Here is a 288358-nt window from a genome sequence, read left to right as displayed (position 1 = left end):
AATGATTGTCTGCTGTTGCTTTCACAGAGGGAGGGAGGGTTGACTGACAACATTTACCCATAACCACCCGTGACAAATTTTTGGCCCCATCAGGCATTGGGAGCTCAGCCCAGAATTCCAATGGGCAGCGGGGACTGCGGGAACTGTGGGATAGCTACCCACAGTGCACTGCTCGGAATGTTGATGCTTGCCACGGAACTGTGGACACACACTGCAAAATTAATGTGCTTAGTGTGGACGCATGCACTCGACCTTATACAATCTGTTCCCAAAAATTGACTTCTGTAAAATCGGAGTACTTTTGTAGTGTAGACATGGTCTAAGATACATTGGAGCTAAGGATTCTATCCCTCAGCCCTGTGCCTGTTATGTACATGAATATGCAGAATATTTTCTGAGTTTGTGCTAAGTAATCTCCAGGATTTGGCTGTACATTACATGCATTAACTTAAACTGCCCAAACTTAACATGTTAGGAAGCTTCACAAAAATAAACTGGAATGACTTTTAGCCACCAGAATCTTCCATAGTCTGGACCTGATGCATATTTATCACACTGTACCTTTTCTAACATGTGCTGCAGAGAGTCCTTATCCTAGAAAATGAGTTATCCTTATATAGTACACTGACCCTAGCTAGAAACAACATAATGGCTAGAAAAATTTTGTCAATAAGATTTCTTAAGAGAATTTTTTCCCTGTGCTTGAGTAATTAAGCACAAACCAGGGAAAATAAGAGATTTACAAACCGTCCGTTCCTTCTTCCTCATTTTTTGTGTATCTAGTATAACCACGAGCCTCTGAGTGGAGCCTCCTTCCCCTCTCGTTTCAAAAAGGCCATAATAAAAGATCCTTAGAAGGGAAACAAAAATGATTAGGGGCATGGAGCTGGAGAAGGGGGCTCGGGAGAGGTTAAAAAGACTAGGACTATACAGTTTGGAAAGGAGAAGTGTAAAATGAGATGTGGGGCCCAACCCTGCTCCCACTGAAGTCAAAGGAAGCAGAATTGGGCTAATGAAAAAGGTAAACAGTATAAATAATGAATGATACTGAGAAGGATAGACAGGTTCCCCTTTGTACATTTTCTGTAACACAAGAGCAATAGAATACTTGAGGAAATAAAAAGCAAGATTTAAAATGTATAATTAGAATTTTTTAAAACAAAATGTACAATTAACCTTTGGAATTTACTATTGCAGGATGTTATTGAGGCAAACAGAATAGTAAGATTTTAAAAATGTAGTATAATATAAATAAGAGTAGCATTTAGAGTTACTCTAGCTAAAATTACGAAGACTAATAATCCTCATGTTTCAAGGAAGAAGTTGGTCACCAACTGGGGTCATGTAGAAATTTCCAACAATTTTAATACTAACTGCATACATAAAGGTAATATGCAGGCTTTATACTTTCCTCTGATGTATCTGGCCTTGGCCAGTGCTAATGATAGTACACTAAACAAGATGGATCAATTTGCCAGATCATGTAAAACAATTCTCAGTGATTGTAATGACCTTGATCCTGCAAGACCTTGCGCAGTGCACAGCAAAGTTAATGAGCTCCAGTACAACTGTGACTAGAGGGTATGGATTGACCCAGGTAAATTGAAGTGCTAGTCATACTGCATTACAATACATGGTAGTAAGTCTTGAATCCCTGCTGTCTTATTCACAGGCATATGGGGGGCTGGGTGGGATGGAGAATGAATGTCTGAGGAGACATAACTTTAGATAGCATACTCATCATGCCAACAAAGAATCATCTAGCTCTACTTTCACTTCTTTGGACTTACTTCTTGCTACTAGGCAGGAGTATCATGGGGCCAGATCCTCAAAGGTATTTATGCACACAGGTGCTGACTCGTGGGTTCGCCAGCTCCCTCCCTCCCCCCTAGCACCACCCAGCCCCACTAATCAACTGCTCCGACTTCTTCTCAGTGCCTCCTGCCTGCTGCGATCAGCTGTTCCATAGCGTGCAGGAGGTGCTGGGGGTGGGGAAGGACCAGGGACTGGGCATGCTCGTGGAGGGGGCAGACCTGGTCAGGAAGGGGTGGAGCAGGGTGGAGCAGGGGTGGGGGCTTTGGAGAAGGGGGGGGTCTGGGTGGAGCAGGGCAGGAAGAGGCGGGGCGGGGCTGAGGGCTTGAGGGAAGGGGTAGGGTGGGGGCAGAGCTGGGGGTTGAGCTATCCCCGAGGCCTGGAGGAAGCCGGTGCCTGTGTTTAGGCATGTAAGTGGGTGGCATGCCCCTGTAACCCCTTTGGGGTTTAGAGATCATGGCCCCTTTAAATCTTTTTCCTGGGGTGGGGGTGAGGGAAGTGTGGTTGGGGAATTTCCACACAACCTGTGGGGGGAGAGCAGAGAGAGAGGGGAGTGTGAGAGGGTGTGTAGCAAGCAGGCCCTCACAGAGTGAAGCAGCCGAGATCCTGCCCGAAGCCTGGGAGGGACAGAGTGGCCGACCGGGGACACCCCAGGACAGCAGTCAGGAGGAGCACTGTGCCAGGGAGGAATTACCCAAGAAGGAGAAGCCAGAGCTGGACACAGTATCACTGCTGCCCAGAGCTGCATGGGATCGTGAGTACTGGGATTTGTGACTTTGCATTGGGAATAAGGAGGGAGGCTGTTAGCTGGTTAATTGGGGAAAGCAGTGGAAGAGGGCACTGGAGGGGTTTGTTGGGGAAAGTTTACTGGTGCTGAAGACGACCGGGAATGCCCAAGACACACCACTGGACTCGAACTTTGCCCAGAGCTCTTGAACTCTGTGTGCAGACATTGCTTGGTATCTGCCCTTTCAGACTGTGGTACCACTGGGCCTGTGGGGCCTTGAGTTGAATGCAACCCTGTTTTACAGCTCCCCTAATATTTTCCCCTGTTGTTTTTCTCCTCTCATCCCTCTGTAAATAAATATTTTCCTTTCCTGTATTCATTGTATTCTTCTGGTGTGTGTGTGTGTGTGTGTTCGCCAGAGCCTCGCGAACCAGCTGAGCGGCAGCGAACCAGCTGAGCAGCAGGGACAGCAGAGCAGCTCACAGCAGGAGTTTGCCTGGGAGTTCGCCTGGAGTGAGCCCAGTGAGGCTTACATCTTGCAAACGTCTCTGAGGAAGCTCATAGTAGGTAGGTGATATGGAAGGGGGGTGTTCAGCTGTTGTGACCTGCACTGGATGTGCCATGTTTGTCTTTCTTCCACAGGACAGAAGCGACTTTGTCTGTACAAAGTGCAAGCTGGTCTCCATATTGGAAGAGAAGATTGAAGGTCTGGAGCAACAGATAACGACCCTGCGTTGTATACGAGAAACTGAGGATTTTCTGGACAAAACTCAGGATAGGCTTCTAGGGGCACAAAGCTCTAAAGATATAGAGCAGGTTGCACAGAGGAGCCAAGAGGCCAGTGAAGAAGCTTGGCAACATGTGACCTCCAGAAGAGGTAAGCGGAATGTCCGGGTTCCAGTAACACAGACACAGGTAACTAACCGCTTTCATGTTCTCTCCACAGGTACCATTGCGGAGAGTGGACCAGATGATATGTCTGGGGGGAGAAAGCAGAAGGAGACTCCGCTGGTTGGAAGGCATGAGATGCAATGTCCTGAGGTTGGGGGTTCCACGACCACCACTCCCAAGAAGAGAAGGAGGGTGGTGGTGGTCGGGGACTCTCTCCTCCGGGGGACTGAGTCATCTATCTGCCGCCCTGACCGGGAAAACCGAGAAGTCTGCTGCTTGCCAGGGGCTAAGATTCGCGATGTGACGGAGAGACTGCCGAGACTCATCAAGCCCTCGGATCGCTACCCCTTCCTGCTTCTCCACGTGGGCACCAATGATACTGCCAAGAATGACCTTGAGCGGATCACTGCGGACTACGTGGCTCTGGGAAGAAGGATAAAGGAGTTGGAGGCGCAAGTGGTGTTCTCGTCCATCCTCCCCGTGGAAGGAAAAGGCCTGGGTAGGGACCGTCGAATCGTGGAAGTCAACGAATGGCTACGCAGGTGGTGTCGGAGAGAAGGCTTTGGATTCTTTGACCATGGGATGGTGTTCCATGAAGGAGGAGTGCTGGGCAGAGACGGGCTCCATCTTACGAAGAGAGGGAAGAGCATCTTTGCCAGCAGGCTGGCTAACCTAGTGAGGAGGGCTTTAAACTAGGTTCACCGGGGGAAGGAGACCAAAGCCCTGAGGTAAGTGGGAAAGCGGGATACTGGGAGGAAGCACAGGCAGGAATGTCTGTGAGGGGAGGGCTCCTGCCTCATACTGGGAATGAGGGGCGATCAACAGGTTATCTCAAGTGCTTATATACAAATGCACAAAGCCTTGGAAACAAGCAGGGAGAACTGGAGATCCTGGTGATGTCAAGGAACTATGACGTGATTGGAATAACAGAGACTTGGTGGGATAACTCACATGACTGGAGTACAGTCATGGATGGTTATAAACTGTTCAGGAAGGACAGGCAGGGCAGAAAAGGTGGGGGAGTAGCACTGTATGTAAGGGAGCAGTATGACTGCTCAGAGCTCCGGTACGAAACTGTGGAAAAACCTGAGTGTCTCTGGATTAAGTTTAGAAGTGTGTGCAACAAGAGTGATGTAGTGGTGGGAGTCTGCTATAGACCACCGGACCAGGGGGATGAGGTGGATGAGGCTTTCTTCCGGCAACTCACGGAAGCTACTAGATCGCATGCCCTGATTCTCATGGGTGACTTTAATTTTCCTGATATCTGCTGGGAGAGCAATACAGCGGTGCATAGACAATCCAGGAAGTTTTTGGAAAGCGTAGGGGACAATTTCCTGGCGCAAGTGCTAGGGGAGCCAACTAGGGGGGGCGCTTTTCTTAACCTGCTGCTCACAAACCGGGTAGAATTAGTGGGGGAAGCAAAAGTGGATGGGAATCTGGGAGGCAGTGACCATGAGTTGGTTGAGTTCAGGATCCTGACGCAGGGAAGAAAGGTAAGCAGCAGGATACGGACCCTGGACTTCAGGAAAGCAGACTTCGACTCCCTCAGGGAACAGATGGCCAGGATCCCCTGGGGGACTAACATGAAGGGGAAGGGAGTCCAGGAGAGTTGGCTGTATTTCAAGGAATCCCTGTTGAGGTTACAGGGACAAACCATCCCGATGAGTCGAAAGAATAGTAAATATGGCAGGCGACCAGCTTGGCTTAATGGTGAAATCCTAGCGGATCTTAAACATAAAAAAGAAGCTTACAAGAAGTGGAAGGTTGGACATATGACCAGGGAAGAGTATAAAAATATTGCTCGGGCATGTAGGAAAGATATCAGGAGGGCCAAATCGCACCTGGAGCTGCAGCTAGCAAGAGATGTCAAGAGTAACAAGAAGGGTTTCTTCAGGTATGTTGGCAACAAGAAGAAAGCCAAGGAAAGTGTGGGCCCCTTACTGAATGAGGGAGGCAACCTAGTGACAGAGGATGTGGAAAAAGCTAATGTACTCAATGCTTTTTTTGCCTCTGTTTTCACTAACAAGGTCAGCTCCCAGACTGCTGCGCTGGGCATCACAGAATGGGGAAGAGATGGCCAGCCCTCTGTGGAGATAGAGGTGGTTAGGGACTATTTAGAAAAGCTGGACGTGCACAAGTCCATGGGGCCGGACGAGTTGCATCCGAGAGTGCTAAAGGAATTGGCGGATGTGATTGCAGAGCCCTTGGCCATTATCTTTGAAAACTCGTGGCGAACGGGGGAAGTCCCGGATGACTGGAAAAAGGCTAATGTAGTGCCAATCTTTAAAAAAGGGAAGAAGGAGGATCCTGGGAACTACAGGCCAGTCAGCCTCACCTCAGTCCCTGGAAAAATCATGGAGCAGGTCCTCAAAGAATCAATCCTGAAGCACTTACATGAGAGGAAAGTGATCAGGAACAGTCAGCATGGATTCACCAAGGGAAGGTCATGCCTGACTAATCTAATTGCCTTTTATGATGAGATTACTGGTTCTGTGGATGAAGGGAAAGCAGTGGATGTATTGTTTCTTGACTTTAGCAAAGCTTTTGACACGGTCTCCCACAGTATTCTTGTCAGCAAGTTAAGGAAGTATGGGCTGGATGAATGCACTATAAGGTGGGTAGAAAGCTGGCTAGATTGTTGGGCTCAACGGGTAGTGATAAATGGCTCCATGTCTAGTTGGCAGCCGGTGTCAAGTGGAGTGCCCCAGGGGTCGGTCCTGGGGCCGGTTTTGTTCAATATCTTCATAAATGATCTGGAGGATGGTGTGGATTGCACTCTTAGCAAATTTGCGGATGATACTAAACTGGGAGGAGTGGTAGATACGCTGGAGGGGAGGGATAGGATACAGAAGGACCTAGACAAATTGGAGGATTGGGCCAAAAGAAATCTGATGAGGTTCAATAAGGATAAGTGCAGGGTCCTGCACTTAGGATGGAAGAATCCAATGCACCGCTACAGACTAGGGACCGAATGGCTAGGCAGCAGTTCTGCGGAAAAGGACCTAGGGGTGACAGTGGACGAGAAGCTGGATATGAGTCAGCAGTGTGCCCTTGTTGCCAAGAAGGCCAATGGCATTTTGGGATGTATAAGTAGGGGCATAGCGAGCAGATCGAGGGACGTGATCGTTCCCCTCTATTCGACACTGGTGAGGCCTCATCTGGAGTACTGTGTCCAGTTTTGGACCCCACACTACAAGAAGGATGTGGATAAATTGGAGAGAGTCCAGCGAAGGGCAACAAAAATGATTAGGGGTCTAGAGCACATGACTTATGAGGAGAGGCTGAGGGAGCTGGGATTGTTTAGTCTGCAGAAGAGAAGAATGAGGGGGGATTTGATAGCTGCTTTCAACTACCTGAAAGGGGGTTCCAAAGAGGATGGCTCTAGTCTGTTCTCAATGGTAGCAGATGACAGAACGAGGAGTAATGGTCTCAAGTTGCAATGGGGGAGGTTTAGATTGGATATTAGGAAAAACTTTTTCACTAAGAGGGTGGTGAAACACTGGAATGCGTTACCTAGGGAGGTGGTAGAATCTCCTTCCTTAGAGGTTTTTAAGGTCAGGCTTGACAAAGCTCTGGCTGGGATGATTTAACTGGGAATTGGTCCTGCTTCGAGCAGGGGGTTGGACTAGATGACCTTCTGGGGTCCCTTCCAACCCTGATATTCTATGATTCTATGATTCTATGTTCACCCTGGGGGGGTTGGAACAGGTGCCCCAGGGGTAGAAGGGACTTTTCCTGCTGCATTCCTGCACGCGCCTTCTCTTGGCCACAGCTGCCTGCAGAACAGACTCCATCTTGCCCATGAGGGTGCTAAAGTTACACCGTTTTAAAGGCCAGAGGCCTGGGGTAAGCCAGCCCTGTTCACTAAGTAGATGAGTATGGAACAGGTGTTCCCTATAAAAAGCTCAAGAAAAAGGGGGGACGGCTTGAGAGAGAGGTTGCAGAGATCAGAGAGGTCTGTAAGACCCCCTGGAAATAGGGAGACTGGCCAGAAGCTAGAAGACCTAGGTAGTGGGAGGGGAGACTCGGAAGAAAGAGGAAGGCCCAGGGAGTACTCCTGTGGCTACACGAGGGGCAGGGAGGTGGAACTAACCCAGGAGGGATGTGGGCCTTTTATCAAGCCCAGGTTGTGTGGAAATTGTTTTTAATATTGCATTAGGACAGGCAATAAGCCTGAGAGCCCTCCAGTCTGAAGGATAATTGAGACTGATGAAGAGCCTAAACATCTGGGTTACCGTATGGAACTTTATTTTGTGATTTGAGTTGCCCTTATTAATAAACGACCCTGTGACATGAGTGTTGTTATTATTCAAGTATTCTTGACAGGCAACTGTTAGCTCACTCTTGGTTTCAAAGTTATTAAATTTTGATCATGGTGAACACATTGCCTGTTTTGTTTCATAATGACATTAAGTTATTGGTTTTTAGACTTAATGCTAACCTCTATTTCCATCTTCTCTTAATGCCATTCAATCATGTCCAATTTGTCCTTCTACATTTGTAATCTGGCAGTTAATGGTACGATTTTGCTTTCATCAAAAGTATGTGTTGGTTATAACAGATTTTTGGTGTACACTTTCCTGACATTGATTGAGAGAGCTAAATTTCATGGCTAATTTGTAGGCCGAGGCCTTGTCTACGCACACAAAGCACACAGGCTTAATTACAGATGGGTTTTAAATTGATTTAGTTAAACCAGTGCAAACCCCCACGTGAACACACTTAAATCTGTTTACAACTGGATCACCAAGAGTTAGTTTAATTTGATGATTTTTGGTATAGAGTATTGTAAACTGTATAGAAACCATTTGTAAGGGTTTTGCCTCTATGCCTTATTCTTGTCCTTCAACAAATTTAGTGCTGTTGTTAACCATGGTTTCTCATGGTTTCTCGAAGGTCCTGTATAGGATCAATCATCCATTGATTTAAGTCAGAAAAATCTGAACACATTTTAAGTGTTTATAGATGATTCTTCTAAAAAATCGGTGCTGCTGTGAAGACACACAGCAACCTCACTCCAAGGTAAGTGGTTTTAACACTTATATTTAACAGCATTATAATAGCATTTGGACACTTTGGGGTATCCATTAATACAGCCTCAGTTAATTGAAAGCTCTTGACTTTGTGAGTTACAATGAATGTAGAGCCAAATCCTCATGCTAGCAGCATCCAGCCTGAATAGTTGAGCAGTGTGTTGGAAAGATGGGAGGAATCCTCCTTCAGGGTGCTTTGGAGAGGCTATTTTAGGCTATTAGTAAAGCCCCTTTGCATGCTCCGCTTAGGTGGGGAATAGAACCAGAAGATCTGTGAAAAAGTGATTCCTCTGCCTCACTCCTTTCATTATCCATCTTTGGTGGACTCTTACCCCACCCCTATATGGTGCCATGCAGGTTGTCACCATGGAGCAGGGGCTCTGTGCTGCAGAGGTTGCATGCAAATCTGTATGGATCTGCCAGAAACTAACACCATCTTGTACAGTGGAACCACACTGGTGCTGCTGCTAAGAGGCCCTTCATATCTATGGAGGCACTGGAAGGATTTGCCACCTAGTGCTTGTTTTGATATATGCAAGCCGGTAAATTTTCATTCTCTTCCACTGGACTCTCACACTGCCAGGTCTCAAATGACATCTCCACTTGATGCCAGAAGGCTCAGAGATGCTGACTGCCATTAAAACTTCATTTTCAAATACATGGTAAAATGTACTCAGGATGATAGTATTTCTTGATGTTTTGAACTTTCGGATTACTGGACTAAGAGGAATAGGTGGCAATTTCTACTAGTATGTTTATATGTAACCCACACACCTTCTGGGTGTGGTGTTCTGTCCCGTCTAGTGGCACCAAGACCACTTAGAAAGAGTGAGAGTTAAATGAGTCTGCTCTACAGCCTTAGCTAGTAGCCAGTTGGCTTTTAGCTCATGCGATAGAGGCTCATGCACTAAGCTCCAGAAGTCCCCGGTTTGATCCTGCCTGCAGACGACTGCGGTCTATTGGCATTACATATAATTAACTGGATTCTTTAAAAACTATCCAGATTCAAAGTAGAGGGTTTTTATAGTTTTTTGTTCAAGTAATAGAGCTCTCCTCAGACTCCATCTGTTTAACATCAATGTAACTCCATGACTTCAATGGGAGATACTTTATCATAGTTCACATAAAAGCTGCATGAACCTACAAACTTGAAACCTGACATATTTAAAGAATCCATTTCACTAGCATAATTTAAATGGGCATAGGAGTCTGTAATCAGCAGTGACATAGAATGCCAAATATAATCTAAAACAGTGGTCTCCAACCTTTTTATGTCCAAAATCACTTTTTGAATCTACGGCAACTAAGCATTCACCCCGCCCCTTTCTCCAAGGCCCAGCCCCTTTCTCAAAGCCACGCCCCTCTCACTCCATTCCCCCCCCCCCGTCGCTTGTTGTCCCCCACCCTCACTCACTTTCACTGTGCTGGGGCAGGGGGTTGGGGTTCAGGAGGGGGTGCGAGCTCTGGGCTGGGGCTGAGGGGTTCACAGTGTGAGAGGGGGCTCTGGGCTGAGCCTGGGGCAGGTGGTTGGGGTGCGGGGTGTGTGTACAGGGTGCAGGCTCTAGGAGAGAGTTTGGGTGCGGGAGGGAACTCCAGGCTGGGGCAGAGTATTGAGGTGCAGGAGGGGGTATGGGGTGCTGGCTCTGGGAGGGGGCTTAGAGTTGGGGGTTGGGGTGCGGCCTCCAACCGGGCAGCACTTACCTCCAGTGACTCCCAGTCGGCGGTGGGTGCAGCGAGGCTAAGGCAGGTTCCCTGCCTACCCTGGCCCCACACCACTCCCAGAAGGGGCCAACGCGCCCCTGCAGCCCCTGGGGTGGGGAGGGCGGGGTACACATGGCTCCATGCACTGCCCCTCTCTGCAAGCACTGCCCCTGCAGCTCTCCCGGTCAATGGGAGCTGCAGGGTGGTGCTTCCAGGCAGAAGCAGCGCATGGAGGGAGACCCACCCCTGTCCTTTCTCCCCTCCCCACCAGGGCTGCAGTGGCCACTTCTGGGAATGCTGTGGGGCCAAGGTAGCCTTAGTGGCAGCCACACTGTGCTGCTGCCGGAGATCGCGGTCAACTGGGAGATCCTCTAGGATCGACCAGTCAATTGCGATTGACCGGTTGGTGATCACTGATCTAAAACATAGGGAAGTTGTGTTTCAAACTATTTCCTCATGAGAGACTTTAAGTTCAAGCAACATAAAATTTCTGTTCACTTGCTTGAAATATTAATATGGTGGAACCCTCTTATAATGAATCCAGACAGCTTTATTCTAACTGGAGATTCACTATGGTTTATACACTGCAATAGACAATGTTGGCCTTTAATTCTACTTCACTACAAGATGAGATTTATTGTATCTGAGTTTACTGTAAGCAGATATAAACAATATGAATATTGAGTGGACCATTCCACTTTTACTATACAACTCACTGCAAAACTCCAAAGAATCCTCCACTAGATGGTGAAGCCAACTTTATGGATGGGGGATGAAATCTTGGCCCTGTTCAAGTCAATTGCAAAACACCCATTGTCTTCATTGGGGCAGGATTTCACTCGCAGTGCACTGCTGGAGTGGCACAAAGCAGCTGTGATAGGGCCAAAGAGTTGGTCCAAAGAGTCTAAGTTACCAGTGGAAGTAGTTTTGAGAAGTACTCAAATCTCAGGAAAGTTCCTAGTTCCCCAAGAAAGACCAGGGATCTGCAGAAGGACCCCTGTAGACAAGTTCTCTTCACTTATGCAGAAGGACCCCTGTAGACAAGTTCTCTTCACTTATCTTAGTACAACAAAGCATAACTGGAAGAAGATTACATCCCTCAGTGATCAAAACCAGTACAAAGTTGCTGGCAGAGGCTATCCACTCACACCTGAATTACTCTTTCTGGACAGCCTGATAGTACTGTATCCTAGAAGTTTCATCTTCTGGCTGTTTGTTCTGTTGTGCCAGCAGCTCTAGTTTTTCTTTTTTTCTGCACTGGGTCTGAACTCCCCTTGGACATGTTAACAAATAACAGCTAACTGGATATTAGATTTTGGTGCTATTACAGCTAGTTTACTTATGCTGGTTCAAAGCATGGTATTCTGCATCATTCCACATGGTGGCTTCATTGACTATAAAATAATTGAAAAGAGTCAGGAAACCCATTTTCTTAGAATCTCTCCACCCCCCCCCCAACCCGTCTCCTCCTCTCTCACCCCCTTCCACTTATGGAAGGACTGTCTAACCCAGATGTGCACTTTGCAGAATTTAAAGCTGTTTACTTGAAAGCTAGGGGTTTTTTGCTTTTGTTTTTTAAAGAAAGCCAACATATTAAATGGTTTCAGAGTACTTTAAAGTGCTTATGGGAAGTTAAAATTGTTACGAGAAGCTGGTAATGCTGATTTTACTATCAAAGGCTCAGAAGAGATCCTTATTTGCTTTCCAGGCATACACCTACATTCAGGCAAAATGGTATTCATTATGCTATTGTAGGTGAGCTTACTGAACATATTTCTTGAAAGTGTGTGAGAAATTAACCCTATGATGTTAACTCCTTATTCTACTTTAAATTGTAAGAACTATGGGGCCTGGACCTTCTCTCCCTATGTGTTTGCACAATGCTTAACACAATGGGTCCCCCACAATATAAATAACAAGAATGTAGGTGCTTAAAAAGCAAAGAAGGGCTCACTGCCTGGTGCCATAGCCTTAGCATGTTATGTGACTGACTCATCATCTCTGGAGAAAAATCAGGATAGATGAATTTTGCAGATTATATTTACATTAAAAAGGTTATTAATTCTACATATTGCTCCTTATTTATGCCAAAATAGACATGACTGTGAATGGATGCCCTAAACTATTTAATGTCAACATTAATAGCATTACAATACTGTCACGCTCAATCCCTTGGGTGGCTGCATTTGCGTGGTTGGTTGAATGATCCTGATAAATTTTCAAATTACCTTTCAGGGTTTTTGTGAGGTTTAGGCCCAGATTTTATCAGGCCTCGTGTGGTTGTGCAAGTGGGTGGAGAGGGTGCAAGGATCCTTTCCACTCAAGTAGCTGTCATGCAGAGTCCAGCCACAGTTGCAGTCTCTTAGGTTGTCCTGGGCAAAAGGATAGCTCCCGGTTAGTACAGGTAGCCACCAAAAAAGGGGTAAGAAGATGAGGGCCATAACACTGTTTCCTATCTCCACATCAGTCACTTAAGTTGGTTGGGTTTGGAAGGGAATGCACACTGCACCTACTTAAGGGAACCTTGGTTTTACTACCCCTTAGAGCTCTCGATAGGGTACAGCACCTCTGCACTACCCTAAAGGAAGCTGGCACTTTAAAAGCACAACTGAGCCCTTAGTTAATTTGTGTTTGTAAATCTGTGAATGAAAAACATTGTACATGTGCAAAGTACTCTTGCATATGAATGCACAAGTGCTTGTGGAGAACTATTTTAAATATGGACTATTTGCTGTTCATGTGAAAACAGGGGATCTCTCCCACTTGCATTATCAAGTATAAAATGGCAGTTATGTAAATCAGAACTGGCTAGTGGCCTGGGTCAACTGTAACTTAAGCAAACGATTATTTTGGCAATTTGTTTGTATTCTTTAAGGAGAATTTTAAAGGTGGAGATAAAGAAAGCAAAGAGGAAATTTAATGAACAAATAGTCAAAAATATAATCAGTAATAAGAAATTATGTGTGTACATCAGAAGTAGGAAACCTATATTAGAATCATAGGAGTCCTTTAGATAACCAGGATAGGATGTAAAGGTAGTAATCAAAGAGGCTGTCAAGGTTCCTTCCCCACTCTGAACTCTGGGGTACAGATGTGGGGACTTGCATGAAAGACCCCCTAAGCATATTTTTACCAGCTTAGGTTAAAAACTTCCCCAAGGTACAAACTTTGCCTTGTCCTTGAACCCTATGCTGCTACCACCAAGCATGTTAAACAAAGAACAGGGAAAGAGCCCACTTGGAAACGTCTTCCCCCAAAATATCCCCCCAAGCCCTACACCCCCTTTCCTGGGGAAGGCTTGATAAAAATCCTCACCAGTTTGTACAGGTGAACACAGACCCAAACACTTGGATCTTAAGAACAATGAAAAATCAATCAGGTTCTTAAAAGAAGAATTTTAATTAAAGAAATGGTAAAAGAATCACCGCTGTAAAATCAGGATGGTAATTACCTTACAGGGTAATCAGATTCAAAACATAGAGAATCCCTCTCGGCAAAACCTTAAGTTACAAAAAGACACAAAAATAGGAATATATATTCCATCCAGCTCAGTTTATTTTACCAGCCATTAAACAAAAGGAAATCTAACGCATTACTAGCTAAATTATTTACTAACTAACAGAAGTTCTGACACTGCGTTCCTGATCTGTTCCTGGCAAAAGCATCACACAGACAGATGAACTCTTTGTTCCCCCCCCCCCCCCCCCGTCCCGATTTGAAAGTATCTTGTCTCCTCATTGGTCATTTTGGTCAGGTGCCAGCGAGGTTATCTTAGCTTCTTAACCCTTTACAGGTGAAAGGGTTTTGCCTCTGGCCAGGAGGGATTTTATAGCACTGTATACAGAAAGGTGGTTACCCTTCCCTTTATTTTTATGACAGAGGCCAACCTGGTTGCAGAGGGACAAGTTTCACTGCACTTGTCTTCATAGCAGTAAATATGGAGATATTTTGCTTGGTATCTGTTTCCAAAGAAGTGAATTTTCTTTTTGGAGTGTATATGGCATTTTAAGGAAACTCCTTTTGAACATTAACTACTATCTGAACCCAGGAAGAAGTTTTTCTCATGCTAGTGGAGTGTGATTAGGTTAAAAAAATCACAATGGGATTATAGCCCATGACCTGGTGTGGAGTGTGCAGGTGCACCCAGAAGTATGGTGCTGCACTGGCAATCTACTTACATTCCACTTACAAGTCATTTTTTTTTCTCTGACATCTCTGAAACCTCAGAATTGTTATAACAGTCTGTCACTCCCACAAGAAGAATATTTTAATGCTATTGTATAAGCACAGGACACACAGATGAGTAAGGGTAAACATGTGGGTTTTTAAAAAATCTTATATGGGGAAGGATCTAATAAAACAGCAGGAAAAATTGTTTATTTTTGACTAAACAAAGATATTATTGTTATATATATACAGCATTCTCTCTCCGGTAAATAATTCAGTAATGCTAGGAATCCTCAGAAAAGTCATAGATTAAAATAATAAAATAATAATAATAATAATTAATTAATAATTTTCTAGCCCCAGTGGAAAATGTAGATTTAGGGAGTTCTAGATTTTATTCCAGAAATCGTTAGCATGAGTCTTCCCAGTTTCTGTCAGAGTCAGCATTTAGACTAATTAGAACTGAAAGCCCCTTGAAGTGGATTTGGCAGCCATAAGAGGCTGTAGACTATGGTGAGTAGGCTACGTGCAATTGGTTCATAAATATTCTGTGTAAACTAAAATCTGGAGATGCATATACTGACAAGAGCAACCAATCCATGACCCAAATCTTTATAATCAGTCTAGTCTTAAAAAAGCCCTCTAACAATACCTTCTATAAATAGCAAATATAACAATTCTTAAAACAAACAACTCCCCCCACACCCTAGCCCCCTAACAATACAGAGTAAAAGAATACCAAGATAAGTATTACAGTGATCAGTTTAAATCTTAAGAAGTTGTAAATGTATGCCATTTTTGAAGGGAATTTTTACAAAATGTTTTTTTCTGTGAAATATACTAAAATATAGTAGCAATTACCTAACGGTACTCTACAAAATAATGCAGAAGGCCAATTTTTCAAGTTGTCTGTAAAATTGCATCTGCAATTTTGCATGTACAAGTTTTTGCCCATGCCTTCTTAGGTTTAACTTTGGGAGATGAGATTTGTGCATGTGAAAATTAGGTAGCAAAAATTGTTAGGCTGAAGTTATAGTTCAAAATGTATATCTACTGAACACACCCAAAAACTGCATTAAAATGGTACCATAAATAAATGCATAATGCATGCCACATAAAGGGGTTGCACAGACAACCTTAATTCTGGCATTTTCTATCTTTTAATTACTTGACTTTGCAACCTTAATGTTGTTTTAATGCAGTTGTCTGTGAGTAATTTCCTAGTTTAAACACTCTTGGTGGAACTGTTGCGCTGTGGAAACCTCTTTGGAATATGGAGGTCCAGAATTATGGATCTACCCTTGGTCTGCTACTGCCCATTGTTAGGATATAGATATTCAGGCCTGTCTGCAAAGGCCTGTACTTTAAGAATTTAGGGGTATTCTTATCACTTGGCTAGTTCTAGAGGTATAAAAGAAAGAATCAAAATCACTGTCTGCTGGTGTAAGGGCCTTCTCTTACTGTGACAGTTTGAGGCCCTGTTCTTAGGCTAAGGCCTTTGGCTAAGCAGCAGAGGCAGCCATAAGCTGGGAAGTGACCGGTCACATCCTCACATTCCAAACTAGTCACATTGAAATAAGGTGCTATTGGGCTGTCAGGCACTATCAGGACAGGATTGTATTCCTATCACCTCCAGAGAAAGGGAAGTGCCTAGAAAATGTAAAAGGAAACAGCATCCTGTCTGGCAAGAACTCACTTATCAATACTGGGATGTGAAATCCTCACTTCTGTATTGTTTTGTCATTATAGTTCCCACTTTGCTATTGTTTGTCTGTATAATCTCTGTCTGGTTCTGTGATTGTTCCTGTCTGCTGTATAATTAATTTTGCTGGGTGTAAGCTAATTAAGGTGGTGGGATATAATTGGTTACATAATCATGTTACAATATGTTAGGATTGGTTAGTTAAATTTCAGGAAAATGATTGGTTAAGGTATAGCTAAGCAGAACTCAAGTTTTACTATATAATCTGTAGTCAATGAGGAAGTGAGTGGGCATGGGTGGGGGAAATGGGAACAGGGAATGGGGGTGCAGAAATTGGAATCATGTTTTGCTAAAGAGGGGAAATGGGAACTGGGAATAGGGGTAAGGAAATTGGAATAATGTTTGGCTAAGGGCAGGAATGGGAACAGGCACACAGGTGTAAGGCTCTGTGGTGTCAGAGCTGGGAAGGGGGACACTAAGGAAGGAAACTGGAATCATGCTTGCTGGAAGTTCACCCCAATAAACATCGAATTGTTTGCACCTTTGGACTTCGGGTATTGTTGCTCTCTGTTCATGCGAGAAGGACCAAGGAAGTAAGTGGGTGAAGGAATAAGCCCCCTAACACCCATCCTTCATTTTCATGAGTGCTAGAGTCATTCTCAAATAGATCTTAAAATTGTGGTGCTACTGAATTAAGTATTTCTTCTAAATGATAGTTTTGTACCTGGATGTTATGTTACATCGCACTCATTCAATTCCTTTACATACAACCTGCTTCTGTACATCTTAGACTAGCTCTAAGTCTAAAATATTTGCTATTATTTCTTTTTTCCAATAATGCTGCATCTTTACTCTACTCTGAACAGCATTTCTGTTTTCCTAGAGCACTGGCATAAATCCATGGCCAAAGGAAACTGTAGAATTCCTTGTGGTCAGTGGCACAGCCAATAGCAGCAGAAACTTGATGCTCATCGTTAGGAATACACTAAAAAAACCCCAAACGATTAGTTTAGTCTCCTGCTTCACATTTTATTGTATGGTTTTTTGAGGGGAATGTCACTCTTTTGACCTATAGGAGGAATGCTTGGTGGTTATTAAAGTGATGAAAGATTGTTCAAGCAAAAACAATATGAAACAACTGTGAAGTCCGTTTTTGGTCAGCTTCACTTTTTTTTCTTTTTCATTGGTCTGCTGGAAAATTCCCAGGACTCCTGACATGTTTGTGGGCAGTCTGGAATTTCCTTTTAGTTTTTGCTTTTTAGATCACCTATCCAGCAAATAGGATAGGTGCCCTCTTGTGAATGACAATAAACATTTGTGTAATGTATATTGCAGGAAATCACTTGAAGTTCTTACAATATAAACACTTAATAAAAATATAAAGGTACAGTGTACTAATTTATACCAGGGTGCAAGGAAAGTTACCTTTGCTTCAGCATTGATTTACAGACAATCTAAACACAGGATTTTCCCATGTGGATTTAACCCTCACGTTGGAAAAAATTAAAAACTCTGTATATGGTGCTTTATATACAATACTTGTAAAGAACTGACATTTAAACACTTCCTCCTCCCCTCCACCTGAATTATGTGGCTTACAAGATAAATTGATGTATTTTTACCTTTGATGTTTTAAAGCTGTTCAAGGTTGTAAATGAAAGGGTTTGTGGGTCCCAGTTCAGTCCCCAGATTGTAGAGCCCATATCACAAGACAATTTCACATATAGCTCCTTCTTCAGAATAAGGCTTTAACTAGTGTTTTATTTTTGTCAAGAGATGCCAAAATTAAAATACCACCAACAGAATGATTGATTTGGACACCTGGTTCGGGATCAAACCTTTTGCAGGGCTTTTGCAGACAAAATTTATTATGGGCAACTGTGCTGTAACTTTTTATTTGATCAAAGAGACCAACATTTCACCTTTCAATAAGAACAATTATTTGCTCAAATTCCTGAAAGGAGTTTGTTTCTCCTAGTGTTATTTGTTTGTTGCTTTCATGAGAACCAAATTCATACATTTCTTTTTAAGGTGAATCTTACAGTGCTATTTGCACCATGCTTTTGTATTCTTTCAAGTTTCAAAAGAGCTTGTCACTAAACTAAGTAGAAGTATAGTTTAAATCGTGAAAAAAATATAATTATTTGTTTGCTTTAAAGAACTGGTTTTAATGGCACTTTAATGGACATTTTACAGACTGAGCTTCTTTAAACTGGGCTGATAATATGTGGAGGACATCTTTTGAAAGGGAACTCATAGGTAAGAAGTAATGACCAGAATACTAAATGTATATGTCTATGTATGTGCAGTGCTAAGCTGTTGAGAAAATCAGAACATTGGTTATTGTTTGTGGAACTTTAAATCTCCTTTATGATGAAAAGCAACAAGGAGCCCAAAATTTTAGAGAGCTTTTCCTTACTCTGTTATAAAAATGGACCCATTAAGTTTCACATTCTGGCTTCATTCACATTCTGGCTTATGAGCTGCATATTTAATAGTGGAATGAGGAAATAGCTGCTGTGACGGTTCAGGGGTGACCCGTACCTGTGATCTCTTCCCCCAGTTTCTCTGTGGGCACTCTTTCCAATGACAGGTCTGAACCTGTACTCTGTCTGGCATCAAACCCTGTGGTTCACTGGATCACCGGGCTACAATGCCTCCTACCCCCATCATCTTGCCATGGTTACAAGGCAAGCAGTGCCTTGGACCCACTGTGCAGTCCCTTTTGAGTTCACCCCCCTGAGATGTCAAGTTTCACTACTTCCCCTCTCTCTGGATGGAAGTCTGCAGTTCTGCCGTGGTTAGAGTTGATTCTAGGGTAACAGCTCACCTGTTTCCACCTGTGTTAATGTAACAGGTTTAGTTACAATTGTTACCTCCAAGACACTCTGCTCTGGTGCCTGTGACCAGCGGCTGATTAAAGTAACTCAAAATAACTTCTTCCAAAGACTTATCTGTTTGCCAAAGACTCCCAGCAAGCAGGGTTAAACCTACAATAGACTGCCACATGCTTGGGACTTGTTTGCAGTTCATCACCTCTCTCAAGAGGAGCTCTGTTGGGCACATCCTGCAGTGCTCCTACCTTTGTTCCACAGCTCTGCTGAATTCTTTGCTGATTAGTGTCCCTCCCAGAGAAGCTGCTCCCAGCTCTCCCACTCCTTTTCCTCTAGGTTGGGGGTTTTAACAGCTTAAATCATCATAAACCATATACTACTCACATATAAAGGAAAACTGTGCTTCCCTGTTCTACTAGAATTCTTTGAGCATGTCAACAAGTCAATAACAGAGAATTGGTTGATATATATTTGGAATTCCAAAAAATCTTTGATGGAGCACCTCACAAAAGATTATATTGTCAACTAAAATCATTGGGTTAGAGGTAGGGTTCTGTCATGGATCAGAAACTGCTTATGAGAGAGAAAGAAAAGAGTGGATATTATTGGTCTCTTTTTCAAGTGGCAAAAAGGGGGGTTGTCATTGTTCCAGGGCTAGTTACACCTCTCTTACCTTTCTCTTTTGATTAGGCGATTCCATAATTGTCCACTACTTAATTTCCTGTATCTTCCTCTAAGCCTCTAGTATTGTCAGAGGCACAATACTGGATTGCCTGCTCTGGTTGCCTGATCAGACAGGGCAGCTTTCACACTACCTCTATATAAGTATCATTAAAAAGCATTACTTTGCTTTCTATTTTGTTTTATCCTTTGTCAGCCACTTTTCATTATACTATAATTGTCTGCATCTTATAACCTGGGATGTTTACTGTAATAGCACTTAGCCACTGTGTTTTTTCTCCCTGCCTTTGTGAATAGTCAAGACTTTTGATTATAGTACAGAAAGGATGTACTCAGCCACCTAACTTGATGTGCTGAATGCGATGAAGGGTTTTTTTAAAATCCAGGGGCATTAAAAATATATTCACTTTGGCAATGGGTCAGTAAACTCACAGTTGCACCTGCAGTTCATGCCACTTTTATCTTTAATAGCAAGTCTTGGCCTATGGAGACCACACGTCTCAGCATGCAGTGCTCCATTTTGATACAAGTGTCTTTTATTATTTAGATACCACTCAGCATTAGATTTCAGTTTTCAAAGCACAAGCAACTAGTCTATTCATTTTCATTAAACAATTTGCAGATGATCACAAATTAAAAAATAACTGTCAATAAATTGAGATACCCTAAATGTCAATAGCATAAAAAGTTTAGAACAGTAACACTCTGGCTAGTAGTTCTGAATTACAATAAAAATCAGTACTAAAATACATTTTTTGAAATGAGTTTTTATTATGAAACGTGTACACCAATAATATACGAAATAATAGGAATAATATACAACAAGTACAGGGAATCATTTTTACAGGTTTTTTGTGAAGGTTTTACCGAAAGACAGGTAGTGATTTTTACTTCTCTTGACTGCCAGAGTGTTTCTAGTTTTCTCTCCTTTTTCTTTCTCCTCAGTCTTCCTCCTTTATTACTTCTCTCAGTTATGCCCCCTCCCCCTTCTCTTTTCATGGAACTCCATGGCTGCACTGGCCAAGAGGCCACACTTTGGCTACTCCTTCTATAACTTGGTCTATTGCTTGTGCAAAACAAAAAGCAAACATATGATAGAATCAGATGAACAATGCATGAATATAACATGGGCTATCTGAAGAGCTAATTCTTGATGGAACAGCATGTCTATAATGCTGTTCCTTTTGTCATTTTTTGACATTTGCAAAAATCCCTAAGGAAGTTATATTTGTGCAAGACAGAAATCAAAACAGTGCTAAATATGACTGCTACCAGTTTTGAAAAGAAGTCATGAAAGCTGTTGTTAAACTTGGCCAATTTGTAACATGCTGATTCACTTAGGATTTCATTTTGATTTCATGTGTCTAAATAGTTTGTATTAATAATACAAGTCAATAGAAGGTTTGTTTTGCCTATTTAAATGTTGGATAATCCAATGGATGTTTTGTATTACAAATAAACCTCCAGTAACTCAGCTCAGAAATGTTAAATACAGGTTTTAAGGCTAAAATTATAGCAAGGAACCTGAAATGCTCTATGATATAAAGTATTTTCCAAACAAGAAATGACTGGTCAAAATGACCAAAGAGGACAATTCAGCTTTCAGTTAGATTCTTACTAAAATTCTAGGAAATATAACTGTCCAACTACGGCCTTTTGTTGTAAACACAATTATACTATAATCAGCTGTGGTCCTATAAATCCTTTTCATTTTGAGGTGTACTGTGAAATAACAAACACTGCTGTTAACGACTTAACAAGCGTCTCTGCCAAACCCATAGAGGAAAAGAGAATAAACACTGGGAAAGAATCAACATTCTGTTCCCATTCAATTCATCTAACACTGATACTTTACATAATTTTATGCGGCTATTAGTATTTCCATTCATTTAAAAATCTTAGTGGGAATACTGTGTTGTGACAAACTCCCCACCTGCTGCTACCACCTCCTCCTCCTCCTCCTGCAGTTGCCACTTCCTTAACTTGTGACTACATGTAGTCATACCTCCCCAGTGGCCAGTCCAACTAATGGTAGCCCAAGGGTTTCCTTGACTCCTGGCTGCAGACATCCCTAGCCCATTCTGGTGGCCATTCCTCCTGTCCAATAATCACCCCATCATTACTTCTTCCTTGAGGGTGGCTCACCAGCTTGGTTGCCTCTGTGATCCTTAGTGGTAATGTACCCTCTTCCATTCACTGAAGTATGCCAAGAGTCCTCACTGATTCTAAGTTATGGGCAATGCTTTTCTGGTGGTTTTGCTGGGTCACAGTAGCTGATACTCCATTTCAACTCCTCACACAGTTTTCTGTAATTTTAGCTCTCTGCCAAGTCATAAAGGACTGGAATAAAGTGACTGTAATGGGATCTACAAAACACAGGCAGGAAGGGGTTTTGTTATGTTGCTGTCCTTTTAAAAGCAGTGAACCCTTCTTGCTCTGCCACTTCATTATGACCTTCATGAAAGGTCAGAGGGCTTTTTCTTCTTTTGTGCCCCTATTTTCCTCTCTCACAGGGACAAATGCATTCTCTCAGGGGTGCAGGAACAATTTTTATACTGTGGGTGCTGACAGCCATTGAACCAAATGTAAACCCTGTACATGATGGAAACACTTTAAGGCAAGGGGTGTGGCAGCACCTCTAGTTCCAGCACCTGTGTTCTCTCCTGGCAGCTTTCCCCTTAGGTGGGTGGGGGAAAGATGTCCCCCATCCCCTTGATAGTTTATTTTATGAAGGGTTCTTATTCACATGAAGGAGGGTTTCTGCTTCCCCTTTGATTCTCACAGGAAAGGAAAGTTTTCTTCTACTGCTGCTTCTAATTCAGCCAAGGGAACTATTTGTTCTTTGTGTAAGGTTGTTATGTGGATTTTGTATGGGAAACCAGTATTTGACCTGACATAAAGGCTAAAGGATGGAATAGAATTCTGTATAGTGTGTGTAAATCTCTTCTGATAAAATACAATCATTTAATATACTTGTAGATAATAGGCATTCTATTATGTAAATAGAGAAATATGTACTGGGATCTGTATTCATTACAGTATGCACTGTTCATCAGCTGACTGATAATTTATTGAAAAAAATACATAGGGAGCAAAACAGAACATTTGTTTAAAACTGAGTAAATGTCTACTGTCTGTACACATTAGAATATACATAAACACATTTGGACATAATTAAATTGTAAAATTTAATTTTAGAGAGATTTTCCAAATCACTCAGCATTGGCTTAACTCTGCTCCTATTTAAGATAATCATGGACTTCAGAGAGCAGAAATAGGTCAACACTGAGTACTTTGGAAAATGTTAGAAACTCTGAGCATGAATTTGTTTTTATATATAAATAGTTTGAGAGGTTTTTATAATAAAACAAATCATAAGGGCAGGATTTTCAAAAGTGCTACATATCATTTTTATATCTTTGGAAAATGATCTAGTTTGGAAATTTCTGAGGGAGAAATATTATAATGTTCTCTGTTTAGGTTTACAATATCTGCCTCTTGAAATGTTCTGAAGTAAAACAGACCTCATCTCCTAGCTTATCAACATGATACAGAGAATCCTAAGAAATTATATATTTAGTGACATTTTTATAGGTGATAATATTTTTAATTTAAATTAATAGATGAGGTATCATTTTGTTATTCACTAAAAACTCCTCATATGGTATCAAAACATCCTTTTGTGAGCACAGAGTTCTCACTTTCCACAGAGACATGAGTCACTCTAGCCTACTTCAATAGTAAACAAGAAGAAATTGTTCTAAAAGCATGTAAGCCTTCCTGCTACTGTTCATTTTAACATTTATGTAGGACAGGGTGGAGCAACTACAGAATGTTAACTATCAAGTCTTCTCAATTGCTAGACTTTCATCTTATTTTTGTATTGTTTTCCCATCCATGAATTTACATATCCATAAAATAAATTCATATTTTACAAGAAATTGTATTTCAAATGTTGGATTTTTTTTTTTGTTCAAAACTAATTTATTCCTGTCATGTCTGTCTGTCTTCAGGGAAATCAAGAATAACTATAAGAGGCACAGGATACCTCAGTCTGTAATTTCTGATTTAAGGCAAAATTATCAAAGATTTCTTTTAGAACATGTAAATTAAGCTGTGGATAGACTTTGACTTTGGAAAGTTATTTGTTTAGATTAGACTAAGTAAATAATAGAATTAAATGACTAGCAAGTTTGCAGTTTCTAGGATCTGCATAGAAATGCAAGGCTCCTCTGTTGAGCAACTCTAAGCATATGTATGCTAAAACCCTGTCTAATGATGCAGAAAGAAAAGGAGTACTTGTGGCACCTTAGAGACTAACCAATTTATTTGAGCATAAGCTTTCGTGAGCTACAGCTCACTTCATCGGATTCATTCAGTGGAAAATACAGTGAGGAGATTTATATGCACACAGAACACGAAAAAATGGGTGTTATCATACACACTGTAAGGAGAGTAATCACTTAAGATGAGCTATTACCAGCAGGAGAGCGGGGGGGGGGGGGGGAAGAAAACGTTTTGTAGTGATAATCAAGGTGAGTCATTTCCAGCAGTTAACAAGAACGTCTGAGGAACAGTTGGGGGCGGGGGGGGGGATAAACATGGGGAAATAGTTTTACTTTGTGTAATGACTCATCCACTCCCAGTCTCTATTCAAGCCTGAGTTAATTGTATCCAGTTTGCAAATTAATTCCAATTCAGCAGTCTCTCGTTGGAGTCGGTTTTTGAAGACTTTTTGTTGTAATATTGCGACTTTTAGGTCAGAGATCGAGTGACCAGAGAGATTGAAGTGTTCTCCGACTGGTTTATGAATGTTATAATTCTTGACATCTGATTTGTGTCCATTTATTCTTTTACGTAGAGACTGTCCAGTTTGACCAATGTACATGGCAGAGGGGCATTCCTGGCACATGGTGGCATAGATCACATTGGTAGATGTGCAGGTTAACGAGCCTCTGATAGTGTGGCTGATGTGATTAGGCCCTATGATGGTGTCCCCTGAATAGATATGTGGACACAGTTGGCAACGGGCTTTGTTGCAAGGATAGGTTCCTGGGTTAGTGATTCTGTGGTGTGGTGTGTGGTTGCTGGTGATCCTTGATGATGCGTTGGAGAGGTTTTAGTTGGGGGCTGAAGGTGATGGCTAGTGGCGTTCTGTTATTTTCTTTGTTGGGCCTGTCCTGTAGTAGGTAACTTCTGGGTACTCTTCTGGCTCTGTCAATCTGTTTCTTCACTTCAGCAGGTGGGTATTGTAGTTGTAAGAATGCTTGATAGAGATCTTGTAGGTGTTTGTCTCTGTCTGAGGGGTTGGAGCAAATGCGGTTGTATCATAGAGCTTGTTTGTAGACAATGGATTGTGTGGTGTGGTCTGGGTGAAAGCTGGAGGCATGTAGGTAGGAATAGCGGTCAGTAGGTTTCCGGTATAGGGTGGTGTTTGTGTGACCATCGCTTATTAGCACCGTAGTGTCCAGGAAGTGGATCTCTTGTGTGGACTGGTCCAGGCTGAGGTTGATGGTGGGATGGAAATTGTTGAAATCATGGTGGAATTCCTCAAGGGCTTCTTTTCCATGGGTCCAGATGTTGAAGATGTCATCAATGTAGCGCAAGTAGAGTAGGGGCATTAGGGGACGAGAGCTGAGGAAGCATTGTTCTAAGTCAGCCATAAAAATGTTGGCATACTGTGGGGTGATGCGGGTACCCATAGCAGTGCCGCTGATTTGAAGTATACATTGTCCTCAAATGTGAAATAGTTATGGGTGAGGACAAAGTCACAAAGTTCAGCCACCAGGTTTGCCGTGACATTATCGGGGATACTGTTCCTGACGGCTTGTAGTCCATCTTTGTGTGGAATGTTGGTGTAGAGGGCTTCTACATCCATAGTGGCCAGGATGGTGTTTTCAGGAAGATCACCAATGGATTGTAGTTTCTTCAGGAAGTCAGTGGTGTCTCGAAGATAGCTGGAAAAACTTCTCCAACACATCATCAAGGATCTACAACCTATCCTGAAGGACGACCCATCACTCTCACAAGTCTTGGGAGACAGGCCAGTCCTTGCCTACAGACAACCCCCCAACCTGAAGCAAATACTCACCAGCAACCACACACCACACCACAGAACCACTAACCCAGGAACCTATCCTTGCAACAAAGCCCGTTGCCAACTGTGTCCACATATCTATTCAGGGGACACCATCATAGGGCCTAATCACATCAGCCACACTATCAGAGGCTCGTTAACCTGCACATCTACCAATGTGATCTATGCCATCATGTGCCAGGAATGCCCCTCTGCCATGTACATTGGTCAAACTGGACAGTCTCTACGTAAAAGAATAAATGGACACAAATCAGATGTCAAGAATTATAACATTCATAAACCAGTCGGAGAACACTTCAATCTCTCTGGTCACTCGATCTCTGACCTAAAAGTCGCAATATTACAACAAAAAGTCTTCAAAAACCGACTCCAACGAGAGACTGCTGAATTGGAATTAATTTGCAAACTGGATACAATTAACTCAGGCTTGAATAGAGACTGGGAGTGGATGAGTCATTACACAAAGTAAAACTATTTCCCCATGTTTATTCCCCCCCCCCCAACTGTTTCTCAGACGTTCTTGTTAACTGCTGGAAATGGCCCACCTTGATTATCACTACAAAAGGTTTTCTTCCCCTCCCGCCCCCCTGCTCTCCTGCTGGTAATAGCTCATCTTAAGTGATTACTCTCCTTACAGTGTGTATGATAACACCCATTTTTTCATGTTCTGTGTGCATATAAATCTCCTCACTGTATTTTCCACTGAATGCATCCAATGAAGTGAGCTGTAGCTCACGAAACCTTATGCTCAAATAAATTGGTTAGTCTCTAAGGTGCCACAAGTACTCCTTTTCTTCTTGCAAATACAGACTAACACGGCTGCTACTCTGAAACTTGTAATGATGCAGAGTTACTACTGTTGAGTTGCAGTAGCAGAAGCATCTTGTTAACATCAACCAAGATATGATGGGTTGGAGTGTATTTCTCTGAAGGAGTTAGAGTCTGGAATAGAGGACACCTGCAGGGAATATTCTAGGGAAAGTTTGGAGAGAAAGTTTAGGCTGAGATTTGTTGGATTATCTGAGTCATCAATAAATCAAACTCCAGGAAAGGTATAAGTTTGGACAAAATACAGTGTGTGTATATGTAAGTGTTCAGAGCTGGATAGGAGCTACAACTGCTCGTAATGACTTTACTTTGATAGGAATTGCCATACTAGAACATCTAATCCATTTTGTCAAGTAGTCTGCATCTGACAGTAGTCTACAATGGGGGCTTCATAGAAAAACTAGACAAGTGTAAAGGTGATACAATTACACCTATTTCTGTCCGTTTTTAGCTAGGTAGAGAAGAGTTCCATTTGAGATTTAGAGTCTGATTCTGCAATTCCTTTAAGTAAAGGTTTGTGGATTGGCCCACAAATTGCAAGGATTTCTGTGGTCACTAATAAGGAGTTTCAAAAAGATTTCAGGACAGTAATGTCAATAGGGTTCAATAGATTTAACTGATGGCAGAATTTGGCCCATATGCTCAAACATACTTTTTTTTTTCACCTGAGAATGCAAACCAGTCCTCAGTTAATTGTACTTTTAATTAGTATTTTTCTACTGAAAATTCTAGGCATGTCCTCCATGCCTTATCTTTTAAAAAGTTAAAGCCTGGCTATATATAACCTATAAACTATGTTGGAATAAACATAAATTTTAGTGCCAAATGCTTAATAAAAATTCTGCATACAATATCAAGAACCTAAAGATTTTATCTATCCTATTACCTATCTGAACATTCTGCGTGCCAAATTCTTCTCTCAGTATCTTCAGTATAAATCCTAAATAACTCCATTTTTGCCCCCAAATGCAAAGGACCATCTATATATGGACTTTCCTCCCAACCTTGTGAAAGAGAGACTTGGCAGTGCATGGCACTTTCCCTTTGGATCCCACCAAAGCCTCTGTGGTCCAGTATCCATAGTGGGTGGGCCAAGGATAGCCTGAGGGTGGATGTACATTATTCTCATTCTCCTGTGGAGAATCTCCAACAATAAAATAAAACTCCATCTTGTATAATCTTTTCTGGAGAATCTCACCCTAGGGATCCCAGGAGCAGCTGTGGTCAGGAGGTAGCCCTTCTAGGAAGCCAGTGGTTGCTGCCAGGATCTGAGCCAGATGTGATGTGGGTGAAGATTTCTCCCCCAAAGCCTCCTTCCACTATGCAACTCATGGGAGGAAGTGTTCTGGGCCACAGACTTCATGGAGTTATTCTGGATTTTCATTGGCGTCGTTGAATGCAGAATTTGGCCCTGCCACTGTTGTCCTAGCCACTTATTGACTAAGAAGAATAGTTATAGTAAGAATGATAACAGAATTAGATCTGTGAAAATAACTGATCTTTTGATTTGCTGGCAATTCAGAAAAATTGAGAAAAGTTCATATAGGCTCAACCTGAAACTAATTTTTTTCTAAATTTTTGGTGACTCAAAAGTTGGAGAAAATTGTTTTGGGTTGAACAAAATGTTTTGTTTGATTTGGGGTATTTTAAACTGTTTTACTAATAAAAGCAAAGGAAATTTGGAAACAAAGGGCTAGATTAACAAAGGGATTTAGGCACCATTCACAAAACCAAAGAGGAGGTGGGTGCCCCACCTTGGAGCTAATAGCCCAGTGGCTAAATAAACATTAGGCAAGGACTGGAGCCCAGGTGTTCCCCACCGCCAGGTGAATTCCGTAACCACCAGGCTACAATGTCATTCTTACTCTTCCCTCCTCTCTCTGGCTCAATGATTATTGATTTATACAAAGTGGAGCAGCTTCCACAGGGGTGATTAAGACCCACTCCTAAATACCAAGTAGCCTGATGACTAGGGCAGCCAGCTAGAGAGGTAGACCTTGGTTCACATCGCTGCTTCAGGGGGACCTGTATCTCCCCCATTCCAGGTGAGTGCCTTAAGCACTGGACTACTCAGTTTAAGGAGGGGAACCACCCTGTTTAGTGAATGGTGCCTAAATCCCCTAGTGAATATAGCCCAAAAAATTGAAACATTTTATTTTGGAAATATCAAAATGAAGCATTTTAATACTGCTGTTTTTTTTTTACTTTTTTCAACCATGAAAAGAGTTTTGTCTGAAAAAATTCTCACAGCTATAAAAAAGAAAAAAGTTAGATCACCATTTGTTTTAAGCCACAATGTTAGATTTTTGTCATGATAAACATGCTGTTGTGTTTATAGGTTAGGTAATAAGGACCTCCCTCAAATTCAGGGCTCAATCCTTCTTCCATTGAAGTCTATAGCAAAATTTCCATTGCCTTCAGTGGTGGAGGATCAGGCCATCAGTTAGGGAATTAGTAATTTAGGGACTGTTAGATGTGGATAATTTGTAGGATACTATGGATAGTGGTGAATATGTTAGTTCCCGTATTTCTTATTTTAAGCTTAGTTTTCACAACAGATTATATAGCCATAAATCTAAACTTCAACTTGAATACCTGTTCATCAAAAGAATCCAAACAATTGACTAATTATTTCAGGAAGCAGCTGACTTCTACTTAATTCTCAGGTTTTTCATGGCATGTTCTTGACCTAGTCATTGGTGATATCTGTCCCCTTCTCCTATTCTTCCCAAGGAGCTGCAGGGCATAAATAGTAGCTGGTCCATTTCCCACCCCTTTTCACAGATTCCTCCCTCTATGCTTGTTAAATAAATATTGGATCATTCAATTTACAGTGAAAAGTACCTAACTTCTTTTTAAAGTGACACAGTGTGAGGAAAATATTTTAGCTTTTCTTTCAGTGGGTACAACTGCTTTTGCCTGGAAATGTTTAATTTCATGGCCTCTGATTATCATACAGATATTAATGTATGTAATTGTACAGCTAGAGCTAGTTCTATAATAATGTAATTTACTAACATAGCACCTTTTATCCAAAGATCGCAGTGAGATCTTTCTAAACATTAGGTCTCAGAACACTCTGAAAGTTAGGTAAGTGTTATTATAATACCCTATTTCCCCCAAGGAAATTAGAGGACACCTCATCACTTGAAATAGGACTAGAGAGGACAAAGCACTAACAAATATTATTTAGGGAACAATCTTGCATTTGCAGACATAGAATGAGATAACCAAGAGCCAAATCCGGCTCATTTATTGTGATTACTCATGGGAATAAGGAGAGCAGATTTGGCCCTTAACTAGTCTTTTCCATCTCTATTTTCTTTGCTTTTTATATGGCTAAATTGAGGCACAGAGTGGTGGTAAATGCTTTGGCTGACTCCCAGTCCACTGCTCTAACAACATTTCCTCTACATTTCTTTGGAATTCTTCTCTTCATAGAAGAGCTTTACAAAAATCTGTGTCTGACACTTATGCATAAACCATCAAACAGGGAAAATATTTTGTATCTTAGAAATAACTGATACATGGGAATGCTGTGCCTTAGGAAGCAGTAAATGCAACTCTTTACCTCTGCTTTAGAATTTATGACTGCGAATATCTGAAACTGAGGTATTTTTATAGTGTGCCTTTCATTGTTATTGCTACTAAACTGAAAAAGGCAATTTTAAAAAAGTAGGCTGTCACAATTAACTGCATATTTTTGAAGTTTGGTCCCAAGACAGACCACAGTATTGATTAATGTTAAATTAAGAGAAAAGTTATGCATTGGCCGACAATCAAAGTGAAGGATTAACACACTGCTCTTTCAACAGCTTTTAGTTAGAACTAGTTTTATAATGTGTTAATTGGATAAAAGCTCAGTTTTTTGATAGGCTGATGAAAGTTCACTTTTAGCACAATAGTTATATCCAGGGCATTTCTCAAGTATTGGACTTAATGGCTGGTTTACAAGCTAGTGGCCTGAGGTGAAGCAGAGATGTTATTGCTTGTTATGATGGTTGGTCATAAACCATCTACTGAGGGAAGGATATTGAGATTTTTTTCTCCATTAACTGTCCTGAATATGAGAAATTTATATTTCATATAGTATGAGTTAGGGAACTTGTAATTCTTTATAAAGACTTTTAATGGAATTTGGACTCTCTGCCTTATAGGATTCTGTTCAGCCAGCACCCTGTCCCAGAATCTCTCTCTAGGCTTCTCCAAGGGCCATGCTGTGTTTCCAAGCTGCTGCTTGGCTTGCTTTCCTTGCCTCTGAGTCTATCCTCCTGCTGGTCTTTTCTATACACATGAACGTACACCTGCTCCAATGAGTACCCATCCACAGGGTGCTTGTTTTTGGAGCAATCTCTATTATGCTTTATTTGTTGGGGGAGGGGCCTTTAACTGTCTCATACGGCTGTCTTATGTGAAGAGCACACCCACACCCTAACATTTCAATGAGCTTTTAACCAACCCATAAGCCATTTAGGGTGGGGAATGGGTCTTTAAGGCATGTGTACACTGTAATTAAAAAACCCGTGGCTGCCCCATGTCAACTGACTGGGGCTCCGGCTAATGGGCTGTTTAATTGTGATGTAGATGGTTGGGCTTGGGCTGGAGCCTGGGCTTTATGACCCTGCGAGGTGGGAGGGTCCCAGAGCTTGGCTGCAGCCTGAGCCTGAACATCTACACCACAATTAAACAGCCCCTTAGCCTGAGTCAGCTGACACAGACCAGTGATGGGTTTTTAATTGCACTGTAGACATACCCTATGTGTCTAAAGTTGGGAGTCAGGCAATCTGTTTTTGTAGGGAGGGTCCAGCTAGTCTTTGTTGGGGGAGAGAAGAGAAGCTGATGTCTGTGTGTAAATTCATGCCCAGAGTTGAGTAAGATGGTTGGTGTCTCAAACCGGAGACTCAGGAAGTCAACTTCTAGCAGGGATCTTTCACTGTGTGATTTAGCATTGGTATGTGAAACACAGAAGAAATCCCTTTCCTTTGTGACTTTCTAGTGCCTACTAATCCTTCCCGTGGTAAGGCTGCCTTTCTATTAGAATTTTTTCCCAGCATGCCTTTCCAGTGGACTCACCTTTTAAGATAACACAGTCTCATACATCCTTTCCTTCTAATATCTTACTGGGTCTGGGAAGGTAGAGAGAACCATCCACTATCAATTTCTCCACAAAATATGCTAGATACCTGTATTTTGTCTGAAGTGTTGTTTCTCATGTGAGAATCTAAATCATGTGAGGCACTATGCTGAAGTAAGTGGTGAAGACTAGTACATGCAAAAGGTATGGCTAGCTTTTCATTTTGCACATTGCATATTTGCATAGGTTCTCTTCTCTCTTTCCAAAATCTGAAAGTGCTATTTATATCTCTTTTAAAAATCCTGGTGTGGAGGGATGGGCATTATTCCAGCAGCCCCCATAACCATCTCTAAACACAATCTCCAGTAACATCAGAGGTGGATGAAGATGACAGAAAAAAGAATCAGTAAAAGTTCAGGGTCTCCATAGACTATTTTTGCCTTTGGATTTGGGGGTGGAGGGGACTGTCACTCTTCCTGTAACAGAAATCTTGAATGTATATTTGCCTGGTCGGAGAACTTCTTCTATAGTTACTTGCATCCATTAATAGACAAGAATGTGAGGGGAAATGGTTCATGTGGGTGTTTAACTCAGATTTTCTTATCCCGTAAAAATCTCAGACCTGAATTTCATTTCTAGAAGTGATGCCTGGCTTGCTGTGGGGCTCTGTGCTAGACAAATTAGATTTGCTGTTGATGAATTACTGGAATTGCCACCCTAGTTATATAACTTCTCTGCTTCCAGCTGGAGCCAAGTACAGATTGTATGTATCATAGCTGATCTGCAGAACCAGTAGGGGCTGAAACAGCTGACGCTGGTCATCATTAGCACCAGAACTTTGAAAGAGGAACACAGTTGATTTATTACCCAACTAGGGTAAGGAAGGTGCATTATTCCTTGTATAAAAGCAACACATATTAACAAACTGAGTTCCTTTCTAGGAACAACAGTGAACATTGCAACCCTTCAAAATGTGCATTATCCCTACATCCACGTAATTCACTTTGCTTTATCAGGACACATTAATTAAACAGAGTTTCAGCTTATTTTATAGTATAACTAAAATATTTCAAGTGCAGTTTTACCATATCTTGCTTCTCACCCCTTAAGCATATTTTCTACTCGTTTCATGGGCTTTTGTTGCCCTCTTGGAAGGACAATATGAGAATCTGTTCAAAAACACTTCATCAACACTTCAGTATAGATTTTAGCACAACAGAGCTTTGTGGCTTGGACTTCTCTCTCCCATCAACTACCTCTTGTCCAGCTGAGTCAAACTGTCTTACTAAAGAGCTCTCCAAATAGGTACCCTTACTAATATCAGTTTGTGTACCAATTTCTGTAAACTACATTTAGAGGCTTGAACGTGCACCATTAATCACAGAAAAAATGATTTGGCTCATAAAATTGATGAGGTGTAATAATAGTTCTGTTTTCTTAGCCACTGTGATATTTTCCAAGTTCTCAATTTCCCTGATGACAGAGTTGAATTTATTAGGATTATCGCCTTTTTCCATGTATGAGTCTGAGAGAATGGAAGATATCAGAGTATGATTCCAATGAGAACTAGAGTCCAATCAGACCTAGACTAACACTTTTCCTTCTCTGTTAAGTGTAACCTTGTTTAATATGAAGATTATTGAAAATTTACAGTTTTCCATTGAAGTTGCTTGATAGGTGTAGAATTTATAGTAGCTCTGAACTGATTTAACTGGCTTAACAACTGACAATCATGGTCACAAGTTCATAAAAGAACATGTACAGAAGTCACAGCTATGCAAGAGTGACCCACTTCTTAATCAGAGACACAAGTGGGTGAGCACTGAACAACAATACTCTGTAGTACTGATTTCTAATTGCTTCCTGGGGCAATTGTTTCTTGCTTCTATTTGCTGAGTTTATAATTTGGTTCCCTAAAATGGCTGGTAACAATCTGTTTGCAGTAATTAGCTTTAACCAGTGCTGGATTAAGATTACACAGGTTTTGGATCCAATCCAAACAACAAATCAAAGGGTTGACCCCCTTACCAAAGTGCTTATAGCTGGATAATAGGACCTCTTGGCCCTCTCATCCACGGTGGCTTCCCCTTCACTGATAATTGGTTCTCAACTTTATGGGTGCATGGGCCCCCTCCTGACTGAGGTCATGGAGCCCTGTGTCCTGTCTTGATTGGCCCTTTTACAAGTTAAACATCCTACACACCATGATCATATGCAGAGCCAAATTGCCCCATTATTGCATGGTTGGCCCGAAATGTATTGTAACCTTTTCTTGAGGTATAGACAGCAGACAGAATGACTAGTTCAATGAGTCTAGGGATCCCTTGCAAAAGTAAAGGGAATTGTATGGCTCAAGCACCCACTCAGGGCTGTGCTCCCTTTCCCATCTTTAGGAAATTGAACTCTAACCTCCCTCATCACCTTTCCTGCTGTTTCTTCCCCCTTGCAAGCATATGGGATTCCTCAGTAATATGAAACCATCACAACCCTTTATTTGGGAAAACACAGCAAAAATATGGATTAGCAAGCCCCAAATGGTGTATGTAGGGTATGGACCACCCCACTGTCTCAGTGAACTGCCCCACTGGTTAAGGGCCATTAAATCAACCCTCACCCACCCAAACTTTGCTCATGAATCCAGTTAGATCCAGTGATGGTCAAGTGGGTGCTAGGAGGTGGCTGTTCCTACATTTCTACTTCAGTCTATTCAGTGCAGCAGCACCACATTCTGTTCCACTCCACTCTGCTGCCTTCAGTATAGTCTGTTTTTATTAATTTTAAATGAAGTCTGTGGGCCAAAGGTATTAATGTAATCCATTTACTGTATAACATTAAACAGTGCTAAACAATATTCAGTGTGTCGTATACAGAAACCTCAGCCTGCTGGAAAACACACCATTAAACATACTTTTAACCTTTTATTAAAAACCAAAAAGGAAGAAAAAAAAACAGTTAAAGCATTTTAAATGTAAAGTATTAAATGAGACTTTCATTTTAACAACATCTCTTGTTCCCTTTAGCCGGAGAGAGTTTATAAAAGACAAACCCCATAATTTAACAGTATTTTAGATGGTATCAAAGATGGTAATAACTGGCCTTTTAGGGAAAAGAGAAGGTAGTTGAGACAGGTTGGAGCTATTGTTGTTGCTGTTATTAAAGTCCATTCCTTTTTCATCCCTGGTGATGTTCAGAATTCAGCTGGACCTAATAAAGATGGTGATGCCATTTGGGTCCCTCTCTCTAGTCTGGTCTGGTCAGGATATCTCTCATAATCAATGATGACAAAGGCCTGGGGTCCCAGGAGATGATGAGGGTGGCAGCCATGATGGAGAAGCTTGCTCCAGTACCCTATTTTTCTTCCGAAAGTCTCTTTCTTTAAGGACCTACAAAGGGAGTGGTAGCTGGAATGACCCATCCCCTCATTATTTGGTCCACCAATTAGGCCTAGTTTCCAATACCAATTTTTGTTCACTGATTTCTGGTTCCCAACTTTTATTGTTTATCCTACATGATCCTAACACAGTGCTTAAATTATATAAATAGGCCTTTTTGTTTGAACTAATTCAGTCTTTCTGTCTCCCTTTCCATAACTTTTCACACCAATATTTGTTGTTTGTAGGTTATTGTGACATCTGATGAATTTATGCAGTTGAACTTACAACTGGGGTAAATTTGTATGCCCAATTATCATGACAGATCCCACAAACAAGTTTGCTCTACTGCTAGTCTGTCACCTGACCAGTTCTGTAGCGTCCACTCCTCACAGGGTTCTAATTTTCTGACTAGGAAACCCAATGCACAATAGGACCAAAGACAGAGACTCTGCTCTCAAATAGAGTCTTTCAACTCTCTCTGTAGTTCCTTGAGTTTTGGGCTCTGTATCTGGAGTTCATTGTCTTTAGCCCGCTTTTTCCCAGGCTATAACTCTCACAATTCCTTCTCCCTTACAGCAATACACTTATATGACTCATTTTAATAAAAATTTCCCAAAACAGAAAACAACCAAACTCAATGCAACAGAAAATACTGGTCAAAAATGCACTGGGGTAAAATTATACTATGCAAATTAAGCTTTCTAGAACGCTTCCTCTTTCTTCTGTAGAGGGAAGTAGAGAGTTCCATCTAGAGCCTTCCTGTCATAGTGGTAAGAGGAGAGTTCCACCCCTCTAAGTTTGCTAGCTCTAGTGCATACTGTATTATTAACTCAGTATTATTGAGATCCAAGTTGTGTTTGCAGTCTTGGCCATTTGAAATGCCAGCCTTTGACTTGTAACAATGTTTTGATAACGGAGTGTTTTTTGATAATTTCCTAAATTCTAAAAAATTCTGAATTGAATATTACTGGGACCTTGGAATTAGCTATAATTTGCCATGGGTGAAATCCCTGCATAGAATAGTTTTAAGAAAATTTGAGACTTTGTAAATATATCTCTGCTGGATGTCCATGATATACAACATGGAGTTTTTCTGGAAGAGCCATGATGAAATGAAGCATTAATTCAATATTTACATTATGATGCCATTATTATTACTTATGATGATACTAATTATCTACTGTGTATACCATGCTCTGTGTGTGTTCGAAACACATACTCCCCAACTATTTTTAAACATGCTAATACTCTGATTTGATTGGCTTCTTGTCAAAATAGGAAGCTCCACCAAAGTGCTAACAGATCTTGGCAAAGCTGGTTATGCAGTTGTGACAAGAATATAATTTATATCTGTACTGTTTTGTGCCATAAGCCATGCTGCAGCTGCATTGCATTGCATTGTAAAAAGACTCTGCTTTTTAAGTCTAATCCATGTTGTATATTCACCTGACTAACTGGCTTATTGAATAAGGATTTTCTTGTATCAACACAGTTTTAGACAGACTATCTATTGAAGTCAGATGTTAATCTTTTTTTCTGGATAAAAATATTAGAAAATTAAAAAACGACATCTGTCATGAGTGGTGACTCTAGGAACTTAACAATGATAACGTACTGAATAGAACTTACTTTTCACTTCCCCTGGGCTGTGGTTAAAATATTCTGCATTATCAGGTAGAGTTTTTACATTTTTTAATCCTGTAACTGAGAATACATCCTGTATCAGACACATTTAGATTATACTGCATTTGTTTTGTGGAGGCCCTGCTCTGTGTAAAAGACTATGTTAGGAAGAAAGTAATCAGAGAACACCTAAACATAATGCACCAGACTCATGATAGAGTGTCACATAATGTTTATTTCTAGAGATGCCTGGAGGACAACAATTCTGGTTTGGGGCAGCTTTTGAGGTTTAAAAAAATCTTTTAGTTCTGTATTGAAACAAACACAAACATGTTAGAATGTTTTTGTGAAAATGGAATTGTGTTGAAATGTCAGTTTTTCAGATTGAAACTTGAACTTTTCAATTCAGGGAGAGGTAGGAGGGCATGTGTGTCAAAATGTCAGTTTTTGGATCAAAACCTGAGCTTTTGGATTTGGGAAGTGTGTTTTGGGGGCTGGGAATAGAGCACTGGTCTGGGTATTGGGGGAAGCCAGGTTCAAATCCCTGCTGTGCCTGATTCAGATCAGAGATTTTCATCTCAGATTACTCTGCATTAGACAGTGTCGGTAGGGACTTAAACCTAGCTCTCCTACATTCTGAGCAAGTGCCCTAACCACCAGGCTGAGAGAGTCTTGCAGCAAAACTGATACATCTCTATGAAATGTTTTGCTTTGGCAAAGTTATATTTACTTGAAAATGTTCCGACCAGCTCTAGTTAATTCTTTGATTAGATTTGTTTTTGTCTGATAATGGTTTTAGCGTTGCTGTATAGAGTAATCAGTTGCTTATCAAGGAAGTCTCTATGCAAAGTTTATTGTGATACTCAAAGAGAAGATACCCTTAAGGACCACCTGGAAGCTAGTTCAGAACAATAGTATTATTCAGAAGGAAAATAATGCACCAGTTCATTAATTTACCTAGCTTTTTGCTTACTTTCAAGTGCAAGTCAAGGTGCTGAGTTCAATCTATAAAGCTCTATGGTAAAGCGTTTGGAACTATATCCTGCCATGGAGCCAACATGGTGGTAGGGGTTCAGAGCAGTACTTGAGTTAACTGTACCTAGATTCAGTTGTCTGGGACTGGTAGAGGGGGTTCTTAATGGATGATGCTTGACTTGGGAATTCACTTCCACAACCTGTCTGTTAGAACAAGGGTTTGTTGATCTGTGGGTCACATTGCAAAGCCCATCTCTCTTCACAAGCTTTCACCTGAGGTTGTTGTGAGTAGGTTGTTGTCAGTTTGTCATAGGCTTTTCTTTTTTTTCATATAAGCATATTATGTTTTTCATTTATGTACATGTGTTGATGTGTCGGTGGGCACAAATCAAATTTAATTTAAAAATAATCTGGAAAAAATGTTTTCAAAGCTCTTTTAAATTCATATAACTCTTGTTTATGATATTTGCAATTATGTAATACCTTTTTATTTGAGGATTTTATAGCCCTTTACAATTTGAGTTCTCACAATACCTCTATCATGCAGATAAGTATTTATTAATTCTTTTAAAGATGAGTGAACTGAGACACAGTAAGATTTAACTATTTTGCCAGTGTCACACAGGAAGTCAATAGAAGGGATAAGAATTAAATCAAGGAGTCCTGAGTACGTACTAACCCCTGCTGTAAACAGTAGACCACAATCTCTCTTTGTGTCAAACTTGATATATATGATCATAATCTGCTATTTCAACCACCAAACCCCTCCCCCGCCAAAAAACAACCAAAAATATCTTTAAATACAGATTATGTTTGAAAAGTACAGTGTTCAGGTAATCTGGAAATTTGTCATAGGAAAATATTTTCCTAAATTACCTTGCCATTTTTGCTGACATAATGCACTTTACGATATTTTTAATGTTTTTAACCATCTGTACATTTGCTAACAGTTGGTAACCCAAATTCCAATTCCCCCTCAAAAATAACTCTTTCTCCTGAGTAAATGCTCCTTAATGATATTCAGGCTAATACACTTCCCAGATATTTTCTGTTAATGAAGCAAAAATTGATCTTTCAAAAAAATCCCAAACACTCTAATATCTTGGTTTGCCAAGCAAATGCTAAGACATGGAGAGTTTCTGCTACCATTAAGAGTTTACTACAGTCAGTTGCACTCAATAAATAACATTTTTATCTATAATCATCCTGAGCAGAATACTAGAGGATGCCATAAAATAATTTAATAAGTGTATCAAGCGTTTCAGTCTTATTTTCCTCAATTCATCTGCTCTCAGAAATGGAATTCTAAAGATGCAGTAAACATTTTAAAGAGTAAATCTATTTTTTAAAGATCACTGTTGAATTAACATCTGAGGGGATTGTGAAGTGCCTGCAAACAGCACTTACAGAGATCACTTGCAGTTACTAGAAATTTAGCATGTTATATTTGCCAGCTGTGGATTTCACTGAAACTGTTTGCTCTGCTTTATACAAATGAATAGCTTTGTATGTACCTATTAAGGCCAATATTGCCAACCCCAAATATTAAAAAAAAATCATGAGTCAGACTCACCAAAAATCATGAGATTGTGTAAAAAGAATAGATTTGGTGTTCTTTTTATTTGCCTTCTGCTTTTTGAGCCTTTAGGGTGCACTGGGCTCACATTTGGAAGTTTTCCTGCAGCCATGAGGGCTAGAAACTTACTTTTTATTTAAGAACAAAGGTTGAAATAATGACATATCCATTTGACTCTCGGAGCTGGGGCTTAAAGGAAAACAATAATTCTCATAAAACTCATGACAAAATCAGGAGAGTTGGCAACACTGTTAAGGCTTTGTTGTTGGCCCCAGTGATGTCAATGAGAGTTCTACAAGCTGGCGAATGGCATGAAATGGGCATACTTTTTCAGAGGAGAAGTTTTATTTCATGCCATGAAAGAGTCAAAAGACAGGCATGCTTGGTAGCATGAAAAGACTTCTATATGAAGAGAGATTAAAAAGGTTAGGGCTGTTAAAGAGAAGATATTAAATGAAAGGTATAGAACAGGTAAACTGGGCTCTTCATAATCACCCATTATTATAATGAAAGAACAAAGGGGATGAAACTAATGAAACAATGAAAACTAATAGGCAGCTAATTTAAAATTCATAACAGTAATTGCCTTTTTACACAATGTACAATTAATCTTATTGCCCCAGGATATCATGGAGGTCAAGGGATTATTAGAATTCAATAAAATATTCAACATTTTCAAAGATAACTAAGAGTATCCACTCTTACAGAAGATAGGGAAAAATTGTAATGAATATAAATCCTCATGGTTCAGACAATAAAGGAACTTCATTCTATTTCTACAATCCCATATACCCACATTTTTATCTTTGTTATGTTGTTCTCAGCATGAAACTTGTAAGGGAATCCACAACTTGGGTCAAATTTGCCCAAATGTTTGTTGCAGTACGCAAACATTTCAGCAAGCTTTGACTGAGTTTTGGATGAGCCTGTACCAAATTTAGAGCAAGTTTGTACTGGTTGGTAGCTTTGAGAGTATACCTTGTATGTGAAATAGAATTTTTGAATGGTTACAAGTTGAAACCAGTCAAAAGTCCCCAAGTTTGGACAGAACTTTGCTTTGAATTTTTGCGTTTATTTAAACTTCAAAATGAAATGCAGAGATGTGAGTCTAAGCCAGAAAGTAAGATTAATAAAAACTGGCCCAATTTGACTTTTGTTTTTATAAAAGAATGGATGGTCCTAGGTTTCTGCACTTCTCTAACAAATATTTTAATGGGAGGCGTGAATTATTTATTGTGCTTCATTTTAGGTAAGTATGAGTCCCATGGTCACAACAGTAATGTGCAGAGGAAGCGAATAGCTCTTGTTGCTGGTGTAAGTACTCTGGGAGTCATTGCTCCATAAACTCAATATAAGAAAAATCTTTAATAAATTGTTGAAGGCTGATGCAGTATAGTCACTTCTTGAATAAGGCAGCTTAGTTATTTCCTTTTGTAAACAATTAATTGATCACATAGAAAACTAATGGCTTACAGCAACAAACAAACAAACAAGGCAAGCAAGTTCCATTACATTACAGGAGTATATTATACAGAACTGAAATACTTTGTGTCCACTTCTACCATTGGTTTAAAGTCACTTAACTAATTAGAAAGCAAAATTAACAGACTGACACTGGAGGCTTTTAGAGCCCAATTCATCTCAGAGAGAACCCTTATGCATCTAGTTCATAAGGTGTATAATGTGTTGAAAGTGTACATTCAGAAGTGTTTGCATTTGGGCAGATACAGTAGGCCTGTTAGCAAACTCGGATGTGGCCAGTTTTACCATATTTTGTGTATTCTGGCTACAGCTGAGCTAAAATCTCTAGGCAGTGTCAGTAAACATTAGCAAGTAGTAGAGTCATTGGCATTCACAGTGGCATGCACCAGGAAGGATTAGGAACTGCCAGTTTTATTTCAGACTTGACAAATAACTGCCTAAATTCAAAGTTTAACAGTAATAGGTGACATTTGGCAAAAATATATAGTCTGGGGCTAGGAATTTGCAAGCTTCCAGAGTTAACTATTGTAGCATTTCCAGATGTTACTAAAGACCTAAACATATGTTGTATGCATTATTGTTGTAGCTGTTTTGGTCCCAGGATATTAGAGAGACAAAGTGGGTGAGGTCATATCTTGCACTGGACCAACAGAAGATACTACCTCACATACCTTATCTCTCTAAACCCACCTAGTCTCTCTAAACATATGTTGGTACGTAAGTCTGTGTTTCTGGTTTGGTCTCATCTCTGCTCTTGACTGGTCCTGAAGATGTTTCACGGGATTTTTCGTAATATATTTTCTATTGCCCTCCTTTATAAACTTCATTATAAAAAATGAAGAGGCCTATAGTGCTGACACTTTTAAAAAAATGTATTTGTACTCTTTTGAATAGCGTTAATCTGTTTCCTTTGATCAGTAGTTGGTTATTCTTGAGATTAATCTTGTAATACAAGTGAGACAAACCACTGTAAGTATCTCCAATGTAGAATGCCAATGACTGAGGTAGTGCTTAAAGCACTGAGAAAGGTTATCCTCTGTAGATTAATGACTGTTCTCTATGTAGTTAAAAATAGAGTGGTGGTAACTGAGATCTGAGCGGATGGATCAAGAGCTTTGTAAACAGTCAGGAAGTCGTTCCCCTCATGGTGAGTATTTAAGTTTTGTATCATGGTGACTGAAAGTTTTTACTTTCAGTCAGTTGATGGTTCAATTTTTCTATACTGCCATAGTTGAGAATATTATAATTTATTTATATTACCATAGTGCCTAGGTATCCTAGTCATGAATATGTGAATAGGATCTCTCTTAGTATTAGCAAGAGGGAGTTACTGGACAAGATATTTCTCACGAGGGATCCTTGATTTAGGAACTTGCTCCTTGCTTTGTTAGAGCGCAGATTTGTTGACCTTCTGGACATGCTGCAAAGCCCATCTTTCCCTCTCCCCCCGCCTGGCTTTTAGGGAGGGAATGGGTCTGAGGGGTTTAGTATGATTTACGTTAGTTTATTTTATTATGGGCTGAGCAGTCCCTTCTATTACACTGTTAAATTATTATTGGATGTGTATCCTAATTTATAGGATGGGCACCCAGAACACAGGATGAATAACTAAAGAGTTTTATGAATCAAATCAAACTACAAATGATTTTTTTTGTTCTTGATACATAGTGGACATGTTGTACGGTACAGTCTGTGTATAAATGAGTAACATTCCCTTCTAGTGCCAAGAAGTAAGTGAGAGGATATGGACCCTAATGCTACTACTGCAAGCAAAGGCAGTTTTCCTTCAGTTTAGTGGTGAAGGCCTGTGTTTTTGACTCAAAAGGGTCAGAGTTCTAGTCCTAGCTCTCAACATCCATGTGTTTGTGTGAAACTGTGTTTACATAATCTTTTGTCTGCAGTGCACAGACTCATTACAAATTGTTCACATCACAACTGGCATGATCTGGAACCCTTATTGAAGGTCTCAGCCAAGAAGCCAAAGAATGAATGGCTATAGGGAAATAAACTAGAAGTAGTTGTTCCATCCATATCAGATAAGAGGCATGTTAGCAGATTATGATGGAGAAACCTGCATTTCTATTGCCTGTACTGTATTTGCACTGTGGGCAGATATAACATTTCAGTTGCTAAGATGGTCAAAGTAATATCTTTTATGACACCTAATTCATTTAAAATATATTTAGAACAGAGGTACTCAACAACAAATATTTATTGGGAGAGGTCAGGGAGTAAAATTGTAAAGTAAGATTTACTGATATTTACTATATTTTAACTATGTCTCTAAAAGAGTTGGTTGTACTTTTTTTTTCATGGGTTGGAAGAAAGAAGACATCATTAATTCACAGAATAATGGTTTTCTGAGATCAGTGCTCTCCAAGATAATCGAATGGATAAACTACTATGCAAGAAGTTGATTCTCATGTTTGTAATACAAAATGCTTAAAATAGTGAGTGACTCAGGTGGTCAAACAATTCTTGATGAGGTCTGCTGAAAATGAAAGAAGTAAAACAAGCAAGCTTCCCTAAGTCTTTTGATCTTTGACAAGTTTTACTGTGAGGAATTTTTGCTTGAAATTATTAGGCAATGCAAAGAAGTCAGACTTTCATTAGTGCCTTGCATTTGCACTCATAAATATTTACACTGTTGAGGATTCCGACTGAGGAGTAGGAGATACCCTGTAGTGTGCCAATAATTGTAATAAATTCTAGCCATGGATGTTTACCAATCTGGATTTCTAACTTTAAATTGCCTGTTGGACAGTCTGAAACACTCTGCTGCCTAACATAGAGAACCTAGCCTATTTTCGTTCTACTTGTAAATAACAGCACTAAAATTATTCTGGTGTGTTGCCTGACCTCATCCCTTTTACATGGACCATGTTGCATGGAACAGTCTACATTTTAGTCAAGAATGTATTCCATATCTAAGAGGCTGGATCCTATTTATTTTATATAAAGTAATGCTGCATTTGAATGTTGTGATTTTCAGAGGCCTTGACTTGGCTTCTATGTACAATTTTGTGCCCATAAGATTTTGAGGATGCATATATTTGGGTTTGTGTGTGAACATTACACTTGCCCACACAAATTGGTGGCTAACCAACAGTTTGTACATGCAAATGCTGTAACTGCATGCAGATCCATTTTTTTCCTTGGGCAAAAACTTGGAAACACAAAATTGCAGCTATAATTTTAGGTGCTGTTTAGTAAATGTGCCCCTCATTACTAGGGCCAGTTCATCCCCTTCCATGGTGAAACCCTTTGGCTCCACCCTTGGTCTACCCAGTGTGACTGGGTGAGGCCAGATGGCTACAGGAGAGTGGTTCTATTGGGTTCTGGGGAGGTGGGCGGGCAGAAGCCCGCCCACGGGCTAAAGGACCCTCCCCAGCCTATGGGGAGGATCCACTGAGCCTGGGACTCAAATAATTATGGGGGATAACAGAAAAAAAAAACAAGGACAGGTGTGAAGGTCAAAGGGTCAAAAACAGGGAACCGTAAGGGGACACCGAGCAGAGAACCCCGGACAGCGCCCACTGCTCCTTGAAGGTGTCAAGGGAGACAGTGGATGCCACCCAGAGGAACTCTGCCTGGATGCGTGAATGGAGGGAGGATCGGAAATAGTCCCCACAGTCGCAGGGAACCCCCTCAGCCAACCTTCCTTCCCTGGTGTTATAGATGGCCTGTTTGGCCATCGCCAGGAGGAGGTTAATGAGGAGGTCCCGTGACTTTGTGGGGCAGAGATAGGGTGTGTGTATATGAGAAGGTGGGGGGAGAAGTGCAGCCAAAAATGCAGCAGTAGGTCTGGGAGGAGGTGGGAAAGGGGCTGCAACCTGGAACACTCAAGGTAAATGTGTGGCAGGGTGTCCCTCACGCCACAAAAGGGACAGGCATCGGGGACAGGGGGAACCATGCCAGGTACACACCCATGCTCGCAGCTCTGTGAAGGAGTTGCCAACCAATCTTCCCAACAGGCCATGGGACCAAGGTGGAATATAGGCTGGCCACCAGGGTTCCTCACCCTCACAGGACACCTGGGGCCAATCAAGGGCCTGCCAGAACCTGTTAAGAGCCTCCTCTCCAGACAGATAGGGGTGCGCGATAGGAGCCGTGGGAGGAAGGTGAGCTACTGGCGAGCTGGGCAGTGCAGACGCTGACAAGCACCAGGAGAGATACCACACAGCTAAAGAGGCAAAGGGTGGAAGAATCCCTGCCCAATGGGATGGATGGCCCTTCCGGGTCCCAGAGGTCTGAGGGAAGAGACCCCGCCACAGGGTAGAGACTGAACCTAGTGTCTGGTCTGCTACCACCATGCCTGGAGGGGCTACCAGAGACTAAGAGGCTCCCTTTCCCTCCCCTCATCAAGGAGGCTGGGAGGAACCCTGCTGTGGCAACCTGTGAACAGCAAGCCTGGAGCGTGGGGCAAATTCTGAGGGGAAAGAGGAATACCCCAGCCTACTGCTAAACGGAAGCACGGAACCCATCGAGGCGGAAAAGAAGCTCTGTTACACCAGTCTCCATCCCATTTCCAACACAGTCCCACAACTTTCAAGGGGAGGAGAGGGAAAAGATTGGGGCCATATTTATGTTCTATATCTGTCCATTGTGTTTTATATAAAGTAAGGAGTCTGGAATATAGCTTAATCCTGTTGGAATGTCTTATCAAGTCTTACCCATTTGATATGGAACCTGATCAGGGGACATAATTGCTGATTTTTTTTTTAACTGGAGTTACTCAGGGACAGCTTTATCAAACAAATTAGAAGTGAAAGGCTGAGTGTTGGGATTAGCTGGGATAATAAATCCTCCAAAAATGCAGTGCATTAAACTGTATTTTATCCTTTTGATTTACAACTCTATAGTCTGATTCTGTCATTTATGTCTCTTAATTTCCACCTCCAATCCGTCTTTGAAGCCCAGAATTTATTTTCTAACTATGATAATTTCTAAATCTTTTTCTTTTTTCTTTATCTATTGTTAGACTCATCTAAAGTTCTCAGCATGAATCTGCCCATTTTAATTATAGGAAGTAGTTATAAATTGTAGGCATATTTTAATGTATGGACAGCTGGTGCACATTTGCATAGAGGCTGGTCTTTCAAAGATGGTAGGAAGTGGATTTGGATTTCAGGCATCTGTTATTTGAGAAAATGGATGGAAGAATAGGTGACTGATATGTTGAGTAAACATATTATTACTCTAAGTATACACTTCCCTTCTTTCTGAGATTGGGAGAGTCCGTTGTTTGGTTGGGTTTCATGATGCTTCCTTTCTCTCTTTAGCCTATATGCTGGTAACTGTAACTTATATTTTCAAGTGTGTGGACTGTATAAAGCTAAAAGAGTAGACTCTTAATAAATCTTGCCATGCTACCTGTGATGATTTGGGGAACCTGTCTGTAGAGTTTATGAATTTTGTGTGAGATTATGAAATTTCTGTATGTATTTACCAAGCTGCAAACTCCATTTTGAAGGTGCAGACTTTTTTCTTCTCTTGACCTTTCACCTCCAAGTTAGACTGAAATTCCTACAGAGTTAGTAGCAAAGGTCTAACATAGACGGTTGTTAAATCTTGATGATCCTCTATTCAAAAAGGAAGCACTCTCAACAAAAGGTTGGTTACTATCCTAGAGAACTGGGTTGGCAGGGGAGAGGTCATCTGGCAACTTTTGAAGTCACCTAGTAGGACTCTGTGGTCATCTGTTGAGGCTGATCAGGAAATCACCTGACTGAAGGACTGAAAGGTTATAAAAGGGTGGAAGCTGCTCTATTTGGTATCTCTTTGGCAATTTTGTACCAGTTTAAGATGAGGGGAGATGCTGCAGTAGCCCAATGAATTGGGGACCCTGTCTACCTCTCAGAACACAGATGGTCCCCAAGGATTGCCAAAGGTAAGCTGGAAGGGGAAAATGCATGTACGGCACAGCTTGAGGGTGCCAGAATTGCTATACAATGGCATCCCAGTGCTTCTTTTGTGAGGGAAGTGGTGAGATTTGCTGAGCTGAAGGAAGCATTGGGACATGCTGAGCCTAGGGGGCTTGTGGGGGGGCTCAGCTCAGAACTGGCCAAGGGGTGGGGTGGGCTCTGCCCTTCATTGCACCACTGTCCCTTCCTTGCCTATGGTCAGTGGTACAGGCACCCACTTCTTCCTTTCAAGATAGGGCGGAGGAGAAGTGCTTTGTCACTACAAAGATTGAAGGTGCTGACAAGAATACAGTGACCTCTTCCCCCTTTTGCTGCCCATGAGCAAGTCAACCAGGACTGGTATCAGCAGAGCTTCAACAGAGAAGGAAGTTCTGGCACACCTTTTTTTTAGGACTCAAGCACTGATACAGTATTTATCATTTTCTTTTCCAATTCCATTGGACATTCCCAAAAGGGTTGTAATGAAAAATCACAGCTGGGGCAAATGCACATTTTGCTTAAGGAAGAAATTTCATTATTTTTTGCCACAAATAAGGCTGTTTGTTGCGGAAAGGGATTTTCCCCTGCAATAAAGTGGACTTTGCTTATAAAGCCAAATCCTGCAACCTGCTGAGCACCTGCAATTCCTCTGAATGCCAATAAAAATGAAACTCTAGTTATAGAGTAAACTAAAGACCCAGTCCTCCACCTGCCCAATGTGTCTTCTCTTTCCCAGGAAGACTGTGAAAATTAGATTGAATGGGCAGTTACAGATCAGATAAACTCCTTTTACTATAATACAATAACTATGCCATTCAAAGATACTGGATTTCTGCAGTTCACTTTGCAGATTCCTTTATTTATTTTATTGTTACCTTGAATAAAATATAAAGGTAATAGAACCTCCACAAACTATCTGAGGTAAACCTACAAAGCGGGGATTACTGCAGAAATGCCGTTTTTAACTTACTTAACTCAAGAACTACACATTCATAGAGTTTGGACACCCCTCTTGGGTTCTGATTTATTTAGGAAAATAGAGAGACAAGGGGTGAGATATACCAATTTATTGGTTAGTCTCTAAGGTGCCACAAGTACTCCTTTTCTTTTTGTGAATACAGACTAACACGGCTGTTACTCTGAAAGGAGTGAGATAGTATCTTTTATTGGACCAACTTCTGTTGGTGAAAGGCTCACGCTTTTGAGCTGCACAGAGCTCTTCTTCAGGTCTTAAATTTAGAAAATGTCATTCCAAAATAACACCACATGGACACTTTCTCTCTCCCTCCCCTGCTTGCTTCTGGAGTTCCTTCCATCAGGAGCTGTTGCAGACCCTGGTTCCCTATGCCAGAAGGGATTCCTATGCATTCCTTTTATTCAGGATGGAGTCTTATGAGCCACAACATCCCACTGGGGTCAGCAGTAATTAACCTGTGGGATTCTAACACCTACAGGATGGGTCATTAAAAGACTCCTGCTATCCCTTTTATGGGAACAAAGAGATGGATTCTTATGAGATTAACAGAGTGTTTTAGGTTGCAAGTTGCTTTGAGGGGTGATGTAATACTTGTATTCTCCAGTGCAGCCACTTAATAGCCTTTCCAATAAATCCAGACTTGACTCTATTTGCTCCCGTGACTATGGATACTGACTGCAACCACCTTGTATCCTGAGCAGAAATACTTATTTAAGGGAAGGACAAAATCAATCCATTTTGTTCATGCAAAGCTTGAATGGTAAACTTATAACCATGGAAACTCAGCTTCCATTTTGTGACTTATGTATTAAAAATATAGTTTATTTTAACCATGTAAATGGTGTTACCTTACGACTATCTATTTTGAGCTTTGCTACAAGTTATTAGCTAGTAAGAATATTATTTTACCTTCTAAAGGATCTATTTTAAATTATAAATGAAATCCAGCAATTAAAACCCAGAAATGACCTTAAATTCATAATACAGTATAATAGTTTTCATAGACAATGTTCAGTTAGGGGAAAATAAAATTATACTAGAACTTGAGAATATAACTTTAGAGGAAAGAGTCAAGGAACTAAGTGTGTTTAGACCCTAAATGCCCTTAAAACTATACACAGTTCGAATGTGAATCCATTTGCATGCACAAAATCTGCATTTTGCTCATGAAAATTGGTAGGTAGTCCTGTAGTTAGCAGATATGATGCTTGTGCAAATATTTGCACATGTTTAATTTCAGAGGTTGTTTTAAAAATTTGTCCCATAAGGGCTAATGGTGTGGACAAGTGTATAGAATGTATAGTCATTCCAACTCAATAGAGGAGGTTGAGCTATCTGATGAGGATGATGCGTATAGCAATATCATTGATGATTCTATGATAGAGTTCTCTGATTTCGGATTTAAAAAAAATTTGCAAAATTAATTTACAGATCTAAGATTTTAAAGTGAGCAAAAGTTTGTAGAATGGAAACAAACGTGCTACTGTAGTACTCAGCATTGTGGAAATATGATATAGCTTCTGATGGCATGGGGTTCTTTGCTATAATTATTGTATGCTAAAAAGAAAGCCTGAAGTTCTTGAAATTCAGTTAAGCTAGGTTTCAAAATTAATTTAGGCCCTCCCTTGTTATGAAGCCTTTAATTGGACTTTTTTAAGCAAAACGTCAGTTTTACCAAATTGTACCAGCAGTTGTTTTCAACTTTTCAGCAGAGAAACAACTGAGTCCAAAAATAGTAGATGCAAGTTGCATAGTCATAGATTTTAAGACCAGAAGGGACCACCAAATTATCTAGTCTACCCTTCTGTATAACACAGGCCATAAAATTTCAACCAGCTACCCCATGTACTGAGCCCAATAACTTGTTTAAGGATAAAGCAGGTCTTCCAGAAAGTCAGCCAGTCTTGACCTGAAGACATCAAGAGATGCAGAAAACAGCATTTCATTTGGTAGTTTGTTCCAATGGTAAATCATCCTCACTGTTAAACATTTGGACCATATTTTTAATTGGAATTTGTCTAGTTTTACTTTCTACCTGTAGATTTTTGTTATGCCCAATGCTATGCAACTGACCACTTTGAATACTATGGAGAATTAGGATGGAGGTAAACTTATTGTACTTTAATTTTATTTTCCTGTTTCTCTGAATGCAGCAGTCCCCAGGATCCTGTGGTGGGGGTATCGATCCTGTCCTTGAACTAGTAGTGAAAGTGTCAACTTCAGCCATGAGAACAGCTGCAGCTGTTGGTTCCAACAGTTAGGAATAAAAGGCAGGAGGTGCCTTATAGAAGGAGTGAATTGTCATCTTTCTAGGCAAGTCCTAGGTCCAATGTATGGGACTGGTATTGGTCCCCTGTTCAGTGGGAACTCTGGAGCTGAGAGAGCTCTGGGGCCTGAAGCGCTAAGGAAGGGATCAGTTGGATTTAAGCAGACCTGACTCAAGGGTAACTGGGGACCCGTGGAGAGGGGATGAATGGCTGTGGGAAAATAGAAAAGACTTTGTTTTGTTAGACTTTTTATTTACCTCTGGAAAGGTGAGGGGGCAGATTCTATCATTTGGCCAGAGGGCTAAACTGCTTAGAAGCACTAGAAATGGCCCAACCAAAAGCAGGACACTGATGTTTCTGGAGCCAAACAAGGGGAGGCTGAGGGTATGGAGCACCCGGTACCAAACTGACTGTGTCCCATTTCCCAATGGTAGAGGCAACACTGTCCTGGCGTACTACACCCCAGTTATTTTCCTCATATCTCAGGAAAATAGGACTGAGCCAGTCCTGAAGGAATAGCCTAATGGTTAAAACCATCTGGGTTTTGCTGAAGCAAGTTCTTGTAGCCATGTGTTCTGTCATAGTTTTCCTCATTCTTCCTCCACAACTCCCTCAGTTTGTCTGTTACACTCATTTCTTGCATCTTGTCTTAATTTAGTCTGGAAACTCTTCAGGAACTCTCTTGTGTGTTTGCAGAGTACCCACTCCAGCGCTCTCCCTGTCTGGGATCTCTGGATGCTATTGTAATATCAATAATAATAGACAGTTGGAGTGTGGAAGATAAATGTCAACATCCACGTATATCTAAATTAAATCTGGAATTTTATATGTATCAAACTTAAGGGGAAACTGAAAAGCAATAATATGGAACAAAAAATAGACTTCCTACTTACGGGAACATTACCACATAAAGGATAGAGAGAATTTCCTGAAATAAAAGAGAAACCTCAGGGCATTTTAATAATAATCAAAACACTCAGACATAGTGCAATAACCATAGAAAAATACTTCATAACTTAGGAATATTTATATAAGAAATACACATAGATATACACAAAGATGAAACCAGTACCAGAAAACAAGATGATCAGGCCACTAATGGCAAAATGGGCCCATTTTTGAGTGGAAGTGGCTTTACATGCGACATGTGAAAATAGCAATTTCATCAAAATTCATGGCAATGCAAATCACAAGAGGCAAAAAAGTATCCAAAATGAAATAGCAAAAAGTAACCTGTTCACCATTCTCTCACAGCTCTATCCAGCAAAACCTCACACATCTTCAGTTACTGCAGTATATTTATATATCCATATACTTACAAGGTAATTTAAATTGCAAGGACTTCAGGACAGGGATTGTCTTTTACTCTGTGTTTGTACAAGGCATAGTACAATTGGCTCATGATCTCAGCTGAGGCCTCTCAGTGTTACTGTAATACAAATCATAAAGGTTGAGATTTCCCACAATCTAATATAAATATTGTTTAAAAATTACTTAAAACTTTCTGTATTTCTCATTCTTTGCCCTTAAATAAATACATTTTCAGGCAAACCAGATATGATACCTCTGGTCCTGATCTTCAATTGCCACTTATAGGTCTTGAATCATTCCTATGCTAGTGCAGGGACTGAATGGGACAACATTATGTATTGCCCCTACCTTATGCCCCTACCTCTGATCTGAGAGCTGCTGGTGCCATTGCAGCTCACGAAACAGATAAGGGCAGCCTGGAGGGCCCCAGCCTGCACCTGATTGGTATGGGCTTTGCAGCCACTGGGAGCCAGGGTGTAAGAGTGCTTCAGCCACACCCCTCGGGAATGCACTCTATGTTAAGGCTCTTGTAGGAGTGCCACACAATGAGTTCTTCAGCAGGGGTATTTCCCAATGTGAGGAGGCAGGGTGTGTGGTACAAATGGTGCTGCATGGCATCTGTGAATTGAGCCCCAAATCTTCTCGTTGAGTTGGACCCTTAGAGTTCCCACTGAGAGCTGCTGAAGCTCAGGACCTCTTGGGGTCGGTCCTTTGGGACTTCATATTTAATTGATAGGGAAATTATTATGGATTACAACTAAAGAACAGAACACAGCTCTGCCTTCTTTTGTTATTCCTTTTGTTGCCTGCATTGATTTTTGAACCTTTTGAATGAGGCATTTGAACCTTACACCTAAAATGTATGTGTGCATTCCATCTCCTTTTCAGAAGTACTCTAACGTTTATTCATGATGGTACATCTAAAGAATTATAGTTTCAAATGGGAAATAAGCAACAGAAGCAAAATCAATGATCTTATGAAACAACAATCCTGCTTTCATTCCAAGGTACAAAAAACTGAAGATCCCAAGGAAGAGAAATACAGAAAATATGGTGTTATAAGAAATAGTTTTGAGTAGAACGTTTTCAAAATTTTCAACAAGTGCTCATCTGCTTTTTTATAGTGATCCAACGAGGGACAGCTGGAGGCATTTAAGGATACATATAAAATGTCTCTTAAAATATAATTAAAAACATCATGTTTTGACAACCTTTTATTTGGACAAATAGAAGAAGATTTTTTTTGAAAGTTCTAATTCCTGAAACAGATCCAGCTCTCCTTTTCTTTGTAAGTGTGAGTCCTGTCAGTTCTTTCCCTACCCCAGAAATTAAACACAGAATAACTCTTAACAGCTTTGTCTTCTCTTAGTTTTCCCTGAAAAAGATGTATGTTTGCCATCTGCTTCCTTATATTCTAAATTGTTTATCCATCAGAGTAAAATACTTAAACTCTCTTCTGTGACATTGGGTAGGTGACATTTCAAGTAAAACAGTGTGTCTGATCTCCTGGAAAGTATTATACTGATTCTTTTCTGGTGTGATGAGATAAATAGTAAACCAGGGCTCTTGCCACTCACTGTCATTAAAAATCATTTTCACTTTTCACAAGTTTCTTAACCAAATTATAACTCTTGCAATTATAAAAGGAGTCCTTGTGGCACCTTAGAGGCTAACAAATTTATTTGAGCATAAGCTTTCGTGAGCTATAGCTCCTTCATCAGATGCATTCAGTGGAAAATACAGTGGGGAGATTTATATACACAGAGAACATGAAGCAATGGGTGTTACCATTCACACTGTAATGAGACGTTTGAGAGTAGCAGCTGTGTTAGTCTATATCCACAAAAAGAAAAGGATACAGACTAACACAGCTGCTACTCTGAAATCTTGCAATTATATTATGCTTGTCAATAATTCTCTCTGTAGTTTCAATTGTATCTCATTCTAAAACAAAATATCTTATGTATGGTTGCTCTTATAGAATGTTTGCTGTTTCACTCCTTAGAATGGCTGCATTTCATTGGTGAGTGATTCGTATCAGAACAGACAACTTAACAACACTCAAGTAAAATGATTTGGGATCGTTCAAGATGAAAGATATTTTATAAATTGTGTTAGAGTTATAAGACAAGACACTAATTACGAGTACCTGAAGATATGATTTCAAGGATGTCTTTCTGCCATAAACAAATATTTGGGTGAAATAAAGAGTTTTAACTTCATATGGTGCCTTTGATGATACCAAAGAATTTACAAGCTATAATATAGGCAGTTCATATGCCGGCAAAATGTCCTTTGACTTTAAGAATATTTTGCCTGTGGGTACTTCAGGATTGACTGAATAGGATCAAATTAATCTCAGGTACAATTCTATTGGTTTCTTTAATTAGCAATGTTTAAATACATATGTTGGGCATACAGACCATTTTTAGATCCAGACAAGGTTACATTGCAGTGCAGTATTGTCTTGGATGATCCTGGAAATTTACATTATGATTGCAAATTCACTGTATTGGGTGGATCTTGTTCCAACTGGACTTGGTGCATATATCTATTTTAATCTTATAATCCTATGAAAAGCATAATTTTTAACTGGATATGGAACTTGCAATTTGCTAGAGTTTTCTTTATGGGGGATTGGAAAAAAGTTAGAATTGAGAATTTAAGTTAACCTATTTACTTATTTTTCCACATTGGCTGGCAAGTTTAAATATGATCTTGGAGATTCCAAGTCATATGCTGATTTAAAACAAATCAGGAGCAACAGCAACAACAGTGAAACAAACAAAATAAAAAGCTAACAAATTTGGCAGCATCCAAATTTGCAAGAATCTTTCTGGAGTTTCAGGGCTTGGTATTAAATATTAGTAATGTCCTGCATTTGTATAGTACCTTCCCCCCCAGAGAGCTTCATAAAATTAGGAGCATGAGACCTATTGTCAACACATGGCAGAAATGTTATAAAAGGACTAGAAGCAGCACTCCCACCAAATATGGCAGCCCTTCACAAACTGAATGCACAAAAAGCCCCCAGACCATAAAATATAATTAGAAAACAGATTAGTGTCATTCACTGAAGGATAGTGTGAATACATGGATCTTCTCTTACAAAAAGCAGGCAGATTTTATATATTTGATCCTTTGTTGCACCAGATTCCGAGGGAGCTCACACCGTACAATAAAGTACACAATGATCTCTTCTAAATCTATTTTTTCTTGATGTGTTTAATCTTTGCTTACCACTGAATACAGTTAGACTACTGTCTGAAATATAGACAAGCAATGTAAAGTTTTGAAAAGACCAGAGCCAAGCAAGTTGGAATGCAGTAATAAACATATTCAATAGAACAAAAATGAGCTTGAGTTTAAGATCCAAGGAATTCCCAAGCCACTAACTGAACTCTGTGTGCATATGTGCATGGGACAAGTCCACCTAAACACTGTTGTGGACTTATGTAAGACTGGAATTTTTCCATTATGAATCTTGTCTGGTATCTCCACCTTGAGTCACATGTGAAAATGGGCAGGTCTTAACTGTGTACACCTCTTTCTAGGAGATCCTAGAACATTCACAGAACATTTTAGCTAAAAAATTATTTAAGTTTAGACAGCTGTGTGGGGATGTTTTCTGGCTCTTCCTTAGAAAGCAATAAAAATAAGAGGAGTTCCCTATAAATTATTAGTATATACAGTTAAATATCAGGGCTGTAGCAATAAAAAGAAGGGTAAGGGAGTAGAATGTTTTTTAGTATTGTGAGCAGCAATACATAAATAATAAAATCTCCAGGGTGAACATGGAAACAACTTTATTACAGCTCCAAATCTCACTCAACAATAGTTCACACACAGCCTTGGACATTCGAAGCTGTTTTTCAGAGCGGGGCTATTGGACTGGAATTCTAAGTTAGGAATTATCCTCAAGAAATGTCATTGGCTCTTCAGCTTCCACATTAACAGCCACTAAAGATGATCAGAAGGGATCTTGCTTTAATCAATGTCTTTATTGTAATCATGCTACCTCTAACGTTCACTGCACACTGGCAAAATTCAGAGCCATAGTTTTCCATCAGTGCAGCTCTACTGGAAGCAGCAAAGGTGGAAGCTTTAGAGAAAGCATGGCACAAAGTTAGCTGGCATGGTGTGCCCTAGCTAGACAGCAGTGTCCACTGCAGTTGCCACCACTGTAGAATTGCATATTTAATTTTTCCTGGTGAAAACAAAGCCTAATAGAGCAGTACCTCTCTGCTATTGCACTGTAGTGTCAGACCTACATTGGTGGTGAAGTCCTAGTGTAGGAAGTGACTGGGGGGCAAAAATTGCACCAAGTGAGCCACTACAAATACATGTTTAAGGAAGCTATTTTGGCACATTATCATGGTAGGCACATCACATACTATGGCAGTGCAAAAATAATTCCCCACAGGGCACAGCCAGAATATTTGTACTCTGACCTGGAGGAAGCACTTCTGAATTCATTCAGTCCTTGGCCTACCTGCTGTGGCTGCCAACCAGTTTGCTGATTGTACCAATTGTGGTGGTTGTTTTTGTGACATTTTGCACATTGTGCAATAATTTGTTTGCATTATTATTTGAATATGTGATCACATACCTTTCTAATGTTCTTATCACTGTAGAATCTGGGAACTCTCAGACAAATTTATCTACTGTCAGGGTTACCTCCTAATGGAAACATGGCTTTCCACCCAGGCAATCATCTCCTAGATAGTCTTTGATTAGAAAGTTCTTATGCCAAGTGAAGTTGAAGGATACTTGTCTTTAGGAGAATGCCTCTGTGAATGGGTGAGACTTACACCATGCCCTGAAGGTCTCTTTTTCAGAAGAGAATATTTTAAAGGAAGTGCATCAGAATTATGTTTATCACAAAAAGCACGGCAGGAAAATCACTGCTTTTGTATAAAAATACTTTGATAATGACTTATGTTTTCATACAATATTTTAAACTCTGGACTTCTAAGAATGTACTGGGTTGAGGAAGGGAGAATTTAATAGTATGTTTTTAGGTAATAGAAAGCTAAGAAATATGATCTAGTAAGTTAGCAAAACACAAATGGTGACAAAACTAAAAATAGTACCGGCAATGTGCTGCCCATATGGATTTCATTAGCACAAAGCCTTTCAAACACACCTTTTTGGAAGGGAGTTGCAGGGCTAGTCATTTTCCAGCATGTGCCCTTTTGCTTAGAGAGACCACAAAGAAGTCAAAAATTTCCTTCATGGCAGCCATTCAGCCGATTTGTCATCCTTTGTACGGTGTTGAAAGTGGTGTTATATCTAACCTGCATTGCTCTGGTTTGGTGTTACATTTTTTAACTTGAAAGCTAAACTTTTCAATAAATTGTCTCCAGTCTGATTACTTTAGCAGTGCTTATTTTGTGAAGCTGGCATCTTGATGCCTATTCTGAACTCCAGTTGGTAGCAATTTAACTTTGCTTAAGTCTGAAACTACCATTAATGGGAAATATAAAGCTGCCTCCCCTGCATTTTTGCTAATATTAAAGTTGTCTTTATCTGAAATATTTCAAGTAGACAAAAATATTTACTCCTAGTTGTCTTACATTAAACAATTACTATATGATGTGCAGCTTCCCTTAACCGCTGTCTTCTTGTCTGTCTGCCTTAGACTGTGTGCTCCTCAGAGCAGGGAGTGTCCCTTTTTCAATGTCTGGAAAGTGCCTAGCACTTCCTGAGTGCTACCATAAACAAATAGGAACTTAACTCTAATTTGTCTCTCTTAGACAGCATTTGAGCTGTGCATTCACATTTTTCAAAAGGATTTAATTGTAAAGAAATTAATATGCAAGATAAATAACTGATCATTGTATTTGTATTGATATAATAATTACTGTCTTACATTTGATTTCTTCCTGATGGATCTTAGAATGCTTTACAAACTGTAGGCCTGCTCCTGCTCATACTGAACTCATCATTAGTCTAGCCATAGATTTCTGTAAATACAGGATCGGGAACAATGGGCCTAATGTTGACAGGTCCCAAGCACTGAAGAGGCACTAGTGCCACATCATGCATCAGCATTAGTATGTTGCTCAGAGGCTCATGCTGGATATCATGTTTCTGTACAACTAAGATCAAAGCCACTCTCTATCCTGGCTGCTGCTAGGGAAGAAAAACCCGAATAGAGGATCACAGTTCATTGACTTCCCTTGGTGCTAGACCTTATTGGTCAGAGACTATTTAGGACTGGAAAGGGTAGAAAACTATACTCCCATTGGGAGGCAACCCTTGTAACAGAGACATCTGTGTAAGTGCTTTTAAATACTACCTTCCTTTGTACCTGCTATCTTTATCAGAGGTTTATGACCAAGGTAAATGTATTTCCAAATGAGTATTCATAATATTTAATTATTCCAAAAATTACACCTAATGTCTCTATCACAACTTGAGAATAATTGTGTGCATGCAGGGAAGGCAGAATACTGGAACTGAGATCTGCCCTGAGAGGAGAATTTTGCCCTAAGTGCAGAAGGACTAATGCCTTGAGTTAGCATTGCTTATGGTTGTGGTGGTTTTCCCATTGTCGGAGAAAGAGGAAGAATATTTCACCAATATAGTGTTGCTGTAGGAGGTGTGGAGGTGTATCCTTCATGATTTATGGAGGATTGTGGGTGTAAAAAATCACACAGAATTTCAGAGGAGGGTAGGGTGACCAGATAGCAAGTGTGAAAAACTGGGTGAGGGGGTGGGGGTAATGGGTGCCTATATAAGACAAAGCCCCAAATATTGGGACTATCCCTATCAGGAAATCTGGTCACCCTAGATGAGGGGCTTTTTAATTTGTTCACATTCCCATCCCTTTTGTTTGTTTTTCTGTGACAATTCATGCAAATAGGTTTTTGTCCAGGCTGCTGGCATAAGCTAAGAACTATCAAAGTCATAGCTGGAGCCCAGACCAGTTCATCTGTATGTTACTTTTGCTCAAAATAAATATTAATGTTATAAGAATGTATCTAGTGTTTAGACTCTATGAAATGCTTTTAAGTTTCTGCATGCATTAATCTCACTTGCAATGCCTGTATTCCATGCTATAAGAAAATTATGTAAGTTTTGCTTTATAAATGTTTGCTCTGAACTTGTGAACTCAGGCCTGGGAATAGTCACCCCTCCCCATCCAAAAGAACTATCAAAATCAGATGGGTCATTAAGGAACATCACAATACAAAGGATGGATTCATGACCCTATCACACCTGGGAAATGCTAAGTGCAAGGAAACTCATCCTGTGGACTTGGAAGCTGAATGAAGGAAATAAAACAAAGCCACAGGAAAATTTTCCATCTTTCTGGCTGTTTGAACTCTGACAGGGCTAGAGACTCTGAACTGAAGTTAGAGATCCCAAGGGGCTGCCTCTTGGGTTTGCCCTGAAAGACACTTTGAACTGACAGATCACTACAACTCTGTCACTCTTAGGATTTAGATGGTAAATCACTTGTGTATATATGTTTGCTTGCTTTAACCTGTAAATAACTCTATTTCTTTTTCATAGTTAATAAACCTTTGGATAGTTTGTTACAGGATAGACTACAGAAGTTCTAGGGTACCAATCGATCTGGGGTAAGTGACTGGTCTCTTGGGACTGGAAACAACCTGAATGTGGTGTGATCTTTGATGTAAGTGACCATTTATTACTAAATCCAGTTTTCTGGGTGGCAAGTTAGACTGGAGAGCATAAGGGGACTATCTGTGATTCCATGGTAAGACTGCTATAGTGATCCAGGAATTCATATTTGTTACTGCTGCGGTGAAATCTAATCACAGAACATCAGTTTGGTTATGAGGCAGTCCAGACAGTGTGACACACATGTATATTTGGAGAAAGGTTGTTTTTCATGCAACACCTATATTCGTGCATGAACAAGAATGTTTGCAGGTAAATACAGGTATCTATTTAAGTTTTTAAGATCAGGCTTGAGATATGTTAGAGCAGCTCCCAGCTGTCCCCAGGATAAAATTTAATGCCATCTTTGTCCCCGCTCTGCTCAGGTCCTAACTGACTATAGCTCAGCTGGACCAGGGAGGATCTTGGTCATAGAGTGAAGAGTTTGCATACAACCCACTGGCTGAAGTATGTTTGCTGAAAGCGTTGAACAATTGCAACTACATTTTAAAAAATAAAGAGTACTTTTGGGAAAAAAATCAGACAAATTGATCATAATAAATAGGTTACTCAGCCGTAGCAGGGACCATGGGTAAGCCAGATAATCAGCATACATACACATTATATAGATATGCATAAGCACAAACATACGTGGACAAACCCACTTCCTCATGATTGCCTCCCTTTACACCCCTTTTTGATATCAGTGGCAGAAGACTGTGGAGAATCTCTGTGAACCTTTTGGGAAAGGATAAATTAACATTCAGCTTCCAAGACTGCCTGCAGATTTTCTTGCATGTTTGTCAGCCAAATTTGTCCCATCGTACTGATTCTTTGGACTTGGGACTCTCAGTAAAAGCACTCTCCAATCTCTAGAGTTCTTACTAGTATCATCAAGGCTGGTAACAGCCATTCACTGGAAAAAATCCCCCTGCTTCCTCCTGCACAAGCATACAGTATTGTTATGAAAGGATTTGAGAAGCTGTGGTAATGGAAAAGTTAACATAAGCCAGCCAGCAGAGGTTAGAGAGTCATTATGAAATTCAGCTTCTGTTCATGCAGTTCTCAGAAAAACAAAATTCCCAAGTGCTGAACTTTCAATCTTAAGGAGAAAGAATGGTTACTAAATACTTTGCTGCCAGTCAGAAAACCCATAGAAAGTATACTCCATTACATGGTTATGTGTATCCGAAGAAGGGAGCTGTAGCTCACGAAAGCTTATGCTCAAATAAATTTGTTAGTCTCTAAGGTGCCACAAGTCCTCCTTTTCTTTTTGTGGACACAGACTAACACGGCTGCTACTCTGAAACGGTTATGTAGTAATCTATGTCCACCTAGACCTACAGACACTGAACTCATCAGTGGGATTGAACCAGAGACATTCAGCTGCAAATCTGAAATTTTAGATTTTTGATCTAAAGTCCTTTGAAGTAAATGGAAAGCCTCCTATTGAGTTCAGTGAGTTTTTGATCAGGGCTCTAAATCAGAACCCCCTACTGCTTGAGCTGAAGGAGTAATTCTGTTAGCTGACAGTTAGTAGCAGGCTGTTCTCTGTCCGGGGCCCAGCTACTAGAGAGACATCATCACATGTATTTGTTACAGTAAAACAAAGGAAAAGAAAAGAAAAGAAAATATTGGTCACAACTGGTTGAAAATGGATTCTTTGTACAAGTCTTTATGACACACCTGAAAGAAATGTAATCTAAAACTAATATTAATGATCAGTGTAGACTACTGGCTCTCACCAATGCTTGTTTTTAATTAACTATCCAGTTTAATTTTGGATGCACGCTGTCTTGTGGGGTGAACTATCTCCTGCATTTTTTTAGGGATGGAGTCTCAAGACTTTAAATGTGGCCCAGTGCAGAAGGCTTATGTAAGGCCTAATATATCACTTAACGACCACATAACCCATAAAAGTAATTCCTTTACTTAGCTCTATGGATGTGGAGATCCCTCTGGCTGTGCAACAGTTGTGACTCTCTTGCTCAAGTTAGAGAGGAAGGTTTGATGAGGTAACATGGAGTATACAGCCATGGTATGGCCCAGAACCCAGCTCTGTGGCAGCTCCTTGTATGATATGCAAATAGCGGCAGGAGTGGGGTGGCGGGTAATCTGAACAAAGGGAAGGGAAGTTCTACCACTGTAAAGATCCTCCATTTCTCCTCTCTATGGAGAAAAGGGACAAGGAGACAAAAATAGCCATTAGGTGAGAATAGTCTCTGTGTGGCTCTGATCCTGCTCTACAGTATGGGGAGGACTCTTCCCCCAGTTTTCCCTGCAGAGATTTCCCATGGTCCTGCAAAGTTTTTCCAGCTGGAAACTGTTGGAGAGGTTTTGTGCTTTTACCTGAGTCTTAAATGTTGCATATGACTTTTGGGGGTCTGGAGGTTCTTCTGCACAGGGGTCTTTCGCACAAAGGGTGGTTTCTCAGGCTTTCATTGGGAGGGTGGACACTAATTAAAGTTCTCTGCTGCCTTTTATAAGAAAGAGGAGAAAAAATCTTAAACTTCCTTGAAAATGCATTTTCAATTCATATGCATTTTTTTTGGCAACACTTTATAATAGGAGGACATAGAATTTCAATCCATTAAGATGTCTAAGAGTCACAACCAGAATAATCAGTAGGTCTGGCCAGAAAACAAGAATTTTGTTTTGTGAAAAATATTGAGGTTTTGGAATTTGTTTTTATTTTGACGCTGAATGAATCTGAGACCATATGAGGTTTTTTTCTCCCCCTAAATAAATGGATGGTGAGGGAGAGCCTTGACCCATAATAGGTGGTTAGGCTACTCACCTTGGATATGGGAGACCCATGTTCAAGTCCTTGCTCTACCTGAGTCTCTTTCAAGTACTGGAATTGTACTGCTCTGTATAAATAATTAAATGATCAGGGAACCAGAAGGAGAGACTCTCTAACTCCGTGATTAGGGCACTCATCCAGGCTGTGGAAGCCCTGCCCCACCAGGTTCAAGTCCTGGACCAAATCAAGCAGAGCAGTGACTTGCCCCTGCATCTCCCACATCCAGGCTATTAGCTGTTCTAGGGTTGTCTTCACACCAACAACTCCATCCTAGAACCTAAGAAACCTTCCTGTTGAAAGTTTCTTTGAAACTGTTTTCTGCAAAATTTTGGTTTAGATGAACTGGCATTTTGCAGTGAAAAAAACATTTCATTGAAAAATTCCTGACCATCTTTAGTAATCAGTGTTAATCATTGTTACTTAATGATGTACAAGGGACATGAACTTTTCAGTACAAGGGACATGCACTTTTCAGCACAATGCACAAGGAAGTGTAGGAGCATATCCACAGGGCAGGAAGAGGATAGAGAACATTGTTTGCTAATATAAAATCTCTTGTTCTGTAATATTTGGGACCCTCAGACAATCTCAGGAGACAAGTTTTTTAATGACATTGTTAAATAACCTTGGTAGCAGTAGAAACAGGCCGATAGTACAATAGCCAAGAAAAAAGATGGAGGCACTCAGAAGCACTTGCTTCACCTTTCGATCCCTTCCTACTGGCTGGAGATGTTGTTGAGAAAGTCTTCTCCTGTACAGCTTCTGCTATCTGGAACACCCTTTCTTTGCCTCTCTACTTTATCTATCCTCTATTTCTTCTAAAATATCAAGTCAACACGTATTTTTTCTCCCTTACATATACCTGTTAGTTTCTCCTTTTTCTCTTATTTATTGTTTAACTCAGTAAAGCATTTTGGGATAGACTTTGTTTGAAAAGTGATAAAATAATATCTATTGTACTTATGCATGGAGGTTTCCACAAAAAAGAAATATGACTAGACAAGAAGGGCTGTTATTCAACCCTTTTATGGGAACAGAACTTAGTATTGTAAAATGTAAGACCTCAAAAATCACTTCCCTCAATACAGAGAAAGACAGGGCAGAGAAATACCCAACACTTCCATCTTCCCCTTGGAATAATTCATTCCCACCTTGGATTATATTCATTCCCTATATTCATTCCCACCTTGGATTATCACATAACTGTTCTGGGTCACATGTATCTCAATTATCATTAACAAACTTAAAATGCTACAGACAGTGGGAAAATTCATCCTTGGCGTAATTCCAGGGATGAATTTGGTCCAGTATGCCCAGTTTTGGTGGAATCCCATGGAATTCAGATAAATTCTGCCAGGTCAACTGTAGATTTCTTGCATTATTTTGTGGGCATAATTTACAAAACCGTGGATATATGCTTCCAGTTCTAAAATATACTCTAATCCATGTGGGTATAGAAGACAGAAATAGATCATGACTTAAGAAAAACAGTCTGCTCAGAAGTCAGTTTTGGGCTGGACTTGATTCCAGTGTGCTTTGTGGAGCCCAATGACATGCAGCGACCTTAATCACAGAAAAATATAGAATACCTTTTTTTAAAAACCAAGGACCGGTGTTAAGTCTGATGTCAGTTTCTATAAAATCTGGGAACAGAAGCTGTAATCCAGCGCTGCGTCAAAACAATTTCCTAACAAAACACATAGTACATGATTTTTTGTTACTGCCATTTGAAATATTCACTTAAGCTTTAGCCCAGCTACCTCAAAACAATACTTGGGTTTTCTATAGGTATCCATTTTCTGTGCCATGTCAGTTTACTTCAGACCATAAAAACTACTTTGTAAGCATAGTTTCAAAGTCTCAACATGGGTGGAATTAAAGGTGAAACTGAACCAAAACTCATACATACACTCCTAAACTCAGAATCTGGATCCATTTTTTTTCAACTGGCGTTTATTCCTTTAATGGCCTCTTCTCTGAATACCCCTGATTTCTATTTTTTTGGGGAGGCAGGAGATGGCAAAATGGCTCTAGCTCTGAATTTTGGCACTGGCCCAGCTCTGGGTGGAATGTTAGGACACTTAAACAGCATCTGTATCTCAGCTCTCTGATGACTGGGATAAGTTCAGTTTTTAGTGCAGATTTATCACTGAAAAAAGTGTGGAAGAAAGAAAATACACTTAGTAATGAGCTTAGGGTGACCTTGAACTGCTGAGCTATTAGTTAGTGGTTAGCTTTAGAGCCGCTCTTGGGCAGAAGTAATTGGCAATTTCAGTCTTGTTTCTAACAGTAGGGGTTGCTGCAGGCAAGAGAACAATGCAGTATTGATACCAGGACACACAGAGGAAACTATGAATTCACAGAAATGCCATTTCACTGAAGTAAAGGTTAGATAGACTGTTAAGCTTCACTGTTTGGTTTAGAAATGTTTGACTAATGAATAATTGCCATTTTTTCAGGACACTAAATCTAGGAATGTACAATTTTGCTTTGTTAATGCATATTAATTTAATATGTCCTCTGTAGAAAAAACTTTTGATTTTAATTTTTATATCCTGGTTTAAATTAACAATAAATGTGACCCTCCCCCCACTCCGAAGCATATACAAGGTATTTAAAAAGCTGTTTATTTGCCCTGAAGGCAGATTCAGTGCAACACATGCAACTGCTTTGTGGGGAATGGGCTGAGATTTTAAATGATGATAAAGGAGGGTCAGAATAAAGGAAAGAGTCTGTCTTAAGTGTTTATACGGTGCCAATCACTATTATATCTGGGCAACAGATACTGGTGTGAAAACCCCTGAGCCCCTAGTGTGACCAGTCTGGTATCCTGAGTTACTACTCTGGCATTCAGAGATAGCACTCTTATTTATTTGTTTTTATTGCAGAATTGCCTAAAGTCATAGTCAGGGACTAGGGCCAAATTGTGCTAGCCACTGTAGTACACATACATAACAAAAAAGATGGTGTGACAGGTTCAAGAGTGCTCCCTTGCTCAGACCCTAAAGGGTTAATGCAGCAGCCAATTAACCCTGACCTGCCAGAGGGAGCACTGGAAATATAAAAGGTTGCCTGGGAGACAGCATAGGGGAAGCAGTGAAGTGTGAGTTGCAGCTTTACCTGTAGGTCTGTATGCCTGGGGAGGCAGTTAGTTGATGCCTTTGTTTTGCTACTGCTGTTTTGGTTTTTGTGTAAGTTCCTGTAAAGGTGTCCCTGGAGAAGGGAGAACACAACTGACTGAGGGCTGTTTGACTGTTTTATTTTTTGGGCTGGGAAATCAGTGCAAAAGAGCTCACAGATGGTCTTTGCCCTCCAAAAGAGCTGAAGGAATGCCTTTTTCACTTGCAGAGAGGTTAGGCACCCTACCATGTGATTTTCCTTATGGAGCAGCATAGCGAGGCAGTGTGACCATCAGTATGATTAAGAGTGGGGGGATAGAGACTGGATAATTCAGTGAATTGACAATGGAATATTAAACCTTTCAACCATATCCTCAGAATCCAGACCAGCTGCAATTTAAAAGTGCTACTTCCTGACGGTTAGTGGGCTATGCATAATGAATTTGTGGTGTTGGTCCAGTCTGTAGTAGAGTAGTTGTCCTGATTACAAGAAGCATTAGCTGGCAACCTTGTTGACAGTCTTAGCTGAGACACCAAGGATTGAATGAGGTGTGGACATTGAACTCTTGTCTCTGGAGATGGCTCATCTGAAATAGAGCTTGGGTACACTTATCTGGCAAGAAGGGTAATCTTGCCCTGCTCTCACCCTCGGGCCTATGACTTCCCTGCATTGTGTGATCAGGATATACAAACACAGGGCTTCCAGCTTCCCTCTGCATCAACATAAAAGGGGAAAGGAGGGCCTGTGGAGCTCTCACCTCGCCCTGTGGACCTGTGGCAAAGAAGCCAGGATTTGGCTCTGAGTTGCCTTTTTTTACATATAATGCTAACACATATAAGAACTCCTGATTTTATAGAGCACAAATAATTCACTGCAAAATTCAACTGGTTGTAAAAAATATATATATATGTATTTTGAAGGTTCCATGCTCCCTAGAAGGCTACATCAGTAAACACCACAGGTTCAGCCATAACCCAGATCAAATTGCCAGAGTCATTGGACTTTGCCAGACTGAAGCAATGATTTATTTCAGTGGCAGCTGAAGCAGATGATAGCTGCAGAGGAGCAGCCTTAAAGTGAGGAAATGAAAACAACAATGCAGTTTAAAAATAATTGGGAAGAATATTTTGTGGTTTGAGAAATGTTAATTACGGTGGCAATAAAAAAATATTGACTGAGGGTTGTTTTGTACTGCTCTGTGTATAATGATGAAGAGAAGGGGATATGCCAAAAATAAACCTACTGATGTGTGGAAACACTATCTCAATTTTGCTTCCCCACTCCTCTTTAAATTTGAAGAAGAGAAACTTGGGAGTAAGGCATAACTACCTCTCACCTTCCCCCCACATGAAAACCTTCCTGGTATTAAGTTATGGAATTTCCCTGAGGATAGCCGTGGAACCAACATTGCTAGAGGATGTTGCCATAAATATCCTCTAAGGTCTCAGCGTAAAAGTGCAGCTGCTGGGGGGAAGCTATGGCGGTATAAGTCCCAACCCATAGATCTGCTGCAACTGGGAATCAGGGGACTAGGAGCACAAGTACGTGCAGGCCATGTTCTAGTGCCCCTTTTAAACGTAGATAACAAACACACACAACTGTAGGGGGCTTATGCTCTAAAGCAGCGGTTCCCAAACTTGTTCCGCCGCTTGTGTGGAGAAAACCCCTGGCAGGCCGGGCCGGTTTGTTTACCTGCCATGTCCACAGGTTTGGCCGATCGCGGCTCCCAGTGACCGTGGTTTGCTGCTCCAGGCCAATGGGAGCTGCTGGAAGCGGCAGCGAGTACGTCCCTCGGCGTGCGCCGCTTCCAGCAGCTCCCATTGGCCTGGAGCAGTGAACCGCGGCCACTGGAAGCTGCGATCGGCCGAACCTGCGGACGTGGCAGGTAAACAAACCGGCCCGGCCCACCAGGGGCTTTCCCTGCACAAGCGGCGGAACAAGTTTGGGAACCACTGGGATAAAGTCACATGAGACCAACTTCTAACTACAGGAGCCAAGGTATGTTACTTGACTGAGGGACAAATCCTCCCTTACTCTGAATGCTTTGCACCATTGGAGCTGGAAAACCAACTTAACTTGCTACATGGAATTTTTCAGCTAGCTAGAAAGCCAGGCCCAATTCCCAGCAACTATGTTGCACCTAGGACCAAGAGGTCCCCAGAATCAGCGGGGATATTAATGTAGCATAAAACCCAATGCAGTGGGGAATCTGACTCTCAGTTTGCAATGTAACACCTTAGCCCAGGGAACTGTTTGTGGTGTGTTTTGAAATACTATGAATAACTTGTTTTATATACTTGTTTAGAAATGTGATTGTTATGATTCAGTTACAATATGGTGGCTATAACAATCGATTGAGAGCCTGGCAAAGCCTGGATTCCAGACCTAGTACAGCTACTATGCAACTTTGAACAAGTCCCTTGACCTCCTTGTGCTTAGGTCAATTTATCTGTAAAATTGAGTAGAAACAGACACTGCATTCTTTCCTCTAATATCCTTCAGCTAGTCTCTTCTGAGGTGAAACTCTCATACAAGTGTGTAGGATTATATTTTCCTGGGATGCTGTCCTTACGGTGCTGTCCTAAAGGCACATCCCTGGCCAAACTGAAATACGTGGATACCATATTCAGGATTTATTTATTTACATTAGTGTCTACAGGTCCCAACTGAGATTGGGGCCCTACTGTGGTAGGTACTCCATGCCTGCATAGTAAGGGACAATCCCCGCCCTCAGGAGCTTACAATGTAAAGAGACAAAACAGACAGAGTGGGAGGGGCAAGAGAGGCATAAAGAAGAGATAACAACTTGCCCAAGTTCTCCTAGCAAATCACTTTTTCAAGCAATAGTAGAATTGAAAGAATTTAAATGAAATCAGACCATCAACAAATTGAATTAATTATTATTTATATTGCAGTTCCTGTATCCAATAAATGATCAGGGTCCCATTGTGCTAGGCACTGTACAAACAGATTAAAAAAAGAGACAGTGCCTACTCCAGAGACCCTCTTGCCTAGAATATTATTCCTCTACCCAATTCTATTACACCAATTCACAAATCCAAAATGGCAGTAGCTAGGTTGCCAGGAGAATTCTCCCATCAATCTAGTGGTCCCTTTGCTGGGGGTGGGGGGCGGGTTAGGTCGGTTTAACTGCGTCGGTCTGGGGGTGTGGATTTTTCACACACCCTCTAAGAGGCATAGTTATAGTGACCTAATTTCCTAGTGTAGACCAGGTCTAACTCACAACAAATATTTAAACTCCTTCCATAAAAGGACTGAATTCCTACAAAACTGAACGATATAAAAATACGAAAAACAGCCTGTAGTTGAATCACCCTTGTATTTTGTTTAATATAGGTTTATTCAGCAAATTGGCTACCAGTGGAGTGCAGTGGTTTCCATACTACAATTTGTGGCATATTTAAAACAGATGGAGGTATCTCAGAGCCTGCTGTGTCCAAGGCCAAGAACATTTTTTCGGCAAAGATTCTGAACTTGTTGCCACATAAACAAAATGAGTGATTTAACATAGCGTCTACATATTTTGGATTGACAAAAAGTGCTGAAAAAAAAAGACTGAAGCCAGAGGGCAGACCCCATGAAAATAGGAACAGATTAAGACAGAGAGAGAGAGAGAGAATTGCTGGCAGCAGCTCAGCCTGAGTGTTTGTGTGGTGAGGCTCTGAGCAAGCGCTAGGCTGTACTGGTACATCTGGAAAATCTCACGAACATTTTTATCCCATAAACACAGAACCAACCTATGTACTGTAGATAAGATATTCAGATCACTTCTGCTGATTGGCACGGCTGACAAAATTAAGCCTTGTGTTTTGTTGAAGTGTGTTTGGGTATGGTATTTTTCTTTTCAGATTCAGTGAGCTGCTTGCCAGAAATTCAAACTCCGGCAAATAAGTTCCAGTTGGGGTGAGCTAGAAATAATGGATGTGAATCTTATTTGCCTGAAAGGCTTGCAGAGGGCTTGCTGTTATAAACTAGTCCTCTGCGTGCAGTTTTTATTTTTTGATATGTGACGTGGAGCTCTCGAATTGCTACAAGTGGAGAAGTAAATAGATTAGATAATAATCAGGACCACTAGAACATAGTGGGGGCAGAGGACACTGGACAATGTAGTCTCACCATGAGAAATTTATTGTGGGACCATGGGATCATGATATCTCTAAAATATGAATGTTTCCAGGACACATGTCACTGTGGTGGCTAACTGCTGATAGAGAATCATGAGAATGAGAATCATGATCATGAGAATGATATTGTTGTATATCTCCCACAGGCCAATTAAAGTTTGGGGTGTCACACTGATATGGTAAGCCATCTGCTCCTGAATATTATCCAGGTCATTCTGATTATGGAGAGAATCAGTGAGGGTTTACATTGCTACTACTAGAATGCTGTAAACCTATCCTGAAAGCGAAGCATGACCCTAGTGGTCTGAGCACAGGAGTAGAAACCAGAAACTTCTTAATTTTAATGATTCTGGCTCTGCCACTGAATCACTTTAGCCAAGTCCGCACTAGTGAAGTTCATAGCCATAATTCCCCACTGGTGCAGTTCGATTCAGAGTAGCAGCAATGGAACTTATAGTGTAGATAGGACTCAGACAATTTTACCGGCATATCTTCTAACTCTCAGTCTTTCCTTCATCAAAATGTGGACAGACATGGTGAGGGGAACTTTCTGATAACATAGAAATGGGCTGAAATTCTGTCTCCATTGAACTGAATGGGAGTTTCTTGAATATTATTTTACGCCAGATATGAGTTTGATGCTAACTTTGAGGCCCTAGTGCATCCTCAGGTGCACCATCTGAGCCCCCATTCTCACACTCAACAGAATGCTAGAGAATCCTTCTCTGCTGCTACATGGGTGCACAAGTTCTTTTTCCTTCTTTATACAGCTCTAGATATGAGTCAGGATTTATCCTTCAGAAAAGTAGGACAGGCTAAATTAGATGGGCTATTTGGCTTCTCTTTACTGGATACAACTCTGATACTATAGTCTGACCACTTAGTGAACTAATCAGAGGGGGATTGTGACGGGGTGTATCAGCCCTGCACTGGTACAGCAGGGGTTAACCCTTCTCTCTTAGCCAAGGAGGCCTCTCCCCCTCGCCCCGCTCTGCTGGGCATGCGCCAGCTGGAAGCAGGATATAAAAGCCAGCAGAGCAGCTCAGTGTGGGCTGACTGCTGGTGGGAAAGGAGGTGTGTTGCAAGCTCCTGAGGAAGAAATGCCTGCACTCCAAGATGTGGAGGCCAACCTGTTGGAGATGAAACCCAACACACCTCAGTAACCCCAGGGAAGTTTTGTGGGGAAACGGTTACGGAACCGGAGTAAGGCTTGATGTGTTTTGGTTGGTGCCCTGTCAAGCTGGTGGCGGGCAACCCCACCACTGATAGGGCCCTGGGTTGGGACCTGGTGGACAGGGTGGACCCAGGTCCCCCTAACGTGGCCACCACTCACCCTGAGGTGGTGGCCCTGCTCATCAGTATTATTGACTCTGGCTGCTAGGCCACACTATTCTGAGAGCGAGGGCCCTATAACTGACTCTGGCCAGTAGGCTGCACTGCCCTGAGAGCAAGGGTCATATTAAGGACTAAGGTCACAAAGCCAGGCAGCCCTTTAGACTCAACCACAGGGCTGTGATACACCTCTCCCCGGCCCCCATGGGGTTACGGGGTGTATCAGCCCCATGATAGGGATAAATCATTGAAGCTCCATGGACTTTAATGGAGCTGTACAGATTTCCACCATCTAAGAATCTAGCACATAACTTTCAGACAATAGTTTAGAATATAAGTCTGTAGATTTCACTGAAGCTTACAGATTCTGTAATTGATTTTATGCAGGGTTGTAGAAGATATTGCACTTTGCAGTATATTAGAGATTGTATTCATTGAGAAATAATTTATAACATAAAGAAGGATCATATGTTAAAGCATAAGCACAAAAGGACAGACTTATTGTTGAGCTTTTAACTTCCTTGTTGCATTTATTGATTTGAGTGCTCGATTCCTCACCTTTAAAGCTGCATTAATGCTACTGTGTGCAATGAAGATATTTTCCTGTTCATCTCTAACGCTGTCTACCTTATTAATTTACAAACTGTAGTAGAAAAGTATCCAGCTAACGAAAAGCTTCTTTATTACCTTTTAGACACATTTACTAACTTTCCCAGGAGACTGCTTGATGACATCCTCATCGTATTTCAACCCTTTTCTGTTTTGTCATATTCTCTCACTATTTTTGTCTTAACATAAATTATAAATTCTTTGGGATCAGGGACTGCATCTTTCTGAGTCTGGAAAACATCATGGACATGTATTGTGCTATATAAGCAATAAATAATAGTAATGGAGGAGCAGCAGTATAATCATGCCAGTATAAATAGAATAAAAACAATGGTCCAAGATCATCATGTAGCTCTATTGACTTCAGTAAAGTTGGATTGTCATGGTTAGAAAAATTGTATTTTTGTTTTTAATCCAGCAGATGTATTAAGAGGAAAAATATTGATGGAGAAAAGCCTGCGCAGTAGTGATTCCTACTGTATACGAAATGAAAGGAATGTTTCTTATGAAAAATGACTTCCCTGGTTCCAGCTCTACATGTTTTTTTTTTTTTTTTTTTTTAAAGGGTACTTATGTTGGCATTAACTATATTACCATCCTGTAATTTTTTTATCAGTAGAGTTCTATATTATCTGTTCTGTTATCTTGCCTGGGTTTGCTGTCAGACTGACAGGCCTGTAATTACCCAGATCATCCTAATAAAATAAAATATTTAAAATATTAGCACAACTTTAGCTTTCTTCTGGAACTTCAACAATGTTCCAAGACATTGAAAAATCAACATTAATGGTCCAGAAAGCTCCTCAGTCAGCTCTTTTAAAACTCTTGGATCCAGGTTAGCTGGACTTGCTGATTTAAAAATGTTTAACTTCAGTAGCTGCTGTTTCATATCCTCCTGAAATACTAATGGAATAGAAAAAGTGTCATCCTCATCATGATATAACTACATCATCTGTCTCCTCCCCAAAAATAGAGAACAGAAAAGTTTACAGAACACTTCTACTGGACTAGCAGCTTTGCAAATAGCTTATCCATAGAGCAGAGGCAATGCAAGCTTCTCTTCATACTTTCACCAATGCTCCTGAAACCTGATTCCTGTGATGAGACTGTAGTTTAGTTTCCAGGTGCATGCAGTTCCTTGCAACTCTTCTGAGACTGCCAAAAAGGATGACAATCTGTAGCAGTCATGGTAATGTTTTTTGGAATGGACATATCTCCAATTGGAACAGGCCTAAGACCAACAACTCATTTAACTGAAGTCACTGAAGAGTCATTAGATAATGACATTTGGTTGCTGCGGGGGGGGGGGGGGGGGGGATATGAATAGGCTACCTAGAGTTAAAAGCTTTATCTTCCTTTAGCACCCCCAAGGTTATTGAATTCCCCTGAACTATGGGCTTGTTTTCAATTTTGCACCATGATCCTAATAAAAATGTAACTCTTCATTATCAATGAGTGTAAACAATATTACAACTTAAGAAATTATTTAAATTTATGAAAGAGGGTAACTCATGTTTTGTGAAAATAAATGTGGTAATGAACACTGACATGCTTACAAACGCATCATGGTTACAGTGAAAAAGTTTACTTTTTACTAAAAGCACTGAAAAACTTTCCAGGCTTGGTTTATTTTTCTTTCTTTCTTTTTTTGTTTTCTAATCCTGTTCTGGCTGGAGATGGACTTGATGACCTAACAGGCAGTTTTCAAATTCTATTATATGAATTTCAATGTGGTATTTCATATTCAATTTTGTTGTTTTTGTTGCAGCTCAACCATGGACACATGAAGACACAGCTTTCATTACAGCTGCAGTAAAGAAAATCATATTTTGAAATAAAGGAGAGTTTATCTCCTCAGGTATCTTATTTTTCAGTTCAGAGCTGCACATTTAAAATGTATCTGTGTTCATAATCTCTATTTTATATACATTTGGTAAAATTCACAGCCAGAGGAAAGAGGTACAAGATTTATTTGCTCCGGTTCTAGCCATATTCTTAACTGCAGCCATTTGAAAGTGATAAAACATCTACAAGGAAACCTTATTAGAAAATGTTTGATAAATGAAGGACCAGATTCATTGCAACCTGTTTGACTTAATGGGGTTGCACATGGTTTATAGGGAATGAAACCTTTTCTTTCTGGCTTATAAAATACTGTAAATTTAAAAAATATTGGAGAAGATAGAGGTTTTAACGCATGAAATAGACAGCATTGCAAGGCAGTTGTACAAGATTGTTACATACCTCTGCTTTTTCCCACTATATTCTACTTTTCTCTGAACAACCACAGGCTGACAACAGAAAATAAAGGTATGGTTTCAATTTCAGATAGCCTGTTGGATAAGAGAATGAGGACTTGCTGGAAAATAGTGTGCTTTTACAGGTGATACTATATTCCTTTGATCACTTCAGTGGTACAACTAGGTTGGTTAAGGGAGGCATAGAATTGGAAGACAAGGATTGGTTAAGAGGCTTTGCAGTGCTGAACTTTCTGGGGTTCAGAAGAGGTGAATTAGTCATCAACAGTGGGATATGATTGGGAACGTGTGTGTTTAAAGCCATTGGTGTTGATCTGAGTATCAGAAAAATGCTGCTGATTAGTATAACTATTAGCAATTTTATCCCCTTTGAAGTTGGTCAATTTTTCCATAAATAGGATCTTCTAGACTTTTTGTTGTAGCAGTTTTGTATTGTGTAGAAGAAGTGTTCCAATTCTGAAGCCACTTCAAATCTGGCATTGATTAAATGTTCTCCTGGCTTTCTATGTGCCCTGGAAAGATATAGTCAAAGTGAAGCACCAGAGCTAGTGCCAAGAGCTAGGTTATATAGTTAACTTGATTGTTTGCTTCAATCCTGGATATGTCAGGGTGGGGTCCAATGGGCTGAAAAGGGGGCTGTAAAGACATAACACATCTCGGGGTACTCTGCAGCTCTGCTGAGTTCCTCTGGTCTTGAAGGCTGTTGTCTGTCATAATTATGACCTATTGGGGAGTGTATAGCTTCTAGTAGGCCTGCCTTTCCCTTTTGTCATGCTTCTACAGATGTTTTGATCCTTAAACTGTCCCATCAAGCACTATTTTATTTCTAAAGGGAGAATTATCTGAGCAGTGTAATCTTGCAATTAAGGAGAGCTCTGATTCAGAAGAAAAGACTGACACTGAATCTGTGGGAATATCCTCTGTAGCACTAGATTTAAACATGCTGCCATAATCCCCAAGATTTGCAGACAGGACCACTGTGATCGCTGTTATATCCCTAAGGTTCTGCACCTAAGTTTGTAGCCTCGTTGTTTACTGACTTGACCAGAACATCTTTCCAATGTGAAGGGGGAATTCTGTTGTGGAAGTGGCTGAATGCTCCCTTTCTCCTGCATGGGGAGAGGAAGAGTCATATGTGGAGGTTCCTTTGCACATGAGGATCCAAAGGTTCATTAAATCTAGCCAGAGCAGTTCTGCAGTTCTCTCATTATTCTGGTTTCTACTTGCTGGTAGGGGAAGTAGTCCACTTGTCTGGGATGGTATCGGACACAAGAAAATTTCAGGCTTTTGGGAGGGGCTTGAGTAAGTGTGTTCTTCCTCCAGATGTACAAATCCATGCTGGATATAGCTTCTTTAAAATAAGCGGAGGTGTATTCAGGATGATGAATTTGTCCCACTGTGCACTTTTTGAAATGTGCCAAACCAACAGCTTTGAATATTATGGAATGAAAAAGCTAATGGAGCTCACAGACACGTCTAGCCACTCTCATTCTGTTTACCACAATACATCCAAACCCGATATTGTACATAGAAAGCACCGGATTCCCTGTATAACAGTTTTTCTTTAAAGTTTGCAACATAATGAAATACAACATAATAGATCATGAAGTAAAAAGTCAATTTAAATGAGACCCTCAGGATTCAGAAATATGTGTTGTGTCCAAAACAAATAGCTAAATGTAATGAGATCAACTTTAAACTTGTTTTTAAAGATCACCATGGAAGATGCTATTTTTCTACCTTTAGGAGGGGAGTGGTCAATTTCAACAAGTACATGGAATGTGGCAAGCCAATAATTTCATTTTTAGAACAATTCCTTTCATAGTGATCCATTATTTCATTGAAGCCAATAGCTTCAAACATGGTACAATTTGCTGCTCATTTAAGTGGAAACATTATAAGAAATTGTGTCCAAATCTGTATCTGTGATAACAGTTGTTGTGGGCCGTAACATTGAGGAATGATGAGTGTCTATTGTGAAATAGCTTCTGTTCTTCTGTATAACCTACAGTATGTCTCCATTGACCAGCTAGATTCTCTGACAATGCCTCTTCTTTCATGGTTTCAGAATACCAGAAGAATCTAACGATATATGAATCATCTACCCTTACTACTGGGAACTTCCAACAGGTAGGTGGCACAGCAACTGACACTAGTAGATAATGTGTGCAGTACATTAGACATGGGATTTGAGGTCTCAAATTTACATCGGATGCCTTGTCGCTGATTTGCCAGATCCGCTCTTTCACACTGCTTTACTGTTAATACTGAATTTTAAGTCAATGTAACAAAATCCTCTTGAGGATTCAGTTGCTTTTTGTTGGATTTTTGTGGCTAGAGAAGTTGCATTTTTGTTTTAAATCCAGCAGCTGTATTAAGAGAAAAAATAATGATGGAGGAATGCTTGCTCAGTAGTGATTCCTACTGTATAGGAAATGAAAGGAATGTTTCTTGTGAAAAATGACTTCCCTGGTCCCAGTGCTACATGTTTGTGGGTTGTTGTTTTTTCCTAATGGTTAGAATCTGTAATCTGGAAAAACTGAAATGCATGAAGAATGAGGATATTTACATTGCATCATAGCATATGTACAGAGCTATTCAGAGTTAACTGCATGTGGGTGGCCAAGGATAATTAAAATGCTCAGAGATTGTTTTAATCTTGAATTCAACCTCAAAGATGTATCAGATCCAGTAAACTGCAGTAAAGCCCAAATAACAAACTAAACGGTAAGACTGTAGCCAACTCAATGAAACACGGAGGCAGGCCCATGCAACTAAGCAGGGCAGCAGAGTAGGAGATCATCTTATTAGCTGGATTAAGAACTGAGCCTTAGCACTAGGTGACTTTCATCATATTGGTGCTAGTTCACCTTTAGGATTAGAAATCTGAGCAGTATAATATGTGCTCTGATTTTTAACCAGCTCTACAAGGTTGCTGTTGATCACTAGAAAAGTGAACATAGCACTCTACAAAACTAATCAGTCCAGTGCGTACAAGCTGATGTTACCCACTGGCTCTTCAACTGCTCAGTTAGTATTACCTGTTGTCTACTCATTAGCTCAGTTGGTATTGCCCAGTGGCTTCTTTGTCTACACTGTTTAGAGTCAGAACTAGTCTTCTGAGTGTATTCTTGTGTCAGACTTTTCTGTTTTGCAGATATGACCAACACCCTCAGCCAAGTACGTTCAGGCCAGGGATTATTAAACACCAAAAGACTTTCCAACCGGTGGCTTTTACCTTTCATACTTACTCAACTGTGAGTTTGTTTCCATGAAACTTTCAACGTTGCCATAAATCAATTTGTAAAAAAAACCAAAACACATGTATGCACATTGCTCTGGGAGCAATATCTCTACTGTAATAAATTACACCACCTGTAATATATTGTAATACCCCCACTGTGTGCATTATGGATACATGTGCAAAAAGAGGAGTAATCCAGTGGTCTGATCACAAGGCTGGGATCCAGGAACTTATGATTTCTAATTTTGATTTTGACACTCTGTCTCTGTCTGGCCCTGGGTAAGTCACTTAGTTTCTGTCTCCATTTCCCATCTTCAGAATGGAGACCATATCTCACAGTGGAGTCCAGTGGCACCTTAAAGACTTTTCTACCCACGAAAGCTTATGTCCAAATAAATCTGTTAATCTTGAAGGTGCCACCGGGCTCCATGTTGTTTTTGTGGATACAGACTAACACGGCTACCCTCTGATACTTAGCACCACTGTGAGATATGGTGTCATGAGAATTAGTAAAATGCCACCCACCTACATTAAGGGTGGGGTAATTTGATGGGGCTAGTGGTGAAAGGGGGATAGTCCTAGCAGAAAGGGAGGGAGACTCTTGCCAAGGGTCAGTAGGTAGCTTTTCCCTCTGGGAGTTTCTGGCACCCACTGGCCAGCTGGGGGAGAGGGGCCAGCATTCCCCAGCTCCCAGGATTTAACTCAGAATGGCAGCCATGTGGAGCCTCTTTCAGCTCCACTTCAGCAGCCCACCCTACCCACCCAAACTAGGAACAGGAACACAGCCTGATAGATGCTGCAAGTCTGGCTGATCACCTATTTAGGGAGTCAGGAAGGAATATTTTCTCCCATGGGCCAATTGGCAGAGGACCAGGGAGATTTTTGCCTTCCTGGCAGCACCTTCACACCACAGTGGGTTGAGTATGAACACACTTAGTACCTGACTGAGGTACTGGGGTGGAGTCGTTTGTTTGTTGCAACTTGTGGCCAGTTTCCAGTGTGGTTAAGAGAATAAAGTGAAGGGTTCCCAGAGATAAAAGACCTGGTATTTTGGTGATGGTCCTTGGGCTCATGGGATAGGATGAGATCTTGTGGCCTTCACGCACTGAGGTCAGACCTTTTGGCCCTCGTGGTCTGAAGTCCCCACCCTTCTGCACCCTCTGTCTCCTTCAGAAGGAGGAAGGTGCTAGGACACAGAGAGCTGAATTCTGGAGGGTAGGCTGAGGATAGGGTTATATGGTAAGGAGCCCTGTAACCCTTGTGCTAGTTATGGTTTATATGGTAAGGAGCTCTGTAACCTCTGCAGTGGAACCAATTCAGTGCCTGGTATAGGACAATATGGATGATGAGTGGGTAGAGTCCCTCCCCTGTGTTTAAAGTTTAGTAAAAGTTGCAGCCTGCCACTTAATTCCATGCATGTCTGTCCTCATTTCACCACTGTGTCCATCAATGGCTGTAAAATGTTTTAAAGATAAAAAGTTACATAATTGCTAAGTGTCAAGACAATGTAGCATAATTTGGATACTGTTTTCCAAATGTACCTGTTAGGCATTTTATTTTGAATTTTACCCCTGGATAAAATTGTTTATGATCACTGGTTTATATATGGTATGTCATTTTGCTGCTTTATATGAGGTAGAACTCTAGCCCCCCAACAAATAATACCTTTTGCTAGATTGTTCACTGAAGGGCAACTTCTGAGAGCTACTTAAAGTGCAGGACATTAGGGGAAATTTGGTGTTTCCACTGCATGGGATGGCGTCAAACAATGAAAAGTTCATGCTGAAGGATTTCACACTACTGTGTGAGTCTCACAGCTTTGTATTTCACACTGCATACTGGGTGTAGGCGAAGAGAGGGGGTAGCTAGTGACTTCACACACAAAGTAGATTCTCAAGATCCCTCTGTATAGTGCGGACCAGCAGCTCATGTGCACTATTCCTTCACCATATCCCGCAGTATGTGATTGCATCTACACTGGCAATGTTAGAATCTGTAATACCAAATGGGTTCAGCTTCACAGGTGGAAAGTGATTTATTACTATTATTAGTCATAGCACCTAGGAGCCCCCATCATGGACCAGGACCCCATTGTGCTCTGTGTTTGTAAAACACAGAACAAAAAGATAGTCCCTGCCTCAAAGAGCTTACAGTAATACTAGTGAAGACCTGAAGCTTTGACACTCGGGTTTATGGTAAATATGACTGAGGGTGTGCTAGGAGACTTTGTTTTGTGAAGGTTGTGAATGAAGGGTGTGTGCTTCTGGTTATTGTGAGTGGTGGTTGTATTGTGTGGGTGGTTTTGGAGAACTGGGAATTGGGCAAAATAATCCACTACCTGTGCAGTCTCCCTCGTACAAGCAATGGAATTGTTGCATGCAGATTAGCTGTCCTGTAAGGGTGGTGGTGATTGAGTTACCTCTGATATCACAGTGGTCCTAGGACACTTGGCATAGCATAGATACATACCTTACTGTAACTGTTCACTGTATGGGTGTAATTTGTAAATCAGTCACATGGCTGAACTTAAAAATCAGATGTTGAGAGACAGCAAATCCCGGTGATAATTGAACCTGATATTCTGAACAAACAGAGGTCTCAACCATGCTTGTAGGTGTTTCCATCACCTCCAAATGACTCAACAGACATTCTACGCTTCAGAGTGACATTCCTGGAATCTTATTATATAGACAGACACTAGACCAGACTTGACATTTCTATCTCCATGTTATTTAACCCTATTCTGAGCAGGGTTGTATAAAACATGGTAGTAATAATGCCTGAGCCTTTTCTACCTAGAGTTTGCACTGATGCCATTAGGAAATGTGTTCTGAAATTGCCTGTATAGGCAACTGCATGCTGTTTCCAATCTGGAAAGTATTCCATTAAATATAATTCAAATAACTATATTCAATACTGGAAAAGAGAATAACAGCTGTGATGGTGGGCTTCCCATTCGTGAATGTGTATGCTTTAAAAAAAAACATAAGATGTCTGACTTGTCTCGGCAGCCTTCCAAAATTACATTTTCTCAGCACTTTTTTGCTCCAGTGCTGATCTGAAAAATCAAGATGTTCTGTAGTACAGATCTTGGAAAAGGGTTCAGAGCCTGAGTAAGCAGATGGTGTGACCAAAGTACAGTCTTATGCTGACTCTGTACAGGCAATTTCAGAACACATTCGCAATGGTACCAGTGGAAACTCTAAGTGAACCTTTATGCCCATTCAGTCCTTGATCTCTCTGCATTGGCTGACAAGTAGTTTGTCTCTCTGCAATACTCAGTGTCAATGAGGATGCTGTAGTTTGCAAAAACCAGAAGAAATTCTACACAGGGTATTTTCATTTAAGGACTCTCAATTATGGAGGTCAGATCAAACTAATCTGCTCCGTTCCATACATATTCATTTGGAAAGGCCTTTCTCCAATCAGAATACAAGGAGCACAGGCACTCTTTCTAGACTTCACCCAGCTCATGATCCCTAGAAACATGTTTTTTTTAAAGGAGGAGCAGAGAAGATTCCACATACTAGGACTGATGTGGCGCATTTTTTAATCCTGTATTAGGCACTGTATGCCCCAGTGATGGGTTCTAAAGCATGATGTCTATCTGGATTTTGTATGGTTTGTTACGGCCATCTAGCCGCTAGAGACAGGAATGAAGCTGTCACCTCATTGAACAATAGTCTTTTGGAATGTCTCTCTAAGTCTTGTAGTTCTGACCTTGAATAGATTCCCACCAACAACCTAGAGTTGTCTATACATTGCATGTAGCTAACTGTGCAATGTGAAAAATCCACATGTTAATGTATCTTATTTTTTTTTTTACAATTCACTATCAGTGTAGGAATTTATAGTCTGGAACCAAGGAAGCCACTCTGCACAAAATAAACCCCTTTAAAATCTGAACATTAAATTACCTGTTTTTTCTGCATATATTTTGCAAATGTGACTGCCTGTGTATTGTGGGTAGATTTCCCCCCCTCCCCCCACAACCAATAAAAACACTTTTGTTAAAAAAAGTGCAGCATAAATTTAGGGACAAGTTCTTCTAAAAGATTAACCAGAAAGACCCCAAATTTACAACTTTTGCAGTATTGAGAATTGTTTGCAGAGAGGCCAGCAGGTGTTAAAAATATCCCGTACTTGATGAGAGCTTCTCTTTAGCATGGAGGGACTCAAGAGGGAGACATTTTAAAATATAATTTAAGGCAAACTTTTCTAAAAAACACTGGTAAAATTAAAGTTTCTTCTAAAGAAGGAGCCATAATTTACCCAAGATAAATTCCCCAAAATACAGAAGGATCAGAAACCCCAATTATGGATTTGGTATGGTAGAGCTTTATCATCTTGAGATCCAAAAGTTTAATAAAGAGACTTCAGGGGAGTCCCATGTAGATGTGCAGTATCTTTATTTATTTTTTTACTTAACTGTAATATGTGCTTATTTGGAAACTGTCCTTTTAGCTGAAGGTAGCTAGTAAGATCAAGAAACATCTTTATAAAACTACAGAATGTTGCCTTCACTTTTCACTTCTATCTGGAATAATAGCAGCTCTGAATAACTATTGTTTTAATTTAAGATCTTTTGGGACTAGAAAACTAGATCTCCTATTGCAAATTAATTGCAGGCTTGCAAATTCTTGGCTGTAAACCTTTCCCTACATTGTAAGCAGTATCTTCAAATAGGAAAGTAAAACGATATTAGCAAAGGGATGGCTGTATAGGTTCTTTCAATTCTAGCAATTGGGTTTGGCTGACAGCCTTGGCATCTGTAACCAGATGTCATAGATTCATAGACTCCAAGGCCAGAAGGGATTACTATGATCCTCTAGTCACTTCCTGTATAACACAGGCTATAGGACATCCCCAAAATAATTCCCTAAAAATTGCCAGTGATGGAGAATCTGCCACAACCCTTGGTAAATTGCTTCAGTGGTTAATTACCCTCACTGGTGTGTGCGTGTGTGTGTGGTTTTTTTAAAAGCTTTATTCCAGTCTAAATTTGTCTAGCTTCCACTTCCAGCCATTGAATCTTTTTATACCTTTCTCTGCTAGAGTGAAGAGCCTATGATCAAATATTTGTTCCTCATGTAGTACTTATGGACTGTGATCAAATCACCCCTTAACCTTCTCTTTGTTAGACTCAAGGAGTTTAATATATTTAGCTTATCACTATAAACTTAAAGCATGTTTTCCAATCCTTTAATTGTTCTTGTGGCTCTTCTGTTGGGACATCAGTGCTATGGGGCATAGTGGGGAGAGTTGCCCAAAATCTGGGAAAACTAACCACCATCCTGGGGCACACCTGAGAGGCAAAACTTTGTCACACCTGAGCATTGAGTCAGTGTATAACGAAATAAAACTTTTATTAAGAGGAGATGGGACACAACATTAAGTTTGGAGAACATTGCAACAATGACTCAAGTATTCAAACAATAAGTAAAACACCTGCTCCACAGTATCTTGGGCAGGGGCCAGGCCAATTCGGGGTCCCTTGAAAAATCTCCCCCCACCACAGCCCTGGGGTGGAGGAGCAGGGGCACAGAGCTTTTCCAGTCTTGGGGCTGCAGCCAAGGAGGAGGAGAAAGGAGTGAGTGGGGGGAAGGGAGTGGGGGCAGGGCCATGGGGAAGGGATGGGGCTGTGGGGGAAGGAGAGGAATGGGTGAGGGGCTCTGAACTTGGAGCTTCTGCCAAGGTCGAGAGCTCTGCCACGGTCCCAGTGGGGGCTGAGATCTCAACCCTGGCTGGGGCCAAGCTCTCTTCCCCCCTCCGTTGCCCTGACCAAGCTCTGATCCTGGGCCACAGGCTAGCTGAGACCAGAGACCGTGGGTGTGGCCTCGGCCAGAAGAGGCGAGGCAGGAGGCTAGCCTCCCCAAGATTCACCCACCGCCCATGGAGCCAGGGGACTAGATTCTGGGTCTTCCACCTCCCGGGTGAGAGCTCTGACTACCAAGTTATGGATTTATTCTTGTGCTTGCTGTCTTTCTTTCTGGCCCAATGTTGAAGCTGTTCTGCTGTGGATAAATAATGAAATAATCATCAGGCGAGAGAGAAGGATTAGCTTCTTGCTAAAAATGGCATAGGCACCTAACACCGAGAGAGGGTTTGCAGCTGAAAATTCCAAGAGGAGAGAGGTGCTTGCCTGGACTTAGGTACCCATCTCCAAGGGAAGGGTAGGACCACGAACATAACTCACATTGGCTAGTTTAAGTGAGGTGCCACCTAGTGTCCTGGCTTTTGTGAATCCCATTCTGAGGCACCTCTCTCTCCCCATTCATAATATTCGGCACCTAGGCAGTGAACTCAGGCTTTGCGAATCCCAGTAATTTTCTAAGTGCCTAAAAGCCATTCTGAATCTAGACCAGTGTTTCTTATATTGTTTAATTAAGAAACTAAGGTTTGTAATGGGGTCTCCAAAACCCACACAGGGCTAGGACTCAAAGGGGTTAATGGCCAAGCTTAGAAAGATGGGATGCATTTGGCTCCTGTTAGAAATGTCATGCATAGAAGGAGACTCCTTCACCTGGATGGAATAATCAGGAGGGGAAATACTGATAAAGGGGAGGAAGCAGCCTTTAGAAAGTTGCGGGCCTTGATAAAGGAAAGGCTCTTTTTTTGGGGGGGGGGGGTAATCCTGGAGAAAATTGGATTCTGCAGGCCTGAGAGCTATAACCTGCTCAGAAGAGAGGAGGAGCAGTGGGGCTTCCCTAGGTGATGCTCAGGCCACAGGCTGCTCATCCACTTAGCGAGTGGAAAGACTGGCCAGATTTCCCCAAGATGAAGCATATCCTGGGGACTCATCGTACGGTGCGTCTCCAACCCTGAGCTGTGTTCACAAACTGAAAGTCTGGTGAATGGGAGAAATTCTTCAGACCTCCATAAGGAAAACCTGGGGAAGAACTCAAGTCGGATGGGGTTTATTGTCTTTCTGGAACTGACAATGGTCTGTACCTGGCACGGGGTTCGGCCCTTGACCTGAATCTTTGGATTACTGGTTTGATAAAAGAGGGTTTTCCTCGAGCCCTACCCTGGGTCTGTTTTTCCTTCTGTTTCCTGTTATTTCCAGTCATCCCTTTCTCAGTGTGACTACTGTGTGAGGCCTAAAGAAATATAAAATGGCCAGAATAAGTGCTAGAGGCATTTAGTTAATTTAAAATAAAGAATAAAAATTAATGTTTAATATACAGAGTTAAAAAGAGAGTGAGATAATATGAAACAATTGAGAACTTTTTTGAAATTATTGATGTTCATGAAAAAATACTCAGAATATCATAAAAACCCTTTATAACTAAACAAATTTCAGCTTGTGGTATATAGACATAATGGAAAAAAGTCTCAGCATTTAAAACTTGCATTGTGGATGAAGCCCCCAAGATTGGACAACATGACAATGAATCCTCAAGGGCAGGAAATGAATAGTTAGCACATGAGATGGAGGTGTCATGATCCAGATCTGTCCATCCATCTCACCACTAATGGAATATTTCTTGGTGTGTTTTAGTGCTCCCACTCTTGGGCACAGCTAAATTAGGAAACGCAAAAGCACAAGAAAATGAAAGAATAAGAGTTTGTTAAATATTCTGAAGCTTCAGTTCAAGAATGTGTGGTGGTTTGGGTTGGTTCTTATTTTATCCAAACTATTTGACCCTTCCCTGGACACAAATGGCTACTTTCTCCAGGAAAGAGTATTCATATCTTATAACTTTCCATTGTCTTTTTTTATATATAAAAAAAGATGGGGCAGGGGGGAAGGAAGAGGGGAAAGGAGGGAAATTAAATACAATTCCTCTAAGTTTAAATAGTGTTAAGGTTTTATCACAAACCAGCAAGAGCTGAGAAATTTTGGTTTTACAATTGACTATCCTTAATTCATATGTTTTCTGAAGCTTTCCAGTCTCTCTCCTGTTGGTAGTGCTAAAGTCTGTATATGAAATTATCTTTCTAACTAGCAAGAAGGAATTTGAGTTAAGTTTCTCTACTTTAACCTAAGAGGTTTTCTTCCAAATAAACCCTACAAAACAAGTCTAACCAAAACCCCATTCTTTCTGGATCTTGTTAATGCATTCTGGTGGCCTTGGATTGATTTCTAATTCTTCTCTCATTCTCTCCTTACCAAAATCCCACAAAATTTAGTAAATTTGGCAGTCCTAGAGCATTCTTAACTGAAATGAAGATGAATGAGCATAAAAAACAAACTTTTTCTCACTTCCACAGTGGGGAGGAGAAGGGGTGAATCCTTTTTGAAACACATTTTTAAAAAGTTAGTTCTCCAGCAGCAGAAGGGTAATTGACTGCAATGTAACAATCTGTGAACATCATTAGACTTCGTACTGTTACCTTCATAAAAGGGCTTTTTCAGCCCTTTATAAAAACAAAGGGGCTGATTTCTCTCCTCATTTACCTCTGAATAAATCAAGAGCAATATTATTAAGATCAACAGAATACAGCAGTGTTACTGAGAGCAGAATCTGGCCCATGAAACTTAAGACTGCTGCTGTACTCGGGATGGACAAACTGAAGAATACATTTTCTGAATAGCACAGATATCCCCTGTGTTTGGCAAGGTAAATATTTCTAAATACGTTCATGCAGATACATATTCTGCCTACCTCTTCTATCCAAGAAGGCCTCAGAAATTGCCTGTTACCACTGACCCTTTAAATGGTACTCTGGTCATTATGCTCTGAATGCACTGGGGAATTGAGAAGCTTGCTAAAGTTCTGGTTTTGTAGATTGTACCTTAAGCTCTATTCTTATTCTTCATCAAAATCTTCATCCCTCACCCATGTGCACCAATTTTTCCTCCACCATAGGCTGCCAATGACATTGTTGCCAACCCCATGCTACATTCTTCTGGTGCTGTAGAACCCTTGCAATTTCTGTTACTGTCCAACATCTGGAGGTGGTGTTTTCAGAAGTCGTATCATGGTTCATAGTTATCTGTGGTGGATGCACTGCAGATAGGGAGTATTTATATAATGTTTCACATGCAACCAGTATTTCAGAGACATGTTAGCCAAGGGCTAAGTAATTCCTTCTGCAGCAGCAGGGATAAAAACACAGTGGATCCCTGTCTGAAGGTAGGAGTGCTGCTTCAGCTGCTTTTCCCCCTAGAACCCTGCTCTTGCTTCCCCCCTAGAACCCTAGCTTCACTGTGGGCAGGAGCAGGCTGTGACCCTGGAACTGGGGCTGGGGAGGGGAAACAGGTACTCTCTGCATGTTCTCCCCAGAAAAGCATGTGGTGACCACTTTTCCATGATGTGGAGTCCCTACTAAGGAGGGAGTCCATGGAAAGCAGCCAATTTAGAAGTTGTGCTGGATCCATGCTGCCAGGGAGTTGGGAAGGGACATGGAGAGCTGTGAGAGTGTGGCAGTATGTGGTCTTCGCTGGTGTTGCACAACCTTAGAGCTGAGTGAAAATCCAAGGTCAGTGGCTTTGAGAACTAAATAACCGTTTATGTGGGGTGTGTGGGATACCCCCTAAGGGAATGATACTGAGGAAAAACTGCAACGGAAACTTTATGGAACTTCTTGTTCCCTACATAGATTTTCCCCCCCCCGAGTAAGGGGATCTGAGCACAACTAGATGTTATTTTGTACCACTAAGAGTTAGTGCTTGCTGGAGCTGGTTCAGTAGTTTTCATCTGTACTTTATATTGACTTCTATTTTTCTAACTACTGAATGTACATGTAAGAAAAACAACTAGCATGTCTAGTTTCTCTGAATGTACACAAACAGAACATACACACAGATACTGTTTACATGTTTATATATGGGCTCACTCTGCAGAATTTAATCTCATAAAGTTTGGAGCCAACTGGAAAATTACAAATCCAGGTTCAGCTTTTAACACTCATAAAACTTGAGTGCTTGAAACCAGGGTTCTGGTTTTTCCCTTCGCTAACTTCCACTCGCTATTGATCAGAATTGATTTTGCAGAAAAATATGAATTTCTTTGTTTGTTTGTACAAGTCTTTGAATATAAAACACTATGTAATTGATAGTATTACTATTATATTCTGTTTCCATAGCATGTAATCATTTGCAAAAGGGTTTACTCACAAGACTTGCCTTTAAATGTTGCATAATTAATTGTTAGGGGTGAGAGAACATCATGGTGTTTTGGCTTTGCAAAACCTCTAGTTTTTTTTTTTTAGTTTTGAGTTTCAAATTCTGTTAAACTTTTGAGTTTTGCCAGACACTTTTTCTCTTAAATTAAACCACAGTTTTTAAAGGAAAATGTAATTGCTTCCTCACCCCATGTATTTGTAGCTAAACGGAATCTTGTGTTATGCAAACAATAGCGATTCTTGCCTGAAAGTAATTTTTGCCTTGTTTGTAGAACTAACCAGGGACATGAAAAAGAGACCTGTGGCAGCTCAGGATTTGCACTTGAAATCCTGAATAGAATGAGCTGAGTGGAACTGAAACCTCAAATGATTTTTTTTCTGTCATAACTTCAAGTTCTAAATATAGAACGCTCTATTACTAAGAGGGTCCTAAACTTGACAAAACAAGTTCTCCACTCCCCACTTTATATTTTGACTGTTATACAGAAACAGTGATGATAGATTTGATTGTCCATGGTAATGTTTGTAGTCCTCCACCCATAAGCTGATATCAGCTAAAGTAATTTCAGGACTGATGAATAAATGTGACGACTGATGCTTGTTACCTGCTTCTACACTGGTAAACTACAACAGTACTGAAAAATTTGATGCATTCTGTCTTACTCTGCCTTTGGACATGGTATGGAATGTTCCAGGTTGGGAAATTAGCCTCACATTCACCATAGTACCAGTACAGGTACACAACAGGGAAAGCACTGAGATGCCATGTGGCTATAAAAAATGATCGGCCCTCCCAATAAGTCATTAGATAATCCTATTTGTGGAGTCATGAAGTGAGAGGCCGTGATCGCCCTAAAACCCAACTAGCTGCTTGAAAAGACTGTGGCTCCTAAATGACTTCTTTAGCTATTTGCAGTGTAATATTTCTTCAGACACATGTTGTAGTACTGTACAAAGACCTTGGTTATGTAGAGTTCTGTCTTCCTTGAATGTTTTCCCTCTTCCTTTCCAGGTCCAGAACTATCTCTAAAGAATCATTGCTGCAATAAAGGAAATGATTAAAATTCCTCAGAGAAAGGTAAATATTGGTTTTAAATGTAGGATCAGAATGAATTTAGATTTTACAACCTACAGGACTCATCATCCAACACTCTCCATAGTAGCATTTCAGTTCCCCAGAAAGAATATTTGTAAGTAGAAATATATTATTTTTGCCAGGAAATAACTGATTTTGAGTTATTAGATTCCAGCTGTAGCTGAGGCAGGGAGGACAGGAAGCATTCACAGTTCACTGTAAATTTGCCACAAGATTTTCCTAATCCTCCATTTCCAAAGGTAATGTAAATGATGGATTGCAGAAACTGAACTACAGGTGCAAAGATGTGGGGCCCTCCCTTAAACAGTGATTTTTTTTTTTCTCTCCTGCTGGTCAGCTGAGCTCACTGTGAGCACAGGAATTTCATTCTAACCTCCCACAGCTCAGTCGGAAAGAATCATTTGCACAGTTATATTTTGAAATAGTTTTGTCTAGTTTCATATTAACCCTAGTAAATAAGATGCACGTTAGATATTAATTCAAGCTGGGGGGTATGTTCTCTTCTTGTTGAGTGCACATAACTTCACTCATTACTAAACAAAGTCTGGCCTAGACCAAAATCATAGATCAAAACGCCTCTGAGCTCAGGGAAGTTCAGATCCAAACTTTGTGTTCATATACTCATTGAGAGAACACTAGACTTCAAATATATATAATACAAAATTCAAACTGGAAAAAATAGTCTTCAGCAGGGGTGGGCAAACTTTTTGGCCCGAGGGCCACGTTGGGATTGCAAAACTTTATGGAGGGCCAGGTAGGGAAGGCTATGCCTCCCCAAACAGCCTGGACCCCGCCACCTCCCACTTCCCGCCCCCGACTGACCCCCGCAGAAACCCCGACCCATCCAACCCCCCTCCTTGTCCCCTGACCGCCCCCTCCCGGGACCTCTGCCCCTAATTGCCCCCCGGGACCCCACCCCCTATCCAACCCTCCCCGGTCCTCATCCCCTGACTGCCCCCCCCGAACCTCCGCCCCATCCAACCACCCCCTGCTCCCTGTCCCCTGACTTCTCCTGGGACCCCCTACCCCTCACCCAACCCCTCACCACGCTGCTCAGAGCAGCAGGAACTCGCAGCCACGCCGGCGCCAGTTCGGCCAGAGCGCTGGTGGCACAGCGCGCTGAGGCTGTGGGGGAGGGGGGAACAGAAGGGGAAGGCCGGGTCAGACGGTCCTGTGGGTCAGATGTGGCCCGTGGGCCATAGTTTGCCAACCTCTGGTCTACAGTGTATTAATTCCTGGAGCTGGCTGAAAATTTTTCATCAAAACTTTTTTTTTCAACAGAATAGTAGGTTTTTGACTAAACAAAACTTTCCTAGTGTCTGCTTTCAGGCCAAAGGGGGGAAAAACCCCATTTTGAAATGCTGCTGCAATGACTCATGGGAGTTGTAGTTCAGGTGCCTCAGTCCCCTATTCTTCTCTGTTGGTTGGGTTTCTCAGGCAGTCTTTATCTCCAATTTTTGTTCTTCTGTGGGGAAAAAAACACATTCCCTGACCAGCGGCCATTCATGTCTAATTTACCAGTTCAAATTCCACCCTGGTCAGCAGTAACTGAAAGATGTTAATATCTAATAGTTGTCAGGTGACTTTTGTGCAGTGAGTTTGTTGATCCAGTTAGAACTGGACAACTGCTATCCTGAACACCCTTCTCTACACAATTAATACTTGATAGCAGTTTTAGCAGAGGAGCCTGGGACTGAATGGACCATGGAGACTGAACTAACTTCTCATCTAACTTCTCATCTTCTCATCCTCAGCCCACTAGAGTCAGGGATGAGGTATATTAGTGGAACAATGTGAAGGGGTGTTCACTGCTGCTGCCCGTGCTGTGTATGATCTATGGAGAAATAGACACCTTCATTCTTCAGGTTCTGACAAATCAGCACTTTTAAAATGAGTTATTACACTCACAGAAAAGGTTTTAAATAAATAGTGATGACTGTTGGCAAACATCCTGCTGCTCAGGTCTGTCGAAAACTTTGACAAAATGAGCTGGAGCCTTCTGAGCTAAAGAAGTAAGCCCTAGCTGTGAGAAAATAACAGGCTGCAGAGTGGCTGGGACAAATACTGAAGACAGTTGTGCTGACCACACAAACTAGATCTTTGTATTACTCAAGGCAATGGAAAGTCCGGCCCATTGTTCTTTTCATGGTACAGTAATGAAGTTACATCACTTGCAAAACCTGATGAGAAAGTGAGAAACAATGGGATGCACCCATTTTTGGAAGGCTGTGCTCATCTTTGCTAAAGGGAAATAGATTATGTGAGGGCAAACTTTCCATTAGTCACTTTATTTCCATATTAGATGGTCTTTCAGAGCCAGTGTTGTCCTCATGATTTTTTGAACACTTGGAAGGTGTCAGTTTTTACCTTCTGTATTATCTTATGTCTTAGAATCATAGAACTGGAAGGGACCTCGTGAGGTCATCTAGTCCAGTCCCCTGCACTCAAGGCAGGATTAAGTATTATCTAGACCATCCCTGACAGGTTTGTCCAACCTGCTCTTAAAAATCCCCAAAGATGGAGATTCCACCACCTCCCTAAGCAATTTATTCCGGTGCTTAACCACTCTGACAGGAAGTTTTTCCTAATGTCCAACCTAAACTGCCCTTGTTGCAATTTAAGCTCATTGCTTCTTGTCTGATTCTCAGAGGTTAAGAACAATTTTTCTCCCTCTTCCTTGTAACAGCATGTTATGTATTTGAAAACTGTTATCGTGTCCCCTCTCAGTCTTCTGTTCTCCAGACTAAACAAACCCAATTTTTTCAATCTTCTCTCATAGGTCATGTTTTCTAGACCTTTAATCATTTTTGTTGCTCTTCTCTGGACTTTCTGCAATTTGTCCATATCTTTCCTGAAATGTGGCGGCGCCCAGAACTGGACCCAATACTCCAGCTGAGGCCTAATCAGTGTGGAGTGGAGCAGAAGAATTACTACTTGTGTCTTGCTTACAATATTCCTGCTAATACATCTATTTAGCTTGTGATCCACTATGACCCCCAAATCCCTTTCCGCAGTACTCCTTCCTGGCACTCATTTCCCATTTTCTATGTGTGCAACTGATTGTTCCTTCCTAAGTGGAGTATTTTGCATTTGTTCTTATTGAATGTCATCCTATTTACTTCAGACCATTTCTCCAGTTTGTCCAGATCATTTTGAATTTTAATCCTATCTTCCAAAGCACTTGCAACCCCTCCCAGCTTGGTATTATCCGCAAACTTTATAAGTGTACTCTCTATGCCATTATCTAAATCATTGATGAAGATATTGAACAGAACCGGGCCCAGAACAGATCCCTGTGGGACCCCACTCATTATGTCCTTCCAGCATGACTGTGAACCACTGATAATTACTCTTTGAGAACGATTTTCCAACCAGTTATGCACCCAACTTGTAGTAGCTCCATCTAGGTTGTATTTTCCTAGTTTATGAGAAGGTCATGCGAGACAGTATCAAAAACCTTACTAAAGTCAAGATATACCACATCTACCACTTCCCCCTATCTCAAGGCTTGTTACCCTGTCAAAGAAAGCTGTCAGGTTGGTTTGACACGATTTGTTCTTGACAAGTCCATGATAAGGTTATTTATCACCTTATTATCTTCTAGGTGTTTGCAAATTGATTGCTTAATTATTTGCTCCATTATCTTTCCGGGTACAGAAGTTAAGCTGACTAGTCTGTAATTCCCTAGGTTGTCCTTATTTTCCTTTTTATAGATGGGCACAAAATTTGCCCTTTTCCAGTCTTCTGGAATGTCTCCCGTCTTCCATGACTTTTCAAAGATAATTGCTGATATCTCAGATAGGATGCATTTCATCAGGCCCTGGTGATTTGAAGACATCTTAGTGAAGTGACTTGTGTAGTGTTGTCTTAGCTGTAATTAATACATGGATTTACTCCTTTTTGAGTGAGAAGAACAGCTGGGTCTTTTTTTCTTAAGGAAATAACATGCTATTAGAGGTAAGAGATGCATCTCCAATATAATCTTCATGAAATAATATTTTCTTCCTGGGCAGTAAAATTCATGCTAAAATATTTGCACTTGAAAAGCAAGAGGAAAATAAAGTAAGGAACCTAAGGCTCTCCAGCTTTTCTTGGAGCTTGTGGAGGGGTGTGATTTTTTTTTTTTAAATTGCAGTTCAGCTACCTCATTTATCCAATTCAGTTCTGCAATATTTTCCACTTCCTTTAGCTGAAAATCATTAATATTAATCCTCAGCTCAATTTACTGTATACCCAAAAATTCAATGTGAATGAAAGAATCTGGATCTCCATAACTCACACATCCTTCCCAGTCTGCATATGAGATGGGTGGGGTTTTTTTATGCCACCTTTCAGTTTATTTTGGTTAGAGGCACTAATTCCTAAAAAAAAAAAAAAAGTGACTTTAGGGCTAATAAATGGTACCAGATCAAAAGCACTACAGGCTGGCATACTATGTTTATCCACATATAGGTATGCACATCAGCGATGCAAGCTTCTACCTTCTCCTCAACCCTTATTGAGATGGACAATTTCTAGGGGTGAGTTCATTTCCCATGCTCAGTCAGTCTTCTTAGTCTCTTTGTCAAGACTGCCAACAAAGGTGCTAATTGTGATAAGAATACCTGTGTACTAGAAGTTACGTTAAGACCATAAACTCATTTCTCATAACTCTTTTCTCCAAGGATCTCAAAGCACTTAATCATGTTTTTATCAATGGCATGATTTTATAGATGAGGGAGCAGAGGCAAACATCTTGTGAGTTGCCTAAAGTGACATAGTGGATCTATGCAAAATTGGGAATAGACTTCCAATCCCTGTTGTGGTCCCTAGGCAACTTCATCGCTTAAACAACCCTTACATAGTAACAATTTCAGTTACTTCTAACCTGGACTGGATTGACCTAGAAATGATAGACTCTGTACCCTGTTACCCTTCTGCTGAGTTACTTATATCAAGGAAACATAAAGTTGAGACCTCTGAGTTGCCATTATTTGTGCTGCTTAAATTCCTTGGCCTAGCAGGTGCGGTATAACAACATGGCTGTTAATCTCCTCCATGATACTGTTTTTGTGACTGAGGCATTAGACTAGGAGACCCAAGATTGATTTCCCAGCTCTTACTGAGTTTGTGTGATTTGAGCCAGATTGCTTAATCTCCCTGTGCCTCAGATCCTCATCTCTAAAATAGGAAAAATAACTTATTTTATCTGGGTAAATTCTTATTTCTGTGACTATCAGATGGTCTCATAAAGCTGTTGCAAAGATGTAGTCCCATATTACTATCTGTATTATATAAAGTCAGTGCTACTTATCAGATGTCAGAATGATAGTGATACCACTTAATGGTATTAATCGTTAAAAAATGTTTTTTAAGTCAAAGTGTAGTTTGGAGTTCTGCCAATTTTGCTTATTTTTGGAGCAGAGAAATAGACTTCTGTAATTATTTTACTATTCTGAAACTTTCCCTACTTTTCTTTACTTATATTCGCATCCCTAAGAAGCAACCACTGGAAGGACAGGAGGAGGCTAGGAGGGGACATACAGTATTCCCTTGAAGTTTTTAACTGTCCCACTGATATCCACTTCAGACTGGTTTCAGGAATCTTGTATTTTCACTTCTGGTCTCCCCACATCACCTCCTTCAAATAATTTTGAAGTTGCACCTCTGCCAGGAAAGGGTCCCTTTCTAATTCTTCAAAGAGCCAACAAAATTGAGACGTGTAGCTGGGAATGTATGCTGACGTTCATACCAACATTATCCGGTAGGTGGCACTAACACACAGTTAAAATTAAAGGAAAACATTCCCTGAACCTTACTATGTAAGATAGGTCATTTTAGAAGCAGTATTTTCATAAGGGGCTCTTCAGTACACAGAGTCCAGTGTGCAGACTGTTTTGTTTAGGACTCCAGTTGGCAGTGCCAGTGAAAGTCCAAAGATTCTAACTTTGGAGCTGCTGCCTGAAGATTGTCTGTACTGAGATCAATAACTCCCCACCCCCCTTTTCCCATTGTCTGTCCTGGGTAATAGTGTTTAAGGTTGACTGGTGTTGGCAAACTCTGGAAAAACCATTTGGGTTGTACATTCAGAATGCACAAGAACCTGAATTAATTTGAAAATATTTCTTCTTTCAAAATTTCCAATGAAAATCCACCAAATGTAATTTAAAATGATAATCTAAATATTAATTGAATAAAAATAAACATAAAATACTCTCCCTTTCATCCAGCCCCCCAAATAACCAACAAGAAACAAATGTAACTAATCAGCTCATCAATCCACTCACTACAGGAGCATGTCTCCTCCCTCCCAAGCATTTCTACTTTCCCATGGGTTCACAGATGTCTTCCCTTTATACCATATCTACTCCTGCCCATTATGGGCTTTTGTCATTTTTTGTTGTGTTCTTTCTCTGACTTATGGCCTGATCCTGGCAGGTGCCAAGCACATCAGTTTATGAGAGGCCATCAGTCCTTAGCTCCTACTGACGTTAATGAAAGTTGAGGGAGTTCAGGATCAAACCAGTTCATTTTAAGTTCCAAGGAGCAGGAGTAGGGATTTCTTTTTCTTGTGGAGTTCCATGTGCAGCTATGGTTTTACATCAATATGTATTAATAAAAGTAATGGTATTCATCTAAAGCTAAATATGACTGGTATTTCTATTAGTGTTTACTGTTTTTCTTTGCCTTTTAATTCCACAGGCCTTAAAATGCTATTTGATTCAGGGATTTTGTTTTTAAAATAAGAACTGGTCGTCTGTGGTATTTCCACCATCTTGGATTTGAAATACCATGGGAACACTAGATCTGTGTTTCTGCTGTGTAAATGAATCCCTAAGGCAATAGAAAATCTTCTGAAAAATGTAAATGCAAATATTTGAAATACAATTATTAGACCCTGCCTCCCCCTAAAAGCCACATGTAACTTTTTATTGAAATGATTTTTTTCTTTTTAAATGCAATTTTTCTTTAGCAATATAGCAGAAAATTGAGGTGTGGTCATTGGAGGTTTTTGGGGCAAGAAAACCTGCGATTTAAGTTTTAAAAATGTTTCCTAAGCACACCCAGAAGTTACAAGAGCCAGACTGAATTTGCAAATGGATGAAGTTCCATTATAATTCCAGTACTTCAATAACAAATTTTATGCTGACTATGTGGCTCAGGATTTGAGATGCTGGGATGCCCCCATGGAAATATTGATACCTCCAAACTTGGATGTACTTGACCGACCCTGGGGAGAAGCCCACTTAGAAAACAAATATTCAGATCCTATGATGAGGTCCATTGAAATGCCTACAAATAAAAGAAAATGGAGATATTTGGCAATAGCCCTTTCACTTTACAGTATCAACAATGGTGTATCTCAAGCAGTGTGCCCTTGTTGCCAAGAAGGCCAATGGCATTTTGGGATGTATAAGTAGGGGCATAGCGAGCAGATCGAGGGACGTGATCGTTCCCCTCTATTCGACATTGGTGAGGCCTCATCTGGAGTACCGTTTCCAGTTTTGGGCCCCACACTACAAGAAGGATGTGGATAAATTGGAGAGAGTCCAGCGAAGGGCAACAAAAATGATTAGGGGTCTGGAACACATGACTTATGAGGAGAGGCTGAGGGAACTGGGATTGTTTAGTCTTCAGAAGAGAAGAATGAGGGGGGATTTGATAGCTGCTTTCAACTACCTGAAAGGTGGTTCCAAAGAGGATGGTTCTAGACTATTCTCAGTGGTAGAAGATGACAGGACAAGGAGTAATGGTCTCAAGTTGCAGTGGGGGAGGTTTAGGTTGGATATTAGGAAAAACTTTTTCACTAGGAGGGTGGTGAAACACTGGAATGCGTTACGTAGGGAGGTGGTGGAATCTCCTTCCTTAGAGGTTTTTAAGGTCAGGCTTGACAAAGCCCTGGCTGGGATGATTTGGTTGGGGATTGGTCCTGCTTTGAGCAGGGGGTTGAACTAGATGACCTCCTGAGGTCCCTTCCAACCCTGATATTCTATGATTCTATGATTCTTGCTATCGTTCCGAGAGAGAGAGAGATGTGACTGCACATATTACATTGGACGTTCTAAGGGCCAATCCTGCTCTTATTGAAGATCATGGCAGTTTTTTCAAATGCTTCTAGAGAGTGGGCTTAGACCCTAGCACTTCTGGGAATTGCACCACAGTAGGACAGTGAATGGGCATTGCACATAGATAAATACTGGGTACTGAAATACCTGCACATCCTTAGCTCAGGATTAGAAGAAACAATCACTTGTGACATGTCTGTATACACCCCACAAGAAGTCTGTGCCAGACAGAGCTAGGAATACAACACAGATCTCAGACCTAGTCCTGTTCCTTACATCTAAGACCATCTTTGTTTTCCCTGATGAAATCCGTTTTGGTAGACTCAGCAGCTAGGTCAATGCGTTCCACTTTCCCAGCATCATTATGTGTTAGTTTATAAGCTCGTCTGAGCCGGGGCAGTACCTTTAATGTGTAAAGCTTACATGCTGCAAACATTAAAGTGTTTGTAAAGGTTCTAGTGCAATTGGGCCGTGATCATGAGTAAGGCCTCTTGGGGACTAGTGCAATACAAATACCCATCACCATTGTATTGGTCACTGAATTGGCCAGGAGACTGAACTATCCTCTTGGTTATAGTGATGGTTCTTCCAGAGCAAAGTTGAAGCACATTATTAGGTATGGGGAATCTCTCACTGCCACTACAGGACAGAGGCTTTCTCCAGGGCTGTTGAGCCAGCATATTTTTCCAGCTCTAAATGAAATTCATTTTAAACATTACTTGTCATACCAAAGCTGACAATTTAAAGACCCCGTCATGAAGAGAGCTGCCTCTCACAGTTACGTTAAATAACCCAAACCTTGTATTTATTTTATGGATTTATTCCTATTGAGCCATGTAATCTTCTGCACAACAGTGTTGTTATAGCACATTTTGGATGCTACTATGTGCTGTGCAGACATGAGTAAATATGGTACCTGCCCCGAGGAGCTTATAAGCTAGCAATTGTTAGACTGCATGTGAAATTTTGTCTTCCAAGGAGAGTTGCTAAAATCCTCAGTCAATCAAATGATCTGATTGTTTTGGACAGACGTTGCTGGATGAATTGTAATCAATGAGATAAAGTCACAACTTTCCATGGGGGGAAAATGTGGTGTTGAAAAGGAGGCAAGTGTGAGACATAGAGCATATAAGTATTGTAACACTCACAGCAGCTGGGCATTGGTAGGGATAGTCTATTTTTTCCCCCTCTCAGTATTGTACATTTGCTTTGAAAAATATGCCAGAAGGTGGGAATAAATTTTGCCCCTTCTCCACAAGTGCTGTGGGCCCTCTTGTATGAGACCCAGTATGATTCTGCTGTGTGTACACGTAGGGACAAAGATCTGGGTCACCTGCAGAAGCCACAGGGGAGGCATACTATTGAAGTGTTGGAGAGGGAACAAGATCTAGTGATTTGATATAGGGAGTTGGAGTCAAGAACATTTGGGTTCTTGATGCTCTATTACGTACTTTGGGCAAGTCATTTGGTCTTGCTTCTGATTTTACACCTACTTTACAGCATTGTAACTCTACTACTGACTTCAGTGAGTTACTCCTGGTATACAGTAGAGAAATTGGAATCATGATCAAGTGCTCTGTATCTCTTTCTCCATGTGCAAAATTGGAATGTTAATACTAGAAGTAAGCTTGGAGTCATGTCTGAATACGCCAAACTCAAGGGATGAATCTAAACTTTGTAGCACAGATGTAACTCTAATTAGGACTCACTTCCTTTTATCACGTGGGTGTTGTGGTTGGTATTAATTAATCTTTCCCAGACTTTTTGAGGCTGTAAAGTTCTATATACCAGAAGTATTGTACTAGCTAAAATGAACTGTTACCCCAAGGCACCTCCAATCAACATCATTCCTTTTTGAACTGGTTTTATGGAACTGCTGTGAAAACAAGTTATTTTCTGTGAGTGTCTCAGATGCAAAAAGCAGCAGGATTGGCATCCATACATGCCATGGCAGGGATTGTGGCCTTTTCAATAACTAGGTTACATTGTGTTTGTAGTTTTAGAAGTTAATATATAGAATAAATGATAGACCCTGAAGTACAAAGACCTATAAATACTATACATTGAGAGTTCTAATGACATCATAATTAGCTACAAGAGCAAAGTTCAAGGTCTTTTTGTTGTCACCAGAACCTCATATGATTATAGTCTTGTTCACAGTCTCTTCCTGTTTCATATGTTTAATTTTTTTTTATATAATACATGGATCTGGTTAGCAATTTTAGTGAAAAACAGTTTTCTAACTGAGAAATATTGTGTTACAACTAAAAATTCTAACTATATTGTCTGTTTTTATAGAGAGGCTTAACTAATCATAATTGGAATCAAATGTACTTGACTGAATATGACAGTTCTGTCTACAAGGAATTAGTGTCTCAGCACAGTCCCTTTACGTTTAATACTCTCAGAAACAAAAAAATTAGAGAAGGAAAGACCTGCTAAATCCTGTATTCTAGCCCACTTCCAGTGTAGAATGTTTCTTATAGCACATTTTCTAGTGCCCTTTCCTATCTTACTGTCAATGTAAAGAGAGAGCATTTTTATGGGATACATCCCAAGTAGTTGACCAAATTTCAATACAACTGAGTCCAAACCCTTATTCCTGACTTGGCCTAGAACCTGAACCCCAAATTATAGTCTGTGTCTAATCTGGTGCCATCTATGAACACTATCTCTTTGGCCAATTTCTACTGCATTTATGGACATGAGGAGAGTAATTGTTGGTCAGCTATAATGGTCCGAGTTTCATATCAGTAGCTGAATGACAGGCACATGCCCACACCGCAAACAAACCAAAATTTAGGCATGAAAGCAAATTATCAAGCCCAGCTTCTGCATTGCATATTTGAGATAATGTGGACACACTTAAAAGTTCATTCTGGCTTTAAAGATAGTACTGGTTCTAGTGGTGTATTCTCCATTGAAGTACATGAAACATGGTTGGAATCAGTAATACCTCTAATACTGGAATGAACTTTTTAAATGTGCCCACTGTAAAATCTGTTTTACCCTAACAAATGTAAGAACCACACCCCATATTTTCCAATCTTGTAAACATCAATTCCATGTTTATTTTAACTTTACACTCTCCTTGTAATACCTGCTGCTTTGTGCCCTGAGTGACTCATGATTCTGAAAGACAGAGGAACTTGCCTAATGCTATATGCACATTTTAAAAAAACAAACCCACATGATTTTAGCAGTCAGATTTATAAAAAACAGCAGCTTGAGTGTAATTATCGCCTCTTGTCCTTTGCCTTCTGTGTTTCAACTTATGTGAGATGGGAGACTCGAAAGAAGAATTGTACTGAGGACCAAAGCTGTGAGTGCCCCTGTCAAAACAGGTTAAGAATTTGAGATGTGAAATGGAACATAAGAGCTACAGTTCAGAGTCTGCCAAAGAATTGCTGTTTTGTCTCTTTCATTAGGCTCAAAACTGCCACTGTGAGTCCTGGAGGTATCCATTCTCTTCCATGATATTGGGAACTGAGACTAGTGGCGATCATGCCTAATGAGACTGGGTGGATTTAGAAGGGAGAGGTGATATCATTTTAACAGAGAAGTGGAAAACCACCAGTTGCATCGGAGCTAGAAGTGTTCCAGTATTTTAAATCTTTCTTCTTCTTATTTATCTTACCGTGGCACCTCGAGGCCCCAACCCAAATAAAGGCCCCATTGTTCAAACATGTAGACCTTGCTCTGAAGAGCTTACAATCAACGGTTCATGCAGTAGGTAAATAGGGATGGGCAGGGAATGTTAATGCTAAATAAAGGATGGCTGGACAGGTTCAGTTGAGTTCTGATATTTAACTATTCATGCTGTATAAACAGGCCTAGTTCAAATGACTTTTTATGGGACAACTCTGTCCCTTCCTTCTATAGGTGTATGTGGCCTAAAAGGCATCAGATTTGGTCAGGCTCTACTGGGAAGGAGAGGCAGAATATGTGGGGACTGTGGAGTGAGTCTGGATTATGCTTTGTAGGAGTCCATCCATGGCACTGCACAGGGATGTATTTGTGGCATAGCTGCAGTGATATCGGGGTAACACCCATTGATTTAAACAAGTTATGCTGAATTTACACTGGTGTGAGAGGAGATTCAGGTCCAACATAATTAAAAGCCTGCCTTAGATATGGCACATTTGCTGCTATTTATTACAGTTCCGAAAAGTTGGAAATTATGTTGGTTAATTACAAAAAAAGATAGACAATAGCCCTTTTCAGTGGGTGCTAAGGAGGGCTAATATTCAGTCTGTATTACTTAGTGACAACTTAATGGAGCTAAAAAGATTATGCAGAAAGTCCAGCTGTGGATAACTTTTGAGAGCTGCACACAGTTATAGGTTTGTGTCTTGCTATCTTATCCATAACTATAATATTTACTAAACACATAGGTGAGATCACTTATCTGTATATGTAAAAAGCAGTTTATAATAGCTGTAAGAAATGCACTTCATGGTGATAATTTATTGAGTGAATAGACCACAAGGCCTTCGGCCTTTTGCCTGTATCATGCTACCCAAGGTTTGCTTTAAAGATGGGCCCATACAAGAACCATTCAGCTGATTCCCTTGTGTGAAGAACTGGGAAAGGTGTGTGGGGGGGGTGGCTTTATTTAGGGCCATTGTTTTATCTTTCCTGCCTGATTTCTTGTAACTACCTGTTCGATCTAGTTATCCACTCAGGGAGGGTAATATCCCAGAGGTACACTGAGGGGCACATCTCTGTGATATTACCCTTCCTGAATGGTTAGCTGGATCAAATGGATAGTTAAAATAAATCAGGCAGGAAAGGTTAAACAATGGCCTGGATAAGGAACGTTCCTTCAAACAATAGGATCTGCCCTTCTCTGGCTCTGTGTACCCTTTGGAAAAATAATTCATACTTTGGTTTGGGTAAGCTGCTTCTGTGGTCACTGCACACTGTTCTTGTCCACAAGCTCCTGAATGAGAACTCTTGTGGGTGCCAAGGCCATTGGGCCTGCTAAGCAAAGAGGTTGGCAACCAGGAGCAGTGTAACCAGAGACCCAGACAGAGAGTGGTTGGATTGCTAGATCCCACCCCAAAGTGAGGTGGAGTCAGGGGCCTGAAAGGGTCTACTTGTGAGCCTCAAAGGGCAGCCCACCCAAGCATTGTGATATTCTGTCTGAAACAATCGCTTGTTTGAGATAAAATGGAACCTAGATGTGCAATAATCCCTGGTTTTTCAAAACGAAATCCACACTGAGGTTTGGTAAACCAAAGCCACCCTCCGTTTTGCCCATCTTTATTTGGAATGGCCAATAAAATGCAATAAGCCAAAATCAGAACCATTTTTGAGCAACTGCTTCACCTTTCCCTAGGCCACAGTGATTTGAATGAAATGAAACCTGAATCCACAACCACCCCAGCTTTGGGTTTGGTTTTGTAAAACCCAAACCCAACCCAAATCACTATTAAAATCACTGCCAAGAAGGCACTGCTTTTGTGTTTTTCTTGCATAAGTACTGCTGCACTACACAGTACCAATTTCAGCAATTTGTCTTACAGCAGTATATTTAGAATGTGTGCTGTTACTCTGATGGGGAGAAGAAGTTCATCCTACTGTTAGCAAGTGTCATCATAGCCAAAGATCTAGCTCAAGAGTACAAGCTGAAGTGTAACATACTTGTATTTCAAATCATGGTACTGAAATTAAATGCATCCATGATTTATGATAAATATTCCCTGAGGAAATAGTAACTACAAGTACACATGTCACAAAGCGATACTGTAACAGGATATCTTCCTCCGCTAGGTAGAAGAGCATTGTTAACCACTAGACCACATGGCTGTGAAGTAATCTTTGTAAAGATTCTAATACCTTACCCATGATATGGTACCATATCTATTCTATCTGAATGAGAAAAGAGGTGGACACCACTTTTCTCACCTTTCTTAGAAGAGCTCTCTTCTTGAAACTGTGTTGCAAGCATATTTTTATCTCATTTTTGGAGGGATTTCAGAGGATGAGTTTCTTTAATCTTGGGTTGAGTTGTAGTTTTGTTAAAATGAACTGCTTTGATCCATTAGCCCAGGTACTTAACTGATACAAGTCACAATGGAAGTCTTTCTGTGGAATTGGAATGAATTGTAACTCATTTCTTAGAGACGGGTTTCAGAGTAGCAGCCGTTAGTCTGTATTCGCAAAAAGAACAGGAGTACTTGTGGCACCTTAGAGACTAACAAATTTATTTGAGCATAAGCTTTCGTGAGCTACAGCTCACTTCATCGGATGCATTCAGAGTTCTCTCCAAATGAAAGCGCATATCCATTCTATCTTGCAAAACTCATCTAGGATTATTAGAAAGATTCTTAATAGTAGAAATTTCTCCCAAGGTTAACAGAGCTTGTCTTGTTTCCTGTCTGTTAGACAGCCCCTCACTTCTAGGAGGCCCCCTCCACCGTTTCTGAATTAAGCCTTTGCACATTAGACAGTAATCTCTGATGTGGAATTTTGTCAAGTATTTTCTGAAAATCCAAGTATACAATGTTCACAGCATTCCCTATGTTTGTACTGGCAGCAGCATGCTCAAACAATTCCAACAAGTAAGTGAGGCGTGACCTTCCCTTCCTGAAACCACGTTGGCTATCCTTAATTCAAGTTGTGGTTTTCCGACCATTCCTCCATTTGATCTTTTAAAACCATTTCCAAGACTTTCCCCACAACCAATGCGAAACTGCAATAATTAGTCTATAATTTCCTGGTGTGCTGTATCTATACATTCTAAAAATGGCCTTGTGTTGGCTACATGCCATGCTTCCATGAGTTCTTTTCAGTTGTCTGTTAAAAACCTTCAGTTCCTACTAGTGTTTCTGCAGCACTAACTTTTATTAGGCAGTGAGCTACTTGTGTCTTATCAGTCATACGAATCTGAGAACTGTGCAGTGAAATGTTAAGGAGAAAGCAAAGACAAAATGCTTAGATAATAAATACATTTTCATTGCAGAATACAAGAATTAATATCAAACAGGTGCTGAAAAATCCTGAATATTGTGATGAAAATTTACATCCATTCAGAGCTGGATGAAACATCCAAAGTTTTGCTTCCTAGATTATTGAGGTTCAACCAATTCTTGGTCCTGGTGAAATCTATGGGAGTCTTACTGTAACAGGTACAGAATTTGCCCAGTTGAAACTACAGATTTCAACAAAAAATTCACAAATTAAGCCCTAGAAGAAAGTGTCCTTTTGATTCCTACTTCTTTCCCCCTTTATTCAGTAGAAATATTGCACAAGCGTGGCAGAGCTCATAGGTCTAAGCCTATAGCAAATTCAAGAAACAGTGCGCATTTTGGAGGAAGATCCACTTAGCTGGTAGAAAAGGAGGCATGTGGAAGTAAACAAATAATCATTTTTGGCATAGCAGTCATTCAGCGATGGACAGGAGTGTGGGGACACATCTTTGTCTCTTCATTAATCCAGCCATTATGTTTCCTTTTACCAGTTCTCTCTGCAAAAGAGTGACTAAGCACAGAATATGAGTGACACACTTTTAGGTTTCATCTTTGTATACTGAAGACACAGAAGTGCTTTCCTTCAAAACTGGCCTCTAAGTCATTACTTCAGTAATACTAAATACCATCATTTTTTCTTTGCTGTCATACTTATTAGCCTGTTGCAGTAAATTTCAAGGACAGAGTAAAAGTCATTCATCCTGAAAAGGTGTATCCTCCTCAGATTGCTGTGTAGTTACCAGTTCTGGCCAAGGGATGGTCATTGATATAATATCAGATGTATATGTAAGAAGAGGACATGGCAAACGGGAAAGCATATAGGTGAATAGTGGTTAAAAGTTTTGACTTGTCTTCATCTGTAGACAAGGTGTCTAGCAGCACCTTTGCTGCCCAATAATTCAGGAAGACAGCACTTTCTTTGTTTTATACTCTGCTACAGGTTTTATTTGCAACCATCAGAGCTAATATATATAGTACTTTGTATATATGAAATTGTTGTGATCAAAGATTGCTTTTGTTTCAGTATACAATGTCTACGGACATTATACACTATAGAGTGCTGATTTCTTCACCTTTACAGCTCAGTGAGCAATAGTAGATTTCCATTGCCCAATGGCCTTTCTTTTTCTAGCACTGGCATTGTAGTAGACTGATATTTTTTAAATCAGTGGGCCAGCTGATCTGACTCTGGCTGCTTAAGAGACTGAGTAATGGCTATTAGATCTGAACAATTTTCTGATTTGTAGAAATAGGCTTTGGTATAGACACAAAGGGCCTGTCAAGTTAAAGAAAGAGAGTCACTTATAAAAACAGGTGAAATGAAGGTTGCTCACAGCAGTGCTAACCCTTCTGGAAAGTGAGACTTGAAAATCAGGGAATGCTCAGTTATGGTGCTGCCACATATTCTATAAAAAATACTTTAGCTTTAAGAGAAACTACAAGACAGAAATTTAAGAAAACCAGGAAATGCACAGTTAAGGTAAAGCTTCCCGCAAAACATACCAAGACAACCTTAATTCTGCCCCTTCATTGTGTCATGAGCAGAGCTGGGAAAAAAATTTAGTTCAAAACTTTTTTTGGCAAAAAATACATATTTGGTGACAATGAAACGTTTTACGTCTCATGTGAATTTCACTAAATTGTTCGTGTGGAAAGCCATACAGCAAAAACAAACCAGAAAGTTGAAATGAAACATTTTGACTTTTCTGTTTGAAAGGACTTCTTGTTTAGAAACTACCTCCAATTCTATCTTTAAAAAATTCCACCTTCTTTAAAATCAAAGTAAAACATTTAATTTTGGGGACTTCTTGGTTTGCCAACAATTTAGTTTTAGATTTGACCTGAAACAATTTTTCTTTTTTTTAACTGAAAATTTATTTGCACAGCTCTAGTCATGATGGACTCCTCTTCAGAGTACCTTATCCCTCCATAACAAACATAGCCATAATAGCAATGTCTCTTACAATAGGGTCCACTATATTACAAAGTACAAACAGTATGAAGCAAGTGCTTCAAGTAGCCACTTTCTATATGTTTGGGCACATCATGCTCAGGAACAGTATTCAAAAAATAAGATCCCGTGTACTCACAGTCACTGCTCCATAATCTTACGTTTTTGGCTTCAGAAGGGTATCTTTGGAAATATTTATAATGACTTTACTCTCTGGAAGAATACTAGTAGTGGACAATCTCTGAAATTCAGCTTTCACAGGGAAATAGGTCTCCAGATCTGGTTGTCAGTCTGCCTAGAACAAATGTGTTTTTGCAAGTCTTGATCAAGAGGAGGGGACACATGACCTAAGGTGACTGATAAACAGCATGAGAATTTGGCTGAACTCTATCTACATGACACAGTTGCTGCAGTTGAAAACAACAGATGAGAGAGAGTCCTTGGGCCAAATCATGAAATTGTAGGGCAGACCTAATACAGGCTGAACTCCAACAGAAGTCAGGAAGAGATTTGTGTGAGCAAGAACTGCAGGATTTAATCTCATAAGAGAGATCTTGGGTTCAGAGGAGTTTTATACCTGAGGACTCTCCCATTATTGTGCTACTAGCTGCATGTTGGTAGTATGATGTTTTACAATAGAAAAATAATTAGAACAGAGCTTTGTAGATCACATTCTGTGATCAACTGTTGTTTTTTACTTGCAATGAAACAGGAACTGAAGAAAAGCAAAACGCATAGGGAAAATAGCTAATATTTTGGCAAAGTAGAAAATCTTTCTTCTTATTTTTGTGATGGATTAAATTAAAACTCATAGTTGTGCATATGATATGTGCTGGCCTTTCGCTATTGCAAGTTTTCATGTTGCTTGACCCTGTATGAGCTAGCTGGTTGTTTTTTGTTTTGTTTTTGAGCATCAAATTACAAACACTATTCTGAGAGTAGTAGTATAAATTTTTTTCTAAGTTATTTTTTGAAGGGCTGAATTTGTCTCCTTTTGGCCTATTGATATAGGTGCTAGGCTGTTCCTTTCTATGACCTCTTTTGTTCATTTTACAGTAATAGTAACTCAGTTCTTTTTTAACTGATGCAGAGAGCCCTCTCCTCAGTAACCACACTGGGAATTTTGCCAGAGCAAGGATGTTACAATGAGGACTGGATTTTGTAAAATCAGAATATGAAAGGGTTTATGTTATGCACTGTATATCCTAATGCTGAGTACTTCTTCCCACCCTCTTTTATTCATTTCCCTCTTCTCCTCTGTCTGATGCAGTGCTGTAATAGCCCAGTACACAACCTAATAAAATATCGGAATGTAGAATAACAAGCGGCAGACTTGCTATTAAAAAGACATTTGGCATTTTTAAAATGTGTTCAGTATTTTGGATGTCTGGACAAAGTTGGTGGCACATTACTATATAGTCCTCTAAAAGTATGTAAAAAGCTTCCTGGCATGTAATATGGTCATGAAATGTGGTCTAGCTTTTAAATTAAGAGATGTGTTTAGCAAAAGAGTTAACTCATCCTAATACTGAGAGGAAAAATATGTGATCCAGATTAGAAATGTGCTGAAACTAGACACTAGCTGAAAACATCTCTGTCCTAATGATGTTTCATACACACTGAGTACGAGAGGTGACCAGACTGAATCCTGCACAATCCCACATTAAAACCACCTGGGAGGAAGAGCACAAATGTTTATTACTGATCTTTAATCTCTTAGAGAACGAAATAATTCTGCTGAAACTAATTTTTCCATCAAGTTTTGAATGACTTTTTTGGTGAATATACTATTTGTTCTGAGGATGTACCTTCTATGACTGTATCTGTCTTGTGCAAAAGATAACAACCCTGTAGTCTTATTATGGCTACATTGGGCAGATCAGAACTGTAGGGCCAAATTCATGGCACTGCACTAGGGTGGCTTAGGGAAGGATTTGACTTGTACTATCCAAGTACAGTTTACTTCATAACTTTTTATCTTAACTTGAAATTCCTAGGTCTCAAAAGAAAGCTATTATGATGCCAGGACTACTGCTCATATGGAATTTACGTGGTTGTCATTGGCTCCTGCTCCTTCTGTAAAAGGTGGTAAAATAAACAGGGAAGTGTAACGGAGGGTGGACTTCATTATTCCATAAACTTCCAGGATTTAAGGCATGATTATGTACGTGTTAACCTGAGCATCACAACAACATAAACAACAGTACAGGCAACTAACAGTAAAGCATTGTCAAGATTATTTTTGCCAATTACACTATTAACTATGGAATTTCAGGCACATGTTTGGATTACCTACCCATTTCAATACTTTCCTGTTGCTGATCTTTTCTAGCAGCAGTTTTTCCAGTTACAGGAATTGCTGGTACTATGCCTGGAGACACTCAGCCTTTAGTTCAGGTAGGAAAAGATTCTGTAAGATAGTTTACATAGCCATATCCTCAGAGGGGCCTGCTGCATATCGTACCGTTTTAAGGTTTAGCAGAGCACATACCACAGATATCGGATGTAGACCATCTCAAGGGTCTCTGCGGCTGTTTAGCTCTTGACATAAACTGTTCCTTCCAGCTCAAGCAGAAAAAATACACATTTGCTTGCCAAAGCTGTGCAAACACATTCAGCTAAATAAAGCTAATCAATTATGTAAAAGACGAGACATTTTAGAAGCAAGAGGTAGAGGAAGGGAAAGGGGCCAGGTTTATTTTTTTCTGTGATCATTTTTGATTAACTGTACATGTGCAATGGAAAAGCAGCTGTTGAGACTGGTATTGTAGTGATGCAAAAATAGGGAATGGCTTTTCCTCTCTTGTTTTGAGAAGTACTGAGATTGTACTCTCAATGCTGAAATACAAGTAAAATATTTCCAGGAGCACATGCTTTCTCTGTCTGAAGATGGAAGTAGAATTATGGTAGCTTTTAGTAAGTGGAAATAGTGCTTAGCATTTACATAGCACTTTGAATGGACAAAGTGCTGTTGAAACATTAGATAATGATATTTCACTTATAATGAAAATATTAGTGGAAGCATTCTGCTTGTGGGTATACCAATTGTAGTTACACTACTAGACCTACGAGTTGTCACAGCATTCTGGAGAGGATCAGGCAGCTCCTTGCTGGGGCTCCCCAGAAGTAGTTAACTTGTTTTACATAAATTAAAAATGGGATTATTGGGTCCACCAGCAGCCTTCTCTGCTACAGAAGTGAGCCCATCTGCTTACATTGCCAACATTTAAACAACTCTGTCAAGGGGAAGATCTTCAAATGATGTGGGAGCTCCTCTGCTGGAGGACTTTTTGTGCATACTGTGAATTTAAAGGTTTCAGAGTAGCAGCTATGTTAGTCTGTATTCGCAAAAAGAAAAGGAGTACTAGTGGCTAGTCTCTAAGGTGCCACTAGTACTCCTTTTCTTTTTGTGAATTTAAAATTATTTCTCAGTCTTTTTTTGTCCAGTTTTCTAACTACTGTATAGAATCCAGTGTAATATAACACAAGTTCTCAAAATACCCACACTTTCTCCCCCACTTAACGGAATTGTGCCAGGGAAGTACTATAAAATAAAAGAACATAAGTAGATTTAAATCACTTAACTTATAAATTGTGTCTGTCTTCTTGTTTAATTCCTTTATTCACATTTTCTGTTCTTCCATATCTGACCCAGTCTGTTAATCTCTATTTTTATTATTTTTACTGTTTTCTTATATTCACTCCTTTTTTCTTTGAAGAGCAATGTCGTCTTCCTCCTCATTCTTTCTCTTTCATATTCACTCCATCCTATTATTGCCTTCTGTCTCTTCTATGTTGTGTTGTCCTTTACCTGTTGCTTTCCTTCTCTTCTTTCTGCCCACTTTGCTGATAGTACTGTCATCTTTATCTCATCACTTATTACTGCCTATGTTTCATTGCCTCTCCAAAGTTCTCCCTATCTCTTTTCCATCACACTTAACACTTTATCAGCACTAATTAATTACCACAAAGAAACGCTGAGTATTATTAATCCCACTAGATAGCAAAATTAAGCCAGCAAGGCTTGACTAAGAACACAGGATAGATGTTGGGCAGGGAGAGAATATAGGAGCCCTAACTCTTAGTCCATTAGACCATGCTGCTTCTCTCACCATCCAGAAATTACACGAATAGCTCAGCAGAGGAGTTGGCATATTGGAAGGCTGCCACCTGTTGGCAGGAGGGAGCTTGCAGAGGGCCTTGTGTCATCGGAAGATGCTTGAATAGCAATCTTCTCCCCTCTTCTCTCAAATTACTGATTTTTTCTGCGATTACACCCAAAAATGGAGTAATTCATAGGTGTGGATTGTGTGGGCCCCAAAGGCCAGCAGTGAGTATCATGTAGGGGCACCTTGACTAACCTGGACAAATCACCATGTCAGATGTTATGTTTGAAACAAACAGGGATCGTTTTGTTTTTTAAGTGAAAGGTGAGATTAACCTTGACATTTGAAGAGAGGCAGAAGGCAATATACGTGTGTGTGCATATGGGGGCTGCTATTTTTGCAGCCCCCAAAGGCTGCTCTGGCAACAGTATAGTTCATTATATTTAAGTTGGTTTAATGTTAAGAACGTGCAGAACAAAGTATCAGGAAGTTAACTTTTTTTCTTTTTTTGGTTTTCCCCTTTTCATTATATTTGTTTCCTTGACTAGTCATGGCTCAGCTCAAAGTGTATGCATGAAGACCCACAAGTGTTGTTCATGTGGTAATTTCTCTGCCTGTATGAGTAAGTGGAAAATGGAATGGCCCCTGTTTCAAGTCAAGTTTATTAAAAAACAACAGAATAATAATAGGTGGGAAATGCTTTCTCTACTATGGATTCTACTATTTATTGAGATTTAAAGTCCTCATACAGTGCTATGCATGCACAGATAAATTAAACGCACGGCATCAAGTACCGGTATATTGGCTATTGTAGTGTTGGAAACCCAAAGAAGGACATTAATGTTATTTTGGTTTCCTTCCAGTAGGTATCATAGTCTCTGATTTTTTGGTCCTGTAGTCTGAACAGAATCTATTACAAAGGTTGAACCACTGATTTCACAGTCTGGTTTATCTTTGGTTGAGGTACTACACAAAACCTTGGAAATGAAATCAGATTCTTTGCAGCTTGGGGGTGGGGGGAAGGAATACAGTACACACACTTCCATACCTGAAAGACAATAGGGTGGCAACATTGTAGTGTGTGTTTCTCATATCCTCGGCATGTGGCTATAACTCGCTGAAGTGGAATATCTACTAACAAATTATAGTATGTCTTTGTGTTTAGTAGACACACCTGGGACCCTATGTCCATGAGAATGGAGAACACTGATGCTGCTTAGTATATGAACACAAGACATTGGTGTGGCTGGTTCCTTACATTCTAGACTGTGCTTCGAGAGTTCCTGAAGAAAACATTTAACTGCCCACAGATTTGGTGGGACAAAGTCTATCAAACCATCTGCTCCTCATTTGTGGAATCCCCTTAAAATGGAATTATGTGGGGTTCAGACTGTTGTTCCTCTCTCCCCTCTTTTAAAACAAAAATCGAGGTTGAAAACTTCTTATTTTTTTTAACTTAGCTCTGCATTTAATGGTTTTGGTGCTAGAGCCATGCACTCCAGTGTTATTTTTATCTGCTGGTTTGTTTTCCTTGTGATGCTTTAAATGAAAAGTGCTATAGAAGCAGACTGTGGTAGGTGGTAATAAATTAGAGTCTCACAAAGTAGGACATTGTTTAACTGGAGTGAACGGATCTAAACTCCAAGGTTGTATGCTGTAATGAGGGATAGTTAGGAGATATGTTTAGGGTTATGACATTATACACAATTTTCACTTGGCTCAGTCCTGTTTCCATGGCAATGAGTATATTTCATTAATTACTAGTTTGTTACCGTGGATACTGTATTTCTGGTATTTTTTACATTATTAATGTCCTGAAGTATAAAGAAGCATTGAATGACTTGATTTTTCAAGCAACCTTCATTGGCTATTAGAAAATATGGTAATACAAATCATACTTTTGATCAGCTCACAGTTGATTTTAAACCAGATCTATTAATTTAACTGAGTTTAAAATAAATAAATATTTCAATACACTGAGATCTTGACTCCAGATCCTGGTCAGGGGCTTTGCCCGAGTAAAGACGGTGTAGCAATTGTAATACCACATAGCTCTTAGAACTTCTTTATTTGGCCTTTGGATAAATTTCAGCATAGAGCCAGGTAGACAGTTTGAGTGGAATGGAAATCTAGACCTGCTCAAGTCAGCAGCAGTTGTGTCTACAGAGCACAGCACTAACAATGTGGGTCTGGGTTGGCTTATTGCATCAGGGTCAATGAGATGGATGGGATGCTTCCCTGTGTGCTAGCCTCAGAAAAGCCCATGACTCAGGACTTCATCATGCAGTCTTAGGGACACATTTCCAGAGCCTGGGGAGGAGTTTGGATATACTGAACTTTGTTGTTAACACCTGAGATTCCTTAGGCTTGCTCATGCCTATTTTAGTGTTATGCAGTGGATTTGGTAGGGGGTATTCTCCAATCACCGAGTGAATTCTCAAAATTATTTGTCTCCATTTTCTGTCCCACACCTTATTAATATTATCATTAGACCTGATCCTGTAAAGTGCTAAGTCCCTCCTCAGAGGTGTTGTGTGCTCTGAACTTCCGCTGCAACCAATAGGTATGAGAGCACTTGTACCTCCCAGGAGATGTGCTTAGTCATTTACAGAATCAGGCAGTTTATGACTTGCTTGGTTCCTATTAGTTTCTGGACTGGGCTATTCTCATATCTCTTCTGATAGCTTAATCTTCCATTTATGCTGCTTTTTATTTCAGTACCAGTACTGTAGTATAGATACATTTAAATAGCCTGACCACAAAAGATAAGTACCCTCAACTGCTACAGAAAGCAGAACCTTAGTCAGGTCATGTCTATAATACAGTGCTGTAGAGTTCTCCCGTCAGCATAAACAACCCACCTCTCTGAGGGGCAGAAGCTATGTTGGCTGGAGAAGCTCTCCCACCGACATAGCGCTGTGCACACAAGTGCTTATATTGGTGTAATTTATATTGCTCAAGGGGGTGGAATATTCACACCCCTGAGTGACATAAGTTTTGCTGACGTAGACCGTAGTGTAGACATAACCTCAGTGACTATAGTGGGAGTTGAGGGATCTCAGTTCCTCTGACGATCAAGAGGGACAACTAGCAGGAGATCAAACTGAATTTTAATATATACTTCAGCGTACGAAGGTTATAATTTGAGAGCAGTCTTGATTTGCTCAATATCTTGCTGTGTATACAAGGAAAATCCTACATGTCAGTCTCTACCTGGAATATATTCTATTGTTAAACAAGCAAATAGCGCAATCAACTTCAAGAGAAGGCTTGATTTGGTTTGGCCAAAGATCGAGAGAATGAGTGAGTGGGGTTTCTAGTTTTATCCAAATCCATACACCCATCCTCATTTCTAGCCCCTACAGTGATGCACTCTCTCTAGATCAGCGTTTATGTCATTGGCAGCTACCCACCTTTTCCTGGACTTAAATTTCCACTTCTTTCAGTTCCTTAACCTTTATGAGCTGAAATATTCCTCCACCCCACATAAAACCCTCACATATATACTCCTGAAACGACAAAATAACACTTCTCACCTCCATATTCTTTATAGTTTGAAATAGATCATTTAGGTGATAAAACTGAGTGTTCAAAGCACACCTGGAATTAGAAGAAAGTGATAAAAGTGGTACAAAACTATGCCAATACTAATCTGTTAATGACATTAATCTAATTTAAAATTTCATCAGAGAAAACACAAAGCATTGCGGTCCCTGCAAGAAACTGAAGAAAAGGAAATTGGAGAGTTTAAGATTAAGACCCTCTACCTTGCCACTGGCTCTGCACAGATGAAGGGATGTATCCATGCAGACCCAGCTGCCTAACTCTGTTGCTGAAATAAAAAAACAACCACCACCGTCCTCTCTCTCTTCCCAAAGCAAGCCCAGTTTTCTCTGTGTTCTGCTTTTTTTTTCCTGTTGGATGGGAGGGGTCCTACTTTAATGTATTTGAATTACCTCTAAGGGTATGTCTACACGGCAGTTAAAAACCTGGGGCTGGTCCATGCCATCTGATTCAGGCTTGAGCTGTGGGGTTCATAGAATCATAGACTATCAGGGTTGGAAGGGACCTCAGGAAGTCATCTAGTCCAACCCCCTGCTCAAAGCAGGACCAATCCCCAACTAAATCATCCCAGCCAGGGCTTTGTCAAGCCTGACCTTAAAAACTTCTAAGGAAGGAAATTCCACCACCTCCCTACGTAACGCATTCCAGTGTTTCACCACCCTCCTAGTGAAAAAGTTTTTCCTAATATCCAACCTAAACCTCCCCCACTGCAACTTGAGACCATTACTCCTTGTTCTGTCATCTGCTACCACTGAGAACAGTCTAGATCCATCCTCTTTGGAACCCCCTTTCAGGTAATTGAAAGCCGCTATCAAATCCCCCCTCATTCTTCTCTTCCACAGACTAAACAATCCCAGTTCCCTCAGCCTCTCCTCATAATCATGTGTACCAGTCCCCTAATCATTTTTGTTGCCCTCTGCTGCACGCTTTCCAATTTTTCCACATCCTTCTTGTAGTGTGGGACCCAAAACTGGACACAGTACTCCAGATGAGGCTTCACCAATGTCGAATAGAGGGGAACGATCACGTCCCTCGATCTGCTGGCAATGCCCCTACTTACACAGCCCAAAATGCCATTGGCCTTCTTGGCAACAAGGGCACACTGTTGACTCATATCCAGCTTCTCGTCCACCATAACCCCTAGGTCCTTTTCTGCAGAACTGCTGCCTCGCCACTTGGTCCCTAGTCTGTAGTAGTGCATGGGATTCTTCCGTCCTAAGTGCAGGACTCTGCACTTGTCCTTGTTGAACCTCATCAGATTTCTTTTGGCCCAATCCTCTAATTTGTCTAGGTCCCTCTGTATCCTATCCCTACCCTCCAGCATACCTACCTCTCCTCCTAGTTTAGTGTCATCTGCAAACTTGCTGAGGGTGCAATCCACGCCATCCTCCAGATCATTAATGAAGATATTGAACAAAACCGGCCCCAGGACCGACCCTTGGAGCACTCCGCTTGATACTGGCTGCCAACTAGACATGGAGCCATTGATCACTACCCATTGAGTCCGACGATCTAGCCAGCTCTCTATCCACCTTATCATCCATTCATCCAGCCCATACTTCTTTAACTTGCTGGCAAGAATACTGTGGGAGACCGTGTCAAAAGCTTTGCTAAAGTCAAGGAATAACACGTCCACTGCTTTCCCCTCATCCACAGAGCCAGTTATCTCGTCATAGAAGGCAATTAGATTAGTCAGGCATTACTTGCTCTTGGTGAATCCATGCTGACTGTTCCTGATCATTTTCCTCTCCTCTAAGTGCTTCAGAATTGATTCCTTGAGGACCTGCTCCATGATTTTTCCAGGGACTGAGGTGAGGGTTGTTTAATTGCAGTGTAGACTTCCAGGCTTGGGTTGCACGCCAAGCTCTGGGACCCTCCCACCATGTAGGGTCCTAGAGCCCAGGCTCCACCCCGAGCCTGGAAGTCTACACTGCAGTTAAACAGCTCTGCAGCCTGAGCCCCGTGAGGCCGAGTCAGCTGGCACAGCCAGCCGTGCATGTCTAATTGCACTGTGGACATACGCTAAGGTTCCTCTTATTTCAGCCGCACCTATCTTGAGTGCTTCTTCTAACTACAAATTCTTTCAGTCAAGAAGGAGTGGATGCTTTGGAGGTTGGCTCTTTTGACTACTTTGGAACCTATCAATATTGCTCCTAAGATGGCTGGAGGTATGGCCAAACTTTTTGAAAGTTTAATGTGAGATAATTAGTTGCTACAAAGAGTTTTATAAAGTACTAAGGGCTGACCAGACTTCCATAAAATTCAGTGTTTTAGATGGGTGCTTAGTGACTCAGTTGATTGTTGACAGCCCTAGTAAAACTTTTGTTAAAGGAACAGTTTAATTTTATTTTCACAAAAATGATCTAAAATTCAAAACAGACAGTTATAAAAGTAAACCATACTATTTGAGTCTGATGAAGATAAGACTGAGTACTCTGTCATCTGCATGCTGCTGATGCCTCAGTCTGGAGTATCTCACTCTCTCTGGCCTTGTGTACATTGGAAAATTAAACAGTTAAATAGGTGTAGTTATACAGATATAATTTCCCATGTGGATACTCTTACTCCAGAATAAGAAAGGCTTTTTTGATTTAGCTTAAACCCCTTCCCAGGGCACCCAGCCCCTTTAAAATTTAGTTTAAAACACTTATTCTGGTATATCCACATGGGATAAACAACTATATCAGTTTACGTTCACACCGTGTAGACAAGGTCTAACACTGAAGCCTTATATATGTGTTGAGCAGGAGGGAGTGATGGGAGAGAGCATTCTGGTATCCCAAATGAGTGGTTAGCATTGATGGATTCCAAAGAAATCACCATCCACTTTTCCTTGGCTGAAGAAAGTCATTCCAAAGTGGGCATTTGAAAAACAGAAAGAACAAAGGGGAGTTGACTGGTGAAATGTTGCTGTTGTCCTTGGAAGAACCCCTATAATTGTATCATACGTACACACCATGTGTATACGTATGTAGATGTTAATATATATATTCTTTGCAAAAAAAAAAAGCATAAACAGATCATAAAGTTGAGAAATACAGCACTGTAAAGTTGAGAAATTAGGGTGACCAGATGTCCCGATTTTATAGGGACAGTCCTAATATTCTATAGGCTCTATTACCCCCCACCCTCTGTTCTGATTTTTCACACTTGCTATCTGGTGACCCTATGAGAAATGCAGAATTAGGGTTGAAACCTCAATAATAACTCTATTTCCTTGTGATTATGCCTCAGCATGAAGTCACTCTATCAATATTTGTTTTAATTATCTGCCAATTAATACAATGGAAACTGTAATGTCTTACACAGCTTTATACACAACAAGTTGATGTAACAGACTCCCATTGTCAGCTGCCCTGGGGCTGCTTTGTACCACACTGGTACATGATCCTAAAGTTGGCCCAGGCAGCCATAGAATGATCACCCTCACCCCACCACCATCGGAGGAACCTCTGGTAACACAGAGCCAGAATAACAGCTTCTATGCCATCTCCTTTCTGAGTGGCAGTGTGGGGGCAGCACAGAGAATTCCCTAAACCTTAGTGATTTCTGGTTGCCAAAGAAGCCCTTTTGGACCATTGGCAGCTGATGTAAATTACAGCAGCCCTCAAACTGTTATAATTTACACTGAGGGACTGGCCCAGTGCACCACTGGCCCAGAATCAAAGGAGCATGGAGATGACTTCATGGCTCCCTTTTGGTTCTATGGTGCAACCCAACAACAGGGCCACAGTCTTTAGGGTTGACTAAACTTGTACATCTCAGTGAGATCTATAAAACAAGCCATGTTTGTGGAAAATCCTTTTGGTAGTTTTAAAGTTATAAATGTTCAAATCAGCAACTTTTATTTGATTTTTTTAAAGAGGGCTTTTTCTAAGGCAACTGCATTTCATTTTAACTGCATAGCAGTTCATATTTCTCCCACTATTAAATAATGAAAGCTACTACAACTGAATGGCATTGGACAGAATGTGAATGTTGTTAAGCTTTTTACAGTTTGGGATCTCTCTCTCTTTTTAAATGGAAAGATACATTTTTTTCCTTTCACTGTTTTGGCTAGTGTCTTGGCAGCTTCCACCACACACTTCAGGCACACCAAGTGACTGAATTTAACTGTGACATACATGGCAATAGTGATGATCACAGGGTCCCACAAGAGAGACAGCTGCAGCACATTTCATGCAGTTTAAATTTCTGAGCAGCAGACTGGAAAGAGTTGTGAGCTGCTCCATATCCCTGGTGTTTGAGCCTATGTATTCTTAAGATATTATCTAGCTGTTACACAGTATTTTGTGTTAGTTCCAGTGGTTTTTGGTCTGAAGACATCCAGCTTGGAGAGAGAAGGGAAGTTATCCTTTCAGATGGGGTAACATAGGTCATACAGTACAATAGCGATGTGTATTATATATAATATAGGAGGCCTGGAATCTCAATTTCCTACAATGTGTGGGATAGAACATCTCTCAACTCTGTTTACTAAGTTTATACAGTTGTCTCATAGCTTTAGTGTTAGTTCAATGTAGTCTTTCTTTAGCAGGGCAAGTCAGAGCTTGCTTCACTCATTGCATATGTTACTGTGAGTGGACTAGGTTTCAACAGTAGTCACTTTTGAATAGTCATGTGGTCCATGGAAGATTTTAAATGATCACAGTCTGTTGCTGAGAGAGAACCCTCATTATTTAGAAAAAGATGTCTAATCCTTCCCTTCTCTGCTGCCCACTGAGTGTTCCTTCTTGACAGGTGCTTCCACTTCACGATTGTTCTTGTCTCAGAATGGCATTAATCTTAGTGCCTTTGGTTATTCCACCAGATTCCAGCAGATCACAGCTGACCAATTCAGCCATACAATTCTATTCAAGTGCCCAAACAGTGACTCCAGAACAGTTAAAACTTTGGAATTTTGTGGTCCTTTCTTTTTCTCAGTTGTTCTCTCTCCCTCCCCCTCGGCTTTGAGGCTGATGAGCTGGCAACATAAGGGCAAATGAGTGACTCCAGCTGGGTGCAGTGGGGCTTTATTAGAAAGACTGACCCCAGCTGTTAGGAGTACTGGAACAAATTTTATTGTGGGGGTGCTAATGATGGAAACCATGTGTTTGGTGTGTGTTATTACTACTTCAAATCAGGGGCTGTGGCAGTAGTAGTTCCAGCTCTACTTCCAGCTATGGTTGTGAAGCAGGAGGAGCCCTTCTTAAACAGAGCTTGTAATGGACTAGATGAAGGAAGATGAGAGAGTGAGGAACAAGGGGGGGTTCCCCTCTGGGAAGTGTCTGCCAAGATCCGGGTGAGGTATTCATAGGGAGTAGAGTAGGCTTCTGAGTGGGGAGCACTAAGATAGGGCCTACAAAGAGCAAGGAGATCCTCAGAGGTAAACTGCTTCAGTCCCTGGCAATAGAAAGCAGTGGGGGAATCCTGCTGGGGAAGAAGCTGTTTAAGAGAATCTTTGAAGGGGCCAGAAAGCAGAGGATTTCAGTCAAGCCTGAGAGGGCAGAAGAACTATAAATATGGACATTTGTTGTGAATTTCACATTGGACCTTCACTTACCCCCAAAGGGGAGTGAACTGTTACTTGACTTGGCTGGAGGGCTGAGCTGTAGAAGACCCAAACAGAGAGTCAGGAGAAGATGCTGGCTGGGACTGGCCGTTTGGGGCCAAGGAAATGGCCACCAGGTGAGAGCAAGAGGCGAAGTCCCCTGCAATGCTGTGCCCAAGCCCGAGGGAGTGCCCTATTAGTAAGGATATCCATGCTTTGAAATATCCAGTCATATAAAGTAGCTGACACAGCCATGCTTCTCTGGATATTCCAGCAGCTGTGGGATCTTTTCTATTCAAGATGGTTTCTGACTGCAAAAGATTATTTAGATTTGGCTGAGAATGTGAAAAGTCACGTGTCCCACTGTGTTTATGATGGCTGATTCTTCAGTGCCAGTATCAAATCAGTATCCTAGGATTATCTCAAGTCAGCCCTGCTGTAGGGAGAGGTCTTGTTTTATTTCTTCTGTGGCCGTTTTTGTACAGGAAAAACATAAGTACTAAAGCACTTTTTCTGAAACTTAAAAGTAGGTTGGCTTTCGAACTTGTGTTTTTCATACAAGTAGTTGACTGCAAAGTGACCCATGGACTCACTTTGTAAAGTACCTTGGACTCTGAGAACTGGATAAGCTCGTTCTACCAAAATGGAAATATTTTCAGGGCTACAGTAAGGACAGAAGAACCAAATTTGAGGATACAAGCTGTGCCCTCAGTGGTTTCTGCTTTCAGTGGAAGAAATTCTGTACTGTAGAGTATTTAATTTTGCTTATCCTGTATGTATATGATTTACCTTATGGGAACTACAGTGTGTGTGTGCCATATTAAAATTTTTAAATTCAGGGTTCTTTTGCCTTTTCCCTACTCTGATGAGTCACCATCACCAGAAGTAGTCAGCTGTCATATGTTGAAGGGAAAGATTACCTCTGGAAGGACAAACTAGCAGAGTGCAACCTGATTTTACAAACAATAGTTGTAATAATATCCACAATCTTGGAAGGAGAGGAAAATCAAAGGGAGGCTGGAAAGGAGAGATCACTGCACATATGAGGGTGAAAAGGTTAAGAAAATGGAAGGGGGGAATAACAGAAAAGGGAACACTAGGAAGAAGTGGAAGAAAGGAAGCTGAGAGGAAAAAGTAAACAAATTATTCAAGAAAAGTATATTGGACAGGCTAAGGCAAAAGAGAATGAGAAGATAAGGGAAGAGAGGACAAAAGACTGGGAAAGGAAAGGCAGTAACAAGGGGAGGTAGGTGCATTCAATTTAGTTCCCATTTTGGCTGCTCTCACATGACAGAATAGTATATCACCCCTCTGAATGTGGACTTAATGGTTAAGCGTAGTCCAGGTGTATTACATGATATGGTTGAGCTGAAGGACATTGCATCAAAGCACATGGATTCAGATGGGATTAATGGTGGTAAAAGATGCAACCTATTCCACCCAAATAAAACTTAAGAAATAGAGGAGTAGAGTGCAGAGGAGTAATATCTACCATTTACCTGCTGGGACATTTGTGTGGTGCATTTGATTGATCTACTGGATCTGTGTAAATGTGGATCCTGCAGCCTTTCTGGCCCACCGCTTCTTAGCTTTCCATCTCAGGCTATCTGGGGCCTGGGCAGAAACACTTCCAATGGTGTGTAGGGGGTGGCCAGGGCCCCCTGCAAGATGCTCCAATGCTGGTTCCCCACCCATCCCTACAAAGTGGTGGAAAGGGCCTTGTGCTGGTTTTTTTTTTTGGTCACAGATTTGTATCGCTTCAAGGTACTGGCATAGGTTAGTTTGGGAGGGTTGGGGGCATTTGCCCCCCCCCCCCCAACTGCAAGTCTCAGGCAGGTGTGGAATTTGTCATCTTCCCCCCCCCCCACACACACAGTCCCATTGGCCTGACTGGAGCTGTCCCATCCCCAAATATAGAGATCAAACTACACCTATACCACACTGGAAAGACCCCAGCATAGGCAGAATGCAAGGCTACTGTTGGATCGTATTAAAGAAGTTCTGTATTAAAATCACAAATGAGTTTGATTCCCCATAGTTTAAATTCCAGGGTATTACTAGTTAAGAGGTCTCTTGGTTTTTGGTACTGTTTCTCTCCCTCTATGTGTGAAACTTGCAAGCTGCTAATTGTGTTAGTATATTCTAAGACAGAGTCTGTTCTCAAAGCAATTCACACAGAGAGAGACTCAAAGCAATACTCTGTAACAACAGAAACAGCACTCAGACTCCCCGCCCTTTTGTTGTATTAATAATTGTGATTAAAATAGAGATAGAGGATGTATGTGGATGGATGCTTAGTGTGGATAATAACTGAATGATCAGGGAGGTGCCAGCCTAAGAATCCAGTGTCCATCGGCTGAAGAAGGTGTCAAGTGGAAATAACCAGAGGACCCCCAGAGGGCAGACTGGAATCCACCCAACAGCCTCAAGAATGGGAGAACCAAAGAACAAGATAACATCTAGCAGCACGGAGCCGTCAGGAATGTGCTATCTGCTGATTGATTCAGCAACAGCATGATGAAGCAATTCCCATAGACTGGCATAGGAAGAAATTCCTATAAAAAGAGACTCTAAAAAGTGAGAACTTTGGGGTCTGATTCTGCAAAGCAACTTCCAGGAGCATCAGATGAGCATCTGACAAGGCCCTGCTCCCTCCTCATGTCCAGGCCACCTGGCCAGTGGTTTGGCATGAGCAACTATAACTAACTGCTTACTATGATAACAACCTTGCAGAACCTGTGTGTGTGTGTGTGTGTGTGTGTGTGTGTGTGTATGAATGAATGAATGAATGTGTGAATAAAGATGAGATTGAATGGAATGTTATAGCTATAACTAACTGCTTACTATGATTCTTTCTGTATTCACAATGAATGTGGTATTTTGCCTTTTTCCCTTTAATAAGATCCTGCTGGTTTTTATTTTATTGGTATAACATTTTGGTGGAGAAATGTGAAAGGGGGAATATTGGTTAAAAACCTCAGTTATTGTAAATATTGGTGTGCACACCGCCAGCTCTAGTGAGCTAGGCATTTCTATTAGGTTAACCAGACCTGCTGGCCTCCGAGAAGGTAGCAGGGGACCTGCTGGCCTCCGAGAAGGTAGCAGGGGAAAAACGCATAGATTAAGCTATGATTTCAGAATCTAGGCTGTGTCACTTGCTAAGTAATACCAGCAGTGACAAAGAGATTGAAATATCCATGTTAAGATGTTTAAAAGAAAACAGGGTAAGCCAGTACCGGAGGGAGGAATGGAGTCAGAAGGAACTCCAACCTCACCTTTTGTTAAAGAAATTACACCTTTTAAACAAATCCTTCAAAAATTTGGGCACCGTCCTTGGACTAAACAAGCCCTAGTTGATGTCTGCACTATTTTGGACCTAGAGGATAGATTGGCTCAGTATATCCTCATATACAAACCTTCTAGTGCTGCCAAAAGAGATGCAGCAGCAATTTGGTTGTTGTGGGAGGCATGTAAGGATTCTTCCCTCTGCTTGTCTTCATGTAAAGAGGAAAAAGCACAAACGGAAAAGGGAGCAGACAATTGGAAGGTGCTGGCTACAAATACCCAAAGCCAGCTGAAAATAGTGGAAGAGGCACTCCAGGAATACAAAAAGAGTGAAAAAGTTAACTCTGCAGAGGCTGGAAGAAGGCAGGTAAAGGGGGAGAAGGTCCTATGTACGGCACCCCCAGGCATAATTACAAAGAGAAAAGAGAGTAAAAAAAAAGTTAACTCTGCAGAGGCTGGAGGGAATTAAGCAGCTAACCTTTGTGAAAATGTTAAAAAGGAAAAGTGTTAGAGCATTCTTGGTTTCTTTGCAGCCATTCTGAAAGAAAAATGGGCCCTTTTCCAAAGGAATGTCTGTAAATTAGCCAGGCAAAAATAAACTATCTGATTAAAATAATTTGACTGGACAATTTAGTCAAATTTGCTAAAAGAACATAAGAGGATTCTATTGGAACTTAACTGCCTCAAATGTATAAAGGGAATGTAAGATGTAAAAAACAGAGCAGTGTGGAAGGGATGTTAAGGAAAATAAAATGTGTATGTATCTGTCTGTGTGTGTGTAAATATGTAAAGTTCTAAGGACCAGTTGGTTTTGTTTTTGTTTTAAATAATGCCACTAAAAATCCATTTGACTCTTTAATTCAAAGTTGCAAAACTGACAGACCTTTTTGCTAGACACAGGTAATTAGTGTTGTTTGGCTTTGGGATTTGGCATTTAACCCTTAAAAGGTAACTCAATGCTTTACAAAATTTAAAATGTTTTTAAGTTGTGGCTGCAGCAGGGCAGTCAAAATCAGGAGAATATAAAAAAAAAATTCTGGATTCTTTTTGTTTGTTTGTTTTTTTGTTTTTTGTAACAAAATAGCAGATGAGAGTTGTAGTAAAAAAAAAAAAAGTTTAAAAAAGACAGTGCCTCTCTGAAGCAACAGCAGGGGTGAGGTGCACAAAACAAAAAGAAGCAATGTTAGAAACACTGAGTCTTAAAATGGCTCTGAGTAATCAGACTGTCACTTTGATAAAGGTACATGAAACCTCTGTAAGCAAAAAAAAGAAATAGTGACACCTTATGTAAAAATGGATCTGGATAATGTTATAGAAGTTAAACTATGGAAGGAATGTGCATTTGCCCCAGAACATGTGCAGGGTATATTGTAGAAGGGGCAAAAGAAATGCAAAAATACCATGCTACTTAATTAAAATGCTATTAGGGCTCCAAAGGGAGCCACAATAGGTTGGGTTTTCTTTTTCAGATTGCTGTGTGTTTTGGAAGCAGAAGTTAAAAGTAATCAAAACTCTGGTGAAAGTTGATGGTGTCCCTTTTAAGATAGAGTGTCTGAGCTGCTGATGGCTTTAAATCCAAAAGCAGGGAAGCTCCTGTGAAAATGCAAATTACCTAAATGATAAAGGAAGGAAAGAACTAGCAGCACAAAGGAGCTGCAGATAAAGGACATACCTGGTCAGCAAACAAATTGTCTAAATAAAAGGCATGGGATAACAAGATAATTTTAATAAATTTAATGATAATAAGTATCCCTGTAACAACATATTGTGTGTATGATTTTTGGAAAAACCCTTTAAGGTTGTATGGTAATGATGCTTCTCAGTTATTACCTGTAAATAAAACTTAAAGCTTAACACAGCAGGAAAAACATTATAAACTTGGTCTGCTGTATAAGAAGGAAAACTCAGGGATTTAATGACTAAACAGTGGGATAATTTCCCCATAACCCTTAAAAGATAAAAGCCATTGAAACCTGGCCTGCCTATAGAACAAAAACAGGAAAATGCGGGGGCAATTCCTCTGTTTTGCCTGCAATCAGCAAGGGTATTTGTAAAAGAAATATTTTAAGCAATAATCTGCCACCCCAAAAGGGGTAGAAACATGTTCTTTTTGTCTTTCAGAAAAATCAGGAAAAGCTGATGCCAGCTGAAAAGCAACCCAATACCACGAATCTACTGTCACAATAGAAATTGTGTTTTGTGTTCTATGTTTTGTCTTGTTGCTAGCACTGTTGTGTGTTTAAAAAAAAAAATACTGAAGACCTGCAGGAACTTAAAAATAAATTAAGCTTTCTGTCCCAGCTACAGGACAGCCTGATACAAAAACAAGTATATGCCAATGTAGACTTGGTCCAAATTGGTCTGGGTAACCTAAAAGGCCGATGGAATCTTTAGTAATGGCTTAATACTACCACATGGCTTATCCATAAGAAAAATATATAGCTATGGGATGCACTGAAATGCAGATACTTGCACTAGCTACTTTGGAACACGAAATGTTCTGGGTCATATTGGGAAATATTAAGGGTTTGATGCATTTGTTAAAAAAAAGAAAGAAAGATCATTGTTTGACACTTATCAATATGAATGGATGCAATATGTTTCCAGTATTGTAAACCAGACTTGTTAATGGGAGAAATTGTCAAAATTACCAACAGTCCCTGGAGGCAAAGGTATTGAAGGTTAACCCACTCCCCATATTACACATGGGATCCTTCTGGCTACCCTGGACCTTGAGCCAGTGGGCTGGGGAGGGAGGGAAGCTATTGGACGCTAGAGGTTGTACCGAATGGACTCCTCAAAAGTGGGTGTGCCTCACCTTGCCTGTTGCCCCAGAACCTTGTAGTAAAGATACATCACTAGGATCATGTATGTGGCATGAATTGGAATCACAAACTCAAATTGCCTCACAGTACTTTCTCTTGAATAGGCTACATAGAAAGTGACACTGACGATTATAAATCTTAGTGTCAAAAGGGGGATTATGTTGGATCATATTAAAGAAGTTCTGTGTTAAAATCACAAATGAGTTTGATTCCCCATAGTTTAAATTCCAGGGTATACTAGTTAAGAATGAATGTGTATGTATAAGAATGTGTGTGTGTATGAATGAATGTGTGAATAAAGATGAGATTGAATGGAATGTTATAGCTATAACTAACTGCTTACTATGATTCTTTCTGTATTCACAATAAATGTGGTATTTTGCCTTTTTCCCTTTAATAAGATTATTAATTACTACGTTATTTAGGCCTTTGTCAGTGAGACTACTGATGTATGTAAAGTTAAGCGCGTACTTAATTGCTTTGCTGGATCAGGGCCTCAGATTACATCTCTTGAGAGCAATTTATCCTACAGGAAAGAAGACATTTGAAAACACATGGAAATCGTTTCTGGTTTATATTAATGGATCTGCTATTAATGTATGAAAATGTAATACTACGATAGTTGTTGGAAAGCCAACTAGTGAAGGTTCACCTTGGAGTCAGGCTTCCACCATCAGGTCAAATATTCTAACTGGTGTTTTGTTGGCTCTGTTTGTGCATGTTTAGTTCTATTGTGTATCGTACAGAAAAGTCCTATATAACTTAATAGAAACCTATAGAGAACCTATAGTCATTCTGAATCCTCTTATAGCATTTAAAAAAATCCTTCTATAACATTTTAGTGATCTAAAAAATCTTCTTAAAGGAGATCATTCTATAGGTTTTTAGTGTAGTTATTGTAGAATCATATTGGTGTAATCATTGTTAAATTCTCTAAGATTTTTTTTTCTTCCATAAGGGATTTTTTGAGTGAGCTTAAGAGCTAGCTAATACTTATGTGTTCTCTGGGTCATACTTGGCTCTGGCCATGCTTTTAGAAGTTGGGGGTGGTGATTACACAGAGCTATCTGAGTTCTGTGCTCTGTTTAAAAATGTACTAGACAATATTTAAAAAAAATCAGTGACCTACATTCACCTGTGAAATACAACTCAGCTTTGCATATTGAGGCACACAGGATGCTGTTGCAGCAATTAGCCACAGCCCTGTTCTGGGGCAGTACAAGAGTGCTCCTTTCCTGTGAGGCAGGCACAATATCTCCTGGAACTGTTGTTGTACCAATAAATTAAAAACCAGCAGGATCTTATTAAAGGGAAAAAGGCAAAATACCACATTTATTGTGAATACAGAAAGAATCATAGTAAGCAGTTAGTTATAGCTGTAACATTCCATTCAATCTCATCTTTATTCACTCATTCATTCATACTCACACACACAGGTTCTGCAAGGTTGTTATCATAGTAAGCAGTTAGTTATAGCTATAACATTCCATTCAATCTCATATTTATTCACACATTCACACACACACACACACACACACAGAGGTTCTGCAAGGTTGTCATCATAGTTACCAGCCTTAGAGTTGCTCATGCCAAGCCACTGGCCAGGTGGCCTGGACATGAGGAGGGAGCAGGGCCTTGTCAGATGCTCATCTGATGCTCCTGGAAGTTGGTTTGCAGAATCAGACCCCAAAGTTCTCACTTTTTAGAGTCTCTTTTTATAGGAATTTCTTCCTAGGCCAGTCTGTGGGAATTGCTTCATCATGCTGTTGCTGAATCAATCAGCAGATGGCACATTCCTGACGGCTCCGTGCTGCTAGATGTTATCTTGTTCTTTGGTTCTCCCATTCTTGAGGCTGTTGGGTGGATTCCAGTCTGCCCTCCGGGGGTCCTCTGGTTATTTCCACTTGACGCCTTCTTCAGCCGATGGACACTGGATTCTTAGGCTGGCACCTCCCTGATCATTCAGTTATTATCCACACCAAGCATCCATCCACATACATCCTCTATCTCTATTTTAATCACAATTGTTAATACAACAAAAGGGCGGGGAGTCTCTGGGTGCTGTTTCTGTTGTTACAGAGTATTGCTTTGAGTCTCTCTCTGTGTGAATTGCTTTGAGAACAGACTCTGTCTTAGAATGTCCTAACGCAATTAGCAGCTTGCAAGTTTCACATACAGAGGGAGAGAAACAGTACCAAAAACCAAGAGACCTCTTAATTAGTAATACCCTGGAATTTAAACTATGGGGAATCAAACTCATTTGTGATTTTAATACAGAACTTCTTTAATATGATCCAACATAATCCCCCTTTTGACACTAAGATTTATAATCGTCAGTGTCACTTTCTATGTAGCCAATTCAAGAGAAGGTACTGTGAGGCAATTTGAGTTTGTGATTCCAATTCATGCCACATACATGATCCTAGTGATGTATCTTTACTACAAGGTTCTGGGGCAACAGGCAAGGTGAGGCACACCCACTTTTGAGGAGTCCATTCGGTACAACCTCTAGTGTCCAATAGCTTCCCTCCCTCCCCAGCCCACTGGCTCGAGGTCCAGGGTAGCCAGAAGGATCCCACGTGTAATATGGGGAGTGGGCTAACCTTCAATACCTTTGCCTCCAGGGACTGTTGGTGTGCAATTTTGACAACAATTTCTCCCATTAACAAGTCTGGTTTTACAATACTGGAAACATATTGCATCCATTCATATTGATAAGTGTCAAACAATGATCTCTTTCTTTGTTTTAACAAATGCATCAAACCCTTAATATTTCCCAATATGACCCAGAACATTTTGTGTTCCAAAGTAGCTCGTGCAAGTATCTGCATTTCAGTGCATCCCAGAGCTATGGCTGTGTAGTTTCCTATTTCTAATATTTTTTTTTTAAATGGATAAGCCATGTGGTAGTATTAAGCCATTACTAAAGATTCCATTGGCCTTGTAGGTTACCCAGACCAATTTGGACCAAGTCTACATTGGCATGTACTTGTTTTTGTATCAGGCTGTCCTGTAGCTGGGACAGAAAGCTTAATTTATTTTTAAGTTCCTGCAGGTCTTCAGTATCTTTTTTTTTTTTTTTTTTTTTAAACACACAACAGTGCTAGCAACAAGACAAAACACAAGACAAAACATAGAACACAAAACACAATTTCTATTGTGACAGTAGATTCATGGTATTGGGTTACTTTTCAGCTGGCATCAGCTTTTCCTGATTTTTCTGAAAGACAAAAAGAACATGTTTCTACCCCTTTTTGGGGTGGCAGATTATTGCTTAAAATATTTCTTTTACAAATACCCTTGCTGATTGCAGGCAAAACAGAGGAATTGCCCCCGTATTTTCCTGTTTTTGTTCTATAGGCAGGCCAGGTTTCAATGGCTTTTATCTTTTAAGGGTTATGGGGAAATTATCCCACTGTTTAGTCATTAAATCCCTGAGTTTTCCTTCTTATACAGAAGACCAAGTTTATAATGTTTTTCCTGCTGTGTTAAGCTTTAAGTTTTATTTACAGGTAATAACTGAGAAGCATCATTACCATACGACCTTAAAGGGTTTTTCCAAAAATCATACACACTATATGTTGTTACAGGGATACTTATTATCATTAAATTTATTAAAATTATCTTGTTATCCCATGTCTTTTATTTAGACAATTTGTTTGCTGACCAGGTGTGTCCTTTATCTGCAGCTCCTTTGTGCTGCTAGTTCTTTCCTTCCTTTATCATTTAGGTAATTTGCATTTTCACAGACACTTCCTGCTTTTGGATTTAAAGCCATCAGCAGCTCAGAGACTCTATCTTAAAAGGGACACAATCAACTTTCACCAGAGTTTTGATTACTTTTAACTTCTGCTTCCAAAACACACAGCAATCTGAAAAAGAAAACCCAACCTATTGTGGCTCCCTTTGGAGCCCTAATAGCATTTTAATTAAGTAGCATGGTACGTTTGCATTTCTTTTGCCCCTTCTACAATATACCCTGCGCATGTTCTGGGGCAAATGCACATTCCTTCCATAGTTTAACTTCTATAACATTATCCAGATCCATTTTTACATAAGGTGTCACTATTTCTTTTTTTTTTTTTTTTTTTTTTTTTGCTTACAGAGTTTTCATGTACCTTTATCAAAGTGACAGTCTGATTACTCAGAGCCATTTTAAGACTCAGTGTTTCTAACATTGCTTATTTTTGTTTTGTGCACCTCACCCCTGCTGTTGCTTCAGAGAGCCACTGTCTTTTTTTTTTAATTTTTTTTTTTCTACAACTCTCATCTGCTATTTTGTTACAAAAACAAACAAACAAAAAACAAACAAACAAAAAGAATCCAGAATTTTTTTTTTTTTTATATTCTCCTGATTTTGACTGCCCTGCTGCAGCCACGACTTAAAAACATTTTAAATTTTGTAAAGCATTGAGTTACCTTTTAAGGGTTAAATGCCAAATCCCAAAGCCAAACAACACTAATTACCTGTGTCTAGCAAAAAGGTCTGTCAGTTTTGCAACTTTGAATTAAAGAGTCAAATGGATTTTTAGTGGCATTATTTAAAACAAAAACAAAACCAACTGGTCCTTAGAACTTTACATATTTACACACACACAGACAGATACATACACATTTTATTTTCCTTAACATCCCTTCCACACTGCTCTGTTTTTTACATCTTACATTCCCTTTATACATTTGAGGCAGTTAAGTTCCAATAGAACCCCCTTATGTTCTTTTAGCAAATTTGACTAAATTGTCCAGTCAAATGAATTTAATCAGTTTCTTTTGCCTGGCTAATTTACAGACATTCCTTTGGAAAAGGGCCCATTTTTCCCTCAGAATGGCTGCAAAGAAACCAAGAATGCTCTTTCTCTAACACTTTTCCTTTTTAACATTTTCACAAAGTTTAGCTGCTTAATTCCCTCCAGCCTCTGCAGAGTTAACTTTTTTTTTTTTTTTTAACTCTTTATCTTTGTAATTATGCCTGGGGGTGCCATACATAGGACCTTCTCCCCCTTTACCTGCCTCCCTCCAGCCTCTGCAGAGTTAACTTTTTCACTCTTTTTGTATTCCTGGAGTGCCTCTTTCACTATTTTCAGCTGGCTTTGGGTATTTGTAGCCAGCACCTTCCAATTGTCTGCTCCCTTTTCCGTTTGTGCCTTTTCCTCTTTATGTGAAGACAAGCGGAGGGAACAATCCTTACATGCCTCACACAACAACCAAATTGCTGCTGCATCTCTTTTGGCAGCACTAGAAGGCTTGTATATGAGGATATACTGAGCCAATCTATCCTCCAGGTCCGAAATAGTGCAGACATCAGCCAGGGCTTGTTTAGTCCAAGGACTGTGCCCAAATTATTGAAGGTTTTGTTTAAAAGGTGTAATTTCTTTAACAAAAGGTGAGGTTGGAGTTCCTTCTGACTCCATTCCTCCCTCTGGTACTGGCTTACCCTGTTTTCTTTTAAACATCTTAACATGGATATATCAATCTCTTTGTCACTGCTGGTATTACTTAGCAAGTGACACAGCCAAGATTCTGAAATCATAGCTTAATCTATGCGTTTTTCCCCTGCTACCTTCCCGGAGGCCAGCAGGTCCCCTGCTACCTTCCCGGAGGCCAGCAGGTCTGGTTAACCTATTTCTCCCTGCTACCTTCTCGGAGGCCAGCCGGTCCGGTTAACCTGTTCTTCCCTGCTACCTTCTCGGAGGCCAGCAGGTCCCCTGCTACCTTCTCGGAGGCCAGCAGGTCTGGTTTAATCTGTTTTCCCTGCTACCTTCTCGGAGGCCAGCAGGTCTAGTTTAATCTGTTCTTCCCTGCTACCTTCTCGGAGGCCAGCAGGTCCCCTGCTACCTTCTCGGAGGCCAGCAGGTCTGGTTTAATCTGTTTTTCCTGCTACCTTCTCGGAGGCCAGCAGGTCCCCTGCTACCTTCTCGGAGGCCAGCAGGTCTGGTTTAATCTGTTTTTCCTGCTACCTTCTCGGAGGCCAGCAGGTCCCCTGCTACCTTCTCGGAGGCCAGCAGGTCTGGTTAACCTAATAGAAATGCCTAGCTCACTAGAGCTGGCGGTGTGCACACCAATATTTACAATAACTGAGGTTTTTTACCAATATTCCCCCTTTCGCAATTCTCCACCAAAATGTTGTACCAATAAATTAAAAACCAGCAGGATCTTATTAAAGGGAAAAAGGCAAAATACCACATTTATTGTGAATACAGAAAGAATCATAGTAAGCAGTTAGTTATAGCTGTAACATTCCATTCAATCTCATCTTTATTCACTCATTCATTCATACTCACACACACAGGTTCTGCAAGGTTGTTATCATAGTAAGCAGTTAGTTATAGCTATAACATTCCATTCAATCTCATATTTATTCACACATTCACACACACACACACACACACACACACACACAGAGGTTCTGCAAGGTTGTCATCATAGTTACCAGCCTTAGAGTTGCTCATGCCAAGCCACTGGCCAGGTGGCCTGGACATGAGGAGGGAGCAGGGCCTTGTCAGATGCTCATCTGATGCTCCTGGAAGTTGGTTTGCAGAATCAGACCCCAAAGTTCTCACTTTTTAGAGTCTCTTTTTATAGGAATTTCTTCCTAGGCCAGTCTGTGGGAATTGCTTCATCATGCTGTTGCTGAATCAATCAGCAGATGGCACATTCCTGACGGCTCCGTGCTGCTAGATGTTATCTTGTTCTTTGGTTCTCCCATTCTTGAGGCTGTTGGGTGGATTCCAGTCTGCCCTCCGGGGGTCCTCTGGTTATTTCCACTTGACGCCTTCTTCAGCCGATGGACACTGGATTCTTAGGCTGGCACCTCCCTGATCATTCAGTTATTATCCACACCAAGCATCCATCCACATACATCCTCTATCTCTATTTTAATCACAATTGTTAATACAACAAAAGGGCGGGGAGTCTCTGGGTGCTGTTTCTGTTGTTACAGAGTATTGCTTTGAGTCTCTCTCTGTGTGAATTGCTTTGAGAACAGACTCTGTCTTAGAATGTCCTAACGCAATTAGCAGCTTGCAAGTTTCACATACAGAGGGAGAGAAACAGTACCAAAAACCAAGAGACCTCTTAATTAGTAATACCCTGGAATTTAAACTATGGGGAATCAAACTCATTTGTGATTTTAATACAGAACTTCTTTAATATGATCCAACACTGTGGCAGGCACATGGGAGTGCAGCCACTGTTGCACTCTTGGAGAAGGTGCAGTGTTCAATCCTATCTGTGCCTGTGCTGAACAATGCATGGTCAAGAACCTCTCTATCCTTCTGGGAGAGGTTGACATCCGTGGAGGTGTTTTCCCTCTGGTGTCCTAATGCTGTGTATTTGGGAGTACAAAGAGTATGGGGCAAGGATGTGGAAACCGACTCCTTGAGTCCTCTGTTCTGAGCACCAATGCACAATCTGTCTGATCTGTTTAGTTTGCAATTCTAATCAGGCCTCCAAAGCTCTGCAGCATCCAGGCATTGTTATTGACATAGAATTGTTTCTCTTCTGACCTGTTTACCCAGGTTACTCCAGAGTGTTACAATGTTTCCCAGTGAAATTGTTGATTTTAAGTGTGCAGGGTTACATGCAGCGTATGAATGCCAAGTAGCGTGTGCCAAGGGTAATGCCCAGTTCTTCTGGTAATTGTTGGATGTTGATCTTCTACCCTACACTCACCTGTTTGGAATTTAGTTTAAAATAATCCTTTTCAAAATTCCTCTTGCAATGTAGTCTTAAATTTTCAGCGCTTGTTTTGTGAAATGGCAGGAAAGAAAACCTTTCAGCTGAGCTGGCAGCCCCACATGTGTACTGAGAAAAAGAGAACACCACTGGTAATAACAGACTTGGTATGATCACCGTTTTTAAAGGTTTTTAAAGGGAAAAGGAGGAACCATTTTTCAGCTGAAAGGAACCATATATGTAATTACCATTCCAGCTGTAAATAAATATATCCCAGCAGTGGTTAGAAGAGGGTGTCTCATTGTACAAACCATATGTTTTTGCATCAACTGTCTCCTCTCTAGAGGATCATATAAACATATAGTTGGCCTTTGAGTTCAATAATCACCTGTAAATTTGACAGCATGGAGTCCATATTTCCTCTCTTTCAATAACTTCCAGATCCTTTACAGTTTACAGGTCAAAAACTGACTTTTCTGATTGACTGCCCTACAAACTCAGGGAGGGACTGAAACTATGTTCTTTCTGTATGTCATCAAATTATAAATATTGTGCATAGGTTGATAGTTCTGTTGATGATGTGTGAGTCAGAATAGTATCCAGCTCGCTGTCCCATAGCTGCATTGGCTTTGCATGGCTAACAGGTGTAAAACTTTTGACTCAAGATGCAAAGGGAGCAGATAGTTGCATAAAATCCAGTAAGTGCCATTTTCACTAGAGATGGAGACCAAATCAAATCAAAGCGCTCAAACTTTGGAATGTTCCAAATGATCTGTAGCTGAATTGTTCAGCTTGTGCTCAACTCTAATTTTAGACATAGGAAGTACTCCAATATCTGTCTGAATATTCACATTTTAAAAATTCATTTACTTTGCCCATTTGCATACCTGTTGTATTTCCTTTACATGAGTATTCTAACAAATAAGATTATTGCCATGCATATTGGTGAATATTAGTTGCAAACTCAAAATTCACTTTCAATCACAAGTATGTGAAGCTTATTCTAAGGGTTACACTCATCCAAGAAGAGCTCTGTGGAGCTCAAAAGCTTCTCTCTTTCACCAGCAGGAGTTGGTCTAATAAAAGATATTCCCTCATCAACCTCATGTCTCTGCTCATCCAATCAGGCAGTCATATGACCTACACATCTAATCAAACCTAACCAACAACATTTGTCTAATATTGAATGTTCACAACAGATTGAGAATTGCCAGAAATTTTGTCAGCGAATAATTTCAAACAATAAATACAGTCAAGAAAATCCTGGTTTATGGCTTTTTGTTTGTGAATTGTTAACGCACAAAATATTTGTTAAAAATTCTTCATTCAACTCCCTCTAGTTTGTACACAGGTTACCTTTTCTGTGTGACAAAGTTTGTGCCCTGAAATCAGCAGCTAGGGAATCCCTGCAGAGTTTTGTGAATAATGTGACACTGGCAGAGAAGAGATTTCTGCCCCCCTTTTCAGCAGTTGCAGTGGCATCTTAAGGCCCTGTGAGCTGAGCTCCTAAGGAGGAAGAAGGAAAAAAAAAAAGTGGATCCCTACCTGGCCATTTAAGAGGTTGTATGGATTCAAAGTTTCTTTGTATTGGTTCTGTGAAAAAAGGGGGTTTTGTGCTCAGTCCTCCATTATACCAGTAAACACAAGATGCAGTTAAAGGCCATGCTGTTGATTTTACAGCATTCCTGTCTCTGACATAGTTTAGAGCCGCTTTGGATTTCCAGGTGCAAGGGTCCACCTGTGATCATTGCATGATGAGGGACTTATTTCATTGGCATTGTGCAATGTGGGGTTACCTGAGGAATGGACTATCATCCTACTGTAGAAAACCCTGTCAGGGCTTGTTCATACTATAGCTAAACCATGATTTAAACTAAACCACTTTTATGGGTTGCACTTTTTCTGTGCTCCAGATTGGGCCTATCACAAAGGGTTTGTTTCCTTCAATTATTTCAGTGTGGACACAAATCACGTTGATCACTTTGAAACTGTGCTTCTTTTTTTAATGTGCATTAAAAATTGTAGTGATAGCAGACAAAGTCTGACTGTTCTGAAATTCATTTCAGGAAGCAGTCTAAGCAAATGCCTGCCCCATAACTTATGTACCCTTCCTAGACCAGCTACAGCATCTATTACCCAAGCCTAATTCTACTTGAAATCAGTGGTCTTTCCACTGATAGATTTCTTGAGAACAGGAATCTCAGCAAACTGAGTCTTGTCAATGCTTATGAGATAATGCACCAGCATGGCCATTTAACATCCAGGTTCATACATAGTGGTGAAATACTGTCAAATCTATTAAATAAGCACAGCTGCCAAAAAAATCTTAAGTAGTTACGTTACTACTTTGAGTTTAGCCAACTGCCCATTGGCTGTCTAAATGAAAGAACTGTTTTTCTGTGTTTCCTCCTGGCTGATATTGCAACTGAAAGAGGGAAGAATTCCAAGTACAATATATCTTTGAGAGTGAACCCTCAACAGGAATACATTTATTTTATAAAACCCATTGAAATAACTACACTAATTTATCAGAGAAGAAATACACATCCCAAATGGAGTGCTGCTACTTGTGCCAAAAACATCTGAAGCGAGACCTTGTGCACAAGGGTCACCATAGAAGATGGTTGCTTTTCCCAGCGTTTTGTAGCAGATACAGCCTGTGATGCCTCATGGCGGTATACTATTTGAATAATAAATAGGTGTCCAGGCACGAGGACTTTGTCTTTAGAGCCCTAGCTTCTCCTAACCTGTGCCACCTCCTTAAATGACTTACCCAGGTTTCATCTTGTATTAATGTGTTGGAAAGTAGTGCTATACTTTGATATAACTGCTTTCTTTGATTCTTAAATGTTTTGTAAGTGAACCCTCTCATTGTGCTGCTACCTTGTAGAAAAAGATCCAAACACATGCATGCTGCAAATAAACCCTGGATAATTAAATTGATGCTTCATATAGATGTGTGTGTGCACTGCTCTTTAAAAGTGTATTAATTACCCAGACACCGTGAACATCATCAAGTTTACAAAAATTTCATTGGATTTAGGTAACAATTTTGGCTCCTGGAATTTTGTTTTTATTATTTTGCACGACTTGTACAATTTGTAAATATTTTCATGTCTTATAAATAATATTTGCAAAGGAACCAAAGGGAAATATTGCCTATCCCTACACATATTGAAATGAGCTGAAACATCTTCTAGACTAGATAGATCACTTGCCTGATCCTGTCTGGTAAGTCTTAAGCTTTCTCTCAGCCTCTTGAGATAGAAGGCAGGAAAATCTAGGGAATAGAGCCTGGACTAGGAATCGGGATGTCTGTGTCCTATTCCCACTGTCTTACTGTGTGACTTTGAGCAAGTCACTTAACCTTTTTGTACCTCAGTTCCACATCTGTAAAATGTGGCTAATGATGCTTATGCAGCACTGAAAGGTAACTTGATATGTGTATTATGTTAAAGAAATAGATGAATTATTATTGGATATCTGTTTACATCCATAGATTGTAAAGGGCTTCATAGATGCGTAAGTACCATTATTCCCATTTTACAGAAACTGAGGCATGACCTGTTATCCAAGGTCATACAAGTCACTGGCAAAATCAAGTCTAGAACCCAAGTTTTCTGGATTTCAGCCCCCTGGATCATTCTACTGGGTTAGAACTGTTTCTTTGTTACCTTCCTCTAGTCACTCGCGAAAATTCTGGATCCACTGACGTCAATGGTAAACTCCTATTAAGTTCAATGGGCTCAGGATTTGACATTTAAAACCTTGTCTAGAATTGGCAAAAATGTCTTTAAAAATCTTGTTAGCTAACACAAGTTGAAACTTAGCAGAATTTAACATCTTTAAAAACATGTTAGCTGGTCTTGCTAAATCAAGGACCTAGGCTGCCCTGGGGCCTACCACTTACAGTTAGCATGGTTTAAAGATGTTAAATTGTCTATGTGAGGTGCTAAGTGGTGTTTCAAATTGAATTAGCTAAAACAATTTAAAAAAAAATCCTTTTCCCTACTCTAGGCTTCACCTAGTACACTACTTAGAAGGAGATCCCTGATGAAAAGTGCTAAGTATTTTTAGTAGAGCATCCAGGGGGATCCCAAAGCACGAGTTGTGTGCTCCATTTCTTTAAAAAGAAAACCAGGGCTATGTGGCCAGGAGCTTTTATAATGCATCATGTTGGAGCTTTGAATTAGTACTGGTATTATGCTACCGTTGCTCTTTTGGTCTGTTGTTTGTATTGCGGTAGGAGCCCCCGTCATGGATTATCATCCTTTTGTGCTAGATGCTGGACAAGCACAGAACAAACAGATGGTAGCAAGACTCAGTGCAATGAGCTGGAACAAAAGTAGTAGTAACAGGCAGTGTAAGCCAGCCGCTGACTGAAAAGGTAAGGAAGAAACTTCCTCTATGAGTAGAAGCGGCAAAGAGTCCTGTGGCACCTTATAGACTAACAGATGTATTGGAGCATAAGCTTTCGTGGGTGAATACCCACTTCACATGCATCTGACGAAGTGGGCATTCACCCACGAAAGCTTATGCTCCAATACGTCTGTTAGTCTATAAGGTGCCTCAGGACTCTTTACTTCTTTTACAGATCCAGACTAACATGGCTACCCCTCTGATATTCTATGAGTAGGTTATTCCAGTATGGGGTTTCTTGTCCTTTCCTCTGATGCATCTTTTAACTGACCACTGTTGGAGTCCAGATTCTGTTTGGCAAGTCTTAGGCTTTCCCTCAGCCTCTTGAGGTGGCTGCATGGTAGCAGGAGAAAAATCTTAGGTCATGTCTACATTCAAGCAGGAGGTGTAAATTTCAGCTTGAAGTGTAGATGTACCCTTAGGGATGTTGTCATTTCTCCATATGCACTGAGCACCCATCTCAATATCTCCTCTTTTCACAGAGGTGAAAGCAATAGAAATTGAAAAAGGAACAGGATTAAAAGAATTATGGAGAGTAAATTAGGAGACAGTTTAAAAAGAAAATGAAAAGGCAATGTCTTCCACTTTAAAAAGAAAAGGAGCAAGGGCAAGTCTGCAAGAGAGCTACTGCTGCTCTACCTATATGCTCCTTTGATTATTTTTCCCTTCTACAGAAAACTCTTGCTTTTCTTTTTGTCTTTTATCTTTATTTTTCCTTTCCTTTTTATGCAGTGGAAACCCTAAATAATTTAATTTTTAGTTTGGTATGAGATCCGTACTCTAATCGAGTGTGCCTAAATGGTTTTTGTAGATTATCCAAATGTCCGTTGAAGGCTGCTACCTCCCAATATAAAAGACCTAGGGGAACTGCTTGGTTGAATGGCAGACTTTGAAGGAAGTAGTTATGCTGAATGACTTTGCTTTTTTTTTTGCTTTTTTTTTTTTTGCTGCTCGTTCAGTAATATATTGTTTAATTTTTTTAAGTAATAGACACTTAAAGTAGTGAAATCCCTCAATATCTCTAGCTTGCAAAACACATTATGGAAAAGAAGTTGGTGGACATAAAGATACTATAAACCATTGGTTTGGCCTCAAAACCCCAGCATCAGAACTGTCTTTTCAGGTGTCTGTGAACTTGAAAAAGTATGTGTTCTGTAAGCCATGGCACGTAAATGAGCACAAGTATTCTATTTATCTCTACTTATGTTAGCAATTAAGATAAGTTTTTATTATAAACACGGAAGAGCCAACACAGCTGGAATCTGTGCTGGCTCACGTAATCAACAGAATGTTATCAAAGGGTATGAATACACTGCAATTAAACACCCGTGGCTGGACCGTGTCAACTGACTCACACTTGTGGGGCTCAGGCTATGGGACTGTTCAGTTGTTATGTAGACATTTAGGCTTGGGCTCCAGTTTGAGACCGAACGTCTACACCACAGTTAAATAGCCCTGTAGCCCGAGCCCCACAAGCGTGAGTCAGCTGACCTAGGTCAGCCATGGTGGTTTAATTGCAGTGTAGAAATACCCAAAGTTACTGTAATCTTTTTGCCCTGTACAGAGTAATAGTCCCTACTTCAAAGCACAATGGAGCCCTGAGCTTAGTTGATCACTGGGAATTACCATAATGAACATAAATAATAACTTGCAAAATCTTTGAATGATGAATATGTACAAGCAAGGAAGAACCCAACCTGACACTCAGATCTTGGGTTGCGGGCTTGATGTGACTGTTCTTTGGGTGGGTGCCCAGAGTGGGCTGTGTGAGAGTATGCTTACTGCTTCTTTAGAAGTGCAGTAGGAAGACAGCCACAAGAGGGGACTGGAGAAGGTTAGAAACAGAATCTTTACAGTAAAACAGAGAGACAGGCTACATTTAGGGATAATATTGCTTCCCCAATTCTAATAAAGTTCCTTAAGTTTCTTTTTCAGTATTGGGGAAAATGACTCTTTGTGATTATTGTTGTCACCTGACATAGGTAGGGCACAGCTGTAGTTTCTACTATTTCACTGTGTGAGGCTATCTAAAGGAGGGGGATGCAGTTGGGTGTATGGGAGGTGCACACTGCACCTTCAAGTTTGGTGTTTACTTGAGGCATCATGCCTGCCAGAAGGACAATGCTCCCATCAGTATGCAACACATGACCCCTGTGTTGGCCCCTGTGATAGAAAAAAGGAACCTGAAACTCTAGTAAAGTTGTCATCAAGAGATTAATTGGGTTACGCAGAGTATCATAGGTGGAGCCATGCTCCATGGTGGTCTTACTTCCTGTTTAGTTAGTGTGTCTCTTCCCCACCACCACATGTTGGAAAGCTAATAACTGTTAAAGGTTTCAGAGTAGCAGCCGTGTTAGTCTGTATTCGCAAAAAGAAAAGGAGTACTTGTGGCACCTTAGAGACTAACCAATTTATTTGAGCATAAGCTTTCGTGAGCTACAGCTCACTTCATCGGATGCATAAAGTGGGAAGTACAGTGAGGAGATTTTATATACACACAGACCATGAAAAAATACACATTGTAAGGAGAGTGATCACTTAAGATGAGCTATTACCAGCAGGAGAGTGGGGTTGGGGGAGAGAAAACCTTTTGAAGTGATAATCAAGGTGGGCCATTTCCAGCACATTTCCAGGAGTTAACAAGAACATCTGAGGAACAGTGGAGGGGGGGAGGAATAAACAAGGGGAAATAGTTTTACTTAGTATAATGACTCAACCACTCCCAGTCTCTGTTGAAGCCTAAGTTAATTGTATCCAATTTGCAAATGAATTCCAATTCAACAGTCTCTCCCTGGAGTCTGGTTTTGAAGTTTTTTTGTTGTAATATCGCAACTTTCATGTCTGTAATCGCGTGACCAGAGAGATTGAAGTGTTCTCCGACTGGTTTATGAATGTTATAATTCTTGACATCTGATTTGTGTCCATTTATTCTTTTACGTAGAGACTGTCCAGTTTGACCAATGTACATGGCAGAGGGGCATTGCTGGCACATGATGGCATATATCACATTGGTAGATGTGAAGGTGAACGAGCCTCTGATAGTGTGGCTGATGTTATTAGGCCCTGTGATGGTGTCCCCTGAATACATATGTGGACACAGTTGGCAACGGGCTTTGTTGCAAGGATAGGTTCCTGGGTTAGTGGTTCTGTTGTGTGGTGTGTGGTTGCTGGTGAGTATTTGCTTCAGGTTGGGGGGCTGTCTGTAGGCAAGGACTGGCCTGTCTCCCAAGATTTGTGAGAGTGATGAGTCGTCCTTCAGGATAGTTTGTAGATCCTTGATAATGCGTTGGAGAGGTTTTAGTTGGGGGCTGAAGGTGATGGCTAGTGGCGTTCTGTTATTTTCTTTGTTGGGCCTGTCCTGTAGTAGGTGACTTCTGGGTACTCTTCTGGCTCTGTCAATCTGTTTCTTCACTTCAGCAGGTGGGTATTGTAGTTGTAAGAATGCTTGATAGAGATCTTGTAGGTGTTTGTCTCTGTCTGAGGGGTTGGAGCAAATGCGGTTGTATCGTAGAGCTTGGCTGCCATCTTGCCCAGCTCATTGGGGATGGAACACAGCTAGAAGCATAAATCTTTAGGGTTTACTCTCAAGAGCCATGCTCTAAACCTGAAAGCTTGTTGATATGTGCACTTTGATTGCAGCAAGCCAGGGTGTAAATTTACCCCACCCCAGCCTACCACACACTGTCCATGTGGACTATACTGCCACCCACTAAAGTTCCCTTGTGCACTTTGATCTACCCACTTTGAAATGGGAATAGATTTAAGTGCACTCCAGAACTTTTAGTGTGCAGCAGCAAGGTCCATATGGACACTTAGTGCACGGCACAATGATGCAGGATAGATTTACACCCCAACTGGCTGTGAACTAAGTGTTCATACAGACAAACCCTGAGAGCTGCACTAGATGCACATCCTTCGTGGATCAAGCACTGAGGAAGACATGTCACCAATGGGTCACATAAGCACTGTTAAGCAAGACAAGCTGAGAAATATTCAGCTAGCCATTTAAAAAAGATCATTCTTAAGTTCTGTGTGTAATAAATTTTTACCCATGCACTGTCCCTTCTGCTGAGAGCTCTTCAGAACCCTTTTCTGAGCATGCACAATCTGCTGAGAGAATATCTAAGTATCAGCTCTGAAAACTCCCCCTCCCACTTTTTTGATTTACTTTGATCCTTTTCTGGGTTGTTTGTTGTAACTAAGTCCCAGTTGTGACCTTGTCTATACACTGAGACACTTTCTCTATTTGTGCATCATCTCAGGGTCTTTTCCTGTTAAATTGTGGTTCATTGGCAGGTGAAAGTCACACACTCAATTCCAGTTTATCTAGGAAAAGCTTTCACTGCTACCCCCTCCATATCAGAAGTGCATGCTCTCTCTCTCTCTCTCTCTCTCTCTCTCTCAAGCAGGTATTTCCTGCAAAACTAACTGGAAAGAGCTTAGGGTTTCCTCTATCTCTTTGTCTCTCCTATCCAATTTCATTTTTATTTCTTTTTCTGTAGCAGCTTGTCAGAGTGGAAACATGAGAGAGAGTTGGAGGTGTGTGTAGAAACATCTTTCTTATTTAAGTTAACTGCTCCTGCAAAAGAGAATGTGCACCCACTTCCTAATAGGGGCTGAGATGTGGGACGAAATGTGATCCTTCCCCTTGGAGATGCTGCAGACACTGATGTTTACAGCTCTAGGGGAAAAAAGGGTAAAGCTGGAATTTTCCAGCAAAATTGTTTTTTTAAGTAGAAAATGCTGATTCATCAAAACTGAACCTGCTCATGGGAAAGGGTCAGTTTTTGATGAATCTCCCAAATTGAATTTCTTTTCATAACAATGTTTTGAGATTATCAAAATGATCCTTTTTGATACTTTTGAAACAGTTTCATTTTTCAGTTTGCAATGACTTTGTTTTCAAAATTTTAGTTTAATTTTTATACTAAAACATAACATTTTTGAAAAAGCTGAGATCATAACAAAACTGTTTGAAATTATCTAAATGAAACATTTTGATTAACCCAATGTTTTCTTTGGATTATCCATTTGTGAAAAATTTTCAGTGTTTCAATTTTGTATGCCAATTCCAGATGGGAAAAACTTTTGAAATATAGAAAATGCTCCTGGGATGAGAAAACTGCTTCCCACTCAGCTCTAAATAACTGGTTTGAGTTAAACTTCAGATCAGCTCCTAAGAATCCAAGTCTAGAGCAATGAAATCTTTGGTCTTCTGCTTTGCTGCATGATGATGCATCACCTGTGTGATTGTATAAAAATTTGGTTTAGGTATTGTTGCCTGTGCAGGATTATTTATCTGTTGGTTTGCAGGGCTTTACATATGCACACATCCTCATTTGCAGGTAAGTAAGTTACAGGATGGAAGGAAGCCTAAAATAGTGATTGATTGATTTATTTGGTCAGCTTGTATCCCCTGTTTCTATTGTCCGTTCAGTTCTGTGGTAGGTTAAAAAGAGAACATATACAGCTATCCGATATTTAACATGTAAATGAAGTATCTGGTAGAGAATGGAATAGAACTAAGGAGATAAGAGTGTTAGTCTACAGACCTAGGTACAATATTGTTAAATAAGTGAGTGACAGTTAATGAATTACATAATTGTTAAACCTTAGCAAATCTATTTTAAATATCAATCACATAACTAGCCTCTTCTGACTAATTGTGTATATTGAAGACACTGAAAGTATTTCTAACTCTTCTGTTGAGATTTCATTTACTAACAGCCAGAAGTTCTAGAATAGAGAGGCGTTCTTAGTGTGGTGACATGGGACAAAAGCAATTTTTTATCATTTTTGCTCAGATCAGGCAGCAGCTTTTCTAGTTGCTTTGTACTATTACACTCACCTTTCTTCATGAAAGACTTCGAGCGCTTTTTCATTTTGATATATTCTCTAAGGTCTCTGTGCATTTAACACCTTTTTTCAAAGGCTGAATCGTGGTTTTGTTCCACATACTGAATGTTTATATTTGGTTACATTGCTTAGTTTAAGTTTTAATGTTAGACAAGTTTGAGTGTTTTTCTCTTTCTTAGAGCCATGTACTGCCCTTGAACTGTGTGCAGAACTCCTGTAATGGGAGCTGACATCAACAGGAACTTGGCAAATAAATAGAGGGCAATATATAGCCTTTAGCACGTTTGAACCTGTAGTCTACCAATAGCCAAAAAGATCAGTGTACACATCTGTTTTGTGGATATTAAGAGCATTTTAACCTGGAGTCTGCCCAAACCAATCATGATTTTATAAGCTTGATGAGAAGTTGATTTTCGTCTGTAGCTGCTTTTTTTCGAAGACCTTGCCAAGATTAGTTTCAAAAGGATATCCTTTTGGGCTATGCATAATAGGGCTCTTTTAAAACCAACATATACAATTATCTAACTATTCCTAGAGACCTGTTTCATTGCTCTACTCTATCTGGCTGCCCTTGATCTCCTTATCCCTTAAACTATATACAGTGATTCCTCAGAGACAAAGCAGCTATTTTGTAAGTTATAGAGCCATAACACTCAATCTGCCATGGAAACTTTGAAATTGTTTATAGAATATTTACTAGCATGGGGCTCATGCTGCAGAGATCTGGATGTGGATCCATATCCAAACTTCAAGTTGAGTTCTGGGGGTTTCGTGCAAGCTCATCTTTAGTATTTTCATTTTTTTTAAGTGTTGAATTTTGTCCTATACTTGACACTTGTATGAAGAGGAGTACACTAAGATTAACCATGCTCCCCCGAGAGAATGACTAAAGTAATTGGTAGGATAGTGGGAGAGAGCTTGCACTGCAGCTGCTTGTAAACAGTATGACCTACGAATAAATAGTCAACTTCAATTTCTGTCACTAACTGTCCTTCTATCACCCCAACCATGCTTTCCTTAAAACTCTTTTTATAAGCAGAAGAAGAGAGATTATTCTTGTCTTGTCTGATTAGGAGGATATTATATACTTACATTAATGCTCTGAAATCATCACTGTACATTTTCCAGTAAAACTGCAACCCTATCCTATAAAACTTGGAACTGAATTACAGCCTCACAGCACTTCTGCTGGAACTCCCAGGCAGGTGTACCTGCTGTGTATCCCCATTGCATTTTGTGTTTTTCTTGGATACGTTGTTCTCGTTTGGAACTATCACAGCATATGAGTTTGACATTTATAACAAAAACAAAACAGAACCGTTCCTTTAATTTTTTTGTAGTGTTATACAGACAAGTTGTAGCAATAATAACCCTAGTAGAAGGGATTGCATAATGTCGATTACAAATTAATCCTGTGGTATGAGATGGATAGGTTGAGCACTATAGTTAATAGTAAGATAGCCATTTTAAGCAAGCACAGTATTGGTCTGTTATATTGTCAACATCTAACCGTGGTCTGGGAGTGTACGTAGCAGAAAAACCTTCTCACCATGTATAAGCTGTTTTTCATTGAAAATGACATTGCTGAGCTTTCTGTGACATTTGCAAATCAACTAACAAAACAAGGAGAAACCAACACCATCTTTAAGTAAAAATAAGCCTGTCTCCTCGTGGTTCAGTGTTATAATCCTCATCCCATCTGTCATGGAGTCACCGGGCCAATGCTCTGGAACTACTCCATACGAAGCCAGCCGGGATTCTGGGGGAGCATGCCTCCTCTCTTGAGCGTATCTCCAGGGCAAGAAGCTTACACAGCTTCAATCTTCCTGGGACTGACCTCGGAGCATTCAGCATCCCCTTCCACACCGTGCACTTCCTGTAGCAAGTCCGCCCGGGCGGAGCTTCTGGGGAAGTCAGAGGGTCCTGCACCCCAACTCCTCAGTCAGCAGTGACTATCAGCCAGCATGTAGAACAGAAGGGTTTATTAGTTGACAGGACCACAGCGTAGAACAAAGCTTGTTATCACAGAAATCAGTGACTTTCAGCCAACTCCATCTTGGGAAGTCCTGGGCCAGGTGTCCTGGACTCCCCCTCTTCCAGTCCCCCCCAAGAAGACTGCCCAGATTCCAGGAACCCAACCTCCGACACCCCCATTACTCCTCCTCCTTGTCTTTGTCTCACTTCCTGGGCAAAGAGTCACCTGGCTGCATCCCCCTCCTGGGTCTCAGGTTACGAAGGGCACTAGTCATAGCATATGTGCAGGCAGCTGGAGCAGCCTCACCTGCCCCAGAGGTCTCAGCCAAAGTCACACACCCCTATTCCCAACATTGAGGTATTGATGCCGCACACTGGGAAACTGAGGCGCGCACACAGCATTCATGCAAAACAGTAAAACTCACATAACTCAATGGTAAGACTCACATACAACATAACAAGGGAAAATCCGCACTTTGTCACACCATCCTCCACTATCGATTTTTGTGTATTGTCTTTCCCTGCTGTGTTGTGTCTAATTTAGGCCCCAGTTTTGAAATGGTGCTTAAATATCATATGTGCATAATATAATCTTTGTGTGTCTGTCTTTGCAGGACTGAGGCTTTAGATTGTAAACTCTTTGAGGCACAGATCTGTTAATTTTATTTGTTTGGAAAGTTTTACGCCTGTTACAGGAGTGGTCTATAGAAGAGATGTCTTTGTGTGTGTTAATAGTTAACAGATACGGTGCCAATAGATGGTGCTCAATAAGATATAACATTATTCCTAAATGTAGGGCTGCTGGCCTGTTTCCCCCTTGTTATCTTAAGTGTCTTAATCATCCTCTATTTTTGTCTTTTTATTAGCTCATCCCAGCCTTTGTATATTGTTTAATTTTAGGGAGCAAAAGTGTGTGTGTGTGTGTGTGTGAGAGAGAGAGAGAGCCCCTGGCAATGGCACAGCCTGTAAAGTCCACACTAGGAAGGTGCCAAAAATAAGTTCCCCAGGTTTAAATAGCCCTAAACATTGTCTTGTTAAGATATTCATGAAAGTGTGTTCTGGGTTTAAAGGTTCTGAGAAACTAGAAATTGGTTGTCAAACTTCTGCTTATCAAAAGTGTTTTGTTTAAAGTCGATTGTAATATCTCTGTGAGACGGGGGGTGGGTGGGTGGGTGGGGTAGTGGGACATTGCACTCCATAATGTTTTACAGAAATATACTTATGAGTGTAAATATGCTGTAACTGGAATATGCTTTATGCACAAGGTCTTTTGTAAGGTATCATTACAAACCTTATCTACTGAGTGTGTTCATCCTATTCGTATGTATGTATCATTCTTGTATCTGATACTGGTACTATTGTAATTATTCAAAGTGTGGGCCATTGATGATGGTTTAGACTAGAATCTTGATGGCTCCCATTGACTGGGACAATTGGTTGTAAATGGCTCTGTTTACTTGCAAGCCTTCCTGTGTTCATGTAAGCCAGCCCAGGAAGAATGGTGGAATTCATCTTAAACCTGGTGCTTTTCCATTTAGAAGGAGGGGTGGGGATTCAGAGAGACAAAAGATTCCTGCTTTGTGCCAAAGCTATAAAAGGGGTGGAAGAGAAGAAAGGGGGCTCCCAGTCACGAGAAAGCCCTTGCTTTTCACCTAAGATGCCTGCTGGAACTAACAAGGACTGTACCGGGGAAAGGATTGGGCCCAGACTAGGAAGGCGTCTAGTCTGTGAAAGAAGCTTATTTGAACATCTCTGAGGCGTTAAGGGGCAAAGAAAGGGTTCACTACCATAGAAGAGCAGAATTCTAAGGAAGAAGCTTAATTTGCTGTAAGGTTCAGATGTTAGATAATTTTGTACCAGTATTGAGCTTCTAACCAGTTCTAAGTCATACATATGATTGAGGTGGTATAATTTTCTAGTTGTGGTTTATAACCAAATGAACAGCCACCTTCTTAGAATCCTCTTTAGAACTTATAAGTGTTGATTATTTCTACAACTGTTTGGATGATTTAACTCATTTTATGATTTAATTCCAATTCAAATAGCTGATTTGTTTGTTTTGATATTTTGGTCATTGTATTGTTTGTTTTTATTCAAATGTATAGTTTAATAATAGTTTAGCTTTGGTGATGTTTCCTTGATTTTATATTTTTGTTTAAATGTTTTAATAAAATAAGATACTGAATTGCACTTCTTTCAACAAGCGATGTGGGTCCAGAGCCTTTAAGGCAGTGGTTCTCAAACTTTTTTTTTTGTGGAGCACTTGAAAATTGCTGAGGGTCTCAGCGGACCACTTAATGATCTTTCCAAATGTTGTTTGTACTGTTAGCTAACTATTGTAAAGCACTTTGGATAAACGCACTATATAAAAAATCCTTAACAATAATTAAGATTTTTTCTACAAATAAAAGCACACAACTCATATTTTAATATCAGTAGTCTTACCTTTCTACTGCAATGGATGTGCCCTCTATCCCCCACACAGCAGCCCCCAAGCTAGGTCTGGGAAGGAGCGGGGTCTCTCCCCTGCCACAGCAGCCACAGAGCTGAGGTTGGGAAGGAGGGCCGTCTCTCCCCGGCAGCCACAGCCCTGGAGCTGGGGAAGGTCACCTCTTTCACTGGCTGTCGCAGCCCTGCACATCCCAAATTCCCCCCACCCTCTCTTCTTACCCCACGGCCCGCTCCCACTTACCCCCTATTCCTCACAAGGCCACCACCTCATTTTACATGTTCATCTTCTCCAGGGTCCAGGCACATAATTAGTGGAGCCATGCCTGTGTGGCTCCACTAATTAGGTGGGTGGCCCTTCATTCTTTCATGTGTGGCCACCCAGGGGTGCACCTTAGAGGAAACTATCCACGGACCATCTGAATGGAGTTTGCGGACCACAGGTAGTCCATGGACCACAGTTTGAGAACCTCTGCTTTAAGGACCCGGGTGGATTAAAAACCAGTTAACCCGTTCTTTCCAGTTCATCTTTGATTCTCACAAAAGTTATTCATGTGCTTAAGTGTTTGCCAGATCAATGCCCTAAGTTATAATTTTCTTGATGGAATAAGATCTAATGTTACACTTCCATGCTGTGAGCTGATCAGTTTATCCAACCGGCCCTCACATCAGTTAAAAAAAAATCCATTGCAATTTGGGCTAAAGATCTAGTGCAATGCCTAACTTTTACGCACCTTGAAAATCATGAATCCACAGAGCCCAAGTTAGATACCATGGCTCTCTGTACAATGAATGGGTATAGAGAGACACCTAAGAAAGTGATCCACAAAAGCCAGCATGCCTGGCAGGGAGCTGCCTAAGCTAGCCAAAAGGAGATGCTGATGAGGGTTGTGTCCTCCTCCCTGCCCTCTCAGGTAATTCAGCACCTAAGGCTGGACTTCAGGGAGGTGCTTGTTTCTGCTTGTGAACCACAGCTGGGAACCCCTTTCCTGCAGTCGGATGCCTTATGTGCCTCAGACATTTCTTGAGAGAGTGGCTTAGGCCCCTGCCCAACTCCACATGAGGTGGCTGGAGGCAGGAGGAGGAGGTCTCCCTTCATTGAATATTAGGGTTGGAAGAGACCTCAGGAGGTCATCTAGTCCAATCCCCTGCTCCAAACAGGACCAACACCAACTAAATCATCCCAGCCAGGGCTTTGTCACGCGGGGCCTTAAAAACCTCTAAGGATGAAGATTCCACCACCTCCCTAGGCAACCCATTTCAGTGCTTCACCACCCTCCTAGTGAAATAGTGTTTCCTAATATCCAACCTAAACCTCCCTCACTGCAACTTGAAACCATTACTCCTTGTTCTGTCGTCTGCTACCACTGAGAACAGTCTAGATCCATCCTCTTTTCAACCAACCCCCCTTCAGGTATTTGAAGGCTGCTATCAAATCCCCCCTCACTCTTCTCTTCTGCAGACTAAATAACCCCAGTTCCCTCAGCTTCTCCTCATAAATCATGTGCTTCAGCCCCCTAATAATTTTCGTTGCCCACCGCTGGACTCTCTCCAATTTTTCCACATCCCTTCTATAGCGGGGGGACCAAAACTGGACACAATACTCCAAGTGTGGCCTCACCAGTGTTGAATAGAGGGGAATAATCACTTCCCTCAATCTGCTGGCAATGCTCCTACTAATACAGCCCAATATGCCATTGGCCTTCTTGGCAACGAGGGTACACTGCTGACTCATATCCAGCTTCTCGTCCACTGTAACCTCTAGGTCCTTTTCTGCAGAACTGCTGCCTAGCCACTTGGTCCCTAGTCTGTAGTAGTGCATGGGATTCTTCCGTCCTAAGTGCAGGACTCTGCACTTGTCCTTGTTGAACCTCATCAGATTTCTTTTGGCCCAATCCTCCAATTTGTCTAGGTCACTTTGGATCCTATCTCTACCCTCCAGCGTATCTACCTCTCCCCCCAGCTTAGTGTCATCTGTGAACTTGCTGATGGTGCAATTAATCCATCATCCAGATCATTGATAAGATGTTGAACAAAAGCAGCCCCAGGACTGACCCCTGGGGCAGTCCGCTTGATACTGGCTGCCAACTAGACATTGAGCTGTTGATCACTCCCCGTTGAGCCAGAGAATCTAGCCAGCTTTCTATCCACCTTATAGTCCATTCATCCAATTCATAATTTTTTATCTTGTTGGCAAGAATACTGTGAGAGACCATATCAAAAGCTTTGCTAAAGTCAAGATATATCACATCCACTGCTTTCCCCATATCCACAGAACCAATTATCTCATCATAGAAAGCAACCAGGTTGGTCAGGCATGACTTGCCCTTGGTGAATCCATGTTGATTGTTCCTGATTACCTTCCTCCCTCCAAGTGCATCTAAATGGTTTCCTTGAGGACCGGCTCCATGATTTTGCTGGGGACTGAAGTGAAGCTGACCAGTCTATAGTTCCCCGGGTTCTCTTTCTTCCCTTTTGTAAATATGGGCACTATATTTGCCTTTTTACAAGCGTCTGGGACCTCCCCTGATCGCCATGAATTTTCAAAGATAATGGCCAATGGCTCTGCAATCACATCAGCCAACTCCCTCAGCACTCTCAGGTGCATTAGATCTGGACCCAGGGACTTATGCATGTCCAGCTTTTCTGAATAGTCCTTAACCTGTTCTTTCACTATTGAGGGCTGCTCACCTCCTTCCCATACTGTGTTGCCCAGTGCAGCAGTCTGGGAGCTGACCTTGTCTGTGAAGACCAAGGCAAAAAAAGCATTGAGTACTTCAGCTTTTTCCACATCATCTATCACTACATTGGGTCCCACACTTTCCCTGACCACCCTCTTGTTGCTAACATACCTGTCAAAACCCTTCTTATTACCCTTCACATCCCTTGCTAGCTGCAACTCCAACTGTGCCTTGGCCTTCCTGATTATACCCCTGCATGCTCTAGCAATATTTTATAACATTCAGTCCAGGGGTTGGGGAAGTCACCTGAGAGGTGGGAGATCACTGTTCAAATCAGGCGGGGGTGGGGGGATTGAAAGGCTCTCCCACATCCTGAGTGTGTACCCTAACCACTGGGCTAAAGATGATAAGAGAGGCTACCTCCTCCCCCACCTCCCAGCCATTTTGTGTGGAATTAGAGGTGCTTTGAGCTCTGGATTGGGCCCCACAGGCAAGATAGATGGGGGCAATGCCACCTGGCTTCAGGCTCATTCTGGAGCTTAGGTGAGAGATAGGCATCCGAGTTCCTTCCTAGGGTAGCAATGAGCATGGCCGGGGCAGAAATATAGGCACTGAGGGAACTTTTACAGCAAAAAGGGTCAACTATTCCTGCAGTTTCATCTGATGCAGGGAGACACTGTAACCCTTTGGTAAACAAACAGGTTATAGAGAGGATTTATTATCTTTTCTAGATTTCCCTAGTAAGCTTATCCAATCTGTCTGAAGATGCCTCCAAGGTAAAGTTAATTGTCTTCTGCATGGATGCCTGCTGGTTAGGCTGTAATGGACAGAACATACCACAGGCCAGACCACCGTAAATGTAATCTTGATATATATAAAGCCAATATCCTACTTCTTAAATAGTCTGATAATTAGTCTTATCTTTGCACTGTCCAGCACATGGCTCATTGTGAACATGTTGAAACATGATCCCTCAATATTCAAGAGGGACCACCAATTGGAGTGTCTGATCTCTGTCATGAATATAAAACAGCGGACCCTTAGTCAGCTTGGATCTTGTCTTTTGGTTACTCATAGCTCTCAACTGATTATTAGAATTTGAGTATTCAGTGCTAATGGGATGTGCTTCTGCATCCTTTTGAATCCTTTTCTGGAGAGCATCATCTCTGGCTTGAGCTGCTACTAGACTACATCTGGTTCTTTACTTTTCCAAGGCACACACACAGGTGTAAACTAAGTTTGCATCTCTGGTTCTAATCATTCCTGGTATGCTTTCTGCCTAATAATTACCTGGACCTCAGGTAATTGTATTTCCTCTGGATACTTCCACTGCCATGGAATCCCAACACCGGCTCCTTCTTTTACTAAATGATCAGTCACATTGTTTTTCTGTGCATCAAAATCACGTCCCTGGGTATGAGTCTTTACTGCTTTCTAAGTAAACCACAAGATTAGCTTTCTTTGTGGGCTCAGCTGATACTGAGTTACATTTCTTTCAATAAACAACTTGGGTCCAGAATCATTTAGGACCTGGGGTCAACCTAAAAACTGCTGGTCAACCTAGAAGCCTGCCTGATTCCCTGTAATAAGTCTACAGTTCTCTCAACGTTCACCATAAATTAAATCTTGGCCCTGTCAAAGTCAATGGGAGTTTTGCCAGTGGTGCCAGAATTTCATCTCATAAATCCATTAGTCTTTTGACCAAAAATATCTCTCCCATGCTGCGCTCTGGTGAGAAGGATCTATTGAGCTCTTTCTGTAAGGATTATGCTGATCTTTTCCCTTCTGCTCTATCAGGTATAGGAAGCAGTAGTGTTGACAGCTCATAGGCCAGAGGCCTGACAGTGATATTAACAATTATGTTGAAAAAACATTCGTGTTCTGCTCGGAATCCATGCATCTTAGCTAGTAAAATATGAATCATGTGCAGCAGCTGAACAAGGAGTAGGCAAACCAAGTGGGATCAAATTGACCTTAACCTTCACCGAGGTTTAAAAATATTTGGAGGACTATTGATTGAAATTATTTTTCATTTTACTGTGCCTCTGCATTTCCTGCCTCCATCTGGAAGTGGAAGTACTGAAATACTCATAAAAAATAATTTCCACATGAGTTTCAGACTGAGTACTTCAAAGTTCCAAAAAAATCTCATGTGGAGATTTTCAGATGAGTTTTGCAGAGAAAAGGTTCAGATCGGTATAGAAACTTTTGAATACGGCTGGTCTGAACCAAACCTATGACTCTTTTGATGGTTGCCCAGCAGTAGTCTACATTTATGCCTGCCAGAGTCTTGGTGGGGAGAAAGAATTTCAGTCTGGACTATGAATGTGCACGGCTCTCTTTGAGCTATATGCCAGGGTGGCAACACACATGAAAACAAAACTCTGAAAGAACTTTTCATAATACAGTGAAATGGCATTCGCAATTGTGGCTCGGCATCTGTCAGATGTCTTGCTTCTGAGGTCACTGGCTCAAACCTTGACACTACTGATGAGATTAGCCTGCCATACCTCATGTTGAGTTGCAAATGTCTAGATTTTACTTCCACTGTCAGTGGTTCCAGGGATAGGAAGGTAAATAGCTTATAAATTCTTTAACATTCCTTGGAATCAAGAGCAGCTTTTTGGCTGGCTTTGCAAGCAATATTATTTAAAGGATTCTAGGAGACATGAGGGTAAATGGCCAGCAAAAAAGGGAATGAAATATGATGTTATAAAAAGTTACCACTACTATAGAATAATCTATATGGACATTATACTGCCATAGTTAACCTCTAGTAAAATTCCTCATATCTCAATGCTTTATAATATACTGCTCTGTTCGGTGAGAGGGTTAATCTTTCCTTGGGTGGACCTTGCATTAGTTTAGTTATATTTAGTTGATTTAGTTATGTTTACTGTTCATTTTTATTGCTCACTTTTTCATAATAAAAGCCTCCAAACTGGGCAATTATATTTTACTAAAATCTATTTTTTGGCCAGTAAATTATACTGTTAAGTATTCTAAGCATAAATTTTAGAGTTCCCAAGCCAAAGTTAATGATGAGAGGAAGGCTTGTGTGTAACACAAAACAGCGTAACTTTAAAACAACAATTAGCCAAATCTTGAAGTCATTACTTGGAGGCTAGATCAGCCCTCTATGTGGTTGATCTTTGTGGAGTGGCTGGAAAACACATTGTTGTTGGGAAGTAGCAGAGTGAGGGAATCCTCATGGAGAAGTGCCATGAATTGGTTAGGAATAAAACCAATGAGGATCTAAAGAAACACAATAGGATTCTCCAAAATTGCTCTAAAAAGCTATAGAATTTAATAGAGAATGATCTTAGTTCTATAGGTGTTTTTTTTTATAAACCATCCTGTAGAATCACATGTCAGAGATACAGTTTTCTATTAAATTCTACAGGATGATTAAAAAGAAACTTACAGAAAGATTATTGCTCTCTCTTAATTTCTATGGCATTTTTCTTTAAGGAACTAGCTGTTTCCCCTGGCATTATCTCTTGCTGATTCCAAATTCCAGTTGGGGGTTAATATAGCTTGGAGGTCCCAGGTCCCCTCCCTAGTTATTAACTATTTTATTGTTGAGGCTACAGTTATGTCTCCTAATGGAAGTTGAGTCTTGATTTCTATTTTAAGTCCTATTTTCTACCTCTCTCTAACTTCTGATTGGAGTAACCAATTTCTTTGCAAAGTGGAATGCTAACATAGGGCATGAGAAGAAGAACTTTCTCTGAGAATTTTGACAGGTTAATTTATTTGCATATTAGCATTTATGCTGCTAATTGGTTTTGTTACCATTATTTAATTATTGTCAGGGTGCTGAGCTTATGTATATGCATTTTCAAAATATTATATCTAAAAAATTTTAAATATAAAAATAAACAAAGATGGTGGTAATCTATTTAATCTAAATGTATTTGGTTTATATGTTCCCCAGTGTGTGCAGCTTTAGATTGGGATGATTTTCAAATAGGTCCCCACCAGACATGCCAAACCCACGAAAAAACGCAGAATTTGGGCTTGTTTTTGGCTTAATTGGCTTGTGAGTTGCTTGTTGGCTAGTTTTTGGCTTGTTGCTTCTTTTTTTGATCGGCTCCTGCAAGCAGGAGCAAGGGGGGGGGTAAGCAGGGACAAGGGGGGAAGAGAGTCAGGGGTGCACAGCAGGCCCACCACAGTCCCAGACTGCACGCCAGGGGGATCTAGTCACATAGTGTTGGGGTTCACAGAATTGTAGAATCATAGACTTTAAGGTCAGAAGGGACCATTATGATCGTCTAATCTGACCTCCTGCACAACGCAGACCACAGAATCTCACCCACCCACTCCTGTAACAAACCCCTAACCTATGTCTGAGCTACTGAAGTCCTCAAATCATGGTTTAAAGGCTTCAAGTGCAGAGAATCCTCCAGCAAGTGACCCGTGCCCCGCACTGCAGAGGAAGCCGAAAAACCGCCAGGGCCTCTGCCAATCTGCCCTGGAGGAAATTCCTTCCCGACCCCAAATATGGCGATCAGCTAAACCCTGAGCATGTGGGCAAGACTCACCAGCCAAACACCCAGGAAAGAATTCTCTGTAGTAACTCAGATCCCACCCCATCTAACATCCCATCACAGGCCATTGGGCATATATACCGCTAATAGTCAAAGATCAATTAATTGCCAAAATTAGGCTATCCCATCATACCATCTCCTCCATAAACTTATCAAGCTTAGTCTTGAAGCCAGATATGTCTTTTGCCCCCACTGCTCCCCTTGGAAGGCTGTTCCAGCACTTCACTCCTCTGATGGTTAGAAACCTTCGTCTAATTTCAAGTCTAAACTTCCTGATGGCCAGTTTATATCCATTTGTTCTTGTGTCCACATTGGTACTGAGCTTAAATAATTCATCTCCCTCCCTGATATTTATCCCTCTGATATATTTATAGAGAGCAATCATATCTCCACTCAGCCTTCTTTTGGTTAGGCTAAACAAACCAAGCTCTTTGAGTCTCCTTTCATAAGACAGGTTTTCCATTCCTCGGATCATCCTAGTAGCCATTCTCTTTACCTGTTCCAGTTTGCATTCATCCTTCTTAAACGTGGGAGACCAGAACTGCACACAATATTCCAGATGAGGTCTCACCAGTGCCTTGTATAACGGTACTAATACCTCCTTATCTCTAATGGAAATACCGCACCTGATGCATCTCAAGACTGCATTAGCTTTTTTCACGGCCATATCACATTGGTGGCTCATAGTCATCCTGTGATCAATCAATACTCTGAGGTCCTTCTCCTCCTCTGTTACTTCCAAGTGATGCGTCCCCAGCTTTTAACAAAATTTTTTGTTATTAATCCCTAAATGCATGACCTTGCACTTTTCACTATTAAATTTCATCCTATTACTATTACTCCAGTTTACAAGGTCATCCAGATCTTCCTGTATGATATCCTGGTCCTTCTCTATATTGGTAATACCTCCCAGCTTTGTGTCATCCGCAAACTTTATTAGCACATTCCCACTTTTTGTGCCAAGGTCAGTAATAAAAAGATTGATCCCAAAACCGATCCCTGAGGAACTCCACTAGTAACTCTTTCCAGCCTGACAGTTCACCTTTCAGTGTGACCCATTGTAGTCTCCCCTTTAACCAGTACCTTATCCACCTTTCAATTTTCATGTTGATCCCCATCTTTTCCAATTTAGCTAATAATTCCCCGTGTGGAACCGTATTAAATAACGTACTGAAATTGAGGTAAATTAGATCCACTGCGTTTCCTTTGTCTAAAAAATGTGTTACCTTCTCAAAGAAGGAGATCAGGCAGGTTTGGCACGATCTACCTTTTGTAAAACCATGTTGTATTTTGTCCCAATTGGCCTCAATGTCCTTAACTACTTTCTCCTTCAAAATTTTTTCCAAGACCTTGTATACTCTGGATGTCAAACTAACAGGCCTGTGGTTACCCGGATCACTTTTTTTCCCTTTCTTAAAAATAGGAACTATGTTAGTAATTCTCCAGTCATACGGTACAACCCCTGAGTTTATAGATTCATTAAAAATTCTTGCTAATGGGCTTGCAATTTTGTATGCCAGTTCCTTTAATATTCTTGGATGAAGATTATCTGGGCCCCCCGATTTAGTCCCATTAAGTTGTTCGAGTTTGGCTTCTACCTCAGATGTGGTAATATCTACCTTCCATACCCTCATTCCCATTTGTCATCCTACCATTATCCCTAACCTCCTCATTAGCCTCATTAAAGACTGAGACAAAGTATTTGTTTAGATATTGGGCCATGCCTAGATTATCCTTAACCTCCACTCCATCCTCAGTGTTTAGCTGTCCCACTTCTTTTTTCTTTGTTTTCTTCTTATTTATATGGCTATAGAACCTTTTACTATTGGTTTTAATTCCCTTTGCAAAGTCCAACTCTACTTGACGTTTAGCCTGTCTCACTTTATCCCTACATGTTCTGACCTCAATAAGGTAGCTTTCCTTGCTGATCTCTCCCATCTTCCACTCCCTGGATGCTTTCTTCTTTTTCTTAATCACCTCTCTGAGATGCTTGCTCATCCAGCTTGATCTACAACTCCTGCCTATGAATTTTTCCCCCTTTCTTGGGATGCAGGCTTCTGGTAGTTTCTGCAACTTTGACTTGAAGTAATTCCAGGCCTCCTCCGCCTTTAGATCCACAAGTTCTTCTGTCCAATCTACTTCCCTAACTAATTTCCTTAATTTTTTAAAGTTAGCCCTTTTGAAATAAAAAACCCTAGTCACAGATCTATTTTTGTTTATCCTTCCATTTAGTTTGAACTGAATTAGCTCATGATCGCTCGAACCAAGGTTGTCCCCTACAACCATTTCTTCTATGAGGTCCTCACTACTCACCAAAACCAAATCTAAAATGGCATCCCCTCTTGTTGGTTCAGCAGCTACTCGGTGAAGGAATCCATCAGCTATCGCATCCAGGAAAATCTGAGCCCTATTATTATTACTAGCATTTGTCCTCCAGTCTATATCTGGGAAGTTAAAGTCTCCCATGATCACACAATTCCCATTAGATTTACTTCATTAAAAACATTAAAGAGGTCTCTATCCATATCCAAATCGGATCCCAGCAGTCTATAGCACACCCCAAGCACTATCCCAGGGGAGGCTCTAGTAGCTTTCTTCCCCAATGTGATTTTTGCCCAGACAGACTCGGTCTTATCCATTTCATCACTTCTTATTTCTTTACATTCTACCCCATCATCAATATACAATGCTATACCGCCTTTGCCTTTATTTCTGTCTTTCCTAAACAGCACATAACCTTCAATACCTGTACTCCAGTCACGACTACTATTCCACCATGTTTCTGTTATCCCTATAATATCTGGTTTCACTTCCTGCACCAGTAGCTCTAGTTCCTCCATTTTGTTACCTAGGCTTCTCGCATTAGTGTACAAACATCCTAATTTTTGCTGTTTGGCTTTGCTCACATTCTTTACCCTATTGGGCACAGACATTCTACTGCCAGTATCACCTATTAGACTGGTATCTACACTGCCCTTCCTCCTTATGTCCATTCTTCTACCCACGGCTGTATCCTTTCTTATTTTGTTTTCTTCCCTCTCAGTGTTAAAATCCGGCATGGAGATTACCTGGACATCTCCCGACCATCTCTCCCAAATTCCTAGTTTAAAGCTCTCTTAATTAGTTGTGCCAGCCTCCAACCTAGAAGTCTATTTCCCTCCCTACTCAGGTGAAGTCCATCCCGAGAGAACAGTCCTCTGTCCATGAATGCTTCCCAGTGGCCATACATCCCAAAGCCCTCCTTATAGCACCACTGCCTGAGCCATCTGTTGATCATCATATTCTTATCACACCTTTGTTGCCCTTCTCTAGGAACAGGCAGAATCCCACTGAAGATCACCTGAGCCTCGATTTCCTTAAGTGTCTTCCCGAGCCTGGCATAGTCTCCCTTGATATGTTCCAGCGAGAATCTAGCTGTATCATTTGTTCCCACATGAAGGACAATCAGTGGATTCTTTCCCGCTACCGTTAGGATCCTCTTCAACCTCAGGTCCACATCCTGTATCTTAGCACCCAGCAGACAGCACATCCTTCTGTTCTCTGGATCAGCTTTGGTTACAGACCTGTCTATTCTTCTCAGTAAGGAGTCCCCAATCATGTAGACCTGCCTTTTCCTGGCAATGGTGTGATTCTCCAGTCTCTCCCCTGTTCCCTCTAGCTGCAAGTCCTCTCAGTTCCTATTATCCCTTGTAATCCTCTGCAACCCATCCCGTATCCTCCTGGGGCTCATATTTGGTGGCGTTATCTCCATTGACTCTTCCCCTCTTCCTATAGGACTAGCTGCTCTTCTCTTCTTCCTTGCCCTCTCACCTTCAGTGACCACCTGCTGTGCCCCTTCTTCATTTTCCAACTCCGCAAACCTGTTTCTGAGCTCTATTTCTCCTTCACTAACCCGTCTTTTCCTCTGCCTGGTTCTCTTAGTCACATGCTTCACTGTCCACTTTCCTCACCCAGCAGTCTCCCCTCAGAGTTCTTTGGTCCTGCTTCCATCTGCAAGTCTGAGCTTTTCCCTTCAGCCTCCTCATGTCTTTGCTCCATCATCTGCTTGAACCCCCTTCAAAACTCAACCAGCGTTTCCACCTGCCTCTCCAATCCTCAGATTTGTTCTTACATCAGCTCTGTCAGGCGGCACTTCATGCTGACGAAACTCTTTTCAGGTACCCCCTCCAGGATCATGTACGTGCCGCTGCTTCTACATCCAGTCCTCTTCATTGTGTCTTCCACTACTTGGGTCACTAGCACTGCTGCCTCTGTATCTGTCATAGCCTTCTCACCAAAGTCCTGTTAGTCCAGGAAACACAAACCAAAGCAAAACACCACCACCCACAGCAAAACAAACCCCCAACGAGCACCAAAACACTGCCAGACCACCACACACTCCCTTCACTAGCCTGTCTGTCCCTCTGCCTGGCTCTCTTAGTCTTCCCCCACAAACTCCCCTTGCAAACTCCCCTGTTTACAACTCTGTTTTCTGGCTCCTGTGCTGCTGCGGCTGTCTGTGCCGCTGCCTGACTGGCTGGTTGGGTTCTTAGGGATTGGCTTGTTTTGGCCTTGTTTTGATTAGCTTGATTTTTGGCTTATTGTGAAAGTCGGGGTACTTATTTACCGTGTGAAAGTTGGCAACTGTGCTCCCCGCTATAGTCCTACTGGCAAGTTGTGTCACATTGTGTTGGGTCTGGATTTTTACCCACTTGTGTGTTACAGGGAGACTCATGGGATGGCATAGCACACAGATCCATGCACTCAGGGAGAGAGAGGAGGAAGACAGGTTGGGAAGTGCCCCCTCTCCACTACTCAGCTTGGTTTTCCCCCTCCACTCCTGAGTTCCAGGGCCTGGAATTCCTCCATCCAGGGAGTGCCTGGCTCCAAGTAGACCTCAATCAGGTTACTCCAGTAGGTGGCTATGTGCCACATAAATTGAGGACAGGGCCTCCAGATTGGAGACCAATTTAGTGGAGTAGTTGCCTGCAAATGGTACCTAGGCTCCTGGAGTTCCTGGAATTGAACTGTCCACTTCCATTTTTCAAGGCTACCGTACAATCCCTTCACCCCCATGGTGGAGACAGTGGGTGCCATGTCAGGTTTCTAGGTATCTCTGCTGCAAACACTGAGGAAGGACCACTAAGCACTGGTCCTGAGTCAAGACCACACGTATGGCTACAAAGTCACTGGCCATGCCCATCTCAATTTATGGTTGGGGTTGTCTGGGTTAAGCGGACACTTCCAGGAGTGCTAATGTCACTGTACACTAGAATGACACTGTAACTGTGTCATAGAATTATTTTTTAAATTCAGATTGCAGGGTGTTTTTTATAATAAAAATATTTTCATGATTTTTGGCCATTCAGAGAAGTTTTATTGGAGAACTTTGTAAAATGTATTCTAGATATATGTATCGTTTTGACTACACTGTTGTACATGTTATAATCTTATTAATACTGAGCATTGTAAATGTAAAGGTTTTTCAGAGCTATGCTCTGGTTCTGTCTCAAGATACGTCATTAAATATATTTATTGTCAAATGGATTTGATGACAGATGCATTCCTTGGAAACATCCCAAAAATGATCCTCCAGAGGCTATCCCACTAAGCACTTTAAAATGACCTCACTGCACATTAAGCACTGGGCTGTTCTCTGGCTTGTTGGAAAAGGTTTGTGCCCCTTTAAGGGCTAGAGAGCCAGGAAGTGACTTTTTGCTGAAGACCAGGTCAGTGTGGGGACAGTGACCCATCCCTCCCAAGGTGACCAGAAGAGAAGGGGGACTATATAGGTCCATGCCAGAGTGGGGAAAGCCCTCTTTTACCTGGACCAGGCAAAGCAGCACCTACCATGGACATGCTGAAATACCAAGTTTTATTAGGATGTGCTGTGGGTACTGTGCTAGTTGCTCCTTTCTAGGGGAGCTGGGAAGGAATTTTTCCCTCACCACCAGATTGGCCAGGGTAAAATGGTTGTCTTTTTTTGTTTTTTGTTTTTTTGGCCCTCCCCCATTGGATTTTTTTGTGGGGAGACTGCCAGATTGGCCAAGACAAACTGTGGGGGTTTTTTTTGCCTTCCCCATGGTGTGTGGGTGGGTGGGTGGCTTAGTTGAGGTGAACAAGAAACGGGAATTAGGCTATGACATCAAAACTCCTTATGTCAACATGAGGCGGATGTCCAGTGCAGGTACTCTGTAGGGAAGGGATACAGTGATCAGATAAAATTGATTGGTAAAGGATTTAAAGGAGGTATTCTTGAAAGGAGCAGAAATGGGGGGCTCGGGTTGCCTATGACTGGTACCACAGGGAGCTCCCGTCCTTAACCCTCATTCAAGAAGGGGAATGGTGAAGTCCCAGCAGGATGGGTAACGGGGAGGGCTGATGGAAGAACTCTGGATATATATTGAAATGATTTATGGAATTGCATTGTACACTTTTATCTGTTAGGTACTCCCGGACATTGAAGAAGAAAATTGTGGCCTAATTAAACTATATCCAGCGTCTCCTGTCCTTTTTTCAGGATAGCCAGACAAAAAAAAAAAAAGGTAGCAATACCACAGTGGCCCATTTGCTTGCACATGTTCATGTAAATTGTATGCTTATTTGTGCATCTAATTTTCTCACACATTTCCCATAACTGACAATGTAATTGCATTAATTCAATGAGCAAAGGATCAGTTAATAGATTCATAGAATTTGGGGCCAGAAGATCATCTCCTTTGACCTGTGTGTCACAGGCCATTAAATTTTGCCTAGTTACCTCTGTATTATCACATTATACATCTAGCTGGTTGTGCGTGTGCAGTTTCAGTAATTCTACCTGCAGTTTAAAGATCTTATTTAAAGCCAAAGGCACTCTTTCTATTGACTTAATAGACTTTGGATCAAGCCCTTGGTGCCATTCACAAGACCTAATCACATCATAACAATTTTCTGCACTGGTCCAGGAAGACATGGCAGCATTTCCATACCTTTCTGTGGTTAATTTCTAAAGTGACAAATCCGATGAAGTGAGCTGTAGCTCACGAAAGCTTATGCTCAAATAAATTGGTTAGTCTCTAAGATGCCACAAGTACTCCTTTTCTTTTTGCAAATACAGACTAACATGGCTGTTACTCTGAAACCAGTGTTTTACCTGGTGACTGGTAGACAGACATTTGATTTGCCTTAATAAATTAGCCAAGTTTTCTCTCAGGTGGTGGATTTGTTTTGTACATATATCATGCATATTATCTGATGTGAAATTCAGAATGGGGTCTTTGTAATTGATAGTCAGAAGCGCCACACAGTGAACTAAGAAAATGCCTTCCTCTGACCTCAGCCTGACTAGTTGGAGGTATGCTAGTGGAAGTGATTCTCTGTGCATGATAACAAGCAGACTGAGAAGAGGGAGAGAGCGGAAAAATGCCACCTTTGAGGTTCAATTGTCCCAGTGGCCTTTTAAGCCCATGGACCAAATTTAACAAGCATGTAAACAGGCGCAGCTCCATCAACTAACATGGCGTAGCACCTGCTTGCAACATGGCTGAGTCTGACTCAATGTTTTCAACAATTAAAAAAGCCTGACTTACAAGAGCTATGATTTTATCAGTCAGAGTGGTATTCACGAAGCTGGAGAGGGCATAGCAGGAGTCAGTTTTGTCATGACTCTGAACAATAGTTAATTTTGCCTCACAGACAACTTCCTCCTACACACTGTCTGCTGCATACACTGTAGCTTTTACTCCATTCCATTGATTATAGTGCCCTTCCAGCATCTCCTATTCTTGCCACTCAGTATTCCAGGATTAGCACTGTCTTCTTCAATTAAGTCGATTTTAATTTTTCTAATTTTACAGAGTGAGTATAGCCTTTGCCACTAGCGCTTATTGTGCAACTAAAAATATATATCTTACCTAACTACCAGGGATAGGTAGCATTAAAGAACTACTGCTACTCTTAATGATGTTAACTGTATCCTTCTGAGGAGCAACATGAAATTTACAAACAATAAAACAAAACCAAATAGGTAATAAACCCAGTAAACTAATTGTATCGTGGAGCTTGATGGACTTGGACTTGGACTGTGTTGGACCATTAGGGAAGCAGATCCAAGAGATAGGGACCCCCAGCTGAAAGTGACCTCTGGAGAGTTCAGCCTTGGGAGGTGACAGCAAGAGCTTCCCCAGCTCCTCTCACTGCTACTGTGTGGCTTATGAGAAACCGGGTCTCCCAGAAAACTTGTTCCAGAGCACAAAACCTTCATCTGCTGTGTTTGCAGGCCTTCAGCTCCTGCAAGATGAACTCACAGTGACTTCTCCTTGTTTGGTTGTGCCCTGGTTGACACAGTAAATGAAGAGAATCACAAAAATGTCACTGGAATGTAAGCAGACAGCTCCGTCCCCCCTCCTCCCCCAACACTTTTATAACTTGTATTCTTCTTGGCCCTGAGTTAGATGGTATTGGTTTTCAGCTCCCCAGCTCCCACTCCTCTCCAGTTCACTTGCATAAAGCCCAGTTATTCAGACTTTAAATAGAAAAAATGAATTTTCACCTTTGAACAGGTGTAGATGTCTGTTGTAGGCTAAAAGTTTTATCAATGTACCTTGTTGCAAAAAGGACTTCTATACTTAAAAAAATGATACCACCACATTATGAATTAGAATTCTCACATGAGCTCAAAGGCAGTTGGGACAGAGACAATTATGACTTTATATAGTCTGAACACTCTTTATATGGAGCTTTGGAGTTGCAGTAAACTGCAATAATTATAAGAACATTTTTTTTCACAGGAATTAGACTACAGAGATTTTTATGGGTTTCTCTTTTAATGTGTTATGACATTTCTTCCTCTATGACTAAGCTACTTTGCTGAAAATGTTTAGAATCCCTTGGAGATCAGACCTCTAGGAATGTGTTTGTGTGAGTTAAACATTATGTTGAGTTTCTTCTGTAAATTTGAAAATGGAGGAGTCAATAGGATAATTAAAGAATGTATGGAAACATCAATAATAAAGTTAAAAGAGGAGGGTTTCATAGGCAATACAATTGATCCATCAAGCTCAGCTAAAAACACACTTTAAAACATATAAACCACATACTGTGCTTTTTACTTCTCAGATACCAGTTCAAAGCCCTTGTGTTCAAAATTTGTTGTATGTCATGGGTGTTCGGGGGCAGCATAAAATTAGCTGGTGACCTCAGACCGGTTTCCATTGGACCACTCAGAAAGCCATCAGCATAACGGACACTAATTAGCAGCGTTGTTGGCAGCCTCAGCAGAGGCCAAGGACTGAGCAAGCAAGGAGTCTGAGCTCATCCCTTGCTCTAGAGGTGGTTTCCCCCAGGTCAGGGGTGAGGCACGCTGGCAAGAAGCGTGGTGGAAGCTGTCACTGCCTGTGCTGTGCCTTGTGTGTAGGTAACTAAAGGGCTTCAGCTTCTAGGGTTGTCAGTTAGCTATCTTTGACGGGCCCTGCATCCCCCTTTTAAAAGACCCCATCCCATCCCATCCCCCCCCCCCCAAAAAAAAAAATTAAAAAAGAATACAGGACAGATCTTCAGTATAAATTAGTGTTGTTCTAATGACTTCAGCAGAGTTATGCCTATTTACATGAACTGCGGATCTGGTCCCACATTTCTAAGATGTCTGTTATGATTGTCTTTTATAGGCCAGTTTCTCTAGAGAAACTACTGAATGGGTAGTTTGCGAATGCTCTTAAGAAAATATTCTATATCATCCATCAGTGGAGAACTCCACTTCTGTGTTGTTAAAATAACATTTAATTGAGTCACATGGAGAAATTGCTTTCTCTGCCCTTAGACATACACAATACTCTAGAAGCCAGTAGTAACCTTCTCAAAACTATAACTTCTTGTAATATTTGGGGCTAATTGTACAGAACACTATGTGTGTGAATTTTGACATCAGAAGCTTGACTTTTACACAGTTGTGTCCTCTGTTTACACTAGGGCTGAATTAACTGGCCCTTTAGTTTCATAAAACATTCTTTAAACATTGAGGAGAGGGGAGGGGAGGGGAGGGGAAAGAGGTTTCCTAGCAAACTTACAGTGCATGTAATTCTCAATATTTTACATATTTCTCAATTTAGTAGAGCCCAGATGTGGAGCACTGGCCATTACAATTTGGCAGCTAAGCCACCTTGAAGAACATATTGATGGAAAAGGGTTGTCCTGTTTCTACTTTGTTGTTGGAAGCAAGAGAAGAGTGGGAAGAGTAACTGGAGTTTATGGTGGCGGTGTAATGGAGCCTGTGACAAGATGAAGGCCTCTGAACAGGTGATTAGAACTTTCATCAGTCTGTGAAGAAAACCAGGGAGAATAATTTTTAGGAGCTGAAAGATAAATTCCAATTGTTGTTTTAGGAACCAATACGTTACTTCACAGGCATGAAAATGTATTGTTGCACAGAATAAATTGCACTACAAATACAGTCTAGTTTAGTTAACTAACAAATAATTGTTAGGATAGGTAAGTAAATGTCTCTCTCTAGTTGAGTAGTACTGGTGTGAAAAAGTCCCTTGATTATCTTTTCTTGGTTTCCCTTGGTCACTGTCTTGAGCCTGCTGAAATGTGGTATCTGTAGATAACTGTAGTTAGTTCCTCTACTTCCTCACATGTATGTGAATCTGTAGAAGTTCTAGAGTTCTCTGGTGTAATACAGTTACTGGTGCTGCTGATGGTAATAATGAAGACTCTGACCCAAGTTGGTAAGAATTTGGTGATGGCTCTGCCATATGCAACTGATCTCTGTGTCTGTGCTAGATTTTTGTCATCTTTGACCTTCCCTGTGTATGACACAGGACATAACTAACTGGTCTGTGTAGACCCTGCTGGCACAAACTGAAAGCTTCCTAGTATGCTTTAATGTAATCCTGTTTGAAACAGTACTGGGTTAAAATGCACCAGGGAACTTTTTTAGTTCACACCAGCAAGATCTACAAGGATCAGTTAGTACACAGCACATTAGTGTGCTTTAGAAATCACACCCCTGAAGTACGCATTGCTGCTCCATGTAGTCAAACCTTATAGTCTCCATGGAAATCTCTTGCTTGAACTCTTTGGCCTACATAAAATTTATGTGCAATGGTGTGTTGCCTACTGATGATAATAATATGATTTACAGGCTCCTTATAAACTGATCCTCAAAGGTCTGGTCTTAGGGGATCCAGTTGAGAAAGGTTTTGAATAAAATATAAACGAAATGCATCCTGGGGGCAGAAGAGTGGGTCAGTTCTGTACCAGATTGAAATAGGAAATTGGCCAGTTTCTTTTCTTTTGAGTGCCATTTTTTGCCTGCATAATTTTCACCAAATAAGCAATATGGTCCAGATTTTGAAAGGTATTTAGGTAGTACTGCGATCAGTGTGGCAAAGCTTAATGGATTTAAGAGCCTAATTCTCATGTTCAAAAGTGATTTGGGCACTTTTGCAATGCTGAGAACAGCAATGCCTATATAGCTTTAAAAATCTGGACCTTCATCTCCAAGCTGGCTTTGAAAATGCTTAGATGGTTTCAGGATAGCTTTTTAAAAAATCTTGTTTAAATTCCTAAATTACAATAGGGATTTTTCCAACCCTTCTTTTCACTACAAGTATTGAACACATTTTATTACACAGGCACATCTCTGCAGAAAAATTATTTTTGTTGTTCCTTATTATATTAGGGATTTTTTTCTACTCCAGTGAGGTTTCTGTGAGTCACTTTCTGTCTCTGATATCCTAAGTTAATTGCAAGTAGGTACCCAGGAATAGAATCATAGAATATCAGGGTTGGAAGGGACCCCAGAAGGTCATCTAGTCCAACCCCCTGCTCGAAGCAGGACCAATTCCCAGTTAAATCATCCCAGCCAGGGCTTTGTCAAGCCTGACCTTAAAAACCTCTAAGGAAGGAGATTCTACCACCTCCCTAGGTAACGCATTCCAGTGTTTCACCACCCTCTTAGTGAAAAAGTTTTTCCTAATATCCAATCTAAACCTCCCCCATTGCAACTTGAGACCATTACTCCTCGTTCTGTCATCTGCTACCATTGAGAACAGTCTAGAGCCATCCTCTTTGGAACCCCCTTTCAGGTAGTTGAAAGCAGCTATCAAATCCCCCCTCATTCTTCTCTTCTGCAGACTAAACAATCCCAGCTCCCTCAGCCTCTCCTCATAAGTCATGTGCTCTAGACCCCTAATCATTTTTGTTGCCCTTCGCTGGACTCTCTCCAATTTATCCACATCCTTCTTGTAGTGTGGGGCCCAAAACTGGACACAGTACTCCAGATGAGGCCTCACCAGTGTCGAATAGAGGGGAACGATCACGTCCCTCGATCTGCTCGCTATGCCCCTACTTATACATCCCAAAATGCCATTGGCCTTCTTGGCAACAAGGGCACACTGCTGACTCATATCCAGCTTCTCGTCCACTGTCACCCCTAGGTCCTTTTCCGCAGAACTGCTGCCTAGCCATTCGGTCCCTAGTCTGTAGCGGTGCATTGGATTCTTCCTTCCTAAGTGTAGGACCCTGCACTTATCCTTATTGAACCTCATCAGATTTCTTTTGGCCCAATCCTCCAATTTGTCTAGGTCCTTCTGTATCCTATCCCTCCCCTCCAGCGTATCTACCACTCCTCCCAGTTTAGTATCATCCGCAAATTTGCTGAGAGTGCAATCCGCACCATCCTCCAGATCATTTATGAAGATATTGAACAAAACCGGCCCCAGGACTGACCCTTGGGGTACTCCACTTGACACCGGCTGCCAACTAGACATGGAGCCATTGATCACTACCCTTTGAGCCCGACAATCTAGCCAGCTTTCTACCCACCTTATAGTGCATTCATCCAGCCCATACTTCCTTAACTTGCTGACAAGAATACTGTGGGAGACCGTGTCAAAAGCTTTGCTAAAGTCAAGAAACAATACATCCACTGCTTTCCCCTCATCCACAGAGCCAGTTATCTTGTCATAGAAGGCAATTAGATTAGTCAGGCATGACTTGCCCTTGGTGAATCCATGCTGACTGTTCCTGATCACTTTCCTCTCGTGTAAGTGCTTCAGGATTGATTCTTTGAGGACCTGCTCCATGATTTTTCCAGGGACTGAGGTGAGGCTGACTGGCTTGTAGTTCCCAGGATCCTCCTCCTTCCCTTTTTTCTATTTTTTTAATAGAAAGCCCTACTCTACTTTCTGTATAAGAACATCTTTTTATACCATTCACAATATTTCTGTCTCAAGCCAGTGTTTGGAAACATGAGCAATATATCTGGTTTTTTAGGCCCCCCTCCCCGCTTTCTTTATTTTATGGCTAGAAATCTAATAAAACTTCAGACAATAATGTAGTAGCTTGGGATGGAAATTTTATAGGAAAAACAAGCAGCGTTTCCTTCTTTCTAGCTCCACAAAGAGAGCAACTGACCTCTGCCTAGTGATGATGATCCACAGATTTCCTCCTTGACTCTCCAAATTGAGGTCCTGAGGAATAGAAGTTCTACCCTGTGCTAAAAGTTTAATCTGAAGATGGCCAACACTGGGGTTTTATTTTTCTAACAGAAAAATTTTTAATGTCTTGTGCTCAGGATTTGTAACTTGTTTGTGTCAGTCTAAACCAGTTCAGCCTCAGCCGTATGTCTGTATTTTGGTCTGCCTTGCTAAAGATGCCTCAACTCACCGCACAAAGCTCCTCTGTGTCTAGGTTGAGTAACAGCTATACGATAATCCCAGACATACCTTTCCTAACCACATGACACTTTGCGATTCCAAGCACTGAAAGGCTGTATATTTCTCTTTCCTGTTATTACAAATTCCATGCAAAACTAAACTTCAGAAGTTCAACGAGGTATTCTCCAGAGATTTGAACTCGCAAGGGCAAATATTTCTGAGCTCGCTTATAAGAGACTGGATTTCTGGCTGCCTCCCTTCATTCAGGAGGGCCTTGTGGGACTTGTGGAGACCTGCACTTAAATGGGGTGGGGGGGGGGGGGGAAGGGAAACCTGTGGATGAACATAGTAGTTGGTGACCTGAAGTGACCTGTAAATCAATAGAAATAATAATAATAATAAAAAGCTTTGGGCTGAACAAATGGTATGAGAGTATAAGCAAGATGGAGGATAGTGAGGGCAGGGGTTGAGAGGGAGCAAATGTGGTGTAGAATAGTGTGAGAGGACGATGAGATCACAGAGCAGCAGGGAGCAAGTGGGTTGGAGGATAGTGATAGTGGGGAGCAACCCAGGAATGGTGTGGGAAGGAGCCATGGCTGAATAAAAATAAAAATCCAAACAGACTGGATGACAGTGGGGAAGGGATGAAGAGTGAGAAAAGAGAATTCTCCCAAATGATTCCTTCACCGAGACTATCCTTGCTGCTGAGGAAAAGAGTGGGATCTGGAACACAGTATTGTGATGCCTGTCAGGAGGGAAAGGGGGAATATCTTCACAGCACAATTTTAGAGTGTGAGAACAGTAAGAGAGGTCCCTGATCCCAGAGGAAGATGAGAATATTCCCCCCCCTTTAAACGAGAGTTCAGCTACCAAGATAGTTTACGGATTTGTGCCAAGCGATAAGTTTTTAGTCCAGTATAAATTCTGCCCATGTCTCTTATAGTACAAACACTGCCGATACCACTATTGTAATTGCCCATGCACTGCTCAGTGCAGTACCATGTATTTTGTATAAAATATAAACTGACACACTGCCAAACACAACTCTGAGGGGGCCTAGAAATATGGATCCATTTGAAACCACCTCTTAAGTGACATGTGGCATGTGTTTGTCTCAGAAGAGGGCTCAGCGACATAAAATTGCAGTAATGATCCCATCTTCATTTAAATTCTTCTCCTATTTACATCCATCCCTTTCGTTTTGCCTGAAGGTCAAACGTGGTCTGTGTTTTATTTTATTCCATACGTTCAATTCACATAAGCTGTTCCTTTTATTCCAAACAAATCTCACATTATGCTGGTTTAAGAAATGTTGCTTTGTGAAATTCAGATTCAATATTGCAAGGGAAAAAAATCCCAGATAGTAACTGCAGTTCCACAGTAATTAATGTATTTTCATTTAGTTCATTCACTCTACCTCATTCAGACCCTGCACCTCATTAGGCCTTTGACTTTTTGGGGCTGGTTTGATAATGTTAGTACTACTTCCAGTGTATATAGTCCTATTTCACAGCAGCGTACACAGCAACAAATATTTTGGTTGACTGTTATTGCCGCATAGCTTGTTGCACTGTCACATTCATGCTGAACTTCTGTTTTTAAGAGGAATTATCTTGCCAACTGATAAACTTTGAAGAACATAATTTTTGTGTGTATAAAATGGATTAGGGTTGCTGCAGTGAGCAAACTGATCTTGGTATTTCAAAAACATTCCTGGCTAAAATAAAACATCCATGCTTTGTAATCTTACAGTTCAATATTTAATATTGTGTGGCAAATAATAATAGATCCACTTCTCTTCCTGAACAATACACTCCTAAGGCTAAAACCTTCTCTCAGTTGTACTTAGTTAACTTCCTTGGGGTTCTATCAGTGGACTGAGAGTAGAAGAATTTGATCTGTTGGGCCTCTTTTTGTAGACTTTGGAGAAATCCAGCACTGACATTCTGCACAATCCCTTTCATGTCAGGTGTAATTGTACAAAGTATCAATCAGCACTGAATTTATTTGACCTAATCGTTTTCAAGGAATTTAGGAGAGCTGTGAAGTATAACTTTTCCAATGGAACCCGCGAGGGGAGTTATTAGGCAGATTCCAGTTTTTTGAGTTGTAATGTGGAAAGTGGTGTGGGACCATTAGTGACCAGGGGCTTGTCCACAGTACATTAGTCTACACCAAGGGGGGGGGTGTAAATTTTAGTCTGCCACACACTAACTGGCCCATGGGGAGCCTCTTGCCATGCACTAAAAGTTCCTTACTGCTCATTAGGGACTACATTTGAAAGAGGACTACATTAATGCACACTGGGGAACTTTAAGTGCACACCAGTAGGATCCACTGGGCTAGTTAGTGCACAGGACACTGGAGCAGACTAAAATTTACACCCCTCTGGTGGGGAATAATGCACCATGGAGACAAGCTCCAGGCATGTTATGCTCTATCTCATCCAAAGACAGTACTGTTTCTTTATACATAGGCTTGGCAAAATGCCATATTTATTTTATCATTTCAGTGGATAGGATCAATGTTTACCAGTAAGCATTTTTTCAATTTTTATCAATTTACATTTTATCAGTTGTGGGTTATTATTGGAGGGAGCCAGACTATATTTATTCCATGGCAGCACACATTAAGATTCAAATATTGAAAGCTTTATAACTGTTAAAACACAAATTGTTAACATCACATGGCAAAATATACAAAGAAAATATCCTTAAATCAAACTCTAATAACTAGAACCCCGTGTCTGTCACAGAGGTCATGGAAGTCAGGGATTCCGTGACTTTCCGCAACCTCCGGGACTTCTGCGGTGACTTCTGATCCCAGGGCCACCCAAGCCATTGGCCCCAGAGCTAACTGCTCAGGCTGCCCCAGGGCAAGCCACACCAGCAACTGCTAGACTGGCTTCACAGCCAGTCGCTTGGGTGGCACTGCACCCAGCTGCACCGGCCACTGCTAGAGCTGCCTCGAGGCCAGCTGCATGAGCTACTGCTCGGGCAGCCCCGGGCAACTGGCCCCAGGGACTGACCGAACAGCAGTGGGAGCGGCTGGCCCTGGGGACTGCCTGAGCAGTGGTCTCGGGGGTGTCAGGAACAGCCACAGCTTGGCAGCTCCCAGCAATGGTCCTAGGGGTGGCTGGAGCAGCTGCTGCTCAGCTGCCCTGGCAGCTTGTGCCGCTGGCCCCAGGCCCCACCTGAGCAGCAGCCCCCAGTCTCCCCCAGCAGCAGCAGCTCCATCTGGGGACCTACAGAGCAGCAGCCCCTCCTACCCCCAGCTAAGATTTAATCAGGGGTATTTATATTACAAGTCATGGACAGGTCACAGGCCATGAATTTTTGTTTATTGCCCATGACCTGTCCATAACTTTTATTAAAAATACCCATGACTAAATCGTAGCCTTATTAGTAAGTTCTCCATCAGTATTTTTCTTACTTTGCCTGTATATAAATTTTGATTAGCAACAGAAATATTTTTCATTGGTCTCTATGTACGTGAAATTGACATTTACGGATAAATATCTAATACTTCCAAGCCTATTTATACACTCTGTGATTTTTGCAGATGTTATCATTTTGCAACAGCTCACTGTGACAAGAAATCTCCAAATGGCAACTATCTTGTGGGTCCATGACTGTGTGATCATCAGATAATCTGCATACAAATTAGTGTGTCTCTCTCCTGGGGACTGTGTCACACTCTGTAATTTTACATTTGAATTTTATAAAGGTACAAATTCTCCTCTAAAAGCGGTTATATGTCAGTTTTACTTGGGAAAATATCCCAGTTCACTGGAGAAAGGTTGTTGAGTGCAAATGTTGCTTGTCAACAGTAAACAGCACACAGCTCTTTCTTTTGAAACCGATGTAAGTTTTGGAAATGACTTTTTTTTCTACTTGATGTGGATTTTTGCAGCCCATATTAAAATAAACTGAAATGCGTCTAGACCAAAACTGCACTATTTGTTTAATGTACTTGGTCCCACATATGATCCCTCTACAATTGATTTTCTCCAAGTTTCTCTTACCCCATGTATAGTGGAGTGCCCATGTTAGTGGTTAACATAGTTTTTTGGCTTGGTAGTGGATGAGAGTGCTGGAACAATAATAGATACCGCAAGCTGTATCTGAGCATATGTCTAGTAAAACTGTGCAATCAGATCTGCTGGCTGTGTACAGATAAGGGGCCTGAATCTCCTTTCACTTACACTGGGTTTAAACTGATAATTTCTGTTGAATTCAATAGAGTTCCTATTGAACTTTTGAGTTCAATAGAGTTTTTGATTTACACGAATATAAGCAAAAGGAGAATTAGCTCCAAACTCTCCTGAAATTCTGCCACCAGATGATTTGTGAAGGAATAATTTGTAGTAACCTGAGGGGAAACAGAAGATACAGGCACAAACCCTGGGCTAGATTTATCCTTTAGGCACCATCATGTGTATTAGAAGGAGCACTAAGCGGATGCACAGCATCCAGAGCCCCCAACAGGCATTTTGGCTTAAACAACCAAATTATCTTATGTGATCTTCCAGGTAGCACATGTTAGCCCACCTGCTGTATTACTATTGAAGAGGTTACAACATACTTCTCTCTCTCCACCTCGGCAACATTGCTGGCTGGTGTGTAGAAGGCAAAGTGCTGGCTCTGCCCTTACCCCTTCTACTCTCTAGGTCTTGCAAAGCAGAGAGTATGTTCCCCATCAGGATTCTGGTCAGACTCTGTGCAACAATACAAAGGAGGTGGGAGTGGAAGTTCCTTACACACCTGTGCAGGCTTTGGACAGAATCTGGCCCTCTGTTAACGTTGAATATAGCTGAATATAGAACCTGGTTAGGAGAGGGGCAGTGAGTGAATAGCTCCGCCTTGCAGAAGGTTTTGCTTCCTTTGTTAATGTGGAAAAATAACATTTGTTTTACTGCAGATGCAATTATATTAACTCAGCCCACATGTTTTTTTTTCTTTTACCAAGGACTTTATCAGTTCCTCAGCTGGATGGTATTTGTGATTGGATTGCGTGTGAAACATGAGTTTGCCGTGCTATGGTAACTGCAAACTTGTTAACAGGAAACTGTGTTCCAAACAATAGCATTTGAACCTCTGAGGGTGGAAACTATATAGCCTGTTGACCAAAGAAGCTTGTTGCTTCTTGAAAAGAGCAGAAGCAACTCCCTTGACTGCAGCAGAGTCACATATTCTTATGCAAGTGCACAAATTCCCATTTCCAGTGTAAACATTCTTCCCTGGTTTTCAACTATCTCTTTGACTGTAGGAGTCAGAGAGCTTGGATTTGATTTCTTTAAAAGTTGGGCATCCAAAATGTATGTGCAATTGTACACCTAATCTATGTGACTATATAGTTTGACACACAACTATAGTCATTGTATGCACAAAATAAACGAGCAGTTGCACACACCCAACTTTTTAAAAAGGTTGTTTCCTGGAGCCTATTTTCCCTGCAGGCTGCAGGGTTACCAAAGTGTTAGTTCTACTTCTAGGAAAACATACATATAAGCACCTGGTACCTGAAAGTGCTTTGAAGGATGAACCAAATTGTTTTTCTTTACTATGTGTCTTAAAAGCAAGGAACTCAGCACCCACCTCCAAATATGTTAGGATTCGAATGTATTTCAGTGAGACTTAGTCATCTAACTCCCTTAGGCTCTTTTGATACTCCCAGCCAAATTCAATAAAGAATGCTTTAAAAGAAAAGTTAATTAGGCAAAATATTCTTGACATTTGTCTCTTTGCTGGACTACCAAACATGCCAGGAGAAGAGCAATCTGCAATGCTCATCAGGTGGTAAAATCATGAGGGCCAGTAGAAAAATAATTATGAGTAGAGGAAGAAGGTACTGGGTAAGGAAAGATGGGGTAACATAAGTTAGTTGCCTGTTATGTCCAGCTTTAAAGCTTTTTTGCATTTTGATTACTCTCAGTTCAGTCTAACAAGAATTCCTGTCTAACCAGAACATTGTACAGAACATTGTGACTGTGATGGTACAAACATCAAAAGGTTTTTTTTTAATGTGTAGTAAATCAAAAGTCCTTATATACATGCTGAGCAGCACTGCATGGCACATATTCTTTACTATTTTTCTTACTGTATAATTGCATGGCACCTACCACAACAGGACTCCAGTCTTGACTGAGGCCTCTAGGCACTACTGTAATACATATAATAAACTTTTAATTGCAGAGTTGGCACCAATGCCTATAGTTAAGCTACTTAACATTCTCCATAATATGATAATTCTGTTCTCCTATTAAGAAACTTTTCAGGAAGAGAGAAACTGACTAGAAGAGAACAGGATAACTGACTACACAGAAAGTGCTGTCACATGCAGAAAAGGTAACAATCTGAAAAACAGAATTTTTGTGTGAGTGCTGACTTCTATCAGAATCTTTTAACTATAGTAGGTACAAAATGTTCAGGAACAAAATGTGATCATTAAATTGATGGTTTCCCTTTAACATCAGTCTCTACTAGAGTTGGCCCTGAACCTGGTCCTGAATGTCCCTGAACTTTGTGGGGAAAGGGATGAGGCGGACAGCGAGAACTAAAACTGGATCCACATCCAAATTTTGTAAGTGGCCCCTATCTTCATAATGAGCTAAACCATATCTCAATGACTCCAGACTTTGGAGTGTTGGAAATCTAGAGTTGGATTCAGATTTTGTTGCTTGAGCCAATTTTCCATCACTCTGAGGGTCTGATTCTCAATTACATCACTCTGATAGTATAAAGAGGCCTTAAGTTGGGTGTAAATTTCATTCAGACAAATAATCTTTTGTTTATCCTCCTCCCCTCTTGGCATATGTAGATGAAATTATGAATGCCCATCCTTCAGTGCAGATAGTGATGATAATGGATGCAGAAACACAGCCCTGTTAAGAATAAAACCTCCTATGGGAAGTACTGTATACTTAGGGTATGTCTACACTACTGAATTAGGTAGATTTTATTTAAGCCTCTGATTTAAGCAAGTTGATTTGCATGTCCCCTCTATGATCGTTGTGTTGGCGGTGTGCATCCTCACCAAGAGGGTTTGCATCGACTCACGGAGCACTGCACTGTGGGTAGCTATCCCACAGTGCATGGAGCCGCGTGGAATATAGGGTTGGGCTTGCAATGCCTCATGGGACCAAAACATTTGCATGGGTGGTTATGGGAACATGGCATTAGCCTCCCATCATGCACTTACCTCTCTTCTTTCCTCCCTCCCTGAACTCAACAGCAAACAAACCAAGCCTTTTTCGCGCCTTTTTCCTAAGCCTGGGTTACCCAAGGAGATGCCATAGCATGGTAAGCATGGACCCTATTCAGCTGTACACTGTTGTGAGCGTTACAAATACCTTGCGCCTTATCCTGCAGTATTTACTCAGCCGAAGCCACCGCATGGAACAATGTGATGCCACGCAAGCAGTGCTGCTGGAAGCCGTGGAGCGGAGCAATTCGCAGATGCTAGCGACAATCATGCATCACCTTAACATGGTGGAGCGCTGCTTCTGGGCCCGGGAAACAAGCACTGACTGGTGGGACTGTATAGTTATGCAGCTATGGGATGATGAGCAGTTGCTGCAGAATTTTTGAATGTGCTAGGCCACTTCCATGGAACTGTGTGAAGAGCTTTCCCCAGCCCTGAAGTGCAGCAATACTAAAATGAGAGCTTCTGTGACAGTTGAGAAGCGAGTGGCGATAGCTCTGTGGAAGCTTGCAATGCCAGAATGCTACCGGTCAGTGGGGAATCAATTCGGAGTGGGTAAATCAACTGTGGGGTCTGCTGTGATCCAAGTTGCCAGGGCAATCAATAGACTTCTGTTAAGAAGGATAGTGACTCTGGGAAACATGCAGGACATAGTAGATGGTTTTGCCGTGATGGGGTTCCCTAACTGCGGTGGGGCGATAGACGGAACGCACATCCCTATCTTGGCACCAAGCCACCTTTCCAAAGAGTACATAAACCACAAGGGGTACTTCTCAATAGTGTCGCAAGCGCTGGTGGATCACAGGGCCCATTTCACTGATGTCAACGTGGGATTGTCGGGAAAGGTACATGACATGCACATCTTTAAGATCTCCGGTCTGTTCAGAAAGCTGCAAGAAGGAACTTTCTTCCCAGACCGGAAAAGTACCTGGCCTGCAGATTTCCTGTATTGGGACCTGGGCCAGAAACGCAGCTGACGAGGCCTGTGCTGTTGTGGATGAGCCTTAAGAGGTGGGGCTGGGACGTTGGCCAGCTCATAACGTGTGTAGATACAGGCCGTGATCTAGGAAGATAATCTTTGAGATGAGACTGGGAATGCTTTCATGTGGGCTTCCATTGCCACAAACAGCTGGTTCGACCTCCTGAACGGCTTTGTGGGCTCAATGTAGAATGCTAATGCCCACCAAACATCCAGTGAGTGCAACCTTTGCTCTTGGGTAATGTTGTGTGGCTTGGGATAGAAGACAGGTAGAAAAATGTCTTGGCTAGTATGGAATTGTGACACTACCTTAGGGTGAAAAGCCGGGTGAGGTCTGAGTTGCACCTTGTCCTTGTGGAAGACCATGTAGGGTGGATCAGAGGTAAGGACCTTTAACTCCGACACCCTCCTGGCTGATGTGATGGCAACCATGACAGGTAGCAAAGGGAGCAAGTAGGCAGCGGTTCGAATGGGGGTCCCATAATCTGGAGAGGACCAGGTTAAGGTCCCATGACAGAATATGCTGTCTAACCCGAGGATATAGCTGTTCCAGGCCCTTAAGGAAACGTCCTACCATAGGGTTAGCAAATATGGAGCGTCCAGACGTGCCCGGATGGAAGGCCGAGATAGCAGCAAGCTGTACCTTGATGGATGACGCTGCCAGGCCTTGTTGGTTGAGATGCAGAAGGTACTCCAGGATGAGTGATATAGATGCCTGGAATGGAGGAGTGTAATGTTGGGCACATCAGCAAATTAACCTCTTCCACTTGGCCAGATAAGTGGTCCTGGTAGGTGGCTTTCTGCTGCTGAGCAGGACCTTTCTTACTGGTTCTGAGCACAAGAACTCCATTGGGTTTAGCCATGAAGCTTCCAAGCCATGAGATGGAGGGACTGGAAGTCTGGGTGGTGAAGGTGACTGTGATCCTGTGTGATCAGATCGGGGTAGAGTGGTAACACAATAGGAGTGTCCACTGACAGCTCCAGAAGCGTGGCGTACCAATGTTGGCGGGGCCATGCAGGGGCCAGCAGAATTACTTTTGCTCTATTTCTGCAGATTTTCAGCAGTACTCTGTGCACGAATGGGAATGGTAGAAAGGCATAAAAAGTGAGAAGAACACACTGCATCTCTGTGGGGCTTTGAAAACTAGTTTAATCAATGACCCACAGTAATATGACACTTTTATGTGTGTTGTTCCTTACCAAGCTGTCTCCTTCATTGAACGTACTCCCCTGTAAATGCCACCCCCGCTAACCACTGTGTGCTGAATGAATAAAGAGCCTTTTCTCCTCAATCCATTTATTTTTATTATGCTCACAAACACTGAGAGACAGCAAAGAAAAGTAAGATAACCTGGGGCTAAGGGGCTGATAACAGGAGGGAGGGGGAAGGAGAAACAAGGACAGCTTGCTTACAACTGCACCGCAATAACAATCAAAGGTGTGGGAATGGATGCTTTTTGGCCCTTGTACCCTCCCCTGGAGTTGAGTGCAAGGGATACCGGACTCCCCCACCCCACATCCTAGGACGTCTGGGAGAGGAGGATGTGGAACTTGGCGACAATGGCAGCAGGTTTAGCATAGGCTGCAGTGGGACTCTAGCATCCAGTTGCCTTTCTTGAACCTCAATCAGATGCCTCAACATGCTGTTTGCTCCCTCATACTCCACACCATCTCATCGTGCATGTCATGCTCATGTTCCCTACATGCTCTCCTGTCCTCACGGTCATTGTGCAGGCTGTCAGTAGGTGTAATCTTCCATGCGCTGAACTCCGTCTTGTCACTCTCAGAGGGGCACATTAACTCATTGTACATGTCCTCCCGAGTTTTCTTTTTCTGCCTTTTAATCTGGGAAAGTCTCTGCCCTGGTGTGGAGGATGCACCAATGGACAAGGTTTTAGCTGCAAAGAATACAAAGCACAAGGGTAGCACTGACAGTGCATACATTGACAGTGCATACATTTGTAGTGTAGACCAGTGCAAGGTTAATTCTTTTTATAAAAGAAACACCCCTCAATGCACTTCCCTGCAAGCCACAATGTAAGCAGAACGACAAACTACTGCAAGTCAGTTTGCTGCTCCAACCATGGCGAGTAAGGCCACGAGGCCTGGGTGAGAGGTTTTGTGCTGCATCTTTTATTAAGACATCCTTGGGATCAATGGTTCCAACCTCACCGCACCCCCTTTTCCCCCTTTCCCTGGATGGTGCTTGAGGAAAGGCACCAGCGTAAAGCCCCGCAAATTGTTTGATTGTTACAAAAGTGGCACCGGGTTGGGGTGGAAGGGAGATGAACAGGAAGTGTCATCCCTCCACACACACTTGTTTAAATGCTCACTGCAATACAGAGTGATCCCTTCCAACCATAAACAGAGCATGCTTGGGAAAGTGTGGTTGTGTGCCCCAGAATTCACCAAACGGGTGGATTACTTATCATATTGCTTGCAGTTTTAGAGCTAGCATTTAAAACTTTCCCCATTTCCCCTAGCTAACCATATGCGATATCACTCTCCTGAGGGTAACAGAGGCGGAAAGGGAGCAGATGCTGCAAGCGTCTGGTTACAGACCTGGTCCTTATGCTGCAATGCTGTGTGCCGCAATGATGCCAGAAGAGTTAATACTGGCGTGGCGTGGGAAAGTGTCCTGCTGTGGTGGACGAATTGAGGCAGCCCTTCCCAGAAACCTTTTGTAAAGGGTTGCAGAGTACCTCCATGAAAGCTTCCTAGAGATCTCTATGGAGGATTCCCAGGCCATCCCCGGGCACATAAACAGTCTTTTTCAGAGAGCACCCTTTGCGTAGCTGGAATGGCCACCAATAACCTCTATCCCAATTTTTTTATTCAGATTCAACATTAAAAATAATAGCATGTAACCCCTACAGTTTGATTGGAAATGTGTACTCACCAGAGGTGCCTTCCTCGGCACCCCGCTCCACCGCCAACTGGTCCTGTGAGGGGATGGGCTCCAGAGTTAAAAAAAGTTCTTGGCTGTTGGGGAGAATGGATCCTCTGCTTACTTGCTGCACATTCTCCTCCTCCTCTTCTTCGTCAATGATGTCCTCCTCATTGTTGCCCGAGGTCGCCCGGAGCTCCTGGGAGGTATCCATGGAGCGTCTTGGGGTAGTGGTGTGCGGTAGCCGCCTAGAATCGCATGCAGCTCCTCATAGAAGCAGTATGTCTGTGGCTCAGAATCAGAGCAACTGTTCACCTCCCTTGTCTTCTGGTACGCTTGCCGAAGCTCCTTTATTTTCAGCACTGCTGTGTGTCCCTGGTGTAGCCTTTGTCCCCCATGCCCTATGCAATTTTGGCAGAGATGTCAGTGTTTCTTGTGCTGGTTTGGAGCTCTGCCTGCACATATGCTGCTCCCCGCACAGCAATCAGATCACCACCTCCTGTGTGCTCCATGCTGGAGCGCATTGGTGGCACCCATGGACCTTGAGCACCCATGGTCAGCTGTGCTGATCAGCTCTCCACGACGATCAAACAGGAAATGAAAATTCAAAAGTTCCCAGGGCTCTAACAAGTGGGTGGCTGTTTCCTGTGTACCTGGCTGAAGTGCAGTGGAGTTGAAAGTGCTCTCCAGAGCGGTCACAGCGGAGCACTGTGGGACACCTCTTGGAGGCCAATTCCTTCGAATTACACAGCACAGTGTCTACATTATCCCCATGTTGATGCATGGTTGTCGACTGAAGCACTACATGTCTCATGGAGGTGGAGTACAGAAATCGACTTTACAAGCCCTTTAGGTCAGCGGAAGAGGCTCGGTAATGCAGACACATACATTATTAACTCGACCTAACATGGCATATGTCGACCTAACTTTGTAGTGTAGACCATGCCCTAGTGTCTGAGTACTAGCCGCACTCACATCCACCTCTGCGTTTGCCTCTGCCAGGAGATCACAGACTCAGGGCCAGATCCTTAGCTGACGTATCCTGGCATAGATCCATCAACTTGGTGCTGGCGCTCATTGCTTTGCATGAGATGATAAATTGGTTGCAGCAAACAGGAGTGATGTTTTTGATTACCCTGATTTCATTATTGTTGAAAAGAGGTAGTCATCCAAAATCATGGCTTCTAAAGAGCTAAAGATATTTTCTCAAGAAAAATACCATACATTATATTTTATTCTAGGGTGGAGGTTTTTAAATATCTGTCAGATATTATTGTAATCTGATTATAATCAGAATAGATTTTATATATTGCAGTTCATTATATGTGGCTGTATGGAAGTTAAATTGGTTTCTGAAAAGTGCTGTGGATTGTTGCAGATCAAATAGCATTCATTACAGAACTTGATATGGAGATGACAAAGCTCATTAAGAGGGATATGGCATGTAGTCAATGCAATCACTACCACAAGTCCACAACATTTTTCCAAATTACAATTCCAGGCATACTTTGGTTTCTGAGCAAGAATAACTGACACAGGAAACTATAAGCTAGTGATGACTAAAAAAAGAATGAAATGGGATGTATTTCCCCATTTGAGTAACTCATGCTAGCATGCATTAAAATATTGAGTATCACTATAAAAAAATCCTGTAAATTTGATCCAAAGAGTTGTCAAGGCAAAACACAAAGGACAGTATTAGAGACTGGCTTCCCAGTCTCATAGTATGTAAAATGTAGTGGCCTAAGTACACTGCTGTCCAACAACTTGTACTGACTATTCTGCGTCTCAGAATGGCCAGGGCCTTTAGAGCTCTCTCATTACTTCATGTTTTTTATGTTTATTCGCATACTGGTTTCTACAGTTGGGGTTGCAGTATGATGTGGTACTTGCAGGTGGGTGATGGAGAAAACAAAAATGGAGCAGTTTGGGGCAAATAGTTTAGTTTTTTCTTTCTTGAAAATCAGTGAAATGGAAATCCGTTGAAAAGATGCACCTACAAAGATTAATACCCTTAAAGCTAAAAGCACAGCTCTACCTACACACTGTGTTGAGAATCAGTGGGCTGGGAGTTAAAAGACAATGCTAAATGAATCAGGTGTGTGCACGAATGATAGAAAGAGGAAAAGAGAGAGAGAGAGAGAGAGCATATTTGAAAGTTCCTTGCTGATTTAGCCTGGGTATCCTGGAGTGCAATCGTGTGGGGTCTTCTTATCTTGGAAAATATGTGTTACAGCTCCCATTAAAGTCAATAGAAATTGACAGGCCAACTCCAGGGGTTATATCATTGGAATACAGTAAAATGTTTAGAAATGTCTGGATTTTATTCCTGAAGTTCTGACCATTTAAATATAACCTCATCTTCACCCTGGGTCTACTGTTACAGTACGCTACTGAGAAATTATAATGGCTTTCATTTTCATTTCATAACAAGCTGTGAAGCTGTTTGCACATCAGTAATGTCAGAATAGCAATTCCCTACTACTGAAAGCACAGTTTAAAGTTCAAGTCATTTGTTCATCTAAGTGGATCTCTCAGGTTGTGATAATGCTGTAGCAGATCACAGAGAATTTAGAAGTTATGGAACATAGGTTACTCTTTGTCTAAGGGAAACTAGATTTGAATCTAAGTTTTACCAGTGGCCCATATTTAACCGGGAACCAGGAGCCCTGTATTCTAGTCCTGGCTCTGCCACTGTTGTTAGCTGCAGTGGTAGAAATTATAATGGGCTAAACTAAAATCCCAAAGCTCGCAATTTCTGAACTTTAGGGGTGTTGCAAATCTAGACTGGAATCTAGTTCTGAATTTTGCAACTTTGACCCATCTCTGTTCTTTATATCATTTATATAACATCCTAAATGGAAGAAAAATGTGCTAAAGAATTAACTGAATCCCTGAAAACTTAATGGGATATCACACATGCAGTATTATGACTTCTCTGTAGGACCACACAGGGTATGAAGCAGAGCTGTTGGAATACAAACAGATATATACACACATACAAATAGTTGTGATAAAGCATTTACATGGTGAAAAATGCACCCAGCAAATAATTGTGTTCATTATTCTATTACTGTTAGTTATTATTTGTATTGCAATCATTCCAAAAGACATGACTGGTCATGGGACCCCATTGTGCTAGGTGCTGTACAAACACACAGAGGGAGGAAGTTGCTGCACCAAAGAGTTTATAGCCTTCATTAAGACTTAATTCTCCATCCCATTTTTGAGACAAACTGGCAGCCAGCAGTGCAACTGCTAATGTAAACACAGTAGTTCTTTATGAATAACTTCATTGAACTTCTAGTCAGTACTTCTAAATGTGAAGCATGACATTTAAGACTCAAATAAGAAAGAAAGGAAATTATAAATTACAGTTTTTAACTAGGGTACCTGTCAAGCTGTAAGCAAGATGATAGAAAGTGGGTGATTGGGAATGGAGTAAAGATGGCAGGGGGAATGAAGTAAGGGTGAAGGTTATAAGTAACCATATACTCTGAAATCTCAAACCTGTGGCAACCTGGTGTAGCAGACAGGAAGTTTTGTGGCAGCATCAGTTACATTTGTTAAAAATACATCCTTTATTGGGTTAAATTTGAAAAGGTACAGTGTCATCAATACAATAGCCCTGTAGTTATTATGGAGGTAACTAAAACACATCCATAGTTAAGGTTGTGTTGAGAGTTCTACTTAATTCAGGAAATCTCTCTGTTTCAAAGTTACAGGCCCCAGTCCTGTAAATGGATCTAGTCAATGGGACACTGTGTTGGCACAGAAGTCAGGCACATGGAACTGACTGAGGAACTGGGGATGTAGTTTTCAAAATTAGCATAACTGCTCTTCTGAAGCCAATTGAATTTTGTGGGAGGTTTTCTGGATGAAGTACTTCCTTTTGTTTCCAGGAGAAATATTTTTAAATCATCATTTTTTGAAAAGCAGTTATTTCAGTGTGTCAGATGGTCTTTTGAATTCATAAAGACACCACCAACATTAAGATTTTTTTTCTCCACCTCTGTATGGCCTAGAAAAAATTATTTAAAAATAGTTTCTGGATCACTATTTTGTGCATAGATCCTGTAACAAATTCAGTAACCACAGGTTTTGAGAATACTCTGGGCCTGGGCTATGAGTGAAAGATAATCATGGGAGAGACAATTGCAGCTATGAGGTAATAAGCAAAGGCTAGGAATTGAACGTGAAGGTTAGGTTGTTGGCTTAATGTAGGAGAGAGGATTTTCTCATACCCATCTCCCTACCTTTCTCTATTACCTACCATGCTTAACTTTATCCCTCCCTTAGACTACACTTTCACACTGTCCCTTTTCTTTTACTCTTCCCACCTTCCAACTACACCTCATCCTTAGCTCTTCCCTCAATCCCCATTTTTACCTTTCACCTCATCCTGCAGCCACATCCTTCAGACTTGCAGCTTCCCCAAGCTCCAGTATTTCTTTCACACAAAATAGTGTAAATCTGTAGTAATTCTACTGAAGTCAATGGACTTACACCACAGTAAAACTGGTGTGAGAGGAGAGTTAGATCCCCCTGTTTTTCACATTTTCACAGTATCTGTAATTAATGAATAGCTTCATTCAACCTGCCTGCTCTAAAGCATGTGACTGTGATCCATTAGGCCATAGAAATGGAGTGTTCTTTTAGTTTATTTTGGAAACTTGACATTTTTTTCTCTGGCAGCAAGATATTTTCTGCTCCCTCGTCAGCTTAATAATAATAATAAAAAAAGCAGAAACATGTATTTAGCAAGTATTTAACAAAACATTTTACTCCCAACTGTCAAACAGACAAACAAGATGGCTTGTGTCAAATTTTACTTTATAAAAATAATTTAATTGAAGTAATATAGTCCAACTCTGTCACAGAGTTTGGGAGAATGAAAAAAAGAGTGAGGATAGAAAGTTAAACATTTATATTCATAACAAGAAAGCAAATAAATGAGCCAGCTATTTGGTATTTTTACTGGAGTTCTCTTACCTGCATATTCAAACATATATTAAAAGGGATATGAAAAAGCAGCATGGAAGAAGTTTTGCTGAAGTTGTACTTACGTTAAATGTTGAAATAATGGTCTAATGTTCCTCAGATTTACACAGTAATATACTGCTGTACTATATCAAATTCAGTGGAATTATTCTAAACCTACCCCAGTGAAAATGACATCAGAATAATACTCTATATCTTCTCATGATGAAATACTGTATTTTCCTCATGCACCTAAAGTCTATATTCTACTGTTTCTTTATGCTGAATCATAATTGCTTACTAACCTAGGCACTTGTTCAATGAAAAGCTATATTAAGGATGCTTCAGTTATTCTGTCGTTGACGTCACAGGTCTAATCCCAAACCTTATTGTATATCCACGATAAATTACTTTTCAAATGACTTGACGCTTTGCCTTTAAAAAATCTTGGGGCAGGCCGACTGTTCATGCATTCTGAATGTGCAAATTATATTCAAGGAATCAACCACAAAATAAAAACTTTTTACTCCTTGACAAGAATAAATTTTAATACACCTCTGTCTGGAATCAGGGTGGAAATCGTATGGATTTCAGCCAAACCTTGGAGGAGAACCTTGCTTATTTGAAAAACTCCCTGAATCAGCTACAAGCAGCAGAACTCACTTTTAAAGTGGGTAAATGCCAGAGATTCCCTGTAATTAGGGATCAGAGTACATGGTGGACCTGTTAGGCCAGACACTGCAAATCTGGAGACTAGTCTGGCCTCCAGTGAGCCACCACTAGCCCCATCTCAGGTGCACTAAGTGCTGAACTCACTCTTGAATATTTAGTCCAATATTAGGGTTCCAGAAACAAACTTTTCAACACTTTATATCTTTACAAACTCGGACTAGGATTTGAAGTTGGTTCTACACATGGACACTTCCAGTTACAGTCTGGGGCAGTCCCTAGTCAGGCAACATGCAAGGAAAGCACCTTATAATATGTAGTGACTGACGCTGCTAGACAAAAGGAATATCCGACATAGTGTACGCTCTACATAACCTCCTATCATATGTATGTGACGGATTGTTTGTTGTTTGATAAAAGATTACAATTCCATGGCATGTTTACAGTGCAAGTGTGCTGGAAACACAAAGTTTCTGCTCTTGCAATTTGATATAACAAAACTATTTATTACAGGAAGTGTCCAGCACTTGAAGAGCGTGTGTTATGGCAAGTCGTATGGTTTCTCACACCAGTTTGGATAGTAGTCTGTTCTGGTCATCTCAGTGCTGGCTCAATACAGTTGACATACATTTAAAAAAATGGTTAGCAGGGTACAGTAGGGTGGCCAACTTGGGAATTGCAATTAGGGACTAAGGGGTTTTTAACTGGGCACCCAGGGCCTTATTTTCCCACCACAGGATTGACTTGAAAAGAAATTACCTGTATCCTGAAGTGGGAGAATAGGGGAAATAGTATTAACGCACAACTCATAGGCATGGTCTGTTGTCTGCTTTCTAAAGTTATCCATCCCCTCTTTTAAAAAATGTTGAATATTGGTAGGTTAAATTGCCCCAAGTCCACCAGAAAACTTGCTCTAAATTATCCCGAGCTGAAGGCCATTGAAGTTAATAAATAAGTATAATAAAAATATCTACCTAGGTACTCATATTACCTCTGTGACATTGGCAGGCCAGGCACCAGCTCATGCCAAGGCCCAGAGCCTCACTGAACACTGACAAAGGCATGGCTGGAAACCAGTCTGGCTCACCGGTGGGTTGGAACAGTTGAAATAGATATTAGTGTTTGTTTAGTATTTACACTTAATGGAATGCTTATAGGATGCTGCATATATTAATCCTTCTTATAATATCTGTATTCTATGGTATAATGTCATAGGGAGCATTTGCATTGTAAACCTGTGTAATTGTGTAACTCACCAAACAAGAAAAGAAGCATTCATTGGTGTAAAGGGCTGGCCCTGCAGACAAGAGGGCCTTTGAAACCAAATGAACCATTGTAAGGCAGCATAAGGACAAATAGCCTGTTGACTGTGCTCCCTACAGTGACGCCGCTGTACCGGTACAGCTGTGCTGCTGCAGCACATGTGGTAAAGACGCTCTATGCTGACAGGAGAGAGCTCTCCCGTCGGCATTAAAAACACACCCCCATAAGCAGCATAAGCTATGTCCTCAAGAGAAGCTCTCCCTCTGACATAGTGCTGTCCACACTGGCGCTTAGGTCAGTGTAATTTATGTCACTCAGGAGGGTGTCTTATTCACACCCAAGTGACATAACTTATGCCAACGTAAGCTGTAGTGTTTACATAGCCTAGATCTCTTTATGCTGTCTGGACTCTGAGCGGTAAAGATTCCCCATGCTGCTTTGTATGGGTCAGCCCTAAAGGCCATATAGAGCTGCTTAGCTTATATTACCTTTCTAAATATAAGGCTGTAACTCATTTTTGTGTGTATGTTTCCTGTTTTAATCTTGTAAATAACTTTCATTTCTTTTTTCTTAATTTAGCTTATCCCAGGATTGGCTACAGGCATCGTGTGTATGCTTCCTGTTTTAATCTTGTAAATACCTTTCATTTCTTTTCTTAATTTAGCTTAGCCCAGGATTGGCTACAGGCATTGTCTTTGGTTGGACATCTGAGTACAAATGACTTGGGGTAAGTGATTGGTCCTTTGGGACTGGGAATAACCTGAATATCATTTTGATTTTTGGTGTAAAGTTACCATCTTTCACATAGTCCTGGGTGGCAAGGTAGACTGGAATGCCCAAGGGGACTGTCTGGTAAGCTTGTTATAGTGCTTTAGGAGTTCACACTTATTACTGGGCTGGTGAAATCTAATTATAGAACGTGCCAACAGTTTGGGCTTTCTGCCCTGTTTTTGACAGTCTACCCAAATGTTGGCACTCATGGTCATGACCCACTCCAGACAGTGTGACATGCTCATCACAGTAATTTTTGAGTGCCTCCCAAATGAATAAAAGAACCACAATAAATAAAACTCTGTTACAAACTGAAGGAATGCAGATAGGAAGGAGAAAGACATCGAGTACAGAGGCAATAGAACATGACTGAATAATGGAGAGGGAGGAGATAAGGTGGATGTTTCCCATATCCAAAGATTTAAAAAAACTATAAAAAAGAAAACCTAGGAGAACCTGGAAACAAGACAATCTGAACAACTAGGTAGTGAGCAAAGCTCTCTGTTACAGGTTAGTAAGGTTAGAGAAGAAGTTATTTTGGAATATGCATTGCAGCCAAACCCCTCAGATTTATGGTACAGGTTTCACACCAGAGCCTCAAATGTCCCACTTGCACTTGTTTATTTGATTAATATTTGTGTTTTATTTTTCTTTCATCTCACAATAAACACACTTAAATTTGTGAACCATATTTTTCATCTGTAATTGATTTCTCAGGATGCTGGTAATCTCCAATCATTAGGGAAGACGTCATGTCCTAGGGTGATGTATTTTGGAAAAATACATGAAAAACGTCTATGTCAAAAATATTAAGAATTGAACGAATGAGTTTTATATTAATACTTCTCACAAGGTTATTGCCCATGGAGAGAGCCCTTCCCTGTACTGAAAGTAGCTTTCAGCAATGGAAAAACAAATATGTAGATTTAGAATAATGGATGCTCACCCAAAGAGCAAGATGCATAAATTTTGTAAACAGGCATCAATGAACCTCAGAGACAATGGCTAACCTAGGCATGTCATGCGAGCAGGATAGCTAAATAAAAGAACTGGAGAAAGACAGTGAATTAATGTCCATCTATGATGATTGTGATGGGGATTTGATAATAAGACTAAGCATCACAGAAAGCTCAAATTTATCTTCCTTGATAGGAAAGGAAGTTGAAGGGTGAAGCAATGCAATTTTCCTTTGGATCCTCATTGAGAGATAGCAGAATGCAGCTTCTCCATTTAGGGAATGAAGAGTGAGAGGTTTCCTGCCTTCGGTTTTAAAAACAGAATCTAATGTATTTGCTTGCAGTTTGTTAGCTTCCATTTTGTTGCTGGGTGAATTTCTTTTCATCATGAGGATGATTGATTTTTGTGAATATTTATAAGTATTATTTTAAAGGGATTCCCAGACTTGTCACTGTAATTCAATAAAAGCCTGTGTGTGTGCAAACAGTCTCCTGAAAGAAATTATATAAAGGCTGTGATGATTCTCGGGTACCCAGGACTGTGAGACAACTTGTTACCACCCTTCCTCCAGTGAGCGGGAGACTGGCTTGTGCTTAACTGGGTGTCAGCTTCCTGACACCATCAGCCTGTTAGCCACCCAAGCACTCTCCTCTGGGCTGTGCCAGCCCTTACTTTACCTTTCAGGTTAACACTAGGTGTACTCTATTCCCGGAGTCTTTTGAAGCATTCCCAGTAGTGTCCAGCCCCTTATCAACTGAACACTCACACAAGTACCAGGTCTGCTGTTCCCAAGGGAACAGTGTACACACTGACATGTATGATTCAACTTAAGATCAGCACTTAGCTTCGTACCCTGGCACTGAGATATATTTATAGTGAAAACAACAATAAATTTGTTGTCAAAGATTTAAGAGTCAAGAGATAGTGAGTAAGAATAATGGAAACAAAAGGTTAGCTATAAAACAAAATCATAACATGCTTTCTAGAGCCTAAACTTAACAGGCTAACCTCCTGTCTAAAGAAGCCTTGTCTCACTCAAGTCTTCTGCAGCATTTGCAACCATGACTGGTTGTGATCCTGTTTTCATGAATGTAGATACACTGCCCATTTACTACCTAGGTGCAACGTGACACCGTATAAAAGATGGGTGACAATTTATAATGTTATTGATACCATTATTATATAATTGCAACACATCTTGTACAAAGTATATCATGTAAGGTATCAATGGAAAAGTTACAGTCTGTCAAGTTTGATTATCCTGGTTAAATCCAGGTATCATCTTTGTATCTAAAGTTATGAATATTGGCTATGTATTTATATCTCAAGTATGTTTGTTCTTGGGGTAACACCCACAAGGTAGTTTACATCCAGTCTTGCCAGTCCATTGTGAATGTACTATTCAAGCTTGATGGGCCATTAAGAAGAATCAACTCTCCAGATAGCTTTTCCTGAGGATGCCTTAGACAGCAAGGAGCCAATGGCCATCCCTGTGATTCAGCAAAACATGTAAGGGCATGTGATATGGACATATGACCTCAGACTCCATCTTTGTCAGTAACTTTCCATACATGGGGCTGTGGGCTTTGTTTGGGACAGTAAATGTCCATGCACATGGCAAAAGATTTAAAAGACACCTGAGACATCTCAATTTTGCTCCATTCCTGCTTCAGTTCTCTGGACTGTGGATTTACAACTAAAAGGGGTATTTTAAACTATGGACTGAGGACCTTCCAATCTTTTGGAAGTTACCTAAGAGACTTTTGTAAGCCAGCAGTCTATTCCATCACTGCTATGATCCTGATCCATGAACACTGAAAAACACTTGTATGTATATGATTCTCTAACCATTCAGCAACTCTCTTCTTGTCTTTTATTTAAAAAGTCTTTAGTTAGTTTGGCTGACAGTGTGATATTTTGGTAAAATCTGAAATATATATTGACCTGGGGGTAAATGTCTGATCCTTTGGGATTGGTAGAACCTCAGATATGGTGAATTATGTTTTCAGTAATATCTCACTTTAGCAGCAGAATACGGACCCTGGACTTCAGAAAAGCAGACTTTGACTCCCTCTGGGAACTGATGGGCAGGATCCCCTGGGAGAATAACATGAGGGGGAAAGGAGTCCAGGAGAGCTGGCTGTATTTTAAAGAATCCTTATTGAGGTTACAGGGACAAACCATCCTGATGTGTAGAAAGAATAGTAAATATGGCAGGCGACCAACTTGGCTTAACAGTGAAATCCTTGCTGATCTTAAACACAAAAAAGAAGCTTACAAGAAGTGGAAGATTGGACAAATGACCAGGGAGGAGTATAAAAATATTGCTCAGGCATGCAGGAGTGAAATCAGGAAGGCCAAATCACACTTGGAGTTGCAGCTAGCAAGAGATGTTAAGAGTAACAAGAAGGGTTTCTTCAGGTATGTTAGCAACAAGAAGAAAGTCAAGGAAAGTGTGAGCCCCTTACTGAATGAGGGAGGCAACCTAGTGACAGAGGATGTGGAAAAAGCTAATGTACTCAATGCTTTTTTTGCCTCTGTCTTCACGAACAAGGTCAGCTCCCAGACTACTACACTAGGCATCACAGCATGGGGAGGAGGTGACCTGCCCTCTGTGGAGAAAGAAGTGGTTTGGGACTATTTAGAAAAGCTGGACGAGCACAAGTCCATGGGGCCGGATGCGCTGCATCCGAGAGTGCTAAAGGAGTTGGTGGATGTGATTGCAGAGCCATTGGCCATTATCTTTGAAAACTCATGGCGATCGGGGGAAGTCCCGGACGACTGGAAAAAGGCTAATGTAGTGCCAATCTTTAAAAAAGGGAAGAAGGAGGATCCTGGGAACTACAGGCCAGTCAGCCTCACCTCAGTCCCTGGAAAAATCATGGAGCAGGATACAGAGGGACCTAGACAAATTAGAGGACTGGGCCAAAAGAAATCTGATGAGGTTCAAGGACAAGTGCAGAGTCCTGCACTTAGGACGGAAGAATCCCATGCACCGCTACAGACTAGGGACCGAATGGCTAGGCAGCAGTTCTGCAGAAAAGGACCTAGGGGTTACAGTGGACGAGAAGTTGAATATGAGTCAACAGTGTGCCCTTGTTGCCAAGAAGGCCAATGGCATTTTGGGATGTATAAGTAGGGGCATTGCCAGCAGATCGAGGGACGTGATCGTTCCCCTCTATTCGACATTGGTGAGGCCTCATCTGGAGTACTGTGTCCAGTTTTGGGCCCCACACTACAAGAAGGATGTGGAAAAATTGGAAAATGTCCAGCGGAGGGCAACAAAAATGATTAGGGGACTGGAACACATGCCTTATGAGGAGAGGCTGAGGGAACTGGGATTGTTTAGTCTGCGGAAGAGAAAAATGAGGGGGGATTTGATAGCTGCTTTCAACTACCTGAAACGGGGTTCCAAAGAGGATGGCTCTAGACTGTTGTCAGTGGTAGCAGATGACAGAACAAGGAGTAATGGTCTCAAGTTGCAGTGGGGGAGGTTTAGGTTGGATATTAGGAAAAACTTTTTCACTAAGAGGGTGGTGAAACACTGGAATGCATTACCTAGGGAAGTGGTGGAATCTCCTTCCTTAGAAGTTTTTAAGATCAGGCTTGACAAAGCCGTGGCTGGGATGATTTGGTTGGGGATTGGTCCTGCTTTGAGCAGGGGGTTGGACTAGATGACCTCCTGAGGTCCCTTCCAACCTTGATCTTCTATGATTCTATGATTAGACCTGTTTGTCTGGATGAGAGCCAAGGACTGGAATGCCTAAAGGAAACTGTGTTTGGCTTCTTGTTAACCAGTGTGGTGCTACAGAAGCTCCTTTGTTACTGGCTTGGTGAATCTAATTATAGAATAAACCACCTGTTTTGTGGGATTCTCTGCCGTGTTTCTTGCAGTCTGCCTTGAGTGTGGCATTCTCAGTGTGGTCCATCAAGGCAGCTGGTCACATTTGGCATAGTTGGCAGGATACACATCACCACAGGTCAATTGGGTTTTGGATCAGAACCTCCATGCTGTTCAAAATTTAAATTTGCTATTGAGAGTTTTAAGGGTTAAAGATTAGTGACCATGAGTCAGTCATGATTCTATGAGGCTATGAGCATGAAAGAGCTAAAAAAATTATGGGAAGACAGAGGAATAACCCTAAAGAAGGACATTTCAGATCAGGAGACAAGAGATTTGTTCATAGAATGGGAACAAAAGACAGCAGCGGAAGCAATCAGAATGGAAATATCAAATGTAGGATGATGGGGTGTCATCTTTGTTCCCCAAATATAGTCCATCATACCTTTGAAGTGTATCTCAACTTTCGGTTCTGTTTTCCCACTGTGTTTCTATACTTGTTAGTTCCTTTCTGAAATTCTTATAATACTTCATCTCTATTCAGTTTAGACAGGTGATATGAATGAGACAATACTTAATTTACATTTCAACAGAGAGACCAGTGAATAAACATCCCCTGTCTGACAGAAAACTTGTTTAGCGAGACAAGGTGGGTGAGGTAATATCTTTCACTGGACCAACTTCTGTTGTTGAAAAAGACAAGATTTAGAGCTACACTGATCTCTGCCTTCATACAGACTTTAAAATATATTTTCAGTATATATACATATCTCTTCGCATAGTATCTGTACATACATTTCACAACTACATTAATGACTGGTGTGACTCGGGCTTTCATTTAAGACCTCACATGACATTCTCTGGTGAACCAGAATGTACATAACAGAACTAGGATATTCTTGTAATTGAGAGTTTTAAGGGTTGGCATTGAGGGGTTCTTCGGTCACAAAAGACCAGATCACAAGGTCCTCGAGTCTGCGGAATCTGCTCTTGTAGTGATCATAAGAAGTTTGTTGAAATCAAGCTTGTGTAAGTTGAATGTCTGAGAGGCTAGTTCGATACAGAATATGGTTTTAGGAGAGGTTGCATGCTCAACATAGACACATCTAGAATAAAATTTGTCACTTTCCTATGAATTAGCATATTAAGATCATATCCATCATATACCAGTTGGTCCTTTGACTTCCCCCATGTTTTTATATCTAATCTATCTATCTATCTATCTATCTATCTACATAGATAGATAGTGTGACAGGGTTGGGCCAGATGGCTATAGGAGAGTAATAGAAGGCAGATATATAAGCCCCAGGCTAAGTAGGTCCCTTTTTCCTGGGTAAGGTAACAGGGAAGGTTCCGGAACAATCAGGAAACTTCTGGAGACAATTAAGACAGGCTGATTAGAACACCTGCAGCCAATCAAGAAGCTGCTAGAATCAATTAAGGCAGGCTAATCAGGGCACCTGGGTTTTAAAAAGGAGCTCACTTCAGTATGTGGTGTGCGTGTAAGGAGCAGGGAGCAAGAGGCACTAGGAGCTGAGAGTGAGAATGCAGACTGTTGGAGGGCTGAGGTGTACAAGCATTATCAGACACCAGGAGGAAGGTCCTATGGTGAGGATAAAGAAGGTGTTGGGAGGAGGCCATGGGGAAGTAGTCCAGGGAGTTGTAGCTGTCGCACAGGTGTTCCAGGAGGCACTCTAGACAGCTGTATTCCACAGGGCCGTGGGCTGGAACTCGGAGGAGAGGGTGGGCCCGGGTTCCCCCCAAATCTTCCCAACTCCTGGTCAGACACAGGAGGAGTCGACTTGGACTGTGAATTCAGAAAAACGGCCAAGCTGAGGGGCTGCCATGAAGCTCCAAGGCGAGCAAATCCGCCAATAAGCGCAAGACCCACCAAGGTAGAGCAGGAACTTTGTCACAATAGATAGCTAGATAGTGGATATGTGCAGCATACAGTGCAATTCAGTACATAAACCAGCATGCCTTGGCTACATTCATTTAATTTCTTTAACCTCAGCCCTGTGAATGTAAATCTTTTTAGTGGCTAGACATCCTTTAGCTACTTGTAGATTCTGCAAGGCCTTATCACTGCTGTCTTTGTCCTCTTGCCCCAAGGAAAGCTGCAGCAACATTGACACCAATAGCTACAAAAACATTTGCATGTGCATTACATTTGCTTCCTCAAGTTCAGCTCAGCTAATGAGCTGGCTGCTTCCATGTAAATCAAGTCAACCAAAAACAGTTCATGCTTTCATCAGGTGAGCACTGGTCTGAAATCCCTTTGAAGGTGGGGCCTCATTCACTGCAGTGCCTGAAAGTTGCCCATATAAACACCCCATCTCAAAGATGTTGTTCTGTTTTTTGGACAGGCTTACAGTTGTTGAGAGGAAGCGTGCCACTGTGCCAGGTACCAGAAGTCAGACCAATTTACTGTGAATTTGGAAAATAAAAAAATAAAAACCCAACACCACTGCTTTAGGAGACATTAGCAAAATAGAAAGTACTAAAAGCTGAGATCACATCTGGGATTTATCACTGTGTTTTGATAAACCTTTGGGCTTTGCCAGCACTCTGTCCTTCACTAGGGAGTCAGCAAAATTACAGCACATATGTTCTCAACAGAATCTGTCAGATAGACTTTATACTTTAACATTTTTGACTGATTAATCATCCACATAGACAACTGAGGAGTTCAGAAAGAGGTGAATATTTCTTGTTAGAAAAGTTAAGCAATTGATATAATACTAGGAAATATATACATAATTATAAGATATGTAATTGTTCATTTGTACAAATCCTAATTATAAAACCCCAACAACCTCTAAATCTACCATGAAGTCTGTAGGTTCAGTCCTTCTCCCAAAAAATTCAGTGACAGTCCTGCTGATTTCAGTGAAAGCAGGATGAGGTTCTCTGTGTAATTACAAAACAAAAGATCTAGCAAATCTCATGGCTCCAAGAACCAGTATCAGAGCTCCTATACAATGAAGTTTAATAATACTGACAGGTGAATGGGAGAGAGAGAAGATTTCAGCCCATTTCTCTGTGAAGGTGTTTTGCTGCTATGGGGTAATCTGGGAGTTTTAAAACTGGTTGGTTTCCTGTTGAGCATGTGCACATCTTTTGGACTATAATCACTGAACGTTTATCTCAGTTCAAGGGCTCAGAGGTGGGTGGGATGTAGGTGTTTCTTGACATTCATTCTTGAAGTGATAACTCTTCCATTTTAGAAAAGCTTTCATATAATCACATACTGTCTGTCACAGATTGTCTAGTTCCACATTAGACCATGGATAAAATGTTCAAAAGTACACGTGACATAGGAGGTTAAGGCCCATTTTCAAAAGTGACTTAGGCACTTTGGGCTAGATTCACAAAGGCAATTTAGGCATTGCAATGCCTAACTCCCAGGCACCCTGCCACCTAGTGGAATACACATCCCCAAGTTAGGTACCCAGGCTCCCCATGCACTGTATGGGGAGAGGTAGGTGCCCAGGAAAGGTATTCTCAGACACCAGTAAGCTGAGTGGGGAGCTGCCTAAGCTAGCCATGAGTGAAATATAGAGAAAAGGGATGAACTGTAGGGCCCAGATCCTCTAAGTTACTTCATAAAAAGAAAAGGAGTACTTGTGGCACCTTAGAGACTAACCAGTTTATTTGAGCATGAGCTTTCGTGAGCTACAGCTCACTTCATCGGATGCATAGCATATCGTGGAAATTGCAGAAGACATTATATACACACAGAGACCATGAAACAAAACTTCCTCCCACCCCACTGTCCTGCTGCTAACAGCTTATCTAAAGTGATCATCAAGGAAGGCCATTTCCAGCACAAATCCAGGTTTTCTCACCCTTCCCCCCCCCCCCCCCCACAGACACACATACAAACTCACTCTCCTGCTGGTAATAGCCCATCCCTCTTTGAAACCTCTCTTTATAATGCGCATGATAATCAAGGTGGGTCATTTCCAGCACTAATCCAGGTTTTCTCACCACCCCCCCCCCACACACACACACCCCTCCAAAAACCACACACACAAACTCACTCTCCTGCTGGCAGTGAGTTTGTGTGTGTGGTTTTTGGAGGGGTGTGTGTGTGTGGGGGGTGGTGGTGAGAAAACCTGGATTAGTGCTGGAAATGACCCACCTTGATTATCATGCGCATTATAAAGAGAGGTTTCAAAGAGGGATGGGCTATTACCAGCAGGAGAGTGAGTTTGTATGTGTGTCTGTGGGGGGGGGGGGGAAGGGTGAGAAAACCTGGATTTGTGCTGGAAATGGCCTTCCTTGATGATCACTTTAGATAAGCTGTTAGCAGCAGGACAGTGGGGTGGGAGGAAGTTTTGTTTCATGGTCTCTGTGTGTATATAATGTCTTCTGCAGTTTCCACGATATGCTATGCATCCGATGAAGTGAGCTGTAGCTCACGAAAGCTCATGCTCAAATAAACTGGTTAGTCTCTAAGGTGCCACAAGTACTCCTTTTCTTTTTTCTTTTTACGAATACAGACTAACACGGCTGTTACTCTGAAACCTAAGTTACTTCAGTGCCTCTCTGACAGGCCAGAGGGAGGTGCCCATCTCCATTTGTGATTCTCAGCTGGAGTTAGGTGCCTATGCCAGGTCATCCCTTTCTCATGCCTACCCCATTATTGCCAACAGCCCAGTGGTTTGGGCACTCATCTGAGATGTGGGAGACCTTTTCTCAAATTCCTGCTCTGTCTGATATGGAGCAGGGTCTTGAACCCAGGTCTCTCATGTAAGTACCCTAACTATCAGGCTGAGTGTATTCTTGAGTGGGTCTCTTTAAGTCTCTCTTGAAGTTTTTTCACTTTGTAGAGATAATTAAATATTCATTGAGGCAGAGAGAAAGCAAGAGATTGACCCTATCACATGATGGTTGGAGCACTCACTGGAGAATGAGGTTTCTGTTCCAACAAATATTTAATTATTTATACGAAGTGGAACAGCTTCAACAGGAGAGACTGAGAGACCTTCCCCCAGAATACTCAATAGCCTCATGCTTAGGGCACTCAGCTGGAATATAGGAGACCTCAGTTCAAGTCCCTGTTCTAAATCACACAGAGTGGGGATTTAAACCTGGGTCTCCCACCACTCAGGTGAGTGCCTGAACCACTGGGATATTGGATATTCTGGGGGACACAGCCAGCCCCCAACATTTCTGACTTGTTCATCCTTTGCTATCTTTTGTGTGGGTTAGGCATGCTCAGGGCATGCCTACCAGATTGGGCCCTGACAGGGAAATAAGCAAAGGAATGTCTAGTTTGAGAATCCAGTTGAGGTTTAGGTGTGAGTGAGGGCTCTGAGCAGTCTGTTAGCTGTGGGGCAGCCTCAGAACTTAGCAGCTTTGCTCATGGACACCAGTAGAAAATTAACTGCCTATGGAGGAGTAGGGTTAGGTAGCAGCTGAGTAATGGTTTTGTGAATATCCGTGGCACCTAAATATCAGACATAAGTGCCTGAAGAGGCAGTTAGGTGCCCAAGTCTCTTTGTGAAACTAGCCCTTTGGAACCTAAGTCCCACTGGATTTTGAAAATTTTCCCAGCCCTGCCTGAGTTGACCTTGTGCAACGTCTCACTACCTTAACTCCAAAATATGAGGACTGATACTTGCCTCCTCCCAGCGCAGAGGTATGAAGACTTGGTCAAAAATAGGAGCTACGAAGTACACAGAAATTATTATTTCATTACCCGTTTGAATTTGGATTGATCTTGTTGTGTCTGCTAAATTAAGGAATTTGCATTGATCTGGTTATGTCTGCTAAATTAAGGAGCTGTCTACTTTCTGATATCTTCTTCAGGTGTAGGTAGTACTTATAGACCATGATCAAATCAGCTCTTAACCTTGTCTTGGATAAGTTAAATTAATTGAACTTAAGTCAGGTTCTGCAGACTCCAGATCATTCCTGTGGCTCTTTTCTAAACCGTTTTCAGTGTTTTCAATTTCAATAAATGTTCATCAACCTTTTAAAAATGTGGAACCAGGACTGGGAGCTCATGTTCATTTGATTATCTGCGATGACTCTTAGGTCCTTTTCAGCATCATTGTTTTCCAAGACACAGTCTCCCACCCTGTCTGTATGAGCTACATTCTTTACTCCTAGATGCATGAGCATGCATTGGCTGTATTACAACATGTTTTTTTTTAATGAAACCAGCTTAAAAACCACCCAGATTGCTCTGTGTAACTGACCTGTCATTATCAGTATTTACTGCTTCATTGATCATTGTCTCATCTTCAGACTTACCAGCAATTTTTATGTTTTGTTCCTGATCATTAATATTTCATTGAACAAAGATATTAAATAGCATTGGGCCAAGAACAGATCTTTGTGAGAGCCCATCGAAAACTCTCATTTGATGATGATGATTCCCCATTAACATTTATATTTTGAGATCTATCACTTAGCCAGTTTTTAATATGTTCTCCATTGATTCTGAATAATGCCAGTCCAAATGTTCAGTGGATAAGGCTCAGATTTTTAGAGGGATCTAGACATTGTTGTGCTCAGCAACACCTAGTTAGGTTGTAACATCTAACTGATTTAGGAACATAAATATCATTTTCAAAAGGGAAGTAGACACTTACATCCAGATTTTTAAAGGAATTTAGACATTACTGTGTTCAGTGTTGCAACTCCTAACTGATTTAGGAACCTAAATCTCATTTTTGCTTTCTGCCTTGTAGAAGCCTAAATAAATTGTGTCAAAACAATGGCTTTTATCATCCACATTTGTAATCTCATACAAATTATTTCAAATTCATTTGACAAGATCTATTTTCCATAAAATCATGTTAATTGGTATTAATTATGACACTGTTCTTTATTTCTTTACTAACTGGATCCCATCATTCACTGGAATTTACCTGGAAGCATGTCACCTGCAGTCACCATTCAGGCTTTGGATCACAAGTCTTTTCTAAAGTTCGGCTCGCTGTTGCACATTTAAGAGTGGTATGTGTGATATACCAGCTTAGGTTGTTAAATAAGGTACCGTGGTGACAAATATTATGAAATGCCATATATATTTACCTGCAACCGTACACATTTAATTACATGTGCCATTTTTCTTCCCTTAAGTCAAAGAGCGTTTATGATGAAAGAAAAAAGGGTGCCAGTCTACCATGCTTTCCAAGGGGTGTGAAAAATAGTGAGTGGGAACATAGGCTCTTTGTAACTCCGAGCACTATAATATGAACTGCCTTGTTTGTCTGGCAATGGGCAAGGCTAAATGACAGAATACAATGAAATGTTAAATTAGCCTATATGGGGTTAGTAAGGACAGAGGATACATTTTATTTAAAGAAAGTAACATTGTACCTCATGCCAAACTGAGGTAATTTCCTTCCCTTTTCTATACTTCCTAGGTTTCCAGATTTATAATTTTATGGCCTTTACCAGAGCTCACCTGAAGAAAGCATTACTCAAATAAAATCTAAAGGAAATATTTTTGTTCAGGACCCAGACCCATAAAGAGTAACTACTATATGTTAAAAAAGCTGCATAATTTTACTATTAATTATACACATAAACCAAATAAATAGACCAGTGTTGCTGTGTTGAATAGAAAATTCACACATTGCTGCTTAGTGCAAAGCACTGGGCTTGCTTTCTATATCACTAGCCTACTTAAGGGATTTCTTACATGTAGAGTTGTTTGTCTTTTCTTGGAAGCCAAAGTATATTGTGTTAAGTAGGCTATACACACAATCCCATTGACTGGGAGAATTATTATTTTAACAGTGTCTGCTTTAGTCAGCTATTTACCTTACTTGCCTTAGTCAGTTATTCACAAAACGAGCTATTTCTTGTTTGGAATAAAGACTCTTTAATTTAATTGAATGTATGTGAAATGTATGGTTTCAGTGGTGCCAGGAGAATTACTGGCAACAATATTGACTTAATAGATGCTTCCAAGATCAAGATGCCCCAAACTTATCCTCCCTGTTTTGATTTGGAATATGACCTAAGTATGAACTATTTAAAACAAAGCTGGCAAAGATCTTGCAGTACTACAGTGTTGTTAACCTCTCCCATTATTAGCCTTAACACACAAACAAAAGAAATAAAAAGAACAGGATGACGGGTCTGTGGCACTCATAAGATAGCTGTGTGTGTGTGTGTTTGTGTACGCCATGAGTGCATGCATACTCTTTAGCCCAAATCTCCATTGCCTTGTATTTCATGTAATCATTTCCTCTTGTGCCAAGTGAGTGTTACCATTGTGGTATAGCGATGTTTTTCACCATCTTGCACAGGTATAAATGAGTACTCAAGAAACAAGGGCTTTACATCACTCCTCAGCGATGTTCTTCTGGTATCCTTTCAGTTTTAATTTCCTGACAAGGAGGGCATATGGGGCAGTACAAGGTGCACAAACATATGGTTATACTTGTCCAATCATCAGGTGAATAAACCCAGCATCCCAGGTTAATTATGTTTTGGATCATCTCTCCTAAACATGTAGCTTATAAGATTGCTGCAGTCCTTTTCTGGAAATAGTGTTAGGGCTTTCTGAGTATTAGAGATGTATTTTTAAGAGGGTACATTTATAATGGAGGATTCTGGAACATGGCAAAGCCATGCAACAATACACCTTTACTGACCACTAAAAATAAGGACCAGATTGCGTGTGGCCTGTGTACAAGTCAGAGACCCAAGAAAGATGAGAAACAAAATGGGAAATGACTGCCTAGGAAGGAGCACTGCAGAAAGGGATCTGCAGGGTCATAGTGGACCACAAACTAAATATGAGTCAACAGTGTAACACGGTTGCAAAAAAACCGAACATCATTCTGGGATGTATTAGCAGGAGCGTTGTAAGCAGACATGAGAAGTAATTCTTCCGCTCTACTCTGTGCTGATTAGGCCTCAACTGGGGTATTGTGTCCAGTTCTGGGCGCCACATTTCAGGAAAGATGTGGACAAATTGGAGAAAGTCCAGAGAAGAGCAACAAAAATTATTAAAGATCTAGAAAACATGACCTATGAGGGAAGATTGAAAAATTGGGTTTGTTTAGTCTGGAAAAGAGGAGACTGAGAGGGGACATGATATCAGTTTTCAAGTACATAAAAGATTGTTACAAGGAGGAGGGAGAAAAATTGTTCTCCTTAACCACTGAGGATAGGACAAGAAGCAATGGGCTTAAACTGCTGCAGGGGCGATTTACGTTGGACATTAGGAAAAATTTCCTAACTGTCAGGGTGGTTAAGCACTGGAATAAATTGCCCATGGAGGTTGTGGAATCTCCATCATTGGAGATCTTTAAGAGCAGATTAGACAAACACCTGTCAGCGATGGTCGACATCAGTGATTCTCAAAGCCGGTCCTCAGCTTGTGCAGGGAAAGCCCCTGCCGGGTCAGACCAGTTTGTTTACCTGCTGCATCTGCAGGTTCAGCCGATCGTGGCTCCCACTGGCTGCGGTTCGCCGCTCCAGGCCAATGGGGGCTGCAGGAAGCGGCGCTAGCCAAGGGACGTGCTGGCCACCCTTCCCGCAGCCCCCATTGGCCTGGAGCAGTGAACCGCGGCCAGTGGGAGCTGCGATCGGCTGAACCTGCAGATGCAGCAGGTAAACAAACTGATCCGGCCCAGAAGGGGCTTTCCCTGCACAAGCAGCGGATCGGCTTTGAGAACCACTGGTCTAGATAATACTTAGTCCTGCCATGAGTGGAGGGGACTGGATTAGATGACCTCTCGAGGTCCCTTCCAGTCCTACAATTCTGTGTTTCTATGTCAACCATCTCTATTCTGTAAAAACAATCTTAGGCAAAAATTAATATTTAACAACAAATTATAGAGCCAGCTGAGTCATCTGCTTCACCATTTACCCAGATCTGCTCATCATCTGGTCCGTAGGAGTGTTTTGTATATTTGTCTGTAGATTAAAGTGTAGTGGCCTGTTCAATAGATTTAAGACACTTATCCAGTAGACTGTCTCCTTTCACTAAGACTGTGGTGTGAGCTTGATTGATACTAGTGTCACCTGACAATTCAAGTGGGTTTGGAACAACCTGAAGATGCTGCTTATTTCTTCTGTACTGAGTATCTTGATCAGTCTGATCCATGTAAGAGCTCATAGTGCATCTAAATCCAGTGGGAACTGCTGGAATTCTACAATTTTATGTTGCATGCCATTTTATCAAGACTGAGTCATCTGGTCTCAGTTTGAATAAGCATTGCATTGCAATGGTTAAAGACAACTATCTGAGACTTCTTAGACTGGCATCTCTCAGTCTCACATCCTTTATCCAGAACCACTTAGAAGGACGTGTTAACCTCTACATTGGCAGCATTATTCTGATCTGTTGATCCATAAGCAGCTCATCTGGGCTTATACCAATGGCTGACATGGAGGCTGCTGTCTAGATCAAGAGAACTAATACTGGGTCTTGTTGTTGCAGAATTCTCTTTGCAGTCTGTAATGCTCTCTCTACCAATCCAGTCCCACGTGTGTAGGCGTGTGGAGGCTGGAAGTAATATACTTGAAAATATTCTATAACTGGAAAGCTTGGAATTCAGAGGTGGCCAATAATGACTCATTGTCACTGACTGTTTTTTTTCTGGAATGCCAAATTGATACTTGAACTTTTCTATGATTTGCTTACTGTGAATCCAGTAAGAAACAGAATTTCAACAAATCTAGAAAAATAGTAAGTGGCAGACATACCACACAGGTATGTTGCTATTCTTCCGATGGGTCCAGTGCTGTTCTGTCTGAAGACCTATCATGTAATGCTAGGTATGAAAAGCACTTTGAGTTGCCTTTCTGATCATTCTACAGAACTTGCATAGTTCCACCTTACCTTTCAGGTACTACCCTATGCTGTGCCGTCATACTGACGTCATACTGCTGGTATATGTGAGGCCCTGGTGTCCCTCATATGTTCATTTTAATGTCATTTTGTAAGGGGACTACAGTACAATTGCAATCGGTAAAAATATCTTAACTTAGAATAATCCTCCCTTCATTATAGAGGCATCATAGGAGTTCTGTAGTTAAGTTGCATTAAGATTCTCTTTAAGCAGGGACTGAGGGCTTCTCCCTGCAGTTCAGACTGCCCCATAGTCCTTTTCAAACAGGATTATGTTAATGTTAACTAGGAACCTTTTACTTCGTGCCTGCAGCATTCACACAGGGGAATTACAGTGCAGCAAGATGGTGCCACTGTTATTCACACCCCCATAATTTGAAGTGCAGGACAGTGTAGACATAGTATAAATTTCTTGATTAGATTTCTCTTATTTATTGCATTGCTTTGTGAGTAGTAAATGAATTTTCTGAGAATATTCAAATAAATCTGTTAATTGGTTTTTAAATGGGCCCTTCAGGATTTTTCCCCCTCACTGATTCTAGTGTTTTCTGGATCCTTTTAGGAAGTAATTTGGTTGTTTAGACTCCAGTCTTGCAAACACACATGCAGACAACCTTATGAATCTGAGTAGTCCCATGAGGCAATGATTTGTATGTGGAAAGCAGGGATATTATTGGTTGGAGTTGAGATGGTATGTGGGGGCAGAGGAAATTAGTGGAGACATGAGGAGGGAGAGGAGGAGCAGAAATATGGGGGTTAGGTAGGTAAGGGGTTATTTTGGGGTGACCCTGGACTGTGGGATTGCATGGTGTGGCGTGGGGGTGGAGCTGGTCTCTGCATTGCAACACTATTTTCGTTGTTTTCTTCATATCCATGAGGGCTAGAGATATAATTTTTATAAAATGATTCTGAACCATCCATCTGCAATTAAATACATTTAGCAGTGAAAATATTAAATGAGAATATTGTTAAAAAGAAAGTAACCTACATGGTGACATAGAAAGCAGCATAGCTTCAGTCCCACTGGGATAGGGTTGCCAACTTTCTACTTGCACAAAAGCAAACACCCTTGCCTCGCCCATGCCCCTCCTCTGAGGCCCCGCCCCTGCCCTGCCCCTTCTCCAAGACCCTGTGAGGGGTTCGGAGTGCGGGAAGAGGCTCTTGGCTGGGGCTGAATAGTTTGGCGTGCTGGAGGGGGCTCGGGGCAGAGGCAGGGGATTGGAGTGCTGGGGTGTGTGAGGGCTCCAGCTGGGGGTGCAGACTCAGGAGTAAGGCTGGGGATGAGGGTTTTGGAGTGAAGGAGGGTGCTCCGGGCTGGGATCAAGGGGTTTGGAAGATGGGAGAGGGATTAGGGCTGGGGCAGGGGGTCAGGGCACAGGAGGGGATCAGGGATGCAGGCTCTGGGCAGCGCTGACCTCAAGCAGCTCCTGGAAGCAGCGGCACATCCCCCTTCTGGTTCCTATGCAGAGGCACAGCCAGGCGGCTCTGTGCGCTGCCCTGTCTGCAGGCGCCGCTCCTGCAGCTCCCATTGACCGCGGTTCCCGGCCAATAGGAGCTGCAGAGACGGCACTTGGGGTGGGGAGCTGTGTGTGGAGTCCCTTGGCTGCCCCTACATGTAGGAGCTAGAGGGGGCCATGCTGTTGCTTCTGGGAGCCACACAGAGCAATGGCAGGCAGGGAGCCTGCCTTAGCACCGCTGCGCTGCCGACCAGACTTTTAACTTACCAGTTTAAGATTAAGTTAAATTTAATTTTTTGGAGTTGCAGGCCCACTATAGAGATTTAGATATTCACAGACAACAAATGATTCAGTTAAACTCCAGCACATCTCTGCACAGTGTTTGGTCTTTGTATATTACACATTAGCGTTGACGTGTTTTATGTGTTCGCCTCTGTACTTTAGATTTTTGCTTCAGACAGGTGAGTTGCTGGGCTCTACAGCCCTAGTTTAAACTGCCTAATTAATTGGCTGTTTTCTTTGAATGCAACCTGTGCACACTATTTTCTTTTATAAAAGTTAATATGTACTGGTCTGTACTGCTTCAGTGAAACTCCTGATACAGCTAATAAAACTAATATATTTAAGATTTTACAAATATGATTTCTTACCAAGGAAAAGTCTGTGGGAGATGGATTTCATGCACTTACTTTGGTTCGTTCAAATTCAGATTTTAAAGTTTTTTTAAAAAATGTATAGTACACCGTGTGTGAATTTTTCCAGGTTTTATATTGACTTATGAAAACACGGGCAATTAGTTATAAATTATATAAATCCCAGAAGTCACCTTTTAAAAAATATAAACATGGAGCCTTCTCCTAAGGCCTGGGAGCAGTCTCACTGAAATCAATGGGACTCCAGCATACGGTAACAAACACCCCCTGTGAACAATCCTTCCCCAAACAGAACCCCCTCAATTTCAGCAGACCCACACATCTTGGGATCTGCAATTTTGCAGGTGGAATTCCTTACTTTCCATGGTACAAGTGGGTAGCAAAGCCACTTCCCACAACTGATTCATTCAGAGGAAAATCTGGGAGCTGAACCTCTGAACTCAGAATTTCCAATAATGAGGATATATCTAGTGGATATACAGGCTATTCCCTTATAGGGGGAGAATGGGGATTTAAATTCAGTCTGCTTAACTTTTCCTTTAATACTTACGTGTTAATAATATTAAAGGTAGTAGATTTAATGGTCTCAGATCAGTTCCAAATGGACAGGTGTCTGAATCTCAAAAGGCAGTACCAGAACAGGAGTTAATGGGTAACTCTGTTGGCAGTCTCAGTGGAATGAGCTATAGAGATTGAATTAACATCTCAGCACCTGAGGTACTCCTTGCAGATCAGAACTGAGCCCTGTTGCAGGGTAACGTGTGGAAGCATCCACCACTCTCACCTATGCTGTACCTATACCATAGGTAAATAAAGCATTTAGACTCCATGTGCACACCCACCCAATCAGAGAAATAAAAAGCCATGAAGCAACAATATCTCCTGCTTTATTCAGAGCATCTAGATTAGTAGCAGGCATATTTAGTAGACAAGTTGGCTCTCCACATTAAATGGGAAAATAAAAATGAAATCTGGAATACCTGCAGATCAGGAGACAGAGAAATGCAAATGAACTCTTTGTTTCCTTCATTTCTTACTTTTCTACCCTTTATAAGCACTTCCATTATTTCTGTTTAATTTAAGCCACAGAATCTTCTTGCCACAACAGGATGAAAACAAGCATTTGATAATGAGTGTGGATGTGCATGTGTGCATAGGACTTAAAAGAGAATTTTTGGCTCAGATCCTCAGTATTTATGGGACATCTTTTCCTAATGCTACTGGCTGACAGAAAATCACACAATGTGTGTCAAATCTATATAAAGTTCCATGATCTTGGTCTATAATGACAATTCCTTTTCTTTGGATGAATTGGTAAATCTGTAGAACAATAGAGCTTCATGTAACCGGCTACTTTCAGCAAATTTAACCAGTAGATTTGGTTTGCTTCAAATTTCAGCTTCTAATGAAAACCAATTATTGCAGTATGTTTCATGCTAGTTGCAGAAGTTTCATTATGAAACTTTTCTATTTTAGGGCCCATACTGCAATGCAGGAAGGTTCATGGAATTTCAGGCTGCTAAGAGAACTAAGTGTGTTTTGTTATAAAAGCTGATATAAATGCTCTTATTTTGTATTAAATTATATCAGATTTTCCATAAGTGCTTTAAGGGCTCCTTCCTTGTTCAAATCAAATTTTAGTCAGGGAAAAATTACACTTTTGGCCCATTCCAGCTACAATTTAAGTCAACAACAAGATCCCATTAATTTCAGTAGGAGCAGGACTTACCCTTTGATCTTTATCATTTAATGAAGATTGTCATAAATAGAAAGGGAAGGGTAAACCCCTTTAAAATCCCTCCTGGCCAGAGGAAATCTCCTCTCACCTGTAAAGGGTTAAGAAGCTAAAGGTAACCTCGCTGGCACCTGACCAAAATGACCAATGAGGAGACAAGATACTTTCAAAAGCTGGTAGGAGGGAGAGAAACAAAGGGTTTGTGTGTCTGTCTACATTTTGTCTTTGCCGGGGATAGACCAGGAATGAAGCCTTAGAACTTTTAGTAAGTAATCTAGCTAGGTATGTGTTAGATTATGATTTCTTTAAATGGCTGAGAAAAGAATTGTGCTGAATAGAATAACTATTTCTGTCTGTGTATCTTTTTTGTAACTTAAGGTTTTTGCCTAGAGGGGTTCTCTATGTTTTGAATCTAATTACCCTGTAAGGTATTTACCATCCTGATTTTACAGGGGGGATTGCTTATTTCTAATTCTATTTTTATTAAAAGTCTTCTTGTAAGAAAACTGAATGCTTTTTCATTGTTCTCAGATCCAGGGGTTTGGGTCTGTGGTCACCTATGCAAATTGGTGAGGCTTTTTACCAAACCTTGTCCAGGAAGTAGGGTGCAAGGTTTTTGGGAAGTATTTTGGGGGGAAAGACGTGTCCAAACAGCTCTTCCCCAGTAACCAGTATTTGTTTGGTGGTGGTAGCGGCCAATCCAAGGACAAAAGGGTGGAATATTTTGTACCTTGGGGAAGTTTTGACCTAAGCTGGTAAAGATAAGCTTAGGAGGTTTTTCATGCAGGTCCCCACATCTGTACCCTAGAGTTCAGAGTGGGGGAGGAACCTTGACAAAGATGAATCTCTAAACTCCTGTGAAATTTTTTTATTACAAAGAACTAATTCTCAGGAGACAGTGGGGGGGGGGGGGAGAAAGAGAGTTATGGAGCCTTTCATATCTAGGTCACCAGTTTAAATTTAGTCCATCAGAGTAATGACCAAAATCTGTTATCACCGGTTGGTCTCAGTGCTGTTCCCAGAGGGCAGGTGACCACATCACAAAAGGACTATCAGAATTAGAATTAATTGGCATCCTTGTTGGCAGACTCAATAGAGAGTCCAAGGACTGACCTGGAAACTGAACTAATCTCTTATTGTGGCTTGGGCTTGAGTCACATTGGCAGGACCCAAGGGAAATTTGAGCTGCCTCTCTGCTTTTTCTGTGGATACACAGGCAACTTCAGTCTCCAGGGCTGTTAATTAGACATATTTTGGGAGAACTAAATTCACATTAAAGAATAATAATAAAATGACAGACAGTGCCATGCTCCTTTTTAGTTTTTAAAATCCATTATCTTAAATCTTAAAATGAAACTAGTTTGTCACGGATATGGTCCTACTCCCATTAAAGTCAATGGCAAAACTCTTAACTGATTTCAGTGTTGTGGAATCAGGCCCCTAATCCTTACCATGTTTGCTTAAAGTTATGTTTAACCTTGATACAGAAGTCCTCCTTTGATATAGAATTCAAAGAAATACTGTATAACTTAAATAAACCTCTTCAAAGCAATTCTGGGAAAGGAGGAGAGTAGGGCATTACATTTCAATCAAAAGCCAGCTCCCAAATATTCTACAAACAAGCTTGGTTTATTACCAGCTGGAGGAGAAGCAGTTTGCCTTATGATCCACTTTCTATGTCCTCAAATTACAGCATATGGAACATTCTGTAGGATAAAACACACTTGTTAGCAACTCAAATGACTCAGAATTAATAAGCTAATATTTCCCATAAATCAGATCCATGAATTAACAGCTATAAAGTCAAGAAGAGGCCAAATACATGCCTGGTGTGTAACATTATTAAAGGTAATTGAGTTTCACCAGGGATGAATCCAGCCTAACGTTTCAGGTATTGGTTGTAAGCAAGCAATAGAAGAAAACTCCTTAAAGAAGGTATTTTTGGAAAATACAAGTCTAATAAATGCCAGTTTTTAGTTTAAGTAGTTAGTACTTCATTGTACCAAAGTCCAGGCTGCAGCTCAGGCTGTTGCCATGTTTATGTTATGAGTTATATGTAAGGGCCATGTTTTGACCTCAGCTGCATCCTTGCAATCCCGCTGATTTCAATGAGATTGCACAGGTATAACTAAAGTTACATTTTGGTCCAAACGCCAAAACTTGAAACTTGTATGTTAAGTAAATAAATAAATAAATAGATACCAGCTGACAGCTTCCCTGATACTGTAGGGCAGGGGTGGGCAAAGTTTTTGGCCTGAGGGCCACATTGGGGTTCCGAAACTGTATGGAGGGCCGTGTAGGGAAGGTTGTGCATCCCCAAAGAGCCTGGCTCCCGCCCACTATCCGCTCCTCCCACTTCCCACCCCCTGAGTGCCCCCCTCAGAACCCCCGACCCATCCAACCCCACCCTCCGCTCCTTGTCCCCTGACCGCCCCTAACCGCCCCCCCGGGACTCCACCCCCTATCTAACCCCCCCTGCTCCCTGTCCCCTGACTGCCCTGACCCCTATCCACACCCCCGCCCCCTGACAGCCCCCATGGGACTCCCACACCTATCCAACCCCCCCCACCGTTCCCCATCCCCGACCGCCCCCCCCAGAACCTCCGCCCCATCCAACCGCCCCCTTCTCTCTGTCCCGACTGCCCCCTGGGCCCCTGCCCCTTATCCAACCCCCCCCGCTCCCTTACCATGGCAGCCATGCTGCCCAGCCGGAGCCAGCCACGCCACCACGCAATCTAGAGCACTGCGGCAGGCTGGCAGCTCTCACAGCCACGCTGCCTGACAGGAGCTTGCAGCCCCACTGCCCTATGAATTTGGCCCTATGTATGTTAGATTTCATGAACTAACATTTTAAATATTAGTACTTAGAATGGTCATTAAAATTATTTATTTGTCACTCTGAATGTAATGCACAGTTTTACAGTTGAAGATTGCTTAGAACCTGCTCCCTCACTTTTCTCTCACTTTCATATTGTCCCCCATCTCTCTTCTTTATTTTATTTTCCAGCCTGTTTTCTGCTCGGTGTATGACTTTGGCCAAATTGCACAATCTCCCTGGGTTTGTTTGCCCATCAAAAGAGATATTTTAAAGATATTCCTGTAACTTGCAGGAATGTTTTGAAAAGGAAACAATATTTGTAAAGAGCTATGAGATCTTTTGATGAAAGCGCCTATATAGCACAAAGGTAGGCCTCCACCACCTTTAATGCACTGGTATCCACTGAGGAAGTTGGGAACCTGCACTGCCCAAATGTGAGTTGTGAAAGGCAGAGTGCTTCATGGACATCCATGGGTTCTCAGGCATGCCCTGCACATATGGGAATTACTGCCAGTGCTTATGCCTCTGAAGGATGTGTAGCTTGCCCTCCCTTGGAAAAGGGCAGGTTTAGAGCTCTGTCTCCTTCCCACTGCTCTTTGGGTTGACTAGTTTCACTGAATTGTCATATCTGCAGAAAAATGTGATCTGCATATATGAACAAATGATGAGAGGTATCTTCCTTCCTTTTATTTTACTTGTTGTAGCTGGAAAGCAAAAATATATTACACTGAAAAATTAAATGATTCTAAGTATTGATGTTTACATTTAGAACTTTTCTTTAAGGAATAGATTATAAACTGCTATAAAGCATAATAAGATATTTTCAAGTGAAGTAAATGCCAGAGACTAAATTATTCCCCCCTCCCCCCCAAAAAAAAAAAAAGTTGGGGTGAAAAAACAGGCAGAAGACTCGTCTGGGCCAAGCTATATATACATTAATACACACAAACCATATACATATACATAGAGTTTGACCACATTAATTGAAAATATTGCAGACATAGCAAAAACATGTGGACAAATGGTGAGCAACTAGGTATGTGATTTATTCTGGAGGCACTGGTTAAAAGGGAATTTTGGTGAAGTGGATGAGTGGGTGGGGGCTGTGTAAATGATGCTGTACTGTGTACACAAATACATCTACAAAATGTATACTATTAAAGGACGAATGATGAGATACTGAAAACTGATGTGTGTTTTTAACCTTCTCCAATTCCATTCCAGTGGTTTTAATTTCTAAGAGCCATGTTTGCACAACTGGTTGGAGTGGAGAGATTAGGCTGGTAGGACAGAACACCTCTCTAACCATCATTGAGGGAGGAAAAACCAGAGCACTTCTAAAAACATACTGAATAAATTAGCCATATGATTTCAGTACATGCGTTCATTTTTACAGACAGAAAACACAAAACCTTTTTTATAGCCCAACACTCAGCTCAGGGAGTTGGAGACTTTAAGTGTAGAAACATCAAGTAATGACAAAATACAGCACTGGCAAGGTGGGTAGAATAACCTGAATAATGCCTGAACATGCCAGTTTACTGTATTGCACCTGGCATTTGGGTTCATCATGAATACCCCTTCCCTTATCATAATAATGGTTTACCTATACATTGACTTCATTTGATATTACACCATAGACCAAATTCTTCCCTTCAATACTCTTGTTTGTCTCCATTTGTTGTCAATGGAACCTATAAGAACGCATCCTAGAGATATCCCCATTTATTTGGGAAATCAAAAGACAAAACAACAACAAAAACACGCACTGAAGCAATGTGTGAAGGATGGAATGGGGCTATTGTTTAAAGCAACCGGTGTGCAATTTTTGTTTATCTATGCAGAAACCCAGCAGAAGCAAGAAACAGTGACTTCATTCATTTAGGAGTTTGCCTTTTATTTTGTTTCCTCAAAATTATACTTAAATGCATCCTTATTGCTCTCAACCTGCCTTACACTTGGCTTCTTGCTAAAGGTCCATGGCCATTCTATGCATACGTGTCTATTCTCTCATTGGTGCACATATTGAACTTCTCTTGAATTATGCATATATGAAAAGGAGTGACTAAACGCCTTGTAATATTGATTGAAACTGCTTCTTAACATTTGCTCTTAAGCTATTTGCTTTTAAAAATATATTCTCAACAGAGTTCGAAATGGTCATTTGCGCTGAAATTACTGACACAGGGAGCCAAAGTATGTTTTCACTCAAACTTACAATAAACCCAAGAAAGTGATACTTCTATGTAATCTGTATATTTTCGCCTTCTTACACCAGCCTTGTGAATAGAGAGTCCTCAGTTATTTATTACGGTACTTCTGGAGATGGGAAGCACAGTGTAATGTGTTAGTCCAGACTCATGAGACCAGCAGTCCTGGCCCCGATCCAGGTAGAGTGTAAAGCCTTAGGCGTCATCTCATGCTAACCAGAAATGATTAACTGAGCGGTGGTGGTTTCCAAGCTGAACATGTTACATTGAAACACGTGTTTCATCCAAGTAACATAAAGGATTTTTATAATTTCTCTTTACTACCTGCTGTGCAACAGCACCTTAGATTATTTTTTACTGAGCCACAAAGGATCATATCATGCTCATCCTTCCTCCCCGTCTCTCCTATGCTGTTACACTGACTTGTTGGAGCTTTGTTTCAAAGTTAGTGGTAAACTCTTTGGGACAAGGTCGTTTTGTGTGTTTTTCCAGCATGTAGCAAAACAAGGCCCTGACTGGGGCCTTTGCGTGGTCCTATGATACAAATTATAATTACAAAGAAATAATACATGTGTACATGTTCTGACTGTAGTATCCGCCTGTGATGGGGTTTCTAAACTCCACACAGGCCCTGAAAGGGTTAAAGAGAGCTTTGTTAAGTTTACCTGTTCCCCTTGAGGAGGGTATGATCAGGTTGAGGGAAGAATTTAAATGAAAGAGGGTAGGACAGTCCAGGGAGGCCCAGGGAAGTGTTTGGGTGGAATTCCTCTCTTGGGAGGAGGGGAAGCTGGGATAAGGAAAGGAAAAAAAGAGGTATAGATAAACCAGCCCCTGTAGTGGGCTGATGCATGTTATATTTTCCTAGAATAGGACAGCTGGGACACTTGGCATTGTAGTAGCCTGGAATGAGAGGATATGGTTCAGAGCCCACCAATAATAGCTGGTTTTACCCTTCTCTGCAGTTGTATGCATGACTCAAATGGCTTTACATCTAAATGTTTATCGATTGCCCTGATGTGAAAGTTGGGGTAAGGTTTAGTTCAGTCTTACCTCTATCTAATATAAAACAGCTTTCCCAATCCTAGGAAAAATACTTTCGTTGCAGCTGTTGAGTTTACAACAATAAATGATATATAAAAGAACACATGCAGGAATCATAGGAGTTGCTACCACTGAGTTGCATTGATCTTTTTAGTCAGTAGCCTGTCTTTGGAAGTTATATATACTTTATGTATTCAAAGCCATTTTGTGCTTGGTCTTGAAAATATAGGAGCCTGGGCCACAAAGTTCAGATCCACACCTGTATCTGGAGATCTGCGAATTTTGGGAGAGGAGATGTGTGGGTCATCTCTGGCCCCGTACATTAGCTTGATCCTACACATGCTTGCTAGCAAGAGCAATGCTCATTACGCTGAGTCATTCCATTGAAATCAAGAAGTATGACACCCAGAAGTAGGTGTATATGAGAACAGACCCTCTGTTTGTAACATCTTTATGTACTGTATGTGCAGCCATTTATGGTACTGTAGTTATAAGTGGAAAAGAATTTGCATACATCACATTATCCATTCTGATGATGATGTAATCAGAAAAGATCACCCCTGAATACTCTACTTTAGAATAATTTTGTAAATCATAATGGACTGCATTCACAATTACCTAATTAATCTAATAGGGTTATAAAGCTTTTCTTTCCCCCACCCAAACTTTTTGGATCCTTCATTAAATTAAAATAAAATATTGAACTTGTACTGAATAATTTAAAAAAATTCTAAACCCCATGGAGTTGTAAAACAAATGATCAGACTTTTTTTTCTGTCTTTTTATAATCACAGTGTTTTGATGATGATTCCTGAAGAACTATTAGCCAGCTAGGCAGTATTTTTGACACCCTTGCAATGGCAAGTAATATTTAAAGCTCATTAGGGTGAACTTTGTCTCCCCCACATAAAGCCCAAATAATCTTAATCTGATAATCTAAAAACAAAACACATTGTACAGATATATAAAAATGTTTTAAAATAATGCTATTTGTCATTTTCCACCATTGATTTCCTAGCTAAAAACCAGATCTTGCAAAATTCCATGAATCCACCATGGTAATAATTTCTAATTTCTATAAAAATTAATTTAGATACCATTCTTTTATGTTGATTTTTAAAACAGATCATGCACTACTAATGGAAAAAGTCAAAAATGCTTTGTAAATTGCTTATCTTTAACAATTTTATGAAATTATCGGGTGTCAATTATATTTATTGCCAAAGATCTCATAATTGGACACACAAACTATGCTTTATCCATATAATGCCCTTCTGTGCTCTGTGTTTGACAGCACTTGAAGCAGTGCAGTAAAAGAAATAGAAGATTCATTTCCTCATCCCTAAAATGTTCAGGTTGCAGATGCTATTGTGTAAGATGCCTTAGAATAGTGTGAAACACAGCGTGGCCATTGTGTATTTTTATATAAGGTTCTTTATTTTTAAAGCCTAAAGAAAGAAGGTAAAGATTTCCTGTATTCCATAAATATGTTTGGGTGGTAAAACCTTGTGGGTGTCAAAGAGGAAATTCCATGTATGTTTATGTGATTAGAGTTCATGTCACCACTTGATTTCATCATCTCATGGAATGTCGTTAGGGCAGAGGGAAAGGTTGAAGAAGATTTAGGGCTCAGGCTTGTGAGGTACGGTGTGCTTCCCATGCCCCCTGTGTCCAGTGAAGTTTACTGGAAGCTGAGGTGCTCAGCCCCTCACAGCAGGCACTTGGCACCTCACAGGATGGCAAATTTATCCATCATGAACCTTTCCCTCTGGTCCTGGTGACCTTTCATGAGAAGAAGTTGAGAGATGGACTCTAATAATCACAGAAGCTATGCTGGATAAATAATTGGATGAGAGACCTCCTCCGAACATTTAGGTGCTGCAGGTGGTGGTTTTGGTAATTCAGTAGGTGTCACTCCTGCCTCTGAATCAGTTCTGAACTAATGTCCCAGCAGGATGCTACAGGGCACAGTGTTACTGGAGGTGCTATCTTTTGGCTTAAAATTTAAATTAAGGCCATGATTGCTTGCAACCCTGAAGGGCCCATGCAGGGGCAGCTCTACCAATTTTGCCGCCCCAAGCAGTCGTCGCTGAATTGCTGCCGCTGCCGAATTGCCGCCGTGCCCAACGGAAGAGCAGCAGAGCTGCCGCCAAATTGCCATTGCAGGAGACGGACTGCCGCCCCATTCTCAATGCCGCCCAAAGCACCTGCTTGGAAAGCTGGTGCCTGGAGCCAGCCCTGGGCCCATGGTTACATTTTGTAAGAGTAGGTTTGTTAACACTGATATCCGAGCCAAAAGCTAATTCAGGTACTTACATTCTGCCTCTCTAAGTTCTCCCTGCAGTTTTCAGTTGGATCTGATACGATATTCTTCATGTCCTTGTCTGATTACAGTTGTGTGTTGTGGCTTTCTATCTCAGAGGCAGGTAGCTTCACTTTAGTGGCAACTGATGTAATCCTCAGGGTGAAATCCTGGCCCCAGTGAAGTCAATAAGAGTTTTCCCACTGACTTCAGTGGGGTCAGGATTTCACTCTAAATGTTAAAAGCTCTTATAATTGGATCAACGTCTTATTATTATGGTGGATAAAAATCTCCCAGTGCGTGTAGTCTGTTGAACAGTTGTGTTTTTTTTCTCCATAATATGAGCTGGATGAATACCACTCAGCAAAATGTTCTCTGCAGGTATTTTATATTCAAACTAACTGGTATTTAACCTACCCTTTATGTAGAATATTTAAATTTGATCCTATGACAAAAATGTAAAACAGTTTTATTCCAATATTTAGCATTATAATTTAACCAGAACACTGAAATTAGCTGTCAGTCATGAAAGATAAGAGATACAAGCAGTTTTTACTATTCCAACAAGGTATTCATAATGCAGTAAATAAGCTCATGCTGTTTACAAATAATAAGTTTGAGTTTATCAAGCTGTCCATTATCTTGATATTATTGACATTGCTAACATTCCTGCTAATTTCTCTCCCACTATTCATTTAAAGTTTATCTGATATTGGCTGATATTTAGCAATCTGGACTGTTTCAATAATGTTGGTTTTGGCAGCAAATATCATAGTCACCAATCTTTATATTTTACATACATGTATGTGTGTGTCGGCAGCAGTGGTTGGGGTCATTTGGGAAGAGCTTTTGGATTTATTTCAGTAGTTGTTCAGGACTGGCAGAGCATCTGTCCTCAAAGAAAAACAAGATGAGTCAAGGTGATTTCTGCTTCTGGGGTGGGAGAAGTCATAAGTGTAGGTTGCTGTTTCTAAATAGTTGGGAATTTTTATATAGTTAGGGAGGCAACACCAAGAGGGAACCACCACTTCAGATAAATAGGAACTAGGAGGGCAATATCAAGCAGACAGCAGGGTACCTGGGGCACCACTTGATACCTAGGGCCTAGTACAAAGCCCATGAAGTCAACGGAAGCCTTTCCATTGACGTCAACAGACTTGGGATCACTCCATGTGGAATTAATTGTTCCTTTACAAAGGAGACAATATTAGACAACAGTTGCTTAAACTCTTAGTACCCAAAAGACAGCTGTCCTTATTTTACACAGCACAATGCCATGGACATTCTCAGGGTGAAAAGCAAATAAATGGTTTATTACAGTGGAAAGGAAAGTGTTAGTAAAAGTTGCCATTTATGATCTATCACTTAGCCAAAAAGCAACAAACCAAACAATATGCTGATTAATTTTTAAACAATTTTAAACACCAAAAACCAGATGCAGTGGACTTCCAAGAAGAGATAAATTTGGCCCTTAGTATCTTCTATTAAAGTATGAAAAAATCTTTTGTTAGCTTCTTAAAGATCACAAAATGACCAAACAAAACAAAAACAATACATTATAGGACACAAATGAATCTTGAAAAGTAAACGAAAATTCATGACACAAAGTGATTCTGACACTGCCTTCTCTCATAAGCCAAATATGCCATTTACTGAAAATACATTTAAATTACAAACTAGAATAGTTTCCAGCTGGGTTTCATTTCAGAATTTACTCTACAGAGTACATTATAGTTAGGAAGCTACTTGAAATAAACATACAATGATTGCCATTAAAAAGTAAACTGTTGCCAACAGTTACCATAAGAGGTATCTGAGATTACCGCTATTTCCTCCTAAAATTAGGTTAGGATATATATTTGTGGCAACAGATGAGAATTATGTTTTTAACGGCTTCCACAGTAATTGGATGCTCAAACTGAAAATACAAAACAAAAAAAGCAACCACACTTAAAAACTCATTTGGAATAATAATAATCATCCTCATAAAAACCAAATAAATACATTTAGCTAGCTAACAGGTCACTAACAAAATTATGGGAAAAGTTCCCTTCCTTTAGGAAGGTCTAAATCCTGCTCCAACACATATGTAGATGCATATGGACCAAAATGAAGCAGAACCAAGAGGCAGGATGTGGACAAATGCGTAGGGAGTCTGTGGAACCATGCTCCACAAGGACTAAACCCATTGTGAGACTAAATCCTCTCTTTAGCTTTTATGGAAGAAACCTTCCCATGGAAGGAAATTTGAAGGGCTGTAGGAGATGCAAGAGCATGGCAGATAGATCCACTGGTCAAATCCTTCCAGGAAAGGGGATCATCGCAGCTATAGTGTCTCCACAGCCATTTCATGTATCCGTGGGGGGTGGGGGAGGGGAGTGAATCAGAGATTCTGTCCTCCCATCTCTAATAACCTGTTTTCAATGGCTATTAGCCAGGATGGGGAGGGATGGTGTCCCTAGCCTCTGTTTGCCAGAAGCTGGGAATGGGCGACAAGGGATGGATCACTTGATGATTACCTGTTCTGTTCATTCCCTCTAGGGCACCTGGCATTGGCCACTGTTGGACGACAGGATACTGGGATAGATGGACCTTTGATCTCCCTCAGTATGGCCGTTCTTATGTTTATGTGTTGTCAGAGATGTGCCTTTTTTAGAAGCGGAGTTTATCACCAGTAAAAGTCTCTTCTCTCTGCTTGAGTCTTTCTGACTAAAAATGTTTTTTTTAGGTTATATCCAAGCGAGCAAATAAAAACAGCTCAGGAGGTCATGAGAATAGATTTCTGAGGAGATTCCTGGTACCTCCAGCTTCTTGATGGGCCAGAGATACCATGAAAGCAGCCTCTTTGAAGACACCTGCAAGTGAAAAATAATGGGGAAACAAATTTAATAAATTCAAATAGTGAGTAAAGATTCAGATCAATCCTCATTTTATCTCAATCATTTCACCAGCTCTTCTTAGCTATCAGGGTTGAACTGGTAGATACATATCTCCCATTGGATAGCATTCACAAGTTCTGTTGATGACCTTAAACTAAGGGATGTGGCGGGATGTACCCCTCAAGTGAAGCCTGGAAGCCATTGGAAACCTTGTGTCCCCAAACCATTCAGCTGGGTTGGCCTCCCACTCTGCTCTGGTGGGGACATTCAGCCAGCCCTTGGGGGCCCTGTTATCACCCAACATGACTGCAGATGGCACTACAGACCCAACTGAGTCACCTGAGTGCTTTACCTAAGCCACTCATGGACCAACAATGGAGTCACCTGCCAATTTTCCAGCTCCCCAGCCTTGCACCCCTACTGGAGTATAAACCCAGAATTATACCATCTTGCACTGCACAGGGTTCTGTACATTAATTAGTCCGCTTCCCCCCTCGGTGTGGGGAAGATATGCACCAGCCTTTGTTAACAGAGCTAAGATTCTCTAACACATCACTTGAAAACACGCTGGTTAAGATAAAACTTAAAAAAGGTTTATTAACTACAGGAAGATAGATTTTAAGTGATTATTAGTGATAACAAATAGATCAAAGCAGGTTACCTAGGAAATCAAATAAAATCACAATCTAAGATTTATACAAACTAGATAGGATTTGAATCAGCAATATCTCATCCTGACTGATGATACAAGCAGCCTTACAGATGCTTGAGGCACAGGCTGCATCCTCTTTTCAGCCTGGGTTCCCTTCCCCCACTCAAACTCCTTTTCCTTCCAGAGGTTCTTTCAGGTGTTGAGTTGTGGGGGCGTGAAGACAAATCATGATTTTACTCCCCATCTTCTATAGTTTCTTCCAGCTTGCTGGAAAGTCTATGCATGTGATGTGGAGGGTCTACCCCCTTTGGCCAAAGATTTTCCATTGTCTCCGTGCTCTCTCTGAGGAGGCTTACTTATACAGAGTTCCTGTGTTAGTGGATTCTTCCCTTGATGGGTGTTGATGACAGCAATTAACACTGTCTGTCTACTCCATTGTTGTACCTGAAAGGCTGGTTTGGGTGTTTCCAGCCTCACATCATACTTTAGTAACCCACACATAGCAAGTTTTGATAACTTTATGTATGATGATAAAACATACAATTCACTGAGATATTAATGTTTAGCAGTTCACGACTTTTAGAATGATACCTCACAAGGCATACTTTGTACAAAGCATATAATTATATGGCAGTGGTGAATATGGAGGTGCCAGGATATCAGACTATGTTCTAGGATCTATTAACGTTTCAATACTGCCATAACAATCACTCTGAAAACTTTGCAGTCTGAGACATAAAGCTCAAGGTTACTAGAAATTCTGTACATTTGAATTTGACCTTAAATGATATCATAAATATAAAGGGAAGGGTAAACCCCTTTAAAATCCCTCCTGGCCAGAGGAAAACTCCTCTCACCTGTAAAGGGTTAAGAAGCTAAAGGTAACCTCGCTGGCACCTGACCAAAATGACCAATGAGGAGACAAGATACTTTCAAAAACTGGGAGGAGAGAAAGAAACAAAGGGTCTGTGTGTCTGTCTATATGCTGTCTTTGCCGGGGATAGACCAGGAATGGAGTCTTAGAACTTTTAGTAAGTAATCTAGCTAGGTACATGTTAGATTATGATTTCTTTAAATGGCTGAGAAAAGAATTGTGCTGAATAGAATAACTATTTCTGTCTGTGTATCGTCTTTGTAACTTAAGTTTTTGCCTAGAGGGATTCTCTATGTTTTGAATCTAATTACCCTGTAAGGTATCTACTATCCTGATTTTACAGAGGGGATTTCTTTACTTCTATTTACTTCTATTTCTATTAAAAGTCTTCTTGTAAGAAAACTGAATGTTTTTTCATTGTTCTCAGATCCAAGGGTTTGGGTCTGTGGTCACCTATGCAAATTGGTGAGGCTTTTTATCCAACATTTCCCAGGAAAGGGAGGGTGCAAGTGTTGGGAGGATTGTTCATTGTTCTTAAGATCCAAGGGTCTGGGTCTGTAGTCACCTAGGCAAATTGGTGAGGCTTTTTACCAAACCTTGTCCAGGAAGTGGGGTGCAAGGTTTTGGGAAGTATTTTGGGGGGAAAGACATTTCCAAACAGCTCTTCCCCAGTAACCAGTATTTGTTTGGTGGTGGTAGTGGCCAATCCAAGGACAAAGGGTGGAATATTTTGTACCTTCGGGAAGTTTTGACCTAAGCTGGTAAAGATAAGCTTAGGAGGGTTTTCATGCAGGTCCCCACATCTGTACCCTAGAGTTCAGAGTGGGGGAGGAACCTTGACAAATGATCATAAAGGTTATGGGAAGAAGAAAGAGAAAACAAACTTTTATAATAGTGTAACATACAATTATCACAGCTTATGAAAATGACATAAAATATGTAGCGCTCATATGATCTCAATTTTTAACATATTTTATTGAGAAAAGTGCCAAATTCATCCCACTATTTAGAATTAATAATAATATCAAAGTTAATTCAAATTAGGTCTGTCTGAAATATGAGAGGCCACACTGTCAGCAATTGCCATAGTTTTTTTCCAGACCAAAAAAAAAAAATCTGGCACCCTCCAGAGAACAAAGGAAATGTATGAGAGCGAAATACCACCCTGACACTAGTGGAATGGAGAACCACAGCATTCAGAACCATATTTCAGAATCCTAGCTTTGTAATAGCAAAACTCTACTTGCTCTTCAGGAAGGAGTATACTTTATTTGACCAACCAGTTACTGTAGGGACTTTGTTCCTGACTGAAACACTGTCACAAGTATATAATACAAATTAGTCACTCTAGGTGTTATTATTATCTACCATATTTTGAAGAGTCAGCATATTTCACTTGAGACTCAACTGCTTCTGACAGTTTTACTAGCTTACTCTGAAGTGCTGGCTGTGACTAAAGTTCAATCACATTTGGTAAGCAAAGTAAAACAAAACAACACATGGTATGGAGAAAGGACTAATATCGACTTATGACTATCTCCTAATGTCTTTGTCATGACCTGGAGATACACACCAGATTCCATTATCTCAGTCAGTCAGTGGCCATTATGTAAACATAAATAAAAATAGCCCAGAAGCCACATAGGGTGAGTTTTATGGTTTATATTATTCGGCAGAATTCCACTGGATGAAAGACCTCCAAACCGTTCTTGTTCAAACCTCATTGCAGAAGTGCAACTGCATGTAGTGTATCAGATTTAATTTCTCCAACTGACTTGCAGTTTTTTGCACACCGAAGTTTTCTATTTGTCTGCCAGCAGGATAAAATACATACAAGTGCAATAACTGCCCCTCCTACTTCTAAAGCTAATGAATATAATATATAGATTCAACAAAATGGCACCCTGCCTCTCTATGGCCCTGCAGATACCTGTAGTACTGTACAGTGGCCTTAATACAGATGAGCCATATGTGTATAATTAATTTCATATGCCTGTAAACATGGGGTCTCACCCACACATGCAACTTGTTTACTGCTTGGGTTATGAGGATTATTGGTTTGTGCTATCCTCAAAAAGTTTTACACAAATGGGAAGCCTTTGGTTTTAAAGTTCAGTTCTAATCTGATAAGCAACTCTGTAAATAGCATTGTAGTGCTCCAAGTCCATGTCTCAATAGCTTGCATGTGACATTTGCTCAGTTTATAAACAGAAAGTTGGTTTATTTAAACTACCATGCCTGCAAACTCAACCTGGGAATCTGAAAGTCAAACTGGGTTCTTTTTACTTTATGTATCATTGCTAGTATTAAAGATTCTGTGGACAAAATTCTCTTTACATGTATGTTGCTTTGAATGGATTGGAAATACCATGAGAATAGCCTCTCTCACAGTATTGTTGAAAGGCATTAATACCTATTATTTATAAGTATTAATAATACATAGTGGATTTTTGTTGAAATTATCTCTTCATTCCAATTCCTCCCTAAAACATTTTAGGGCATCTTACATGTTGCCTTTCAACATAGCTACACAAAAGCTATTTTCCTGGTATTTCCACACCAGTGAAAACCAAGAAATATTAGAAATCTGCCACCTCCTCCTCCCAAATAAACAATTGTTTTCCTTTTGAAAATATGTCTGCTGTATGAATGGATTTAGGAAAACAAGAATATAATCTTTGCTGTGTTGTGGTTGTGAACCTTTTAAGCAAGTGAAGCTACGCAAGTGAAAATCAAAGGGAGGGAAAATATTCCACTGACCTATTACCCTAGCATCAGATCAGTCTTATTCAATTCTATAGATACGGACTTATGAGTTCAACCAAAACTAGAAAAACAGCCCTGACCTGAATTGATCTATTCCCTCTGTCTCAGAGGGAAGGACACTGTTTTCAAAAACAATTAGCTTTTAAAAATATGGTAGCCAGTAACATACAGTCTGTATAGATAAGTAAAATATCAGGGGTGTGTGTGTTAAGTTAAAGGACGTTGTGTATCCAACCAAGTACAGTTCTTGCTAATATACTTAGCTTATTGCACATCAGGACACCTGAGGGCTAAGAAAAGTGTCATTTTTCTTATTGCTAAAAAAGAGCAAATTTGGTTTTAAAAATCAGAAGTAATATAAATGGTCAGATTGTGACACCTATGCACTCGCCTGAGCAAAGTGAGGTACAGAGCCTGCATACCTTTGAAGAAGGGAAGGCTTGTGCCTCAAAGAGACATAATCCTTCCTCAAGTGACCTGGTGTACAACCCCACCATACTCTTTAGAGCCCCAAGTGCTACTGGAAACACACCAACGCCTGTAAAAGCCGGTACAGTCTGGCCCAAATAATTTTATTCCTAAATGTCTAACTCAGTCCCAAAGTCACAGCATCATGCATCTTTCAACAGGCCCACAAAATCTCTATATTATCTAACAGATAGCTCCCGGCAGAACATACTGAAACACAGCAAATTACATTATGGACTGAATTCCAGCCTTAACTCTGATTTTCTTGTCTTGTGTGGACTTCTAATAATGTATACCCTTTGCCATTGTCTGAATGTCTTCCTCTATTAAATGAATTCATGATTTGTTTCCCCCAGCATTTTTAGAACAGTTACTTGAAAATGATAATGCAAAACACACCATTGTTAAAAGTTAAAATGCCCATTAATCAAAAGTTGCAATAAGTTTTTATTGCTGTTAGAACATTTTGAAACCACTACCACTATCAGCAGGCATAACTGATTCCAAATCTACCTTCTCATCTACAAGGAATTGTAGTCTATTGGGTAAAGGGATTATGGAAAGATGATTAACATGCATCTTGGCCTCCACTTTTGGGTAATTAACTGTAACCAGCGTGAATGTTATCCTGAGGGACAATTTGAGAAAGACATTGTGCAATAATTCTTGACTTGTCTCCTGCAAGGATTCCTCACTCTTGTTTAAAAATGAAAGCGATTTGTCTCTAATATTAAGGAATCAATGTTGTTAGTTACCACCCCTCTCTTCTTCCACCTACTGGGCCCAATAAATATGGTTTTTCATAGATTCATAGATACTAAGGTCAGAAGGGACCATTATGATCATCTAGTCTGACCTCCTGCACAACGCAGGCCACAGAATCTCACCCACCCACTCCTGAAAAACCTCACCTATGTCTGAGCTTTTGAAGTCCTCAAATCATGGTTTAAAGACTTCAAGGAGCAGAGAATCCTCCAGCAAGTGACCTGTGCCCCATGCTACAGAGGAAGGCGAAAAACCTCCAAGGCCTCTTCCAATCTGCCCTGGAGGAAAATTCCTTCCCGACCCCAAATATGGCGATCAGCTAAACCCTGAGCATATGGGCAAGATTCACCAGCCAGATACTACAGAAAATTCTTTCCTGGGTAACTCAGATCCCACCCCATCTAACATCCCATCACAGGCCATTTTACCATGAATATTTAAAGATCAATTAATTACCAAAATCATGTTATCCCATCATACCATCTCCTCCATAAACTTATCGAGTTTAATCTTAAAGCCAGATAGATCTTTTGCCCCCCCTGCTTCCCTTGGAAGGCTATTCTAAAACGTCACTCCTCTGATGGTTAGAAACCTTCGTCTAATTTCAAGTCTAAACTTCCTAATGACCAGTTTATATCCATTTGTTCTTGTGTCCACATTGGTACTGAGCTTAAATAATTCCTCTCCCTCTCCGGTATTTATCTCTCTGATATATTTATAGAGAGCAATCATATCTCCCCTCAACCTTCTTTTAGTTAGGCTAAACAAGCCAAGCTCCTTGAGTCTCCTTTCATAAGACAAGTTTTCCATTCCTCGGATCATCCTAGTAGCCCTTCTCTGTACCTGTTCCAGTTTGCATTCATCCTTCTTAAACATGGGAGACCAGAACTGCACACAGTATTCCAGGTGAGGTCTCACCAGTGCCTTGTATAATGGTACTAAAACCTCCTTATCCCTACTGGAAATACCTCTCCTGATGCATCCCAAGACCGCATTAGCTTTTTTCACGGCCACATCACATTGGTGGCTCATAGTCATCCTATGATCAACCAATACTCCAAGGTTCTTCTCTTCCTCCATTACTTCTAATTGATGCGTCCCCAGCTTATAACTAAAATTCTTGTTATTAATCCCTAAATGCATAACCTTACACTTCTCACTATTAAATTTCATCCTATTACTATTACTCCAGTTTACAAGGTCATCCAGATCCTCCTGTATGATATCTCGGTCCTTCTCTAAATTGGCAATACCTTCCCAGCTTGGGAAAGCCTTCTAGACATAACTTTATTAAGAAACCAAATTAAAACCTGAAAATATACAATTAATTTGGTGTCCAGTAGAAATGAAATGTCTGTGGATTACTTTACAACATGGTAGATGCTGACAGATATGGTTAAACCATGCATCTTCCCTCCCCTGCCAAACTAAGTAATATGAAATAGCCATCAAACCATAGTTCTCTTCACCCTGTCTCCGTGGAAAGAATTAGGCATGATAAAGGGTGAACCCAATACTGAGACAATGAGAAGCATTGGGGGACTATCACCAGTATAGGCTTTCTCCTTGTGCATTTGAGCATTTTTAGACTGGATTATTGATACTGGTCAAAATTAAAACTTGAACCTACTTCAGAACCCTCACCCACAAAGTTACAACAAATTCCCCAAATAATACAAGCAGCTGACCTGTGCTGACAAACGGTAGTCCTCCAGCCAATAAATCTTCTGTAACACACTAACTAGCTGAACAAATTATGGCAGCCAGCAAGAAAGGACTCCACAGATACAGAAAGGAAGAAAAGCAATCAAACCAAAGAAAAATACCAGAAGGGAGCAATCTGCCAAGAAGGGAAAATTCCTTCCTGATCCCAAATTATCATACAATATTAGAAATGTAGGGCTGGAAGGGACTTTTGAGAGATCATCCACTCCAGCCCTCTGCACTGAGGCAGGGCCAAGTATACCGAGACCATATCTGGCAGATGCTTGTCTATCCTATTCTTAAAACCTCCAGTGACAGAGAATCTACAACCTCCCTTGAAAGCTTATTTCCAAGATGAACTATCTTTATAGTTAGAAAGTTTAGCCTAATATCTAATCTAAATATTCCTCGTTGCAGATTAAGCTGATTACTTCTTGTCCTATCTTCAACAGATATGGAAAACAATTGATCACCATCATCTTTGTAACAGCCCTTAACATTTTTGAAAACTGTTACTAGGTCCACCTTCCATCTTCTTTTCTCCAGACTAACATGCCTAGTTTTTTTTAACCTTTCCTCACAGGTTATGTTTATCTAAACTTTTTGCCATTTTTTTGGCTCTCCTCCAGATAATCTCTAATTTGTCCACATCTTTCTTAAATATGACACCCAAAACGGACACAATACTCCAGCTGAGTAACCTCCCCAGTGTCAAGTAGAGTAAGACAAATACTTCCTGTGTCTTACATACAACACATCTGCTAAGACACTCCAGAATATGTCTTATTTGCAATTGCAATACATTGACTTATATTCAATTTGTGATCCGCAATAACCCCCAGGTCCTTTTCACAGTACCACTGCCTAGCCAGTTGATCCCCAGTTTGTACTTGTGCATTTGATTTTTCTTTCCTAAGTGTAGTACTTTGTACTTGTCTTTATTGAATTTCATATTGTTGGTTTCAGACCAATTCTCCAATTTGTCAAGGTCCTTTTGAACTCTAACTCTGTCCTCCAAAGTGCTTGCAAACCCTCCCAGCTTGGTATCATCCACAAACCTTATAAGACTACCCTCCTCTCAATTATCTAAATACGGAGGACCTAATAAAGGAGGACCTGTTAGGCACCAGGCCAGCAAAGACCAGCTGCTGGTCTACTCCTTGACTAACTTTGCTGCTAGACTATCAGTGAGCCCAGTTGCACTGCCTTGGAAGTGACAGAGTGGACACAGCCCCTGATTGGCTGCTGGTTTAGCAGATCTGCCTATAAGTCTGGCCCCCTCAGTAGATCAGTGGCTGCTCAATGTATACCTTTCTCAAAGCTGTGCTGGTCTTTGATCCAGTCTGTACTCCTGATTTGTTGCAGTGCTTGTTCCAGTCCCTGCTCCTGCTCCGCTCCAGCCTGTACTCTGCTTCAGACTTCTGCCTTTGATCCCCGGCTCTGCCTCTGGCTTACAACTCTAGTTGACTCTCCAGTTCTGGCATTTGATTTCTATCTTTCTGATACTGATCCCTGGCTCTGCCTCTGGTTTATGACTCCAATTTGCCCCCTGGCTCTGGCATTTAATGTCTGTCCCTGTGATACATGGGTGGCAGGTATAAGAGGCTTGGGGAGGCTAAACCTTCCTAAACAGGGCAAGAAATGCCAGATATAGCGCACCTCCCTTTGCAGGTGTGCTGGCCCACCTACCTTTGGAGCAGTGGCAGCGCCGGAAGCTCCTGAGATGTTGGGGGACCCCCAGCGTCCACACCGTGGCCCCTCCTGTGCTCTGCCCTGGCTCCACCCTAAGGCCCTACTCCCACCTAGCCTCTTCCCCTCAAGGCCCTGCCGATGCTCCACCTCTTCCCACCCTTGCTCACACCTCTCCACCTCCCCCCCATTGCTCACCATTAAGGCTGGATGGTGTGAAGAGGAGTGAGCGGTGGACAGGGGGCGCCTTGGGGGAGGCGATGGAGAGTGGCAGGCAGGGGACATCTCATGGGAGGGAATTTAAGGGAGTGGCAGATAGGAGCGGGCAGGGAGCCTCAGGGGAGGGGCAGAGAGGAGTGGGCGGAGAGTGGCAGGTAGGGGGTGCCTCAGGGGAGGGGAAGAGAGGAGTGGGAGCGGGGAGCCCTTGAGAGAAGAGGTGGAGCAGGGGCAGAGCCTTGGGGGAAGAGGCTGGGGCCATGGTCTGAGCACCAGTGGCCCCCTCCTACTTCTAGGAAGCTTCTGGGGCTCATGGCCAGCCTCCCCAAATGCAAGAGTTATGTGCCACCTATGCTCTGGTACTGATTCTCAGCTCATTTCCTGGACTCTGCCTGCCCTGACCCAGCTCTAACTGGTTAGCTGAACTCTCGCTTCCACCACTAAGCCTGACTGCCCACAGCCTGATTGGCTACAGGACCAAATTCTCATGTTCCATTCTTGATAGAGCCAAAAAAACCACACTGTCTTAGTGGAAATGCAACAACAGTCCAACATGAGGGAAAAGCCCCAAGGATAGTTGTGAAATAGGAATGCTCTCTACCAGGGAAGCTAGCACCATAAAGGGCCTTCCTCTGATCCCAGCCAGAAAACCACAGTGAACATCAGGTTGCAAGCCTTTTAATCCTGTGACAACTGACTTGGGCATGCCCTCCACATATCTACATATCACTTTGTTTCTGGAGGGAGGTGGGAAGGATGAAAATGAGGGTGTGAAAAGATTGCCCCCAATAATATTTTTATAAAATATATATTTTAACTGATTGGCAGAAGATACAAAATCAGATCCAAATCTGGGTCTGAACCTCTCCAAGGTTTAAGAGTTTCAGTTCTGGGATTTTTGTTCAGGCTTATCTGCAATTTTTTTCATAAATATGTGAAGCATTGTGTCCTTAATTGAACAGGCAAGTATCTTTGGTGCTACTTAATAGGCAGCACAAGAAAACCAAGCCACACTGTGCAATTGTTCTGTATTCATTAGTGTAAGTCTTTAATGGGAGTCTGGTACAGTATCAGTTTATATTAGGTGCCTTTAAATATGTGGTATTTACAATGTACTACTGTGTAAATATTTGTGTAAACAATGTTTTTTATGTAACCATATGCTTCTTATGGTTTGCATGCTTGATTTAAAAGTTCTTTGTCAAGTCATTTCATTGTGGAATCTCAGAAGCTTGTGACTATAAACTTGTTTTTAAAAGATTCATACACATTTCCTGTTACACACTCTAAAACAAAGTGTGGAACTGTATGTCTTTTGATGGTGTTGGGGGTCACTTCACACTAATGACAAGTACAACACATGCCGAACTTTAAGTCAGCCATTAACTTCAGTGGGATAACTCCCATGCTAAAAGTTTTCTGAAAAGGAATAAAGACTGGGAGTGGATGGGTTTACACAAAGTAAAACTATTTTCCCATGTTTATTCCACCCCCCCCCCCCACCGCTGTTCCTCAGACCTTCTTGTCAACTGCTGGAAATGGCCCATCTTGATTATCACTACAAAAGGTTCTCTCCCCTCCCCCCCCCCCCCGCTCTCCTGCTGGTAATAGCTCACCTTACCTGATCATTCTCGTTACAGTGCGTATGGTAACACCCATTGTTTCATGTTCTCTGTGTATATAAATCTCCCCACTGTATTTTCCACTGCATGCATCCGATGAAGTGACCTGTAGCTCACGAAAGCTTATGCTCAAATAAATTTGTTAGTCTCTAAAGTGCCACAAGTCCTTCTTTTCTTTTTTTGAAAAGGAATGCTTTCCTAAATCAAGGCCTTTGAACACAAATACATATTTTCATGGCTACAGAGGGTACACATGCATTCTCTGAAGGTCATCCATTGTGCTCTCCTATGACAACTTGGCTTCCAAATCATGCATAGTTGTTTCTTTCAACTGTGAAATACATAAAGACTAAAATATTTAGTGAGAAAAACAGAAGTGGAATATGCACTGAGGTATTTCAATGTCACTGATGAAAAATTAACACATCACAGTTAACATACTGTACTTTATTGCTTTGGTCATGCAGTGGTGGTAAATTATTTCTTCATTTTATTATAAGTGATGGGTAACCATTCATAGTTTCAGAACTTCAGTTCAGTTTGTTTTCTTAAAACTTAAAGGACCTACCTATTGTGCTACAAATCCCTATTCCCCCCCCAGGAGGCATCTGCCTTTGATGATCTACCAATCCTATGGGAAGCTCTCTTTTAGTTTGTGTGGTGGTGGATGGGGAACCAAAGTGTTTATGCTTATTCCCAATGCTCGCAACAGCAGCTTCATAGAAGAACCCACACTTGAAGATGCTAGGGTGTTAATCCTGAGAGGTGTTGAGTGTCCTCATCCCCACTGACCACAACAGAAATTGGAGGTGCTCAGTATCAATAAGAATCAGGTCAATAATGAGAAGCAAAAGTGAAGAATGTCCATACCTAGCTTTAACTCCTGCCCAGTGAGTGAAAATCCAGGTAGAAACGTGTGACGTTAAGAACTGCCTGAGGGCAAGGGCACGCGGATATCTGGTAAGAAAGTGCAGCTGGCTTAACCAGTTCAAGTATACCCCAATTCTTTAATGTGAAGAAATGTATCTAAGTATCATGCAAGGTGTCAGTGAAAAGTTCATGACTCACTAGTTATTAATATCCTCATGTAACACAGGTGCAAGTAACTGATGCAAAATTATGGCCATAAATTGAAATTATAATTCTTAAAATTTGTTTTCTAGCCAAGCAGGAGTTACTGCACCCTAGACAAAGGAATGTAATTTTTCCACCTGCGAATTACTGCCAAAATATTTGGAAAGACAATGAAAATGTATTTACTTATCATGTAAACAGATCCAAAGCTAACAATGGGTGGAGGCAAACCTCATGCTATCATGGTGAGGGAGGAGATTGACAATCACATGTTTAATGTTCATCCATTTGCTCTGGAGAGGACAGGATCTAAATAATTTGCATTTTAGCAGACAACCCCAGCAGGAAACTTCCTTTACCAGGTGACAAAATATCTCCTTCCTCACAGCTTGAATGATCTTTATTGAGGGTTAACCCCCAGAAGAATCAATTTACAAGGTTCATTGGACTATACAAGAGAGGGGCAAAGAAACTCCAAGTTATCTCCCTTTCACCCAAAAAGAAAAAAATATATCAGCCCTGTGACTTTGGGGGATAGATCCTGACCCAGGAGCATGGTCAGCCATCAATATTTTACCTTGAACCAAGTCTAGCTTGTTAAGTTTAAGTGTTTTATCTTTATTTCTTTAATCCTTGTACTTGTACTCAAAATCTCTCCCTTTGGAATTAAATAAATTTGCCCTATTTTTAATCTAAGTCAATCTAGTGCTGTGCTTAAACTGAACTCTTTGATAACTTCAGTTAAAGTGACACATTTGACACTTTAAAGGAGCAACAGATCTTAACATTCCTCTGATTGTTGCAGGACAGGGCTGGACATTTGAGAACACATGTTTTGGGGAAAATTTGGGGCTGGGGAGAGTGTGGAGATATTTTACGAGTTATTAAGCAAGGCTGGTGGAGACCAGTGGAAGTCTGTGCTGTTGCAGGTAGGCTCCTTGATCCAAATGGCTGCCCAATACATAGACATGAAGTGCATGCTTGTTTCTGACTGTGGACATGCCAGGCAATGAGCTACAGTAGCAAAGCTTTAAGGGTTGTGGGATAAGAGATGACAACTCTTCACCGGCCAGATTGCACCCCAGATCGTAACAACATGTTTTTATTAAAGATCACCACAGCATAAAGACTTTAGGGTCAAATTCTGCTCACTTTCAATTACGCAATTCCTGTTGACTTCAGTGGGAGCTGTGGCATGTAACTGAGAGCAGCATTGGGCTTTAAGTTTGAAGTTGCCCTTATTTGCAACTTTCCTTGCTATTCACAAAATGTGACAATGGTTTGCTATGCAACTTGATTTGCATAAAGGTGATCATAAAGCATTGAGCAGGTACTGCCCCCTATGCTAAAATTCCTTATGATATTTTCAAAAAGAACTAAAGGAACTGTGGGCAAAGGGAGGTTCTAGAATGGAATACTTTGGTGGGATGGAGTGTAAATAGATACAGAAGCTTCCTAAATATGTTTTTACCCCTCAGCCCCAATTTTTACTTTGTGTGTTTGCAAATGTCTAGCTGATGGGTTTTATTAATGCAGCATAGACACACATTTATATACAGTATTTTTTCCTGAGCATTTATTATAAAAATCAATAGAAAAGGTACAGATTTTGCATAGTACCCTACTTTAAGATAAACTGTTTCAGAATAGCAAATGTAATGTCACATGATAACAATAATGCATTTAGAGCACACACAAAACTACTAACACAAAAACTTCACAGTTTTAAGTAGCCATGCCATCTTTCCTTCCTTCCTCAAACTATTAAACACTTTCCCCAAAAATTTTGTCTAAAACCTGTGTTCTGGGCTAGCCATTGTGTGTACCAAGGCTCTGGGACTGAGGGAATGTTAGTGACCAAATTATATACCCTTGAGAATGGGAGTTCATAAGACAAACATTAAAAGAGCCTTAACTACAGTAGCGCAAACCATGATGCTATAAATTACTGGGTGGTGGTGTTAAAGGCATTGGCCTCTTGGTTTCTGGCACCAGAAACCTGTTCATTTGGGTATCTATGGAGCTGCAAAAGGGTTGCCACTTGCCACCTGGCCAATGTTCAGCTGGCAGAGTCATTTGTTTAATGTTCAGGGCAGTTGACTCTGGCCTCTAATTAAATGTTTTGTTGTTATGTCATCAGAAATATTTACCTTTTCTGTTTCCCTTCCATTCCCCCATGTCCCCCTGCTGCTTAGGATTTCTATCTGAGAGAATCATTGCTCATAGCTGGCAAGATCTGTAACTATATAAATGAAAGATTATGCAAATTATGTAATGAGCAAATTTGCATCTTTGTAATAATTTACATGCACAACTCAGAAAAGTTGTATGGTTTTCTTGCTGGTGAAAAACATCAGCCTACTTGTGTCTATGTCTTAAGATATAGTCTTTAATTACATGAGTGCATACTAATTTTTCTGCCAGGGTCAACAGTGGGCTTTGAGCACAGGATTTACACATCCACAGCACAGGTTTCTTCCTCTTGAGCTAAAGCACTAACTGGTAATAGAAGTAAGCCAGTATCCTTTCCATAGACCAGTACTTAGAAAGGGACACAACATACTTTGCCAGTGGTTTCCACAATTATTGGGCAGCTGGGTTCCTGGGTTCTGTTTCTGGTTATGGGAATAGTGTAGTCTAGGGTAGAAGACAATATAGCCAAGCACATTGATTTTGGCACATTCTTTCTGAAAAGCAGTGGAGCTGAGTGGCTAAGAGCCCAAGGTTCTACTCTCAGCTCTGCCTTGCTTGACTTTGTGTAACCTCTATTACCTAATTTGTATACTGGGAGGAAATGATAGATGCCAGCCTTCTAGGGGAAGGAAATGAGGCCCTTATTAATGGAGGGTTGTGAATGGCACAGACATATTAACACTACTCTAGAAAGCATCAAACCAGAACTATTGGCCTACTACCTCCACCCTAGAGCATCTTGTTCAAAGAGCCCTTGGAGACCATCTCTCACTGAGCTATGGGTAGGCAAGACAGGCTTGCCAAATGCATGAAATGATTGATACTTGGCAGGTCTGATTGCTGACGTGAAATGAATGACAGCTGGCATGGCTGATTGTTGGTCTTTTTTAGCCCTGATGCTCATCACAATGGAACAATGTGGTAGGGTATGCAGATCCTACACTGACTAGGAAGGGGTTAATGAGAGCCTGTTGGCGCAGTCAGCCCCACCCCATTATACCTGTGCAAGGTGTTTAGCCTGCAGTGATGATAAAGCCCAGCTCAGTGGTGGCTGACAGAAAGGGAGTAGGCCTCTTAAGCTAGTCGTGTGAAGAAATACCTGGCTGGGGCCATGGCCTAACCAGAGACTGCACTAAAGCTGTCACGAAGGAAGGACTATCTGGGGTTAGAACTGAACTAGAGCTGCCTAACTGTCAGAGAGAGGCTCCAGAGCCTTGGGGCAGGTAGAAGTGTTTTTTTGTTTCTTTTGGTTCCTCAACTAGTTTGGCTTTCCTTTGTTTCAGACTTGCAGAAGAATGAGTTGGGGATGGGAAAGAGATTGTGAGAAAGGCCTAGCTGCAGGCCACAGTATGAAACAGTGCAGGGATACAGCAGAGGGTCTGAACAAATGTACTTCATCCGCTTCATACCATGTCCCTGTGGCTGGAACACAGAGTAGAGGACAGGCTTGGGTTCCCCTACAGTCCCCTGGAGGATGTGGGCATGAAGACCCCACACCCAAAGGCTGGCAGGCTCCAAAAGCCTGAAGTTTGGCCAAATTTCTGGTGTGATGCTGCCATAGCATTGGTGTGTTGGACTTGGGTTTTCCCAGGAGGGGCATGACTAGAAGTGACCTGGCCAGAGGCTGAGTCACAGGAAGAGGCAGGACCAGAGCAGCTGTCAGTAGGGGGTGCCAAAGGAGGAAGAAAGCTGTTTCTCCATGCTCAGCCATGAAGGGGTGCGTCTGCACTTAATAGACTTCCACAGATAGATTCTTTCTGGTCCGTATATGGGTCTACATTGGGTGGCTGGAGTGTGCAAAGGGAGATCCCTACTCCTGGTCACAGCACCCAAAGAAGGCCTGTGGGCAGGGTTGCCAACCCTCCCGGATTGTCCTGGAGTCTCCAGGAATTAAAGATTAAGTCATGTGATGAAATCTCCAGGAATTTGTCCAACCAAAGTTGGCAACTCTATCTGTGGGAATTGTTATCTTCAAGTTCTCATGCTAATGTTTCTGCACCTATATAGTCCTCCATTTCATTCAGAGTGTAACACAACAACTATGAAATTTGTTGTTATATTCTGGTGAGAGGAGAGAGGAAGATTCAGCTTCCTCACTGTTGGCACCCTAAAGTTGCCATCCTTTCCCTGACCTAACACCTCACCCCCTGCAAACTGTTTGTCACTGGCAGCTACCATTCCTCCAGATAAGATCTGGAGAATCTTCCATTAGTAGAGTTCCTGTCTCAGAATGTGAAAGGCTCCCTCTCACAGGGGCTGAGAATGTGGCCTCAGCAGCATTTCCAACAATTCCCAGGGAGCCAACAGGAACAAGAACTGAACAAGTGTTTTCCACATGACAGTGCAGAGTGCTGCACTAGGCACCAAGGGAGGAGCTGGTGACAATTTCCTGCTACTTCACTGGCTACTCAGCTGGGATTCTATACGTCCTTCCATAGTCAGCAGCAGGGTGCACAAGATTGGTGCTTACAAGTGGAGGATTCAAATGAGATTAAGGAATAAGCATAGACCTTATTACTGAAACAAAGTAACTCTCAAACCCCATTGAGCACTCACCCCCCTTTTTTTTACAAGTGTGTAGGGTAAAATAAGATGCGGGGCTTAGCTGGAAAAAGTGTTTCTGAAGAGATGTTGATTTATTCATCCTCATTGCAATAATGAGCTGCTTATCTAAGTAGGTTGGAGGCACAAGTATTCTCACTATGCAGGACTAGGTTTCCCTGTGCTACCTATCCCGCTCATTACTTTGTGACTGTGTGCACAATGCTGCACTTGCACTGGGCAAGATGAAAACCTCTGTGGAAAAAACAGAGCATATATTCAGTCAGACCCACTTACTACTTTGCATATGGGTCACTGGATTCTAATAAAAGTTGGATCTGCAAATTAGAATATGAATGAGATACATACTCACCCCAAACAGTCATGAACATTAATATGTGGTTCAATTTGAATTTGGTCCCAGGATTCAAATATGATAGATTCTGTGTTCCATGCCATCAAATTATGTGTCTTCAAAAGTCCTACCTTGCCTGAACCCATTCAAAGTTCCTTGGTAGTCTAGTATTTAAATACTTGTCTGAGGTTGAAGCCTACACCAGGGAATTTCTTTCCCTAATTCTCCACTATGTCCAAATCTAGTGGCATCCACAGACTGAATTTAGTGGAATGGAGAGTTCAGCCTTTCTTATCTCCGAGCTTCCTGCTCATCTCTTTCTCGCTGGAAGCATGCAATACTAAGGCACCTAGGTTCTTACACTCCATGTAAAAACTGTGAGTGACATGAAGGAATATGAAACTACTCCACATTTTCTTTATTTCTAGGGTAGGGGACACTTATGAAATCTTAGATACCAGTGTGTGATAATGGTGACATTTAAATGGTGAGTGTAGGGCTCATGATATTCATATGCAAATACAAAGAGTGTAACCAGAGCTAATGGGATAAAACTTAGCAAAACAAATTTAGCCTGAATATTAGAAAAACATTTCTTAACAGTAAGGGACTATTAGACTATGGATTAGCCTCCCAACGGGAGAGTTGGAAGTCTTATTGCTTGAGTCATTCAAAAAGTAGCTTGTACAAAGTCCAGGAAAGCATAGTGTAGTGAACAATGCTGCTTTGGCAGGAGATAGACTAGATTGCTTAATATGCCGCCCCTCTCTAAAGTCTATGCTTTTATAATTTGAATCCAAAAAAATCTATAAATGAATGCTAATAGCCTCAATAACAAAGCCCTATAAATGTGATCTTCACCTGATTCTAATTTAGGTTCTGAAATTAGAATTCCAGCATTAGAGCTGCATTCAACATTCATAATCAAATGCAAAGCCAGATTTCCAAACCCCAGACTTGGGTGAGGTTCTGCTATAGTTAGGGTGACCATCCGCCCCATTTTGGCCAGGACAGTTCCCCTTGTAAACCCTGTCCCAGACGTCCCAACTTTTTTTTTTTTTTTGGCAAAAATAGTTAGTTGGGAAGAGCAAACAGGACAAATGCCCTGTTCTGCCAAAAAAAAAGTGGGGCATGGCCCCCTAATGGGGTATAGAGGACTATTTGGGAGGGCAAGTGGCGATGCCAGCCCTGCGTGGTGGGGCTTGGGCAAGTGGTGAGGGAGGAGGGAGCTTGGGCCAATCCCACGTGGAATCCCATTTTTACTTTGAGAAATATGGTCATCTTAGCTATAGTCTATCTAGATTTTCAGGAAACCTGAGCTGAATCTGAAGTGAGTTTGGGATGAGTGTGGAGCAGGGCTGGGAGGTTTTATGGATTTTGATGGAAACCATGCAAAGCTCAGTTTCAGCATGATTTGGTAGTAATGGCTGAGTTTTGCTTTCGGGTTTGTTTAAATGTGTAACTCGGGGGTGGGGGTATGGATGCACATGAACCAAAATGGAAAAAAGGTGTATACAGAACACTGAAAATACAAAACTGCTTAATTTTGCCAAACTGCAGTCAGTATCTATTTACTTTTAATATAAATTGCACCCATGGCTCCTTCTTGCCAGTAAGTCTGGATGTAATGTTTTTTTAAAAAAATACATAATGACCTGAATGTTGGCCCAAAACTCAAAATAAACTGAAGTCATAAGAAGTTTGGTTAAATTTTCTTTCATTGCATTTTTCGTACACGCAGAGTCAACAGTACCAAAATAGAATAAAATACCCTGTTTATGTTATTTCTGAACTCTAGTCAGAATTGGGAGGTTCAGAAATCTTATGAGTTCCTGTGAGATTTTCAGCCTGATTTCTAGACCATTGAAATGATCTAATGAATTATTATTTACTTTGCAGAGTTTGGTAGTGTACTAGGCACCTCATCATACTGCTAAAAAAATATGCTCATTTTTCCAAAGAAGGTACAATCTAATGGCACACAATAAATGCCAACCTCCTGCATCTACACGTGGAAGAAATTGTCGGGGCCAGCAGTGAATCGTGGAAAGTCCCAGCAGCAAGGGAGGGAGACACTTGCCAAATGGCAGTAGGTAGCTCCTCCCTCTGGGAGTCTTTGGCACCCATTGACAGCTGAGAGAGAAGGGTGCTGATTAGCCACTATTCCCCAGATCCCAAGATTTAGCTCAGTGCAGGGCCATGTGGAGCCTCTTTTGGCTCCATTCCAGTAGCCCACCCTACTCACCTGAACTAGGAATGGGAACCTGTCCTGACAGATGCTGCAGGTCCAGCTGGTCGCCTGTTGAGGGGGTCAGGAAGGAATTTTTTCTCCCATGGACCAATTGGCAGAGGACCAGGAAGTTTTTTGCCTTCCTTACAGCACCTTCAAGTCACAGCGGGTTAAGAAGGAATGTGCTTAGTACCTAACTGAAGTACCAGGGGGTGGGGAGAGGTGGTGTTTATTTGTAGCAACTTGAGATCGATTTCCAGTGCGGTTAAGAGAATAAAGTGACCAGGGATTTTGGTGATAGGCCTTGGGCTTATGTGATAGGGTGAGACCTTACGGGCCTTGTGGGCTGAGGTTTCCACGCTGCTTTCCCCTCTGTCCCCCTTGCAGGGAAGAAAGAGGGTGTTGGCACTCAGTGAGCTGAGCCCTGTGAGGTAGGCTGAGGAAAGCCACCCCACATTATGGATTATATGGTAAGGAGCCCTGTAATCCTGCTGCTAGTTTTGGGTTATATGGTAAGGAGCCTTGTAACCACTGCACTGGAACCAATTCAGTGCCAGGTATAGGAGTCTGGGTGATGGGCCGGCAGCGCCCCTCCCCTGTGTTAAAGTTTAATGAAAGTTGCAGCCTGCTGCTTAACTTCATGCAGGGGTCTGTCCTTATTTTGCCGCTGTGTCCACATCAATGGAAGGAAGGGGAAACCAGAAAACCGAGCCGGGAATGAAAAGAAAGGGCAGGAGTTTGAGAGAGAAGATTATGTAGTTATTCTGTGAGGTCACAGGCACAACACAGTGGAGCATTTTTCCCTTTTAAAAAAAATATTCTCGAGGCACGGTTATGGAAGTTCTGGCCACTACCATACAGCTAATATTGTTGAAAAATGCAGCTAAAAATGGAGCCCTTTTACACTGTTTTGTGTTAAACGACCAACAATACATTTCCTTCCTAACTTACAATGCTTAATATGGGGGTATCCGTTGAAAATTTTCAAAAACGTTTAATTTTTCTAACCTGTTCACTTGAAACTTTAACAAAACTGCATAGATTTTATATGGTTTCTTTGATTCCCTTTAATTTAATCCTAAAGCTAAGTAATGTCAACCGTGCCAGATGTATAGTTATTGATAGTGTCTGCAGTATAGGGCAGAGGTATTTAAATTTTACAAAAGAAAGTTTAATTTTTTTGGCCATAACTTTTCACTTATGCCAAGGTATACAACAATGAATGAGTCTGATTTATTGTCAAGGTGCAGCATTTTCATATAACGAAATCAACACAGAATGCATTAAACCTGAGATGTAGCCAGGACATGGGAAAATAACTATGTGTTCCATTGCGATATTAATTGTTAATTTATGGTTTAGGAAGGAAATATATTGTTGATCTTAAAAAAATTCCACTGAAAGAAGTGTTGATATACAGTTAATGGTGTTGATACCCATTCTTAAACAGACACTAAAACTACAGGAAATCCTAATCCCATCTTCACATGGTAAAGATGATGCAATCAGACCCTGATTTGCAGTTCATAGATCCTACTGTTGGTGCTTGTGGGCTGTCAGGCTTCTTCCCAAGTATGAGGGTAGCAGAAGAACTTTTCTGTGCCAGTCAGAATACATTCTTTACCACCATTTATCTTGAATCCCACTTAACTTTGCACAGGTCAAATACCTTGGCTAAATTTATCAGCATTCCTGCTATCCATCCTCATACTGACCGGAAGTCAATAATCAGAGATCAGGAGTAGGAGTATCACCTAATTTTCCTTAAAGAACAAACAACTACCTGACTGCCTGGAGCTGGCTAGTAGCATTTGGTCTTGATGCAAATTCTTAGCTATGGCACTAGAGGAGGAGGAAAAATGTACTCAACATTTGGAACTTGTATTCAGTTGGGAAGCTTATCTGCGTCCTTTAATACAGTAAAATTGGGCTTAAAACAGAATAAGAATAAGATTTTTCACAAATTTCCTTTCACTTTTGCTTCTGGTCCCAGTCGGGAATATCACAAGAATAGCTGCTCCAGTGGTAATGTCAAAATTCCATTTCTGATCCTAGCCAGAACCAGAAAGTACAAGAATGCATAAATATGAAAAAATAAAAGATTATCTAGCCATTCCAGAATGTCTTTAAAGGTTTGGCTCTCAAATAAATGAAAGTAAGGGTGAGAGAGAGTTTTCTGAATTTATTCACCAATATTGAAATTATACCTAGCAAATGCCTGTCATAGATAGTTCAGCTCTGGCCTCTGCTGAGCATATTCTGACAATTTATTTTATGAAAACCAAGTATCTCGATGTATATTATGGTTTATTTTTGTATAGCACCAATAATGTTTTAGGTGCTTTACTGACTGATATGAAACAAGGTTACCTGCCCCAAAGAGTTTACAATCTTGCATCAGTGCATGTTGTTTTTTGCTGAGTGGATTAGCCATTTGAACCACTCTAGCTCTCTAGCTGCTCTGTTACATCTGATGTATCTATTCTGGGTCTGATGTTGTTTAACATCTTTATTAATGAGCTGGATGTAGGAATAGAGAGCGTATTGATCAAATTGGCAGATGACACAAAGCAGGGATGTTGGAGGATGCCAACACTTTGGAAGACAAAGCTAAAATTCAGAGGGATCTTGATAAATTGGAGATCTGGGCTGTAGACAACAAAATTAAATTCAACAAAGACAAATGTAAGGTGCTAAATTTAGGGAAGAGAAACCAAATGCACAAATACAGAATAGGGGATAACTGGCTCGGCTGCAGCACTACTCAGAAGGATCTGGGAGTTGTGATGGCTCACAGCCTCAACATGAGTCAGCAGCGCAATACTGTTGCAAAGAAGGCGAATGCAGAAGGGGATAGCACTGCTCTACTTGATGCTGGTTAGGCTGCAGCTGGAATCCTGTATCCAATTTTGGTCACGAATGTATAGAAAGGATGTAGAAAAACTGGAAAGGATCCAGAGGTGAGTGACAAAGATGATCAAAGGGTTGAAAGGCAAGCCATATGAGCAAAGGCCTAAGGAACTGGGTATGTTTAGCTGGAAAAGAGGAGATTAAGGGAGGACATAATAGCAGTCGTCAAATACTTGAAAGGCTGACATAAAAAAAGATGAGAAAAGTTGTTCTCTCTTGCCACAGAGGGCAAGACAAGAGGCAATGGGTCCAAACTACAGCAGAGCCGATTTAGATTAAATCTCAGAAAAAAACTTCCTAACTGTAAGAACTGTAGGACAAAGGAACAGACTGCCTAGGGAGGTTGTGGAAACTCCTTCATTGAGGTTTTCAAGAGGAGGCTGGACAGCCATCTGCCTGGGATGGTTAGGACACAACAAATCCTGCATCTTGGCAGGAGGTGAGATTTGTGGTCCCTTCTAATCCTATGATTGTATGTTACCTAACAGTCAAACCATTTTTTAAAGTCATGGGACTTAAGCACATGCTTAATTCTAAGAATGTACCTACAGTTAAGCATGTGTTTAAGTGCCCTGCTGAAGCTAGATAGATCAAAGCATGTAATTAAGTGCTTTCCTAAGGTGGGGTTGCAGGACTGGATGCTCATGTGTGCTCACTACATGTTGTCATTTCAAAATAAACTTTTTAAAGGAAGATTTGAATTAGAAGACGATAATAGCTTGGAGGATTGGGGTAGGATTCGGATATTAATGTGTTTTGATAACTTCTGCACAGATGGAATAGGAAAGTCCTGAGTCATTCTGGAACTTTACATCCTGCAGGGGAGTTGTGTGGGTAGAGTGACCAGGCACTTAGCTAGTGAAATGCAAGATGGGAGCATTTCGTCACCAGAGGAATACTCTTATTGGCGGAGCAGATGGCTGAGGACATGATACTGCTTCCTCCACAAACCCTTATCTTCAACTTGAACTGGTTTCTGTGTCAATACCAGGTTGAGGGCAGTTGAAACATCCCTTTAGTTTATAACTACACTTCAGAACAACTCACTCCATGTGCTGGTGCCTGAGAGTAGCTAAAATAAATACAAATGATAAAATATTAAGGGGGGATTAATTGGTTAAATGAATTTGCAATGGTACAGTGTTTAATCCCTCCCCACATTGTTCTGTGTATTCTTTTCATAGTAATATGCAAGGAAGGCTCTTACCAAACCTAACATTTTCAGATTAACTCAATGCTAACGTTAAAGATGTAGGTTTTGGAATTATATGGAAAAAATGATAGAGTTGATGTGCTTTTAACATCAAGCTTCTAAAACCCAGCAGTTTGTTTCTCCAGCATTGCAGCTAAGATGGCAGGTTGGTGCCCAGTTTCCATGATCTCCCGGGATAATATGGCAACCATTTACAAAGCTCGGAGTCCTCCTGACTGCCGCTAACAAGAAGCCACAGAGCACAGAAGGAGGGTAGATCCACAAAGTCACCTATGGAGGAAAGTGAGGAAGCTTCCATGCACTCCAGCTTACAGAGCAGAGAGCTACTAAACCAGCTCTTTGTTCAATCTTGACATGGTGCCTAATAGCATAGCAGTAAAGTTTGCAGGAATGTTTTTTCTGTCACATGCATATAAATATCTACTTCATACCAAAAATTAAAAACAACTCAGGCTGTAATTTAAATATAATGCACTTATACATATCCTTTGGGAAGGGGAGGGATGAGGGAGGGAGGCTGTTTTACATGCACACACTTTATTTTCTGCTTATGAAAAGGCAGTAGGGGGAGTTTTTGTTAAAAAACAGGCACTATAATATGGTGGGCTTTTCATTTGCACTCAGTGGGATGTATGAGACAAATCCAACACATCCATGAATTTTTATTCTCCCCCACATTCACACACTAACATATTCCACTCAAACTGTTAGTACATTTGTTAATTAAGAAAAAAAAAGTCCTCACCCACACTTGAAAGTCTCATCCCAGCTAGTGATTTGGTTCAATTAAGCATCCAGAAAGCACTTGGGCTTATTTTAATTTTGCCTGAACTTCATCACCAGTCTTCCTTGCTCTCCACTTCCATAGAGTCCTACAGTGTCTGCAGGTACAACTTATTTTGGTTATAACAAAGATAACAACCCCTTCTTCAGCTGCAGAAATCAAGCAGGGGGTGGAGGAGAGACAAATCAGAAAACATCAGTCCCCACTTTTGAAAGACCTGAATATTTTCTTCTTCCCGCTCATGGAAGGGCAGGGGTGTGTGCGTGTGCGCGCGCGAGGGGGGGCCGACTGTCTAATCTAAACTAGCTCTAGCTTTTCTAAGGCACCTATCATTATTGTATTTTCATCTTCACTCCAGGAGAAGTCCAGTAGTGCTAACTTCTTGGCATGATGTAGAAATCAGTGCTCTTGTTTGAATGTGTATTCTGCACGGCTGTCAAGTGGTGCAATGCCTTGGGGTCATTTTTGACTGCTCATGAAGTTTGGATGACTTTGTAGTGTTAGTATCTGTGGACTTGTCTGTGCTTGACTAACCCATCACTGGGCCCAAGGCAAACATCTACTTTCTAACATTAACAACAAACAGCTGTATAGTACACTCACTGCAGCTGGTCTGGCCATGCTGTGGAGCGGCTGGGCCAGCTGCTTATCCTGCTGCTGCTGCTACTCAGAATAGAGGGACAGCTGGACCAAACAGGACTGGTGCTGCGACTCCAGGCACCAGCTTGAGTGAATGGCATTGCAAGGGAGTGAAGTTCTTTCAGTTCCTGCACAAATCCACATTAGTTAAAAACAAAAAACAAACAAAAAACCCTATGTTGTGATGTCATGTTGCTTTAAATGTTTGAGCACTCTCCCCTCCTCAAAGCCTCACTTCCATGTTAGTTTTAGTTTTGCAACAAGAACAATAAAGCTACCACCACAGTAGACAGCTGTGTGTTTTTATATCTCCCTCGTGGCTCTCTCTCTCCTCCTCTTTTGGGTCCAGATATAACACTCACCAAGTTTGCATGTGCCTAGTTTGCCTATGCATTAATCAGGCCTTTGGCTTGTCTTCGTTTCATGGTTAACTTGTGCTTTTAGTTTGATGTTGCCCCTAAACTGGCTCTCATTCACACTCTAAAATCACTCACCAGAGTGTAGTGGTGTTTTACATCTGAGCTAACTTGCCTCACCTAGGCTTTAGGCCAAAACCCTAGTGCTGTTTACAGTCAGGCTGGTAATTAACCCACTTTGCAGTGAGGATGCAGGCTAAACCACTCGAGTGCCGATAACCCCCCAGTAGTCCCATGATTCCTCCTATGTGCCCAAAAGGACAAATGAGTTCTCCCATGATTCACTGAGAAAGATTCCTAGAGTGGTTTGGCTTAGAGCAGTGCTAAGAACCAGGAGCTATGACCCCAGAAGGCCAGCACCTCACACAAGTGGGTAGAACACTAGTGTGAACACAGTCGAGTGAACATACTCATGTGGCTTTGCAGTGTTTACACCTGAGGTAGGCCAACCTCAATGCCCATACTAGGATGCCGATACCCGAGTTAACTCTGGAGTGAAGACATACCCCTGAAAATGCCTTCTTTCACCTCCAGCTTGCCTAGAAACTTTGTCCCTTCCTGCTGGATGAGGACCTGGCCACAGGGATCCATGTATTCAGCACCTCCAGGTTGGATGACTGAAATTCACTGTATTGGAATCTGAGAGTAAAGAAAATGCACAGGCTCCAACTGACATGCAGTGCAGCTGCTTGTCTCCTCCATGGTTTAGGCCACCAAGGGTACATTAGGCCTGTGCTCAAATCCCTCCCCGGCTTCAACTTAGCTTCCAATGCCAGTTTAACGTTTTGGTCTTAATTTGGAAATCAATTAATAGATCAAGACCAGTTTCTTTATCATTTATGTTATCGTAGTGCCTAGGTGCTGTTCAAACAAACATAGAAGAAAAGATATTTTGTTTTTTGCCATGTAAACATACCCTTAGAAAGAAAAGATCTAACATCTCTAGAAATCAGTCCCAGATAATTTTCTCATTAGCCTTGATGCATCCTCAGAAATCTCTCCCTTTCTAACCCCTGGAACGTGCTAAGCAGGTCAAGTAGGGGAGTTCATTATTGTCAGGGCTGGGCTGTGGTCAGCCAGTGTGCACTGGTCAATTACCAAGTTGCATTCAGGAGACAAGTAGCAGTAGGGTGACCATATTTTCCCAAAGGGAAAACAGGACACCCCCGGGCTGGCCCCAGTCCCCTCCACCACTGCCCTCCCACATGCAGGGCCAGCCCCAGCCCTCCCTGCCTCCTGCCTGGGTCCAGCCTGAGATTCCCCCCTGGCATCCAGGGCTGGTCCAAGCCCCCCTGCTGCCTGCCCATGGGATTTGTCCTCTGAGCCCCCCCCACCACTGGCAACCGTCCTCCTTTCTGCAGCCCGCTTTCCCCCTGCACCCGGCACTGGTCCAAGCCTTCCCTGCCTCTCACCTGGGGCCAGCCTGAGGTTCCCCTTCCCACTGGTACCCGGGGCCAGCCTGAACCCCCTCCTCACTGCCCACCCGTGACCCCCACATCGTGTGGAAGGCTGGTCCTCTGAGCACCCCCACTGCTAGCCTGTGGACCTCCTGCTACCACAGCTCCCTTCCCAGCAGGGCTGATGATCAGTTGGCAAGAGCAAATGGGACAAATGCCCAGTTTTGTCAAAAAAAGTCAGGGCAGCCTTAAAAAGGGACTCAAAAATCTTAAATCAGATTAAACTTCCTTTTTATTATCTAATAAACTGACAGCTCCAGTTACATTTTTGGTTTCAATATTTGGCTGCTTTTTTCACTGAGTTAATTGCTATGACTGCCTCTGGATCATCTTCATAGTGCTTAGTCTCCTTTCCTTCCTCTTCTTAGTCTTTCACTTTCAGAGCCAAATTTCCAGCTATTTCCTTACCTGCCACACCTCAGATATTAACATTAACCTTCAGTGTGGACCTGTGACAAGAATGCTTTTCTAAATCAAACTGTGTAATGCTGGACAATCTGTACTGATGCCCTATGTTAATGGCACAGTAAAAGGCCTTAGCTGAATCCTTAACCAAGATCAAGGAGAGAGTTTAGGGTGGACTCTCCTGTTAGGGCAGGGTGAATGGTTTGGATGGGCATCTGAGGCCACCCAAATGGGCTACATTTTAGCCTGCTACACTGAAGCCAATTATATGCAAGTTCATTTTGGCACATGCAGTACTAGAAACACAAATATTTTCATGCCATCATCCCAGCTCAGAAAAACCTTGTGCGCTGGCCTCTTGCTTCCAGAACATGAGCTAAAGTTAGGGTTTTCCCAACTTTTTGTTTAGAACTCCGTTTGCTTGGGGGTCAGATGCCTACATCTTTTTTTAGGCCAACCCAATCTAAATAACTTTTACGCATATAATGCATTTATTTACCAAACACCTGGTATAGATAGGAGTGAATTGTAACCTTACAATGCCATGCAGAATTGCTCTGTCCCAAGAGCAGGTATGATGGTGACTCCGTTACTGTTTGCTTTGGTAGACACAGACCTGACATTAGCAGCTCTGTACATTTCATAACTGAGCATGTTTTTCTCAGTGGTATTTATTATTTATTTGCATTTCAGTAGTGCTGAGGGCCCCTAATCATGGACCAGGACCCCATTGAGCTAGATTCCGTACAAGCACAAGACAAAAATACAGTCCCTGCCCCAAAGAGTTTACAATCTAAGTTTGATAATTATAAGAGCTAACTGTGACTCCTCATGTATATTAAATACCATTCTTGGCTCAAAGTCCAAATAGCTTTCTGCATACTTTGAAACATTACAAGAGCAAGCACTTAAATGTAAGAAAAGTGAGGTTCTGGATCAGCCTTCTATTAGGAGTGACGGCAAGAAAAGGAATGGGTTTTAAGACAGATGTTGAAAAGTTTAAGATTACATGACACAGTTGCCTCTAATAGCAGGAAACTGGACTTGATGACCCAGGAGGTCCCTTTCAGTCCTACATTCTCATGTTCTTAGAAGGTGGGGTGGAGGGATAATGTATTCCTCTGGCTTTGTCCTCCTCTCCTACACAAGGCTCTGTACAACAGTAGAAGGCTGTCAGTGAGGTGTAGATAGGGTTGCCAATTTTGGTTGGATGAATTCTTGGAGATTTCATCATATGACATAATTTTTAATTAAAGATTAATCTTTAATTCCTGGAGACTCCAGGACAATCCTGGAGACTTGGCAACCCTAGGTGTAGAGCAGGGGGAGTGATGGTGCCGTGAAGGTGGCTGATTCCCCGTCTCACATGGGCAGGGAGAGATCAGCACATGGAAGGCCCTTTCTGCTCACAGGGCATGGTCTGGCTCTGAGTTAGAGTTTAAATATGGTTCCCTAATACTGTTATAAACCCTACATAAATAGGGCTTAAGACTCAATAGCGAAATACTGAATACAGTAAAGAAACTGAATGCATGCTATCTGGCTGCATGTCTGCACAGACTTAACGTAGACTCTTGAAGATCTACCCCAGCATAGGCGCCGAGTTTCTAATCTGCCCGAGGGTGCCCCCCCGACCCAGCTCCACCCAGGCCCTGCTCCCACTCCATCCCTTCCCCCAATGCCCCACCTTTTCCCACCCCCACTCTGCCCCCACCCTGCCTCTTCTCCACCAAGTTCCTCCCTCTCCCCAGAGCGTGCTGCACCCTCGCTCCTCTCCCCCTCCCCCATCAGCGCCTCCAGATGCAGCGAAACAGCTGATCCATGACAGGGTGTAGATTCTGGGAGGGAGGGGAAGGTGCTGATTGGCGGGGCCCACTGGTGGGCAGGAGGCGCTATGGGGAGGGAGAGGCGTTGATGGGGGCTGCCAGTGGGTGCTCAGCACCCACCATTTTTTTTCCTATGGGTACCCCAGCATGCATTAGTTTTACTCAAAACCTGAAAAGCACCAACAGCTATTGCACCTGCAGGATACAGCATCTGCATGCACAAATCAGGTAATTTAGTGTGCAATTTCCTGATTTAAGCAGAAGAATACCCACTTGTGGGTATGTGCACATGTGGGCTTTTCTAGGCACACCTAGCATATGCATTTTAGTAGATCCACCCATTGTGATTTCTTTTGAAAGTTTAACCTGTAGTATCATTTGACCAAATTCTGTAGCCCTTATTTGGGCAAAATTCTCACTGATGTCAATACAAATGTTTGTTCGATTGATCTGGCTCATAAACTTTAAACGTCAAGGCTTGTAAACAATGAAAGGAAGATGTATGGGACTTGTGAATTTAAAAACGAATGGAAGTAGTGTGAGAGGGCATTACGCGCTTTCACAAACGCTGAGCGACTGAAGAAGCGATGGAGGGGATTAGCATGTACAGTACGGCAGTTTCACCTGAGGTGTTATATGGCATGCCAGATGTTTGAGTTGCACAAACGAAAGACAAAGAACAACATTCAGAGCTCACTGAATTACCGGGAGCCTTCTCCAGACTTTGCTCCCTAAAATGATACTTTGCGGACTAAAATATGAACTTGATTACTTAAGCACTCAGGACCAATGTCAATATACCCAAAAGTCAGTTTTACTAAATAGTGTTTTTATTTAAATTTAAACAGAAAATCTTTAATATTATCACAATGGTATGATCAACACAATACACTTTTTCTCATGGTAATCCCCTAGGTTCCCTATAGAAAATCTCTTTTAAAAGACATTGATTACAGGGCTAGGAAATATAGAGCCTTAATGCAGTATCTTCTACCTCTAGGTACAGGGTCAAAAATCTTAAGGTCACAAATGCACAAGACTTTGTTGGTCTCAGTCTAGTCTCTTTATCTGCCCCCCATCACAAAACGGCCACACAATATTTGCAAAGTATATTATGACTGTCCTTCCCTGATTAGGCAAGAGTCAGGTATGGAATAGCTCAGCTAAAGAAAGATACCTTAGCTGGGCCCTTTGGGAAATCTGCAGAGTATCTACTGGACTTGTGACTAATTCAATGCATTCGGTCCTCAAATGCACTCCAAACCCAAGCTGATCCTGAAAACTGTAGTATTAATGGCACAGTGGGTGTAACTGAGGGAAGAATTGGGGCCACTGAATGGGAAAAAGGGGAACACAATTGCTCTTTCAGATGACCACATACCGCTCTACTCGAGCATTACTACATTAGATGAGTTAGGATAGTCAACTTGCACTGAAAACAGAATGAACTGTCAGCTTTGTCTTTATACATACAGTGTACTTCACAGAAAAAGAACCACTACCAACCAGAGGCAAACAACAGAACATGTGCTTTGGCAATTTAAGTCCACATTCAAATTGTGCCATTAAAAATAGGTTGGTAATCACTATAGTATAGAGGCAATGCACTCTTTAGGACATGAAACTGAATAAGCCTGTTGTTGTCTTTAACCATCCATAAGTGGCCGCAACGTGCACGGCTTTCAACCTGAAGCATTCACACTGAGCTAAGGTGATCTGCTGAGGAATTTCCAGTTGCGTCTTAGGAATGCATGACTGGAAATATGAAAAATTCCTTGACAGTTCATCTTCTACTTAGAAAATGTGTTAAAAAGGTGTACAATCTTTTAAACCATGCTCTTTATAAAAGCCATTTCCTTACCACATTTCCCCCCTTCCATCCCTCCTGCATACTGATTTATTATTGTAGGGTTATTCTTGAATTCTAGGCTGCTGACTGACTGTAAAAGCAAACAAACAAACAACATAATTGAAGCATTTGTTCGAAAAAAACCCACAGATCTAAAATATTTTTGCAAACAAACATAAAAATTCTGCATACTTTTACATGGGACTTCCCTTCTATCTGTGACTATGAATTTGTTGTGAACAAAATTAAAGTAAGCCGGGCAGCATTCTTCATATTTTTATCTGAAAAGCTTTGTAATTTTCATAAGGATAGACGGTTTTACAAAACTTCCACCTTCCTCCAAAAATCGCTCCTTAGCAGCATAAGATCTCACCCATCACATACCTCAACCAACATTCCCACAAATGCCCTCCCTATCCATGCTAGGAACAGAAACATGCTCGTTACCAAAATGTTCTACAGATGTTGACCAGCACAGTTCTTGCATGACTTGGCATGAAAACCATTTCCAAACATGGTTGTAGCTAGTATGAGTTTAGCTTTGCTGCAGTGTCCAGTGTGGACAGGGGCTTTTTAAAAAAACAAAGAATAGTGAAATCATAGTATGGTATGCCATAGAACCAGGGTAGGCAAACGTTTTGGCCTGAGGGCCACATCAGGGAATAGAGATTGTATGGCGGGCCATGAATGCTCACAAAATTGGGGTTGGTGCAGGAGGGGGTGTGGGGGCTGGGGTGGGGCTGGGGATGAGGAGTTTGGGGTGTAGGAGGGTGCTCTGGGCTGGGACTGAGGGGTTTGGAGGGCAGGAGGGAGATCAGGACTGGGGCAAGGGTGCGGGAAGGGGTACAGGTTCCGACTACGGGTGGGGCTGGGGATGAGAGGCTTGGGGTGCAGGAGGGTGCTCATGGCTGGGATCGAGGGATTTGGAGAGCAGGTGGGGGATCAGGGGTGGGGCAAGGGGTTGGGGTGTGGGGAGAGGATCAGGGGGTGCAGGCTCCAAGCGGCACTTAACGTCAAATGGCTCCCGGAAGCAGTGGCATGTCCCTTCTCCGGCTCCGCACGCTGCCCCATCCGCAGGCACTACCCCTGCAGCTCCCATTGGAGCGCGTAGGAGCCGGAGTGGGGCCATGCCATGGTTTCTGGGAGCCGCGTGGTGCGGCCTCCGACCCTGCGCCCCGGCCGTAGCGCCACAGTGAGGCCAAGCCGTGTGGTGCGGCTCACGGGCCAGCTTAAAATGGCTCGCAGGCCGGATCCAGCCCACAGGCTGTAGTTTGCCCACCCCTGCCATAGAATGATCTATACCATATATGGTACCTCCTTATCAAGTCTATAGCACTGTTGTGTAACATGACTTTTAGTTGCCATACTTATGTTTGAAACCAGTTGCAAACATAATTAAAAAGCCTTAATGTGGCTTGCTTCTTATGCTCCACCTCACTTTGCAACTCCAGTACTGTTCTTCCAAAGAACCAAATCACATCTCTTCCTCCTACCCCTAGTTCTCTCTCTAGGGCCTCACTGTTATCTCCCTTATCATTTAGAAACCTTCTCTCCTACTAATTACTGGAGGGTATTTCCAGACTCCAAACCAAGGACCATTCTGCTAATCTCAAATTTGTTATTTTTAAATCCTCTCTATTGCTGTCACTGTAAAGTTAAATTGCCTGATAAATCCCTATTGTTATAAACAGCAGGAATTAGCCTGTGCATATTTCCCCGTTCCCTTTTGACTATGATTCCTCTTTACTGGTCACTGTCTGGCTGTTTTCAACTTAACCATGAGGAGAAAAAAATCCCATGTAAAACTAAAACAAAATAAGAAACAAAACATACACAACTCCCCCACCACCACTCGAACAAAACCAAAAAGTCCCCATTCTCAAAATGTTCTTAGAATGCCTGCTGAGGAGGAGTGTTTTGTATGATGTGACTTTTAGCTTTGTTCCATGTGCCTAGGCCTTTCGCATCCTGTTGGAGTCATCCTGTTGGGGTTCCCTTGTAAATAAATACATCATTCATTGTGGCCCAACTTTCGAAGGCATGTGTGTTTGTGCATGTACAGTAGCATCACTTATTGTTTGTTTCTGATATTGTTGATTGTCCTACTTTCTTGTACACTGACATTTTTTCCCAGCCTCTGATTTTATTCCTACCCACATCTGACTCAGTATCTTTCACCTATTTAGGTAGGAAGGCTCTTGTGAATTTATTTTCTTAGGGCAGCCCAATACTTTTGGATGCTAGTCTCTGGATGAATTTACCAAGCAGATGGAGAGTGCTACCTACCCTTTAAGGATGTGCTTCTAACAGAACAAGGATATGCTAGGTTGGTGTCAGCATTGGTCTAATTTACCAAACCTGATACCTAATTCAATTCTCTTCAGATTTTCTTAGCTCTACCATGGTGATAGGTGCTATAGAAATCCTGTAACATGACTGGCAGATAGAGTCTCTTGAGGCAAGTTCTTTGTATGCTCATGTATCATCTGAGAAATTACTCCTCTCAGTTCCAAGAAAGTTTGTGTGGGTAGATTGGTGTGATAATTTGGGGAGCTGTGTGCAATTTATGAATTCTGTTTGATGCTGGGGACTCTTTGGCTATGTCTACACTCTGAGCTAAGGGTGTGATTTCCAGCTTGTGTAGACATACTTCTGTGAGCTCTCATCTGAGCTGGCAAGCTAAAAAAGTAGCATAGCCATAGTATCATGGGCAGTGGTAATGGTAGCACCATGCTAGCCATCCAAAGTGTCCTGAACCCCATAGGTACGTACTCAGCACAGCTAAGCCATGCCACTTCTGCCCATGCTACTGTGGCTGCACTACCATTTTTAGCTTGCTAGCTCAGATGAGCGCTAGCACGAGCATGCCTACATGAGCCAGGAATCACACCCCAACTTGAAGCATAGGTATAGCCTTTGTGTATCTATGTCAGACTGCAAACTCCCTTTTGATCATAAGGCTGGTCTTTGCCTTCTGGCGGTCCTTTTATCTCCATCTTGGACTAAAATTCCAAGGGCACAGAGATAACAATGGAAGGTTGTTAAAGTTTGATGATTGTCTAGTAAAATGGAGCACCCTTGGACAAAAAGGGGCACCGTTCAGGGCAAACCAGTTTTTCACATCTGAACTCCAGGGGATGGTAACAGTAGCAACAGATCTCATGGCAGAGGACTTGGCACTGCTGATGGTACTGATCGGGGAGTCATCTGACAAAAAGAGCTGGAGATTCTAAAAGAAAGGGTCTCTCTCTGGCTATTTTTTAGAGATACGGAGAAGAGGACAGAGAGACTCCATGTTCCAGAGGAGGAAGCATATGCAGGAAGGCAGGGGGAGAGGAAGGATCCTGGGTTCTTTAGATTACTCTGACCTATCCCCAGAAAATGCTCAGGAATTGTGAGAAAACTGAGGCAGGGAAATGCATAAGTTGTGTTTATTATTTGGCCTAGATCTGCATGTTTTGTGTGCTGCTAAAGTAAAGAGTGATTAGTATTTGGGAACCCTTGCAAAGTCTGTGTGCCTTTTTTCTTTTTTAAAACTATCATAGCCCCGGAAGAGAGCATTGCAATTGCAAAGTGCCCACAAGATGGTGCACTGGGAGGAGATGTGCTGAAGCTACTGTGCAGTCTGGTATTGAGGCCAAGGGCAGCTGGGCTGTGTAGTCTCATTTCCATGAAGGGGTAACAGATAGAAAGCCTGTGCCCTGAAAGCATGCCAAAGCGGCCAAAAGAAAAGACAATGCTGCAGGCTACTCAGGCAAAGGGAAGCTGAAGAGTACTCCTAAACCCATATTTAGTGACCAGATTTTTCAGAGATGCTGAGGCGCCCACAACTCCCGCTGGAGTCAGAGAGACACGGGGCAACTTTGTCAGTTTATTTTATGTTCCAATGATTATGAAACAGAAGAGGTCAATTTATAACAGACATGAGTCCAAACAAGTCCCTAGAGACAAACACCCCCAAATCTGGGGATTCACTGCTAAGGTATACACGAGGCATTTTACAGTGTATGCAGTCTTTACTTTTTAGAATTCTCAGTGTGAATTTCTAGAAGTGGAGAATGGGTTCCTCATAACAATGATGGGAAATGAAATGCTGTGAAATCTGTTTTAAGTGACCACTTGAGGCACTGACAAAAAAAACCCCTACCAGCTGGTTTTTTTTAAAAATGGAGCACCAGTGAAAAGATACTTTGGAGCACTTACTTAAGACAGGAGATTGCCCAGTTGTTTTCAGTACAGGTTTCACTGTGTATCATAAGTGTTTATAGTAATTTATTTACAATTATTTCTCAAGATTGTAATTTGTGAAGATTATATGTATAAAGCTAACATCTTAGGCCTAATTCTGACCTCACACCAGTTTATACAAGTTTAACTTCAGTGAAGTTATCCCTAATTTACATTAGTCAGAATCAGGCCCACTAGGGTTACATTTTCTACCCCAGGGACACTGTAAAACTTCTATTTAATTAGGAATGCAGGATCCCAGGCCCTTAATACTCTCAGTACAGAAGTGTAAGAGGGACTAGTATGATGTATAGTTTCAAGTGCACAAGATATGACGGGAGTGATCTGTTTTGCCCAAGTCCCAGTAACACCAACCATTTCCTGAGTTTTATAGTTTATTCAGCTGTGCTCCTTGGTCAGATCAGTGTGTCTGGCTGGACTGAAGTGAGTGGCATATTGAAATAATTTATAACAAGACTCTTTGTACTGCATTTTCTACAAGGCTGGAAGGCAATGCATTTCTGGTATTCTGAACCAAACTTGCAAAGTCAAGCTGAAGGAGCTAAGTCAAATCAAGTTTAATATAATGCTCGGTTGCTTGTATGAATGAAAAGACATGGGCCAAATTATTTACCTTTTTCTTCAAACTATATAAATTACGACTTTTCTTTTACAATTGGATCACTTCAGAGGAGTACCCAAATTCCATCTCTCCAACCCACTGCTTGCTTTATGTTCAACAGTTTTATGCTTCAGAACAAGCTGATCACCAGATGGCGTCAGGATGAAATCCCACCACCCTTTATGGCACAGTACTGCAGTTAGGTGCCATAGAGAGCTTTGTGTCTTCCCGTAAGCATCCTGCAGCAGCCACTGTTGGAGACAGGACACCAGCCAAGATGGAATATTGAGCCCTTGGGTGCAGCAATGCGTATGATCATCACAGGGGCTCTACCGTTAGTAGCATTTACCGCAATTTGTGGTATCCAGTAGTCATTGCTGGTCTTTGGCAACTATTCTATTGAAAACGGATCTGCTCCGAAATCCCATCTGAAAGGCATACATAACTCATTCTGGATTGTTTATGCCCTGTAAAAGCTCCACTGAATGCCAGGTTTGAATGGAGCAGCTTATTGAGACCTGCTGGGGAATGCTAGACCTGCTGATATAATTCACTAAACATTACACTATAGGATTTAGGTCTCTAAGGTAGGAGGCTTTTGGGGGGATGGCGTTAAAGAAAGGGAGAAGAATCTGGTTTGGACTGGAAGGAGAAAGGAGGAAGTGGGAGGATCTTTCATACTTAATTTTTTGAAACTTTTGAGGATGGTCCCTTAATATGCATGTTTATTGCTATACAATCAAGCCTGAAAAATTTAACTATGAAGATTGCATTATTTCTTAAATAATCCATTGTAAAACATGAACTTTGTAGCATTAATTCACACCTAGGATAATGTGAGGCACAAGGTTGAATGGTTAGACCAGTGGTTCTCAAACTATTGGGCGGGAACATGTCAAGGGAGGTGCGAGCTGTGCGTGCTTTTTTTAAAGAGCACTGGCTGTCAGCCCCGGGTGGCTGGGGCTCATGCAGAAGGGCAGTGCACACCTGGGAGGTGAGGATAAAGGGGACAGCCAGAGCACCACCACCCAGGCTTGGGTTCTGCTTCCCCCCCCATTCGCAATCTCTCACCGGGAGACAGCCCAGGCTCAGGATCTCCGCCCACCCACCTCATTCCCTCACTGGGAGGCAGTCTAGCTTGAGCTCTCCTCCCTCACCCCCATCCCTCACCTGAAGGTGGAGGGGCTCTGACTGTTAGCCCCAGGGTTAAGCAGAGCAGCAGTAAGAGTGCAATGGGGCACTCAGTCTAATATCGCTTTTCACATTGCCACGCTTCTGTGCTGCTGCCTTCAAAGCTGGACCCCCAGCCAGTAGCTGCTGCTGTTCTCCTCTCTGCCTTCAGAGCTGGGTGGCAATATATGTACTTGTGTGGGGGTGGGTGGGTGGTGCAAACGACGACCGACACAAAGAAGGGAGCCCTGATCAAATAAGTTTGAGAACCATTGGTTTAGACTGTAAGCATTTGGGCAGAGGCTACATCTTCCTTTGTGTTTGTACAGCATCTAATACAAAGCCTTACTGGACCTTTGGGTTCTACCTTAATACAATAAATAACTAACAAAAAAGGCTTCTTTGTATTGTTAATTAATGCTTCGACTGTAATCAGCTACAACTCAGCTCAGATCTCTGAACAGTTAACTCTAATCCCTCCAGCTGCAGCTCAGAATTCTAATCAGCTAATTGAAACTGCTTGGGGTTTTTTCCTGACTATTTAATAATTTGAAATAAGTGGTCTATCTCTACACTCATCTGAAAACAAAAAATTGCACTTTATCTCAGGGTAAGTAGATTTTACTGGACTGGAGTAAAAATGTATTGATATCCCTGTACTTCTAACTGTCTGCAAGGAAAATTTTGCTCCATTAAATCCAGTCTCTCAGGTTTAGAAAAAATATAACTAAGTGTAGAAAATGAAAACACTCCTTTCATTTTAGGCACTTGTAGATCAGTTAGTTTAAGCACACACAAATTATTCCAAATGCATTTTGGAAAATTCTTGTCATATTAGGACTATTTAATAAAAAAAAAAAAGTCTGGGACAGATGAATCTGCCCCTGTATGTTTTATGATATGTGAAATCTAAAACTGTACAGTGATAGTTTCATCACAAAAGTATGCAGAACATTTAAAGAAATGGACCATCGCTCAGCTTTACTGAAATTAATTTGGCATACTATTTTGGACTTTCAGACTTCTGGAATCAGATTATGGTACATCTTGAGCTGTGCATGTTGTATGCCAGCTTTCCAGTTGCATCATGCTCCTGCTTGCTAGGTAGCATTGTTTATGCAGCTAAGAAACTGTAATGCTTTTGTTGTTTGGGTACAGCACTGTTAAATGCTAGAACTCTACACCATTTGGTTTAGGGCAGCAGCCATTTTGTTCTCACAGTTGCAGTAGTGTGTCACACGAGAGATATACAAGAGACTGTTATTTTTTGTTGTTTTCCTTAATCTAAAAATAGTCATTCTAGACTGAAAGGTTAAAATTAGGGTTTTGGTTTTTTGTACGGAACATAATAGGTAGGGTATCATCAGACAAACAAGTGATATGCCTTTCACATTGCTGACATGCATGCCACTAAATTCTCCAACACCTCATTTTGGAACCTGATCCCTTGATAACACAAAGAGCAACTTGATGTAGGATCCAGCACAGGTGTTATATGATCTTTGGTCTTTTAGTGATGTGACAATTATAAAATATGTTGCCAGGAAAAACCATTGTACACACTTTCAAATGATCTGTTATGTTGCTGACCTTCAAGCGTAGTTCTAAGTGTGGCTCAGATAAAGATATCACTTAGGATAATAAAAATATTTAGAGCTTAGATGGTGCTTTACATCTTCATAGTGCTGTAAAAACATTATGCCCGATTCTCATCTCACATTTTACACCCATATAACTACTGATTTCATTGTAGTTACACCTATACGACACCCGTGTAACTGAGAGGAGACTCAAGTCCATTAACTAATTAATCCTAACAGTAATTCCTTGTGAAGATGGGAAAGTCACAAAGAGGCTACCTGTGTTGCCCAATGCTGAACATTCAGTTAGTGGTAAATCAAGGGTTAGTCCTTGGCTTCTAGCCCTTTGTTCAATCCATTACACCACACTGTCTTCCTCTGATGGATCCTTCTATGATTATACCTGCATGTATATGCAATATAAGTAGAAATAAGTTATTTGTTCTGTTTGGCATCAGGAACAAACCACCATGAAATGTAGACACCACAGTGAGGCACAGTATATAACTAGAATAGACTAGAACAAAACTAAACCAAGGACACACATCTAAATCTAACCTCAGGTGTGGGGCTAGCTATTTTGTTGTGAATCTGGAAGCTCCTCCGTAGTGAGATCTGTACTGCAGGCAGAGCAGTGTTGACTTTGATATTCCCTGCTTGCATGCATAGCCCAAATGGCAATCTGGAAATCTTCCCAGAAGGGAAACTTAGCTCTTAGGCCATGTTTCTAAGAATGAAGCAGACAAAACAATACAAACCATAACATTGCACTGTTCCTGCCACAGAGCCAAAAATAGCAAGCGCCCCCTCTCCCCCTTTCAGAGCCCAGGTTCCAGCCTGAGCAGGAAATGTCTACGCCAGTGGTTCTCAATCTATTTACCATTGTGGGCCACATATGCAGCTCTCTATGTTTTATGTGGGCCTCATCCACACTATATATATATATATATATATATATATATATATACACACACACACACACACACTAGCTGCATGGCCCTGAGGAAGTCACATGCAGCGGTGCTGGAACAATTTGTGTAGTGGGGGTGCTGAGATCCATGGAACCAAACTGTAAACCCTGCATATGGTGGAAACTACTTCAAGCCAGCGGGTGTAGCAGCACCTCCAGTTCCAGTAGGTATGATCACGTGGGCCACAGTTGTTTGCTGATTGGGCCACAAGCAGCCCATAGGCTACAGGTCCACACTTATTTTTAGCTCCACAGCCCAAGCCCCGTGAGCCCCAGTCAATTGACCCAGGCTCTGAGACTTGGTGCTGCCCATTTCTCGTTACAGTGTAGTCATACCCCTAGATGTACAACAAAGATATATTTATTATGTTTTGAAGCTGTGGTAGCGCTGTGCTGGTACAGGGAGTGTTATTGCCATTGCTATTTCTTTTCCCCCCCCATCAGAGTCCAAGGCGTTCTAGCTTTGTGTGGCTCACCACAAAGTATGATCTTTTAAAATTTTTCTTTATTGAGCAGGGATACAAGTGAGTCAACTGATTTTAAATTTAGAAACACTTGACAAAAATAGAAGTTTCCTAGCCCTTTCTCCCTTGATGGTGTGCAAAGTTTTGTCGGAATATAATGTTTTTGCCTACTGTTATTTAGATCAAATTTCATAGGCCAGACAGGATGAGAGAAGCCAGAAAACGAGTATCCTCATGCTGCTTCATAAACACTATCACACATAACTTGGAGAGGCAGAGGTTGTAGGAGTCTTGCTTTCGACCGCATGTCCTCATTTCCCCTTGTTTTGTTGCCCAGGATTCTTGTGGCAGTGTGAAGTTAAATGGAACCTCAGAAGTAGTTGGTGCAACCATGTCAACACATGGCTCTATTATACAAAAACTGCGTATGCATAAGAATGCATTTAAGTAAAGCTGTGAAAGAAAAATTGGCCTAGTGTAGAAAGATAACAGGAGGTTTAGCCTTTGAAGTGAGTCTATCTACTCTCTCCACCAAAAGACCCAGATTGGTGATGGTCTTTGTTTGGGTGTGCAAAGGAAAGGGAATGTGGAGTCTTCTCTCTTTTGGTCCCTCCCTGCAAAGATTTCAGCCACAATTGCAGTTTCGGTAGTCTCCTGACCACAGGGACTGCTCCAAGATAATCTCCTTTAGGAGACTTGGAATGGGTGGAGAAGAGTAGCCATGGCTCTGCACCCTGCTTCAGCAGAGCACTTCAGAGGAAATGTACACTTCACCCTAGTAAGAGGTGGCCCAGTGAGTGTCTTTTTGGGCACCAGGGAGCACAGGGAAGGAATTGTGACAATGCTGGGGTGGCATGACTCCACACCTCTGCCCGTGTGGATCTATGCCTGCATGGCACAACACTACCCACCATTTTACAAGTCACTGGCACTGTTATAGTAATGGCTAACCTACCATTTCCACAATAATCTTTGAGGAATTTTCTGGATATAAAATTTGCTCCAGGGTATTTAGCTAATCATGTAAAATAATTAAGCACATTTGGCATTGCAACCTCTTCCCTCAGTGTTGTCTAAAAAGAAAACCCTGGTACTGAGTATTTATTGGAATAATGCCCTCAGATAATCAAAGGTGGGTGGGATGGGGTTAATAGATGTGTTACAAAAACACCTATGTCCAGTAAATCAACAAAATAATTTTCAGAAATGTGTCTGTGCTGTTCTGTTTGTGGCTTATTCCTTTTTCATTTACTAAGTTTCATGCACATATCCATTAGGAAGACAATTTTAAAATTACACAGCTATAAGAGACCACTTCTGTAACCCTCATCAAACAACCAGCATATCCATAACAACCAGTAATAACCCAGCAACAAAGGACATTTAAGATTAAGTTCTTTTCTCCTTTCGTTTCCACAGAGCTAGGGAAAACAAATTGATCTTGCCATTCCTTCTAGTAAATATCTTCTGTGACTGTGAAATCACTGATCTAGGCTGTTCTAAAATATACAGTTGCAAACAGGAATAGTCAATGAGGGTGCTAGATTTTTTGGAATGTTTGAGGCAGCTGTTTTGAAAGATGCTGTCTAGTGTAGCCAGGAAGGTGGATCTGCTGATATCACCTATCCTGCTAGGTATCAGTGTAACTCAGTAGCACTCATCTCTAAGTTCATACCCAACACTGCAGTACAAGACAAAATTATCATAAACATTGTTCTTTGTTTGGAACAGTCAGAACTGGTCCTCCTTGCTCTCCCCTGAGCTACTTCCTACCCCTGTAGTCTTCGCCCAGCTTCTCCTTCTTTAATGGGTTGGTTTGTTCAGCAGTTTCTCACCAGTCCACTGAAGAGATCCTCTTTCTGCAGTCCCTCAATCTCTGTAGCAGCCCACTCTACTGGCTTGAAGCTCTTTTATTCTCACAGCTGCTGTGGGGCTACCAATCAGCTAAGCTGCAAACAGGCAGGCAGTTACTTTGTTAACCCTTTGGCTGCTGAACCAGCATGGGGTATATAGACTCCATGACAGGCCATATGTTAATTATGGCCAAACGCTAATGACTACTCCATTTGCTTGCATAATTACTATGCTACCGGTACCTCACTATAATGTACAGTAAAGTACTGAGGTATCTTGAGTATGAATAAAATTAGATTTTATACAGTTCCAATCTATCAAATCCAAAAAAGTGACACGGTCTGCAGTAGTGTATTCTATTTCCCATTCAGCAGCTTGTTAGACCCCGGGAAGGGGGAAATTACAACAAACAAGATTTGGGAATCCCCTGGCAGAGATCCATTTTCTAACTAACCGTGTCCTGTTCTCTCAAACAGTCACCCAAAGCTCTCTATGGTGGTATGGTCACCTAACAATTCCCCTGCAAGAATCGTCTTCGACTTTGACCCAGTGAATGCAGAATAGAAGAGACCCCCTGGAATACCTAAACCACGACGGCCGGACAGCATCAGACACCTGTCCCTCACAGGCATCCTAGCCTGTAATGTCCCAGATCTGGCTCAGGGATGGAACATCATGGAGGCATATAACGCATTGGGTGGCCTCTTCGCTGTCCAACCAACCGCATGAGACCTAACCTAACCTAGCAGCATGGCTTCTGTAAGTACTTTATCATCCAGAAGTGGAGGCAGCCAAGATGCCCCTTGCCTGTAGAAGATCCTTTCGATTTGTGTGGATAGCTTTAGGGGGAGCAGTAGTTTTGGTGGTGGTAGAAACCCCAGACTCTTCTGTGGGAATGGGAAAGAATTTCACTTCTTTATGGGGGTTATTTCCACACTGAGAAGACTGAATTCCCTAGGCCCCCCCGCTCCCCCCCCAAAAAAAAACCAAAGAGAGAGAAAGGGGGGAAATGTCCTTTGGTCCACAACTAACAAGGCACACTCAGCAAGTGTCAGATGGGGTCTTTCACAGGCCTTTCCATGTTGCACTTGCACATCTGGCACCTGTTAATATTCTGAAACAATCCTGCACTTAGGGCTAAATCCTCAATCCTTAGGAAAAATTCCACTTGAAAACAACATGATCTTTCTCTGAGTAATGGCTGTTGGAGTTGAGCTTTTCATTGCTGTGCAAGCTGCTCATGATTTGGGAAATCTCCAGCATTGTGAGTCAAAAGTCTCACAAGATTAACTAGTTTGATTTTAGCAATGTTGAATCCAAACCCAAATCTTGGCCCTTGATCAGTCTCTGATCCCGAATCCTGCCCCAAATACATCTTCCTTTGCCCATTTCCACTTATCATTGCATTAATGTTACATTCTTTGGGCTTTGCTGATATTAAAATGAGATTGTTTTAGATTATAATTTCACGCACTTAAAGGAAACTATTCAGTTGAGAAACCTAACACATAAGCCATCCATAGCATTTGAGTGTTTTTGCCATTGTGTCTATTTGCTCAGTTCTTGTATGCAGACGGTAAAATACATTTTGAAAGGTTTCATCTTTGCCTTGTAAATCTCACTTTACTACCTACAGATGAGCACTGTAGGGATAAATGTGTGATCTCATATGCACTCAGCCTGACTTTTGACTGGGCCTGGAGCGATCTGTAATGGAACTGTTCACAGCAGCTATTTCAGCCAAAGCCTGTCTACATGGGAAAGTTGGGTTGGGTTAATTTAAAACAGTTTTTAAACTGATATATGGCTTGTCTTCACTGAAAAGTTAAAATTAATTATGTCATTATTGTCCATAACTTGAGTTCCATCTACACACAAAAACTCTTGCGTGCACTGGTGCTTTTAATTCGAGTTGGCTGGCCCAAGAGGGGGCATAGGCTAAAACCTGCTTAAGCACAACTCATCAGTTGCTAACATGACCATTCTGTAGTGTGGAAACAAGCTATTGCCATTCATGCACCACTTCTTCCCACAATTTCCCCTGAGCAGCCAGTGAGGAAAGATGAGTTCTCCCACAATTTACTGGGAAAGAATTCATAGAGCAGCTCATCTTACTGCAGCACTAAGAACCATGGGATGTGACCCCAGAAGTCTTAGCGCCACACAGAAGAGCGCAGGGCCAGTGTGGACACAGCAGCTTACGTGTTATTTTGCAGTATGACCACACTCACTTGAGCTAGGCTAACTCAAGAAAAATAACTCAAGTGTAGGTAACTCAAATTAACTCTGCAGTGAAGACATAACAGTCAGACTGATGAAAATCCCTGTGTAGACACCCTTATTTGGGTTTAAGAGTAGTTTGTATCAGTTTAGCTTAAACTGATTTGTAATCAACAAAAGGTAACCCAAAATAAACCATTCTTAAGATAAATAAGAGCATCCACACAGGGGTTTGCACTGGTTTAACTGAACTGGTTTAAAATCAAACTTATTTAAACTGGTACAACTTTCTCATGTAGATAAAGTACAACAGACTCTACAAATATACCTAGTGATTGATCCTCAGCCGTCGGTTCTTCCCCTCACTTGCCCCCAGCCCACCTTTGTTCTGCCCTTAATGGTCCTTACCAAGCAGATGGACTACACCTTTTATTTGGCCTCAGCAAACCCTGACTCCTCTCTCAACTAGTACAGCTGAACTGCAGCACTTTGGCTGCAAGAGGGTCATCTGAATCCACAACGGATGGGTCATGATTTTCCATTCATTGACTGATCAAGACCTTCCAAAGTGGATCATTATTGTTTTAGGATGCATTTCAGCAGGTTCCTCCTACTCAAAAAACCCCAGTGCACTAAATGGACAATTTTTCCTTGAACTTTGTGGCAGATACTGTTTAGTGTAATGAAAAAAGAGTACAGCTGTTATGAATTTAACTAAAGACTTATTCCAGCAAGTCACAAAAAGGTTTCTACAGAGCTGGATTCCAATCTTAATAAACAAGTTAAATAAAACCATATCTCCCAACATTTCCAGTAGCTAAAGTTGGATGTCCCCAGGGATGGAAGGCCAGAGTGAGCCCACCCCTCACTCGTCCTGCAGCAGTGGCTCTTGCAGCTCCTGTGCCCCGGAGCTGTCTGGGTTCGTATCCCCACCCCAGGCATTGCAACCTGGCCACTGTCACTCACAGAGCAGTTGCAGCACTGCTCTGGATAACTGCCTGTTGGAGCGGGTAGGGCCAAACCTGAGCTGTGACCCTGTGTGTCAGAGGCCAGGTCACAATGCCTGGAGTGGGGAGTTGAACTCAGCTGCCCCACAGGACAGGAGCCACTTCAGCCAGGACAGGGGATTGTGTGTATCAATGTGGGGCAGTTACACAAAACCCAGGACTGTTGGGAGATCTGTAAAACCTTCTAGAAGCTCCCTCCTATCTTAATGTACATTCTTATCTTCAAGTATGCTCAAAAGTCATGCTCTTCCCCTTACAAAAACCAATAACAAAACTATGTGCATGTATCCTGGGCACTGCCCACAGCTTGGAATCATCTAGGACAGGGGATCTCAACCTTTTTCTTATTGAGGCCCTCCCCAATATGCTATAAAAACTCCATGGCCCACCTGTGCTGCCAGAACTGGTTTTCTGCATCTAAAAGCCAGGGCCGTCGTTAGGGGGTAGCAAGCAGGGCAATTGCCTGGGGCCTCACGCCACAACAGGCCCCGCAAAGCTAAGTTGCTCAGGCTTCAACTTCAGCCCCAGGTGGCAGAGCTCAGGGCCCCGGGTTTCAGCTCTGCACAGCGGGGCTTCGGCTTTCTGCCCAGGGCTACAGTGAGTCTAACACTGGCCCTGCTTGGTGGCCCCCCTGAAACCTGCTTGTGGCCCCCCAGGGACCCCTTGTCTCCTGGTTGAGAACTGCTGATCTAGGAGTCATTGAAAGCATATTTTATATGATTTTGGAGTTGGTGACACCTGAATAAACAATGCTATTCAGGTAGCTATTTTTTACTGAGATGTGAAGACTATCACAATTCCTGCTATGCCAACAAACAATTGCTTTTTTGGCCAGTATAAAAGAATAATTGCACAAAACAGGTTTGTTTGTTTTTTTGCCACAGCATTCCCTTTATTTGTTTCAGGTCAGTGAGTAGTTTCAGCACTTGGAATATTGCCTCTGCTATAAAACTAAGAAAACAAGTTGCCACATAGGGCCCCTATTGCTAATAAGATTAACTTCTGCCTGTTAGAAGTACAAGTTTCCTTGAACCAGGCATATGCATTTTCTAGAGCTGATGAAAATCAGAATTTCCAGCTAGTGGGAAAATCTGATATTTCAACATTGTTACCTCAAATCAGGATGAAAAGTTAAAATATCAATTTTTCATGGAACAAAAAGTTCAGAATAAATTTGATTCAGAAGTGGTGAATTGTTTTGTACTGGCATTTTTGATCTAAGTGAAACATTTCAATATTCTTGAATCAAAATATTTCATTTTGGTTTGTTGAATGGATCCTAAACATTTTGTTTCAAGTCAGCTCAACATTAAACTGCATTTCCCTAGGGTGACGCATTGTCTTATGGGGGCTATAGTCTGGGTGCCTGCTGTCCCCTATCTACTTTATGGGCTGGGCTCTCCAGATGAACTACATCTCCCATGACACACTTGTAGCCATGTGGCTGCCATGATGCACCATGCCAAGAGGGGAGAGTGCATTATATCAGGGGAGATGGACCGTAGCTGGCAAGCCCAGCCAATAGGAGAGAATGGAGACATCAGGCATATGAATTGCAGTTTCCCATGAAGTAGCATGCCATCATTCAATAAAACGATGAATTGAAGTAGCTCATGGTCACGAAACTTCCCTATTACTCTGATCTTCTTGGTTAGTTTCTTCTTGTTAGTGAAATTAAAAATGATTTCCAAAGTTGCATTTTCTCTTGTTTTATTTCTTTTTTATGAAAAAAGAATTTGCTGTGTGTAATTTAGGAACTGCCATTGAAAAACCATGTTTGGCTGCATTTGTTACCAGCAGATATTTGGGTTAAAGTTCCCTCTGAATATGGCATCCTGTGATCACATTTTGTCACATTTTTTTAACATTAATCATATATATGGTACAATCTATAATGTCACATCTGGGATAACTTGTTCTATGGCTTCCATTGCACTTCTGTGTGCAGTCACTCTGCACATCATCATTTCTTTTCCTCTTCTTGCAGTATGGTACTCAAGGAGTTAATACAAAGGCCTGTGTATTGTCAAGTGTTACAGCTGCAACATTAATGTGACACTGTAGTAGCCATTACATTTATGAGACTGCCACACTCATCTGTAATATGCTAACAGCCACAAACCTATCAGAGACTTGGAAACCACACAGACACAGAGCACATTACACACATGTATTTGAGCTAAACTAGACTTGTTACTAGACATTCCAACATACAGAAAAAGAACAAATTGTCTAATTCTAAACAACACTTGTGAGTAAAGTCATACAAAACTTGATTATATGGAGAGGTAGGACTGAAGAACATTTTAGCAATAGTTCCCAGAGGACTAGTCAGCATAGAAATGTGCTTAAGCCTGACCACCAGGGGCTTCTAAGTGAAAGCATATTTAGAGAAGTAGGGCAGTTCAGGTCACTCATATTTAGAATTAGACTTTCTAAAAACAACTGTACAATGCAACTCCCCACTTCTTAAAACATCACCCTATCACTGATTTCCTCCCCAGACCTTTCTGTATCTTTTATTAAAATAAATACGCTTATGCCTCCCTCTGGTCATTGATTTTGCCTGCATTGCAATATGACAGGGACCATCTGATAGGTCTGACCACCACAGAGCCCATCTCTTTAAAAGCAATAAATGCGGCCTTTGGCAAATTAGGACAGCCCTTTACAGTAACTGTCCACATGCCGTACACTCACAAGAGTTAGTAAATCTTCCACATTTAAAGTGCAGATGCTGTTCCCTCCTCTCAGTTACTTTTTTCTCATTTACATTAAAGTGAATTACTGTCGACAACTTGAACATCTAAAAATGCTGGGGTTTGTCTCCTATTTTAGTCCTTTACATGTGTAGAATGTTCAGAAATCAGTATTTGTCCATTTAATTCATAATTACACTATTAATTCCATCTTTCTCCTCTTGAGTCCTGTGTAACAATAATCAATATTATTGTATCACTAGTGTGTGCACAGAACTTAGGACAAGAGAAATATTCAGCACCTTTTCTAAGGGCCACCAATTCTATGGCACTCCTCTGGAAGAACTGAAAGTTATTTGGTCCCATGGATAGCAGAGGCAAAAAATATGGCCAGCCCCTATCTGCCTTGATTTGTCCAGGAAACCTAAAGTTCCACCAGCTGAAGGAGAGAAAGTACACAGGCTGTCAGAAAAGTTTTGAGATATGTGACATCTGGATCCATTAGGGCTGTAAGGTTAAAACTAAGGCCCTGGTCCTGCAAAGAGTTATATACATGCTTAACTTTAAGCACTGTGAGGAGGCTCACTGAAGTCAATGAGCCTCCTCACAGCATGCAAATTTTCTGCAGGATTAACGCCTAAAGCCTCAAACTCCCAGGCTGAATCCTTTGCTGCGCACAGACTTTGCTAGATGCAGCAGATAGGGGTGAGGGGACCCAAAGGAACTGATTGTCTCCCTGATTCCAGGGGCTGCTCCAGAATGCACCCAGCAGCAGTGATCCCCATGGGGCTACTTACTAGCCAGGCTGCTTAAAAGCCACATCTGGCTACTTCCCTCTATTTCTGTGCCAAGCTCTGGGACGAATGGATAGTCTGGGTCCAAAGGCCTAGTTTTTAACACTTACTGATTGATGACATTCATCAAAAGGTATCTTGCCTTGATCTCTTTACAATTCTAATTTTAAAAAGTTCAAAACTTAGTCTTTAAAAAACTCTATCAGCTATTCAATACATTTGGGGGGCTTGTTATTTTAATATAAAACAATTGAGAGGGAAGGCTTTTGTGTAGAGACATACAATAAGTTTGTTGTCACTCACTAGCTATTTCCCATTGCCATCTTTGGGGCTAACATTAGGTTATAACACTTATGCCTTTCACTGTACAAAAGAAATAAAAGATCTACTGAGCATTTTTATTGCCAATGTAAAATATTCTATTTATTTAGTACAGCTGACTTACATCTTTCTTTATGATAAAGTGCTACAGGATATAGTGCCATTTAAATAAGGCATATATTGATGAGTATCTGGAAAAATGGCCTGATAAGCAAACTTAAAAAAACTCCCACAAACAAAACATTATCCAAGTGCTGGAGCCTAAAGAGAAGTTAAACAAAAGACAGAGCTCAATTCAGTTGGTCACCAGAAAAAGAAGTGTTCATTCCCTTTTGCTGGTTTAACAATCAGATGGAGAACTTTACTGCTTCTTTCCTTCCCCTGTTTCCCCCCCAGTTACTAAACCAGGATACTAAACATATCCATCCTTTAAGAGAGCAACAATCATGCCACTGTCTTGCAATGAACAATTTATTTAACAACTGTAGCCCCTTTTCCTGAATTTATTGACAAATAGTTCCTTCTCACACATTTCAGCCTATGGATTGCTCGCAAGTGCTTCACCACGAATGTTGCTTCAGACATTTGCTATTCGCAGTTTGCTATTCATGGTGTGTATTATAAGTCAAGTGATATTGTTTCTACTCTTTGATTGGGTGACTCCCAAATCCACAGAGCTTTGAGATAACTGCACAATTATTTCCACCAGAAATATTCAGAAAATACATAGTCATGTGAGTATTTGCAAAAAAATTGCTGTCCATAAGCATTCTTATGAACAAAACTTCTGCTGCAGGAACGTTTGCAGGAAGTGAATGAACTTGACAAACAGTTTCTTTAAAGGAATCAGAGAGAAATGGTGCTATTAAAACCTCAAATTCAACCTTTTAATTTTTTTAGTATAGTAATTAATGTCTGGAAACTACCATCACCATTGGATGAAAATATAACCTTAATGTAACAACACATAATTCACTCAAGAATGTGATGGTATTGCCCTAAAAGGTTTCATATTAGAAACACAGCTCACAGGTAGGTGTTTAACTCATTGAAGAGTAAATATTGTAATCCTCTTGTACCTCTTAGTCATGGTCTCTAGGAACTATTCATAGACTTTAAGGCCTGAAGGGACCGTCTGATCATCTACCAGTGGTTGTCAATCAGGGATACATGTGCCCCTGACGGTACGCAGAGGTCTTGCAGGGGGTACTTGACACATTTAGATCAATGTTTCTCAACTGGGGGTTGTGACCCCCAGGGAGGTTGTGGGACAGGCTTAGGGGGATTGCATGTGCAGGGTTGGTGTTCGGGGGTGGCAAGCAGAGCAATTGCCCGAGGCCCATGCCACAGCAGATCCCGCAAAGCTAAGTTACATGCTTCAACCCCGCCGCCTCGGACTCAGGCTTCAGCCCTGCCACCTGGGGCTCCAGCATCAGACAAGGCTCACAAGTGAAAAACAGGCTCAAGTATCACACTGAAATGTAAGTACAATATTTATATTCTAATTGATTTATTTTATAATTATATGGTAAAAATGAGAAAGTAAGAACTTTTTCAGTAATAGTGCGCTGTGGCACTTTTGTATTTTTATGTCTGATTTTGTAAGCAAGTAGTTTTTAAGTGAGGTGAAACTTGGGGTACGCAAGACAAATCAGAGTCCTGAAAGTAGTCTGGAAAGGTTGAAAACCAGTGATCTAGTCTGCCCTCGTGTATAACACAGGCCACAGAATTTCACTCAGTTATTTTTACAGAGGAAAAGACACATAAAAGCCCATCTGCTTTGAAAATAATTTAAAGTAACAACAAATGCTTCTGTAGTAGCCCTCACCATAATACTGTAACTTAAGGTTTGTGGCCTAATTGGTGTGCATGAATACTACACTGACAGTTTATATTAAACAGTAAGACGTGGAGAGCAGTTAGGTGAACAATGCAAAAAACCTCCAAACAAAATCCCACAATCTATTTTCAAGAATTTTTTTGGGGGGAAGGAAATATTATTAGTAGAGCTCATTAAATGCAAAAAGTAATTTGAGGAAACCATCAGCGGAAAAGGAGTATATTTAATGTCAGCAAATATGTATAGACTTTGTGAGTATTCTCATTTAAGGAGGAAAAAAGAAATGCAAGGGTGTTATAAATCTAGAAAGGGGAGTCTTTCCAGGTAAAAGCAGTTGGCCCTGAAGATTATAGTAGTCATCAGAAAGTTTTAACAATGCCATTAAACTTGAATCTATATTAGGCTTTTACACTGTTAATCATCACTGTGGTACCTGAACACCTTTCACAAGCTTTAAAACTTTGGACACCTTAGAAAACTAATCAGTTTCTAAAGGGATAAGGAGTAAGGCTTGTGAAAGATTTGCAAAGAATGTCCAAACTCAAGGTACCATCCTCCAAAGGCTAACCATCAAACCCACTGTTTGTTCACTGCCCCTCCTCTTTACTGTCCCAGCCCATGATGCATGGGTTCCATGCTTACTGCCCCACGTTCCCACAATCTTGGGAGTGATACTGGGAATCCTTGTCCTTCCTGATCTCCCTTCCCACTCCCCCTCTGTGTCTACCTACTCAGTAATCCTGTGCCAGGGGCCCTGATACCTCAGAACCTTTTGCTCATGGGCCTCCTTACGGTATCTGAGTGAGAAACACACTGAACATGCATTTTCTGTCTCAGGACACTATTTCAGATGAATATTAGGCAGGGAAAACACTTCTGGGTTGGAAAAACCAGACTCACTTGTAGATGCTGCCAAAAACCACTGAATTCCCTTTGAGGGCAGATGCTCTGTATACTGCAGCTGGCAAAAATCACTGAAGGATATTTTCAAAAATATTTTTTTTTCCCTTTTAAAACTGACCAGTTCTTTAGAAGAATGTGATATGTGTTCACAAGAGACTGGAATCTGGCCTTCTGACACCACTACAGAAGTTGAAACAATTCTTTCAGATTAAAAGTGGGATTTTGTTTTTTTAACATTAATAAAATATAACAAAGGAAATTCTTACATTAGAACAGGAGCTTATTTTTGGATAACTCACTGCTGAAAATGAATTTTGTATGCATAGTAACCAAATTTTAGCTCTGTGTGTCTGTGCATGCTTGGATCTAAATACCAGTGGCCATCTGCATTATAGTTCTGTGTTGGTGGCAGCCACACTTGCATCCTTTGGCACTTTAATGATGAACTAGTGGAATGCTGATCCCGTGTCTTAGACATAAGTGTCTTAGACATAAGCTCAGATCATGTTATGGGCACTGGTTTCTTAGACATTTATTGAATTGCATTTGAAACTGAATAGCTCTTTCTTGCTGCTACCTTTTGTTTTTTGAAATACTGCTGAACTATTTACATAAAAGTCCCCTTTTGCGTAGTGGTTTTTCCTTTGCATCATAGTTATTTGTAAGAATGGGGAAGACTGTCTTGTAGAAATTTACAGTCCAGTAGATTGGTGGCACAGAGCAACATTCAGCTTGTTTATGTTCATTGTTATCTGATAGAGAAAACCAGATCAGTAGAGTAGCCCTCTAAGATACCATTTCACAGATTCGTAACACAGACTATAAAACATAATATTTGTTTTCCATTAGTCCAGTGAAGAGGAAAGCTCTTTCTGTTGCAATTCCAAAACCACAGAATGCATCAAAGATTTGGAGATAAAATTATATTACCTGGGTTTATCTTTCAGTTATTCCACTATAAATTCCACTATATTCAAGGGTTTATAACTTGGACATGAATATTTATTTTGATCTTTTTTCCGGCTTTTCCCTGTCTGCTTTAACCCTAATTTAAGAATAATGAAATCAACCAATAAAAATACATCGGAGTGTGATTTTTTCCTCTCTAATTTAAAATGGAATTTTTGTTTGGGTGTGCCAGTTAAAGATGCTGCATTGGCAGCCTTGTAGACTGAAGTTCTCGAACCACAGAAGAAGGCACTGCACAAGCGGTAATAGTATAAGATTCAGTTCTGTCTTATAGGTACCATCAATTAGCTTCAATCCTGTCAGCTGTATCTCTACAGCTGAGCAGGTAATGCACTGGTTATGTCCATTCAACCCTTACCCTCTCTGCTGTGGCTGCCAACAGGGGGTGCCAATTAATCTGAATTGATGTACAGTACAGCAATGATGTGCAAACCAATGAAAGTGGACAAAGCCCTGTCGCTGGAGTCAGAGCACTGGAAAATACACGACAGGTAAAACATCCTGCAATGCCAATCACAGTAAGGAAAATTAACAATGCAGTAGCCTAGAAAATGTGCTAGGTGCTATACAGACACAATCTTTACCCTGAAAAGCTTACATCCTACAGAGTAAAGGGTGGGGGAAGGGGTACAAGGTGTCAGGAAAGTGGTCATGAATTGAAAGGGGAATCAGCTACACTGTGTCTGCAGCTAAAAAAAAAACTACACACACACACATTTTTGGGCTCTGCTGAATTTGCAGCCTCAGCCCAGTGGGAAGTAACAATTATCACCTGTAAAGTTTAACTTAAAGGTGCTACTCTGGATAAACACTGGGCCCATCTTGTTAGTTTAGTGAATTTTACCCTATTTTTCAAATAATAGCATTTTACTGAATAAATCCAATTCATCAGACTCTGCATATTAATGTCAGGATGAGAGATGGACCCAAAGTGGAGTCCCAGTCTCAGTGATAATTCATTTCCTGGTCTGCTCCTGTGCCAATACAAATATGCAAAGTCACAATCTGGTCCTGAGTGGATTGTCTGTTTCCACTCTTAGGACTGGATTCTATAAACTCTTCCTCTCATGAGTCGACCTGCTTCTTGGAGTTTCCTGGCTCACAAAGGGAGTGCTCCTGCTCCTATACCCATTAAGGGTGGAAACATGGCACTGCCTCCCTCCGGTCCCATATGCCATGGCTATTGCCATTAAGGACCAATGAATGTGGCTGGGTAAAATACTAATGTTTGCATATGCACAAATTCTAGAGTGTACACAGACGTTTGTACCTGAAAGTGCAGCTGCAAGGTTGTACATGGGCAAGCTGTGTGCACACACCATAGGAGGCTGGGTAGAGGCAAAGGTGAATGGGAATAGCAGGAGGCTTTGAAAGAACTATTATTTAAAAGGAATCTTTCCTCTTGTGCAATGAAACCCTGAATGAGGTAATAATAAAAAATATGTGTTTCTGATGTAACTCTTCTGCCAGGTGAAGCCAGCAGCAACCAGGACTGGGTTCAATATCCAGGGGTTCTTTTCCAACAATATAACACAGAACCGGCTCGAGCACCCACCCAGTAACTTGGGAAAATTACACACCACCCCTGGGTGCCTCTGAGACGCTACACTTCCCCATTCACAAGCACAGAAATGAGTGTAGAAAAGAAACTTTTAATGAATGGAGAGAAGTCAGCCAACATTAATTAGGGAAAATGCTGCAAGCAAGATTCATAATTATAAAGCTGTGAGCAGGACACCCACCCCTGAGTGCATGGGGCAGAGTCTTCTGCCGCATGTTCTTGAGTTCTACAACCAAAAGTTTCTGTACTGTGCCCCTCTGCACTCCATCACCATATCCCACTCACAGTGGTTGTTCTTGGTCAGTGAGAACCCAGGGTTCAGAAGTTTATCTGTGTGAGTTCACCTCCCACCCAGGGAAGAAGGCACCTTGCTTGCTCTGCCATGTGAGCACTTGCTCACCGCCCTGCCAGCCGCTTGTTCCTCTTCACTTGTCAGTCACCTTCTGCCACCTGCCTCTTTGCTGTGACCTCTGCAGGTCAGTCTCTTGAGGTTCTACCCAGCTCTTAGTGATTTTTCACCTCTTAGGCAGGTAGAAATGCTGTCCCACCACAAGTGATTATCAGCTCTTTTGGGCACTTAAAATAACAAAAGGCTCCTCAGAGAGCCTATTTAGTTCTATCTTTAAACAGTGTGGAGGAACGGGTTAAATCAGACTGGGTACCCTTAGAAAGAGTCCACACCTCCTAGCTGGGACACCTGTCCCCATCCCTTTTACTTTCATAGGGGTCTGGCATTCGAGCCCCTGGCTTAATGAGGTCCTTTCAGCTGAGGGTGACCCCCTCATTTGGGACAGGTTAAGCACAGTTCTGCTCCCCTTTATTCATAAAATAAAGACAACAACATTTCACTACCCCTGCATTCAGTACTAAAGTGATTTGTAACCCAACACCAGCCAGAGTTGATCACTTTGAGCAACACTTGGAGGAACTTTATCTGTTGGATATCTAAGCAGAGTAGGTGTGTTCATGTAAATAGAGTTTGCTCCTGAAATCTCTCCCTCACCCAGCTAGCTGTCAGGGGAGAAGTCATGCAAACCCTGCTTACAGTTGCATAACACTTTTCAGCAGTAGATCATCTGTAGTGTATTTATGCTCACAACTCCCCAGTGAGATAGGCACTATGATCCCCATTTTACAGATGGGGAACAAAGAGGCTAACAGACATAGTGGTGCAGGGATTGAACCCATATGCCTACATCTGAGGCCAGTGCCCTATGCATCTCACTATCCATCCTGCAGACTTAATGACTGAAGGCACTGTTAGTGTTCCAGAATTCTGTTTTATTTCATTTACACTGAAATAAGATATGACTGTTATGGATACATCTGGGGGACAACATTTTGTGAAAACTTTTTTCTGATGGAAAATAGCTTTTCAACAAAGCTGAATTTTTTGCAAGAAATTTTCTCTTTTTGTGGGAATTTTGACAGCTGAAAATTGATTTCTTTCCCTGACAAGCTAACATTTTAGACTTTGAGTGTTTGTGCTTTCAGCAACAACAAAAAATCATTAGACAACTTTGCTTAGAAACTCATTTTTCTGTGAACATTTCCAAAGAAATAAAATAAATAGTTAGTTTTGACCACCTTTAACTATAGACCGTTGCTAGGACTCTGAGTAAAGGGATGCAATAAGGAACCATGTCACTTATAACTGACCCTCCATAGAGTAAATTCACACTAGTAATTTGTAGAATGCACTTTTATAGAACCTTTCATTTAAAATATCAAAGCACATAACAAACCATAATAAATTAAGCCTCCCAACTCTCCAGTCAAATGTCCTTATTTTACAAATGGATACGCTGCATTACAGGGAGGCTAAATGACTTTTCTCAGGTCACAAAGTTAATCTACGGTAAAGTCAGGAATTCTGGGTCACAGTCCTTTGCTATAACCACTAGAAGACACGTCTTACTTTCTCATCTCCAGCTGTCTAATTTTTCATGATATAGGGCCTGATCCTCTAGCTTGGGCAAGCAAGTGTTTGCAAGATCAGACCCTTACATGTACAGGGTGAAATCCTGCATCAATGTCAATAGGCTGTGGATTTCATCCATTGTATCTAGATTTCAGTGAGTTAAGGCATTTCCTTCTGTTTCATCCAGTGCTTTGGTGCTGTAAGTTGCTTACTTGCTGCAGCTCTGAGAAAGTTTATTTTGTTTACCAAATTACACAGATTGTTACAAACCATACTTAAAATGTGCCCATCTCCAAGCTGTCATATCTCCCACTCTTAGAGAATGTTGACTGTGATGTGGCCTTTTTTAGACTCTCTAATGTAAACTGCATGTTTGTCATTACTGAGATGTTTTGGATGTGGTAAAGATATTTCCATCAACAATGTTAAAACATTTTGAATGGTAACTAAGGGAGTACACATGCTATAATGCCATAAATATTTGCTTAATTTATTATTAACTCCTGTAATATTTACAGAAGTAGTAAGATAACTCGGTCTCTACACAGTTCTTATAGGGATCACTTGTGTCCTGGCTTGCGGTAGTGAGACCCACCCTATCTAGGAGAGCTCTGTGACAGACTCTGCCTCAGGAAGCCAAATTCCCTCTTCGAGTTCCCCAGTGCAAAAGTGAGAGCATTCCCATGGCTACAGGGGGTGTAGCATGCTTCCTCTTGTTCACCCTGTCAGCATATGAATTTGCCTCCTCCTGGCCTCTGACTAGCCCTTCTGGGGTGACTAGAAGATCCAGCTACCTACCATCACCTTGCTAAATGAAAGGATGGTGACTTGTTCTGACATCTCCATCCCTGCAAGGGGGCAATGTGGAGCAGTCATTCAGTGCCTCCCTGAAAAGCTTTGGAGAGGAGTGGAAATCTGTGGCCCTCCCTCCAAGAAGACATCAGTGGTGAATGGGGGCCCCTGGCAAAGGAAAGGTGCTAGGAACATGGAGGCTCAGCCCTGGGCCTGGTTTTTATTTCCAAATCTACAAGCTGAAATTGTTTTCTTCCACATTTTGAATCGAGCTGGATTCAGATCTAACATTGCAGATCCAAACACTAACAACTCTCAGAAACTTCAGATCTAGCGTTCAACCTCAGATTCATCTCTAAATGGAAAGACTGAAAAGGGAAAAGAAGATCAATATTTATTTTGCTGGAAGAAGCCCTCTGGGGGAAAAAAAACAGCAACTAGAAAAAACTAATACTGCAGAATGGGCAGGTTTTGTCACAGCCCTTACTACTCACTCTGTCCATAACGATATGGAAGTCTCCAGTCTTCTTCTCCTCATTTCCTTCCACCATAGTCATAGTTTTGTCCAGTGTTGGGCACATGATATGGCCCAGTCTGTAGCCTTTGAGAGATCTTCCAGGAATCGTCCTATGGCTTCCTGTATGTTGTTCTGGGTGCTAACTTTGCCTTTTGTCTACTCTACCTGTGCCTTGAAGGAAAGAGTGTGATCTAGTTTCACTCCAGATTAGACAACGGGCAAATGATACCCCTTTCCAGATTAGGTTTAGCTGTCTATTGGCCTTACTCTTCAATTTTCTATCTCTAGATTGAATTTCCATCCCTTGGTTTTTAAGCATTCAGTAGTAAGATTAAATCAAATCAGCTATATTTTTGTTCCAAGGGTTCTATATTTTTAAACTGCTTCCTTTCTCCGTTCCTTTTGATTATCAATTTGAGGTTCCACCTCAAAGTGCTGATGATGGAAAACATTTTTGGGATGCTATTTCCTCCCCTAATGCACACACATAACTGCCGTTACTCTAATAGGAATTACACATGTGCTTTAAGGAGAGCACAGACCTCTTTATTTAGAGAGTTATTTATTTATAATTCCATCCTACTTACAGTACACACTAGATTTTTTGTATTTCTCTTGCTTGTTTTTATTACTCGGCATATATATACACCTGAGAACATGATCATTGCTTTCTAAGAGTTTTTAATCTGTTCCTACCTGAAGTTCTAATTCTTTACTGGAGACTTCACAATTAGCTGCTGGGGAAATTATTACTGTGCCACAAAGGATCAGGATTTACGTGGGAATGAAACAGTATAAAACAGATTTTATAAGAAATAGAGGATTTATGCATCTGTTCTTAATAAATGATGGAAGAGAAATACATCTGGAATTCTTGGAATTAAAAGCGAATTGTCCCTAAACAGAAAGTTTTGCATACATTAATATTAAGCAAGAACAGCTCTTTGGGACTGACTCATTGTAGTCTTTACATTTGCATCTAAAATATAGCATGCAAATTCATTTTGGCCACCAAAATACTGAGGACACTGAACAATGACTTCCATGGAGTTAAGATAGTTTGCACCATCTGAGGATCTGGCCCTGAATGCTCACAAACAGCTGATTTGCATGTACAAACACTGCCATTTTATATTAATGTGATCTTAATTACTCCAATATTAATAACACTTTGAAATTTAAAATAATCTTTCCTGAATCCGATGACTGTTCCACTATGGATAAGGACTTAAATAGTCATTGGGGTAGAGAGAGAATGACTGTGTAGTCTAGTGATTAGGGACACCACATGGGAAGTGCGGGGACCAGTCCCGCTCCTCCAATCACTCTTTCATTATTTATCTAAAGTGGAACAGTTTCAGGAGAGACTGAGAGAGCCCCATGTCAGAAATATTCTGTAGCTCAGTGGTTAGAGCACTCTCCTGAGGGGCAGAAAACCAATTTTTTATTCCAATTTTCTCTCCCCCACAAGCAAAGGGAGGAATTGAACCTGAGTTTTCCACATCCCAGGTAAGAGGCTAACCTCTGGGTTATAAAGTGAATACTACCACCACCACCTGCTCCTCCTCTGGCCACTTTGCATGGAGCGAAGTAGGCACCTAACTAAGGGCTCTAAGCCACCTGACTCCAGGAGACACCTTCCTGCTCATGGATTGCTAAGCAGAGATACAGGCCTCCCTGCATCCTGAACTCAGGCACCTATCTCTAGGAGAGGGGCAGGGCTTACCACATGCCACTTTTGTTGGCATCTCCCATTGGCTAGTTTAGGCAGCTTCCTGCCTAGCATGGTAGCTTGTGCGGATTACATGCTAAAGTGCCTCTCCCTTCACATTCATTGTCTAGGGAGCCTAGGGAGCCTGGGGTAGCAGCAGCAGGGCTCCAGCGGTGATTTAAAGGGCCAGGGGCTCCAGCTGCTGTGGGGAGCCCCGGGGTAGTGGCAGCAGGGCTCCAGCAGTGATTTAAAGGGCCCAGAGCTCTGCTGTGCTAGTGGCAGCTGGAGCCCCGGGCCCTTTAAATCCCCCCTGAGCCCTGGGGCTCCCAGCTTCATCTGCAGATGGTAGCTCCGGGAGTGATTTAAAGGCCCCAGAGCTCCCAGCCACAGCCAGAGCCCCGGGCCCTTTAAATCTTGATGTAAAGAGCCCGGGTATTTAAAGGCCCTGCCTCTTCTGGTTGAGGCCACGCCCCCTGCTCAGGATTCCAGAGTACCAGTAAATCATAGAATGATTCTATGATTTACTGGTACTCTGGAGTCCTGAGCAGGGGGCGTGGCCTCAAAGTTACTTTCACCCCTGAGTAATTTTAATATGTGAGGATGACAGATTAAGCTCTCCTGGTTGATATCTTTATTTCTGATCAACTTGTCTTGCATTGCCTGTAAAGCTAGCTGGAAAGTTTGTAAATATGTCTTTATAAAACAGAAAAATCGACATATATTTTAAAGACATGTTTGTAGACCCTTTAAATCATTTGTTTAATTTATTTCATGAGTTGGATGTGAAATATAAATTGGATGGTGAAACAAATTCAGGTTCGTATTTTCTTAAGACTCATGGGTACTCCGGGGAGTTCTGGTGCATACAGTTTATTTGTGTGTGCCTGGTATGTCGGAGATGACTGCAGCAGTATATGAGAGTATCTCTTGAAACAGCAACCTTCCTGGACTAGTGGGGGCTGCTTCTGCAAGGTGCTCAGCACCTTCTGAGGGGTGCTGAGACCTCTTAATTGCCATCAACACCTTTAATGAGGATGCGGGAACTGAGTCGTGATCCACCAAAGCACATTTAACTTAAGCACATGAGTAGTTGCAATCAAGTCAATAGTGTGCCAAGAGTTAAGCATGTGCTGAAGTTGGACTGGTGCCTTGTTGAGCTAAACAATTCTGATGCAGAAATTCAGACAAGGCAAACCAGCTTTTGACCAGACAGAAAGGTTTAAATATTCAAAAGCATATAAATGACTTAGCTGCTTTTGAAAATTTTACCCAAAATTTCCAGACCAATATTTTCAAACCCAGATGCATAAAGTTAGGTTCATAAATCCATTATTTAATCACTTGCATAGGCATGGCCTGATATTTCAGAGGTTCTAAGCACTTACAGCGACCCTTGGCTTCAAAAGTGCTTCCAGCACTTCTGAAAAAAATCAAGCCACTTCTATTTAGAAGCCTAGATAAGTTTTCAGCCCAATTTTAGGCACTCAGGTTTGAAAAATTGGGTCTCAGGTACAGTTTACAAATTAAATCATTGTCTGGTGCTGGAGCTAAGTAAAAATTTTGCATTTGCCACAGGTTCTTCTTCTAGAACACAGTTCTGTAATGACGGGCAGTTGAATTAGGGCCAGACTGTGCCTGTTTGGCATAGTCCTGTATTGGCGTGGTGCCACGCTGCACTGGCTCAGGGGGATCAGGTGGAGGCATTCTGCCTCAGGGGTGCACAATGCCTTCTGGAGTTCCCATGTGCACAGACTGGTACACCTGCTGCTACATTCTGTAAGGTGGCACCACTTACTGTTCTCTATTGGGTAGCACATGGAGAAGGCAGCTCCATGGCCCTGACACCTGTCCGTCTCTTTCTATCCTCTTCTGGGAGACCTGTATTCCCAGGGAAGTAAGGCTGGAGTGTCCCTTTTCTCCCATGAGTACAGGGACTACAATTCTGCCTGTACCCAATGTTAGCTGTGAGAGCTATTAGTGGTGGGGGATGGGACCTTTTGCCCTCTCCCCATCACTAAACACTCATAAGAATCAGACAGTATGTGGCCCTTAATAATTATAGTATTAATGAAGACTTAATAAGCTGCACCTTGGTATAAAAATTACTCACTTTTCCAGTTCTATTAGTATTTTATTATATTTATTATTGTGGACATTAACCATCTGCGAAAGAGGAGGTAAAGATAACTGAGAATGACTGGAGAGGGTTTTGTTGCATCTACAGAGGAAGACTTTCTTACTGTGCTACTATGAGGCGTTTTTTGTTTTTGACTGAAAACCAAAATCTGATATCTAGCTACAATTCACAGCCAATTACCTGTCTTTGCCTGCAGGTAGGCTGACAAAAATGCAAGATTATGGATTGAAAGACAGCTGAGGAAGACCAGGTTTTTTCTCCTTTATGGTGTGATTTTAGCAACCAGTTTGGCAACAGCCAAATCAGTCAGTGCTTAAGGGCTGACATTTGCCCCTTTGTGGTGGGACTTCGATGATACATAGAGCCAGTCCAAAGTTTTTCATCTAAATGGCTTGATTTGGTTTCATTTTTCAAAAGCTGTTTTTGTCAAAGTCATCTTGTTTTCACATTTTTGTAATGAAAGGTTTCAATTCTTTGTTTCAAACTGATTTTCAAACCAAAAATCGTTTGTAAATGCTTTTTAGATAAAAAGTTTTAAAAGGTCAAAATCAGAACAAATATTTCAACGTTATCAAAATGAAATGTTTCAGTTGACCCCAAATTAGCATGCCTGTTTAAATGAAAATCACAGAATTTTCCATGAGATTGAAACCCAGTTCCTGCCCAGTCCTAGTGCTACAGCCCCCTGGTGGTGGCCTTCTGCACAGTTCACCCTAGGTCATCTCTAGAGGAAAACATCTTAAGTTACAGTTGAGGAGTCCGCGCAATTCCAAGCCAAGTTCTGCTCTGCAGGTAGAATGGAGGCTTTGGATATGTTGTCATATACCCGTAAGTAAATGTTGCAAGGATTGTAACATATGAATTACTACAGTAAGACTTTATACCAGCTCCCATTGCAAAGAAACTAATTACAATAATTGTCCTGGTGAACCAAATCAAGTGAGAGATATGAAAGTCTTTAGAGAGCTACTAGGACTTATATTTGCTAGTTCATAAAAAACATTTGCTTAGAGGGTGTGTTTATCTGTGGCTTTGAGGAAAATTTGAATTAATATATAGCTCCACACGCTATAGCTTCCCAAATTCTTGGTTGAACCACCACTGCTAGAATTTTTAGATAAGAATAAAGAACTGTAAAAATGTAAAGCTTATGTAAAGGAATTGATAGGATATATTTTGATTAGTGAAGGCTCCTGGACACCTTGGACCAAAACCATCCCAGGAGAATAGAGTTATACCAGAGAACAGTTTGACCCATTGAGTTTAAAAAGCTTTATATACTGGAAGACTATGCAAGTCCCTTCATCCAACTAGTTAAGGTTAAAATGCTTACACTCTACTTCGGCAAAATTCCTGTTGTCCTCCACTGACCACACTGCACATAGGTTCCCCATCCCCAATGGCAGCACATGGGAACAGCAATAACTCCTACAAACCTGCTCTGTGTGGGATGGAGGGGATAAAGTGTACCCCTGTGAGCAGGAGCTGTGGGTGCGCGGCACCTCTACCATACCAACTTCTGTGCTTCACCTTACATACCCATGAAATGGTTTCAGAATTCTCCTGCCTTCAATCTCAAAACACTCGTGTTATGTTTAACTAATGTAAAAGTGTTTTTTGATCCTCCAATGAAAGGTACCAGCACAGTGAAAGGAAATATTATTCTTAATCCTGGATTGTCTTCAAGGGTAAATACATTTCATTCTCTATTCAGACTTTTCTAAGTAGGGGCAGGCTATTATGCCAAATTATGTGATCAGCACAAAGCTTAGATCACAAGCCAGTTCGCTTAGGTGTTCAAAATGAGCTTATGTTTGTTGCATATAACAACTGTAGACATGTTAGAGTAAAATAATGTACTTAAACATGTACAGTCTTATTTTCAAAACATAAAGTGAGCATGTAAAATTGGCATATGCTCCTTTTGCCCATGTTTACACACAAAATGGGTAATTACATGTTCTGACAAACTCATGGACACTCAGTTACCTATTTAGAGGATTCAAATTTTGCACGTAGTTGTGTACCCTAATTTAATGACTATTGCTTGGGATACTATAAGATAGGACAATTAGAATCTAAAGACTAAATTCCACAGTGTTCATTATGCTGAAGCCATGAGCAATAAAAAAAACACCCAAGCTGTAATTTTCAGAAAATTGTTTGAAAACATTTTTGTACAGCTCATAAATAGCAATCATAAATGTGCAAAGAGAGAACAATGGAAGCAAGATATCTCTGATCTCCACCTGAGGCCCTCGAACAGATGTAGTGTAAAAGATGTGATATATTTTTCTAAACACTGAATCCAAGGCAAGAAAATTAGTTAATAAGTTTAAAGGAATTGGAGAGGGCTCTATAGAGACACAAAGTGTAGCCAAGACTGGACTTCAGCCAATACAAACATCAGCTTAGTCAAATGTTAAAATTTCTAGCTTGAAAGTAATGGTCTTTTAATTCAATTTAAATTTGTATTGGCTATTTTGATTTGTTTCAGGTTTAGTTTTATGAAGCCAGTTGAAATATCAGGCATCAGATAAGCACCAGCCATTACACTTTTAAAGCCAGCAATTATATTTTGCTAAACAAAGTTTAAACTTTAATACTGTTTTTTCCTTTCCAGCATCCTACATGCTTTTCCATGGCTAATTGTGACAGATTTTATTAGTTAGTTAGTTAGTTAGTTACAGTCACTCTTACATAAAGAGAAGGGACTATATTAGACTGTCTCTTAAAATTCCATCCTGTAATGATATACGTATTTTTTCCAGTACCAGATATGACACAAAATTCCCTCCCAGTTTGACATCTAGCACAAGGCAGGTTTTGAATTGGTGCATGCTTTCTAAGCTACCTCTGAGGGGAGCCATTATCCAACAGTTCTTGTTAATGAAAAGAAAATCCTGTATCTAGTTATCCCTGTAGCATTTAATAGGCCTGATTCTCCTCTTACCTACCCAGCATGAATCAGAAGTGAGTCCTTTGAAGACAGTGGCATCACACCTCTATAAAACTGGTCAAAGTGAGATTGGAATCCAGGAATATTCCTAGGTTTTCAATATGATTCAAGGATGAAAAGTGCAAAATGAAACTACTTAAAAGAAGGCAGCAATCAATTTGTGATTTTTATTTCATTCAGTCATTCATGTGATTTGATAAAGCATGTTCAAGAGATAAGGCACCACATTCTCACCTCGAAATGAACACAGTGGGACAAAGGCTGATCATAGTTTCACCATCATAAGTCTAGAATCATAAAATATCAGTGTTGGAAGGGACCTCAGGAGGTCATCTAGTCCAACCCCCTGCTCAAAGCAGGACCAATCCCCAACTAAATCATCCCAGCCAGGGCTTTGTCAAGCCTGATCTTGAAAACTTCAAAGGAAGGAGATTCCACCACCTCCCTAGGGAACGCATTCCAGTGCTTCATCACCCTCCTAGTGAAAACTTTGTCCTAACATCCAATCTAAACCTCCCCTACTGTAACTTGAGACCATTACTCCTTGTTCTGTCATCTGCTACCACTGAGAACAGTCTAGATTCATCCTCTTTGGAACCCCTTTTCAGGTAGTTGAAAGCAGCTATCAAATCCCCCCTCATTCTTCTCTTCCACAGACTAAACAATCCCAGTTCCCTCAGCCTCTCCTCATAAGTCATGTGTTCTAGTCCCCTAATCATTTTTGTTGCCCTCCGCTGGACGCTTTCCAATTTTTTCACATCCTTCTTGAGTGTGGAGCCCAAAACTGGACACAGTACTCCAGGTGAGGCATCACCAATGTCGACTAGAGGGGAACGATCACGTCCCTCGATCTGCTGGCAATGCCCCTACTTATACGTCCCAAAATGCCATTGGCCTTCTTGGCAACAAGGGCACACTGTTGACTCATATCCAGCTTCTTGTCCACTGTAACCCCTAGGTCCTTTTCTGCAGAACTGCTGCCTCACCACTCGGTCCCTAGTCTGTAGTAGTGCATGGGATTCTTCCGTCCTAAGTGCAGGACTCTGCACTTGTCCTTGTTGAACCTCATCAGATTTCCTTTGGCCCAATCCTCCAATTTGTCTAGGTCCCTCTGTATCCTATCCCTACCCTCCAGTGTACCTACCTCTCCTCCCAGTTTAGTGTCATCTACAAACTTGCTGAGGGTGCAATCCATGCCATCCTCCAAATCATTAATGAAGATATTGAACAAAACCGGCTCCAGGACCCACCCTTGGGGCACTCCACTTGATACTGGCTGCCAACTAGACATTGAGCCGTTGATCACTACCCGTTGAGCCTGACAATCTAGCCAGCTTTCTATCCACCTTATAGTCCATTCATCCAGCCCATACTTCTTTAACTTGCTGGCAAGAATACTGTGGGAGACCGTGTCAAAAGCTTTGCTAAAGTCAAGGAATAACACGTCCACTGCTTTTCCCTCATCCACAGAGCCAGTTATCTCGTCATAGAAGGCAATTAGATTAGTCAGGCATGACTTGCTCTTGGTGAATCCATGCTGACTGTTCCTGATCATTTTCCTTTCCTCTAAGTGCTTCAGAATTGATTCCTTGAGGACCTGCTCCATGATTTTTCCAGGGATTGAGGTGAGGCTGACCTGTCTGTAGTTCCCCGGATCCTCCTTCTTCCCTTTTTTAAAGATTGGCACTACATTAGCCTTTTTCCAGTCGTCCGGGACCTCCCCCGCTCGCCATGAGTTTTCAAAGATAATGGCCAATGGCTCTGCAATCACATCCACCAACTCCTTTAGCATCCTCGGATGCAGCGCATCCAGCCCCATGGACTTGTGCTCGTCCAGCTTTTCTAAATAGTCCCAAACCACTTCTTTCTCCACAGAGGGCAGGTCACCTCCTCCCCATGCTGTGCTGCCTAGTGCAGTAGTCTGGGAGCTGACCTTGTTCGTGAAGACAGAGGCAAAAAAAGCATTGAGTACATTAGCTTTTTCCATGTCCTCTGTCACTAGGTTGCCTCCCTCATTTAGTAAGGGGCCCACACTTTCCTTGACTGTCTTCTTGTTGCTAACATACGTGAAGAAACCCTTCTTGTTACTCTTAACATCTCTTGCTAGCTGCAACTCCAAGTGTGATTTGGCCTTCCTTATTTCACTCCTGCGTGCCCGAGCAATATTTTTATACTCCTCCCTGGTCATTTGTCCAATCTTCCACTTCTTGTAAGCTTCTTTTTTGTGTTTAAGATCAGCAAGGATTTCACTGTTAAGCCAAGCTGGTCGCCTGCCATATTTACTATTCTTTCTACACATCGGGATGGTTTGTCCCTGTAACCTCAATAAGGATTCTTTAAAATACAGCCAGCTCTCCTGGACTCCTTTCCCCCTCATGTTATTCTCCCAGGAGATCCTGCCCATCAATTCCCTGAGGGAGGCAAAGTCTCCTTTTCTGAAGTCCAGGGTCTGTATTCTTCTGCTCTCCTTTCTTCCTTGTGTCAGAATCCTAAACTCAACCATCTCATGGTCACTGCCTCCCAGGTTCCCATCCACTTTTGCTTCCCCTACTAATTCTTCCTGGTTTGTGACCAGCAGGTCAAGAAGAGCTCTGCCCCTAGTTGGTTCCTCTAGCACTTGCACCAGGAAATTGTCCCCTACATTTTCCAAAAAGTTCCTGGATTGTCTGTGCACTGCTGTATTGCTCTCCCAGAAGATATCAGGGTGATTGAAATCTCCCATGAGAACCAGGGCGTGCGATCTAGTAACTTCCATTAGTTGCCGGAAGAAAGCCTTGTCCACCTCATCCCCCTGGTCCGATGGTCTATAGCAGACTCCCACCACAACATCACTGTTGTTGCTCACACTTCTCAACTTAATCCAGAGACTCTCATGTTTTTCTGCAGTTTCATACCGGAGCTGTGAACAGTCGTACTGCTCTCTTACATACAATGCAACTCCCCCGCCTTTTCTGCCCTGCCTGTCCTTCCTGAACAGTTTATATCCATCCATGACAGTACTCCATTCATGCAAGGTATCCCACCAAGTCTCTGTTATTCCAATCACATCATAATTCCTTGACTGTTCCAGGACTTTCAGTTCTCCCTGCTTGTTTCCCAGGCTTCTTGCATTTGTGTATAGGCACTTGAGATAACTCGCTGATTGTCCCTCTTTCTCAGTATGATGCAGGAGCCCTCCCCTCTCGCACTTTCCTGCTCGTGCTTCCTCCCGGTATCCCAATTCCCCACTTACCTCAGGGGTTTGGTCTCCTTTCCCCGGTGAACCTAGTTTAAAGCCCTCCTCACTAGGTTAGCCAGCCTGCTTGCGAAGATGCTCTTCCCTCTCTTCATTGAGTGGAGCCCGTCTCTGCCTAGCACCCCTCCTTCTTGGAACACCATCCCATGGTCAAAGAATCCAAAGCCTTCTCTCCGACACCACCTGCATAGCCATTCATTGACTTCCACGATTCAACGGTCTCTACCCGGGCCTTTTCCTTCCATGGGGAAGATGGACGATGGATTTCAGCATTCATTTTAACAGTGCTTATCCCATTTATCAGTTTGATCTTTTGTATTTGGTATGTTTGTCAATTTCATTTTCAGCTACAAAAAAACATAAAAGCCAGACTCATCTTTTATGACAATAGTGTTTTCATAGAAATAGTTAGATGCGGGGAGGGTTTGGATGAGATTAAAACAGAACTGAATGAACTGCCAGAGCAATGGAATGGTTTTATAGATAGAGAGGGTGAATCTGACTAAATAATAGACAGTCCCTTGGCTATCATATATGTTTCACCATATCTCCATTTTTATCCCAGTGGGTACATGAGAGATAAAACCAAGAATCCAGATCAGTAAACTTCCATCGAAACAGAATTGAAAGACTTACCACTAATCATGGAAATCTAGGTCAGGAAGGACCTTGAGAGGTCATCTAGTCCATCCCCCTGTCCTGAGGCAGGACGAAGAAAATCTAGGCCATCTTGTTCTTAAAAACCTCCAATGTCGGGTATTCTACAACCTTCCTTGGAAACCTATTCCAGTGCTTAACTATCCTTAGAGTTAGAAAGTTTTTCCTACTATCTAACCTAAATCTATTGCTGCAGATTATTGATCACCATCTTCTTTATGACAGCCCTTAACATACTTGAAGACTTACCAGATCTCCCCTCAGTTTCTTCTCAAGCCTAAACATGCCCAGTTTAACCTTTCCTCAGAGGTCAGGTTTTCTACAACTTTTATCATATTTGTTGCTCTCCTTTGGACTCTCTTCAGTCTGTTCATGTCTTTGCTAAAGTGTGGCACCCAGAACTGGACAGTACTCCAGCTGAAGTCTCACCAGTGCTTAGTACAGAAGGACATTTACCTCCCATGTCTTACATGTGACACTCCTGTTAGTACACCCCAGAATGATATTAGCCTTTTGAGCAAGTGCTCACATTGTTCACTCATTCAATTTGTTATCCACTATAACCACCAGATCCTTTCAGCAGTACTACAACCTAGCCTGTTCTCCATTTTGTAGTTGCTCATTTGATTTGTTCCTTCTTATGCATAGTACTTTACACTTGTCTTTATTGAGTGTCTTCTTCTTGATTTTAGATCAAATCTCCAATTTGTCAAGGTCACTTTCAAGTGCTTGCAACCCCTCCCAGCGTTGTGTCATCTGCAAGTTGTATAAGCACACTCTCCACTCCACTATGCAAGTCATTAATGAAAATATTAACTATTAACCGACACAGGACAGAACCCAGTGGGACACTATGAGAAACATCTCCTCAGTTTGACAGCAAATTGTTAATAATTATTATATGATCTTTCTAGTTGTCCAGTGTTACATTAGAGTAAGTTTATCTACACCATATTTCTCTAATTTGCTTATGAGAATGTCACGTGGGACTGTGTCAAAAGCCTTACTAAAATCAAGGTGTATCATGTCTACAACTTCCTCCCAATCCACTAGGCCAGGAGCACTGTCAAAGAAGGAAATGAGGTTGGTTTGGCATGATCTATGCTTGACAAATTCATGTTGGCTATTCCTTGCACCCCTATTATCCTCTAGATGCTTACAAATTGATTGTTAAATACTTTGTCTCAGTATCTTTTCAAGTATCTAAGTTAGAGGACCTGAGGAATTATAGGTGAGTCAGAATTCCCCCTCCCCCCTTTTTCAAGATATGTATTATGTTTGCCTTTCTCTAGTCCTCTGGGACCTCACCTGTCCTTCATGAGTTCTCAAAGATGATTTTGCGAATGATTCATAATCTGTTCGGGCTTTAAGGAATAGATTTTTGGTCAGCTGGTTCTGGGGGGACATTGCTTTAGTAGTACTCGGGGGACAAGTTTGCCTGAATCTCAATAAGCAACCTTCTGCTTAGGACTATACAGTCATCTGCTGACAGATCATACACTCAGAATTTGGGCAAAGGTTTGCATGACTGTATAGCAAAACAAATTGTGCTTCAAAGGCATAGAATTATGCTCTTTTGATGTGCTAAGATAAAACTGAATCCAAATCTAAAGCCTGGTTCCAATAAATTAAAGTAAAGCCTTTATCTTGGGATTTAGATCTAGAGGCTGGGCTTTAAAACCTACATTTCTGTTGAATTAAGTGTTTATCAGTATAGTATAGGAGATCTGCCGAATTTAAGGCAAAAATCACTGCCCAGTTTACAGGGACAGTCTTTTCCCTCCCTTCCCCTGTAACTCCATACCTCCTGCAGAGCCCTGTTCCATGGGCATTTCTGTGAGGTTGTCATCCAGACTTCAATATTTAACCTGTAATGGAATAGATATGTGCCAATGACGTGAGCTGCAAAGCAAAATTCCAGCTGAAACATGCCGGTACTGATCAAGGTTTGAAGGAGAACTCTGGACTGCAAACAAAAGAGAAAAAACTCCCAGAGACTGTAGTGATTAGATTGCAATTACAAGTCAATCTGTTTTGAAAGTACTCAGAGCTTTTCTGTTTCCATTTCTCAAACCACAGAATCTGAAGATGAGAATACTTTTGAGTTCTTAAACCTCAGGACAGTTCACAGTTTAAGCACCTAATCCAAATTGGGACAGGTGGCAAAAAAAATCTACTCTTTTCCCAGTCCATTGAAGGGGAGTTCCGGCAGCTGTTGAAGGGGAAACAAAATAAGTGAAGCTTGAAGCGTGGAAATAGCATAAACCCAGAGTTGGAGCCATTACACCCTTTGGTTCTTTGCCTTTGCAACCCCAAATAGAGTTTCTTTTCTTGGCAATGTGTTACAGATATTTGAAAAAAATAGAATCAGGTCACAAATTGCAAACAGCCAGAACTGTAAGCCAAAAGGAAACATTAATTTTTACATATAGTGTAAAATGAAGCACTGTTGTCTTTAAAGGAGGACAATCAGGAGTGGGTCCTAGCCTGCACAATTAGAACTGACACTTTTCTGAGGCAGTCACAATATTTGCGATCAATTAAATAAGGTCGGGCCTAGTGTGTTATGAACTATGCTGCATATTCTTGAGCTCCATCTACTGGCACATTTACATACAGACAGACCTCTCTTGAATAGACCACTGTCATATCAATGAAAGTTACTTCTGTTTTCGAGTCAGTTTTTTCACCCTTCCTTCCGCGTCTCCCTTTTCTGTTTTCAATCCTATTTCAGTGGCAAAATGGGAAAAGGAAAAATGGGGCAAGCTGGACAAAGAGAAAAGGAGAGGAGGAAATATCAAGGGAAAGGAAGAAAGGAAAAAATAACTGAAAAGCCAGAAATTGGAAAACATTTGGTTTTAAAAACCTCACACATTTTGATTTCTCATTGAAAAAATGAAAAAAAATTTAGAGAAAAACCAAACTTTTTGAATTTGTCATGAACATTCTTGATATTTTTCTGCCCAGCTTTTCTGCTAATATTCTGAGTATGAAGATCAGCCAGATTTTCAGATATGGCCACAACTGTGCATTCACCAAAATATGCACATACCCATTGAACCTGCAAATCCACTAATTTACTGAAGAGCTCAGGTGAACAGGCTGTCAAATTATACATGCAAGTTCAATAACTGTATGCCTAATTATCAGTCTGTCCATGGTACTGTGGTGGTATTTGGGGCAAATACATTCTTTCAGATAGAGCAATTTTGTCCACATCAGAAAATTCAGCTCTATAATATATAGTTAATCTTAGCTCTATAAAATAAACCACTTGTTCTGTTGAGGTACTGGTTATTAGCATGCAGAAATAAAACCTTGCAATTTTGCAATAATACAGCTAGGGAGGAAAAAGAATTATTATTTTGCCCAGCAGATACTTTGACTATTTCTCCTTTAGTACTAATATCTTGATTTTTTTTTCTTTGCATGCAGGCAGATGATCATAAATAGAACACTCATTTCTAACATTTACTGTAAATATTAAGACCTACAGGATATTGGCCAGACATTATTAGTGCTGTGACATAATCTCACCATCAGTTTTTCTAATGAAGACCATCTGCAAACAGATCTGTTTTGTACCAAGGGACAAATCAAATTGTGTTGAATCCAGCTGAACTTTGAGGGGCTAGTTATTATGTTCTTATTATTGCTTTCACTAACAAAGGGTGGAATTACACCTGAAATCCACTACAAGAGTCCACATATTAAAAATGCAGAGACATCTTCAATTAAAAGAAATCTGCTCTGCTGTAACGAGAGCACCTGAGTGTGCAGGTGCAGCCCAGTAACCTGTTGAAGAATTATTTGCATACTTTGTGGCTTCTAGGTAGAGGATTTTCTCACTTTGTCACACCCAAGTTTAAAAAAAAAAGTCTCTGGAAGAATCTAAAGAATGCTTGCAGTATTTCTTGCTGATTCAGTATTATGCTTCCTGAATGGGTTTCATTATTCTTAAGATTTTTTTTAATTTGGAGAACATCTTAGTAAAGCTAGAAAATGATGTAAAACAGGGGTTCTCAACCTTTTCCTTTCTGAGGCCCCCCCAGCATGCTATAAAAACTCCAGAGCCCAGCTGTGCCACAACAATTGTTATTTTGCATATAAAAGCCAGGGCTGACGTTAAGGGGTAGCAAGCAGGGCAATTGCCTGGGGCCCATGCCACAGGGGGCATCGCAAAGCTAAATTGCTCAGGCTTTGGCTTCAGTGCTGGGTGGTGGGGCTTGGAGCCCCAGGTTGCAGTCCTGCATGGCAGG

At 41.3% G+C, this 288358-nt stretch overlaps 1 long non-coding RNA gene across 1 annotated transcript; it reads left to right on the top strand.

Annotated features, from left to right (window-relative positions):
• Nucleotides 1-72100: 72100 nt before the first annotated feature.
• On the top strand, nucleotides 72101-217916 carry LOC141990106 (uncharacterized). Its single transcript, XR_012640078.1, has 5 exons — nucleotides 72101-72533; nucleotides 75002-75063; nucleotides 87261-87326; nucleotides 185491-185553; nucleotides 215984-217916. It is a non-coding gene; the product is annotated as an uncharacterized LOC141990106 (long non-coding RNA).
• Nucleotides 217917-288358: the final 70442 nt, after the last annotated feature.

This window comes from Natator depressus, chromosome 6 (genome assembly GCF_965152275.1).
Source record: "Natator depressus isolate rNatDep1 chromosome 6, rNatDep2.hap1, whole genome shotgun sequence".
In the NCBI taxonomy this organism is placed as follows: Eukaryota; Metazoa; Chordata; order Testudines; family Cheloniidae; genus Natator; species Natator depressus.
The sequence above is the reverse complement of the archived record's forward strand: the minus strand, read 5'-3'. Positions and strand labels throughout refer to the sequence as shown.